At 32.6% G+C, this 288,358-nt stretch overlaps 8 protein-coding genes across 12 annotated transcripts; 4 read left to right on the top strand and 4 right to left on the bottom strand.

The window, feature by feature from the left end:
- Nucleotides 1–111,097: 111,097 nt before the first annotated feature.
- On the bottom strand, nt 111,098–124,724 carry LOC125065339. 2 transcript variants are annotated; one of them, XM_047672888.1, is made up of 17 exons: nt 124,598–124,724; nt 124,350–124,483; nt 123,812–123,930; nt 122,278–122,435; nt 121,430–121,613; nt 120,416–120,522; nt 119,961–120,182; nt 118,559–118,756; nt 117,656–117,842; nt 116,875–117,017; nt 116,154–116,273; nt 115,878–116,082; nt 114,948–115,034; nt 113,937–114,145; nt 113,001–113,096; nt 111,761–111,904; nt 111,098–111,324 (listed from the first exon to the last, which is right to left on the bottom strand). In XM_047672888.1, exons 1-17 carry the CDS (start codon nt 124,670–124,672, stop codon nt 111,136–111,138), a joined length of 2,577 nt encoding a protein of 858 aa, XP_047528844.1. In that variant the 5' UTR covers nt 124,673–124,724; the 3' UTR covers nt 111,098–111,135. The 2 variants fall into 2 exon arrangements, with proteins under 2 accessions (XP_047528844.1, XP_047528845.1); XM_047672889.1 differs by lacking the exons at nt 122,278–122,435; nt 123,812–123,930; nt 124,350–124,483; nt 124,598–124,724 and adding an exon at nt 122,125–122,184.
- Nucleotides 124,701–125,484, bottom strand: LOC125065340 (frataxin homolog, mitochondrial). The gene is made up of 2 exons (XM_047672890.1): nt 125,120–125,484; nt 124,701–124,990 (listed from the first exon to the last, which is right to left on the bottom strand). Exons 1-2 carry the CDS (start codon nt 125,414–125,416, stop codon nt 124,742–124,744), a joined length of 546 nt encoding a protein of 181 aa, XP_047528846.1. The 5' UTR covers nt 125,417–125,484; the 3' UTR covers nt 124,701–124,741.
- A 2,064-nt stretch (nt 125,485–127,548) lies between these two features.
- Nucleotides 127,549–134,245, bottom strand: LOC125065413 (carbonic anhydrase 2-like). The gene is made up of 6 exons (XM_047672993.1): nt 134,163–134,245; nt 132,226–132,438; nt 131,543–131,703; nt 130,888–130,974; nt 127,801–128,028; nt 127,549–127,668 (listed from the first exon to the last, which is right to left on the bottom strand). The coding sequence occupies exons 1-6, from the start codon at nt 134,191–134,193 to the stop codon at nt 127,549–127,551; spliced, it is 840 nt and encodes a 279-aa protein (XP_047528949.1). The 5' UTR covers nt 134,194–134,245.
- Nucleotides 134,246–134,597: 352 nt separating this feature from the next.
- Nucleotides 134,598–136,440, top strand: LOC125065412 (MYCBP-associated protein-like). The gene is made up of 2 exons (XM_047672992.1): nt 134,598–135,094; nt 135,207–136,440. Exons 1-2 carry the CDS (start codon nt 134,598–134,600, stop codon nt 136,438–136,440), a joined length of 1,731 nt encoding a protein of 576 aa, XP_047528948.1.
- A 752-nt stretch (nt 136,441–137,192) lies between these two features.
- Nucleotides 137,193–146,845, top strand: LOC125065411 (carbonic anhydrase 3-like). Its single transcript, XM_047672991.1, has 9 exons — nt 137,193–137,262; nt 137,911–138,029; nt 142,398–142,481; nt 142,562–142,613; nt 143,401–143,430; nt 143,933–144,100; nt 144,377–144,624; nt 145,743–145,952; nt 146,738–146,845. The coding sequence occupies exons 1-9, from the start codon at nt 137,193–137,195 to the stop codon at nt 146,843–146,845; spliced, it is 1,089 nt and encodes a 362-aa protein (XP_047528947.1).
- A 7,438-nt stretch (nt 146,846–154,283) lies between these two features.
- On the top strand, nt 154,284–172,513 carry LOC125065348 (carbonic anhydrase 1-like). The gene is made up of 6 exons (XM_047672899.1): nt 154,284–154,376; nt 155,445–155,594; nt 161,568–161,706; nt 162,306–162,502; nt 165,562–165,701; nt 172,380–172,513. The coding sequence occupies exons 1-6, from the start codon at nt 154,319–154,321 to the stop codon at nt 172,503–172,505; spliced, it is 810 nt and encodes a 269-aa protein (XP_047528855.1). The 5' UTR covers nt 154,284–154,318; the 3' UTR covers nt 172,506–172,513.
- A 7,784-nt stretch (nt 172,514–180,297) lies between these two features.
- On the top strand, nt 180,298–185,131 carry LOC125065410. Its single transcript, XM_047672990.1, has 3 exons — nt 180,298–180,358; nt 180,913–182,801; nt 185,066–185,131. Exons 1-3 carry the CDS (start codon nt 180,298–180,300, stop codon nt 185,129–185,131), a joined length of 2,016 nt encoding a protein of 671 aa, XP_047528946.1.
- A 261-nt stretch (nt 185,132–185,392) lies between these two features.
- Nucleotides 185,393–261,366, bottom strand: LOC125065373 (tyrosine kinase receptor Cad96Ca). 4 transcript variants are annotated; one of them, XM_047672937.1, is made up of 12 exons: nt 261,218–261,366; nt 235,496–235,654; nt 215,987–216,219; nt 198,260–198,489; nt 197,180–197,677; nt 196,862–196,972; nt 195,523–195,661; nt 191,618–191,769; nt 189,870–190,052; nt 188,859–188,998; nt 187,899–188,040; nt 185,393–186,359 (listed from the first exon to the last, which is right to left on the bottom strand). In XM_047672937.1, the coding sequence occupies exons 3-12, from the start codon at nt 216,042–216,044 to the stop codon at nt 186,135–186,137; spliced, it is 1,878 nt and encodes a 625-aa protein (XP_047528893.1). In that variant the 5' UTR covers nt 216,045–216,219; nt 235,496–235,654; nt 261,218–261,366; the 3' UTR covers nt 185,393–186,134. The 4 variants fall into 4 exon arrangements, with proteins under 4 accessions (XP_047528893.1, XP_047528892.1, XP_047528891.1 ...); XM_047672936.1 differs by lacking the exon at nt 235,496–235,654; XM_047672935.1 differs by lacking the exon at nt 261,218–261,366 and having other exon boundaries at nt 235,496–235,723.
- Between the last annotated feature and the right edge of the window lie 26,992 nt (nt 261,367–288,358).

Here is a 288,358-nt window from a genome sequence, read left to right as displayed (position 1 = left end):
TGTACAAAGCCTTTTGTAGGGAAATTTTATCTTTATAAATGGCTTACTCGTTTCCATTCTGACAGCTGATTATTTAGGATTCGGTTTAGATTATAAGTCTTTACGAAATAACTATGATTCTGATTTTGTTGTAGAATAATGGAAACGTTTGCAATTAGCCGAGACGGCCTAGTGGTTAGAACGCTTGCATCTTAACCGATGATTACGGGTTCAAATCCAGGCAAGCACCACTGAATTTTCATATGCTTAATTTTGGTTTATAATTCATCTCGTACTCAGCGGTGAAGGAAAACATCGTGAGAAAACCTGCATGTGTTACTTTCAACGAAATACTACCACATGTGTATTCTACCAACCGCATTGGAGCAGTATGAGGCAGCAGGAGAGGAGGCCTTAGTCCAGCAGTGGGAAATTTACAGGCTGTTAATGTAAAATGTTTTTAATGAGATTCCCCTGTGGTATGAACACGTAAATCTTAACCGAAGATACCTGGTTCAAACCCTGTGTATTTATAGTCCATTTCATACTCCATCGTAAGAACAACATACAGAAGACCTTCATATATCGGGTCGAGAGGAATCCTTCATATATCGGGTGCAAATCTGCCACACCTGGTCGCATTAAAGCATTGCTGGATACACTAAAATTCTCCTTAAAAAGGAAAGGAGGCAACCGAGCTATGGGGTTTTTAGCTCCTTTACTTTAAGTTTTATATTTATGAATAGCAAGTTGTTATGATTTTCAAAATTTAATTTTAAATCAGAATTTATTACCTCGGACCTGAGAGGAAATCACCGAAAGAACTTACGTATTGAAATATTTAAAATATATGTGGTAGAGTCTATGAGCAGAAGCCATTTAGCATCAGGTAGCCGGTTTGCTCGTCCGCCTAAAAATTTTATAAAAAAGGATACTATATTATACGTAACGCCATTTTAGCACTAAATGCAATTAGTCTTTAAGGATCGTAGATATATCGCGTTTGTCAAAACCACTATAACGCCTAATTCACAAATCGGATTTGAATTCGGTTACACAATATTGCGAAACGAACAAGGAAAGAGGTTTATCACAAATTCAGATACTAACTGTGCTTATAAACAGACGAACAAAACACAGCACTTACGATTATTTTGGTGTCTGCATTTTTACTCTTAAAGCCGGGTACACACATTTAATTTAACAATTAATCAATTTAAACCTGGTCAAAGTGTTTTTTTCTTTTTCTATAAAGATAATACACTGTTTAGGTATAAGTCGTGTAGTTTACAGACATATTAGCTTCTGTTTGAGTGCTAACACGTACTAAGGTTTGCCTTCAGTCTAGTTTGTGTTACTGACGGGAAAATTGAATAAACAAATTTAATGTAAACCGTTTAAAGACAAGGAAACTAACACATCGAAGTTATTTCCGTACACAACTTATCATACTAACCATATAAGAATGTTTTTAAATCCCTTTATTCGGTAAAAGTGATAATTATTACTTATATATAACAATCTATATATGATGCAGGACTCTTTAAAGTCTTATCACTCTAAATATATCTATCTAAGATCTCCTCTCTCTTCGAGAAGAAGGTTCTGGAGCTTCTTCCAACACGCTGCACTAAATTTAGTTCCATTCAAATTAGACACATGCAGATTTACTCGTGATGTTTTCCTTCACTGCCGAGCACGAGATAAATTATTAACACAAACTGAGCACATGAAAATTCAATGGTAATATGCACGCGTTCTAACCACTAGGACATATCGGCTCATTTTTAATATTTCCGCGTTATCTACTGTACTTTGATGGCATCACCCCAGGAACCTTACGATTGTGTCAATAATGACTGTTCAAATTTCAATTTAATCGGGTCTATAATAATATGTTTTGCTTCAGCCAATTAAACAAACTCAAGAGTTAAAAATAGGTAGAGTTACATAAAGCAAAAAGCACAAACATAATACACGAAGATAAATAAATTTAAATAAATGTGTTGTTCTTGCGCTGATTTAAGCTTGGCAAAAATTTAGAAAAGGATTATATCCTCAACTATCACTGTGAAAATAGTCGGAGTTCTGTTTCATAGTCACCAGAAAAAAGCAGTTTTTGCACTGTGAAAGACGAAGAATTCAGGTACTCCCGCAATAGCAAACATAGTTTTATCATTGCGGGAACGTCGCTGCTTTATGAGATAGCGAAATGAACTGTTGGATAATTAGGGCATTGTAACTGCGCTTGATAATATTTGTCCATAAGAGACAGGTGTAAAAGCATACGGAATAAACAAAGAAACATTCGTTTTAATAGAATATGTACTTGTACCTTTTACAGCGCTGCAGCGCTTTCTAGGAATCCACAGAAATATAAACAAAAATATGATGAAAATCGATCTAGTAGCTTCTAAGCTACTACTACTACTACTATCATAACACGTGTTTATGATGTTCAGTGAAACACGTGTTATGAACACGTTATATACAGAAGGTGTATGTTTATATATTTCACCGTTTTGAGTGCCGACGTGAAATGGAAGTTTTTCCTTGTTATGTTACATTCATTAAACGTCTAAATTTGACACCCTTCTCGAATAAACGAGAATACAATATGAAATCTCTTTTAAATATTGAATGAATAAACTTCGAACTTCCGAGTCGCACGTGTGTTGAAAAAGAAACCCTTATAAAACTCCTTGTAGCGAGTACTTGAAAATTTTGTACTGATATTTATATGAAATCAATGTCCGAATCTTTATTCAAAATAAGATATTTTACGCAATTGTTAATAATTTATTAATCTCTAGCGACACGCCCCGACAGAATGTCTTACAACGTTCACCGTTTTTCAGTCAGACAATACAAACCGCTATGTCAGGGACGTTTTAAATCTGTAATATCTTCGAGAATATTCATTTAAATTACACGCTGTAAAAGACCATATTGATCTATATTAAATGCACAATGTATTTAAGGTACTTAATTGGATAAGGATTAGCAATGTATTGCTTAAAATAGCTTCGAAAATAAGCCATTATTTATTGTTAAAAGAAAAGGACAACAAATGGCTATTGTGGGTTATTCTTAAGTGATAGACATATATCATTGCGGACTTTTTTGAGGGGTACAATACTGTAGTACATTATTTTGATCTATCACGTATGGTTCAGCCAGCGTTTGCAATATAAGCGCAAAAAAATGTGTTTATTTACGACGTCACTTTAGAAACCGCTAAAATGATCAATGTTTCTCTACTATATTGTTCGTGTATTATACATGTAAACCTTCTGCTTGAAACAATCTATCTTTTAAAAAAATCCACATCAAAATCCGTTGTGTAATTTTAAAGAACTAAGCATACACAGTGACAGACAGCGGTAAGCGACTTTGTGTTGTACTACATATGTATGTAATGACCTTACATTTCGATATGAAAGAAGTTAGTCTTGAAAAGAACCGGAGAGAAAATTAGCAGAGAATTTGAAGGAAAATGATGAAAGGCCAACAGCGAGTATACATCACAACGACGTCACGACGTCAGTAAACGTCTCTGACCCTAAAAATATTCTTATTAAATCAATATCGTTTTTACATATTTTCTTAGAAAACAACATCATGAAGGATTTATATAAAAATGTTTTCTCTATTTCAAATCAATTTCGAGAATATTAAATATTATAATACTTTTTGTATTCAACCTATTTGGTACCTATGATTGGAATTGCGTTTTCTGAGAAATAATAATTCAATTTCGTGTCCCGGACGTTTTCCTGGTATTTATTATTTATAAAGTGTTTTCTCGGCTGGTCTGTGGGAATAAACTTGGAACTCAAAACAGCACTGTCGCTTCGAATTCGAAATTACAATCAATGCCAATTAATGAGCAAGCAATATTAACATAAACACAAATTAAGCACATGAAAATTCAGTGGTGCTTGCCTAGGTTTGAGCCCGAAATCATTTTTGAGCCGAGGTGCGATCTCAAAGGACGCCCTAAGGACGAACGTAACTCGGAGCACGACGGCTCAAGCTCCAAGGCTGAGTCTAGTCTACTCACCCCAACACCTGATGACGCTGTAAATATTATTGTTGGTATTTTTGTAATCTTGTATCTTATTATTTTATTTACCACGTAGAAGTAAATAGTGTCAGACAAAACTACCGAAGAGATTTTTTGTGTGTACATTCTCTAACCGTCTTGGAGAGAAATTATTATGATATTGTTTTTTTACTTGTTTATTCAGGACGTTCAAACAAAGAAATATTAGTCGTTAAACTACTGATGCTATTAATAGCCTTGTGTATGTATGTTTTTATGTAATATAAACAAGACCGTTGGAGCTGGTGTAGGGGATGTATCATTTATATTAAAACACTCAAATCAAGCTGCATCTTCTGGAATAAATTGTATGTATATTGATTTAGGTGTTTTTTTCAGTTAGAGATACAAAACGATGTCTCTTAATTTATTAATATATAGACATTTATAATGTTCTTACAGAATTAAATTCATCAATGTTATTGATATACTTGTGTTAAAATATTTTATCTTTACTAAATATAAATAATAATAAATCTAAATATATATGCGAAAGTAACTCTGTCTGTTGTCTTTTGCCTGATGACATTTGGTAAGAAGCGTTCTTGAATTCCAAAAAAGGATGTATGTTACTTTTAACACGTCATGACAAACCCATACAACGCGAATGAATTCGCGGGCGACAACTAGTATAATATAAATTAAGGAATGTTGTTGTGTTATCAAAACAATATACGCTTTACACGTCCAACCAAACAAAGATACTGGTAACTTTGCGGATAAATTAGTCTGAAGTGCGCTTTATATATGAAATACTTTACAATTGAAAACCGTACTTTTATACCGTGTTATTAAATAAACACTAAGAAAATTGATATGAACTTGAGACTTCCCCAAAAATCTTTAAAAACTGAAATTTATAAAATTTGGAACAGTCTTAATAAAATATATTCCCGCTTAAGTAATACTATATTACAGATAATCTTTGAATGTAGTTGTGTGTAGTTTATTGTAATACATGAATATTGCTAATGTAATAATTATTTACTCTTGCACTGCACTTGCCTGGCTTCTTATTAAACTCATATCACCAAAGGATTGTCTGTGAGATCGCTATGGGCGATAAGATCGATCGCTACAAGCGTTATTATTTTTTGCTTTCTCTTATGTTATCAGCTGATTTATATACTATTCAATAAAGTGTTTTTTTTTATTCTAGTATGTTTAAGGGCCCTTTATAGGCAGCCTATATGTCACCCCATCGTTACACGCTAAATTAAATCAAAATTAGTTCAAAAAGTATGACTAAATCAGTTTGAGAGAATCACTAACAAATTCATTGATTTTAATTGCTGAATCACTCGTAGGGTTACTAAGGATAGAATTAAAAGCACTAATATTAAACAAATTTAAATTAAGTTCATATTTTAGTGTTTCTCTCAAACTGTGGTTACGGACACATGCCAATAACAAGTGTGAGACATATTCTAATACACCACATACTACACAGTTGGGAGTGTCACTTTTCCTCATTAGATGCTTAAATTCGCCTGGTGGAGTGTGTCCAGATCTGAGTCTGAATCCTATAACTAATTTACTTCTATCAATATTACTAATAAACCACTGTATCCGAGGAGGCTCGGATTGAATTGTCTTATACCAAATAATTAAGTGTTAAAATAAATAAAATAATCTTTAGTGTTTATAATATTAAGTATCGATAAAAAAAAAAAATTATAATAAAAATGCTTACCATATAACGTAGTTTCTCAACATATAACATGTGTTTGTACACCAAGTTTATTCATTTTAAATGAGCATGTATCTCCAGCAACGTTCTCTGACGTAGAGTCGCCGTTTAATATCCGGTCGGACTAAGGAAAACGATGCTCTGACCGGGACAGCATGTATTGGTAGACGTAAGAGTCTTCTAACATAATATGTTATTTGGTTTTTTTATGCACGTAAAAGTAAATTGTGTGTTTATATTTAAAATTGTGTTTTAGGTATTTTATAAGTGTCTTAGGAATTTATTGAATAAAAGTGTACTTATAATATACATTAACAGTCTGTAAATTTCACAATGATGGGCCTCCTCTCCCATTGCGGTGAAGGTTTTTGGAGCATATTCCACGCTGGTCCAATGCGGGTCGGTGGATACACACGTGACAGATTTTCGTTTTAGGCACATGCAGGTTTCCTTACGATGTTTTCCTTCACCGCCAACACGAGATGTATTATAAACTTGTGTTTATAATAAGCACATGAAAATTCTCAGAGGTGCTTGCCTGGGCTTGAGCCCACAATAATCTAACCACTAGGCCATCTCGGTTTGAGATGCTTACAGCGCTAGTAAGGACTTGGTTACGTAAAAGATATTCCTTATTCCTACCTTATAATATATTTATATTAGATTCTGTAGTAAGTACTCATTACACATATAATATTTTAAAATAACATAGTTATCAGTTATATTTATTACTACAAGTATTTAAAACGGGATATTACATACAACTTGTACATAACCGAATTAGGAATTATAAATTATTATTATGGTGATATGCAATTATGTTACGTAAACTTTAAACGTTATTACGAGTTATTATTAGTGTGCGTGAGACGACTAAGAGTAGAGTCAGCAACAAAAATACAACTCAGATTTTTATTTGTTAAGTTTTTGTTAATAAAAAAAATAATAAAATAGAGAGCGCACCATCGTGAGTATACATGAACGTTAAAAAAAAAAACAAAATTATATTAATTGTATCCTACTAGATGCAAATATAGCTCAAATATCAAAAATATGAAAGTGTAACTTAAACTCACTAACAGTTCATAACAGCTTATTTTTTAATTTTAACATAATAAATATTTATATATCAAATACATAAGTGATATTGTTAATTTATATTTAAATTAAAATAATACGAACGAAAAAACGAAAAATAATTAACTCTTGCGACGCTACTCTTCAACCGGAAAAAGTTGTGAAATTCGCACGTGACACTGGCAAAATAATAAACATTAGTTCCTAATTGGAACCAAAACATATTTTATAATGACCCCATCAACATTAGAAGTATTCATTTCTATGATAAATATAAAGTATATTAATATTTTTTTTACCATTACAATAAAATTATAAAATAGAAACACTTCGTGACAGTACCATAGAAAATAATGGAATACATTCGCCCGTCTAGTTGTATCCCTTATTATAGCGAAAAGCCTTGTCCAACGAGAGACTGCAGTAATAAGGTCATTTTACAATAGTATTGTTCCACTTAGAATCGCATATTTCAATTGCAACGGACTTGTAATCGGCTATGAGAATATTAAACTTGTTTTTATTACGATATAGCCTAAAAGATAAACTGGTATATAGACGTTAATATTTATGAAAATAAATTCTTCATTTCTTTCTCAGAGTTCAGAAAAAAGTACGCATAGAAACAATGAAATAAATTTATATAAAATACTCGTAACCTTTTTTCTTAGTGTAAGTGATCGACATCACCCAATCCTACGATTTCATTCTATTATATTTCCTTTTTTTTATAAATGTCATCGGCACAATATTATAATATACTAGAACATAGACGTGTATAAAAAAACGATACTTCAAAATACGTCACATAAATTATCAGTTGAATTCCACTGCTTTAATAAATATACCAAAGCAACGATTACTGTTACTGCCCGTTTACGCATCATTTAGTTTTCATTTATTGATATTGTTCTAATTCATCTCGTGCTCTGTGACGAAAGAACTTGAACGAACGAACTTGCACATATTTTTCTGAACATGTTGCTTGATTTTACCACCGTTAGCGTCGCCAGGAAAAAAGGGATTCCAACGAGATCAAAAATAAAAAAAGACCTTTGTCAAGGCTAGGTTTATAGGCCTTTACAATTTTAATCTAAAGTATAGTTTAGAAATCCATAAAACACGGTAAATAAAGGAATTAGGAAAAAGCCATTAAAGCTCTACTAAAAAAAAACAGACATAAGAAAACCTCAATGTTATGAAATTATCGAATGTTCTAGAATTAATTATAATTTGAAGCGAAACAAAACTAGTACAGCTGATATATCTTATAAAACAAAAAATATGATAAATATGTAAAAAAAAATAAGAGAAAATATTCGCTAAATAAAATATACACTACATATATATGTGTGTGTGTGTGTGTAAACAACTATCAAATCCGACTAAAATTAGATTTATTTATATTCAATTCCAATCATTTATTTCGCTGTAAGAATACAAATAAATCCCCCATAAATCCATTACCCACATATATTCAAGTTAAACCTAATCTCCATTTATACAGCTCGTGTCTTCTTAATATATTTTTATAGTACTATTTTCTTTTCTACTTTATTTATATACTAGCAAGTCACCCTGACTTACATACCCACCGAACCGAGGCAATCCAGACTCGACAATTGTTATATTCCTCTTGGTTAATTGAGAGCCAATGTTTAAATATGGAACAGTCTAGATTCACGGTCAATGCACTAAGGATCTCGTTGCTTGAGGCACTTAGGATCTCGTATCTGACTCCACGCAATTTTCAATTAATGTCACAGGTTTTAATGAAGGCGGAATTGAAGGAGAACCTCTATTTTATTATGTGCCAAATTCATCTTGCGTTTAACCGTACAAAACCTCACGAGGAAAATCATTAAAATATCCGTAATGAAATCTATTTCCGCAAAGCCTGAAACACTACTCGACCACGGAGGTCGAGGCAATAATACACGCTCGTAGGATTTTTTTATGTGTTTCATGTATAATTGTTATGATAATTTAAATTACATACTATTTTAATACTGCATTACATTACAGGCAACACTTACCAAAAATAACTCATTCCAAATATAAGTAAAAGTTTTTTTTTTTTTTAGCATTAGCAGCCTGTAAATTTTCCCACTGCTGGGCTAAAGGCCTCCTCTCCCTTTAAGGAGAAGGTTTGGAGCATATTCCACCACGCTGCTCCAATGCGGGTTGGCGGAATACACATGTGGCAGAATTTCGTTGAAATTAGACACATGCAGGTTTCCTCACGATGTTTTCCTTCACCGCCGAGCACGAGATGAATTATAAACACCAATTAAGCACATGAAAATTCAGTGGTGCCTGCCTGGGTTTGAACCCGAAATCATCGGTTAAGATGCACGCGTTCTAACCGCTGGGCCGTCTCGGCTCATATTCATATATATTTACAAATTAACTTAAAATATTACGTTAATTTAAGACCTCTGTATACCAAATTGGTGTGTATTTCAGCCCATAGGGTAGAATATCCAGAAACGCTTAAATGCGAATCAACTCATTTTTAATCAGTATCCCAAAAATAAATTTTCATGTTTCTATCTTAAAAAATTTCGGACTTCCATACAAACGTTCAACCCCTATTTCACCCCTTTAGGAGTAGAATTTCCAAAATTCGGATGTCATGATATGTTAGTTTATAAGTATACAGACTAAAATATAAGTTTTATGCTTCTAGTCCTAAAAATGACAATACTTTTAACAACTTACAACCTTTCATCCCTCTCTTCAACCCCCTACAGCACTTTTTCCAAATAAAAAGTTTCCTATGTCCTTTCTCTGGCTTTAGACTATTTGTGTGCCAAATTTCATTTAAATCGGTCCAGTAGTTTTGACGTGAAAGCGAGACAGTCAGACAGACAGACAGAGTTACTTTCGCATTTATAATATTAATAGAGTAAAATATAGTAAAATAGTAAATATAGTATAAGTATAATAGTATATAGTATAGATAATATAGATTATGTTGCATAACGATGTATATAATTCATCTTTACATAGTATAAAACAAAGTCGCTTTTTCTGTCCCTATGTCCCTTTGTATGCTTAAATCTTTAAAACTACGCAACGGATTTTGATGCGGTTTTTTTAAACAGATAGAGTGATTCGAGAGGAAGGTTTTTGTATATAATACATAGACAATATAGTTAAGTAACACTGATAATTTTAAAAGTTTCTAATGTGATGTCGCAAATTTATAATTTTTTTTCGCTTACATACAATGTAAAATGTAACGCTGGCTGAACCCTACGAGATAGATTAAAATAATGTACTTCAGTATTGTACACCTTAAAACGGTCTTCAAAAAAGTCCGCGATGGTATATGTCTATCTCTTAGGGATTACCCACATTGCACCCGTGCGAAGCCGGGGCGGGTCGCTAGTAAGATAATAAATTAATGATTTAGTGTAATGAATATTTGAATAAATCTAGTATTCTTTTTGATTCATTTGCTGTTGAAAAGTTGAGCCTTGGATTAATTGTGCAGATAAGTATATTTATAAACTATATTATAAAACCCTCCTGTACTGGCTTTAATAGGGGTGAGCCAGTGTAACTACAGACACAAGGGACATAACATCTTAGGGTGGTGGCGCATTGGTGATGTAAGGAATGGTTAATATTTCTTACAGCGCTATGGGTGGTAGTGACCACTTACCATCAGGTACTCGTCCGCCTACCGATATCGTAAGAAAAAGAAACGGTTAATCTTTCACCGAAAGAATTGCGATTCAATAAGGAAATGCCGATAAAATTATTGCCACCTTTTTATGATAAATTTTGATTTACATATTAGTAAATAAATTACTTATATTTTTAAAGTGTATTGCAGAGCAATTAAACTTCGAAACTCTATTTTTATGTTATAAAGGAGTTTTTATAAAATAGGTGGTTAGACAAGCTATTGGATCATCTGATGGTGAGTTGAGTTTGAATGATCACCATCACACATAGTCATAGGTACCGTAAGAAAAAATAACCAATCCTTAGAACAATATGTTGTAATATTTATACTGTACACTCACACACTCTTCAAACCGTAACATAACAATACTGTATTTTTGTTTGGCGGTAGAATATCTGATGAATGGATGGTACCCATCATGGCTTTCACAAAGTCCTACCACCAACTACCAAAGTAACTGTTACCGGAACATAGAGATTATCCAAATTGGATTTACTGAAAGCCAATGTTTTTTTCATTTAATTTTATTAAGTAAATTTTAAAGGGACTATATCCCCGTGGGAATCTCTGGGGTGTGATTTAACGGGGTTCGATTTATGTTTGCAGGGCACGCGAGCATCGCTGGCTTTGATGCTGTGCTCTGAGTTACAAGCGTAATGCGGTTATATTTATTATCTCTACATACACGTAATAAGTGCCCCACGCTCCACCATCAATTCTACCGTGAAACAGCAAGATCCTGCGTGATACAAATTGAGAGTCTAATTGAGATTGGTTTTGGTTTGTGGAATTAGTAAAATTGTAAACAAAAGAACATAACATTTTAGTGTCTTCTGCCTTAACAACGTCATTCGGTAATATTGATTGAGTGATAATTCACCATTAACTTCCAAATAAGTAGAATTAGTTTCTTCCACTTATCACATTTTACTGTAATACTTAGTACTGTTGTGATTTGGTTTTAGGTGTGAGTGAGACAGTGTGACTTCAGGTGCAACGGACAAACATCTTAGATTTTAAGATTAGCACCGTATTGATGTTGAATATTTCTAAAATCACCGGTATCGTTGGGCGGTGGTGATAACGTATCATTAGGTGGCAAATATGCCGTTCGAGCAACCTATTCGATTAAAAATAAATACATTTTTGTACCCTTTGTAATTTTTAATATTTTCTGATTTAAGATTTGGACAGGAAGATAACAATAAAAAAATTATAATTTTAATTTAAAATGAAAATAATATAATACAGTGAAGAATATTTTTTCAAAAGTTTTTGAAAGCTATTTCATTTGATACCCATATCATAGGGATTGCTGTAAAAAAAATCGCCATTTCTTAAAGCCATATTGGATTGAATATGGCGGCGAGCATTGTTATCGGAACCAAATATGTGTGACAAGTTTCAGCTCGATAGCTACAGTGGATGTGTGTGAAATATTGATTGCCAGATTCTATGATATACACACATACATACAAGTGAAGTAATATAAAAGTTAAATTATGTTTAAGAGATTAAATAGTTCCTCATAAGGTTGTGACTTGTACGTAAATTTGAAACTTAATTGAATTTAAGGATACACACGTTTGTTCCGTATTTCGCAAAATACGTCGCAATGAAAAGACTAGTAATCTTTGTACATTATGTAATCAATAAATACCTATACATAAAATGACTACACTTAAACTGGGTGGTATTATAATAAAACAAAAAAATAGTGCAATATTACAATAGATTTTTAAATTTAATTTTTGAGTTTATGTTTAATACCATGAGGATGTAGATCTTGACCGAAGAATAGAGAACGGCAGTGTGATTCTGTAAGAATTCACTTCGTAAGAATCGACTTACAGTACGCTAAATTGATACTTGTATCGTATAATTTTTTTTAGTAAATGTGACGTACCCTATACTGACATTTCATGCTCGTGTTCTGCGGTGAAATTCGAGTTTCTTGTTACAGAATAGTGCTATGGCGAAGCTATTCTTCGAAATCAAACTCGATACTTACTGCAAAACTTGACCGTAATAATTATGTGACATTGACGTAATTTTAAATATAATTAAAAATTTAAAGCATTTCAAAATACTGTATCAGCATACGTCGGCTTTCAACATTTGACAAGTGACGTAAATTGAGCTCATCCGGATTAGCATTACGGTACAGATACTTCGCAAGAAGAAACTCGTAACACGAGCGCGAAATGTCAAAATGTCATACGCGACATTGTGACATATCAAAATGGCGCTCATCACCGTGTGAGTTGATAACATTTATCTCATGACATACGAAGTGAGTTTATACAGATTAGCACCGCAGTTACTGATTCAATGCTAAATTACTTTAACTATCTCGCATGGAAAGAAAAACTGTGAGGAAATCTATACGTAGCGGAAGTAATTTTAAAACGCTAAACGCTAATCTGTATGTCTGTAATAATTCCGCTTTGTTAATTGAGATATATGTTGATTAAATCGACTCTAATCCCATTTTATTTACCATTATCTACATGTTAAAGTTTATTTTTCGTAAGTAATACATAACCAACTTTTCGTCCAACGTTGGATTCCTATGACCAAGCTCCAAACCACGGAAACTTCTCAACGGCCTGATTGGGTCGCATCCTCGTAAAGATTTTACGATTCTGACCCGTAATAACCTTTGCTTAAACTATAGCTAACCTATTTAAGTGCCGGAGTGTCGGTAAACTGGTGAGCAATTTTGAAACAACTCGTCGTATCGTATTGCTGGGCAAATAACTCCTCACCTCTTAAGGCAAGCTTATAGTTTGTTTCACGGGGCTACATGCTGTAAAGGAACCGTAATTTTTTCTGTAAGTTACAGTTAATTTATCGCCCGATTGTATTTTCTTTAATCTCTGATTCTATGCTACTCAATGCAGCAAAGAAATTTCTTAGGGGCAAAGTTTATTTTCCTGTGCAAAATAAAAGCGTGCAAATTTGAACGCTTGGGCTTGTTATTGATTGGATTATGAGAATAAGGGAATATAATGTGTACCTGTTTTTGCGTACACACATGTGGTCTGTAATATGTCCTGTGTAATTGTTCCATTCCTAATGGCCTCCGCTACCAAAGGAAATCAACACTAGAGGCTTTGTGCTTGGAAGTGATACTGGTAAATACAAACCAACAAATAAATCCGTCGAATGACTATTTATTTACTATTTATTTAAAGCTGTTTAACTCGATACATAAAGACTTCTCTATAATCATTCGATGTTGGAGGAAGTCGTAAACACGACCGTAAAGATGTCTTCAACGTTTTGTAATCGAAATACTAAGGAAATGGAAATAGGAGTGTGAAAAATAAATGTCGGCTTGGTATTCGAACTCGCTTATTGAAGTAATAAGGAAACACATCAATATCTAGGTTTATAAGTAATAAGATATTTTATAGCCAGCCGGTGATAGGTAGGTTAGAGTTTTAAGAAAAAAATGTTTATTCAGCGTATGTTTGACGTTTAACATCTTCTCGCTTTTCTGCAATCTGTGAGTAATTTTATTAAAAGGGACGGAAGTGTGTAACAAAAACAAAAGCCGTTGATTCGAACAATGAGCGCGCTCAGTGCTAGAGTTTGCCGTTAGATGGTGCCAAGCCATTTTTCGAGCATATAATGTCAAAGTTGCTTGTTACCAAGGCTCGGTTTGTTTTGACTTTTTTGTACCAACGTTGGTTTTTAAAGATCTACTTAAAAATACTGCACTTGTGCGAGCGATACACAACAGTTGAGTTAAACTCTAGTTAGTTATAGTTCATGTACATTTTAACTGTCGTCGGGGAATATAAACTGTATCTATTTAGTAGACCTACGTTCTTTATCGCTATCCACGATATATCTTTTACCCTACCACCAAGTAATACGACCACGATATCCCATCATCCCAACATCTTCCATATCCCCGAAAGCAGAACCAATTTCCTCACGGTCGAATATCTATTGACTTATAAACTTGAATTTTTCAATGACACATGATCTACTTTGAATAAAACACGAACCAGATATTTATTTTCATTGCAATGAGACGAGTTAAATTGTTATTATAATTACAAAAAAATTATATGCTTAAGCAGTAACATGTCTATCATTATTGTTTTTGTAAACACTGCACGTGTCTATTATAAAGGCATGGTATGTAACCGATGTAATCTAACAAATATGATTGGCTTAAAATATTTTATATGTGTTGAAGTTGCCATGTATATAAATAAATATATTTTACAGAAGTGTATGTAGTATAACATTTCCTACATAGTTGGGCAGTTATTGTGTTTTGCTGAAGCTTAAATTTGTCCACGGAGACGTTAAAAATATTAAATAAAATATACTGGACTTTTGTCTTATGATTTTTCATATATAATAAGGTTGGAATTCCTTAAATACTATTTAGAATCTTTAGTATCGTTTCAGTACTTTTTAATATCTTAAACGTCTCCGCGGACTACTTTTTTTTATAGCTAGTTGAATTGAAATTGTAATTGAGCACTACAAGTCATAGATATATTAACCATTCCTTACATCGCTAATGTAATCTTAGGAACAAAGAAATCCCAACGATTTTTTTAGTTTGCTTGAAAGTTAAACTGACCCACTTTCCTTTTACACCGGAAAAAACAACATTAAACAAAATGCTATTCAGTGGTAGAATACGTGATGAGCGGGTAGTACTGTTATAATAACAAGAAACAGAAGTAACATTTTACAACCCCTTTTAACTCGTGAAGAGTCACGACCGTCGTAACGGACTCTTACACCATCTTTAACGTAACATCGTTTTGATTCTACGTGTTTAGTATTTTCACATTGTTTAGTAGTTTAAACTAAGCAAAAGTTATGTTAGAAGATAGAGTCAGTGACGTAGTTATAATAGCGTCGTTGATCTAGTGGCTATATATGAGGCTACATAGCCCGAGGTCCAGAACCTAGGGTTATGTGGCTTTTGTAACGGACTATACTATCCTATTTACATATATACGTGAGTATAAATTATTTATATTTTAATACATTTTTTTTTATAAACATAACTTCTGTCGCAGCACCACCTACCGGGTTTAATGTAAGCCGTCCGTAGACCCAATTAAGCACATATTAAATAACGAAACTCTGCGACAGTAGATATAGGAACGAAAAACGTTTGCTTGCATTAGGCCGCTTGACGGTCGTGCACTTGAACAGGTATGAGAAACAGTGATTTAATGCTATGATAATCCAGGGCTTAACCCATTGACTATAGACTTCCTCAGTTATGACTGATTGACTTTGACTTCGATCCTTATTTTATTATTACTGTTGTGGCATTGGCTACTTTATAAACACCGCAGTTATGACTGTGAAACCCACTGTACCACGATCTAGTTTGTTGACTTATTGCTAAGTCTAATCATCGATTTAAATACCGCTGCTATTACTGTGCTATCTGCTAGACTACGGTTTAGTTTATAAGACTATTAGTCTTTTATACACCTCAACTACGGCTGAGATACTTGCTGGACTTGGGTTCCAGTTCATATATTATTTAACAAAGTGTTGGCACATTATAAAATTACACTTCTCATGTTCGAGGAAGGTTCACCGATCTATGGTTGGAATCTATAGTTGATGGCGGGCGAGGGGTCAATTCAAACTCCTCCCACTTTTATATTTTTCAATAACAGTTAAATATATAAAGATGTTAAAGGAAATGGGACCGGTATCTCATACATCCGATTATTATTATTTCAATCAAGGAAATCGGTCAGGGCTTTATTATCATCGTTTACATTAGTTTATATGATAAGGTTTTGCTTAGGTCAGTCTGGATGGTCGACGTGGTACTCATTACAAGTGACCAAAGATCTAAGGAATCGTTAAAAACGACATTAACAGTTTCAACTTAAGTAACAGTAAAACGGAAGTAACTATTGTGTTCGCAGTAATAGAAATAAATAATACATACAATGCGAGGCAGAAATTGCCTAAAAATTGTGCGGTGTGGATGAAACTTGAAATTCTAATGCGCTGTCCGAAGATGAAATTCAGAGACCGTGATTAACTGAATAAACATGGCGGATATTACTTGCAATGTTTCCTATCATCTAGACTAATATCAAGTAGGGTCATAAAAGTACTTTTAAGAATCGTCGTTTTGAATGTAAAGCTTTATTAGAAGAAAAAAAAGCGAGCGAAGCTACGGGAGGAAAACTAGTCTTATATATTTGGTTCGATTAAGATTATGGTACTAAAGTATTCAATATTTATTTTCGAATAAATAACATTACATTTTAGCTTATAATCTGAAGAGAGTTAAATTCTAAATTAATAATTAAATTCATTAATTAGAAAAGTTTAATAGAGTGTAACGATATTTAGAGTTAATTTCATGTCTAGTTACTTTAATAACATATTATTAATTCACGAATCAGCTTACAGTATATGTTTTATTAATAATAATTGAAATGTATTTAAGTCGAATATATACAGATATACAAACAGAATATGTATGTAATTTATGATGTAGATTGAATTGACATCTAACAGTCATGTTCGTTTGTGGAAACAATATTTTGTTTCATCACTGGTATTGTTCCTAAATTTTGAAAATTTTAGATTCTTTTATTGATGTGATTTTACTTATATAACATTATTTGATATGATTTTATATATAGTTTACATTGATGTTTTTGGAACGAAGTTCTTTTACGAGGCGTAATCGTCACTTCCAGATGATCTTTCCCCTCTCTTTCTCATTCTCTGTCTCTTTTTGGTTACAACGAATTTATAAAATACATAAATTTATTTTTTGTTATTTTTTTCGAATTTAAAAGGGATATATAATAACAATGTTATATCTTGTTATCTAATAATTCTCAATCGTGGTTTATTTATTACTAACTTTATTTTTTTTTATTGCTATATTTGTAGCTCCACGAACATATTGTCCATAAGTTTGTGTGCTGTGTGTCTTGGATTTTTTTTTTGTGTGCCAGCATGTTTTTGTTATCAGGCAGCATCACAATTAAAGTTTTGGGTATTTTTTTGTTCTGGGCCTTGTAAGTTATTTTATTAAAATTATGGAAAGTTGGGTTAATTTGGGTACTAGTAAGTTGTCGCGTTGCTTACATCTCCAATGCGCCACCATCATTGAGAACTAATTCGTTACTAGCTAACTGATCCTTCAAACTGGAACACAGCAATACAAATATACGATGCTGAACAAAGCCTTAAACACCTTAGCACAGAATTAAGTAAAGTAGTCTATAGAAATACAGAAGCTAGGATGACCTTGCTATATGCATCGAAATATCGCTCTCGGCCTTTTGGGTATTTAATTCCAGTACATAATGTAGTGATTGTGATCACCTACCATCCAGAAACCAATTATCACTGCCTTTATAAAAAAGTGAACTTGTATACATATAACAAACATAAATAAGTATTTACGCGATCCTATACACTTATTATTCTCAGGAACACCTAATACATAATTTAGAAGGCTTAACGGGACGTTTGAAAAATAGCGTACGTCGCATCATCGCTCTTTGTCAGTTGTGAAGGAATTTCGCTGTGAACTCGGATGTTATTAATGTTGACAGTATGGTTATTTTCGGAGTCAACTGCTGGAAAGTTACGGACGAGCGTGTCAACTTGCATTACTTTAGTTTACGTTGAAGAAATGTTGAGACTACGTTGAGTAGGCTCGAGCGTGCCATCACTTACTTTCATTCTGAGTCACATACGGTTTTATTTTTTTTCTTGATAAATATAGAACAAATATTTCCCATTGCTGTCAAGAGATGGCGCTATTTGTAGGTTCTTATTAATCCATATTATTATGTTGATTATAATTTTTTTCTAATCTTCTTTAATACAGTGTTCTATCTGTTAGTGGTGTTTGATTAAATGGGGTCACTTAATTCGCCATTTATTAGGTACTCATATACTTATTTCATTTTAACCAATATAGGGGCTATTGAATTATGTCTAGAATTCTGGGTCGATATAGTTTTAATGACACCAATCTCGGGGATAGTGTTTGTTGAATTCTAGAACTTGTATGCATTTCATTGCATTTGATTGAGTTAATCTACAATTAAAATGGTGGAAAAGAGTAACTACTGAGTTCCATGATACTTCCATGGTACTTCTCGGTAGAATCTACATTCCAAGCCGGTGGTGGTAGCTGAATTTTTAATTCAATAGTGTAACATGGCGATTCAAAAGTAATTTTATATACCAACTTGAATAATTAAACTTTTGACTAAGATTTTTTAGAAAAAAATAAATATGAACACAATGATATATTATTATAACTGCATTGCCATAAAACTTTTGTGAATAGACGTTGGCGTTAAACAAATCTGTTATTACCTTAGGTTAGTAACTATCTGAAGAATCGCAAATAGTTAATCTTACACATACAGAAATGCAAACTATTTCAATGATATAGCAACGTAGCGTGATTCTCAAGTCATGACGTTTGATTGTCTATTATTTATGTATTCCTCGCTCGAATAGCAATAACATGTTTAATATTGCAGGAACACACATGATTTCAATCAAAGATGCCACGATACAATCAAATACGTTTAACAAATAACAACTGTGATACGACATTCATGATAATCTAGGAGTTAAAAAAAAACAGAAGACAATCCAAATTTAATATTCCCATAATCCTAAGATTACAATTGTGATGCTTTCTGGAAATAAAAAGTAACGATTGTAATGCTATTTAAAATAAGGAAACTTGAACAGATGTTTTGTAATAATGTGATTGCGAAAGGGAGTTGGTTTGTTACGCTTTAACTTCTGAACTATTCGGCCAATTATCATGAAATTTTGCATACATGTCGCCATGGTTACAAGATATTTTTTTATGTTAATGCCACTAGCACAATGGCACTGTAAAAAATATTAACCTTCCTATTCCTTACATCGTCAATGTGTTACTAACTTTGAGAACCAAGATGTTATACCCTCGTGCCTGTAGTTACACTGGATCATTCACCCTTCAAACCGATACACAACAATACTGAGTACCACCGTTTGGCAGTAGAATATTTGGTGAGTTGGTGGTACCTATCCCGACGAACTTGCACAAAGTTCTACTATCGAATAAAACCCAGGTCATATCTTATCCCTACCTCCCTGCTCAAATGTAGGTGGTGACTCGTAAAAAAAACTTAATCAAAATAATTTATACGGCAAACGTACGTATAAAACGGCTGTGAAAAATTGTTTATTCAAAGAAAATGATAATAGAAAATAAGAAACCGTTCTATGATCTCGCTTACAAGGTCCAAACTCCCTCGGGATTATTTATTTCGGTTAAAGTATTGTCCACGTATTAGGACTGCCTACTAGACCTCGGAGACCTATTGTACGGTTACAACTTTTACCTGGAAAATTCTTATACATTCAAGGTAGACTGGTTCGTCAAATCGTTGTACAAAGTTTATGAATATCTTAGTTTCCATAAACCTCCTATAGTCTCCTGTCATTATAATACATAAATAATACATATATACAAATATTCCTTTACATTACATATTGGAAATTACAATTTCGACATATTTCAAAGTTTCGAAGTATTAGTAAAATGCTATAATATAACGCAATGAAATATATATTTGTAGGCTTTAATTGAAAGCCAAACAGAACACGCTATGCTCATAACAGCTTTACTAATAAATATTAGACTTTATAGTATAAATAATTACACTGAGCACGTAAAATAATGTTACAAGAAAAATCCCGGTGAGTTCCTTTTGGAGGTACTTCTGACATCTGGATATTTTCCATTTTTACTAATTAATAAAGGCTTCTGCGAGTATGTCGAATAAATTAATTTGTATATATGTTACTGTAAAATTTCGAACTAAGGTTAATCCTATGATTTTCTAGTAAAACCTAAGATTTACCGACATGAGTTAGTAAATGTACTTACATTTTACATTTATTATAAAGGGACGACTAACCTAACCTAACATGTAAATACTAAGATTTACCAAGTGAATGATGGTAAAAGTTCGAATCTCAAAGTTTTATGGACACTTACCATTCATAATCGGTAAATCTTAGGTTTTACTGAAAAATCTTGAGCTTCGAGCTTTTACAGTAACATAATATATATGACGGATGATGAGTCTCAGTTTCATCGTTATGGTCCATATTTAGGTTTCAGCAATGGGCGTCGATGGGTAGTGTTGGGGCAACGAAACACATTTATTGTTTAAATTAACTTAGTTGTGTCTTGGAACGCGCTTCGTTTTCAATATTCGAACGCACTGGCCGGCTGCTGCTCGAGAAGTGTCGAGTGCGCCGCTCAGCCGGTGAATCGTTGACTCCGTCGAGCGCCGACAGAGGGCGCTAGCGTTCCAATGACATTTCGATGTCAGTGTTGCGACATATATATATATATATATGTAATAATAATAATAATAACAACATTCGTTATATTGCTTCAAACATTGATTGACGACCTCCGTGGTCGAGTAGTGTCTACACCGATTTTCATCGGTACGCCAATCCGGGTTCGATTCTCGGCCGAGTCGATGTAGAAAAAGTTCATTAGTTTTCTATGTTGTCTTGGGTCTGGGTGTTAGTGGTACCGTCGTTACTTCTGATTTTCCATAACACAAGTGCATTCGCTACGTACATTGGTATCAGAGTAATGTATGTGATGTCGTCCAATATTTATTTATTTGTTTTAAACATTAAGCAGAATTTGCTTAGTTTAAATATTTTGCCTTCACAAGGCGCTGGTGTCCGTATGTCAGTTAACCTACTCGCGTGACTAATGACTTGGAAACTACATTCTAGTTATGTTACGCTCGTCTCTGTAAACAAGTTTTTCTTTAAAACTTTTGACGGTAGGTTTTGGGTCAGCGTTGAATGTATTCACTTTGTACGAGCCGACTAGGGACGAAGCGAGCTATGTCATATAAGACAATATTATAGAGTACATTACTTTTGCTATGTTCATGTTATATTTATTTAATTCGAAATATATATAATTCTATTTGAGCCGAGATGGCCCAGTGGTTAGAACGCGTTCATCTTAACCGATGATTTCGGGTTCAAACTCAGGCAGGCACCACTGAATTTTCATGTGCTTAATTTGTGTTTATAATTCATCTCGTGCTCGGCGGTGAAGGAAACTTCGTGAGGAAACCTGCATGTGTCTAATTTCAACGAAATTCTGCCACATGTGTATTCCACCAACCCGCATTGGAGCAGCGTGGTGGAATATGCTCCAAACCTTCTCCTAAAGGGAGAGGAGGCCTTTAGCCCAGCAGTGGGAAATTTACAGGCTGCTAATGTAATAATTCTATTTACAATCTTGGAGCTAGAGACTCTCTGCGGGATGTTTTTAACAAAGTAGGAATACTCACTGTTGCGTCACAATATATTTACAACAATATTATGTATATTCACAGTAGCACTGATCACTTTGATAAAATCAGTGATAATCATTGTATGTGTACAAGAAGTAAGGATAAGCTTAGAACGCCAAGTTTCCGACTCCGCAAAGTCAATAAATCATTCTTGGGACAAGGTATCCGCTTCTAAAATAAAATTCCACATACATTTTTAACTTTCCCGTTTCATAGATTCGAGTCAATTGTAAAAAATACATTGGTAAAGAAGGCATATTATTCGATACAAGAGTATATTGATAATAAAAAAGCGTGGAGCTAATGCTTGTCGACTTCCAGGCAGGAGACATAACATAGATATATAATTGTATATGTATCTCTCGGTATATATATATATTACTAAATTGTATACAGTGCCATTGTCAGTGGGCTATTGTGACCACTTACCATCAGGTAGTCTGTTTGCTCGTCCGATAAATGTTAAAGAAAAAGCTTTTTTTATATAGACAGCTCTGTTCCTAAGGTTGATAGTGCATTGGCGATGTAAGGAATGAAAAAAGGAAATAAAATTTCTAGCGCCGCTAATATCTATGGGCAATGGTGACTCTTAGAATAATATTTTATTATTATTATATTATTATTATTGGTGACCTACAAACCCGTCTGCCAAAAAATGTTATAAAAATGCTTAGTTATGGAATTCATACAAGGTGAAATGCCTACATATTTTAGAGAAACCGTCCCTATATATCCCACTGCTAGAAAAAAGCCATCATTCAAAACGAGAATTGATGGATAGATAGAAGTTTATCCAAGATACACAGGTTTTCTCGGAATGTTTTCCTCTCATTTATTTCCTCGTTAATCTCGTGCCGAGCAATAAAGGAATATATCGTGAGAGAAGCTGTGTGTGATAATATTCGGTCACATATTATGTATACCCCACAACCCGCATTGTAAAGACCCTATTCGAATAAACTCCAGGCCTTATCCTTTACGGACTATTTCCTTTCTTTATATACTTGCAAGATTATCTGGAAGTAGGCGAACCGACGAGTTTTTAAATTAGTGACTAACTCATTTTAAAGATTCGATAATTAAATTAATAGGTATAAATAAATTAGAGTTAGAGATTATATATATATGACGTATTTTTAAGGATTAATCGAAAATACTCAAAAAAATTATGTGTAGTATATATCAATAAGTAAAGCCCAAGAGTTTGTTTACTTGAATGTGCTAATCTACCAAGATTTATTTTGAAAAATATTTAGTTCATTTGTTAAGAAAAGTTACAGAAAATTTAACAACACTATCCACGTAGGCAGAACAAAAACGTTTAAGTGTGTGCATATTAAGCGAGTATTTCATATCCATAGTATACGAGCTCGTTTTAACTACATTCAATAGATATTAACAGGGAGGCAGACAGCCTGTCAATACAATGAACTTTACGATACACCTGAATTGTTAGTCATCCGATTATCGTGAATAACAATGGCTTTTCGATAGCTCTTTAATTGAAATTGTTTGTTCAAAATGTTTTATAGGATATTTATGTCTATTAACAAATTATTTCTTTAAGCTTCAGACATACAAATGCTAAGCATAGCCTTATATTGGTTGTCTTTAAGTTCGTAAAAATGTTATAAATAACTAACGTACGAAATTTAAGTAGAAATCATATAATTGATATGATTGATATAATGTTTTGCACATCGCTAATAAAGCTACTTGCTATTAATTAAAAACGATCATAATATGCCCGAATGTGACATGCGACTTTGACTATAATAATTATTGGGATCACGTACCAAAATGGCGTATCACCGTAAGTCGGTTGTCAACATTTCACGAGTATGAAATTCTAAGAAATTTATTGGCAGTTAAGTTAAAAGAAACTTTAACAATAACGTAAAATAAGAAAAGACACCTTTAATTTTTTGTTCTTTCACGTGAAAATCTATGTTCTTTGTCATTTAGATTTAAATTTCCACAACAACAAAGTAGAAACCTAAGTTTAAGCCGAGTTTTATCTTGTCTGCAAGGCGTTCAGGTGTAAGTCGGGCTTGTTCTTTTAAGATTTTATTTCCTAAACATTATTCTCATGACGTGAAAATGTATTGTTGGTACCTTTTTGGCGCGTAACATTCACATCACGTATTTATTTTCATAAATTCGGTATACGTTATACAGGCTGTTTCGTTTTCAGTACATAATGAAATATTTTTGTTTTATTATGTTCTTGTTTTATTTATATAAGACGATATAATCGTTTATTCTTGCTTGCGGAGATAAGATTCTTTTAGCGGTGTTTCTTTCCGAAACAGTGATATAATTTTGACGATCAATGGGAAAGTGTAATGTATTAAATTAATATATTTAAATTTGAATGCGTGCTGTATAGTATAACAGAATGTTGCAGTTGGCGCCCAACGTGGTCAACCACGTTGGGCGCCAACTGCAACAGAAGGCAAAATCCAACCAAATGATACAATAATAGAGTCCCATTAAAACTTCTACAATAACTAATAATCTAAAATTTGACATCGGAATGATCCTTGGAAATAATGAATGCAAGGACATTGAAAATAACGTAAATCAGATCAATTGAAAATATAAATCATTTCATTTGATACGGGATATACGTTTAAACGTCAATCAGACAAGGTTTTCTCAAAATAGAAGAAAGTTATCAATTTGGTTGCACTTTTTTTTATATTTACCTCAAAACTCTGTTATTTACAGAAATTTATTTATTGTTAAAAATACGGGGTGAATTATTTATATTTTGAGTAATTTTATGTTATTAAAAACAAACTTTTATTAAATCAAAATAACTAAATGCTCAATAAAATTTATTACAAAAATCTTATTGTCATCTATACTTGAAAGTGTCGAAAAAATGAAAGTGTAATTTTGAAAATTTCAACTCAATTGGTTAGGACTTACGAGTATGTGAAACAGTTTTAAAATAAGGTGCACAATTTTACTCACACTGTTATTATTATTATTTTTTTCCACTTCTCGTACCGGCACATTAACATATATATATTTCATTCAAACTTGAAAATTTAATAAAATGTAAGCCTCGAAAAAAGGCTTGTAAGAGCTTATGTAAATACAAACATAAAATTTACGAGTATTTTGTTTGATAGGTTGAAAAGGTGCGATTTTTTTAAGCAAATAAAATTGAAAATACGTATTTTACATTTCACAAACCAATTTCGCTAGAATTATAATATATATATATTGATATTAGAGTATCTGTTTGTAATATTAAAATAACCGCTTTTTACTAAATGCGTATGTATGCACGGTGTATATACCGAAATATTTTTTTTACAATTTTTGTCTATCTGTCTGTATGTTGGTTCCGGCTAATCTCTTGAACGGCTGGACCGATTTTGACGGAATTTTCACTGGCAGATAACTGACGTAATAAGGAGTAGCTCGGAGTACTATTATCTTAGAATTATATATAAAATACTGTCAAGAACCGCGCGCAGCCCTCGCGCATTTCATTATATTCAAACCAAATTCAAACGCGCGCGAAGTCGCGGGCACAGCGAGTAGAGAAATATAATAAATGAAAAAAATAGCTAAATTACATTAAATCTTTTGAGACTTGCATACATTTTGCACAGCAATAATATTACATTTACGTAAAACATACATGTATACGAAATACCAAGAACTACAACATCTAAGTTTCCACGGCTGTTGATGAATATTAGGAACTTCTTTAAAGAAAGAACGAATGAATTGAATAAAGTTAAATAAAAATATTAATATGTGGGAGATAATAATTTTTAATCAAGTTACGATCTTATAATACGGTTGTGCTATTGACTCAAAAGGACAAGTTGCTATAAAAAGGCTCGACAGATGTCAACAGATCAGAAGTGGTTCAGTGTTGAACACGGCACAATCGGTGCTCTGAACTGTTTTGTTGGTGATTAAACCAGGTGAGCGTATCTTTCTACTTATTCTGTAATTAAACTCAATTATTCTATATATTATATCGAATTCATTGTAATTAGTGTTTAAGAATAAGTATAATTTATTGTTATCATTTTAAATATACATTGTTTACTTATAAATTGGTTTTACTATTTATTTTGTCACCCGTTCTCTCACATCAGAAGTGGGATTATGTAACCTCAACTACGGCCAGAAATTGTAATGATTCCAGGTGCAACAAAATGAATATTGGTGAACCCGATGCTTCGAATCACGAGATCTCCAAGCAAATTCAAGTACCGCAGGATGCTGGGCTTTCATCTCCGATCCTGGGATTAAATATGGCGGGTTGCATCGCCTCTGGCGGCGGCAATAATGACTTTGCCCGAAAAAGCCAGACGTTATCACCCAGCGGCGCAATAACCCGAAGGGAATCAACTTCAGCGAGTAGCGGTCACGCGGTCCCAACCAATTCAACAGCAGCTAGCGACAGCCGTGAAACCAGGACAGTAGAATTTGTTCCCATTAATTTGATGCAAAGCATGATGCAGGAAATGATGACTCAATTAATTCAAACTACTGCTAAAGCTTTTAATCCACCCATTGAAAAACCTGCCCCTAGAATGCGAAGTCTTGAATTCATTTACGTACCTACTTTTGACCCTGATGATAAAACTGATACTGTACAAGTTTGGTGTAAAAATATTGATGATCTTATAAGAGAATATGAGCTTAGTAACAGGGAAGTTGTTAATTTAACCAGAAAAAATTTACGTGGTCGTGCAGCCGAGTGGGCACGTCGTAATTTATTGACCTGGAGTGAACTCAAAACTGGTCTTATTGAAACTTTTGCAGATGAAACGCGATACTACGATGATTTAACGCTCTTCATTGAGTACACGAGTGAACAAGCTGCTAGTATTTCAGAATATGCCACACGGAAATGGGAGTTGGCAAAAAGGGCGATTGGTGTGGAGATGACTGAACAGCGCTTGGTAGAGGCAGTTATTTCAGGTATGATTGATTCTCGTATTCGTTCTGATTTGTTACGACTGACGCCAAAAAATTTACCACAATTAATTAAAAGTTTAAACTCGTATACGCGCAAAAGACCTGTTAAAGAGTCTGATCATATTATTTTACCTAAACGATACAAGCCTAACATAATGCCAGATTTTAAATTAAAACGTTGTCATAAATGCCATAATCTAGGTCATGTACAAAGAGATTGCAGTGTCATTAATGATAACCCAAATGGTCAAAATATGCTCTCATTGTCTAATGAATCTGAAAATGTAGCCCAAAGATCAACCGTTCCCGTTTGTGCTCATTGCAGTAAAAAGGGGCATAATATTGAAAACTGTTTTAAACTTTTAAATAAAACATCAAAAATTGATAAATCCACTTACAATAACTAATAAAAGTTTAAAAAAAAAAAAAAAAAACATTCAAATAGAAAGTCGCAATTACTTATATTTAATAGATAATGGTGCGCAATGTTCTCGCATCCGTGATACGCTAGCCTATTCCATTGAGTGTAATGTAACATATAAACTACTCTTTTGCCTATGTTCCTAAATATATCTAAATGTTTATTGAGATTAGTCTTACATGCAAAGATAATAAAACTCAATCTGGATCACGTCGAATTTCTTCAACCTATAGATAAGCCTCTTGTCCTTTTTCACACAATTCATACGACTGGCAAATTAAGTGGCAACAAACTTGTAAAACAACACGTCATTGCATTCATAGACGCTTCTACAAAATATTGTTATATGAAACCCGTCAATAACCTTACTAACTTAGCTACTATTAATCATCTTAAGGAATTAATTTATACATTTGGAACCCCTAAAAGAATAGTATGTGAGCAGGCTGCTTCATATACTGGCAAAGAATTTAGTAATTGTTGCGACCGTTGGTCAATAGAAATACATTTTATCGCTAGTGGCGTTAGTCGTGCAAATGGGAAAGTCGAGCTAATGATGAAAGTATTGACAAACTGCTTTACCATTGCTGAAAATACGTGTGCCAGGAGAGGTTGGAGGGATGTTGTAGGTGAAGTGCAGTTAAAAATTAATAGTACGCTTAGCAAAAGCAATGGCTACACACCTTACCAGCTTCTCATGGGATTTAATCAGTCTCCTTCCACTTTATCAGCCTTAACAGATAATATTGAACGCTTTGACCTTGATATTTGCCGTCAGTAATCGAAACAAAGGATGGACGAGCGAGCTAATATTCAGAAAATTTACTTTGATAAGACAAAAGCTTAAATTGTGCCTTTTAAAATAGGCGATGTTGTGCTCGTAAAGCACAATTCTCGAAATATTAACAAACTAGACGGCAAATATGAAGGTCTATGCATTATTACACAAGTTAATGATAATGACAGATACTTTAAAAGTCTATGAGAATGGCAATGAACATGTCACATGATAATTTATGTTAGCCCAGATATGGGACGCGAGTTATCAGATACTTTAGATGTATGATATAATGCCAGTATATGATGATATGTATGATATGATTATAAGTAGTAATTATAAACATTTTGTGCGAGGAGTGGTCGCCTGGCCAACGTCCACTGCTTTCACAAGTGTTTTAATTGTTTTATGAATATATGTAATTGTTGTAGTTAAGAAATCTATTGAATTTTGTTTTAATGTGTTTATATTGTGAACCCGGTTGCCAATGTGATTTGGCAGCTTGCCATGTGACTTGGCAGATATCTGATTGTCATGTGATTTGACAATTTTACCATGTGAGTTGGCAGATATCGGGTGTTGTGAGCCATGTGATTTGGCTACACTTTGCCACTGTGATTTGGCAAATGTGTGTTTGTCATGTGATTTGACAATTTAGAGTATATGTATTTTTTGTAATTTTGTTTTAATGTGTTTGTGTTGTGTGAACCCGGTTGCCACTGTGATTTGGCAGCTTGCCATGTGACTTGGCAGATATCTGATTGTCAGTCATGTGATTTGACGATTTTACCATGTGAGTTGGCAGATATCGGGTGTTGAAAGCCATGTGATTTGGCTACACTTTGCCACTGTGATTTGGCAAGTGTTTGTCATGTGATTTGACAATTTACCATGTGAGTTGGTATAAGCCATGTGATTTGGCTACACTTTGCCACTGTGATTTGGCAAGTGTTTGTCATGTGATTTGACAATTTACCATGTGAGTTGGTATAAGCCATGTGATTTGGCTACACTTTGCCACTGTGATTTGGCAAGTGTTTGTCATGTGATTTGACAATTTACCATGTGAGTTGGTATGTGTTTAAGACCATGTGATTTGGCAAGTGTGTAATTGTCATGTGATTTGACAAATTTGCATTGAGAGTTGATAGATGTTGAATCTTTAGAGTCATGTGATTTGGCATATGTTATTATGTTAAAATTAATGTTTATATGATGTAAATTATATTGTAATAATATTTCTGTATAAAATTTTGCGAGGTATGTGTTCTTTTAATTCGCGAGCCATACTGGCTGCTCGTCAGAATGGCCGTGTGGGAGATAATAATTTTTAATCAAGTTACGATCTTATAATACGGTTGTGCTATTGACTCAAAAGGACAAGTTGCTATAAAAAGGCTCGACAGATGTCAACAGATCAAAAGTGGTTCAGTGTTGAACACGGCACAATCGGTGCTCTGAACTGTTTTGTTGGTGATTAAACCAGGTGAGCGTATCTTTCTACTTATTCTGTAATTAAACTCAATTATTCTATATATTATATCGAATTCATTGTAATTAGTGTTTAAGAATAAGTATAATTTATTGTTATCATTTTAAATATACATTGTTTACTTATAAATTGGTTTTACTATTTATTTTGTCACCCGTTCTCTCACAAATATATATTTTTAATTACCTGAACTCGTAAGCGCCATTTGAAATTAATAAAAAACTAATAAGATCTATGCTCTTCACATAATCTGTATAATTTTGTACCACGATATGTCTTTTTATAAATACTTCATAAGCAGTACTAAAGCAAAGCCTAGGTGAATAATACTGGGTGAATCAAAATCGAAATCAAATTATTCTTTATTCAAGTAGACTGATCAAAGCACTTTTGAATTAAATGTAAAGATACCACGGGTTCGGAAAGTAGATTCTACCGAGAAGAATCTACTTGGTGGTAGGGCTTTGTGCAAGCCCATCTGGGTAGGTACCCACTCATCAGATATTCTACCGCCAAATAACAGTACACTGTATTGTTGTGTTCCGGTTAGAAGGGTGAGTGAGCCAGTGTAATCACAGGCACAAGGGACATAACATCTTTGTTCCCAAGGTTGGTGGCGCATAGGTGATGTAAGGAATGGTTAATATTTCTTACAGCGCCTTTGTCTATGGGCCATATATCAGGTGGCCCTTATACTCTATATGCTATGCTGCTATAAAAAATATATATATCATATATCAACCTATAACAATATCTCAATAAAACAGATTATCCACTCAAAACAATTAATTTGAGATAACCACAACGCCTATTGTTCGATTGACATGTTAATTAATAAATTATAACTACGTCTATCGTACCAATGATAACACTCAATTTGACCCCAGATCTGACTGATAGCAAGTTATGGGGTTTTACGACGAAATATTCTCAGTGGCCTGAGTCTTGAAATTGGTATGTACATTTCCGTACTCGTCGTAAAACCTGAACTCTTTCCGGTCGGGTCGTATTTGCCGTCCCAATAGATATTCGGAGCCCACGTGTGTGTGAAAGACGAAATGGTTAGAAAGAATGTCACTTGTGAGATGACGTCCGATAGAGTACTATGGAAGAAGAAATGCTGCGCCGACCCCAAGTAAAATTGGGATAAGGGCAGGAGGATGATGACATGTGTTGTTGTGACTATAACATGTCCTGCGGAGTTAGCTGGTGACTTAAATCGGTCAGAATCATCATCACATATACAGCATATTCCAAAAACAGGAGGAATGAAATAAAAAATGACAACTTTTGACGTCAAATTGATGCGATATCATTATTCGAGAGCATCAATAATTGGCATTTTTTTATGTTGACGTAACAACTACGGAACTATATAAGTGAAACAATAAGTAAAAAGTAATAATATATGTTATATTCCGTATATATAGTAATAATATATACGGAACTATCGGAACTTTGGAAGTAAAATTAAAGTGGATACAATATATAAGTGAAACAATAAGTAATAAGTAATAATATATGTTGATTAAAAACTGATTGTAACGCCCAATATAGCAGATCTAATAGCTTATTGAATGGAGTACGTAAATCTAAGGTTTGTTTATCTTTATTACTTCTTCGATCGGAATTGACTATACAATACTTCCTCAACCTTGAAATTGCATTACGCAGAAGTTTAAATAAAATTATTTTATCTGTAATTGGTTGACTTATATGTCCTTTTAAAGTGTAGTTGAATCATTTTTACGAGTAATTTCAGTTTGTATGATTATCGTTCGTTAAAAATAATTAAGCATATTATATGTTGAAGATTTTTATAACAAAAGTGCCGAGATGGTCACCGGACCATCTCGGCACTTTTGTTTAAGATACACGCTTTCTAACCACCGGGTTAGAAAGCGTGTATCTTAAACAGTGATTGCGTGTTCAATCCCAGGGAAGCACCACTGAATTTTCATGTGCTTAATTTGTGTTTATGATTCATCTCATGCTCGACGGTGAAGGAAAACATCGTGAGAAAACCTGCATGTGTCTAATTTCAACGAAATTTTGCCACATGTGTATCCACTAACCCGCATTGGAGCAACGTGGTGGGAACTTTCTCCTAACTTTCTCCTCAAAGGGAGAGGAGGCGTTAGCCCAGCAGTGAGAATTTTAAAGGCTGTTAAGGTAAGTATGTTATTGTAAGTTATTGTGGAAATTTTTTATGAAATTTAATTCCTTTTTATCAACAGTTATCACCTCCACCATTTTAGTAAAAGCTATTATAATATACTTTTCATTGCATCATTCAAGGTTGTTAGCGTCTTAACAACGCGTGGGGAACTAGGCCGTAAGAAAAGTCATTCCAAGGTTACAGAGAATCAAATAAAACTTCATGCTGATCCCAGATGAGATAACGGTACGAACAAAGTATTTCACCGTATCGCACTTCCCGTTTGCCGATCTTACAAAAAGTATTTTTATGTTTGTTATTTATAAGTTTCGTTTAAGTAGGATTAAGTACCATCTTAATTTCCTAGTTATTATTTTTAAGTGCTTCTAATTAATCTCATACTCGACGGTGAAGAAAAACGTCATGAAATATTTCGTATCAAATTATGCCGAATATGTATATATTTCCAAACCAGCATTAGAATAGTTCGCTGGTATATGCTCTAAATCTACCAGTCACTATGGAAAGATATAAGGAAAGAAAGAGAGAGATAGAGACATAGAAAGAGAGATATATCAGTAAGACATTTACTGAATGTTACTTATTTCACGTTAAGGATTAAACTTACTAGATTTTATTTTCAAACGAGTTCCAATTAAAAAAGGTAAGTCTTAAAACAAAAATGTGCTCCACGTGGTAAGATTAAAAACAGTACATTTTGCGTTGAAAATAAGTATCCGACGTTAAGACAAAACGATAAATATTAAAGCTTACAGTGGACGCTTTATCTCCGGAGCGGGAAGCGTGAAAAACGGATAAATGGCGGATCCTTGTAAATCCCGTTCCTTGAAAACTTTGAAACAATACTGTTGGTGTACAGTTATGCGGTACATTAGTGGAAAAATCACGTTACATTTTTTACTCAACTATTCGATACTTTCGTTAAATAAACACGTTTTTTGTTTACATAATCTCTGTATCGTAAATTTTATTTATATGTAACTTAATTTTATTTATACTAACTGTGACTAAAACAATCGTGCCGACTTAATTACTTAGGTGTACGTGAATGATACGCTCGCGAAACTTCTTTTATTAGGGTTCCGTAGCCAAATGGCAAAAAACGGGACTCTTATAGATTCGTCATGTCTGTCTGTCTGTCCGTCCGTATGTACAGCCACTTTTTTCTGAAACTACAAGAACTATACTGTTGAAATTTCGTTAGTAGATATATTCTGTGAACCGCATTAAGATTTTCAAACAAAAATGAAAAAAAAAACAATAAATTTTGGGGGTTCCCCATACCCAGAACTGAAACTCAAAATTTTTTTTTCGTTAAACCGTGTGGTTTTTCTATGGATAGATCTTCAAAAACGATATGGAGGTTTCTACTGTCATTTTTTTCTAAACTGAATAGTTTGTGCGAGAAACACTTCCAAAGTGGTAAAATGTGTATGTCCCCCCCCCCCCCCCCCGTAACTTCTAAAATAAGAGAATGATAAAACTAAAAAAAATATATTACATACATTACCATGCGAACTTCCACCCAAAATTGGTTTAAACGAGATCTAGTAAGTAGTTTTTTTTTAATACTTCATAAAGCGTAAACCGCAGTTTACCTATCATTCAATAGTTACAACGAACTACAAGAGCATTTATATTATGTGCTGCTACGGAACTCTTCATGAGCGACAAAGAGCAATACTTAGTATTATTGTGTTCCGGTTTGAAGGGTGAGTGAGCCAGTGTAACAACAGGAATAAGGAAAATAGCATCTTAGCTGCAACTTTTCGTGATCACTAACAATAAGATGGTCCATTTGCTTACAGATTTACAAGTACCTATAAAATAATAATTAAAAATGCAAAGAGTTTGAGTAAAGAAATTAAAAAATAAACTGTAGCTTAAAATATAGTTTAATACATGTTTTAATTTCAGACAAGCATTACTTTCCCGAGTTCGAAAGCCGTTAGCGAAAGTGAATGGATAGCCACGCTCGCTGTCAACGTAATTTGGTAGATTGGTCAGCACTCATTAATTATAACTTTGTTCTCTACAGTCACTTTGAGGAGCACTCGTGTGTCATCTGTTATGAGAATTAATGACGGCTGTCTTAACTTAAGCCGTCTATAAATATACTTTTGTCACTGAAGTACTCTAGTCATATTGTACTCAGAAATCTATATATGTCCAAATCAATGTCGATAATAGTATGAGGTAGTTTTGTGTGCTTGTATTTTGATACTGCAAAATTACTAATACTATTGATAGGAAAATTTAGCATTATTTCAGTTTCTATTTTAATGAAGAACAAAGGCTGTATGTTAATATGGTTCATATTTTTTGAGATATATGTATGTAACTTGAAATTTTTATCAATGTTCAGCACCCCAGGGTGCGACTATAGGTATCGGAGAGTCGAACAGGCGGGCTGACCGTTGGGACTGCTGGTTTTTAAGTGGGTACCCCTGTACGCTTAGCACTGGTAAGTCTCGTTGCCTGTGGGCAGCCACTTCACGCGAGGGAAACTATTGTTTTTTCTAAGGAATGTGTAGTATGTAGCCTAATACGTACTCAAAACTTTCGGTCCAAGTTCTTTCGAATCAAACAATGCCAAAACTACTTTTGATACACGAAAACTTGATACAAAAGACAACTACCAATGTCTCAAAAACTGGCAACGGTATAAAATTTTCTTTTACAAATAATACTTAATCGTTGGTTTTATATTTAAAAATTAAGGAAATTACAACTTTGTTTGAAAACACATAATAATTTTATCATTTTAACGTTTTACCTTTTTAACAAGTTCAACCAGTAGTTTAAGAAATATAACAAAAACTATATGGAAAGTGTATAAAATTTTGTCGCTATAATTATTATTAATTATATTCAATCCAGCAGTCTTTTTTATATTTCGAAGTTTTAGTTCCACGATGAAAATGCTAGTTTATTTAATATTATAAAAAATATAATAAATATTTCAAAAAATATTTCCAATAAACGGGTCAAGAACACAAATGACACACATTCATCTCTTTGATGCGATATGAGGAATTTTTGGAACAGAATTTCATAAACATGATATGATTCCAGTATACAGATATGATATGATTTTATATTTGGTGATTCCGGAAAATTATTGTGATATTAATTCAGTCGCTCTACCACAAAATGTCAATCTATAAAATAATACTAATAATCTATACTTTTATATAAATCTGTAGAGTATCTGTACGCTCAATTTTTTTATTGAATTTCATCATAAATATTCGTTTTATGAATCTCTGACATCAGTTTTACCATTTTTGATCTTTTTTCCTGCCTGTCTGTTAAGAAAAACACACAGGGCAGAAAAAAAATTAAATTTTAAATTTGTGTGTGTTCGCTATTCGTGTATTTGGATGCGAGATTTGGTCACATACGATAAATAGTCAAACTTTAGATAAGCTAATTCTAATTTATATTATCGTATAATCGTGAGTTATACAAATTGAAATTATTTTCATCACTTATTATATTATCGTTGATGTATTAATGAAATTATTATTTTGATAGATTTCAAGAAAGAAGACAAATAAAAAAAATCGATTGGATGTTGTACAAGCGTAAAAATTTCTATAACAGGAGGATATCACGAAGGCATTGGTTATTATGAAGGGGTCTTATATTCAAAAGGAAAAGCGTTTGAAGAAGTGAGAAAGGTATTTAATTAAAATTTTGTTATTCATTTGACTTGATTATTTTTTTATAATATCATAATAGTATAGTATTAAATTTATTTTCTTGATAGAGATCTTTAATTGATAGCATCTATAACACTTTTATATATTTTGAAGAAGTGCGCTAATATCTTGAAGAAGCAGAAAGAGAAAGATCGATGTGACAAAAAGAAAAACAAAGGCCCACTGCCTTTGAATCGTAACTTTATTACGGAAGATATTACATTTTACATTACATTTTTTTTTTAATTCTCATAAGATGAGAGAATATAAAAATAAGCAAAAAATGTATCAATTTAAAAATGTCAAAACAAAGGTTATTTTAACTTTTAAAATTTTTATTCTTAACAAATATTGATATTTTAATCTTCTATGTTTTGTTTTTTGACTAAATTGAAATTAAGTTAGTAATGAATATTCAATTAATTTATAAATATTTAATAACATCAAATTGTTCGCATAATTGATTTTTTGAAAATTCCACTTTCCATAGCGGGAAGTTAAAAAATATTCTTTACAATAAATTCGACTCCTCGGAAGTCGATTGAATGTACTTAGTTTTTTTTTTTGTAAAATGAATAATTTTTTTTTATAAAAACACTGTCTGTCTATCATTCGTGAAATAATATAATTGATTCGGCATTACTTTTGTAATTTATTTTATAATTTTAAAACATGCTGAACGTACGACGCCCTTTTAACGGGAAAGAGCATCTTATTCGTACGAGTAAATGATTTCTTGAATTATTATTTCTAACTCTGTGTAATTCATAAATAATTTTTTGAATAACAGATTTTTCGGTCGAGTTGTCAATGTCACTGGTCATGTGGATTATTTATTAACCCCCTATTTTTGTTTCTCCATCCGAAATATGGATAGCCACACTCATTTCATCTTGGCATGGTCATCCAGCTTCACCAAGTATGTATTTTTATATTACGCGAACGGATTATCTTCTTCAGACGCGTTCTGCGCACGCGGTTGAAGTGATTTCTTCCACTGGTTAACACTTCCTTTTAAATTTTATTTTTTATTGTTTTTGTATTTAGATTTTCGAAATTTCACATTCCATGTGTTTTTTTATGGAAACTGTATGGAACTGAACCTCGACATTTCGCCTTTTGACTTCCGGTTTTTCAACGTCGAAAATATTGAAAGAGTGACAGTTGAGGCGGAGTCAGAGGGCGATTAAGTTTGTCGCGAAAATTCAATTTCTTTTTTAATTTTGTGTTCCTGTTATTAATTTAATTATTTTCAATATTAATTATTATTTTATTATCTTATAAGTTCAATAAATATTTATATTCAAAATAAAAAAGAATGGCTTCTATTTTCAATAAAAAACTAATTTTAAATAAATTTTAAAACGCCCAGCAATTGAACGGCTAGTAGTTCATATTTTTGGGCTCTAATTAAAAGGCGAGTTGGCTTTTGGCTGTATATCATTTAAATAAATAAATATTGGACATCACATACATTACTCTGATCCCAATGTGAGTAGCTAAAGCACTTGTGTTATGGAAAATCAGAAGTAACGACGGTACCATAAACATCCCGACCTAAGACAACATAGAAAACTAATGAAAATTTTCTACATCGACTCGAAGTGGCGTACCCATGAAAACCGGTGTACACACCACTCGACCACGGAGGTCGTCATCATTTGTTCGATGGCTTATCTAAATAAATAAAAAATGGAACAGTATCACGTAGACTTCTTACGCATCAATGTTTATCTCTTAAGTATTCATTTCTTTGTATAAGTCGCTTGAGGGTTTAAATGACAGCAACGGAACGGTTTTCGTAGTATCTTTTGAAAGCAGCTGCAGCGCTGGATTAAACAAGTTTTGAATTGCGATGTCTTGTTCCTTTTCCAGGATCCGGATTAGTGGCCGACTCCAGCTTAGCTGTCGCTTGTTTAAAATTAATCTGATTTGTAGAGTATCGGGAACCAAAGCATAATAAGCGAATCTATGCATAAAATAAAGCTATAACATATTTTTTATAATCAAAATATTATTATCGATAGACCATTTTCGATAATTAGATTAATGAAGACGCCACTTAATCTACGACTTCATTGTTCGACTTCACGCGTCGTTGTAATTTCGAAGCAGGCTCTTAAAACCATAATTCTATTAGCACAAAGAAACAAATAAAAACGGCCAGAAGTATTTGGTTTCGGACACATATTATGTCGCGCTGAAACAACAATATTTATTTTTACTAACGTGGGCGAAACCGTGAAGAGTAACGCTAATAGCCCGCTTAACGAACTTAGCTCGCTATTTGTACCAAATATATCTCCTGTTTCTAAAACGCTGATCAGATTCACTAATTTGATTCCATCTGAATGGTCATTGACCGATATCAGGTAGTGATGTAACATGCGACCAATAGGCGTTCAGTATGTTGTCAACTTAGTAGGACTCACTTTTCCTATGATTTCCGTAAGTGACAGACAAACCAATCAATAAGAAAGTAATCAAATTATAACACGAATTTATGTCTAATAAAAAATTATCACCTTGTAAAAGAAAATGGTAATTACCAGACCGAAAAACACAATTAACGCCTAAAATTATTAAAGTCTCAGAAAATAATAATCTCTTAAGCAACGCGTGGTTTCATCTCGCATCGCTGTCACTCAACTTTACTAGGAGGGAGAACTTTGGTAAGCAAGTGTTATAGTAAAATAGTCCTCATGACTATAAAAATAAGGTTCACTTAAACATTATTAGTATTCTTGTATACCGTGAATAATAAATCTTTTGACGAAAGCGAGCGTTTATTTAATAACCATGTTGTCCACGCTTCTGAAAACAAAGTGTTAATCTTCTTGTGTATTTTCTCATTTCCGTATTTTTAATTATATATTCCATACTACACACGGTATGAATTGTAATTCATATAATTTAAATTAATGAAAACAAAATTTAGATCTTGTCAAATAAATTTTGAAATTCATATTTTCTCCGAAGACCGAAGGATAACTTTCAACCCTACCTTCCATATTCTCAGTATAATCCGCTTCTATATCGTCTTCTTTAATTATATTTGTAATAGTTTTACTTGGTGATAGGGCCTGCATGGATACTATACCATCCACTCATCAAAAATATTCTAGCGCTAAACAGCTGTACTCAGTTTGAAAGGTGAGTGACCCGGTGTAACTACAGGCACAAGGGATATAAAATCTCAGTTCCCTGATGGCGCATTGGCAATGTAATAAATATTTAACATTTCAAACAGCGCCATTGTTTATAGGCAGCGGTGACCACTAACCATCAGGTCATTTTCCTATCCACCTACCTATATCATAAAAACAACGTAAAGTTTTTTACAATTCAAGTAAGCATAGCGAATGCTGTATCCTCTATATCTAAGGCTTTGTTTTTAGAGCGGGAAGACATTTCAAAATTGTTAACACAATTATTCTTCTTTATAATTCTTTTGTAAGCTCTTACTTGGAATACTGCTCAACCGAAAAAATAATCATAAATTAAAATAAGTAAGTCTTTAAATCATAAAACTCTGCAGCACCATCAAGATATTTCGTATATCTTTAGAAAATTGTCGATTGTAGAGATATCAAAAATTTTTATTTACGTTGCTCCGTTGATTCTTGTTATCTACTAAGTAATTTTAGATTTAGATGTTCCTTAGTTAATACATCCGATTAGTTGAACCAATTATGCCCGAAACTCTTTTATTCTTAGAGCTTGTAAAGTGTTCCATAAATATTTTGTTAATATTGACTTTGCTACATGTACGAAACAATCTCTAAAAATATAAATAAGAAAGGCAAATATTTGTAAATTTTAATAAACTATATAGAATTCGTGAATTTTATTCAAATTAATTTAATAATTGTTTATAATACAATTAAATTCGTCGCATGCATGATGTCGCAATTTAAAGCAATTTTATATAACTAGACATTTTTATTTTATTTTTCTTTCTGCTTGATTTTTGATTTTTGATTTATATATTTATTTTTGATGAATTTTTAGTAACGTGTGCTTACTTATTTAATCTTTATGGGTTTATGTATTAGTAGTTAAATTAAATTATTGTTTAATAGTAATATTTATTTCCTAAGTCCTGGGTTCAAATAATGGATCGGTAAATAAAAGTGAGTAGGTTTTTCCGTTAGCCGTTAGGCCTTTGCGTAATCTGTCTGTGGGCATGATTTTTTTTATATTTCAGGTAGGCCGACGGGCAAATGGGCCAGCTGATGGTTATCTACTATTAACGCAGTATATTAACCATTCCTTACATCAACCATGCGCAACCGATCTTTGGAGATCCTAATATATTATGTCCTCAGTGCCTATAGTTACACTTGCTCACTCACCACAATACTAAGTATTACTGCTTAGCGGTAGAATATAATATGAGTACCTACCCAGACGGGCATGCTAAAAACCCTACCACCAATTAAATTTTCAAATTGCTGTCACATTGTACTGGAAGAACGAAGGAAGGAGTGCAACATTATTACAGACTTATGCCTTATAATATACATTACCGCTACCGCCGATAACTTTCAGAGTATCTGCAGCTTAAGTCGGCATTATTATTTATTTACTTGCCAGGTAACTTTAGTTCTGAACTTCGTTAATTAATGAGCTAGGCTCATAGGTATCGAAGCGCTATGTAGATAAAACTTCAGTTCGTTCAGCGCTGTTATGCCTACTTGTGAACGACGAAGCTCTCCTGTATGGTAATGGAATTTAGTTTATTTTAAGTCGTTGATACAATATGGTTGATGGTGAAATAAAGTAGTACTATCTTCTAACCTTAATCGAAAAACTGGAGCTAGCTGGAGCTATTTTCCTATGCAATGGCCTGTCGGGAAATTTAATATTTGGCTTTGGAAAGATATTATAGACAAAATACAGCATTTCCTTGTTTAAACCCCCTAATTACTAACCAAGAAAAAGGTTCCAAATAATCTTAGACGAAGGCAACCAAAGACCCCAAAAGCCTTGGGGATAATCGCGTAATTTTATAAATGTCCAACGTTATCTCGAGTTCTTAGTCTTGTCGCCTTTTGAAAAATTAATTGCTTTGCGGCAAGATGTATACATTTTTTAAGACGCAGTAATTTGTAACGTTTTATTTCTTTTTGAACGACTCTGTTTTTTTTATAAACTGTTTAAAGGATTATGCTTTTTGTAAATTTAGCTTTTCTATTTGACGATATGAAGTTTTTTCAGAAATACTACTCAGGTCTACTAAACGATCAAGTCTATGTCAATAAAATCTAAAACATTTTGTAGAAGATAAAAAACATTCGATAACAGACTTTCAATACTGAAATATTAATTTTCCTGTGACGTCAAAACGTCCAACGTCCAACCAATGCGTGATATAAATGTACCAATAGCATGTTCAATTTTCATATGAGTTAATTTTAGCCGATCATCTGCTTAATCGGTAACTTTATTACAAACGTTAGGAAACATTCGATCAATCGAAGCAAAAATCAACGAAAATTTATTTAAAATGAATGGCATCTTTCAATTTTTGTTGAAGATTTGAAGTCTTTTATTGAAAACGATTTAAAACTATTAACACATTTTGCATATAGAAAAGCAATAGGTACTTAGATATTGGTTTTGCAAGAAATCAATTTTTTTCCTTAATTATGTACAATGAATCTTCTTTTTTTTTTAGCCTTAGCAGCCTGTAAATTTTCCCACTGCTGGGCTAAAGGCCTCCTCTCCCTTTGAGGCGAAGGTTTGGAGCATATTCCACCACGCTGCTCCAATGCGGGTTGGCGGAATACACATGTGGCAGAATTTCGTTGAAATTAGACACATGCAGGTTTCCTCACGATGTTTTCCTTCACCACAGAGCACGAGATGAATTATAAGCACAAATTAAGCACATGAAAATTCAGTGGTGCCTGCCTGGGTTTGAACCCGAAATCATCAGTTAAGATGCACGCGTTCTAACCACTGGGCCATCTCGGCTCCATCTTCATTCATCTCCATGAATCTTCTACGAATATTCTATCTGAAAAGCTAAGTCGATAAAATACTGGCATAACCTTATTTTAAATTATAAATTATTTACTCAAAGTATTACTGCTTATTGGATAAAGGTAGCACCCAGACGTGTCACAGCTCTGTAACTAGTGTTATACGGTTCATCTTTTCTGGTTAGCATCACAGATAGGTAATCAGAGTACCTACTGATTTCTTCTTGAAATCAGAAACTTGTAAAGTGGTTGAAAATATTTTCTTTAGAATCATATGTAAAATATATAAGATATTTGCGTAGACGCAAAGTAAACGATCCTCCGGTCATCTTTTATATATCGAAATGAAGATTTTTCTGTATTCAGAAGCGGTTTAGCACATCCTAAGAAAATATTAAAGCAATAACTTCTTGGGTTTACGCATAGTCCAGTCTTATGTTTGAAATGAAATTCAAAGAAACGTATAAGGGATAGTTTTGAAAACGATATATTTTATGTGTATTAGTCGAGCGACCCGTTCCATCGTTTGCACGGGCATAATGAAGGTTTTATCTACTTTTTTACATAAAAAGAAATAGAGAAATATGTTACATTTTCTATCAGTATTATGTCTAGCCAACCCTACCACCCACCACCCAGTCCATTGCTTGTGAAACTTGCTTTTATTTTTCTACGTTTATTCAAATATGTTGATTTAAAAATATTATTCTCTATTACTTATTTGAATACATTTTCGATATTTTGCTAGCTTATGGGTTATATACATCTTGAGGTGCTGGGTTTGAACCCCAGTTCGGACTAATTGAAAGTTCTGTAGATAAATTCTCAGTAAGAGTCTAAAGTCTGAAGATTGATAGTGCCTACACTCCCGTTCCTTAGAATGGCGTTGTTTCTGGTTGCGTGGATTTGTCGTCTCAATGGATTATAAGAGAGGAAATAAGGAGAGCGCTTTGAGATTGCCCGACTTTCTAAAATATAACTAGGTGAGTCATTATTCCATAAACTTAAAGATAACGCTTAGTTTCATTCAAACAAACTAAGTCGTGACAATAAATCGTATTTGTTGATTATTCTTTGTTCACACGAATCCTATGAAACGTTGGCAGGCATTGGTGATGAAGAATGTATATTATAAATTCACATACATCTTAGTGGTTTCTTCTAAAAGGTGATCACTTGACAACACGTGGCTTAATACTGGTGATCACATCAGTCTTCCTTAAATTATTAATAAAAGGAATGATTAGTATATTTATATATTCAAATAACCCCTTTTTTTAGTGACATAAAAAAATATGATGTCGTAAGCGAATATACTAGCTTATTCATCCTTTATCCAATAATCTTTCAAATTAATGAAAATGGTTTTTGTCTCAGCAGTGGGACGCAAACTATTTTCACAATACAAGGTAATTAAATCAACTAATTAAACAAAATCACAGCATACCACATCTAAATACCTACTGGCAATAAGCTCGCTATTTATTCAGACACAATGTACATCCTGCACGTAAATATAATTCCTCTTATTATAAATCCACTAAAGGTTTCTGTAATATAAAAATAGGTTTACTTATAGAATATATTTCATACGGACTTAAATTACAAATTTCTTTACATATGAATGTTATTCAAGATGTGATTAGTAAAACATGGCTGCCTTATTTGAAATTGGAATCAATAAAATAAAAATTCTATGAACTAAATATTTATGTATAAGGTTTATCTAGAGGATTTTGTAAACAAGATAACTAATTAGAGCAACTCTAGCAGTCCTTTTCAATATTCATATCTCGATTCCATATTGAAACTCGTATAATATATTCTAGTTGGTATTTTCCCTTGGGTATATTTAAAATGGAGCTTTGCTAAATTATTTCCTATTTGACGCTTTAATCCTTTAGTATAAATTATTTTGAAGCATCAGTGGGATTTCTATTAATACAAAGTATCGTTGTTAATAAAATTATAAATTTTGTTTTATATTTGTTAACGAAATGTTTTGAAGCTTATTAACTTGATGTTCTGACCGGTTTTGGGTGCAGTGGCCATTGGCATTCGTAGATACATGGTGGTGGGGGTTTGAGCAACCCTTTCTGGGTGCAACCCATTCATCGAATATTCTACCGCTACCGCTAAACAACAAAACTTCGTATTGTAGGGCAAGTGAGCCAGTGTAACTTCAGGCACAAGGGTCATAACATCTTAGTTCCATAAATTAGTGGCATACTGGAGATATGAGAAATGATGAATATTTCTAACAGTACCAATATCTATAGCAAGTGGCGGCCACTCACCATCAGGTGGGCAACTTGGCAGTCCTATGGCCTTAAAAAATAGTGCACTATTGTACTCTAGATTCGCTCTCTCTTCTAAACCGAAGGGATCAAAAATCAACGACTGAAAGAGTGCAGGAGCGTAACCAACGCCTTCCGAGTTATGAGAATGTACTCAAGCTACTATATAATCTTTTTGATTATTTCTATTCGCAAAACTTCAATAGTTTTTCATTGAGCTAACAAAGTTTTTGGGAGTCGAGATGTTTCAGTAGATCTCAAAGTCAAAGTCAAAAATCTTTATTCAAAATAGAAGTGTTTGCACTTGCTTATTGATTGTCAAAAATCTACCACCGGTTCGGAATTTAGCACCTCGGACCTGAGAAGAATATAGCGTAATCCAATCGATAACACCTTTGTATTTTCATGTGCTTAATCCGTGTATACTTATCTCGTGCAAGAAGATGAAAGAAAATATCGCGAAGAAACTTCTGACACATATATATCAACCGACAATGGAGCACAGTTTCTTAGCCCAACAGTGGGATATATACACTCAACTTCATTACTTTTTACTGTACCTCGAGATATGTGGCTTAAAATGTATTTAAAGTAACGAGGGATTAAAATCAGTTATACGTTTATTTATTCTATATCATCTTTGAATTAATTATAAACTTTTAATTTAGAGACGATAGTGAACATGACTGGCTAAACACAACCACGTGCTAAGGAAGCCAAATAATATCCCTTCAACGAACAGACTAATCTCGACAATTTTTTATATTTTCAGATATTCATCAAATTGATATTCTGCCAGGTAATTAAAACATACAGACAAACGTTACCAGGGCCCCATCAACGTGAAGTAGCTTAGTGGTGGATTTTACTTCTGTGATTTTTATTCTGTATTATTTTAAATTATAATAAATCACTTTTTCTCAGAGCTGTTAACAAACGTTTTATGTTGTTTTTATTTTATTTTATTTTATTTTTATTTTATTTTTAAGGCACGTGATTTGTGTTATGTAATATATATTTTTTAATTATCACTGCTAAGCAATTTACTTAAATATGAATAATTATCGTTGAGTGAGTGATTTGCCTGTGATGTTATTCTATTATTTTACAATTATTTTATTTTATTATCACAATTCTGAGTTGATTCTCTATCATTAGTCTTAAAAAACAAAACTATCTGGCACGTTTAAATTAAAAAGAAAAAATAATTATAAATTCTGTACCCGAGGGCTGCGGGTAACAATTTAAAATAGCTGAAGTCAGCATAGAATCTAAAGTAGGTATCTTGGGAATTGCTAGATTATTCTAAAAACCGCAAGAAATTAATCAAGTAGAAAAGGTAAGGAAAATTATATACATAACGTTATAGAAACAAGTAGTTTAAATATTTGGAACAACGAATATCTAATGTAAAATAAAATGCTTTAATGAGCTATTATTTATCTCAAATCAAATTATTTAAGTAGGCTTTTACAAGCACTTTTGAATCGTCATTTAACAAACTATTTAAAGTAAAGCTACCACCAATTCGGAATGTAGATTCTACCGAGAAGAACCGGCAAGAAACTCAGTAGTTACTCTTTTTCAACATCTAAAAATACAATCATGTTAGTTAAATACGGATTTTTAACTAAGTATATCTGATATTATGAATATTTTCAATTGTATTTAATAGTATAATTATTAATACAATAACTACGGAGGATATATTTAATTATCCTACGTAAATTGTTAAAAAAAGTAACAATTTTTTCACATTTTTTGGTAAGCGTCTTACCATAACGGAGAACAGCCTCACGAGTGTGTACGCAATCACAATTATTACTGTCTGTGAAGGATAACTCTTATAATCTAAACACTAGAATAGTAGTCAAGGGAGAATAAGCACTGTTAAGTCCAATACGATACGCTTTTGATCAACGTTCTACGTTAACTGTTCTGCATTTAAATAAAATTGTTAAAAATTATGTTATACATACATAAAACATAAAGTTAAAATTATGAGGGAATAACTTTTTTAATTTAATAATACAGTGGTTGAACTTCGATAACCTTGAAAATAAACTTATAAGAATGTCCTCCAGGTTTTATGGATTTATCATATCATAAGTGTAACAGGGTCACCGATTTCGCTGACGTACAATTCTTTAAGCGTCATTTGCAGAATTATATACCAAACTGTTTTATACGAAAGCATGACTTCGTCAAATTTTAGGTAATTACAATTAAAATATATGCAAAAGAAACTAATATTGATAAGTATTTCAACCACTCTACAACGCCAATACTCCGCCAATATGTTATGTGACGTTTGAAAGAGATTAAACATCATTAATTTGCCTTTTTCCGAATCAAATGGTCTGTCGACACTAACTGCGGGACTACTCCATAATGCCTCCACACAAGCCCAAGTTACAGAATATTTACTCCCATGATTGATTAATATTTAATATTGAATAGAAGGGCAATATCTACTGACAAATGTAATCACTTATAGGTCCATTTACCCGCCAGCGATCTAACCCTGAAAATAAATGTATATCCTTTAAAAGGAACATAAGTGACAACCCTACCACGACCTTTAAAATCATGTAGATTCGCTTTTAGGACCTCATGCCTTTTTATGCTAATATCTAAGCTTCTTTAGCGAAAAAGAAAACTATTTCTATTTTACTACTCACATACGTAATATTGGGACAAAATATGTATTCGAGAAATATGTTTTTCTTATGTAAAATAATTCACGTCTCCTTTTTTATTATAAAGATATATGGCAGGGCCAATGAGCCAATTGATGATAAGTCACAACTTAAGTTAATCATTCCTTACATCACCAATGCGCTGCCAACCTTGGGAGCTCGTTGGATAAGGTCCTCCTATCTTCCTTGTGTCTGTAGTTACACTGGCCAACTTATCCTTCTAACCAGAACACACACATATTGAGTATTGCTATTTGGCGGTAGTACATGAAGTACATCTGATGAGAGCATGGCACCAACCCAGACGGGATTGCACAAAGCCCTAGCATCAAAAAAAAAAAAAAAACAATTTCACGTCACCGTGCAATCGTAAAAACCGATAATTCTTAACAATCGACAAATTTCTAAACCGACGAAAAATTGCGAACTTAATATACGTAGCACGCGTCATGTGTTTTTCTATGCAAATTGGAGTAACTCGTCGCTAGAATGCGATGCGGCACATCAACTTCTATCGCGTTCAACCTATCAACATCAGAAGTGGTATTTTGAGCACGGAGAATATTAACGTAAATGTATCGGATAATAGTTTAAAAGCAAATTTAAATAGTCATTGTAATGCTTGCCAAACATTATCTGATTTTATATTACAGGCCTCATTTTTTATTCTTGTCGCGATCTTTGTAATAATTTTTGATGTGACTATTGATACAATCGGAAGATTTAATTTATTGTCTTTACGTTTGTAAATTAATAGCTTTGGCATCTCTTAATAATAATTTAGGGTGAACATTATCAGCGTTGCCGACAGTGTTAAGCGGAATTCCTTTGATTTACTCCGTAGGCCTTAGGCCTCATACCTCTGTTTACTACGAGGACATTTGCTTTGGCTGCTGTTGTCTCCGTTGCGATATAACTTCTGATGCGAATTTTATAATAATAATAACCATCACATATTCTATCGCCATTTTGAAGGATAAGTGGGCAAGTGTATTCATATAAAATTTTAGTTCACCTAAAATCGATTTTGTTAAGGATACATAACATCGAAAATAATCAGGAATAATGAGTTGCAGTGTAAGATTCATTTATATGTCAAGATCGAGTCGTCCATGAGATTGCCTTTGAAGTGCTCGGGACGCAAATGTCACTTGTGTAGTACCGAGTCTATTTGACGCGACGTGCGATGGACGGGCGTTGCGTCCAAGTGACAGAGTACACGGAAACCGTCTCGCGTATCGTTTTCCTCTATTTTTGTGTGTAATTAATAAAATTTATTTTAAATTTTACACGTAATTTTTTGGACTGTTATTATTATTTCGAAACTAACACAGATGCCCTGTACGATAAGAAATGAGCTAGGTTTTAAAATGGGAAATCGTAATGTTGGCATATCTTAATTAGAAGAAGCTGAAACAATTGAGCACTTATATTTACTCAACACAGGGTATTAATTCATACTATTCCTAATATACTTTTGTCCGATTTTCTTTGTTCGTCTTCGAAATCCAAACTCAGAGTGACTCATCTAAACTCAATAGACGTATTTATATTCCTTTGTTCTAGAATATTCTGCGATGAATATAAAATATCGATGGTTTTAAGATTAATCAAAATGTTCTTTAATTCAATTCTTTGTCTCGGTATATAGAAATAAAATTGTACGTAAACCTACAGTTTGATAAATAGATTCTACTAAAAAGAACCGACATAAAAATCAGTAGTGTTTTGTCAAACAAATTTTTGTTATTAATATATAGATATAAAGTCTTGTATTATGTAATAAGCCTGATATATCTATGTTTTTATAACATACAATTTTAATAATTAATAGTAAAACACTCAAAGCTGTAGACATAATATCGTTGAAAACATAATAATGCGACGCAAATGTATTCCTAATTTGTAAAATGGTTGTTATAGAAAATATTGAAAAGGAACGAACCTCGAGCTCCTATACTCTAAATAGATCACTTATAATAACTAGTGGGTCTCCCGCGAAACTTCGCGTTTATTCAAAAGGTTTTTCTAGAAATTTCGAAACTTAGATAACTTGATAGGTTTTGTTGTGATTTAATTTCAATGTAAACTACAAGTCACTCAACAAACCTTATTTAAATTGATTCTTTAACATCAAATGGTATACATTAGTTCAGTTAGAATTGGAGTTTATCAATAACAATTTCCTTTAATTTTGTTTACGTTTTACATTTTGTCTTACGCAGTACGTAGTACCGCTCTGTAAACGGCCAGTAACTTTTTTCCGCTCTCTAAAACGACTTCTTTGTTAAATTGTAATAATTTAGTAAATTGCAATCAAGAATCTTCTTTAATTTTCTGCGCATCTACGGCTGGAGCTCTTTAAAATGAAACCATATCCGATTTTTTAAGTGCAGCTGTCGTCCCATAATCACTGGGACAGAAATCGACTTACGCTATTAATATATACCTAAAATGTTACGTTGGAGCGACTGAATAGTTTAACGCCGTAGATCTTATGATGCGTATGCTACATAGCTACTTTTGATCGAATTTTCTTTCGAACTGTCGAACAATGTTGTTATATTCATTATCCCATCAAAACATAATTGTAAAATGAGAGCCAAGTTCAATATTATGATATAGGCCTTGGTTGGTGACTTCAACGACAAAAGAAGTGAGATCTACATGGGTGCCAAGTTCAATAGTCAGTCCTGAAATGTATTTATAACTACATAGAATATAATTTCTTCTTATAACTTAGGAGATTATATTGTAGATTAAGGTCTGACTTGGCAGTTCTCATATGCGAATTATATTATAGCCTTCGCAAGTTTAAGCTTGTTAGAAATTAATTATAAACAAAATTTAAGCACGCGAAAATTCAATGGTACTTGTCTGGGTATGAACCCGCAATATCTGGTTAAGATTCATGTGTTTTAATGACTGGACAATCGCAGCTCTTAATGTAAGTTAATTCTAACTAAACAATACTGAGTTCTCCTCGATTCTTCTTAGATGTTCTGACTATATAATTTGTTATTATAAACACACATTATAATTTTTGTTTATGAACATATTATGAGAACTAGCCAAGTTACTCTTCGTCTAGTTGAATTGGCTAGAAACAGTATTCAAATAGGCTATATTAGCAGCATGAATAGATTGTTAGTGCTTACATTTCTGCGTAACTAAATTAAAGGCCAGGGAAGGTGCGTTCATAGTTCAAGTCCCTTTCATTTAATAACTCGAACATAAAAAATACTACTGTCGATCTTTGAATGATGAAATTAATATTGATATTTATTTGAGGTCCTTTCCATTAACTCATATTTAACCACAATTATTATTAATATTATTAATAAGTATATAAATTAGCTATATACAAATAAGAATTCCAAATAGTTATTGTATAAATCATGACCAAGTTGAATGGTGGCAAGAATGCTAGCAGCATTTCCCCGTTGAATCAAAATTCCGAACCTCTTGGCAAATAACGAACCAGCCCTCCTGTCACCAGTGGAGGCAATAAGGCGAGATGTTATACTTTTGATGAAGCTTTTTGCACCATTACTCCAAAGACCAAATGTTTCGACAGCAAATGGGATAAAAACATAAAGTTTAACTATAAACTTATATATATATACCAGTAATGACCAAACTTCTATACGGAAAAACGCTCCCTTTTACAAGATTACTAGCTCTTAAAGTGTATATATGTTAACAGAAGGGTATATAGCGTTTTTCCGTATAGAAGTTTGGTCATTACCGTATTTACCAAAGGGCACATGGGGCACGTGCCCAGGGCCCCCATCCTGAGAGGGCCCCGAAGAACCAACGATTTACCAAATTAAACCAAAAAATATCTAGCAAAAGGGCCCCAAATTCATGGGTGCCCAAATGCCCCAACATAGTTTGAGACAGACGGCTCTGAGTTTGGTGGGTGTGTGACATCATATCTGGCTAGTGTGGGGTGGGCGCTTATCACACTCCGATTATATGTCTGCAAATTTCTTATTCTTACATAAATATATTCCAATATTATATTTTAAGAGTTTCTAGTCTTTTAGCGATATACATTTTCAACCATTTTAAGCCAATTGAAATTTTGTTGTAAAATAATTACGCAATCAAATACTCAATCAATCCAGAATTTGATAGTACAAATCCAGGTATGTTTTGTAAATTGTCATATAATATATATATGTCAGTATTATATCGACATATATCATATGATATAATCATGATATATTTATTATAAAAATGACGGTACAGTTAACATTACATTGTGTATTGCACCGTGATTTTAGGTTAACTATTGAATGCGTGATTTGCGGTTTGCACGCGGCACCAGTGCAATGCCTGCGCGGCACTGGTGAGGCAGTGCGGTTTTGATATGTATTCATAGTAAAGTGGTCCGGCGTTGGGTCGCTGCGGTACCACGTACCTACATGAAGCCTTATAAGTATAGAGGATTGCTGTTTGCAAATACTAAAATCTCTCAGTTAGTATTGCCTCGGCTTGTAAAAACTCATTGATAGAATACCAGTCTGTTAACCCCCCCCCCCCCCCTTGACCAAGTCCCCGATCTCCTTTTGAGAAAATTGATCCTTATTGCACCATTCTACTCCAATATGGGTTGGTGGATACTGTTTTTTAATGACGAACTCAAAATGAATAAGGAAATGAAAGATCAACGGTGTTTGCTTCAGTTTGGACCTGCAATCTCTGTGGTCCAAACATTAGATATAGCTATGCTCATAAATTATTAGCTGCCGAGTTTCTTCTCCGACTTTAACATTTAATTTATACAATTCAATTGGTTACGATTCGAAAATTGTAATTAATTTGAGTAAATTGTCTATCTATTCGTTGTATTTTCAATCGCCATATTATTAATTGTTTAATAAATTAATTCATTTAGAATACGTCACATTTGGAATTTCATATTTAAAATATTTTGGTAATCTTTAACGACGACACATTATTTAAATGAAGTATAAACTTTGCAAGTAAATTATCTGACTCTCAGTGAAGCTCCTTAAGGAATTAGCAATTTTATTACTTCTTCATTTAAATTTTATGCAGTTTTTGAAAAAAAAATATCGTTTCAAATACAAGTATTAGCTTAATGCCTTTGCTATTTAGATTACCAACTTGAATATTTTTCTATATTTATCACATAGATAAGCCTATATTTAAAGATGTAGAGCAAGGCTGAAAAAAAATCGCCGATAATTTTCAATCTTTAGTTCTTAAATTTATTAATAGATGTCGTTGTTGCTTTTTTTTTAATCACGCTTTGCTCTGTTAAAAGAAATAGTATTAGGTTCATAATTCATTTAAATAAAATGCCGGCTGATTCGATGCATAGACGTCCTAAAGACGTTCTATGCGCTACTAACGATGTCATTACATCGGCGAACGCCAACTCGTAAGATTACACGTAACACACAAAAACCGACTACGCCAGCGGGGTTGAAGTCTCTCTTCCTTTACTCCCCATCCGCGTTAAGGCATATAGCACACTATGTCTTCCCTCCAAACGTCAACAGCATCTTAAGTCGAGGTATAGCCTCACAGGATTCACCCTTAGAACGCACTTCTGAACCCTTCAGTGGGCTCCTAACATACTGAAAAAAAACACCACTAACCCAAAATGCTGTAGCCTACACCGAGACCAAGCAATTATTCACTTTTTGATAGATCGAGCTAGTGATTGCGGCAGCGTAACATTTTGAATATCGATTCAATTAATGGTACTAATTGATATGCAGTATCGATATTGGTTGTTGAATAAAAAAATATTATGTTTATATCAATTAACAAAAAACTTTAAATTTTGTAACTATATGTCAGTCAGTGGTGAAAATGGTAGTGGTGTCAGTGGCTCCGAAATGGATATCAGATAGTTTATGTTCACTTCTGTACGTACGAGCATCGTCCGAGTACGGACTAAGTTTAGAATATATATGAAGGTTAATAAGTTTATAACGATTTTGTGTTTCTCGAGATCAGATCCTCAGATTTTAGGGTCATCTTGTTTTGACTTTTTATGACAATAGTTTATGTGCCATCTGTAATAATAACAATACTGTTTACTGTGTTACTGTAAGGCTACTCCATACGAAACCAATTTTACACTCATTACATAAAATGATATAAGTCGACTTACGTAATACGCTATTTTGATAGCTATGACGTTTAGATATTATGATAATTTTAGTCAATATTCCATATCTCTTGCCTACGTCACACGATCGATTTTTACGTAAAGTTTTTAAGAATTGGTTCATAAATAATAGCTCCAAAAGTAATTTGAAGAAAGTATTATATTATTGAATAATATGTATGATAACTTAATTTCCACACTATAATTATTTACTACTTCAATTACTTTTCGGAACTTATTTCTGGAACACGAAAATTACCATCAATTATATGAGGCACTCGGAATTAAATACATAAAATAATTTATATGGTATAATATTTTGAAAATGAAAACAATTTTCAATTGTACATTAGCATTAGCAGCCCGTAAATGTCACACTGCTGGGATAAAGGCCTCCTCTCCCTTTGAGGAGAAGGTTTGGAGCATATTCCACCACCCTGCTCCAATGCGGGTTGGCGGAATACACATGTGGCAGAATTTCGTTGAAATTAGACACATGCAGATTTCCTCACGATGTTTTCCTTCACCGCCGAGCACGAGATGAATTATAAACACAAATTAAGATGTGCTTAATTTGTGTTGAGATGCACGCGTTCTAGCCACTGGGCCATCTCGGCTCTTCTATTGTACGTCACATCTGAATTATCAATTCATATCAATTACTATCATTTTATAAAGATTAAATTATATCTAAAGAATACCAGATCGGAATAGAAAAGAAACGAGGAACCCGTTAAGAACATCAATTATAATTCACTCAAATTATATAAGACTGCTTGTTCCACCTTCACAAGGAGGATTGTATTTTAATTTTAACACGATTTTATTAGTTTGCCAGTGATGATATATATTATGATATATACTCGAAATATATTTTAATTTGATTTGATTGGTATATACAATATGCATTGGCATTAATATTTTACTTGTGGGAGAGCTTTGTGCAAGCCCGTCTGGGTAGCTACCGCCACTCATCAGATATTCTACCCCCAAACAGCAATACTCAGTATTGTTGTGTTCCGATTTGAAGCATGAGTCAGCCAGTATAACTACAGGCACAAGGGGCATAACATCTTAGTTCCCAAGGTTAGGGTAGAGTGATGTAAGGTATGGTTAAAATTTATTATAGCGCTATTGTCTGTAGGCAGTGACCACTTAATATCAGGTGACCCATTTGCACGTCCGCCTACCGACATCATAAAAAAAATATATATATTTGGGGGCACGAGATTTTATAATTTTCTTAACTGACTAAGAATTTCATTTAAAAGTAAATCGACGAATATACCTATTTTATATCTTCAAATTAATTTTAACCAACCAAGTTGAGAGTATTTTTGGGCAATAACGTCAGTATCAAAGTAATTACCACCCGTATCTGGCAATCCTCCAGCTCGCAATTTAATGTTTAATGAATATTGATTCGATACACTTTAAATAATCACCCGTGGCACTCTTTTGTCGTTAAACATGTTAATTTCTGTTCAAATATATACAATCGATTTATGCACTTTGAACGCAAGTCTACTGCAATTTATATAACGTACACGAAACGATATAAACGTTATATACGTATAAAGAATTTTCTGAAAAATGTGTTATATTTTGTACGATTCATTACTTTCTATATTTTGACATTTTATATGTTGATTGTATTTACTTAATTTGGATTGAAACTCGGAAAATTATTGGTAGTAGTCCCAAGTTTCCAAATTGGCAGTCTCTATACTATTGCCTTGCAAAATACCTAAAACATTGGTTTCTACGTCTGAACTCTTTCAGTTAATGTCAATTTTGCAATCAGATTAAATTATGAAAATGGGTCAATAGTGTAATCCTATAATATCTCCTACATCTCAATTGCAATTTATTCTTTTTTATTGAGAACAGCCGCCGTGAGAATGTCTATCAGTAGAATATTTAATTAATATCAGCTAGTGATTAGGAATTACCTACCTATGGCTTTTCATGTGTAAATATACTTTTCACTATCTGACATTGAAGAGTTTAGTAAATTAACATACCGCAAATATTACAGCTTGGAATTGATCTTAACGTTCCACTAACGTCACTTTTTGCTGGCAGATACAAGTACACAAATACATATACAGTCTGTATTATTACACAGTTGAACACATGTCTCCTCTTTCGCGTCACAATTCTCTGGGTCCTGTGCATCTACTAAATAATACTATAAGCGATAAAATACTACTAGATCCATCAATTTTCCTAAAGTCTGACCATCGGGTGAGTGGTTTGCTCACTGGAAATCTCACTTCTACCTTCCACCTGGCCATTTCTCGTCAAACACATTTTGTTATTTTGTCTAAATCCATACTAAATACCCGGCTAGCGCGATTCGGTCTCGCGCCCTAGTGTTCCATAGCACCAGATAGATAGACAAAAAGACACTGATTTGACAATAATTTTAAGGTTTACGGAATTTTTTCAGATACATGTGCTACGAGATATTGCTTCTTTAGATTTTGTAGACTCAGGTTTAATTTTCATTTCATTAATTTATTTATATTATATTTTGTATTTATTTCTCTACACGTGCCTGAGAAAAATTTCCTGGTCTTGACAGACTGACGGACAGCGAAGTGATCTTATAAGAGTTCCTTTTTTCCTTGAGATGTCCGGAATCGTAATGACGATATTATTTTTCAACAAGGACAGAAGGAATATTCCCTTCCGTGTACTCACAGTGATCTGTTGATTGGCTAAAACGTGAAACCGAAAAGCAAAAACAAACGAACAAAGTTGCTAACGCATTTTTAATATTAGTAACATTTATTGAACTCATGTTGTAACTTTGTAAATCATTTAACAACATATATTGACATTTCGAAAAACTACCTCAAAATTACTGAAATCGCATAAGAGGGGTTTGTTGGTCGGAGAGTTGTGGTGAGCGACCACCACATTCCAATGCGATAGTACACCGCATAGCTGTTACGAGCCATTACGTTGCAGTCAGTAAATATTTGTACACATATGTAGAAAATATACAGCATACTATCGATATTTAAGGACGTGATATTTGACGATCATATATGACAAAAAAAATACATATAACATAACTTCTAAGTAAAGTTAACCAAAAGCTATGCAATTAATTATGCGTCGTGTGGACACCCTAGTTGCGCTCTCGACACAAAACAGGTATGTAGGTAGGTACATTAAGTTATCGCACGGTAGTTAACCTATGTCCAAACACCGCCACGGGTTAACAGGGTAGCAGGCTTCCTTTAATAAACAAGCATGATCCAAACCCCCTTCCTACTTTAATCCTCGCTTTGGACAGGCAAAAATACCAAGGTATTCCACTCGTATAAGCAACAAATTTGTTGACTAGGTAAATGATGAGAACTTGGGACAAAAAATAATAAGAACTGTTGAGCTATTATAGCATTTCCGGCATATCTAAAAATGGAATCAAACGTTAAACTACCTATTTACCTACATAACTACACTAACCTTAACAAATGTTCAAAGAGAGGTCCTTCTCGTGTGATTTACAGTTCGGCACGTTTATGCATATTGTCTTTTACACGATTTAACACAAATGGGTCTCTTTTAACAGTTTCGAAAATACTTTTGATTTTTAATTTCAACTCTTCTTTGTTTGCATACTCTTTAACACACACGAGATGTTTCCTTGTGGCATATGTTGGAAGATTGTCCGAAGTCTTGTAGTCTTTGATTAGCGTTAAATATTACGCTGGCAATAGGTACTCAGCGATTTGGGAACATCTCTCGGTACAAATTGGTAGCACCCGACCAGCTATCATTCGCACGCTAATAATTACGAACCATGTCCAAGTACTCATTTGTGTATTGATAAGCTATACTTAATTACTAATGACGGGTCACACGGCAGATTAGGTATACAGACTCGTAAGATCGACCGCTAGGCGCGCGCGCGGGTAGACGGACATAGAAACGGTACGGTGGCGCTCGCCTTACTGACCTAATTAGCCAAGGCCCACGGCGCGGGGGTTGCGGGTGGCAAGCGGCATAGTACAACACCACGTCGCACGCGCCGCTAACAATGTCTCCACACTTCATTTATTTCAATATTTAATTTATTTGGTTAAATATTAAGTTCCTATTTTTTTAATTAATTCGAATGAGAATCATGTATCGAGAATTCTTCTTAAATATTGATAGTTATTCACCAGTCACCCTGTATGTGTACGTGTCTTTTATTTTTTTTATTTTATAATATAAAGTGGTCACACTGCCCATAGATAATGGCGCTGTAAGAAATATTAACAATTCTTTACATGCCATTGTGCCACCAACCTTGGGAACTAAGATGGTATGTCCGTTGTGCATGTAGTTACACTAACTCACTCACCCTTCGAACCGAAACATAACAGCACTGAGTATTGTTTGGCGGTAGAATATCTGATGAGTGGTAGTACCTACCCAGACAGGCTAGCACAAAGCTCTACCACCGAGTGATTGATGTACGCGTGTTTTTATTGAAGTAGTTTAGTATATCTTTTTTTTTCTATAGTGTCACACACTTAAAACTATATTTTTCAAGGAAGCTGGAACAAATGCTTTTAGCACTAAGACTGCCGTTAGTACAGTGTAATATAATTTATTTATTTACTTGAACTTCAAGGGGGCTTAGTCATTAGAGCGCGTGAATCTTAACCAAACATTGCAAATGTGTTGATTTGTGTTTATAATTTATCTTGTACTCGACAAAAAATATCACGAGGAAGGATAAAAACATTGTAAGGAAACCTGAAAAATTTTTTGCATCGTAACCACAAACCAGCTATGATAGTGGAAAATACTCCAAACCTTCTCTCAAAAGGAGGCTAGGTGTGGGTAATTTACAGACTGACTGACTAACTTCTTTTTTTTTCAAACTGAACGAAACTATCACTACATACGGAATGAGGCATTCACTGCGCGTCAATCTTTAGACAAAGCAATAAAGTCATAATGCGTACTTCAAAATTAATTATTTATGATTTAAAAAAAAAAAGATTTTCGAAATTTAATTGCACTTTGACTAACAGGTGAATTTAAATAAAAGTTTTTGTACATTTTTTCAATATAGATATTACTTTTTATGCGAACAGATGGTGAATAAACGTAAATGGAATGGTTTTTATATAAAATATATGTTTTTTTTTAAATATATGTCACATATTTATATTACATAAATAGTTAAAAGATTTATCAAGTAATTTTCTTTTTCTTATCTTATAGATGTATTAAATTCATTTAACTGAATCCAACGACAATCTATGTAGAACATATTTATAAAATAAAAAGTATATCTCGAATATTTTTTCATTACCCATTAAAAATATTACATGTTGTTACTTGCTACGTTTTAGAGGTCCCGGCTGCACGTTAGCATATTATTATAAGCGTATTAGCAGAAACGAAACCCTGTATTCCAAATTTAAATATTAATTAGGAAACAGTATACAGAATAAAATAATTAGAAAGTTTATTTAATATATATATATATTCACTCCATAGCCTGAATATTTTACTTTTAAATAATGCAGTCTCGCCATATCAAAGTACAAAGTATTGTGTAGATTTGCAATAAACCACTTAAATGATGACTCGCGTGACTTTACCCGCCTTAAAGTTACCGTCCCGTCCCTTATATTGAAGCGCTACCAAATTTATCCAGCCAACGCGCCAAGACTATTCGTTTCGCACTAGCCTAAATGTCCTACAGACGTACAAAGACCCTCTTCTTCTTAAAAGTTAGAGTCAATTCCAGCATACAATAGATGTTGGTACATAACTCATACATAAGCACGTGATCTTTGATTAAGATCTTTCTCTTTGATTCACTCGGGCATGTCTTGTTATATAGCCACAATTATTTAATCTTTATTAGATTAAATTCTCATTAATAATTTAAACAAAGAACAACTAATTGGTGATATAATTTAACTCACAACAGAAGAGAAGTTTTAAGTCGTTTTAACTTGAATACGTTTTTGCTGCTTTGCATTTTCAGAATGCCAGAACCAGATGTACAATCATAGAACAGGAAGGCGAGTGGAAATGATATCTTCTTAACATGAATTAGTATTTATTTCGACCTTAAATTAGTAGTTTTACTAAGTATTTTTATCAATCAGTTGTTCAACTAACTATAGGAAATTCTTGGTATCACTGTTTTTTAATTTGAAGGTCATATTATACCATATACTTTTGAAAAGGGAACAAACTTTTGTCTGAAATCGAGTCTTTATTAACCAACTTTGGTGGTGGGCCAACCAATCGTGGTGGGCCGACTGAAATTTGTCCATTTCAACTAAAACTAAACAACCAATAAGACTCAAGTGATGAGCGTTGACAGCTAAAAAGTTAACTTTTTCATATCCGTTCAATTTGAGAACACTCGTAATTGTATGTCGCCGACATATCGAATATCGTTCAGTTTCGCGGCCAATAGGAAAGTAAAAACAAATTGCCTTTTAAAAAGCTTGGTGTGCTCAGCAGGGTGAGACAGTACTTTGCGAGTCGATGTTAACCTCATACCATCAAGTTGCCCAGTTCCAACTGCACGACTGCCTATTTAAAGATGCACTCTTGTATGCGACAACGTTGTGTATTGCAGAAATTTTTTAAACTCCGTGTCTGAAAAGCTAAGATTTAATGTTAAGTCTAAACCTATGAGGCGTTGGTGCTTAAGGCATTAGGTCAACTCTTCTGTTTTACCCTGTGTTCTAAGTTAGAAATGTTGTATACTTGTATCAGCATGTAAACATTTATAAACTAAGTAATACCATTTCTCAAGATAGCTTTGCTTAAATGTATAAAAAGATCGTGAGAAGCGAAAGTCAAATTTATTTCGCTAACAAATTGGACGCGTTGGATTTATTATTTTCTAGAAAACGACTCATCTCCATTCCAACTAAAATCCCTTTTTAAAACGTCACATTAAAGATTTCAAACAAATGATATCATTTGTTTTATAACAATAAAGTTTTAAAATTTTTTTTTTGAAAAATCACTTAAATTATGCTGAATATGTACAATTTAACTATGTAAAAAATGATCTTATATTACAACTAGCGTGTTCATGCTCAGCGTTTTCACTGCGTTAAATTTTATTGCTCCGCCGCAGAAGACTGAGACATTCTTACATTAGACGTTTTAAAACAAAAATTAACTTTATAATATCAGCGTAGAAAGGTAATAAAATTATAGTTGTTTACAGGAACTGTTATGAAAAATATTCTATGATCGATTACAGTACATAGCGCTTGCACATCATCTTGTGTCCTCTACCCGGTCTAGGCGATCGTCGGCAGTAACTAGCGCTACAGATAACTCGTAAGGTACAATGACTCGGAGAGGTCGTATACGACCTCTTTGGTTTTGTTTTGTGAGTATCATTAAAGTGAGACACTGTGGATATTATTTAAAATTATCCCATTAAGCAAAAAAATTTAATGGCTTATTAACACTAAAAGTCATTAATACCAACTAATGCAGTTAAAAGTTCAAGAATAACAAATTCAAAACAATCAGTAATTGATATCGAAATTCATTAGGCAAGTTGTTTCAGCAAAAGATTACGAATTTCAAATTTGGATTCTAATCTAAAGTCGAATTACACCGATACCTTTGAGTTTTAATTGAACCCGTTTCCAAACATCAAGGCAACATAAATAGGATACCAAGTTAGGATCAACTTCGTGACACGGGTATGACCGGATAAATAGAATAATAAAATTAGCTTCCATAATTTAATAGAACCAAGTTGCACGGGCATAAGTAAATAATTATGTTACTTAATTATAATCAGACCACTATCGAATGACAATCGGTCGAAGATTATTGGATTATTCCCTTATAACCTGTAAAAATTGTAATTAGTATTACTTTTGGACCTGCGATGAACATGTTGAAACTTAGAGAATTTAATTTGGCATTTTCAATGTTTTTCAGCCATATACATTTGGTTACAAGATATAAAGCGCTTAGGAAGAATATTAAAGTTCATATTGCTTGAAAACGTATTCCAATGATTTGTTTATTAACGTAAGAGCTCCCCATACTTAAACAGCATCTTCGTTCTGAACTAATTGATGGAAATCGTGACGCTGCATCTTTACTTAGCTTATTGTAGCTCATGGTCTTATATTGTTCTTTGTTCTTTTATAAATTGGACATTTTTTTACATTAACAGCCCGTAAATTTCCCCCTGCTGGGCTAAGGCCTTCTCTACCTTGGAGGAGAAATGTTGGAGCATATTCCATCACGCTGCTCCAGTGCGGGTTTGTGGGTACACATGTGGCAGAATTTCGTTGAAATTAGACATATGCAGGTTTCGTCACGATGTTTTCCTTTACCGCCGAGTACGAGATGAATTATAAACACAAATCCACAACAGCCCGTCACAACCATATAGGGTACCATTGAAAATCAGCGTTGGGTTCTTGGAACCCAACCTGGAAGCTAAATGGTACACCTATAGGACACGTTAACTGTCATTGCTTTGTTTTGTTATTGTTGTTTTTTTTTTGTAGATTAAGTTAGTAGTTATAATAAGTTATTATGTTTTTTTATTTTTGCTGGTTTTATTTTTTTATACTTTTTATAATTGTGTCGTGTCCTAATAAACATTTCTTTCTTTCTTTCAAATTAAGTACATGAAAATTCAGTGGTGCTTACCAGGGTTTGAACCCGTAATCATCGGTTAAGATTCACGTGTTCTAACCACTGGGCCATCTCGGACATTGTTGGGCGGAAATGTACCAACGCATAGAAGTACCCATAAACATTGTTAAGATTTAAAATAAATAACCACTTTTATAGTGAGTAACCCTGTTAAATTATATATGTATATAACTGTATTGTGCTGAATATATTTTATTGACATTTCATAAGATAACTTTTCAAAGTTATTTTTTGTAATATCTGAGAATTGTATTTTTGAATTTTATTGGAACCGGTTCGAAATTTGGAACTCAGGAACTGAGCAATCCAATTTCAAGTGACTTTCGTATTAAGCAGTTAGTCAGCATGCTCCACACAATAATATTTGCCGCCTAATCTTTACTTACGTACGTTCTCTTTGCGTCTACGTACTTCGGAAATAACGTCGAGTAAGAGGAAAACTTCACTAATTAAATCCAAACCATTGGCTTAATTGGAGCCTTGTTAAGTGTTAATCAAAGTACACAATGTGGACTGCGCAGTCCTGATTGATTTATGTGTTTTTAATTGAATTTCGACGTCTCATTGCCCTATCTCTTTTCATTTATATTTTTGTCTCTTTCTAACATTGTCTCAGTCTATTTTTAAATAAGCGTATTTAACTTGCTTTTAGAGTCAAATACGCGGTGGAAATAAGATTTCAAGGTCACATGGATGGTAACCTTTTATTCTTTACATTTTCGTTTTGAAAAGGCTTGCTTTTTTAACTTCTTGATTTTATTGTATATCTACTAGCCAACCAAAAATAAGGTTCTACATAAAATGTTTATATTGTAATCCATACAGCTCTATTGATAAACTATCGGACGCCATTAAAACTCCCTACCGGTATGATTTTTTACCGACATCTTCAACAATCGTCATTATATTACAGCTAATTTATATAAAACCTTAATGATATATATACACATATACACTTTAGCTTTTCTTGTAAATGACATTTCATTAGTGACAAGCAATATGAAAATTTGTTCGGTAGTTTTTGAGCTTATCGAATTCAAACAGACAGATGAGGTGTGGAGATTTAGTTTATAATGTATCTATAAATAATTAGCATTACATTAGCAGCCTGTAAGTTTCCCACTTCTGGGCTAAGGCCTCCTCTCCCTTTGAGGAGAAAGTTTGGAGCATAATCCACCACGATGCTCCAATGTGGGTTGGTGGAATACACATGTGGCAGAATTTCGTTGAAATTAGACACATGTAGGCTTACTCATGATGATGCCTGCCTGGGTTTAAGCCCGAAATCATCGGTTAAGATGCACGCGTTCTAACCACTGGGCCATCTCGGCTCATCTATAAATAAACGAACATATAATTTATACCAGCTTTTACTGATCGAAGTGCTATTATTGCTATAGAACGATTATGATGAGTTATTTATGTATGGTTATGATGCAGGAAATATCAATGAAACACAGTGTTTGTTTAGCAACAAGTGGGAATATAGAGGTATAAACAACAATGGCGACAAAGAGGCCTCCAGGGTATATTCAAACTTAATAGTTTAACATTATTGCCTATCGTTCTATAGTAACTACCGAAGCTGAGGCTAATTTTAGCGTAATATAATTTACGACGGTGCAAAATATTTACAAATAATAACGTAATAGTTATTCATGTAAATATTTAGCACATAACATTGTTATTGTTATATAAAACTCGCCTAAAAAAGTTGAAAATAGAAAAAAATATATATTTATATTATTTAAAATTTACGTTTGAATTAATAATTTAAAAAAAACGATATGTGTCGCACCCCTCAGTACACTCTATATATTATTAGGTATTAAATAATACAATACAATAAATTAACAACATTTTAGAATAATTAAAGTACAACAATTTTTTAATGAAAATAATGTTAGTTAAAAACGTCTATAAAAAAGTCCACTTACACAGTTGGTATATGTCTATCTCTTAAGGATATCCTACAATAAACAATTTTTATACCTTTAATTAATTATGCGCTTAATATAGGTTAATATGACCTTTTACAGCATGTAATTTAAATGAATATTTTAGAAGATATTACAGATTTAAAATGCAGGGACATCGCGGTTTGTATTGTCTTATGACATTACTTATGACATTCTGTAGTATATTTTGTATAAGCATTGCACCCGTGCGAGGTCGGAGCGGGTCACTAGTATTATATTAAACCGTAAACGATAGAAAGAGACAAAGAGAAAGTGGGGGAATTTTCGTCTGGGGGCAAAACTCTTTTTCCTTACGTGACTATTCTGCTAGTGCACTCTACTGTAAGCCGCGTATAAGAACTTCATTCCAAAATAATTCAATTAATTTTTAATAATGTAACCCATATCCTTTGATTACTATAATTGTAGTATATAAATAACTATATTAAACTCAATATAGTACGTATTATTATTATTATTATTAGCAGCCCGTAAATGTCCCACTGCTGGGATAAAGGCCTCCTCTCCCTTTGAGGAGAAGGTTTGGAGCATATTCCACCACGCTGCTCCAATGCGGGTTGGTGGAATACATTTATATAGTACGTATAAAACCCAAAGTAAAAGCAACAGCATATTAATGTCTCACTACCTCCTCCCCTCTCTTTTAGTAGAAGGTTTGGAGCTCATTCCTACCCACTACATTAAAAGTTTTTCAGACATTAGACACATGCAGGTTTTCTTACGACATTTTTCTTCACCATTGAACATAAGATTAATTATAAACGCAAATTGATCAAACGAAAATTCGGGATTGAACCTACAATTATCGGTTATGATGACAGCGTTGGAACAACTGGGCCATCTCGGTTTAGTTGATGACACATGAAACGAAATTATTCTATCGGAAAATAAGCATTTTGGCAAGGCGCGAACAGAATTCAATACTCGTGTGCAGGGAAACCAATGAACTGGTATATTGTTCGTAAGCAGTATCCATTTTATACATAAATATTCGATTTACTTCAAATGCCATGAAAGTGCTTTTGGCATTTTACCATGTTTGATTTAATCTGATAAAAAATGTTTTCATAAGCACTATTTCCAGTAAATACGTTACTAAATATTATCAAAATTAAATGTACCTATATATTAACTAAATGGCACTTACATTATAGGCGCGCAGAGAATCCAATACTTTTTATCGGCCGGTTTAGAACTCCAATCTGCACAAAGCGAGAGGCAGTTTCCCAATAAATGATCTTCAAAAAAATATAATGGAGTATTAGTTACATTTTGCGTCCTTGATTATAACAATGCAATGTAAAATTTGGGTGCATAGTTTTCTATAAACAATTGCTAGTTTCTTCAAGAGAGGTTTCGTCTTTTTTACTTATTTTATTTACTTTTAAATTTATTTTGTGATACATTGATAACGGTATTTTTTAATAAAATTATTGCATAAAACAAAACCATTATATAATGTTGTCTTAGATTTTCGCGATTAGTACACATTGAAATAAAACTAGTTTTTAACGGATTTAATCGGGCAGATCCCGTGACCACGAACACTGCAAAGTGCTCGAAACGTCGGGATGTTAAAATAAAATAATTAATATACGCGATTAAATCCGTTAAAAACTAGTTTTATTTCAAAACCATTATATTTATAATTCGTTGTTCTATATTCTGATACTTTCATTGTTCGAATTTCCGAATAAAAGTTTGTTTTCATAATATTTATTTGTATAATTGAATGAAAAAGTCAATATAGATTTTCAGTAATTCATTTTTGAAATCACAACAAATAACTTTGTTTACGATACGGATCCTTTTGTGATCCGGTTAACGCTTACGCATTTAATACAATTTTAACAATAATATTCAAATTCTTTAATTAAAACATATATGTATGTATTCGAATTCCGCATAAAGTACAGAACGACGCGTTTACCTCACCCGTTTATATATCATGTGCCTTTATTTACACTGGCTCACTTCACAACTTCAAACTTGGACCCAGCTATATACATAGATCGATGCTTGGTAATGAGGCGATGGAAATCAACAGAAGATAGTCTACACACAGCATTACCAATATTATGTACCGTTGGAAATATCTTGTACATAATTTATCGGTTCACGCTTGCGTAATCAGAACGACTCAGAAATACAAATAACAAAGGCTTAAAAGGTAATTTATCACAAAGTGAAGATAAAACGCTTTTCACACAAAACAGTCGAATGTTCGTATTTGCGGTTATAAATCGCATCTGCTGCAGGATCGATGGACCACTTATGAACTCGTGGCTTACAAAAATTGCACTAAAATTCAGTACTATAATTGCAAATTTGGTCAACGAGATTTTTAGCTATTTGAATACAGTTTTGTCTTAACCTTTATAGCTAATATAAGCGTATTGAATAACATGAATTAACATGCAATCTTAATTAATGCAACAATATCGTCGTTTTTCTATATATATATAATAAAATCCTATTTCATGTTGGTGATTATATTCTTTTATCCGATTTTGTCCATCGTGGCCATTCTTGAGAGTGCTAGAGTACAAGCGAGTACAGGTCCGATGATCACAATCCGATGGACCAGCAAATCCGATAAGACAGAAAAAGTTCAGATGCAAGACCAACGGCTTTACATACCTTTCAAGGCAAAAGTCCAACGCATATTACCAAATTCTAGACTCCTTACGTGTATTTTACAGCAAAATACTTGCAGCCCCTAGCTTGAAGCCAGGACTACGGGATCTTCGATCTCACACTTCATAGGCCTGTCATAGGAGGGGCGAATAAGACTACAAATATACTCGTAAATACGATTTTTGAATGCCAGAAGAGCAAAGGTTTTGTAATTTTGACTATTTTGTTAAATGTGCTTGACTCTCTTTAAAAAACACAATAATTATAAAACATAATACATAGCTTTATAATGAAATCAGTGTTTCTTAAGGTAGTTAACTAGTGTTATTATAATTAGTTACATCATGTCTCAATTCCTAATTAGTGGAGCATCGACGGTGTGAGGAACGTATAATATTATTCAAAGCGCAAATTATTGATAAATTTTACACTTTGATAATTTTGATTAAGTTAGTTTAAAATAACAATACTTTTCAGGCAAATAAAACTTGTATAATTCCATAAATATTATCAACGAAAGTACATTGACCTTGATAAATACTCGCATACACCATTCATTTGACATTATCGTATTTACTTGGGGTCGAATGCGTATTTTATAGCAGTGAAAGATAAAAGATAAAGGATCTAAGTTATACGGCCAAACTAAATGCTAACTCTTCTTGGAACTGCTTTTGCTGGTAATGGTTGGTTAATTCAAGGTCGTTTCTCTCCACTTTACAGCGTATTCAGATTTGAAGAACTGTTGCTATTGAAAAAATTGTAGAAGAAGATATATTTTCACATAGAAGCTGCGTGTATATATTCTATTCAGCTGGAAACCACATTACAAAGAGACACGTATTCTTCACGAAAATACTTTTCTCGTAATACTCTCAGCTCATACTATGAAGGTCCGAGGAAGCCAAAACAAAATCAACCGCTTGACCGTCACAGAAGCGAATCGCAACCATTATTTTGCTGAAACTGGACAAAGAATTATACCAGCTACTGCTAAACGTTTTCAAGCGTTCAAAGCAAAACGTGCGACCGTTTATAAAATTTAATACATCCAGCAGACGCTCGAAAACAAAGCTAAATTAACCTTGCCTTATCAACCATTAACTCATTTGGCCGGTACCCAAAGTTTCGCTGCATACAATGCAATACTACGCTACCCTCACCAAGGAACATGGACTTGGCAAGGAACTTATTAGCGAAAATTATAATATTACATTACATACATTTGATAATTCTATTTTTGTTATTTATCAGCTATTTTTATTACATTTATGAGTTTTCTAAAAATCTAATTTAAGCTTAGACGTACGGCTTAGCAACCACAGAGAAGATACATAAATGATATTCATTATATTATATTTTAAATAAATTGTAGTCAGTATTTATTAGTAAGGTCTCGATTTATTTGTTTTTCCCTGTTAGTATGTCTGGGTCAAATAGTGCAGTTATATACATAGATCAAATAAAAGCTTGCTGTAAATAAAAAAAACGGCCAAATGCGAGTGGGATTCGCACACCAAACGCCATGTCGAAACTGAAACAAATAATTATTTAAATCGTACAACAAAGAAATAAATTTACAAGTTACATTCCCGCCATGCAATCAGAACATTCTGTTTTTGAATCGAAATTAAAAAAAAAAAACTCACTTGCAATTCGTAATGAAACAAGCATTGACTATTTGAATACACGAGTCGTGTTCTTTTGTTTTAAGATTTCCGTAGTTTTAAAAATGGGACATCGATATCACCTCGGTTTCTGTTTGTAACTTTTCTATTATTATTTTTTATCTCTTTATCTTGTTGTCTCTTGACGTTATCTGTGTCTATGTAACAGGACTTAATATTTATTAAAATCAATTTAAAGGTACATATTCGAAACAAGGATTAAAATGGGTAGTCACATTTATAGGCTGAATGTCTGTATAACATTGTAACAAACCAACTAATTGTTACCACAGTCAATAAAAAAAATTGTTTAATATACCTTTTACGTCCTCTGTTTCTCAACCGATTGTTTTTTATTTTGTAGATATTGACGATTTTTTATATTCTCTTTTTTTATGTTATCGCTAGGCGGACGAGCAAATGGACCACCTGGTGGTCCACCACTGCCCATAGACAAAGACGTTGTAAAAAATATTAACCATTCCTTACATCACCAATGCGCCACTAACCTTGGGAACTAAGATGTCGGCGGTTTTTCCGAACCGATACGATTTGGGATCCTTCAAGAAAAGAGCGTACTCTTTCCTGAAAGGCCGGCAACGCATCTGTAAGCCCCCCGGTTTTGCAGATGTCCATGAGCGGTGGTAGTCACTTTCCATCAGGTGAGCCTCCTGCTCGTTTGCCACCATTGACATAAAAAAAAAAATGTTATGTCCCTTGTGCGTGTAGTTACACTGGCTCACTCACCCTTCAAACCGGAACACAACAATACTGAGGACTGCTGTTTGTCGGTAGAATAAGTGAAGAGTAGGTGGTACCTATCCAGACGGGCTTGCACAAAGCAAATATATGCAAAGAAGATTGAAAAAAAGGTTAAGACTAGTATTCATGAACATTTAGCTAGAATAAAGAAAATCAGTAACGCCCAATCGAGCAAGGTTAATGACGTCTATTCACCTCTTAATAAGAGCTGTCGATTGACGTCAAAACCCAAGTGTGCAATACTTGACGTGCCTTGACAGAGTCTAGTCTAGTTGAATCGACCCACTCCTTTTTACAGAAAACACGTAAAAATATAAATAAAAAATATATATTAAAAAGTAATTAATACATATTTTAAATAAGCTGTATGAAAATACTGCTATCAGAAATTATCCTACCTCCGGGCACGAAATATTAAATAAAGATGACAATATAAACAGGAACCAACCAAGCTACGAGACTGAAGTTAAATTATTAATACATCAACATTAAATCAAAATAATCTTCTTTTAATTATGCTACATAATGTAAGTCTAAGCTGTTTTGAGAGCCGAGGTGACCCAATGGTTAGAGCACATACATCTTAACCGATGATTGCGGGTTCTAACCCAGAAAAACACAAATGAATTTCCATGTGCTTAATTTTTGTCTATAATTAATCTCGTGCTTGGCGGTGAACGAATACAACGTGAGGAAACCTGCATGTGTCTAATTTTAACGAAATTCTGCCACATGCGAATCCTTCAACCCGCATTGAAACAGCGTGGTGAAATTAATTCCAAACCTTCACCTCCAAGGATGGGGAGGCATTAGCCCAGCAGTTTGGAACGAAGAATCGGCTTTGTTAATAATAACCCTATGAGAGCCCCGATCGGAGAGCTATATTATGCAAAATGAAAGCATATCCAATACAGCTTAAAATAATTTACATCACCGACAAAATAAATAATTAAAAAATGAAATGGCATATATTATTTTTCAGAATTATTCAGTCGGCTTCATATCAATAGTTGGTCGAAATAACCACATATGCATGCACGCATTGTGTTTTATAGGAATTTGAGTCGTATATTTATTAATAAGGAACAATACATCTCTGATAAAGCAAATGCTTGTGTTTAAAATGAGGTTTTAATCTTACCAATACTATAGATGCAAAAGCTTGGGTATGTATGTTTGTGACGGAATCATTTCTGAAAAGCTGAACGGATTTTCATGAAGTTTGCACTGAGATAGATCGTAGTCTGTAATAATTAATTGTTGTTATTTATCTTGATAAAATGAACGGATTCAAGTGGTTGTTATACAAATACAATATTTATTTCAAAGTCCGGATTACTTAATAATTGCTGAAGTCAAAGTATCGTAAAATGTAATAAAAATAAAATAAGCTCCATTTATAAAAATCTTAATATGAACACGATTTCCAAACAATAAAATTATCGAAGCCAGCCACTGGAATATATTCCTTATATAAATGTAGCAAAGTATATTTTCAAATAGAAGTTTAATATATAGTTAAGTAAGATATTTTGCTAGCGATAATATTTATCGCCCCCACAAAGCATTCGCGCTTGCCAAATGGCGCTGTTTCACAAATACAACGCATAGACAGACAAGAATTTGCATTAATACAAGGATCATTGGATACGAAGAGCCGATTTGGCCCAATGGATGAAACACTTAAATCTTAAACAAAGATTATGGGTTCAAATTCCGGATAAATCACTAAATTTCTATCGAATCAGCTCTAAGCCTTTCCACGTAAGGTCTCTTTGCCCAGCACGTGTTGTGATGATTTTTATATATAATCTTATATGTTAATTTACTTTTTATTCCATCATATATGATGACATATCAGCCCATAAGAGTCCACAGTTAAAGATAAGCCTATTTTATAGTCGAATCGTAGTCTCCACCTTTATTTTTCATTAATCTTTCAAAATATTTTTTTACCTGAATGGGTCTCCTGATGGTAAATGGTCGCTACCGCCCATAGACATTTGTAAAAAATATTTACCATTCCCTATCACCAATGTACCACCAATTCCAAGGAGCTCCAAGGGAGATAAAATGTTATGTCCCTTATGCCTGAAGTAACTTTGACTCACTCACCCTGGAAACTGAAACACAACAATATTTCCCAAATCAGCTTGCACAAAGTCCTACCACCAAGTAAAATTATTACGCAAATTATGTCATACATCCGTGTTTACAAATAATATCCTTGTTCGACTATCTCATTGGTCTAGCAGCTATATTACAAGGCTACACTTCTATAGATCCTGGTTTCGAACTTAGAGTCGAGCCATTAAATTTCTTGGGTTTTTCTTCGGTTACATTCAGTTCAGAGTCCGAATGTTTTATATGTAGGTTAAGCCGTTGGTTGGTTGGTTAGTACCCTAGATTGTTGCTTTCCAAAAAACAGCCACCACATGTTTATATAATCAAGATAACAGACAAAATACACTATGCCACTTACGTTCAAGGTCTTACAACAGCCATGCATTAGGAACTTTTGCTATTAATATATTAGGCTATTTAATTACACAATTAAGATCCAAATCTGTCTGTATACGCAGTAAATCAAATTAATAGGGCTAATTGAAGCTGGTAATAAATGATCGTCGCCTTTATAATGTAATGGATGTGAGTATAAAGGAATAAAGGTCGATCTTCCTCTTCAAGTAGTGCTTTGGGTTGCTATATTTTTATGGGATGATATTTAGATAATATATTCATGATATTTGAACTGACTTATAAGACAATCACCGTAGCAATCTAATGACATAACGCCTATTAAATCATTGGTCCTGTACATGGTCTCACAAAGGCAAGTTGAAAAAGCTGTTCCAAAAAATTGTGAAACGGAGCAAATTTGAAACTCCAAAATTTTCCGATCAACAAAAAAATTAAATTCATTGAAAAATATATTCAATCGAAATTGAATCAAGCAAATTTGATGATGATACAAGTACTTCATAAATATTATGGTTTTATCAGTATATCGTAAGATTGGCTTGGACTTCAACTACCTAAGACAATATCATAAAAATTATTTTGTGAAAGATATAAATTTATATTTCAAACAACACCATAACAAAATCATGTCGTTAAATAGCTTTGTATTTCCAATGGATTGTTCAATAAGGTAACTAATGGAACAGCGCCATCGCATAACATTCACCGTGATAGATCCTTGTATCGCCAAACGATGCATCGCAATTCAATTTATATCCCATTAAAGGCTTAAAGGAAAATATGGGTGAAGTTGCTCTCAAGTTCACAAGTTGGAGCATGAAATGGGTTTAAAATTTATGTGCTAACTCAAAACTTTCTCCGGTTCATTGAGTACAGAAACTACACTTAAGAATTTAACAGCGATATGTTAAGGTAAATAATTCAATAATGAGATTTTAGCTCTTACAATACAAAGGTTGTCTAGAAATATAAAATTTCAGTCGTTTGTTGTGCTCGAACTATCCTATGGGGATGTAATACCTCTGAGAGGGACTCCGCTCTTACATATATAGCGATATTTATAATATATTGATTATATTCCGCTAAACAGCAATATGTATCTAACATTGTTGTATTCTGGTTTAAAAAATGAGAGAGCTAGAATTGAAATACAAAGAAAGAAACTTATTTTGGATGTCAAACGTCAGAACTGAGTTATTGACATCTACATCAATCATCATCAATCAAATCTTTAACAAAAATAATCCATTATCTGGTAATATAGTGTATTATTTTGCAGAGAAATCTATAATAATAAAGTAAATTTGTCTCTCTGTTGCTCTTTCACGACCAAACAACTAAATCGAATATGAAATCATAAAACGCGAACAAAACCGCGGTCGAAAACGAGTAAAATATAAAAAGAGAAATCGTAACACATGCTTGAACATACAAATGAGGCTAAAGCGATCACCATCAACTTTTCACTTATTAAAAGGGAACGTGCGATCGGTCTGACATTGATGTGTAGTAGACAATTTGGAAAGCTCCTCTCAGTGAAATTGAGCCTCTGGAATAGCTCCGGCTGTCTAACACTCCTTCATTTCACGTTGATTGAATGATTATATATGGTGGCAATACTGCCAACAATTTTAATATTATGATTGCAACATTTGATTTATACCATCGTTTATTATTAAGAAACAAATTTAATAATTAATTTAACTTTCTATTTTTAAATAAACACATATTTCTTTATGTTTAATTATTGTTATGTTTTAGATAATCAATATTACTAAAAGGAGTAAACATCCTTAATAATATAACAACTTAATCTAAGACTTATGCAAAAATTATCACCCTATAATAATAAAAAAAAACGGTCTGTTATAGTCCCACTGCTGGGAAAGAATCAAACAAGGTTCTCTCACGGTATTTTCTTTCATTGCTGAACATGTAATGAATTATCAGCAAAAGATAGGCGCATGTACAGTGATACATATTCGGGCTTTAACTAACAATTTCCAAAACCAAAAATTTTGCCCCTGGTGCTGTTAAATAGCATCCACCGCTTAACTTATTACCTTCTTCAATTGAAAAAGAAATCCACAATGATGAATGCTCATACATTTTCACACCATTCCTTACTGACAAGGAACGCGAAATCACGGTATAGTTCACCTGTAATCAAATCGAATACAATAGCTCTTGGATTCAATGGACAGATTTCACAAGATAAATGCGGTGGTCGTAGTCATTGTGGACGATCGTCGAGCTGAGTGGCCATTTCGAAAAACGTTTCGACTTCGCAACAGAGAATTGAAGTCCAGCCAATGCAGAGAATGATGTGAACATTATACACTTTCTTGCTATCGGTAAAAACTATGGATATTTATTGCAAAATTCGTTGAAAATATCAAGATTTATATTTGTCTGGATAATGTATTTGATTCCATACATAGTTTGAACAATATTTGTCATGTAGCAAAATTTATTATTCCAATAATTATAATCACAAGCTATCCGATAACTATACTTACTACTTCTACTAGTATTTGAATTAAGATTTTAATTAGATAAGTTCTTTTTGTTTTTTTTTTGTTTGTTTCGTTTAGAAAGAAATAATTGTATTATCATTTTGATATAAATTAATATTTTCAATAGAATACGAAGTTGATGGTTTAAGCGATAGATAATAAATTAGTGACATTATTGTACAACATCTCCGTTCTTCCAAAGGTTGAACATTTAAACGTTTTATGGATTTTAAATAGTGCAAATTTTTGCCATCAATAGTGAAGCCGAAAAATCGCTAACAATGAGAGGAAAAAATCCCGACCTCTGCAAACGACAGACTTTTATTAGACATAAATCGTACGACTGGGCAAAGTCCTTAGTTCTCCAGTCTCCAGCACGCAGCACTATCTCAAGATACCGAAGACCAACCTTTGGAAATTTTCCAACTTTAGTGACACTTTTAGGCCGCAACTCAAAGAATTTTCAATGACGCATAAATTGTAACGAATCGTACCGCATATAAACATCCCTGTGTCGAATTAATAATTATAGAATTACCTAAATTTCATAATTTCTCACCAAGAATCATCTGGAATTTTATATTATTTGGAATATGAAGATAAGTTAAGCGGAAAATATATACTTTATATAATTGCAGTATTAATTGTATATATAACTCAACCCAACTTCGTGCGGTTGCGGTTTATTAATAAAGAACATGATATAATATAAATATTATTTATCCTATAGCACGCGAATATAGGGTAAATTATATATATGAAACTTCTACCAGTCAAAATTTTTTTTAGAATTCGGTAATTTTTTCCAGAAATTACTTGATAATATCAATATAGACATAGTTTTTTATCTAGATTTTTTTCTAATATTATCAAATCTCCACAGACGTGTTGTCTGTGTCGTTGGTATATCTTCACTTTTATCGAGACTTTCATTATTCTATACGTGCCTGCATACTTAATTTTAGAATAAGTACCTACTCATATATCTGACATATATCTGACATATAATGACATTATGATAAATCTTTATATAAATAATATTGGCAAAACGTATTTCTAACGACCCTTATTTTGATGATCCACTAACCCATAAATACAAAAAAAAACATATCAAATTAACGAAACGTAATATCCATCAAAATTCTATCCCCGTTGGTCCAGTAATGGCTCCCGTCGGCAGCATGTGGGCCAGGAGTAATTAATTGTATTTGCGGACCACGTGCGGGTCGCCAATTTTCTTATTTATCGGCTCCAATTCACCTCCATTAGCCATTAACCACTGGAGCTGTTGACAAATTAATTGTACTAAAATAACGATGTTTTTAGTGAAGTAACTAGATTTTGAGGAGATCAAATTTTAATTATTTAATTAAACAAAATGATTATCCCTTTCATTTATTTTTAAATTTATATATTTTTTTACTTTGTTTTACGATTTTTTAAATTTACTTACATTACAAAAGCAATAATGTTTGTAAGTAACCCTTGTGATGTTTTTTTCATTAGGGATTAATTATATTGGCGCAATTTCTACTCAAATATTTAATAAATTCAGTATTTGCAATTACATAATCATTATAGTGTACATTTCATGGTTCACAGGTGTTCCAACACAACCATTGCCAAAAAAGATTTAATTTATTAATGACAAAGTTTCCGTTCATATTTGGAGGGGGGGGGGGGGGCGTTGTTATGGTATATTTTCGTGACGTGTATGAGACATTTCATGATGATCGGTTACCACTACTTGCTTGTACGGCTTTGTGCAGGTACTAGGAAGGTCCCACCAATTATCATATATTCTACCGGCAAACAGTGATTTGCCATTGTAACTAATATCCATACTCAGCGTTGACTAGTTACTATCAGGTAGCCCATTTGCCAGTCTTCCTACCAATGATAAAAAAAAACTTTCAAATTTATAAATTTACTTAAAATGAAATTATTTCTTAGTAAAAATCAATAATGCATTTAAGCCTTGTAATCGCGATAATTACGCTTATCTGCCTCTTATACATGACCGCATTTGCGTTCCTGTTAACGGTGCTGTGAGCTTTGTTTGATATTGCTATATAATGCTATATACTCATATGTTTCTATTTGCAATAATATATTGAAAACTAATATATTGTACTACCAAGTATTTTGTAATAAATAAATGAAACTTTGAACGTAATGACTTTATAATTTATCAGCATTACCAATACCAGATAATATTGGTTTAAATAAAAGAGTAAATTTTTGGGATTTCTCTCATTTCAAAAGAATATAATCATAATTACGTATATTTATTGTGACAATTTGCTACCCGCAAGAACAAGTTGTGGCGCCGCCCTTATCAAAAAATCTTTTTACTGGTAACCCTTTTGAGGGTATATAAGTATGAAACTTTGAATGAGTTTTCGGCAATCTTCCTAATCTAGCAACACAGCAGTATAAAAATCAATCGTTAGTCTTTTAATGAAATATATATTCTTATACATAAAGATTCATTTATCAAATCACTTATGTAGAAGACGAAGGTTTATTAACGGAAGCCATATAATAAAATGTCCTCTGTAATTGACAGAAGCAATCGTTACCATAAAGACGCCGAAAGTAATTGCATCTAACGAATGGCAGGGCTATCAAATATCCATTCACAATATTTTTATTTGCTATCAGTACTGCCTTTTTGACTTAAATTTTTTTTATTTTAATTTAAAGAAAGTCACAGCTCTTATGTGTTATTAAAACAATTTTTTTTAATATTTCTTAGTGAGCAGAGAACTCATTGATTCTTAACGAAATTAATCAATTACTCGCTATAATTTACTTCTAGTAAATGTTGGTTTACCTTTCCTGGTTGGAACACAGTTACGATATACGACTCCAGTTGTAATCATTTATTTGGAAAGCAAAATAATAGGGTAAACATTTCGAACCGTAATTACCATTTCGTCTAAGTAATAGTTAAAGCTTTTCTTCCCATGGTAAGTTCGTATGCTAAACATAATATTAATTAGAAACACAAATTTTATATACACACAATCGTTTTCATTATTACCAATTTGTGGAAACATATATGAACATGCATGTCTGGAACATTTACATTAACTATTTCTTTTATTATATTTTAAAAAAACTAATGCTCGACAAATATTTACCAGACAAAAAAAACAATCAAAATATACGTCATTCAAGCTAGCTATTGATATTGTAAGGGTGTTTATAAGCCGCATCTATGCACAGCCCTAGAGTCATTTTGTGGGCGCAAGGAAACAAAATAGCGGAGCAAGTCCGCAATCAATACGCACAGTGAACATGTTAATGGTTGATTAAGTAGTGCCCAATGTTAGCGAATGGAATAATTAATTAGAGCTAAAGTGCTCCTGCTGAATGAAACAGGAAGCGTTTGCATATTCCGTGTATATTGGGGGACTTGCGCGTCGATGACTCTTTGTCAAGCTGAGTCGAATATTTTTTTTATGACAATTGACAATATCTTGGTATGTTCAGGATCTAGCAATCATTTTTCTAGTGTTATTGTATGTACAGAATGATATAAATAAATAAAAAAAATATTAATTTATCTTTGGTTTGGCGGTAAGGTTAGGCAAATTATTTATTTACAGAAATTAAGCATAATATGACTATAAATCAGAGGCGTTTTTTCGAGTTTGAACCCATGTTTCGTCAAAATTAAATTCATGTGTTCTTTCTTCTGTGCTAAGCAGCCATTGTTACATTACGTAAAAAGGTATGAAATTTATTTATTTGTCATAAATTCTTATCATTTAGCATTCGTCTACATGACATCATAATCGACTTCCTTTCAGCTTTTCTGTCACGGCAACTAGTTTCAAACTTTATATTACCTACTCATTTTGTATTCTATCCATTCTCGTTACTTCTCAAACACATCCATCACAGCATACTCAACTCAACTAAGATGTAGTTGAATGCCTTTCATCCGTTACCTTCGTAAAAAAAAACAACAATTATTACTTACTCTAATAGTAGTTTAGAACCACATTTCATCATATTAAATGCAAGCCATCTGTTCGAAATGTAGTTCTAAGAAAAGAAACTCAGTTGTTCTTCTTATTTACCAATAAAATGAGATAAGTACACTACAAAATTGACATAATTGTAGTGCAAATAAACCTTTTTGATACATTACATTACATTAACAGCCTGTTAATTTCCCACTGCTGGGCTAAGGCCTCCTCTCCCTTTGAGGAGAAGGTATGGAGCATTTTCCACCACGCTGCTTCAATGCGGGTTGGTGTAATAAACATCTGGCAGAATGTCGTTGAAATTAGACACATACAGGTTTCCTCACGATGTTTTCCTTCACCGCCGAGCACGAAATGAATTATAAACACAAATTAAGCTCATGAAAATTCAGTGGTGCTGCCTGGGTTTGAATCCCAAATCATCAGTTAAGATGCACGCGTTCTAACCACTGGGCCATTTGATACTTCATGTGCAAATTATAAAAATAAAAACACAATACAGAACATTGAGTAACTAATCTTAATTATATAAGTAAACTCGGTAGTGCAACTACAATGTAAACAGAATGCCAAATATTGGAACTCAGTGAGTAAGATCAATATTAAACACATCCACCAGAATTAACTGTTCAACTGCAAGCAATTATCAACTCTATTTGTAAGTATATATAATCGATAATAACTAATTTAAAGACTCTCTGATGTATTGGTCATATTATTAAGATATATCAGTTGACTGCATATTACACCGATGGTAGTTTTTAATTTAATTCGGTTCTGGCAGACTGAAATAAAGTCAGCTGATCTCAAACTAAAGCAGGACATGAAAATTATATAAGACTTACATTTAACATTGAAGAGCCAACTAAGCCTTAATTTTTTGATATTCGTCTTGAGTTTCTGAATGGTGGTAAGCATTATCAAAAGCATTCCCAGGGACATTTAGCGCAAATCAAGAGGTAGTTTTTTATGTCTTCTTTGGATGTGTCCACCACTTGCATACTGCAAATAAAGATGTTAATGAATCGATGGTCTGATGATGAAACACAAAGAAAATATCGCCCACGGCTTCGCATACGTATGACGGAAGGCGAGAGGATGCAGGTGCTAGGTACATTTTTCCAGGATAAAAGCTATGGAATATTCCAAACTATAGTATATCTCTATGACAAATTTCGTTGAGATCCATTAGGCTGTTCTGGCGTGATAAAGCAATAAGTTCCATATATTTTCCTATGTATGACATTAGTAAGATTTTATCGCGTGAAACTGTTTTTGATTACCTTTCCCCTCGCTTTCCTGCAATCTGTGGGAGTGATTTTGTGAAAAGGGACGGAAGTGTTCAACAGGAAGCGGAGGAAGCAAGCGCTATCCGATTTGACCAGTGAGCGCTTATTTCAAAGGTGTGAGATGTTACCGTTTATAGACGATTACGGTTATATTATGTTATATACATATGAAATAAATAAATAAATAATAAAAATGCCTTTTCATTCCAAGTCTACAGTTATAAAGTTTTTCTTTTAAGTTATATAAATATATGTTTTTTAATATTTAAGTAAAAAAAAATATGAAAATGTTTAAATATATAAAAAATTAATTTGATTTCATAAGTGGATTTCTTCTTGGAAATTTTGTGTTTGCATGGACCCCTCTCAGGTGAAGGCCTCCTCCAAGGCTTTCCATTTGTCTCTGTTCATTGCTGTTATCACCCAGTTTGTTCCTGCGATCTTTTTTATGTCATCCTCCCATCTCGTGTAAAGTCTCCCCACTCTCCATTTGCCTATATATATATAATAAAAGAAATATTTGTACAAAGAAACCATCAACCCGCACTAGAGCAGCGTTGTGGAATATGCTCCAAAACCTTCTCCTCAAAGGGAGAGGAGGCCTTAGCACAGCAATGGGAAATTTACAGGCTGTTAATATAAAAAAATAAACAAAGAAACCACTTCCATAGTTTCTTGTTTGATACTTGTTACCACTACGTGGTAAATAAATTAAAACAGTAAGTTCCACAAAAAACAACTCAATATTTTCAAAGTCCGTATAGATCGTTTATACATAATATGCATTTGTATATTGGAGTGAACCAAAAATCTGCATGATTCAGATTCAGAAGCTTGGTTTTCCATACAAAATTTTAGTATAAAATTTATATTATTTTTACGGTCTAACAGAACCCAACTTTTATTTCTATTTCCGGGCCCGTGTGAGCCGCGGCTGCGACCATGATGGGATGAAATGGCCCGTGAACACTTAGACGTGTTTACTCTCTCCAAGATACATGTTTCTTGTTTGGCTTTGAGAACCGATTAGAACTTAACTGCATCGTTTCTTGAAGTTAAATAAAATTCGATACGTTTGTTGCTCTCGTATTTTTGAGATGAAAATCTTTTCAAGAGTTATGATCAGATTAAAAGGTTTTTGTCAAGTTTTGGTAAACAAGTTCAAATGACATAAATTTCAAAGTTCAAAATATTCAGAAAACTATAAGTATCAGCTTTATCAAATCAAATCAAAATATACTTTATCCAAGTAGGCCTTTACAAGCACTTTTGTATCGTCATTTAACAAACTATTACCGGTTCGGAATGTAGATTCTACCGAGAAGAACCGGCAAGAAACTCAGTAGTTACTCTTTTTCAACATCTAAAAATACAGTCATGTTAGTTAAATATATGTATGTTATGTCTCATGCCTGGAAGTCATATAATAATTTAAATCATAACTGGAACTTAACCGGTGTTACGGCTTCGTGTAGACCCTGTGTTTGTTGAACCAATTATTCTACAACTAAACAGTACTAATTTCTGTTTTGGTTTGAAAGATGAGTAAGCCTGCATAATTATAGATACAAGGGACATCTTAGATCCCTTGGTTGGCGTCATATTGACTTCGTAACGACTGACTGATACATAGTCTTTATAGTGTCTTTATGTACGCCGAACGTGAAAACTTACCACCAAGAGTATTTGTTCATCTGGATTTTATAAGTGACTAAACAAAATCGGCGCTTCGTATAAAATTCAGACAACGATATCGTGTCAATTTAGATGTCAAAATTAATTTAAGAAATTTAATACGAAATCAGGTCAACTTGTTATTTTTCTCATGACTTTGTCACTTTGTACCTAAACAAGATCCTTTTGTACTCACATTTTTCTGCTGATTAAATCCGACATTTCATTCCTTTGGGGACGCCAGATTGTATCTACACTAAGACAGTATGAGTTGGAAATGTTCTATTTGAACAAGTAATTTCGGAGACGACGAGTTTTTTTTTCTATTTTTCAATGAAAATTTACGAAAATAAGCTAATCTCACTAATTCGTTTGATTTTGTAAACACACTCGCAGTGCATATTTCTTATTCGATCTGTCTTCGCTCGGATAGTTTAAGGGTCACCATAAAACGTTTACGTACAATGATATACTTTTTGGACTAACTTTTACCTAAGCAGAATCACTTACCAAAGGTAAGTTCAACGGATAAAAAGCTTAAGCAGGACAGGCAAACATACAAAAAAAAATTTTCATCATTTAGTCATATTTATATAATTCTAAATCAATAAAAATATTTTAAACACAATTAAAAATATCTTAAATAGAAAAATATTTATCACGACTAACACACTAAATAAAAATATTTCGGTGGTACCATTGATAAAGCTCTACCACGAGTAAATTATAGTAACATATATTTCAAACAAAGATTAAATTTACAGCAACGACGAAACTATGAAAAGTTCTTCGGAAATAAGTGCCCAAAACATTAAAGAAACACACTATACGATGTTCATTTAAAGTCGCAACTTTGGTGAACTTCCCCAAGAATCTATTAATTAAATATTGACACAGGTGAGGGTGAACAGGCTGCATAACAAAAGAAAACGCACACAGGTGAACTACTAAAGTTAACCACTTAATAAATACTATAACATTGTAACCAGCTTAAAACTTTAAACTTCTCACGTAACAAAACAAAAGCATTTTGTTGTCACTCATTTTCTAATTGAGCGAAGTTTTTCCTTTTCTCAGACCGCTTTTCCCCTTGATTTAATCCGATGCGGGTCGGGACAGCTCGTTCCCTTGAGAAAGCGAAATTCCACTAAAATGTTACAGCAATATTGGCTTAAAGTAAATACTTTATTTTTAATTTATTGTATGTGTGTGAGTGTTTTTCAATTAAATAAAATATGGAATGTTATTACATCAGGTTGTATAATACAATTTACATTAAAATAAAGTTATATGCTGATTATCATCGACTGCCTTGTTGGCTTAGTGGTTCGATATAAGGCAACATCGATGCACAGGCGAGATCACCACCGTTATTATACACGTGATACACTGAGTGGAACATATATCTGAGTTACAGTACACGATGGATAGTAAACGAATACTTTAATAGTGTACGTCAGATGCGGCCGTGGAATTGAAATAATACCTATTATATATACCTTAGGATAATGTGTTGTATATAAATACACTAAATTATGTATTAGTGATATTTTCTGAGACCAAATAAAAGTCTATGAGCAAATACTTTATTTCATAGCATAAGACAAAGTCGCTTAAGTCTCTCTATCCCTGTGTATGATTTTATCTTTAAAATTACACAACAGATTTTGATGCGTTTTTTTAATAGATAGATTGATTCAAGAGGGAGGTTTATATGTATAAAACATGCCCAATATAGCAGAGAAACAGTGATCATTTTAGAGGTTTCTAAAGTGACGTCGTAAATAAACACAATTGCGCTTACATTGCAAACGCCGACTGAACCCTACAAGATAGATCAAAGTAATTTACTACAGTATTATTCACCTTAAAAAGGTCTTCAAAAAGTCAAGTCCATGGTGCTCTATGTCTATCTCTTAGGGATAACCCATAATAACCATTTTTTAATCTTTACGTTTTACGAGAAATAATGGCTTATTTTCGAAGCGATATTAAGCAATTCAGCATTAATTAAATAAGATAATTAAGTTCCTTATGCATTTAATATAAATTCATATGTCCCTTTACAGTATGTAATTTAAATAAGTATTTTCGAAGATATTATAGATTTAAAACGCAGGGACATAGCGTTTTGTATTGTCTAATGACAAAAAAGATGTGAACGTTGTAAGATATTCTGTAGTATATTTAGTATCAGCATTGCACCCGTGCGAAGCCGGGGCAATAAGTTAGTACTCTTATAATCGAATGGAACGGCAAATCAGACACGAAAGAGTTCAAGTTCTATCTTCAAAACTCTGAACAGTTATTGGGTATTTTTTAACAGAAAAACCCTATTAACTTTTTATTGATCTGGTTCGGGGTTTTAACTCAGAAAAAAAAACAGATCTTTAGCCTTGTACATAAACTAAAAAATACAAGTATTACTAAATTAAATATATAAATTAATGGACGGATATTTATAAATATTTGTATTTAATTATGGTAAAGTAAATACTCTTTTAAATCAACTTATATCATTTCAAGCTTGTGCAAATTCGTTTTTGCAGCGACAAAAACATTATCTTGAGCGTTGCATACGTTTTATTCATGTTGGCTCGGTAATTAAAGAATGTAGATGAGAAACATGGAGGTCCAGCTTACAAAAGTAATGCAGGAATAAAATTAGAACACAAAAACTTCCAAGTTTAAAATTCTATAAAATATAGCGGAGCGCCTTAAAAATACATAAGGTGTTTTCAATGTATAATAAAATTGCTTTAAAATTGATTATTCTAGAACATGTATTTTATAATGTAGCCGCTTTAAGGCATAAGTTTCAAAGTTACTTTCTAGTATGCGGCATTCGTTTTGAGATATATCTGATGTATGAAATTCGTTCGGTTAAAGGTTTTCACAATTGGGTTCTCACGTTAAAAAAAAATGTCATATGAAAAAAATGTCATGTAAGCCGAAAGCGTAAATTTTGTTTATTGTGTATGATTTAAAAAGAAAATCAGAATTGTTGACTATCATTGCTTATACTTCGAGACACATATATCAATAAGATATTTAAATAATCACGAATCACATTTATTATTATTAAAACTATTAATACAACATTTTTTAATTTACTTAATATAACGTAATATCATAGTCAAACATATTAATAATTTATAATAGTATCGTATTTGACAGCTGTCAATTTGCTTAGTTTAACGGAACAGAGATTATTTTACAGAGTAAGTATCAATTACCATTGTCATCAAAAATAATTTATTTTCATTATATAAATAGATCCGAATATAAATTCGGGGAATTTTAGTTATTCGTACAGTTTATTTGATTTTCTGTATTTGTGATATTTACATAAACGATATATTATTATTATTATTTTCTACTATATATAAGAAATAATATGATCAATCCGTATAAGTTGGTGATTTATAAGTTCGAGTGATGTTTGTCTGAGCAAAGTCACCGCCTTTTTCTTTGCAAATGTTTGCCTTCATAACTGTGCGTAACACACAAGCGAGTTTCAATACAAAATTCTGGAATAATAATGTTTTATAACGTGAAATAGACTTTGGATTTATAGACAATAGAATACGCCTACTTTATTCTATTTTACCGAGATTTCTACTTTTCACATTGAAACTATTTGAAAAATATAATAAAGTTGATTCTGAAGTAAAAAGGCGTAAATAGCACGTGAACGCATACTCTGTTATAATGTTACAAGTCGTTTTAAAATATTAATAGCTTCAAACGAACTTTTCATGTTCCAGAGACTTAATTCAAATGTATTGGAAGCGATTCGACTAAATCGATTTACGAAAATATAAATAATTTGCAATTCGGGTCGAACTTCTTTAAGACATACAAAATGTCAGAAAAAAACAATTATAAATTAATATCAACAATTAATATTTTTAATTCGATGTTTATATCGAGTCTCTGATGAGATATGGTATAATGCAATATTATATTCTAAATTACAATTTCCAAACTCGGGGCACCTACGGAGAATTTTTCAACAGTTCAGAGACAATTCTAATACAATACTTAAAGAAATTTTTCAGAATAAAATCAAAGAATAGCAACTTGAATTTAATTTAAATACTACTACTTACATCGAAATCAGTAATTATGTCCTTACTGATTTCGATGTAAGCGGCCAATCTTACGGGAGACCAGCCATCTACGCAGGTCATATTATAGTGCACAAGTATGTGCGCAAACATAAGTGCTCTCTCATAATCCAATGGAAGGGCAAATCCAGCACGACCGGAAATAGTTCAGGCCCAACCGCGCTACGTGTTTTCCGAGGCACGGAAGTGTATACACTTCCAACTTCCAGAGACCCAGGCTGTTACTGAGGATTTTCCGATAGAAAAACCCAAGAACCCACAAATTCCGAATTTGCGGCTATATTTCTATCCATTAGATCAACAAGGCAGTCCACAATAGCTACACTGAATATAAATATATGGCTAACCATTATAATTCCTGCAGCGAAAGATTGCATTCCTTAGAATTAGAGACACGACTACAATTAGGTTACGCCCAAACTTACCATTACCAAAATAGTAGCCAAATATGTTAGAATTATTTTTACCAAGAGCATCATGACATTTAAAAACACAAATCGAGCAAGTGAAAAGCCTATATTCGGTCACTTTGAGTCCATTATTGATATCGTTCAATAACGCAAAGGCTACTTTTGAAAAATCTTTATTTCCCAATAGTTCTCGCCTGTACAGTGATCGAGACGCCGCCATTGTATTTTACTCGGCTATCTGTACCAGCCTGCAATACCGAACTTTTGTATTTGTTTGTGGGAAACTCTCAACAAGCGATTTAAAACTTCACCATACTGCTCTATACACCGACGGGATGCATTAGGTACGATCTCATAGATGAACTAAATTCTTTGTAACATTTAAGATACCTTTTGTTATTTAAGAACGTCAAAATAAAACTCTTAGATATTTATTTGGAGATTTATATTCTTACTAGCTGTGCCCGCGACTTCGTGCGCGTTTGAATTTAATAAAAAAAATATTATTGTAACCCAAGTTACTCCTTATTACATCAGATATCTCCCAATGAAAGTCCCGTCAAAATCGGTCCAGCCGTTCCAGAGAACGTTTGCCGGAACAAACTGACAGACAAAAATTTTAAAAAATGATATTTTGTATACGTGTATACATATGTACATATGAATTTAGTAAAAAAAGTGGTTATTTTAATATTACAAACAGACACTCCAATTTTATTATATGTATAGATTATTAGGTACAAAAAAGGTTTATTATTACATTTATTTTTAAAGTAATTAATTTTTTTTTTTTTAATTTTGTTATATTAAGGCACGTATAGAATAAAATACACTTAAATTAAATGTGAACATTACTACAAACTAAGACCAATTAAGTTGTCTCTGAATTAATAACAATTTATTTTCTTCATAACTGTACTCTCAACAATTACACTTTTAAGAAAAAAACTTCTTGGAGGGAAACGTTAAGCATCTATTGGTCAAAATTCAAAGTCTAGATACCTATAAATACGTATGTGTAAAAATGTGTGTGTGTGAAATGTGTTTTTTAATTATGATAAGTAGGTTTAAAGTCATCAGGGAACCTATGAACAGACATATCGGTAATAATTTTCGCCACAGTCAGGTAAAATTTGGACTTTGATACCGGTTGATCGATCACCGAAGGTTGACACAGTCATATGTATTTTTCACGGATAAGTTATTATACCATCCAATTTGTTGTAACTCACCAGTAGATAGCGCTGAAGCCCATCAACTACCGTCCAACTGATCGTCATGATAAATGGTATACGAATACAAACATAGGCAGGTTGTCTGCAGAGTTTTTCTAGTATAATATAAAACAATTACACCGTCTCATATCTCAGTGAACTCGAGTCGAGATTGTTTAGATGCTGGAAGAACAATCGGGGCCAGAGTGAAAATATATTATTCACAACTGGCTTGCAATTGGCGCGGGATGAGATTTGTGCTGAAAAACAAGTTTTAATAAGATAAAGAGAGGTTGTTGAATTGCACCTTCCGTTGAAATTTGGATGTAAAACATTTACACATTTAGCCGACTTCAAATGTGGAACAAGATTATCAAACTTTACTTTTTTAACTATAAGAAGATTACTAAAAAGATTGGTTAACATTTTATGACATTAACATGGATGTTAATGACCCAGCCCATTACTCTGTACCAGAAAATATATATTAAAAAAAAAACAGTGATTCGGGGATTCATGCAACAGACAATTAATTAACAAAATTAACTACTGAGTTTCATGCTGGTTCTCAGAAGATATCAATTCCCGAATTGGTAGTAAGTCTTGACGACTCGTATTTGATACTAGTTGTCATCCGAAGCGTTGCTCATGTTATAAGGAATGGTCGCCGGGGTCGAAGGAGTGTTAGGCAAAAAAGTTAGCCTATGTAAGTATCCCTGAAGTTCAAACTTGCTTCGTCCCAAAAATCATCGAATTCGGTTCAGTGGTTTCGTTGTGAAAACGCAGCTGACAGACCGACAGGCATAATAGCAACTGTCTTATTAAATCTTGTATCTTATATTTGGGTTTTATTCGCGATTTAATTTAAAACATCCATTGGCACGCCTAAGATCGAATAGTATACCGGGACTGATACTTTCGCTTGTGCCCTGTTTTTTCCATTGTCGGTGTGTTTACTATAAATGCGTTAATCTATATCATGATAAGAAAGTTTTATTATCTTAAAAATATTAATTTTAGTTAATTCCGTATTATTATTTTGTTTTAAGGGACCATGCTCTCGACTGATATTTTCATATACCAAATCGACTAACAATTGTCTCCACATTTCCTTCCGTAACATTAACGTATGTCTAAACGGTAACGTTATATAAATACGCAACAAAATAACAAAGGAAATTAGTACCAAGTCAGTGAATAACGGCTCTATTAAATTAATAATGTTACCAGGAGATAAAACTTTCCTTTATGTATTTCATTAATCATAATATAATTCAGTTATTTCTTCGGACTTAGTTGGTAAGCATTTTAGTAATACCATTATTATAAAATTTGTAAGTATAATTTTTTTTTATCAATTGGGTTCGGAATACAAAACCGTATCGCTTTATGATCTATAATTACTAAGATTTTAAATGGGAAATGGAATTTGGGTAAGGCTTAGGTTAGGATGAAATTTGGTAGAGCAAAGCTTACATGCTTAAACTCCTAACTTTTTAGGACTTGCGTTACTTTTTCTACCGAACACCTGACGGCCCATAACTAAAACGCGATCGAAGCCGCGAGTACAGCTTGTACGATATAAATCACTCGTATAATACTATATATCGAATTATTCTTTAGCGCTAAATCGAGCATGCTCTTTTGCTGTACATATTAATAAAGTTAAATGTTGCAATGTGTGAGTAAAATGTTCCTGATTTAAAATAGTTGAATGAACTTTTATTACTCATCCCTAGTTCAACGCGCTTTAATTTTTCTATGTAACGAAAAACACAGAACAAAATATATGTAGCAATGTACGATTCTCTCCCGTCCCACCTGCCTTGGACCATTTAATTAAGAAATGTTTTCCTCGCCAATGCCGGAGGCACGACAAACACTCTGATTATGCAATCGTATAAAAATATACAGACTTGCCTTATTGAAAATTCTTTCTACGAACGTTTCACGTTTTTTGAATCTATACAGAGTTATTTAAGATTAAATTTACAAATATTATACTGAAATAACTGATTTATTTTTAAACTGCTCACAAAATAACAAAGTCAGTTTGTAAAGAAATCAAGAAAGTCGATTTTAATCTATAGAGCTGTTCTAAAGTTTTTATTTTTTATAAAAGTCAATGTCATCGTAGCACAGGGAGATTTAAACAAAGTTATAAAGAGTTTATATGTAACAACGAAATGTATACGTCTTAAGAAATATGTCAAATTTATCGTCCGAAAGAACTGGGGATGTTTTGGTTAAGATTCTTCGGAAATTGTGTCGCTCTCTCAACTATTTATGATGCATACACCGCGAGAACCTGAAGCCGTTTTACGGTTTATTAAAAATTCTGGGACGTGTATTCACATGTGAATTTCCAACGGACTATAGAAATGCTTTGATATTGAACGTGATGCAAATCATGAATTCGAAGACTTACCACAAAACGATTATGGCTATGAAGCCAGCAGCGTCTAATTTTTTTATTTAATTAGCGACAAGTACCTCTCTTATTACTGGGGAAAATCATTCTTTACCTTTCAGCAAAAAAGACGGATCTTAATACACTGATATAGAACTGTGTCGTGTGATGGCATAAGCTCGTGTAGCTATTTTTTAAAGTAGTAAGTAGCAGCCAATTGAGGATAGCCAACGCTGATTACTGGACAAGAATCTTTTGACAACGGCTTAGAGATTATTTCACCAAGCCACTTTCATAAAATTTTGAGTTTAATAAAATTTGAACCTATATATTTGAATGTTTCTTTACTGTGATAACCTCAATAATGAAATACGTGAAATTTGGAGGTGCTTGCCTGCGTTTGGCTCGCAATCTTCAACTCTAACACTTTGTAAAGGGGAGGGTTGCGTGGAAATCGTTTGTTACCAAAACGGTTTGCACAAACTTTAAAATAATTGATTTATATCAATAACGAATAATTTTAAAATATTATTACATAATTGGAAATATTGTATCATTACACGACCTTCATTAGTCGAGTCATATTATTTACAATAACCTGATTGGCCATTAAGGTTAACTTTTTCTTTCTTTTACAAATGGCGTCAGTCGAAACGTTTTTCATCTCAGCGCCAAGATTTGTATCCGTGCCAATGATTTCCCTAAAGTTCATAGACGCTTTCAGCCTCCTTCGATTTGGCTCCGCGCCAACAATCCACACTGATTGCATGTATTGATTCAAATATTGCATCTGTACTTTATCCTATATTAGTTTTTACTTGCTAAATTGCCATTCGTTTCAGTCGAGTCATATTTCTTAGTATTTTTGTCATTATTACAAAAGGCTATGCCATTAATATTAGAAAAAAAATTAACTCAATTTTGTATATTGTTATAAAAATAAAACGTAATTCTGTCATATTACATAACTGAAAAAGTAAACTGGTTACTATATTACAAAAAAATTTGCTTTTGTCTAGTAAAATTGTTTAGTAGTAAGACCGGAAGTTTTGAAATTTATCATTCATTTACTTGTGGGTAGGGTTTTGTGCAAGCCCACCTGGGTAGGTACCGCCAAACAGCAATACTTAGCTTGGTTGTTCGGTTTAAAGTGTGATTGAGGCAGTGTAACTACAGGCACAGAGGACATAACATATTAGCTCCCATGGCTGGCACCTTGTTGTGATGTATGGAATGGTTATTGTTTCTTGCATCGCTAATGTCTATGGGCGGTGGTGACCATGTACCATCAGGTGACCCATTTGATCGGCGACCCAACTACATATTACATAAAAAAAAATGAAAATGGAATTGTTCATACTAAATATTGCTCGTATTTGAACAAAATGATGAACCTTCTTAGTATAGTAAAAAAATCTTAAGAATGCGTTAAATTGCGTTGTAGTAGAAAAATATATTTTAGTAAGTGAGAATAGAAAGGGTATCAGAGTCGAGCATGGCCTATGCTCCCCGACATGGTTGAAACGGCCCTGTTTACGAGGCGAAATTAATTTGCTCGCTTGCCGATAAAGACTAAGGGTATAATAACAACGGAAACGAGTAAATGGAAAATGTTTATAAAGCAGTTCTACTATTTTTTTTTATGGCATTGGTTGGCGGACGAGCATATGGGCCACCTGATGGTAAGTGGTCACCACCGCCCATAGACAAAGGCGCTGTAAGAAATATTAACCATTCCTTACATCACCTATGCGCCACCGACCTTGGGAACTAAGATGTTATGTCCCTTGTGCCTGTGATTATACTGGCTCACTCACCCTTTTAACCGGAACACAACAATACAGTGTACTGTTATTTGGCAGTAGAATATCTGATGAGTGGGTGGTACCTACCCAGACCCTACAAAGCCCTACCACCAAGGGCCTACTATTCGAAATACTTAAAAAGCTATCACTTTTGCTTATCAAGCAATCAAACACACGTATACCACGTCCAGAGTTATACGTGTATGTTGCTACATGGTTATGTATGTTGCTACGAAACAAAAGTTAGCGCGATTCAGATTTTTTTGCCATAATATATTATAAATATTTTTATGACTAGGATGTGAGTTTATTGCTTGCATGTATTGCTTTTGTATTTTATTTACGAAATATATTGAATTTACCTTAATAACATAAATAGTGATATTGAACTTGTTTCATAAGGCGGTTCGTTTTTATTAAACTCAGTATATTAAGGAATAACTTTTACTATAAATAAAATAAGTATGAGTTGGAATAAGGTTTTTCATTTCTTACGATGGTGGATGGTAGTAAATGTCTCATTGAGTAAGTGGATGCCTTGGAGCCTGAATAAATTGAATACGAATCCTAGATCAGTTCAAAGTCATTTATGATTATTTTTCCATCAATAAATTCTCATTGCCTTCTTCTTCATAGATCTTACAGAAAGTTCATGGTGGTATATCACGTGCTACGGAAAGCACGAACTATCTATTTGGAATTTGCTTAATTTTTCAAATCGTAGCGTATCAACGTACGTTGTATTTTTGACGTTTCACGGGTGATTTTCTTAAACAAAAGCTTCGCCAAATATTAAAAATTAAATTGTACGTATAATCGATTACGTTTCGTTATTAAATTACCCACAATGTGCTTTGAACATATGTACATTCTTTTATTTTATATCTAGTTTAAATCATTACAAAGTTAGACAAAAAAGGTATTTCTTGAAACGTCAATGTAACGACTTTAATTACATCCAGGTAGGAACAGCTGCGGGTGACGATTATTAATTGAAGGCGTTTCGAATCGCGTTATAGCATTTTATGAAAATATTATTTGATTTCTGAAGTATTAAACGTTGAATGTTATATAAATGATTGTGTTGAAAAGTAAAGACTGGTACGATAAGTAATTTCAACATTAAAAAATATGTAGCCGTCACGAGAGGAAAGCAGATGTCGAACATTGGAATTGATGTTTATTGGAATAAATTATAATCAAAGAATCTTTTATTCCACATTTTTTTGTTGGCTACAAATAATAATTGAATAAAAGTAAATAAAACCATACAGTTTCTTCGGTAAAATACAATTTGCCTACGTGTGCAGTACACACTTACATGGAGAACGAACGAATTATTTGTTATACGCACCACGCACACACAAGAAAGAATGTATGTGAAACGGCATAAGATAGCGTCATTCCTTGTGTGCATGTATTACTACATATTTTTGCAATTATTTTAATAATAAAAAAAATTATATATTTTTCGTGTTTTATTAATTTTACATTAAGTTATTGGATTACTTTCATTATGAATTATTTCTATAACAATAATTTTCCTTGTTTCATTGCGGAACGTTCCGTCGTGGCCTAATCCATTTGACACTATTTTTTTGAGTGACGCTCATTGAATTGTAAATAATTATTTGAACATCGCGTTTCTTTAATTTTGACGAATCATTAAAGTTGCTTTAAATTTTGACGTTTGATATTTTGCAACTGACGTTGATTATTGAACTAAAAATACATTACGGTGTATTCAACAAAAAAAACATATGTTGAAATACTATTTTTTTTATTTTTTCCGCTCGGTCGAGTGTCGAGTGAAAAGTTTATAAAAGAGTTTTAACGGAAAAAGTTTATTATTCTATTACGATGTAGCAGACTGGTTTAAAAGTTTAACTGGATATCCTAGCTTTAAAATTTAGTTCACAATTTACAGTATTCTATATTCGTTTTAAATTTTAAAATGTTCTTTGTAAATAAATTTACTATGGAATATTAAATGTCCGAAATTAATTAAACGCACCGCACAGTTGGGGATAGTATTCTGTTTCGAATGCCTCCTGTGGGTACTGATATTGACAGTACAAATCCAGCACAATCATTGATAACGCTAAAATTAAAAAAAATAAAGCTCACGTCAAAAATACATCGATAAATAAGGCATATTACTCATTACAAGATAATATCAATGATAAAAAATCGTGCATTTAGTATTTTTTATTTCTAGGCAGGATATACATATTATATAAATTAATTGCACTTTATTGACATACTCTGTAATTGGAATGATGGAAAAGAGTAACTACTGAGTTTCTTGCCTGTTCTTCTCTGTAGAATCCACTTTCCGAACCGGTTGTAGCTTTACAATTAATTCAACAGTGTAACATCAAAATAATTAATAGCTCTGCGTTTTAAAATATATGTAGGGCTTTGTGCAAGCCCGTCTGGGTAGGTACCACCCACTCATCAGATATTCTACCACCAAATAACAGTACACTGTATTGTTGTGTTCCGGTTAGAAGGGTGAGTGAGCCAGTGTAATAACAGGCACAAGGGACATAACATCTTAGTTCCCAAAGTTGGTGGCACATAGGTGATGTAAGGAATGGTTATTATTTCTTATAGAGCCTTTGTCTATGGGCGGTGGTGACCACTTACCATCAGGTGGCCCATATGCTCGTCCGCCAACCAATGTCATAAAATAAAAAAAAATAAAAAAAAAATATGTAGCCAGTTTGACTACAGAGTTCGGCATAGTTTCAGAGTTCTGCATATACTCTACTCTGGCATAGCTAATCTAATCTAATCTAATCAAAGACAATGATATTTAGACATAGACAAAATTACCACGTTTTACTAATATATGTTACCTAATAAAAATAAATAAAATAAAATTAGCCTTTATTGCTGTAAACTTACAAAACATTATTTTACTATAACTTAATCTAATTATAACTACACGTTTAATATACGTATAGTTTTCTAAGTTAACGGCGTTCGGGTGTTCGTTACCTAACGCCTTTATTGATAGTATTAAAATATGTATTTAGTATAGAGGTTGAAATCATCAAACGATAATAAAAAACTTTATTGCAATAAAGCAACCGAATAGTTCGGAAGTTGACACTCGTCGATTTTCTTCCGTCGCTCCCACAAAAGGCGAAAACTTCCATGTCGTATTGGTGCAATACGAAGTCCTGAATTCACAGATTGCGTCGACTTTCCGACTTTCGTCTCTGTATTGAAGATCCGAGTTTCGGGACAGACTTCCGATGAATGAACAATGAAGAGTAACAAGAGTGGTTTTTGTTTTATACCTGTATCCTTTATAGCATTCCAATACTAGAACTTAAATTTTGATAAGGATTACAAATACGGCATACCAACTTTAGGCAGAGACTGTTTATAAAATATTTATTTATTTAATTTGAGAACACTTAATAACTATAAGCCAATAACAATTCTGACATATAACATTGAAGAGACTGAGAGTAGAAAAAAAAGACACAAAAATGATAACAACAGTACATATAAAACTAAGTGTCAGTAATTAAAAAAAAGCCAGTGCGACCACAAGTTAAAAAGTTAAAAATTACTATGTCTTTGCAAACATTTCTGTCATGTATCGCTTAACATAATTATGCTTTCTGCAGAAAACATCAAAATCTTCACAAACTTCTAATATGGTAATAAGGTTACAATAATGTAAGTACATGTTTTATGAATAATAGCAATACCTCATTATAAGGAATTACTAATATTTCTATTTATTCTCCAGTTAAGTCGTCAGGGCCTCCAACTTTTTACATCGCCAGGTGGCCCTTAAACCCTTGCGCTATTAACGCTTACGCTAAATTATGTGTGACTTATAAATATAATTAAAAAGTAAATAAGGTTAAATGTCACATAAATATATAATGAAATATATTTTAATAATTTTAAATTTTTATATTAATTCTTGCTTATGTACGCATAAATATCCATTTAAATAAGAATATAATTTTGTTGCTATTTATTTGTTTATATTATCTATTATATTTTAAAGTAAAGTTTATCTCATTGTTATGTTTTTTATAACATTACGTTTAAAATGCTCAAACTTTGAAGTAATCAGTCCTTAAACTACTTATTCTGATTCATCATTCGTTCGATAATGTAACTTTCGTGTCCACAGGGTAATGCTACTAGCATTCTTGCTAGCGTTCCACGTTGTCAAGATCGCGGTACAGTAATAAAATTATCAATTTTTATGTGTATATATTTAAATGATAATAAATGTTTTCCTATAAAATTTAATATAATAATAACAATTCACACTACAAAGCAAATATAATTAAATATTTTCACAATTTTAATTACCAGAACTAAAATAAACGATTAAAACAAACAGTCAAGACATAAATATGTGAACTTTTTGCCTTACCGTAGTAAAGTTAAGCTTTAATAGTAATATCCACAATAGTTACTTGTTTTAATGTGTTTAGATAACTCGTGTGGTTTAACATAATACTGTTAAACTAATGGAAGTACAGTTTATTTACTGTGAACATTACATACGCTCATCAGAGTGTAGTTACGCGTTTGCTGAGTCATGATGGTAATATAAATCAAAACTTTACGAGTTCCCTGGAGGTTCAAGGTACAAGCTTGTTATTGTTTCAATGCATTACTCTGACATAAATTATATCGATGCATAAAAATCATATTATAAACTTAGCAATAACATCAATATTGATTCGGGCAATTTATGTAATTTTTTTATTACTAAACAGTCCATTGGTCAAATTGACCGAAATTCATTGCTATATAAGTGCTAAGATACGTAGGAAAAATGAGGCTCAACTGGACGATACTCTGTCATTGTTTTTCACTTTTGACATGACGTGTGTTGTCATTGGCAGTATGAACGTGAACTATGAATGTTTCGTTTTGAATATTATATCGATAAAAGTGTTTTTTTAATTATTTTTTTTAAGTATAAATTTCCCACTGCTGGGCTAAGACCTCCTCTCCTCTTGAGGAGTAGGTTTGGAGCATATTCCACCACGCTACTCCAATGCAGTTTTGTGGAATACACATGTGGTAGAATTTCGTTGAAATTAGACACAGACAGGCTTCCTGACGATGATTTCCCTCACCGCCGATCTAGAGATGAATTATAAACACAAATTAAACACATGAAAATTCAGTGGCGCTTGCCTGAGCTTGAACCCGAAATCATCGATTAATATGCACACGTTCCAACCACTGGGCCCTCTTGGTTTTTAATTTACTTAAATGTATTTCTAATAAATATTTTATAAAAATATTAACTTTCTGCACTCCGCTTCCTCATAATAGTGCAGAATTTCATACAACTCTGTCAACCTTTTTGGTAAAAAAGAGGTACAAAGTTATTGCCTCACGTATTAATACATAGATAATAATATTTTATTACTCTCATATTCCAATAGAACTTCCAAGACACGAGTAAGTGATTTATATACTTTAGGGTCTGAAACTTTACCAGCAGACATTTTTAACTTTGCTGTTTCATAAATTCAAATCATTTGTAAAAAATACATTGATGTAGAAGGCATATTATTCAATAAAAGATTGTACAGATCAGATGATAAAAAAGCGTGGAGTTACTACTTGTTGACTTCCAGGCAGGATATATTACATAAATATATAATCGTAATTAACTAACATGACTGTATGAAAAAGGCAACCTAACTACTGAGTTTCTTACCGGTTCTTCTCGGTAGAATCTACATTACGAACCGTATTGTACTTAGGACGTCGGATCTGCAGTCTCATACACTACGAAACCAACCAAGTAGATTGAAAATGCTCAAAACAAATTTCAAAATTCATTAATATAGAAGTATACACTTACCTATTGATTGTCAAATTAACTGGGGGTCAAATTAACCAGCTCGATAAAAGAAAATGTCCTATCCTTAGTAGAAGCGAAAAAAAATATTAGTTATTGTTATAATTTTTTGTATTAATATTTATAGCAAGCTGTAAATAGTTACGGCATGTAAAACTATCATTTGTATTCCTTTTTGTATATATTTTGACTGCCTGTTGTTCTAGAGGCTAGATATCGGGAATCTAGCTCAAATCTTTGGTTATATTTATTACAACAGTTAAGCTTAGTCATGTTATAAACATTAATCACAACTTTATCAGTTTCGTCGAGAACATGTAATCGTTATGTGAAAACAATGAACAAATAAACTAGCTTAACTCTTATAAACATTATTGCGAGACTTATCATCTTTATAACTATGAATTTGTAAAACTATAGAATTTCTAAATCCAGGTCCATCTTTAACAAATTTGTTAAAGACACGGTTAAACACATCATTCGATGTAAATATATATAAATAGGCTAGGGCCCTCCTTGTAAGGAGAAGGATCGGAGTAGCTCCAATGAGTGCTTATGAATATGTATACATATTATGGTAGATTTTTATCCGAGAAACGTAATATTTATGCTTTCCAGGATTTGAACTCAAGGCAGTATTCGGTTAATATTCAATTATATTGGTTAATTGACCAATGGGCCATTTCGTCATGTGTCATAATTTATAAGAAATTATAGTGTATTCAAAATCAAAAGGATAATATTAAAATTATAGAACGCTTGTCGAACATAATAAGATAAACTATACAAATACTCTCCGTCACAGAGCGAATTTGGAAAGGCAGTAAAACTAATAAACTGCGGGGATATCACAGACGCACCATTTACCCTCTAGACCGCGACGCGATTGGCCCTGGCTTACGACCACTAAAACGTTTGACATTCGTTTTATAGAGTAACTGTATGGGTGAACGCGTTGAATTGATCATGAAACAAAATGTTATACAACCAGACGAGAGAATTGGAATAAGGAAATCTTTACGTATTCTAAAAAGCATATTATTTGTATATATATTTAGTTAAGCTCATAAATTTGCAGAATCTAAGGTCTTGGATTTCAACCGGAGTCGGGCTAGCAAAAGTCGGTAGGACGAGCACATTGGTTTAAACTTTGATGCTGTAAGATATATATACTATATATTAACTATACCTTACGACGACTGAACTCCCTCCATCTACGTCTGATTACCATTTCAAAGAATTATTACAGTGTCGGAATAGTGCACTTTTGTTGACATACCTAACCGCAATTACGCTAGTCCTTAAAAACCGTTGTAGACATTATTAGGTCAGGAGTCTACTTCATTTCTTCTCCACTAACTGTGTTTAATTAACTGATCCTTAAAAAATTTAAGTTTCTTACTATGTCAGCTACGGCTGAAAATGGATTAATTCTTTTAACCGTGCCGGAACTACATAATAACTCTTTTATGATAAAAAATATACATTTACATCTTGTATACAAATATATATATTTATATTTTATTATTTGCAAATTCACAAAATGTTCATCATTCGACAGAAATATTTTATGACGGTTTTAGAATGTTTCCGAAATGAACGCAAACAAATCGAGAGCAAAGTTTATTTTACTCATAAAACCCTTTGAAAATAGAGGACAATGATAGTAAAACAGAGTTCGATCCTTTTCTTGCTAAATATCGAAACGCGTTCAACACAAATTCGCCAACATTCAGGTTATAAAAAAATATCTCAATGTTTAGATAGCAAGGGCAGCCGAGCGTGTCGGCCTGATAAAGAACGCCTATACATTTCTTCTGCCGATTTTGTAATATTTTACTAGCATGCAATTATCTTTAGACCTGATTGTACTACTCCACTAACTTAAATGTTCAGTGACACAGTGTGTTTAAAGGTACAAGGGATATAATATTTTAAACCTCACGGTATGTTTAAATTTTTACAATACCAGTTTGTTTGGGCCAAATTATAATGTCCCTTGCATTTGCTTGTTCGCTTTCTAAAATAAATACAAGCTCATTAACCAAAATAATCCAAGTCAACCGAAATTCCAAGACTTTACAACTCTCATTTGAAATAATAATAATACAGCAATCAAGAATAATTTAAATACATATGGACATGTTTTAGCATGCATCATGCAAAATGTTTACTAAAAAAGTAGATACATTTTACGTATCTCATTTAAATAAACGCGAGGACCCAGCTGGTCAACTTATTTGTGCCAAATAATTTGTTCCATTGTCCAACTTTTGGCTGCAATAAATCTTGTCAACGGCCAATAGTTGGAAAGTTGGCGCATCGATTTTCTTACGTCGCAGCCGCAAATAGCTAAACTTTGTTCCATTGTTGGGATGGGTACAATATTAACGTTTTTATTATTCAGGTCTCTTCACTGAAATCATTATTTGGTCTGTAATGATGAATTGTCTTTTAATAATGGACACTAATTTAATAAAAGATGATAAAGATGGTTGCATTTGGTAAGAAAATAAAAGTATAGTCAATGAAATATTGTCCATTTAATTCATTCCATTCGGGAAAACATAGAAAATAAATATCAATTTATAATGATATTTTATTGCGAAATAACGCAGTAATAGGCAAAAAATAATAAATTATTCATATCTTGCAGATCACTTTTATGTCGTTATTTTACGATGCATTTTTTATTTTTTTATTTTAGTAGTATCGTTCATTGTAAATGGGATGTTCTTTATATAAGTTTTATACGAAGACGATTATTATTGTAGATCTATCACGCTAGACGTAAATGACTCTGCAATGTGACATGGTTAACTGACTGATTGAAAATCAAATATGAAAAAAAAAATAATGTGCATACAATCTGGTACATTTTTCCCCTCTGTTTATCAACCGACATTATTTTTGTTTGGGAGCTATTGACAACATTAACTGCTAATTAAAAACACGCACGCAAATTCCTGTATATTTTCCTAAAATTTTTAATAATGATATTTATTTATTTATACTTTATTGTACACCACATGATACAGATTAAAATATGTTACAAGAAAGATTCATATATTATTGTAGAGTACAACGGGCGGCCTTATGGCTAAGTAGCCATTTCTTCCAGACAACTCAATAAAGAGAGAGGTTGTATAGAAGTTGGGTAGGTAAATATCTACATGTAAATACTTATACAATGTACATATACACGATATATATCGCATTATTAGGTAGAATTTCAATAACAGGGCGAACATAAAAAAATCATTATCATGCATACTAGTATTTCTAAGTTCTTAAATTAATAATCTTCGATAGATGTAATAGTTTCATCTATTTGTTATTCTCATCGCTCATTGGATGTAAACAATGGCTTCCAATTTCCGCTAAGCAACCCGTGCAATCTTAGTCGAAAGCAATGGGAAAGTTATAGCTGGCATAAATTGTGCGTTCGATAGTTGAGCAACTAATGGCTCTTGCTTTGTAAGCGCAACTATCTCCCGATGGTGTAGTTTGCTAGATTTGAGTATAATATAATATACTGTGCTTACTGCATAATAGATTAGACTGATACGGCCTAGTAATAGAACAGGGATTGACGGTTTGGTGATATTCACTATATATTGAATCCTCATAACGGAACAAATTTTTCTTTTGCTCTTTTTTATTACGTATTATCAAAAGATATGATTTACTTTTACAGTCATCACGGCGACGGCTGTCATTGTCAACAGAGGCAAAACATCTGGAGACTATCTGAACTAACATACATAATTAACTATTCCTTTTTCGTGTGGTTTCTTGGTGAACGATTATCAGTGTATGGGATATTTAATTTAATTTATTTTTTTAACATCTGATTATTTTTCTTGAAATTAGCGCATCAAAACGATTCAGCAATATAATATTACTACAGTGATATAGAAAGGCAAAAACCGAATTTGTTTTCGATACCACAAAACAAAAGTACGACCCTAGTAACGCCCTCTAAGTTTCAATACTCTTGAAAGCACACACCATCAATGGAGCTTCGATTAAAACAAACACAGCAGGTGCACCAATCGCTACAAACGAAAAAAAAACATCTCTGCTCGGTCTAGAATCCGACAAGTCAATAGAAACGCTTTGAAAATGTTCCACCATCATACATTTCACGAATAATTTGAGAGCGAAAATTCAAAATTTACGTCCCAATAGCTTCTAACGAGCACCTTTGAATCATTTCACAGGATTTTTTGGATTGCTCCCATTCTTTTGTATTTAAGGATTTATTTTAAGCTTACTATCATATTGTAAAGACAACGTTTGATTATCGATAAAGAGATAAAGCTTAATGATTAAAAATCTATTGATTATTTGAATAGTTCAATGCTAAATTATATTAATAAAATAAATTAAATTTCCAAATTACTATAATATTATAATTTTTGTTATTATTTTTGCCTTCGTATATGTTTGCAGGTTTGTGTACATATATATATTTTTTTCTGTAATCATTTTGATATATATTTATTTTATTTTCACTCATTTTGTTATATCTTGAAACGGAACCCTTATAGATTCGTCATGTCTCTCTGAAAGAACTATACTCTTGAAACTTGGTAAGTAGATGTATTCTGTGAACTGCATTAAGATTTTCACACAAAAATAGAAAAAAATAATAAATTTTGGGGTTCCCCATACTTAGATCTGAAACTCAAAAAAAAAATTATTCTCGAACCCGTACGTGTGGGGTGTCTACTACATGAAAGTGAGGTTTCTACTATCATTTTTTCTTAACTGTATAGTTTGCGCTAGATACACTTCCAAAGTGGTAAAATGTGTGACAACCTTGTAACTTCTAAAGTGAGAGAATGATAAAAAAAATATATGATATACATTACCATGCAAACTTCCATCCAAGATTAATTTGAACGAAATCTAGTAAGTAGTTTTTTTTTTTAATACGTCATAAATCAAAAACCGTAATTTACCTTTCATTCAATCAACTTAAATATAAAAAAAAAATCATTTGATTTCATAAACATAAACCTTGTTACTTGCTACTACGGACCCTTCATGGGCTAGTCCGACTCGTACTTGGCCAATTTTTTTTTATTTCTTTTTCGATTCTCTCGCATTATGTTTTGTTTATTTTTGAAAAAAATGTTTTGGTCAATCTTTGTATTTTCTTGTGTGAAATGTGTTGCTTTGTACCGTTTGTTTCCTTAAGAAAATAAAATAAAAATATAGTAGGCCTTTGGCCTGTGTCTTTTTTTTATATTTCGAGTCGTTACTAGCTTTATAAATTAATCCTGTAACCAGACAATTTAAAATTACCAAAACGTCATAAAGATGCTGAAAGGTAAATGGGCCACCATACGCTGCCAGTGAAAAATGTTATGAAAAATATTTTCATGTGAATTTAAACATCGACATTATGTTTCTTATTTTATGTTAATGATTGTTGACTTCCAGGCAGGATATATAACGTACATATAACTATATATACACTATAACGTACATGACTGTATTTTTAGATGTTGAAAAATAGTAACTACTGATTTTCTTGCCGGTTCTTCTCGTTGGAATCTACATTCCGAAACGGTGGTAGCTTTACTTAATATAGTTTGTTAAATGACGATTCAAAAGTGCTTGTAAAAGCCTACTTGAATAAAGTATATTTTGATTTTATATGAATTAAATTTATCTAACCAAACAAAAAAAAACTAGATCTTTATAATATTATGATATTGTATATGATATCCATTAGCGATTCTCCTTAACATCACAGCACAGTCATCTTCGAATTCGTATCAAAACATCCGAATGAATCAAATTTCGATTTGGTAACCAGAATTGCATAACAATCGTATCGCATTCGTGTACTGAGAATAATCAACTACCAGGATACTTTATAGATCCTCTGAGTACTATTTGCTTAATTTTTAAAATTAGAAGTCAATGAACTCTTTTAGATATTTCCCTTTTTGTTGTGTGAGTGTGTGCTATTCATGTATATGATCGTTTATTGGTGATATATTACTTTGAATATTTAACCAGTAAAATTAATTATGATGATGTCGACTGGACAGATTTCGCCCACGACGGCGATTCTCAAGTTAGATCAGTATCTCCTGTGTAGTTGACACAGGAGATTTTATAGTGTCCAAGAATGTACTACAACACAGGTGCATTATTTATCGTCTTACTCTCATTATCCAATGGGACGGTAAGTCCAATACAATAGGAAAGAGTTAGGCGCAGCACCGATGTCTTTCCGAGACACGGAAGAGTTCAGACTTCTACTTTTCGTTTTCCCAGACTTTGTACTGCTTGTCAGCAAGATTTTTTCGATAGAAATATCCAATATTTTTTAATCAGCCGGACATGCTGCTTGAACCCAGGACCTCGGGATGTGAGATTCGACCAACAAAGGAGTAAAAGTAGGTACGATATCATGTGATGCCACTGATGAACAGGGGCTGGAAAGCGTGAAACTTAACCGGAGATTGCGAGTTTAAAATGGGCACACCGGAACCGCGCCTTATTTCAGGATAAAGCCTTTATCACTATCCATTCGACAATCTATATCCTTTCGAAACATCACGTCAATATTTTGGTCCGTCTTTGCGTGAATGATGCACAAACCAATGAACCAACAAACACAGTTATGTATATAATATTACTAGCGATATTAATAGACAAATCCGCGTTCTTTACAAACTTACACACATACGTAAGTACATAGGTTCAATACCAAGGCAGGCGGGTTTGCACTTATTCAACCGCTAAACAACACTGCCCAGGATTACTATATACGGGCTTATATTTAGCTTAAAGCTTTTTAGTTCCTAAGGTTGATGGCATATCGATGATGTAAGGAATCTTACTAATATTATAATTTCGGAAGTTTTGATAGATTGATGGATATTTGTTATTCAATGACGCCAGACAACTGATTGAATCTAAATAATGTTTGGCACAGAGATAGATATGACAGAATGGGTGGGTGATCAGAGTGGATATCCTCACCATCCGACATTAGGTGTGGGCGTAATGTAAGTATGGGTAAATAATAACAGTTCCGTAATCACTCAAACAGTTTACTTTCAAACACTATTACACACAATAATAACGACGAGTCGTAAGACAGTTCCTAGATGTGTTGTCTGTACGGCGGCTAGCACTGAAGTGTAGTGTCACCGACTCGCACCGACCCATCTAGACTCCGTCGAAGCGTTATGTAATACTGACAACGTTTGCGGCTCGTCAAATCAGCTTCCGTATTGTTGACATCTCCGACAGATATATAATCTATCTATCCTTTAGGATTTTAATAGTAAGGAAGTTAGAAAACTTGTAATAATTATTTCTAATAGAGCCAGTGTCTGTGGGTGGCGGTTGACCACTTATCATAACCTACCCCACCTACATAAGTCACAAAAAAATATATATGTAAATCTAAGATCGTAAATCGTGTGAGTTCCAATAGTTAATTCGGTATGTTGTTTAGTCAATTTACATCTTCATGAATTCAGGAGCAGTATCGTGATCAGTAGCTACTGGTTCGAATTGAAGATATTGGAAATCCGACTTCGAGAGACTAGGATTAATTATTGATATACAATAGATTTATTGACAAGTAAGAATATTATATTATACTTACAGAATCTTGTAGTTTCTGATTATAAAACAAATGCATATGGAGCGCGGAACATTATACTGTAGTAAAAACAAGCGAATACGTGTAAATATGTATACTCCCGGTAGTACGAAACGACGCATCCTTTTGTTAAAACGTCAATAATTGTTCCAAATTTCATTGTGATTGGTCAAACGTTGTCGAAGTCTATTAATCTAAAACATAAAGGTACACCGTATTTACTTTTAAGACTATATATAAGATTTAATTAATTTGAAAACTAACTATTACAGGTTTTCAAGAGTCTGTCTGGTAGATAAAAATGGGTGCTCTTCCTCTTAACTATTGAGTTCGATTTTGAGGCTTAAACAAGAATCTTTACAAAAAATATACGAATACGTAAATATATAAAATATTATTATAAAGAGCCGAGATGGCCCAGTGGTTAGAACGCGTGTATTTTAAGCAATGATTGCGAGTTCAAATTAATTGATTGCGAGGCAAGGAACATCGGTACGCCATATCTCCCATAAACAAAGTTAAATGAAAACGTAAACGAGTCTGACTATCACGTACGTCATGATATATTTTTTATTAATGAATTAATATTTTCTTTAAATATTCTATGAGGACGAAGAAATTAATATATAGTAAGTTTATAGGTTATTTATAAATAATTTTATAGCACGATGTATAATTCAACGGCATTCTATTCGAATATAAAATAGAACTAAATATACGAAATATACTAGAAACGAATTCGTAAAGAATAACCTAACAATGAGCACGTATTATTGCATGGTTAGTTTAAGATATCTATTACTATATAAAATTAAATTCCAACCAAGATTCCCGATTACTCCACACAATTACACTCAATTTGAGTCCGTAAATGTCGCCAGTCACGTCGACGTATCGAAACACGAGTGCTCGTTGAGACGCGACACACGTAACCGCTGAATAGAAGCTTGTACAACGACCCAAGTATTAGTATCTCTAACAGACCTGAAAAACATCTAAGTTTATACTCATATTGAGATATTATTATAGATATTCATAAAACTATAACTATTTACGAATGTTATAAATGTCCTAAGTACGTAGGTATTTACAAAATACATGTAGATGTTGCTTATAAATGGTTCTTAAATGCAGCAGCACAGAGCTTTTATTGGCTTAATCTTTACATCTTCTATACGTATAATAAAATTGGAGTGCCTGTTTTTAATATTGACATAACCGAAATATTTTCTTTGTCTATCTGTCTGTCTGTTTGTTCCGGCTAATCTCTGGAACGGCTGGACCGATTCGACGGGACTTTCACTATCAGATATCTGATGTAATAAGGAGTAATTAAAGAGAAAAAAAATAAAGTCTACAACAATATTTTTTTTATAAATTCAAAAGCGCACGAAGTCGCGGGCACAGCTAGTTTGTATTTATAATTCGTCTAGTTCAAGTTCAATATCGTTAGGAAGTCTGCATTTGTCGAGTGTAATTTGCTTCGTGGTGGATGATGCATTGAAGACGTCTCTCCCTCGTCACTTTTTGTATTGAAAGTCCATTCGATAATTCATTTATCCAACTCTATACAAATAAAATATATACAACTACAACCAAACGCCTGTGATTTTAACAGAATTTTTAATTAAAACTATTTTTAAATAAGTAAAATTCAAATGTCTGTCTGTGTGTCTTCATAACAACAGGCTCTTTTTATGGACCGTTGGCGATGTAAGAAATGTTACCATTAAATTTACCATCTTACATCGAAAATGAGCCACCAATTTTGGGAACTAAGATGTTATGTCCCTTAACACCTTTCAGTGTTCACAGGGGCCTGTAGTTTCTATAGCAACCTACTACTATTAATATTAGGTTAGTATGTAATCAACTCGTTATTTGGATGTGTGTCATCTGACCGTTCCTTGTATAAGGCTAACCCGTATGCCGGTATAACAATCCCTCTCGACCGCAATTATATAATGAAGTCTCTACTATTGACTTGAAATATTATTTTAATAATTAATAACTTATAAGTAGATACAAAATAATCTTTATTGTACATACATCATATTAAAGAAACAGATCTATGCTAGTAAAGACGTACACAGACAGTCTTATCGACCTTATACAATCTTAGGTACTTATAGCAACAAACACAATCCCGGAGACTGTCTGTTGCTATATGAAATATGCATGTACGATAAATAATCACCAATATATATATTTATTCATGGAAATTCAGAGAAATTGTGTTATACATCAAACAAGATTGGTGTGTCGCGTGTCGTCGCGAGAGCGTCGGTGCACTGTCGCCTGTCAAGAGCAGACTGCATCATATTATGACGGAAAGCAGACAATTTGTGTGACTCGGTAACCGCTCCAAGGGTAATATTTGGATACTTCTTATCATGGAACAAAATCGAAATATACTTTATTCAAATAGGCTCTTACAAGGTATGGATTTACATTCAACAAAATATAAAGTTGCCACCGGTTCAGAATGAATATTCCACTCATTAGTTAAAAACAATGAATGTATGAGAATCAACGAATGTTAAGTTTACTCTTTTTATCATATACATAATATTTTATCGAGGAATAATTATTCTGGTACTAATTTTTATTTTTACTCTTTAATTGTGTTTTAGATAAGCAAATGTAATTTTTGATTTTAAGTGATCACAACCTTCCAGATATTGGAACAACAGAACAACTAAAGATCACCTACATCGCCAATGATCCACCAACTTGGGGAATGTTATGATGTTATGTATACTTCTACGATATCAGTACATATGACATTCAGTATATTGCGAAATGTAACCAAAAGTTTTAAACGTATTCTGCATCAGACGATTCCTAGCTACCAATTCGTAACTCCCGACGCTAAAGCAATATGAATTACGAGCCGCAAACTAAGTTATAAGGGAAAATCTTTATAGTTTAAACTCTATATCTAAATGTCAATATCTGTAAGGGAAAAGTTTCACAAATTCCATTATAAAACTTGTGACACCACGAGCGAGTTGAAGAAAAGTTTCGCTTCTTTTCTATAATATCTTATAAAGAGTTCTCTTGGGATATTATTTCGTATTTACGTCGCAGCTTTTGAATCTCAAAGTGTACTCTAAATGTTTTAGAAAATGTTTACGTCGTGTTTACAGTTCTTGCTTTTATTTTGTTTCTGTTGCATTGTAAGGTTAAACTCGTTGGGACATTCTTTCTTGAATAAATAAATTTAAAAATAAATTTTATTGGATTTGACTTTAAATTGATTTTCTTTTGCAAATATTCATTGTTACTGATATATGATCTATTGTAACAGCCTTTTAACTTCTCAATGGTGGGATAAAGACTTTGATCTCGATGAGGTATGAAGCGTAATAAATCACGCAGCTCAAATATGGGTGGGTGGTGGTTCACTAAGTGACAGAATATTTTCGTTTCGTTTTCTTGCCCACACGATATGAATTGTAAACACAAGTTAGGAACTTCACATGTAAAAATATATTAGTATGTTCCAGTTAGATTCGATAATGTTTAAGTACACGTGTATGAACAGAAAATTTAAAATATTTTGGCGTGAACTTAAACTACGCGTAAACAAATATTTTATTGGAGTGATCTTTTATTCAGATCTATTTTTAAAGGGACTTCGAAGAACAACTAAGTAAAATATGCTTTTAAATTGATTGCAATTAAATTATTTTATATCCTGAATGAAAATCAACGAATACTTGCTTTATACGCTTTTTATCATCTCATAAATGTCAATACTAGGCACTCGACCTGGCTACGCACTGGTGCAATATATTGATAAAGAAAGTTAATTGTGCGCTTAGTAAGAAAATATTAAGTAGGTAGGTATATTACTTAATTTTATAACGTTTGTGTATTTATAAGTTTATATTGAAATATAAGAAGATCAAAAAAAATCTTATAAAACTATAAAGATTCCAATTAGGATATATTTTGATGCACTTATCAAAATTTTATTGAAACATCCAGTTTCGCATCGAACTATTTTTTCGGTTACGCGTAATTTGGAATCGTTGACATCTTCTAAAGTCGTTTATCATTCGTATAAAGGATATAGTGTAAAAGGTACCAATTATTTATCTGAATTTATTAAAGCCCTTTTATTTCGAACCACAGTACAAATACCAAACAATACAATATTTATTTATTTATTTATAATATGTCACGCAGTTCGGCGTGCCTCTTAGCATAGGCCTCCTCCAGCTCTCTCCATTGAGCTCGATCCTCCGCGACTAGTCCAAAATGGTCCCAGGGTTAGACGGATATCGTCACTCCATCTACTCTTTGGACGCCCTGGTTTTCTGGTGTTCTCTCTAGAGAGGATACCAAAGAGTCACCTGTTATCTGAATATGGATTAATAATGAATTGGAGAAAATTGATTCGTTAATTTTACTATTTATTTATTTTCTGATCATAAATGTACTATGTAGAATATTTTGTTATGTGTGATGACGTCACTAGTAGCAAAACAATATTATAATGAGTATAAAATGACATAACAAATTATTAAAATTTCGTCGTCAAAATTACAAAACACAGACAATGATGATGATGACAATTTCAATATGTAAAAAACTTCACAGATCTTTACAGATTCCAAAATTACATATGTGTTAGCGAGTAGCCCTAGTCTCCAATATGGTGTTATGTCATTGCATTATATAATTAATTATTATTATTATTACATATTATAAATATATACAATTATTATTGTAATTAATTGATTAATAATTTATACAACTTTAATTTATATTATTTTATATGGAATAACATTTAATAATGGCATGTAACACTATTTCTTATTTTAAAAATGATTGAGCTCTCATTAGGAAAACAATTGGATGGTTGTGAGGGTTGTAAAGAAATATAGAGAGATTGGAATATCATTGTAAAACATAATTTTATTTTGCCATCCCGAACTACTGAAATTACATATCTGTTTAAGTCCACCTGCAGTTTGTTCCGTTTTGTTTATATTATCCGCATCATACGTTATTATGTCAGAGCGTTTAAAGTCGGTGCGAGGTTTATTAACCAAAAAAAAAAAAACTTATTATATTTCGTCCTGGCGTGAGATTTCGAAATAATCAACAGTTGTAGAAGTGATGACAGTACGTATTAAAACTTTGTAAACGTCCCGAAGTGAGGCTCCGGCGCTGAGATTATAAACAGTCCGAACAGCTCTTTGAATAATGAATACAGTTTCTAAGCCTAAAACGTTACCCCGAAGTAGAATACCATGAGACATGATTGATGATACTATGGAAACATCAATACTAATGGTATAATGTTAATGTTATTCAAGTTACACGACTAAACATTAAGTAACCTTTATTACATTATCATATAGAGCCGAGATGGCCCAGTGGTTAGAACGCGTGCATCTTAACCGATGATTTCGGGTTCAAACCCAGGCAGGCACCACTGAAATTTCATGTGCTTAATTTGTGTTTATAATTCATCTCGTGCTCGGCGGTGAAGGAAAACATCGTGAGGAAACCTGCATGTGTCTAATTTCAACGAAATTCAGCCACATGTGTATTCCGCCAACCCGCATTGGAGCAGCGTGGTGGAATATGCTCCAAACCTTCTCCTCAAAGGAGAGGAGGCCTTTATCCCAGCAGTGGGACATTTACGGGCTGCTTATGTTATGTTATGTTATTATTACATTACTACCCGCCCCGGCTTCGCTCGGGTGCAATTCTTATACTAAATACGCTGTTCAAGTTAGCTTGATCTTTTTGACAGACGGTCTAGTAATGGGAAACACAAAATCATATATAACAGTCAATTTAACGATGAATGCGTAGTTTTAGAATCATTTTTTTTTACCATATTTTTCTAAAAAGTTTTATACCAGCTAAAAAGACCCCAACCTCTAGCCAAAATCCCAACCAAAAGGAACCCCGTTCGTAACAATAACTTAACAATGATCTTTAATAATGATTGTTTTTTATCGATATTTGTAGCAGTTACTGCCTGTTATTCGTGTCCCTAGCGTCCGACTGATGTAACATTGTACAAGCGTCTATTATTTTCAGTGTTTCTATTTAAATTTTACTTTGAAGCAATAGAGCCATAAAATTTTCGGATAGCGCTCGAATCTTTAGAGACTTTTGTATTATACGTATTTTTTTTAATATTTTTACAATTTTTAAAATTATTAAATTAAGAAAATAATATGTTCGTCATTGCAAAGTTATGTCGATCAGAAAAAATTACATATGTCAAAAAGATCAAGCTGTCTTATACAGGGTATACAGAATGTCATGAGTGTTAGAATTGAGCATGCATAAACCATCCTCTTGAATCAATCTATCTTTTTTTATGTCAAAAGGTGGCAAACGAGCAGGAGGCTCACCTGATGGAAAGTGAAAGATGGAAAGCGAATTTCTGGCTGTTTCTTCTCGCTGGAGGCTGCTTTACGAAACGGTCGCGGTGGTAGTGTTTATATATTGACCATTCAAAAACGCTTAATTGTGAAGTTTACTTGAATAAAATTGATTTGATTTGATGTTTTACTACAGCGTTGAGACAAATTGTAAGCGCAAAAATTGTTTAAGGTTTCAACAAAGACCGATTACATACAAAATGGAATAAATATATTCCAATAAATAAATAATTTTGGTAACGCCTTTGCCCTAAGCTTGTTATACCGTGTCGGTTAGAGGCACGTGTAATGGGGTTAGTTTCGTCTTCACTTGGTGCGGTTTCATATCAATTCAAAACGTGCAATTTTTGTTCATCTTACAACGCCATCTAGCGTCGAACAAAAGCACTTCTTAGCTTCTACCCAACCTAAATAGAATTATTCTACAATAAGAGAATTGTTCAACTAGTCCAGTGGATTTTTTGAATGATTACAAAACTGAACTCGAGTTCGCTGTATCTCACAATATTTTCAATAAGATTTCCCATAACAGTTACAGGCAACTATATGCTTTAACGCAATTTTTAATGGCGCCGGAGAGGTGTTTTATTCGATAAACTTTTTTTGTTAGAGTTTTTTTGCACGCTGGTGACGGTCATTTAAGGTCGCATACGCGGAATATTCATCGGAACTGTACTTAACTACATTTATTAATCCATGAAATATAACTACTTGAATTCAAGTTATTTATGTTACCCCTTTGTTAATGACTGGACTAAAAAAAAATTTTGAAATATTTGTAACTACATAATAACGTATCAATTTAATATAAAACCAATAAGCCAGTATCTTAGTAAATTTTAGCGAATAAAACTACAGAAAATGATAATTTTTTTTATTGTAAATAATAATGATTTAATCCAGTAGCAATTAGGAAGCCATAACTATTGAAAGGTATATCTTTTATAATCTACAAAAGGCCCTCTGGCGGTGACTTGAACACACTATACAGCTCCAGGACTCGCTTGTCCTTGCTGGTCTTAGCGTTGCGTATGTCGGTCCGGCGGTTGACGTGTACTTTGGCTCCCTCCACTCCCGACCAGGCCTTCGCGAGCGTGACCAGTTTACTCCAAGGCATCGTCCAGTCTCCTTGAAGGTACTGGTGACATATATTTATGTCATATGGTGTTGTGTGTGTGTTAATTATAATTATATGAGTAAAAAAAGGTAAATTAACAATTTTTACTTTAATTAATTAATTTACATGAGAGACATTAATTGCTAAGAATGAACGTTTATCGAAGTACCGAATGATAATAAATCTTATTTTTATTTCATATAGGTAGTCAAGCTGGAAAACGGGTCATCCGAAAGTCAATGTCCCATAGGTAGATTGAAAATGTCCAACATCGCGAATGCGCCAATAACTTTGGGAACTAATATGACCCTTGTGCGTGAAGTTAGATTGGCTCACACGATCTTCATAACGGAACACATAGAGTATTGCGAATGAATATACTCTGAGTGTATGGTACCTAACTAGACAGTATTGCGCAAAGCCTTACCACCAAGCAAATCGTTATAATCGTAATTACCTGATCAAACGGTCGTTTTCCAATATGAAACATTATGTACAGCAGAGGCGCCTTGTTCAATGATATTCCCGTATCAGATTGCTTCTGTAAGGCCAACTCCGTGAAAATCCTTTCTGAGTGCAATTGTAGATGTTCGTAGATCACCTAGATAAGATGTTATGTTTAAAAATAAAAACTAATTCATATTTTTATTTCTTCGAACGTTTCGATGTGGTATTTATCATTTGAATAATTCTTAGAGTTTTTTTTTTCTAAGTGAAAATATCCAAATGGTCCGCCTAACAGAACTAAAATAAAAATTTGTCATATGATTCTGTACAAGGTTAGTTAAATTATTAAAGAGTTGCGGTTATTGGAAATTCGACGTATTCCCTTTCAAAAGTCATAGGAGTAACTATATGCCGGATTCGCTTATTAAAAACTGATACATCGGGTAGCCGGTGATAAGGAAACCGACGCGAATAATCTTGCATTGGTTAGTTATCTATTAAACCTATTTGCGAGACACTCAAAGAGAGAATTTAAGTTTAGTTCGAATACGAATTTCCACCAGCGTTCTTTGTTTTTTTTTTTTCATTGTGGTTGTTTTGAAATAAGTTTCTGGTTGTTATACATTATTGGAGAGCTAAGAAAACGGTTATGTTTTTAAAATAATTCACAGGACAAGTTTCATAACGTTTTTTTTAGATCTTAAGGCTTTTTTGTGGAAAAGAAACTCAAAAAAATATTAAAATAATATCGTTTTCCGTCTCGCATTTTTAAATTTGGACCGATAATTATTGTTTTAATATTGGCAAATAACCATTGTTTAATCTTTTTTATAAATCAGAAGCAAGAAATGGAGATTTTAATTAATACTTTTTTTTTTAAATAAAGTTTCAAAGTTGCATTTTTTAATTATTTAAAAAAAAATCTAAAATACGTGTTAACTCAAAAATGGTTCACTTTTTCAAATAATCACCCGTATTATCTCCTAACGGGAATACGTAGAATTACCAATAACCCTGTATATTAACCCGCAAAATGTAATTGTATATGATCATTACTTTACGTAATTTGTTTTTAATTGGAAAGAGTGACTACTACGTTTCGTGCCAGTTCTTCTGTAGAATTAACATTCCGAACCGGTGGTAGCCTAATATTAAAATTTATCCTATGAAATGACGATTCAAAAGTTCTTTTAAGAGCATAATTATATACTAATAACAAAATATATATAGTTTACAAAAAGTAAACTCACTCTCAAGCTGTCCCTCCCCGCCGAGGTCATGAGTATCCGACTGGTCAGAGCCGCGGCGTCGCTCGCCCGCTCGGCATCCGACGCTGGCACGTTACCCTGTACAGTGTTACTTAGATGTGTGTAATCGTACAATATTTTGTATGTGTGGATTATATCTTGCAACTGTTTTTTACACATGAAATTTTGGACACACTATTAAAGTCAAAGTCAAAAACCTTTATTCAATATAGAAGTGTTTACACTTGCTTATTGATAGTCAATCTCGGACCTGACAAGAACCGGCGAAAGAAACTCAGCGGGATATTTTTTTTCCACTTTACATGTACAATAATAATTATATTTTAGTTATTTGAAACAGCCCGGAGGCGATCATTTCATTCACAAGGTGTGCAGTCAACTAAAAAGTCATTAGTTTTGTAATATCCTTTAGCACACAAACGCTCTTTAACGATTCTTTTGAATTTTATAATTTAATATATTAATAAGTATTCATAACAGGTACTAGCATTGTAATAAGTATAAACTACTCCTACACGCTCAATGGGCAGCCAAACAATGGGGCTTAAGATGATATAACTCTTGTACTTGTAGTTACACTTGCAATGCAAGGTAATAGAGCTATTGGTCCATCCAGATATCCAGTAGACCGTACAAAATTATATATTAAAAATGTCTTATTTAGCAAATACAACATGAGGAAACCTGCAGCGTGGAAGGGAATTCTAAAACATGTATATCCGGCTTGCAGAGGACCAACTTGGTGGGATATCACGAATACAATAACAGTGAACAAACCAAAATATATCAATACTAAAGGAAGACACAAAATACATTTATGCCCAATTTATTTACACACTAAACTACAACTTCTCTAAAGGCGAATCGATATTTAAAGTTGAAGGCTTATAAGTCTATTGATATACAATAAAAACGAACCTCTTCAAAGAACTCTGCGAATTCAGGAAAATCTTCAAGTCCGAAGTTTTCACTTAAGAAATAAGGCCTCTTTGTCTGAATAACCAAATTTTCTATTTCTGACGTGTGTTTATGGTCTTCGTCAATTGAACACAGGGCTTCCGCGATAGCAAGCGCTATGGAAGATGGTGAACTGTGACTACCGTCGAATGAGACCGAAGAAGATGTCACTGAAACATAATAAATAATGGTATATAATTGTCGCAAGGTTTTTTTTATGCCACAGGCAGGTTGACTGGCAAATGGGTCACCCGATGCTACATTGCCAAGAACCTCCTGCAAGAAATATGAACCATTCTTCCCATAACCAGTGTGCCACGAACCTTGGCAGATAAGGTGTTTCGTCCCTTATGCATGTAGTTATAATTTCTCACACGCGCTTCAAGCCGGACCACAACAATACCATGTGTAATAAACTTATAGTGAGTCAACTCCTTTGTTCTGCCGCTAAATATCAACTAAGCTATCACGACTTCTACTCGGTAAAATAATTCAAGGGTTGTCAGAAAAATATTTTCTTACTTAATACTGTAAAATATTATAACTATGTTATCATATATAAATTAAATCATAGACTTCTTCCGGACTGAATAGGTTCCCGTTTCATATGATTTAGGGACCTACGAGAAAAGAGCCCAATCATTCCTCAAAGGTAGGCAACGCACCGGCCACTTTCCGTCAGGTGAGTTATATATCTGCCTTATGCCACCATTATGAGTGTACTAGATTATTTAACACTTACCTACTTTTACGCAAAACTATAAGACTCTATATATGAATCTTTATTTGAATGAATCTTTATTAGACTTTATATATGACTTAACGTGTGTATGTAACAGAACTATTCTTCGGTAACTATTCTTATACCGCTCTGACGTCTGACAGTTCTTTGAATCATCTACATTTATATACTATAGTAATGGCTATAGTTACGGGCCTGTTACAAATTTCCTCTGTAAGCATAAAACTTACTCGTCCGATTGAAAGTCACAGTCCGTACTTGCTTCGACTTCGTGTTGTTTTGTCTGACATTCATATCATGAGCATCGCCATTGGAAACTAGAAATAAAGCGTACAACTTTAAACTTATTGATGACACCGCCATCTACCGACGCCGGAGCTGAATCTTGTTAAAGGGCAGCGACAGTGGCGCCATCTCGATTTATGCAAAACTCTCTTCAGTGAAAAGATTATATAAAGATTCTCATCATCATCAAGATCATCAAGGCATCTTAAGATTATATTCTATGGTAAATTAAATATGGTCAATTAGTTACTATACGTATTAATTTTGTCGGTAGGACTTACTTTACTTTATAATTTTATTGTACAACACACAGAGAAAATAAATAAATACAACATAAATCCAGCCTTAATAAAAGACGCTTACAATTGGCATCCTTATCGTTAATAGCGATCTCTTCCAGGCAAGTTAGAATACCTCATAGAATATTAGATGGGTGGTAATAGTGTTATGTATGTAAAGTACTTAGTGACAGTCAACTGATAGAAACTATAGCCTACTCCAATCAAAGGCGGAATTAAAATAAACCAAATTTAGATTTACTTTTTCTATGCGATTCGCCAATAGCTCAGCTATATTTTGGCACCGCAAACAATAGTACTTGGTTAATATATATTTATTAATAGTACAACACTGTTCCACTTAACTACTTATATTCACTTGAATTGTACTTCCAAAGATCCGATAACAGTTTCGTCGACTTTCAAAAGTCTTATCGAAACTCCAATTATTTTGCGTCATTCGATGTCAAATATAGTTTATACGGATTACGTCGTTTTCTGGTTGGCATAGACTATACGGATATAACTTAGATCCTAAGATTTCAAAGCATGGACTGGCTATCGAGGTAAAATTATATATGTACTATACTGTCATACCATTCTTCTCCTTGATCATTTCTATCTTGGCCCACTTCTGTAACTCCTCATACGTTATCGTCACCAACAATTGCAGTAATACTGACCCACCGACTGGATTCACCTTCGAAGGCAGGACACCTTCCAATATGGCCGCTGCGTTTATAAAACAACGGGGGATACAGTCTAGCATTCTTGATATGCACGTGAGACATAATGACATGGTCTGAAAAAAAAAAACAATTTAATAGGTATATAAAGTGGAGGGGGGTACGCGATTCTCACAAAACATCTCACCTGGTACATAGAGGCGCCCGTCAGTACCGCGTTAACGAGTATGGGTGGAACGAATTGCAAGGATGTGCCAACTACCGACAACAGACCTGCCAGCCATGGCGGTCTACGGTCACACCAGACCTGATGGCAAATTCACGTAATTTAACCGACTTCAAAGAAAGGAGGAGGCTCTCAATTCGATTGTTTATTTTATGTTTGTTAGCTCAGAACTCCGTCTCTTATGAACTGACTTGGAAAATTATTCTTCTGTTATAATTTCATATTATAAGCCACATAGACTAAATCATACTATACGTTATTTTATATACTATGATAATGAACAACTATCAATGCCTATTCAAATACAGCTGTTCGAATCGGCGATATATTATACATCAATAAAGCAACCAATTTGAAGATCAACCATATAAAGAGTTCTAATTTCATTTACTTTAAATATTTAAAATACATGTAGCGCCATCTAGCCATCGAAGTGTATCGCTGAACTACAATCACTGACTGAACTTTTATTCATCAATAAATATGTTGTATTTTTACTTAAATAAGCAAATAAATCTCTTTAGACTTTATATATCAAGTTACCCATGCGTTTGGTGCATCGCCACTATTGTTTAAATTGCCTTTATTTTTAATATACATATCAAAAACAAAAATCATACTCAACGAGAAAAGTTATTTAAAACCGTATTTGTAAAACGATAAAGTCGAGTATCGCACAAACCTGTCTTTTGTCCAAACAAGCAGCCCATTCTCGAGCCGAGATTTCCAAAGCGTAACAGAGCGTGGACTTTAATTCAGATTTACTTCCGATCGTCACCAACACGTTGGTCAGCGCGCCGACCGCGCGAGCGTATTCCTCGCCCGCTGGGAAATTCATAACTCGTTTTAAATTTAAATTTAGAACTTGTTTTTTAATCATGGGAGTTTTTTGATATTAATTGTAACCTTCAAAAAAGAGGAATGGGTAATTATGCTAAATTTCATGCTAATCGGATCTATTCACGAGGTGTGATGAGTCGGTCAGTCAGAATTTAACTTATATTATCTATATACTAGCGACCCGCTCCGGCTTCGTACGGGTGCAATGCTGATACTAAATATACTACAGAATGCCTTTATATACCTACAAAGCTGTGAAGCTTATTCAGTCAGTTCAATATTGATCTATATTAAATGCACAATGTATTTAAGGTACTTAATTGGACTAATGCTGTATCGCTCAAAATAACTTCGTAAATAAGCCATTTGCTCTCGTAAAAATTAAAGGATAATAAATGGTTATCCTAAGAAATACACTTATACCATCCCGGTCTTTTTTGTAGATCTTTTTAAGGTGTACAATACTTTAGTACATTATTTTATTTATTATTTTATCTATCTCGTAGGGTTTAGACAATGTTTGCGTTGTAAGTGCAAAAAAAATTGTGTTTTTACGACATCACATAAGGAATCTCTAAAAAATCTTATAGATTTTCAAAAAATTAAAGGATATCATTTCATACCATCATTATCGCCTTTGAATCTACAAAAACCATCAGCGGTACACAAAAATCCTTCACACTTCTCCTGGCAGCCGCTCACATTGTACCACAGGCCGTCGGCTGGCCAACGGGAATTATCCTTAGACATGTTACGCATCGCATCAATCAATAGAATACTGGATAAGTGACAATTTCGCATCATAAGCACCTACAACAAAAAAAAAACGAAACTATCACTTATGCGTTATCGAAGATTTATAGAGCTAACGGAAACATTAGCGTTAACGCAAACTAATACAGTTAGCGTTGGAAAGGCATTGTAAATTGAACGGCATGAATATCCTAAAATGTATGCCATACCGTCAATTTATGGACGCAAATCTGGCCAGACACGCTTCTTAATGGGAAACTAGTGTTATAATCCGGATTCATTGAATGCAAGTTACGTTTATTTTAGTGAATAGATGATAAGATCTTATACAAAAAAATAAATTTGCGTTCGGGAGAAGTGGTAACTTAAACTAATCTAAGTTGAACTATTTGATATTAAAACTGTGTAACTTGAGAAAAGATGATGTACTTTTAATGATTATAAAATATTTATTAGTATCATTATTGCCTGCCTGCCGCTGCCGCCTGCGTAAGAGTAAGGGAAGCCAGACAGACTGGCGCCGTAACGCGTTACGTAACGAAACGGTTTACCCTCCCATAAAAAGACATGACTTCAAAAATGTATCATTTTGGTCGTACTATATTTAAACATGGGAAATCACGCGACGTATTTAGGACCGAAAATAAATGAAAATCAAGTTCAGATATTTTAAATCTAACCGATATTGAAATAAAGGCGATTATTGTTAAAGGATTACATAGATTTATTGATCGTAACTTCTCGTAGACAATTCATTAATTTCAGAAACTAACCTTGACGACTAAAGCCCAAGACGGCTGCGGTTGCGCCAAAAGGACCATAAATTCCAACCCTAATGCAGTTTTTGTAGACAAATCCTGTGTAGTCTTCGCCGTCTTGTCGTTGAGCCCGTCAAACAGGTTCGGACTTACGAACGTGAACCAAGGATAAGCGGTATCTTTGGTGAGATTTGTTTCTTCTTCTGTAAATATCTGTAATATACACGGTTCGATAAACAAATAACCAAAATCCATTAAGATAATTTTACGAATAAAAAATTAAGGTAATATTTAAAAAACAAATGTGTACACCCGAGTGGGACGAAGTTGCTTTTGATATATATTTTATATTGATGACCTCCATGGTCGAGTGGTTCGATTCCCGGCCAAGTCGATGTAGAAAAAGTTCATTAGTTTACTATGTTGTCTTGGGTCTGGGTGTTTGAGGTACCATCATTACTTCTGATGTTCCATAACACAAGTGCTTTAGCTGCTTACATTGGAGTCAGAGTAATGTATGTGATGTTGTCCAATATTTATATTTATTATTTATTGAAAACAGACGTAATAAAATAAATTAACAACGTATGAGAAGAATTATTTGACAAAATTTAAATTTGTTTATTGGAAATATCTTAAAGTGGAAATAACGAATCCCTCTGAGTTATAGTCCAGTACAGTATTCCGAGTATAATAGTCCTAAAATATCTCATACGCAAATGGTTAGTCGTTGTAGTTGGCAGGCGTAGTCGAAATTCGGCCAAAATATGTATTAGACATCAGCCTTATGTGCCCCATTTACTAAACAATGCATTATTTAATTCTCAGCACAGTACAGTAAGTAAGGTGCATGTTTTGTTCCAAAAACCAAACTTTCGTATACATACATTAGGATAGATATATTCTAAGAAATGACGTTTTATTTTGTAATGCATATTTTTTTTTATGGCACTGGTTGGCGGACGAGCATATAGGCCACCTGATGGTAAGTGGTCACCACCGCCCATAGACAAAGGCGCTGTAAGAAATATTAACCATTCCTTACATCACCTATTCGCCATCAACCTTGGGAACTAAGATGAAATGTCCCTTGTGCCTGTGATTACACTGGCTCACTCACCTTTCTAACCGGAACACAACAATACAGAGTACTGTTATTTGCCGGTAGAATATCTGATGAGTGGGTGGTACCTACCCAGACGGGCTTGCACAAAGCCCTACCACCAAGTAATTACAGAATTGGCAAAACGACGACTACTAGTATACATACAATTTATATACCAGAAGTTACAGCAGAAGATACAAGAGAAAGTATTATTATATAATATTTTACATGAGTAACTGAGATAAGCGTGAATTAATTTTTCTGGTTAAGTATAAATAAATAAGAAGAACAAATCGAGCAGCTGTATCATACCTGGTGTAAAAAATGCAAATCCGAACCCCTGTATGCCATGCACTTGAACAATTCATTGCATTTCGCGTGAACGTCCCTCACGTCACGTGACTGCTTGGAAGATTCCAAGCCGGACAAGTCCGAGCCGTCCGAACATATCGCGGGCAACAGTTGCGCGACACAGAGAAGAATGTTCAGTATGTCGTTTATAAGGAGGGGCGTCGTCGCAGACGTCGTGTTCGTCTGTAAGACGCCGCGTTTATTAGCCGAGTCTTTTATTTAATATTTAAAAACTGCCACATGCCACATAACATGACTATTTACAAACAATTATTAAAGCAGTGTGGTGGAATATAACTTCTTCCATAGGAATGGGCTCTGTATCTCATGCGTTTGAAATTGAAATAGCCGAATTAATATCGATTTCGATTTTCGTACGTGTGATTATTATATAAATAATTTCGGTTATTGATTACCTGGCAATATCGGACTGTGAGTATTGTAAGAGTTTCATTCAACATGCCGGCAAATATTCTCTGTGCCATCTTCGGTGGAACCGTATCCCATAGATCTTTTTTGCTACCTGCAATTTATAAACAAACTATTAAAAGTTGAGCCGATATGGCCCAGTGGTTAGAACGCGTGCTTCTTAACCGATGATTACGGGTTCAAACCCAGGCAAGCACCACTGAATTTCAAGTGCTTAATTTGTGTTTATAATTCATCTCGTGCTCGGCGGTGAAGGAAAACATCGCGAGGAAACCTGCATGTGTCTAATTTCAACGCAATTCTGCCACATGTGTATTCCACGAACCCGCATTGGAGCAGCGTGGTGGAATATACTCCAAACCTTCTCCTCAAAGTGAGAGGAGGCCTTAGCCCAGCAGTGGTAAATTGACAGGCTGTTAATGTAAAAAAAACGTAATTAAAAGTTTGCGAATAGCTACTTTATATAAATCCATTAACATCTTCGAATGAGTTGAATTAGACCGATTTGTTCAAACCGATAATGTAAAATCGAAAATTTAATTGAGGAAAACCGACAAGAAACTCAGTATTTACGCCTTTGAGTAAAAGTGTTGCCATATGTATCACAGATTAAAAATACAACGTTTAATTTAATTATAAACAATGTTTATAATATAAATAACACTAATGAGGATCCGTCTTAATGAATGTATCTTTGGAACGAAGTTATTTTACTCGGCTTACAGAAGAATAAATTTGCAGCACTCGTCATGTAAGGAAAGGTGAGCCCCTCTGCCCCCTCATAGGCCCCCTCTAGGCGACCGTCTCTTTCTATTGTATACGGTTTAATGTAATATTATTTAAACTTATTTTTTTTGTTTTTTTCTAACTCCGTTCTAACCGGGCGTCTCAAGGCACTTATCGTTGTTATTTTTAAAATTCTTATTTGGAATTAGAACTGTGTTAAATGATCAGAGATTCAATACCTTGATCTTAAACTATAGATCTTACAAATGAATTACCGTTCATATACAACCACCATCCTTGAACCGACGGTGTACCAGATTCGTATACAGCATTAGACTGGTCGTCTATCGGTCTACCGCCTGAATCTTGCAGTATATACAGGGATAGAACGCGGTTGTGAAGATCGAGCACTCTTTCGCCCACAGCTTCCGACATTGTACTGTAGCGCTTGTAACAAGCCTAAAACAATTTATTGATTTTACAAAACCGATCACCTCGTTTTGAAGGCATTTTATACAGTTGTAATATCTAAGTGATCCTTAACGACATGGTGATAGGGCTGGGTTGATACCACCCATACCTCAGATAATCTACCGCCAAACAGCTGCGATACGCTTAGTATTATTGTGTTTTGGTTAGAAGGGTGAGTGGGCCAGTGTACAAGGGACATAACATATTTGCTAGTAAAGCTGATTTGACGCATTGGCGATGTCAGGATTGGTTAAAATATTTCTTATAGCGCCAATGTTTATGTTTGGTGCATGAATGGTTCACACACAATAATATTCACCAGTTTCAACTTATCCCTTTTTTGTATTGACCCTTATATTATAGCAGATAATGTCCGCCATATAACAATATCTAAGCACATAAAGTTTGTTACAAAAAAACATACCAATTATCAAAAAGAAACATACAAATTTCGTGTACGTTTAGTTACTATATTCAAGAAACTATTAGTTTTACTTACGCAATATAGGATTGTCTACGTAAAGTAAATCACAATCGGCTATATAAAAGGCTTCACCAATTTTAAATTCACGTGAATGTGAATGTAAACGGGGTTTAAAACATTCTAAATTTAGTGCGAAATTTTGGACTTTAAATATAATCATATTTTTACTTGTAATATTGAATGTCTTTCAGAATTGCCAGAGTCTTCAACGTGTTGGACGTAGCAAAAGAGAGTGTTCTTCAAGAGAGCTGCAGCTCCTAAAGTAGCCGTTAGTACTGGTAAGTCTGCATGATCGAGTGCTTCTTGGGCAAGGACATGAAGATGTTCTGAAAATAAATCATATAATACCTTCTAGAATTAAAAAAATATATGATGAAACGCGTTTCGGCCACAGCGACTATTCTAAAGGGTGATTAGCCAATTGCGTAGGACATATTATAATTTAAAAATACTGCGTTTAAACAGGCCCATCTTAATGCGGGCAGCAAAAAACAAGGCGCCGCGCCGTGTAATGGGTGGCGCTTTACAGAATTCGGTTAAATCTTGGAGCATTGGAATATTTTCCGTGCTTATAGTGCTTAAGATGGGGCCGTGCGTAAACATAAGTGCTATTTGTATTCCTTATTCTCATATTCCGATGGATAAGCAATTACAAGCACTCGGAGACAGTTAAGGTGCAGGCCCAAGAAACGGCACGAATGTTGAATGTTAACACTGTCAACTTTCTAACTTCAGCCTTCTATGAGGGTTTCTTGATACAAAAATGTTTTTTTTTTTTTATTGGATCCAGGGTTCGACCCTAGAGCTCAAGATTGGCAGGCTTATAAAACAACCAATAGACCAAAGACTATATTATAATTATCTATTTACAGATAATTATAATATAGTCTTTTCCAACCAAAAGAGGAGTATAAGATTTTAAATTAACATGGTTATTTTTATTACTAACAGTATTTAAAACGGGATATTTACCATGTTTGTTTATTATTATTTGGTGGAGCTCGATATTTCGACATTATCTACGAATGTCTTGTTCACGAGACTGACAGTGGTAGTGGTAACCAGTGTTTACACAGCAAACGTACGAGAAAGGAGGTAGTCCGATATGGACACTTCTAATGCCGTCAACATCTACTCGCAAACGTCATTTTCGTGAACAAGACATTCGTAGATAATGTCGAAATATCGAGTTCCACCAAATAATAATAAAAAACATGGTAAATACCCCGATTAAAATACTGTTAGTAACAAAAGAGGACTAACGCATAATTAACAACTTTGTCATTGAATTGACGTGGCATGTTTAAAAAAAATGGAGTTTTAAAAGTCGACTTTGTTATGGAACTTTGGTAATATAATAGCATTGTATTAAAAATAAACATTAACAATGTACTATTTATTGCACAATGTATTGCACAATATAGCGGAGCAAATTGCATGGAAGATGTAAATCTAAGATCACTTATATTTAATACTTCTTCAATTGAAAAAACAAAACTAGTAATGACTGAGGATTTTAGTTTGTCAAGCTTTAATAATAAAGAATTATAATAATACAATACAATACATTACATTTAAATATAAATCACTATAAAAGTAACAGAACAATAATAAAATAGACAGACAAACAGACCAAACACACACACACACACTCTAAACTGCGATAGTTAGTTAAGCTTAAATAATAATTAAAAAAAGTTACCCAGCAGAGCATCACTTGATTTAGTAGCTAATTGTGCAAATTTATCAGGATCTGATGTTTTGGCAACACCACCATCTTGTTTTTCATCATCTAATGTAACAAACATCCCCGAGCCATGCCTTAAAATGTTTAATTTTAATGTGTAGATTATTTTAATATTTATTCTAGAATTCAACAATTTTATCTGAATCACAGTGATACAAAAATTTAAGACGAATAAAATTTTTATATATTTAAATCTTTTGCATGTAACTGAACTCCACCTAAGCAGTTGGACTGATTACAATTTATTTATTTTAAGTGTAAATTTAAGTGGGTGCCTGAATTGTTTAGATTGGACCCGACACATCTCATTCGGAATGTAATTAAAAGATCTTACCCAAGCAAACTAAGGATGGGCAGCTCATTATATTTATTAATAAAATATTCATACTATTTAATCTCTGTTAAGGGTTTGTTTTTTGAATTTTGTTTGTTAGTAGTCATTAAAGCCTTTTTAAGTATATCTATTCATTTATAAAATTTTATAAATACGTACTGAAAGGCAATAGTGAATTCTTCTTCCAGCCATAATACAATTTTAACAGCAGCAAATGATGCACTCCTCGGGAAGTCTAACCTTCCTCCAACTACACTCCGACAAATGTTTTCAGATAACACTGTTTGATTTTTCTGTAAAACATTTATAAAACTATATATAATGTTGTCAGTCTCTATATATATATATAGAATTTAAAAGGTTGTTATTAAAAATGTTTACTGTATTTTTATTTTAAAGTACATTACCTGATAATATTCTAAGTCTCGTTGCAACAGGATAGGTATCCTGTCCATAATATTACCATCCTCTATTACTTCCATTTTGATTAAAAATAAATAAAACAAAAAATAAATTGAAACCTATTTATATAATTCCACAATTAAAATAATTTATACTAAAGCGTGACTGCACTTTCCAAAATCAGCATTGTCTACAATTTTTGATAGTTCGCTTTGTAAAAGTTGATGCAACGAGATTCCGTCATGTTTGTACAACCAGTATCCACCATTATCTAAAATGAGATCATATCTCTTAGGTCCAGATGTAGGTGAGCTCAGCCAGATTTGTTTGTTGGGTGATTGCCGATTTATAACATACGTTCCATAATTTGATCCTAAAGCTACCGTCAGTACACCATCCTGTAATATTATTATAGTTAATTGGATTTTGATAACAATTCAACAAACTTCAAGGAATTATGTAAGCAATATTATGTTAGTAAAGGAATAAATATAGATAAAAATTAAGAATGACTGAATTATTCTTACACTGAAAGTTACATCAGCTCCTTTTAAATTTGATGATTGATCTATCAACTCTTCGAAATATTCGGAAAGAGATTCCAATGTTTCAGTACATATTTTATCGTACACTACTGGGTTTAAGTTGTCCGATATTTGACTTTCTTGAGAACTTGAACTGAATAGCCGACTACATGGATTATTATAGTAATATAGCGATTGTAAAGTTTTTTTTATAGGATTGTTCTGTAAAGACGGCACCGCAGAACTATTGATTTTTCTTCGTGCCAGCCACCGACTGTTACGGAAAACGTTTCTTAACATGTTGGGTAACTACTGTTTTCTTTCCCAAGTTACGATGTTTTCGATTTTTTGAAAGAAGACCTATTGGTACTGACAGTGACAACGATATGTGACAGTGACATTTTAAAATTAGTCATTTTTTTATTTGATCGCTAGGGAATGGCAAAAGTAAATAACAAACAGCCACACTTGAAGATTTTTATGTCCAATGCGTTTTAACTTACACTTATAACACATTTTCAAGTTAATTCAGTACCCTCTTTCTACGTTTTTTATTATTCGCATAATTTAGATGTCTTACAAAATGTAGTTTTAGTGAAGCTTTTGTTTGTGAAGTGGATTTTTGAGAGTTTATGAAGAATTGATTCAATTGATTGTTAATTTTCCAAATTAATAACTTTAATCACGCATAACAAACATTAATGAACCTAAATAACCAGCGGTTTTTAATCAGGGTAAACTTGCATGTTTGGTGTTTACTATTCACCTCGTGCCGGACGTTGAAGGAAAATATTATGTGGAGACCTGCAAATTAAGCATAATATTTTTATAAGTTAATGCTTTTTTTAAATTATTTGACGCTATTCACTTTTTTATAAAGTCTGAAGTACTTTAAAATGACGAACTAAACAACTATAGTAACATTATTGTTTTAACGTAAACTTATTTAAATAACTTAAAGCATTATTAAATCTTGCAACTACATTATTATTTTTTGCCTGGTGTTTCTTTTATAAATAAATAATTTACTAAAGGCGTTCCGTGGTTTAAACGAAACATAATTCAATGATTTGCGCAAATAAGATTCCATATTGAATATTAAAAGCAACTATACACACTATAAAAGCAAGCTGGAAAATATAAGCATACTAATTAACAGGATTATTAGTGCCTTTTAATAACATGTGTATTCTGGCCCTAATGCGTTTTTCGCCTAAGAGCGGTCCGTCGCCGATAATAATTGTCAGTATACTTACATTGAAAGAAAAAATTAATACCAGATTTGTAAATAAAATTTCGGTATCGCTGTTAACTACAAATCATGACACTACAAGTCGCTTACTGTCTCTGTGTATTCTAGATCTTTACAATTACACAATGGTTTTTGATACAGTTTTTTTTAAATATATTGATTGATTCAAGAGGAAGGTTTATATGCATAATACATGGACAGTATAGTAGAGAAACAATGATAATTTTAGGAGTTTTCACAGTGATGTCTGAACCCTAGTGAAAAGCTGGCTGAACCCTACGAGATAGATCAAAATGTACTAAAAAAAATCTACTAAAAAGTCCGCGATGTTATATGTCTAATCTCTTAGGCATAACCCACAATAACCATTTTTTATCCTTTACTTTTTACGAGAAATAATGTCTTGTTTTCCAAACGATTTTAAGCAATACAGCATTAATCCTTATCCAATGAAGTACCTTAAATACATTGTGCATTTGATATAGATACATACGGCCCTTTACAGCATGTAATTTAAATGAATATTTTTTTAAATATATTATAGATTTAAAACGCAGGGACAAAGGGGTTTGTATTATCTAATGACTGAAAAGTTTTGAACGTTGAAAGACATTCTGTAGTATATTTAGTATCAGCATAGTGCGAAGCCGGAGCGGATCGCTAGTAAATTATAGATTGTAACGTAGTTTGCACCAAATCGAATGGAAGACTGTTACATTACGAGTTGAAAAACACAACATACTAAAAGATAATGAACAATGAATAATTTGATTGATAGGTATACATAACAGCGATTATTTCTTTGAACAATTATTTCTGTTCAATTATAACTTCTTTATTTTCATTTTCCTGTGGGAGTAAGTCAGAGTTTTGTGGTGGTAGCATCCAAGGATGTAATTTATATGCCGTTGACAATATACTAATTGAAGGATCTGGTATTCTAGGTATTGGTAGCAATGAATTGTATTGACTCCAATGCGGGCTAAGGAAAAATACATGGCGGTCTTGTCTCTCTTGCAGAGGTCTAAAATTGCGTAAATTTGGCTCGTCCCAAGGATTCCATAGTTTCCGAAATTCTTTCATCTGAAATTATTAACTTAGGTAAATTATTAATAATTATTAAAAAAAAAAATTATGATAAATGATGTGTTCAGATCTAAACTCACTCAGCTCAGATTCTTCAAAAAACACTGTCTATAGGTACTAATGTATTAAATGCAAAATTAACTTTGTTTGTCTGTCTGTCCTTTAAACCATTGAAGCTTATAGGATGAAATTTGGTATGAAACAAACTCGTTTCCTAAGGAAGAACATATACTTTTTATACTTAAGCAGACCAATACCTAAAAATTGAGCAAAGCCGCGAACGAAAACTCTTAATATATAAAACCAGGTTCAACTGTTATTTATTGAATATGGTTTTTCAACTGACCTGTTCAAAGGAGGCATACAAAGTTATCCGCGGAACCAACCATCTTACGACGTAGTTTTCTCCTTTCACGGAATTTAAATTTCCCCAGTACAGGAAATAATCTTCAAAGAACATCGGAATAAGACGTGACATCGGGTAAGGGCCGACGCGTGTGCTCGTTTGACTTTCTCGAATTCTCGGAAAACCTTCTAAAATCCACTGAAGCCGATCATCTGGGTTCACTCCGTACTGTAAAACAATTTACATATTAATTTTATTATTATTTACAAATTTAAGTGATTCAATTCTTTTTGAGACTCTTATGTTTAAACATTTTTTTTTTATTTTCATTAAATATGAAAAATTGTATTTACATTTCATGTACATATTTTTATCATGGTATCGGTAGGTAGGTTAGCAAATAGGCCGCTTGATGGTAGACAATACTGATCCTAGATATTGGCGTCGTATGCTTGTTATGTAAAAAATGCGCCCCCAACCTTGGGAACTGAGATATTACGTGTTGGGCCTTCAGTTACGCTCACTCATCCTTCAAACCGGAACATAACAATAAGCATTATTGCTATATGATGGGCAGATAACCCAGACGGTCTCGCGGAAAGCCGAACCATAAAGTAATAATATCTATACAATCAATCAATAAATTAAAATAATTCAATTATTTTAATTTATTGATTTAGGCTATCGTACATTTCCTTACTGCTTTATTCAACTTCCAAGTCCTCTAAATGTCTGGGAGTGATCGCTATTTAAGAAATAATACTGCCTTTTTCATATCCTTTCGTAAAATTAATCTCTTGATATATATATTTTTTGATGTTCAACACTTTTGTATCACGCTCGAGTTGATCGAATAAAAGTATATATAAATGGAAAATCTTTCATGGCTTATAAAATAAAATATAGAAAGTCTTTAAAATAGCCGTAAATTTTTGCCAAAAATAAAATATCGTTTGAACGAGTGCCTTTTAAATGTTTAAGCGCGCGTTATTTATTTTTAACATGTTGAAAAGTCGAAAATCTTTACTGTGTTCGCTAGCGAGCGTTTTGTGTATTTTTTTTTATTTGTTCATTTTCGTTTTTAAGCTTCGAGTGCAAATCTTCCAATGAAATGGCAGCGCATATTCAAGCCAGGGCCGGATTATCCATTGCGCAGGCTTGGGGCCCCTAGTCAGGCTAAATAACAGGATTATTTGTGAATTTGTTGACGATTAATTTTTTTCTATTTGAATAGACATCTTCTTAATAAAAAACGTTAAAAATTGTGTATAATATTGTGGTAGAAAATATATATTTTAGGAAGATAGAAAGCGGTAAATTGTCATGTACATTGACTATATGTATTAATCCGACCATGATTCAAGCGCCCATTTGAACATATTGTAAGTACAGTGTTTATATTATAAGTTCGAATGTATTGACGAATACGACTATTTATAACTTTCTATGTATGGTCTGGCACTGGTGACGGGTGTTAAGTAACTCTCTCTGTACCCCAAGCAATTCAAACAGAATTTCATAAGGATACACACACACGTAAAAGATTAAAAATGATGACAGTCGAAGTGACTTAAAAGCTTGTAATAAAAATCATACTTTATTGATAATATTTGTAATATATATACATAAGGCCTCAGATTCCAAGGTCTTCGTTTCAAACACTTTTGTTTCAGGCCGATAAAAAAATATTGGGTTAGTAACAACAGCCCAGAGTCTAAAAGTTGGTATGTACACTCCCGTGCCTCGGAAAGGACGTAAAGCCGTTGGTCCTGCGTCTGAACTCTTTTCTGTGGTGTCGGATTTATCGTCCCATCGGACTATGACAGTGAGGGAAAATAGAGTGCACCTAGATTTGCACACATATTTATGTACAGTATGTCCTGCTTAGTTGGCTAGATTCCTTTGAAATGAAAAGCCGTAGCCGATATCGGCCAGGTCATCATATCGTTGTATCCATAAAACGTTAATACAATAATATATAAATAAAGTTTAAATTAATTAAGGCACTTTTCATGTCGAGAGTTGTAATGAAATCGAAGCATGAACTGGGCACGAATTTACAAACTTACCAGACGTTAAATAATTTTGGGAACAGATAAGTTAAATTACATAATAACTGGTCCGAGATGGACCAGTGGTTAGATCGCGTGCATATTAACCGATGATTGCCTGTTCAAACCCAGGCAAGAACTACTGAATTTTCACGTGTTTAATTTGTGTCTATCATTCATCTCGTGCTCGGCGGTGCTTCGGAGGCGGCGAAGAAAAATATCTTGAGGAAACCTAGATGTGTCTAACTTCAACGAAATTCTGCCACATGTGCATCCACCAACCCTTATTGGAGCAGCGAGGTGGAATATGCTTCAAACCTTCTCCTCAAAGTGTTATGTGTTATACATAAAAACTAGGCCAAGAGCTAACTTCTGATATTAATTAGTCGTACGCGTGAACATTATTTTATCATAATTATAGCAAATAAAAAGCCATTGGAATTGAAATCAGGTAGGCAGAAGCGTCGGGGGGACTTCGACAAAAATTATAAAACAATAATGCTTTATAATTAATAATAATAATGTTATTGGTAAGTAAAATAATTATAATATCCTTTTTGTTATCAAAGATTGTTTGTTATCCTATTGTATTGATATTTTTTGTTTAAAATTTATTCTCACAGATTCTATTAAATGTTTGAGTGTAGTGTTTAGTTACCTTTGTTAACATGTAAGTTGTAAAATGTAAATACCTGTAATGGTGTATCACACTGTACAAGCGTCGTTTGTTGTTTTTCCTAAATATGGTTTTTGAATATGCCGATGGTATTTCTAAAGCAATAAATAAATAAATAATAATAATAATAATCAGAGCCAGATTTAGAGGTCTGAAGACCCTGGTGATTCAGAGGAGTGTAGGCCCCTAATTATTTTAATTCAAATTGATTTGAACTATTTCATTTCTGTCAGTCAGGTTTTTTAATAATTTGTCATGTGCGTTATTTTTATATTGGTAAATTTAAAACAGCAATTAATAAACGTCCCTCCCGTCCCCTTAATACGGCCCTGTTTATATAATTTAAAGTTAGTTAGGTACCTTAATAATGTAACAGACGAATACAACTCCATCTGGATGTCGTAAGGCCTCTTCTTGCGTCATATACTCAGACTTAAAGAATGTCACCTGTAATATTTGTTTATTTATGCACAAATACTTTTTTCGTTACCTTTGTAGTGTTTACCTATGGAATTATTTTGTATGTGAGTATGTCACTGATCTCCGGAACAGCTGGATCTATTTTGAGAAATGTTTTTGTGTATGTGTTGTCTTGATTGATTAAGATTGGATCCGCCGTAGGCATTACAACTAGGAAGTATATATAATTTTTATTTCACCCATACGAAGTCGGAATAAGCAACTAGTACTATTATGGGTTAAAAGCTAAATTGTATATTAGACTGCACTAATCTGAGAATCTATCGAATATATTTTCTACAATATCCAGCGTATCGTTATATTGATGTAGTTTTAACATTAATATTTTGATTTCTTTTAATATTATTTATGAAAATATCACGAGTAAAGTACCGCCCACACATCGGATATTCTGTCACCGTAATGCAATATATAGTGTTGTTGTATTCCGGTACGCAGACGATCTTGCACAGACACCTACCACCTACTAAAATTATAACCACAGATAATATTATATTATACGATATGCCAGTAAATTACTTTTAACAAAAATAACCTGCATTTCTCCAGGATAAATTCTTTTATCGACTGAATGTTCACTGCCCTCCATCATATTCGATCCCCAATGAAAATGTACTTGAGAAAACACATGTTTTTCCAAAAAGGGTCCTCCAACTAGAAATGGCCTCTCGGCTTTCCATTTTGCTCCGAGCAGAACTAGATTAAATAACAGTTAATAAAAATCAAACTTTGAGTATAAGAGTTGACTATTGTGTGACCGTGAGGGTTGTAAGAGAGAACTATGGGTTGGGTGCCAGTGGGTCAAACCATATATAACTAAGTAAGCTGCATTTATGGATGCAGTTCCAAGGAAGCCCGTAAGAGACTCGATATTATGGTAGCGTAAGAAAATGTTTCCAACGGTTTGAGTGGAGTGGTCTCAAATAAATTGAATGAATGATATCAATGATAAAATAGCTCATTATTTCAAGGTTATTAAATTATCAATCGATAAATAAATAATAGAAGAACATATTCTTTCTCTAATCTGGTAAAAGTATAATAATTACTTTTTTCAAAGATTTACATGATATGTAATATGGATTATTAGTTTCAGAAATGTTATGAGATTTATTTATAATGTATAGCAAATACTGCTTTTACGATTTCCGGGAAAATATTTTTGAAGATATTTATGGAGCCACGATAAGCAGCTAGTATAAGATAAATTTCACGAACCTGTGTATCCAGTATTTGTTAGTTTCACTTTATGAGGATATATGTCAAAGTTATACCAAACTAGTTCCGGACACCAATACTTCAAGGAACCAGTGATGGAAACATCTATTGGAGTCGGAAGGCTACCTTCGAATTCACTCCAATAATTAATCCATTCTAAAGATCCAAATGGTGGTTCATTCTCATTCTGTGCTGGAGCTTGTTCTTCTTCCTCTTAAATATAATAATCATGAATAAGATATTACAGCATTTGTTCCTATATTACACCGCTCGCTCTTCCAACGAGCTAAAAAGCAATGATACGTATTCCCGTTTGGCCCATCGGGCAAAACTTACTTATCAGTTGGTTACCCAATCAGAGATGTACGTAGCCTACCATAAAAACCAATAGGATTATTAAGACTATACACACTAATCTTTGAGATAAAAGTATTATTTAATAGCCTGTCAATTTTCAACTTTAGCCCGGTGCAAAGGTCTCATCGAAAATTTTAAGAAGCTTTCCACACCAAGCGGCTTCAATGCAAGTTAGTAGATACACGTGTACAATGTTCACTTGTCAGTATTTAACCCGATACATATAAGTTACAAGGTTTATTATAAACACAAATTAATAGATTGAAAATTCATGGCCTTTTGATCTTCGAGTAGGAAACCATGTCAAGTCAAAGTCAAAGTCAAAAATCTTTATTCAATATAGAAGTGTTTACACTTGCTTATTGATTGTCAAAAATCTACCACCGGTTCGGAATTTAGCACCTCGGACCTGAGAAGAACCGGCGAAAGAAACTCAGCGGGATATATTTTTTTTATTTTTTTTAACCATTTTCCATGTAGGTACAATGATAAGTATATTTTAGTTATTTGAAACAGCCTGGAGGCGATCATTTCATTCCCAAGGTGTGCAGTCAACTAAAAAGTCATTAGTGTTGTAATATCCTTTAGCACACAAACGCTTTTTAACGACTCTTTTGAATTTTATAATTGAATAATTTTGAACGTTTTCTGGGATCCTGTTGTAAAAACGTATACATTGCCCCAAAAAAGAATTACTAACCCTGTGGAATCGGGTACTTGGAGTAACAAGTTTATTCTTGTTCCTAGTGTTAATAGAATGTAAGTCACAATTTCTGGGAAAATCATTTATGTTTTTGCGTACATACATACCATTATCAAAAACAAATTGAGAAGCGACAGTCATTATTTTAATTTCTTTAAATTTACCTCTTAACGAATCTTTTGGGCCCAGGTTATAAATTGCACGAATAGCCCTCTTCTGCAGTACAAAAATAGTATTAATGTCAGCTGCATTACCCCAGAGTAGGATGCCATACGATGGACCATTATACTATGGAAATAACTGAAGTACACAAGGCGAGCCGTATCCACATCAGTCAAAAGTCTAAATTTTTTTACCGCATAGGCTGCAGAGCTGAGTCTATTCGCCAATTTATTTATATGGGGGCCCCATTGGAGCTTAGAGTCTATTGTCATACCAAGGAACTCTGTTGATTCTAAAACATCTAATGCTTCCCCGTTTAAACGTACACTCGTTTTGACACATCTTACATTGGGAGTAGTGAATTTAATACATTTCCCCACATGGTTTCTAAACATCGGACCATCAGGTCTCAAATGTACTTTTACATAGTTTTTTTATTAACACACTTACATTTTATAATTATTTATTCATTAGAGGAATAACAACAACAACTTTAACTTCATCCTTAAATACACAACTACGGCAAACGTGGTAAATTTTGCCAGAATTTTCATCTATCCGTGGCAAAACTTGGAGGCACGAGTACATCGACGTATTTGGACCCAATAAAAGGAAATTATATTAAACACAAGATCAAATTATGAAAGATAAATTTTCCCATCATAACAGGAATAATTTCATGTAGATTAAATTATTTTTAATATAAAAAGGTTACCCGTTTGAGCTACCGTTGTTTGTTTTATCATGATTTTCTGAGCGAATTACACTTAAATTTTATGTAATTAAACTTATATTAATTTTCAGTACTTCGAATTTATCATTTTGACGTTACAAATCATTTCAGTTGATTTGACTGTCTACACAAGACAACGTTTATATAGTTATAGATATTCCTCATTTTTAATCTAATTTGTTCAATATATTTTTAACAAAATATTTAAAATACTCTATGCAACATATTCTATTTGAATATACTTATTTAAAAAAATAAGAACAGTATATTAGAAATATTAACCATCTAAATTTAAAAGTAATAATAATGATGAATACTTCATGAAGTTTCATTACAACATTAAAAACGTTTTAATACTGACATTTGTAATTTAGTTGTGATTTTGTTAATCATTATCAATGTCTAATCAAGCCAAAAATGAATCGAAATAAAACTATAATATGCAAGGATAGTATTGATCCAGATCCTGAACTATTAGTTTGGGAGAAATGGATAAAAATAAGAAAAGAAGAAACAGAGCATTTAGCTCGAAAGACAGGAAGACCGCCCGCGGATTTAGCGATGAACTTACTGACAAAAGTGCGAGAAGATAAGGAAAGGAAAATAGTACTAGAAAATTCACAAATTGAGAAAAAAGTACGCATAAGAAACACTTTATGGGAACAGCCTCAACGGTTAAAACAGAAGTGTTATTGTGAACAAGTATATGAAGTACAAAGAACTCGCGCTGAACTTGGACGTCCTCGCATAATTGAACATATTGGAGTTCCTCGTCACATACAAGAAACGGAAATGGGTATAGCAGATGTTTCTAAGCGGAAATCATGTCCGAAGTTGGATTCGTCATATATCAACTATAGAGAAAAACGTGAAAAAGAACTAGAGCCGAAAATAAAAAAGATAGATCCTTTTCGGTGAGGGCATTTTTCATCTTTCTTCATTTTAATTTCAGAATGAGTTGCCCTCCACCAACGTAAATATAAATAAAGTTCACTTATTAAATACAATATATATTGTTCCTTGCAGGTCTCAAATCGATGAAATTATGATCATAGGAAAAAAGCCTAAACCTCCTCAAAAACGGATGGCCCCTTTACCAACTATCGTCGTAACGTATGACCCCGTTAATGACAAAGATGTAAGCACATTATACGCAGTAAAAATAAACGATACAATACTTTTAAAAGAAGTAAGTGGTCAACAAATCGATCATTTAATCAAAATGCAAAATGAATCCTGGCATGAAGCGTGTAAATCTTGGTCATATTATTTTAATTGTCCAATAAACAAAATTGGGAGAAGCAAGATCTTCTTACAAAACCTTGGGACAGTTACACTGAGATATTGTTGGAAAAGAATTAAATTACCCTTTGAAGATACACAAAGTCTGGTATTCTTTTTTAATAAGAATGAAAACGTGTTATTTCCAGGACAAAACCAAGAGATATTAATCACGTTCATTTCTAGTAACACAGGCAGTTATAGTGAGAGTTGGGAATTAATATTTTTAAATACTTGTTTCTTCGAGAATCAAAATAAGCAGCTAATTTTTAATCTTTACGCTGATGCAATTGAAAATGTAGCAAAAATCAAAAATAAAATATTTAAACTAAAAAATATAATTTATAACAATGTTCTTAAAAATATAGCTACAGATTTATTAGAAGAGATTGTACAAAAAGCTACAACTGTTCAGTTGCAGATATATCCTTACAGAAAAAGGTTTTTGGAGGCCGAAATGTTTGTTATGAAAAATCCCGTTTGTTTTTATCATCAAACGGAAGTAGCGAAACTTAATGAGATATTTACAGAAATGGCTCCAGGAGAACAATGGGACCTTTCTATTATAAGTTGGAGAATAAAAATGATGGAGAAAGAATTTGAAGATAGAATGAAATATTATGAAACTCTAAGAAAATCTCATAGAGAATGTTTAAAGCCATGGTATGAAGACGATGACTTGCTTGAACAAAAGTATAAAGTTGTTAAACAAATTCTTGGACAGATGTTTGACAAATTTGACGAAGAATTTGCTCGGTTACCAGAAATTTCAGATATTAATGATGAAACTGTAGAAAAGTCTACAAGTGAGGCTTCTCAGCAAGAAAAAGTATCCGATAGAAACACTTCATTTACTGTGAAGAATATATTTTATCTTCGAGCATATGAACATGTAGCAACTGCAATAGATATGTGTGCTGGATTTATTAGTAGCTTAGATCTGAACAGATGGATAGATTTTGATTTTTGTCGAACCTAAATAACACTTAATTCTTTTGTGTTTATAGCACAATTTTGTTAGCAATTGTTATGAAATATATTAAAAAATAAACCACAAATTTTATGATATATTTGTAAATATAATGTTTTTCATTCGTTCTTCCACCTCAGGAGGTTTAATTTAGAAATTAAATATCGATTAATCATTCAGATGGATAAATAAGCTGTTGTAGTAGATTCGAAGCAATTAACAAGATTATCTTAGTTTAAATTATCGTAGGTAAAACAAATACGTAAGCTTGAATTAAGAAAACACAAATTTATAAAAGTAGTTACTTAAATTAAATAAAGTTATTTCCAAAATAGGCAGGTTGCTAACTTTTATGTAATCAGCACGTAATGAAAGTGTAAAAACCTTAGATTGATTGATGATATTTACCATAAAGCTTTATAATACAAAAAACAGCAAACTAAGAAAACGACGACTATTTAAGCGAAAAGGAACCATCAATTATACCACAAATATTTAGGAAATATTGCTGCGAAGATTAATTTCAAAGTAATCCTATTCTGTATAACAAAATAATAAACCTCAGAGCATATTCCTGTCAAACATATCATTACAAACAAAGAGAATAGAATCACTACAATTTGCAACTGACATAGATTTTAAAATGACATAATACATTAATTTACACGTGTGGAAATTAAGTATGTGATTTTATGTGAACTGTGCAATTATTATGCTTTATTAGTTTATTTAAAAAAATAGAATAAATTTGATTATAATATATGTTAAGAATAGTGATCATAAAGTCCTTATTCGTAATCTTCATCGTGTTATTTGCCAATGCTCGAAAAGGTAACCTTTTCATTATTATAATTAATTTTTCCAACAGCACTTATTCCTATTGTAACGGTAAACCGTATTTGTTTGAAGAAGTTTCTAAGAATCTAATATAGTATTAGATTACAAACTATTTTCAAACGTTCCTACGAGTATGTACGTTCGAAATTATACCAACGAATTGTCGAGTGTTGTGAGAGTCTTAACAATTGATACAGGGAACAAACCCAAATTTTTTACTCGTACCATTTGATGGAAAAGGGATTCCCAGAAACGTACAAAATGCCTCAATTGTTAATTAAAAAAAAAAAGCATTTTGGGCCAATTGTGTGCCAAAAGTTATAATACATTATTGGAGTTCGGATAATTTTGATTAGGAAGCAGGCGGAATGTAAATATAGAATCTTGACTTAACAATCAGAAATTAAAATACACTGAATTGAGAAGTATGATTTCATTCTCATAGTTTAAGTAATTAAACAATTGCAAATTTCGCAGGTGCTTCTGAGGTAATTGTATTTTCATTTCTGAGCCAGTATTTTATTTTGGCTATCATTGTTAAATGCAATCCTTCAATATTGAAGTTTGAATTATAGTACCATATTCAACTACTACTACACATACTACTACACTAGGACATTTAAATATGCAAAATCTCTATAGTTTCGACTTCAGGTACCCAGGATCAAACAACCACACGTCCGAATACATTAAACGATGACGCTGACGATATTCAACGACAGTTGGACAATGAAGCACGCGACAAAATGGTCTATGGGAAGGTGTGTAATGGAGTTATTTGCATGGTAATACTGCAATCATATTTAATTACAGCGGAAATGATTCATTTTTGCCAAGGGAACGACTCTGTAGAACGATCCAGCACCGTTTTATTCGCTTTCACTTGTTTTCAGCAATAAATCAGATTTATAGTTATTATATTAAATAGGGTTAGGCCGTTTTTATGGCGCTAGTGCTTTTATTCATAGTAGTCAGAGCCGACCAGAGAGATAGTATTCCAACCATAATGGCGGATTATTCTTGTAATTGACATGGAAACTCTGAGGGTCGAAGAAATATCTGTTAATTTGAATTTAATATTTTTTAAAATTAATTCTATAGAGTATTTACTCCACAAATCTTATCTCGTTTAGTTTTTTCAAGGATCGCCAGAAAAGAGGGTTTGTTTCAATATTTTTTTTAATTTACATAATAACCTGAATAAATATTTCAATTACATATTTTAGGTGTACTGTGTAAACATATATTTTTGTTACACAGTACACTTTGATATCATATACTGTTATTATTTAAAAGTTATATAATAGTATTAAAGCGACAGCTTTTTCATTGCTCATGTTCATAACACCAGAATCTCACTAAAGATAAACTTGGTGTCAGCCGTGAATTAATTGACGTAAAGTCCCCAAAGATATAATAAGCAAAAAATACTAGTCTTACTTTATGTACGCTGTAGCAAGATTTATGATGGAAAGGGATATTATCTCATGGGACTTCCTCAATTCATAATTGCAACGGGCCCTTTTCTAATTATGAGGACATGTTTTCTTACGTGTAACTTAAATACTAAAATAATATTAAACTTTCCTTAGATTTCCTTATAAGTTCAGGAGTAGTGTTAATTTATTCTCCTGTATTTAAGAAGTCTTTAGGTGTGATTTGAATTTTTTTTTATTAATGAAAAAGGTTGGGACGGTCAAATGGACCTAATGGTAAGTGGTTAGCATACTTGGTGGTAGGGTTTTGTGCAAGCCCGTCTGGGTAGGTACCACCCACTGATTAGATATATTCTACCGCCAAGCAGTACAGCAGCATGTCTATTTAAAATATCTTATAATAGCTTGTAAGAATATAGAATATTTTATTTATGAAACTCGCGTGAGCTTTTTGATCACAAATATGAGCTATTGTTCACGGACATGTTTGAACGTCATGTACTGAAAACCACGGTTCATTGTTCGTTTACAATGCTTCCAATGCTTGTTTTGGTGCTGGTTGGTTAGTAATTGATCACAGTTGGTTAGTTGCAATAGAAATACTAGCTGCATTTCTATTACTCTCGACAGCCGATATACAAAATATTATACGATGATATTCAATAAATTCCAAAGCGTATTAATGAATTACTAACCTTGGGAGCTAAGATGTTAATGCATGTGCAGTGCAGTTACAATGATTCACTTTCCCTTCTAAATGGAACTCAACAATCATTATTTCTGTTTGGCGGGAGAACAACAAGTGATGAGTGGGTGGCATCTAATCAGACTTGCATAAAGCCCTACCAAGAACGGCTCGTTACTGGAAACTCGAAACCGATTGATTACATAAAATATAGGAACTAGATAATAATTTGTACAGAGACCCAGAGTTTTCGCTATAGTCGCATCTATATCATTTATTTTATTTCTGATTTCTTTGTTTATACCATAAGTAAATGGGCTACCTGATGCTAACTGGTCACCATTGCTAATGTCTGTATTAGCGCCTTAAGAAATGTTAACCATTCATAGCGTCGTCAATGCGCCACCAACCTTGGATGTTATGTCCTTTGTGGTTGCAGTTAAAATGTCTCAGTCGGCCTTCAACCCGAAGCACAACAATAATGAATGTTGCTGAATGTTGCTATTTGGCGTTAGAATAAATAATAAGTGAGTGGTACTTACACTGAAAAGCTTTCACAGAGCCCTACTTACTACCAAGTAAAGCAAAGATGAATTAAATATTGCTCGTGACAGTGCAGTATATACGCCGTGACCGAAGTCGCTATTTTTGTATAGTCATTATTTCAAATCGGAAATATTTTCAAAGTATGTAAAAACGTTAAATATAAATGAAAGCTAAAATCATAAATAACATGGAATAATAATAATATTTGAATAATATATATTAAGGAACTTTATAAAAAACTCAATAGAACAAACGGAACTCCACTTATAGTTTTCAAATGTAATGGTCATCGAACTTTACCGAACGACATCTTGAACATTTGAACTAGATTCTAGATTTTCCTTGATGTATCGAAATAATACATAAGGATTCATTTTATTATACCAAACACCAACTGTATTTATAAGACTATCTATAAAATCGCGTACGTAACGCAATTGTAAGGGTTTTACAAAACAAAATCAAAAGAAACTTTATTAAAGTAGGCTTTTAACAAACTATATTAAGTAAAACTACCACCAGTTCGGAATGTAGATTCTACCGAGAAGAACCGGCAAGAAACTCAGTAGTTACTCTTTTTCAACATTTCACAAAAATACAGTCATGTTAGTTAAATACAATCGTATATGTTTGTATGTAGTATATCCTGCCTGGAAGACAAAAAGTATTAACTCCACGATTTTTTATCATCTGTATTATCTTGTATTTAATAATATGCCTTCTTTGCCAATGTATTTTTGACAAATGATTTGAATTTATGAAATGGAAAAGTTAAAAATGTCTAATACTACCCGCTAGTTTATTAATATTTTTATTACATTCATGTATATAATTTATTTATGTATTGTACCTATTGTTGTAGGAACAATAGGCTTTCATGTTTCATGTTTTAGCTAAAGGTTAACTGGTAGAAAATGCCTTCGGGCATTAAATTCGCTATTTGTTCCAAATGCACGATTGTTTTCGTTATTGAAGGTGTTTTTTTAAACATAAAAGTTTACTCTATTACATTCTCTAACGATTTTTTTTAATATAACTATATATTTACATTAAATTTAAAGGAAAAACATTTAGTGATATAATAATTATGTTTTAAATATATACACAACCCCCCTAAAATTACTAATTGGCATATAATATGTGACCTATTAATTTAAAATCCAAATTAAACGACTAATAACTTTATTAAATTGTACTTAGGTACTAGCTAATTTATTTTATATAAATTGAATGTTTATGTATGATAATGATGATGAATGAATGATATGTTTATGTGTATGGGGAATAAATTCGTGTCGTCATAACATTTCTCCTAAATTCCAAAAGTCGAATGGTACGCCGGCATATAAAGTCGTATTCATTTGTTTCCACCAAAATAAAAAAAAATCTAAGAATTTTTGCCTAGTTGCACACAACTATATTACGAATCTCGTTATGTTAAGGTTACTGAACTTAAGATATTTTGTTGGCGGTACTGACGCTTTAGATGTTCCAGGCCGTTCGAGTTAAGCTCTATTACACTAGGTGGCGTTATTGTGATACGGTATCGCAGTTTTTCTATGATGACATTCAAATCAAATCAAAATATATTTCTAGTATGCTCTCGCGAGCACTTTTGATTCATTTCTTTTCTACTTATATCTCTTTGTTATTATTATTTACAATCTCTTAGTTTCACCTAAAACCAGAACCCAGCTTAGTAAACCTTTACCTATGAGGGTGCACTGCTTTATAATACGTGTATTGTCATTTCATGTATATAAGACTAAAGTATTGGAACATAATATAATTTCAAACAAACCTCTTTTATTGATTGTCTCCAAGTTACATTTTTTTTTTTATGGTGTCCATGCGAATTCCAAGAATCTGCTCGAAGATAGATCTAGAATAACTTCTAACTAGTGTAACTTCGGTGTTTCAAAATTTCTAATATGGTATATACATATATTAATGGAACTAATAAGTGGGGATAAAACAGGATAATTCACATGGAAACGTTGAGTTACGTGCTTGTTAGATGAACTAAGTTTTGTCTTAGATACAGCATTCCACTTCAATATTCCTATCGGTTCCGCTAATCATTTTAGGCTAGGTGTAGGTAGGTACCGCATGTTTATTAAATAATAAGAAGATTTTTTATCATAGTGACTAGGTCTCATGGTTAATAAGCAGTATAGTAATCATAAATAATTTAACTATTATTATAACGACTCACGATTAAACCACGTGATTGATCATCCATTAAAACTTCTCAAGTTCTCCTCACCTAACTCACGTGATTGAGTCAGTATAGCGCAAGTGACGTCATTTCTGAGTTCTATGATTGGTAGAACATTGTCAGATGTAGACGTCGTTAACAATTCCCGCAGGACCAGTATCAAACTACAGGCGATAATGACATAGATTCGAGTCGAGCAATCGGTCGTCTTCATTCAATACGAAATATAAAATTTATTTTTCAGCCGAAAACTGTATGGATATTCCGACTACCCACGCAATTTCCACTAGGTACAACTAAATCGTTGTCAAGAAATTCCAGAAAATTGGTGAGATTTCCGATACGTAATGTTAATGATCTTTCTGATGCATCTTATCTGATTTTTATCTTTTATTTATTGAATTTCAGAAAATTTTTCAGAACCGTGCGAAGCCAAAGACGAACTTGCCGGATAATTCAAGTAATTATCTTAAATATTTATAAAAAAAGATAAATACAATCTTGAAGATCAATCAGTTGTCAAGATCAGTCAGTTTGGAGCTTATTCCATTACTGCTGGACTTGCTGGTTGTGAGAATCGAGCCTCTTGAATGGATGAAGTGCTATATCCTACCTTTGGATTCGAATTTGCTTCATGCCAAATTTTGTCAAAACTTGTTCAATGGTTTAGCCATAAGGCGTAACACACAACCAGATTTTCTGACAGAGTATAATATTAGTATCGATCTGCATGAAGTATGTTATATTTTTTTGTCTATGTATTATGTTATTGAGGCAAATGTGCACCCATGCGAAAAGAATTTATAGTGTCCACCTCATATGCGCTATGAAGTTCATAGTTTGTTTTATACAATGGATTAAATGAATGAAATCGCGAAACCGAATAAAATCATTAATTTTGTGTTAATTATTTGAGCAAAAGTATTAGCAAATTACTCGGTAGTAGGAATTTGTTTGCCCGTCTGAGTAAATAACACTCAGCAGATATTCTATCGCCAGAGAGCAATACTTGATATTCTTGTGTTGCGGTTTGGAGAATGAGTGAGCCAGTGTAACTACAAGCAAAGGGATAACATGTTAGGTCCTAAGGTTTGTCTATGAACCGTGGGAACGATTTACCATCAGGTGGCCTATTTGCCGCTCCACTGACCTATATGATGTAAAAGGCATTTAATACTCCAAATTAAATTTTATATACAGTCGATTATTGCCTAGCAATTATTAAGTCTACAATTTATTCATTTCAGCCTTGATACCGAATGAATGGTGCTATAAAAGTAAGATAAGTATATGAATACTTTTATTCAAATATTTTTTTTTTAAGTAATTTATATTATGTTCAGAACTCGTTTAGCTTATTCCACTAACAAACCATTTTTGGTGGTATAAAAATATATGAAGTGGTAGGTTATCACCACTTAACATCAAGTGGTTTATTTGCAAATCCACTTAACGTGCGTAACGTAACATAACCTCTGAATTTCTGTGAAGCATAAGGTTTTTTAATTCCATGGTATGAAAAAGGATAGATAGAAGTAACGACAGATTTGGCTTAGGCTAGACGCTGAATGCTTATTAGTACGAAAAGATCCAGAGTAGTTTATTCCCAGGTAGATTGGCTAAAGTTAATAGGGTCGTATTTGTAATATTATATATTTTTATTTATTATTTCATATATTAAATAAAATTATTCCGTCTCGTGATCGCAAACAATTGTACTGATCATCGTCAAATTTACAGATTTTTTTTACTGAAATGTTAAATGATTCATTTTGACAGATCAAAATGAATGGTACAAAAAATATCCTCATTGCGGGAGACATTCGCAGTCACCAGTTGATCTACCAGCTGTTAGAGTATTAAAAGTTAAAGGAAGTCGAAATCTCTGTTTTATCAACTATGACGTTATTCCCCGCCATCTTACTTTAAATAAAAGTGGTCAACGAGGTCAGCAATTTGCTTATACTGTTCCGTTTCGTATTTATTGTTATTATTATTATCCGTATTCATGTAGAAGGTTCAATATGATAAGAGAGAAGAGATTTATCGTTGGCAAATCGTATCAGTATTAATACTATTAAATGTTTATTACAAATAACTTTGTCTTTGTAAATTTCATTAGTAAATTAAATATTATTGAGAATTGAATTAAATATTATTGAGATTTAATATTTTTCACAGTAATGTGCAATTTTAAAATAATTTTTAATACACGTGTTTTAGTAATCTTATATGGTGAATGGGAGCAGGAGCGTCAACCTTTGGTTTACGGTGGAGCTGCTCACAGTCGACGTTATGTCTTCCACTCAATGATACTACATTGGCCTTCGGAACACAGGATAGGAGGTTTCCAATATCCTATGGAAAGCCAAGTTATTCACATATCAGCTGAGTTTAAGTCGTTGGACGAAGCTTTAGCGGCATCATTGCGTGATCCTCAAGCCGTACTTGGTATTGCTAATTTATACAAGGTAATGTTTTAATTTATTTCAAACTTCATCGTCTTCAATTTTTATTTTAGAACATAGGCAAAGATATTCCATTATGGAAATAATGTTACAACAGATTCTTTTAACTTTCTTTCTTTATCTCTTTTTTATAATGTTAAGCTAAGTGAATTTGAAAGTACGAGTATACCGATATATCTGATTACAATAATAAAGCCACTTATTTATAATTATGTTTAATATTAATAGTAGGTACCTATATATTTTATTTATGATACATCGCTTGTGAATTTTACTCTTAACTTCCAAACATCCACTTTACATTGATCTAATTATTCTGGAGCAAAAGTTCAATATAACATACACGTATTTGCTATGGGATATTTGTCCTTTAATCTGCAAACCTGCGGGCCTACGTTATCTTACAAGTGGATTGAATTAATCCACACCTGTCAAAGGTCTAAGCATCATCAGCAAAAGTTGGTGACAGTTCTCTGTAATGGTGACAAGGGATCAAATTAAATTTGCTCTAACCTTACCTAAACAAAGTTTAATTAATCTGATAATTTTAAATTTAAAAAAATCAAGTCATGTAGACGTTCCTATATAGATTAAATTTGGTGATAATATTTGTGATTTTTTATTATATAGGTATGGGGATAGGCAAATGGGCCACCTGTTAAATAGTTTGTATATAAGTGGTAACCACCGCCCAAAAAAAGCCAACCTTGGGAGCTAAGATGTTATGTCTCTTGTGTTTAGCGTAACTAACGCTGGCTCACTCACCCTTCAAACCGGAACACAACAATGCTAAGTATTGCTGTAGAATATCTAATCAGTAGGCATTAGCTAACCAGACGATCTTGCACTTAGCTCTACTGCTAAGTAAAATTGTGTTAGATAATCATAACTACATTTACTGTCTATGCGTTCTTAAGCTATTCTTCCAATGGTGATCAAACTTCGGTGAGGTGTTCTGCGAACGCCAGCGAAGACCCTAGTCTAAAAAACGTATGTATGTATGTTTTTCAATATAAGGATTTAATGTCGTTTCGTGTCGTGTTTCGTGAACGTGTAGTATAAAGGTCTTTTTTCGTTCGAAGTCGAAACGGCAGGTTAGTATTTAATAAAATTTGTTTCAGTATAAAAATTATACACAACAAGGCTTAGCGAAACTACTGAATGTGGCCTACAAATCTCGTGGTATCAACGCCTCCGTGACCCCCCTATATCTATCGTACTTCAACCCTCCATTAAAACAATACGCTTGCTACCAAGGATCGTTGACTGTACCACCATGCACGGAATCTGTTCTATGGATGGTTAGAGGTACAGCTCTATCTGTTACAAGGGTAAGAAATTAATGATAATTTATTCAGTAAGATTTTAATGGAACATTCGAACTTGGTGCATCTAATTAGAAATTAATCCATCCCAGATATAATTTCTCCTTTATCGTTGAATATATCGATGATAAAAATATATTATTCTTTGTTTTCAATACAGAACAAATAAACGTAATTGTATATTGTTGATTGAATTTTTAATAGAGATAAAAGTAACTTACTTCTTATCGGAATTTTCGCACTCGTGGTAGTTGCATATATATATAATAGGTAGTATGTGACAATAGACAGTCCGTTTCTATAATAAAATTCCACGGACATTTTTAACTTTGCCGAAACATAAATTCAAATCATTTTAAAGAAATACATTGGTAAAGAAGGTATATTATTCAATACAAGATTATATAGATGATAAAAATATATATGTATATTACATACATATATGATTGTATTTAACTAACATGACTTTGTATTTTTGTGAAATGTTGAAAAAGAATAACTACTGGGTTTTATATGTCAACAAACCATGCGTCGGAGGTACTTAGGGGAATAACCTAGAAACCTTCTCCAAAAGACAGGGTGCCAGCCCAGCGGTGGAATATTTGTAGGCTTTTATTTTACTTTTTGAGTACTTGCTACTACTAGAATGCTAGTTAGCCACACCTATTATCGTGAACTCATAATTGAATTAAATACGATCTACTCTTTTATTTTATAATTGCCATTAATTCAGATCATCCTAAAGTAATTAAAAATAGTTATAGTGATATTTATTTTATTTTCTCTTCTAGGAGGATGTAGAAATTGCCAATAGCTTATTGGATGATGGTGGGGCGAGAGGATCGCTTGTTCGTCAACCACAGCCTCTTAATGATAGAAAAGTGTTCTATTTTAAATAAAAATAAACTGAATACATGATTTTTTTTTTTAATTCCAGATAAAGTTTACCATTTAAGGCGAAGTCGTGGCGTCTTACATATGTTTACATTAAGTATTTTTTGCGTTTTGTATACATATATTAAAGCAATTATACACGTTGTACCTGTTCTGCGGTAATATGTGATAGGGGATATCTTGGGGGGATACTTATTATTGCAAAGGGATGTATAATGGCATTTATTCAGCGATAAAAATATTACGTTCCGTACAATCCTCTTACTATTTTTTCTATATATTCTCATAATTCAGCGAAAGCAACTTCTTTCTAACCACCCTGTTATTATGTATTTAATAATAGACTTTTAGACAATTAAAAACGGTTGAGAATAATTAAGACTTAAAATTTTTGGCTACGTATATATGTTACTGTAAAAGCTCGAACTAAGGTAAATCATAACATTTTCCAGTAAAACCTAAGATTTACAGACGTGAATTGGTAAATGTAAGTATTTATTATAGAGGGACGACTTTTTCGGACTTTTACCATTCCAACCTAACCTTACCTAACATGTAAATCCTATGATTTACCAAGTGAATGATCTTAAAAGTTCAAATCCCAAAGTTTTGTGGACATTTACCATTCATATTCGGTAAATCTTAGGTTTTACTGGAAAGTCTTAAGATTTACCGTAGATCGAACTTTTACAGTAACGTATACTTATATTATAAATGTAAGTTACTAAAATATTATATAAAATCATATATTACTGTACTCTAAACATCGTTTCAAAAATAAAAAAAATAGTTCTTTTATCAAATATAGAAGAAAAACCATTTAAAATAGAAAACGTTAAAACTACTTCCAACGTTAAAACGTACAGAGTTAACTTTTAAATTTACAAAGTTAGTCGTCCTGTAAAATTCTATTTCATTTTACTTATAGCAATTTATTTAATGATATTTTCGTGAATTAAGATTTAACGCTGACCGTTGACAAATTAGAAGCCCTTTTATCCTATCCACCATTTCGGTGATAATCTCCGGCATTTGATGACACTGATAAATCAGTGACTCCATAATAAACATTTTTATTAATTGCGAAAAGTATAACGTTTTGCTTTGTTAACTTTTAAAAGTTGAATCTTCATTTTTTAAAAAAATGATTTCGTTCAGACCTATTTCGGCCACGGTGTCTGACCTCAAGGGAGACTAGCCAGTTGGTTACCACTTATTGCGTGGTTACGCTGGCATACATTTTATAGTGCACAAGTGTGAGCACAGCACAGGTGCACTATTTATTTTCTCTCTGTCACAATACAATAGGATGGCAAATCCAATATGACCGGAAAGTGTTTACGCGTCACTATTGGCTTTACGTGCTTCCCGGAGTATACACACTTCCAACTTCCAGACACCAAGCTGGTACTGTACTGACTGTACTAAGGATCTGTGGCCATATATATAGCTACAAAAGCAATAAGACAGTCAGACCTTTCTTAATACCTCTTAACGAGAAATAATTCGTCTTCAATGTCAAAGCTTCTCCTAATACATTTAAGGAACTCAACTACAACTTCAACTCAACGTTGAAGATATAACACATTCTCATCATTCACATTCAAAAACTTATGCTTTAAAATTGCTCATGCAGTAATCATTTAAAAGTTACGTAATTTGTTCCTTATTTGAAAGTCTTTAATCTGGGAAACATCAGAACAGGATGTTTAGATATAGCCTTATCCAATCAAAGAGGTAGAAAAGACAAATAAACAACTTCGACATTGAATCGATAAGATAAGATCATTGGTCAAGATCTCTCCATATCTATGACAATCATTAGAGGTTCGTGAATGACATTTGAAATGTCCACAAAGCTGTTATCAGAACCTTGGGAGTAAAATTAAAATGGATTTAAGCAAAGGTGAATAGTATTGACGAATTTAAAAAAGAATTATCAATCAAGAAATGTTTGTAGTGTATAATAAAGGCGAGTTATTAGAAAATGGAATGAAATTATAGATAAGGCTTATTATCTAGACACGTGGTAGCGTGTCAGCCAAGTTCTAGTAACAGAACTGGCGAACAGCTCCGTGTGTAATATTACACGAACCATTTGGAGCCACTTTTGACCTCCTCATAACTCAAAAACTATTTGACATAAATTTGTCAAATTTGGCTTATATATTGAGACTCGCGAGATACATATGTGTTCCAAATTTCATAAGCGCATCTTAAACGGTTATTTAGATATTAACGTCTAAAAATCGTCTTTTTTATCACTGACTATCCCATAGATCAAAACTATAACCTACTTCCAGGTGACCTAGAAAGTTCAAATTTGACGTGCAGGTGACAGACCTTAGGCAACAATATATTATCCCAAGTTATAAGAAGAAATGATATTTTATGTAGTTATAAGTAAATTTCAGAAAGGATTATTTAACTTGGCACCCATTTAGATCTCACTTCTTTTGTCGTTAAAGACAACAACCAAGGTATATATCATAATATTTTACTTGGCTCTCATTTTTACATTTATGTTTTTGATGGGATTTGTTCTCTCACTGGTAAAGGTTATAGGTAACTGACATCTAAGTACCCACACAGATGATACGGGCAAGCACAAAATGAGTTGAGTTTTTAGTTTAAGTTTTCTATTTAGATAAAATGTTAATATATTTAATAATTGTGTTTAAAGAAGTGGTTTAAAGTAAGCGATATAGTAGTAGGGAAGAATTTTATGGAGCGTTCCTATATTCGTCGGAAGAAACATTGCTACATAAAGAAAAAGTGGGGAAAAGTGAGCTACCCTTAAAATAAGTAGAGACATTTGCCCAACAGCAGCAATTATTTACTGAAATATATATTTGTTAATAAATAATTAAAATATTTGAAGTCGATATGAATATAGTGAATATAGAAATAACGTCAAGAAACTCAGTTGTTTGATTTATATTCCTTCTATCGAATTAAAATTCTCATATCGAATATATATAAATAAATTTCAATACCGATATCAATGTGTGAACGAATGTGTACCTCACGCTGTTTATCGCTTATAATCCAATAGAATAAGTAATTTTGACTCTAGTGATTGATTGTTGTGGTTAATCGTGTTAAACTTGCACCGAGCCATATCTCGATACACGAGTATATTGAGATATGGCTCGGTGCAAGACTTCTAGTCGTAAGCTGGATTTAGATATTTAAATCCAGCTTCATTCTAGACGAAATCTCTTTGAGTGCCTTACAATATTTGTTATATTTATATCGTGAAAAGAACGAAAAGGAAGTGGAGTAAAGTTTGGGGGGGCAGGGTGAGAAGAGGGGAGCGCTATTGAGACGATTGTCAAATTATATTTAACCTTTAATCTTGTATTGCATAATTGCATGAAGAATTAATATTAGATAAATTTCCTTCGTGTGATTTTCCATCATACGTGATATTGACGAAATAATTTATGGACTGTTGGAACAACTAAAAGCCGTTAAACTAAGTATTAAATTGAATAGGATATAAATAAAATTGATTTGTATTCAATGAATTTTACTAAAATATAAGTTAACTTGGCGACTAATATTGTGTTAGCTTTGGCGGGTGAGTGAGCCAGTGTAACTACAAGCACAAAAGACATAACATATTAGTTTCCAAGATCTGATCCAAAGATTCAAGATTCGCATCGGCGATGTAAGTAATGGTTATATGATTTAACAGCACCAATGTCTCATATGAAAATTGAAAAATACTTAAAAATGACATTATAAAAGTATCAGGAAACTTACCACTAAGTAAAAATACTCTAATGGGGTTTTTCAACGAGAAGTTTTATATATGCTATTGCAAGACAAGTATAAAGCCAGCCAAGTCGACCTTTGAATCGTATAAAAAGTCCTCCAGTTTAAGCAGACCCAACTACGTAGATGATATTATATATAATTCTTCTACCATAAGACAATTAGACACAATGAGACGCACTTATACGAAGCGTTTTGCTTTCTCATTTACACACAGCGTAAATGTGGAATATTCTTCCGGCGTCTTTGTTTCCTGAGCATTAAAAACAATTTCAAGCCAAGTGTGAATAAGAATCGTCTAGACAAGGACATTCCATTTTAGAAAATATCACTACTTACCATCAAGTATGATTGTAGTCAAGTGTCAGCCTATTGTAAATAAAGATATCTGTACCTCTGTCCCTCTCTCACACTTCTGACATAGAAATATCAAGCATAGAATTAACGGCTTTATTTGCTCCAATAAAACAATATTTATTTTCCTAACCAATGACTCATATTTTCGTATTTACACCGTACACTCTAGCTACAAAATCTGCAGTAAAATTGTTACCACGAACAAAATCTGTTAAATTACCTCGTCTTCGATCACTTTGTGATACAAAAGTATTGTCTTACCGATATCGTATAACTCACTGCAAGTAAGACCTCTTTCGTGAGGTCAAATACAGTTTGTGGCAAGAGTCGATCAATAAACGTTTCTTATTCATAAGAAAATTGCAGTAACAAAGGTCAATATCGATCAATTATTTGAATTATTAAATAAATTCACCAATGTACATCATGAATAACGAAATAACACTTTAAAGATCGGTGATTAGGTTGAAAATTGAATAACACATATAGATTTTCAATTACACGTTGGACGTTGCGTTTGTAAGGCAGTGTTTCATATGAAAATATATAACAAGTTTTATTTTGTCTATTTGGATATAGATTAGATTGTTTTAGGGTAAAGCTTTGTGTACAGAGAACGTCGAACTGTATATAACGATGCGAACACTAACAAAATAAACTATTATTCTTTTAGAAATATTAGTTTTAATTATAATTCAGGCAGTATATATGAGCATTGAATTATTCTATACTTTTATTATTTCCATATACACTTACTTATTGATTGTCAAATTGTAACAGTGTAATCACAGGCACAAGAGACATAACATCTTAGTTCCCAAGGTTGGTGGCGCATAGGTGATGTAAGGAATGGTTAATATTTCTTACAGCGCCTTTGTCTATGGGCGGTGGTGACCACTTACCATCAGGTGGCCCATATGCTCGTCCGCCAACCAATGCCATAAAAAAATAATATACCCTGACCTGTGACGAACCACTGGTTGTCGATTGTAAATAACCAGGAGGCGATCGTTTCTTTTCCAGTTGGTTGAAATCAATCAATGAATTCACTGACTGTGAAATAACTTTTTGCACACAAATATTCCTTCGCCTTTTTTTTTAAATTGAACGAAGACACTTGGAATGCTTTCTAGGATCCTCTAAAGTTGCATACATTTTCACTCAAAAGAGTTTCTTTATCTATGCAATATTATTTAACACAGATAATAAATATATTTGCGTAGTGTAATCAGTAGATCGGGATGACAAAATAAATTCAAGCTTGACAATAATTCTTCAACAAATACATTTTTCAGTCCCTCGCAATCATTTCATTATTTCTCGTGACAGAATAAGATTTCAAAAAAAATAAGAAATATCGAATATTTTATGAGGCACATAAAATAATAAAATAATTATAATAATAATGTAATACAAATAGTTTCAGTTATAATAATAATGTGATATAATTAATAATAACATAGCACCGTGGAGAATACTAGGTTACTCGCTAACAATAGATTAAAAATGTATATTCAAATTGGCTTATATAAATGATAGAAGCTCATTGATGCAAGTCCTTACTTTTTCGATTCTTTGATTTGTAATAATCGCTTTGACGTTACAAAATTGGTTACACTAAGAACATTAGTTATCTAATAGTAACAGTGGCGTATACAATTATTTGTCATATATCTATCTATCCAAATATAATAAAAATAGATATAAATGATATATTATATAGATAAACAAATTCACATTCACAATGGATTAATTATGTAATATGTTTGGGAATCAAAATTAGTGCTGTGGTTAGTGTCGCTTGGTGTTGGGTTTGATTTTGTTTGTTGTATGTTGTATGTTTATATGAATTTCATTGGGTTATGATGTATTATAAATAATTAACAGTATATCTAAGTGATGAGTGAATAATAATAAAATACAATGATTAAATGTGTTGTTTGCTAATAAAACCAATAATATTTTAAAGCTTAATATTAACGATGTAATAAATTTAACAAATAATGTAAAAATAAAAGATGTAAATAGGGAATAACGGATATTTTGAAAATGACCGATGCTACGGTTTAATTATATATGTTACAGCTAAAATTGAAATTGTTAGGTTTTATGCATATTCCATAAATAGAAAATAAGAGTATACTTCATAAGCGTGCCAATAAGATTGAAGATATATTTTTGAGATATAGTGATATAAAATTACCTTGTTTTTCTAATGAGTAGCTTATAACACTGCAGATCCTGAGATACTGGTTCCACTTCAGTGTCCAGACAATTATATTATATCGGGTTTTTGTGTCGATTATTTTTCAGTATATAAATTGAGCTCTTACAGTTTCTGTGGAATTCCATTTCATTGGATTATGAGAGTGGGGGAAAATAAAGTGCAATTATATCTCATGCAGTTGATTAGTACTATATAAGAATCTTTAGAATGTTTGCTGTGACTGAAATTGGTTTAGAGGACATCATCATAATTAACAGTTCGAAGCACAAATGTAATGAAGTGTTAGATCCCGTGGTGGATTCGTGGATGTTGAAGAAGAGGTTTATATCTCTTCCAGTACGCACGGGCGAAGATCTGCGGATGGTTCATTCTTTTTGCGAAAATAAATTAAAATTTAATTAATTGATCCTTATCAAAAAATATATACTCGTCACACCAAGCAATTGAGTTGTTAACATTTAGGAAGTGCGACAATTTTTCATAATTATAAATCTATCTATGAGACAGTAGTGTACTCACTTCTAATTTTTATACTTTGATCAACCAATTAACTTTTTATGAAATCGATTCGCTATATCTTTCATTCAGTAGTAGAATTATTTTTGGTTTTCTTACAATTTTCTTATTAAAGTTGTGTAAGGTTCATTTTTTATTTTGAACAATTTTTTTTTATCATCTAAGACTGGAATAGGATTTTTTGAACATTAGATATTAATGTTTATTAATCGTTTAGAGAATATTTTTTCATCCAAGTGCCAAATCGCTTGTTCCTGTAATTACACTGGCTCTTTCATCACTCGAACCGAAACACGGCAAACCTTTTAAATTTTAACCAGATTTTTGTACTGTTAATTAACGATTTTATTTTTTTATTTTTAAATATTTATTAAAATAATATGACGTATTTGTTTACAATATCGTAAAGTATTTGATTTGATTTCTTTATCTGAAAACATGTCTGTATTAAATAATTTCGTTGTCAACCAAAGATAATGGGATTCTTTTATCTAATCGTCCATTTTTCGACTTACAATTCAACGATTTTGATCCACTACTAACCAAAACGCTTACATAGGATATACATATAGACTGTTTTACATATAATTTTAATATAATGTCACCAAAACCAAGGTCAATTAAAGTTTGCCCATCAAATACAGCAGCTTCAGATGGTAAGTAAAATATTTGTATACATAATTAAGGATTCAGTTGATAGCAGTTTTATCTATGATAGTGTGTTTAGTAAAATAGTGAAATCGAACTTTGAACTGAGTAAAGAGAACTCGAAGAAAAATCGATCGAACTTCCTTGTTGAACGTTTTATGAACGTTGAATTGCATAACACTCAGATCATCTTTAGTGAAAGAAGTTTCAAGAATGTTTAAGAAACTTCGCTCTGAGGATAAGATCAGATTTATTCGATCGTCTAATGTTTTATCTTCTCTTGTAAATTTTATAATATTTATCTCATGTTTTATCGTTACAAAAAAGTACCGCGAATCCGTTTTAAATTGAATATATTTTGAAATCCTTGTGTTCTTATTTTAAACTAATTAATATTTTTCATTCAGAATCCTCTATAGTAGTGCCCATATTAACAAAATTTTCAACTTAATCGGATGTAATATGTAAGATTGCCAAGAACATCGCTTATATAAGAGATTATAGTTATGTTAACGAGAATGCATTAAATGCATTTTTTTTTCTCAGAAATTTATTGTATTGATGTATTTATTTAATACACTTATGTTGAAGATATTAAATACTGATATTATCTAACCCACTCAATCATGATAAATATGAGTTGGACGTTATATTGTTTATTGTTTAATTCCCTTTTTTCGCGTTTCGAAATAAATATGTCCTTTTCAAATAATTTCTTTTTTTTTTGGAATTTGCGGTACTTGTTCTCGCTACCCTTAAACATTGAAACTGTAGACTAATTGATGAGTATTCAACCAACTTAATCGTAATTTTTAAATGCCAAACCGACGACAAGACTTTTTGAATGAATTATGATTTCTCAGTCTCAGTCAGTGAATATATGTTTTGTCGGTTCTTTCCGGTAGAATCGTAATTCCAAACGGTACAATAAGTAAATAAATATTGATAAAATGAATGACAAATTAAATGTAGATGTAGATGTAACCTTAGGTTTCCAAGAGCCATTTAACACACATACTTTTTTAATAAACTTATTAAAATAGGTACTATGTGTTATTAAAATATTTATTCGACAGCGGAACAGATTTCAAAACTCCGAGCCTCTCAGTCACCTATCGCTATTGCTGTCCAGCGTTGTCCAACCTGGTCATCGCTGGAACCACTCCGCTTCAAGCGCTATTGGGACAACGACTCCAATGGTGTTCTACTCAATACAGGACAAACAGGTATCTTTTTTTATTCCTTGATCGTATTAAAGTAAAAAGGATATTTTATCATTCTACTATCGAATGCCTAACTTATATAAGCAAATTCCTTACTAATTTTTTTAAACTATTCTATTTTGAGGTAACTAAACAAAAATATTCGTGATCAATTGTTACTGCTGGCCATTTACGACCAAAGTGGCCATTTTCTATGAAAATTAACTTAACGAATACTGAACAGGATGTATTATGTATTCTCTAGTTCTTGAATTTTATATTTCACTTTCCAAGACGAGGGAGAGTTAACGCAGCCAACTGCCAAACATCGGTCTGTTACGTAGAAGTTCATGATAAAAAAAACTTAATAACTTATGTAAATTACTGTAAATGTCTCACGGCTGGACTAACCTTCTTCTCTTTAGGACAAGATTAGCAACTCCTTCGGCCCCGTTGTTTGGTGGATTTATACACAGGTGCCAGCTTTTTCAACCGATATATGCGGGTTTCTTGATGATGTTTTCCTTTACCGCCAAGCACGATATTATTTACACATTTTAGCCATCTCGGCTGTTATACAAGTCAAGTATCACTGCGCTGCCAGTTGATGGGTCAGTTGATTTTCTTAAAAACGTATTTTACTTTGTGGTGGATTTTAGTAAGCTCGTCTGTGTAGGTACCATCCACTAATCAGTTTTTCTACCGCCAAATAGCAAAACTTCGTATTGCTATGTTTCAATTTGAAGGTTGAGTGAGCCAGTGTACAGGAACAAGGGATATAACATCATAGCTCCCAGTGTTCCCATGGGCGGTGATGACCACTTACCAACAGGTGGTCCATTTACCAGCCCGTCTACCTATTACATAAATAAAGCTCTATTGTCATACTTATTTCTCAGCCAGATCATAGGCCTTCTATATTTATAAATAGGATATTTTCCAGTTCACCTTTGAGGAAAATTAATCAAGAAGCTGGATAAAAAGACGTTAAGAAACTTATAGAAAAATGAAAGCCGGTTTCAAATAACGCTCTGAGAGATTAAAAATTAAAAATGGTCGTAAAAAATTGCGACTTTACGATTTTCGACGAGTTCATCAAATCTCGCGTTGTGGTTTGTAAAAGAGGGTAATCCCTCCTTAGCGCAAGATTTTTTATCAGTTTTCACGCTTACATCATAATGACGTAACCGTTTATGAGTAATTAAGATAATCATTATATAGTATATTCTTTTTATGGAATAGGTAGGCTATCTGGCCAACTATGTGACATCTAATGGTATGTTGTTATTACCACCGATAGACATTGGAACCATAAAATTAATTAATCGTCATGGGCCCCTAACCATTAGAACTGAGATTTTATCTCCCTGTGGCTGCAGTTATACAGACTCACTTGCCCTTTAAACGGAAACATAACAAAGCCCTACCACCTACCACCGAGGCAAGTAATATGAAATATATTATTTATTTCATATTACTTTCATGCTTCGGTGAGCCGTTTTGCATTTTTACATACGAGTGACTTCCTGGTCCAAAATAAAAACATTCTTTTTCTTTGCAGTGTTTGTAATGGGGTTATTTATAAAGTACTAGTTGAACTTTACCCGCCAGCTTTTTGAAATGTATAAAAATATGTATAGCATAAAATCTGTCACCCCCAATTTTATAACATCGGCTCTAATATATGCGGTTTAAGTATGACGAGGTAACAGACAGAGTCATTTTCGTATTTATAATATTAGTAAAGAAATGTGATAGTTGTTCGTGTCTGAGCAGTATATGTTATATGTCCAGTTACATGTTTTATCTCTTAACACTACACTTCGTATGATTTTCCTTCCATATAAATATTCTTTATTTATCCTAAGAATAAGAAATTAATTGGAAGCTTGTGCCACAGATAATTGTAAGATTTGTTTGTTGGTACTACGATAATTAATTGATATATTGATTAAACTTTTGTCATGGAAATTTGAAGCACAAAATAATACGCAGATTTCACTTGTATTCTCTTCATTATTCAGTTTAATTATTTTCGAATTATTTTGTTTGCAATCTTGTTACAAATATATTGGCGCTGTTGCTACAAGGCGTGTAGATTCACGTACCTTCAAGCAGTAGTTTTACTATCGAAGCTCAATTACTCCGATCTCATTTACCAGATGTTTACTAGCTCCAACTCATTATGATGCAATTATATTAATGCACACACAGATAAGCGCATATATATTATAAACAAAATCGCATAAAGAGTTACAACAGTCTGATTGAACTGATTGAAAAAAGATAAAAGCTGTGCTTAAACCTTGATTTGTAATTCGTCTTCTATAATTCCTAAAGAAGAACAATATGCTGTATTATATTATAAAAAAATTGTACCGCTTAGAATATATTTCACATTAGATTCTAGCCGGGGAGAACCTCAAAATTTTCATGAACTTAATTTATTTTTATCGTTCATCTCGTTATCGGAAAACGCCATGATAAAATATACGGTCGGTAAATTCTGTCACGTGTTTGTCCAGCAATCCGCTTCGAACCAGTTTGTTAGAACAAGCTTTTTCAAACGGGCAAATGGGTAAGCGGTCACCACTTCTCATAGACATTGCCACTGTAATAAACGTTGTATATTCTGTACATCAACAGTGCAGTGTGGTGATATATCTCTTGTACTTGCTGTTTCGCAGTAGAATATCCAAAATCTTACCACTAAGTAAAGTGTAGCACAACCACCAACTAAAACCACCTAACTTGGTGTAAAACATATCATCATAAATTGCTCTGAAACAAAAGAATAACCAAAATTTTAATTTTGGAATAACTTTCCCAATATATCAAACTCCATAAACACCGGCTTTGATATTTGGCATTATATCTTAATGATTATTATTTCCAATTATTATTAAAGAAATGATTTTCTTTTATTTGGTTCTGAAATCAGTTATGAAACCAAAGAATAACCAAAATTTTAAATTTGGAATAACTTTCCCAATATATCAAACTCCATAAACACCGGCTTTGAAGGTAAATACTAAATTATACAATTCAATACACTAAATTGGCCTCTATTTATTTATCTAAAGAATTCTTGGTCATCAATACAGTTAGCAAATACGTCAAGAGATAAGAATAAAACACGTGCTATTCATCACTTCGCTATTACGAGCATCTTGGCACTTTTATCAGAGCACGTCAAAAATGGATTTAAGGGGGTTTACTATCGTTTTATTTTTTTAACGTATTATGACGTTTATTAATCTATACTAATATTATAAATGCGAAAGTATCTTTGTCTGTTATCTCTTTAGGCTTAAACTGCTGAACCGATTTAGATGATATTTGCTATGGAGATAGTTTGAGTCCCGGGGGTCCTATTTTTACTTCTCAAGGAGCTAAATTGCGGCAATGCCTTGTATGCTCAAAATCAAAATATAGTTTATTCAAGTAAGCTTTTACAAGCACTTTTGAATCGTTATTTAACAAACTGTATTAAGTGAAGCCACCACCAGCGTGGAATGCAGACACTACCGACAAGAACCGGCAAGAAACTCAGTAGTTCATTTTCATCTATATAATCTTGTATACGTAAAGTTTTATAAATTTCATGCAAGCAAAGCCAGTAATGAGTTCAGCTAGTATTGTAATAAATAAATTCCGATACGATTATCTTATTACGTAAGCGATCTTTTATATTATATATTTATGTAGGTATTTTATAATTTAAAAGAAATGTTGTGAATAAGTATGTAAAATAGTGATAATCTATAAAAATAATATATTTAAATAAGTAAAACTTTATTTCCGTACTCTCATAATCCGACGGAACGGCAATCCCACACAAATGGAGAGTTCAGGACGTAACCAAAAGTGTCATGTGCATTGTAAGGCAACGGAGTGTGAACATTGCTTATTTCCAATAGATTTTTAATGAACCCAGGACCTCAAAAATTTGTGGCCATATAAACTAGTAACTAGACCAACGAGAAATAATACATGTATACTTATTATATTAATCATTGTGATAATATATAAAGTGACATTTATGTCCGTTCCGTTCAAATAAAATAAAAGGAGATATAGATATATAAGAGTAAGAAAACGTATGTAGGGAAAGATAGTAAATACTGAATAGAAATATCAACGCTATAGAATAATCGCAGAGATAATATTATAAATCTAAGAATACTTTATATATAAACAATGTTTACAAAACTCCGGTGTGATCAGCTTAAAACATTTATCATTTTTAAATCCTTATCAAAATAAATGTCATAATCTTAGGTATTAGCATAACAATGACTGATTATGTACTTTTGTTATATTTAAAAACATATTCAGCTTTCAATTTTAATTGAATTTCAAATCCTCTCAATTTTTCATGTTTAGTAGAATCGAATGATCTAAATTTTATATCGTACATTTATAAAATTACAACTTTTTTTAAATCAATTCTCAACATTGTGATTGATTATAACACCTCGCTTTATCGCTTCGACTGGAGACGGGGATGTTCAGTTTTTGCTCAGATGATCGGAATTGCGATTCAACGGGAAAATACTGCTAGCATTCTGGCCACGATTTGATGCGGTCAGGATTTGACCTTTGGATATGATGTTTAGTTATATTCTAAAATTAAATAATTGTAAATAAATATTGTACCATATTTTAATATTCATAATATTATTCCAAAAATCGCGGAGCCGTGTGTTGGTATAACAAGCACCATACCTCGTCACCAATATATTGAACAATTGACAAAATCTCTAACCTCGTGGTTTGTCAAAAATTCTAAGTCCCATGTATGTAAGGAATGTGATTAGTATTGGGTACGTTTTATTTTAATCTACGACTATATAAAAGATTATATTATGTAAACACAGAGTGGAATCTACGACTTCTTAGCAGACAGTTATTTATATTGCTTATGAATACCATAAATCGATTAAAAAATAGTTATTAATCCACAAACTTAAATTGTAATTCGGCCCGGTAATAAAAAAAGTATGCTAGCACAAAAAAAAGACAAATTAAATATAAGATACTAAATTCACAGGTAACATGTCTGTGGATATAGAAATTAACAAAAAAATTGAGTACAGTCATGTTTAATTATTATAAATGTACTTCATAAGCTCGGCAGGCGTTGTCCCGTGTGTTTACATAATATATCAATTGCCTCAGTCGGTCTGATTTTGTAGAATTTGATATGCTGCAGCACCAGAGCCTCGAGTTAAAATTGGATAGTACGAAAAAACTTTTCTATTGTAAATACAATAATTATTTTCCATCATTCATGACGATTGATCAAACCGTATAGATGTCTATTTAAATCTTGGGATGTCTCCTTAAAACAAAACACCATCACGTGAATTTGGAACGTGTAGCTATTAACCAGTAGAGGTATAAGGTGTATTTTCCTGGTGATTAAAAAATGTTTGACTTTGAATACAACAAATATTGGCTTTATTCGAACTTATAAGATTAAACTTTTGTTTGCATTGTAAGGATAATGCTGTTGATATATTTACAAAACAGGAATTCCATTTTCAGAATCTGTTTAAAATATCTACATTGCTACGTTACAAGACATGGATACTTTAGAGTAGAAAAATTTTGTTTTTAAATTTGGAATGAAAGTTTGCAAATGAGATATACTTACGTTATGGTGACAACTAACCTCTATGGTGACAACTAACCATAGAGGTTAGTTGTCATCATCGCGCATAGACATTGGCACTTAGAAATATTAACCCTTCGTCCTTGGAAACTAAGACGATATTCCCTTATATTGCTTGTAATTACACCGGCTCACTCACTCACCGTTTAAACCGGAACACAAAAGTAGTATCGGGCATACTTTACAACATATTTCATTTATTAGAAAAATAAATTGTCTCCTTTAGAATGAAGTATTTACGTTATAAATTCTTCAGAAAACAAACGATTAAAACATTTGTTTCTAATAGGTTATTAATATAATTATTCTTTCTTTTACAGCGTATTTTACACTGGATTCACCAACACGGCCCCGTCTAAGCGGAGGGCCACTTATTGGCGACTATATCTTCGAACAGATGCACTTTCATTGGTCGGTTGATGATTTCACTGGATGCGAACACGTACTGGACGGGCACGGGTAAGTTTTATTTAAATTTATTTTACCAGATGAGTGGTCGAGGCCCATAGGCACTTGGCGCTATTCACACTTTCCCTTCCCGCTATAAATGTCGTCGGGAGTAGAGTGGTTCCCGAGATACAGAGAACCTCATTTCCCCCGTTGAGCTTCGAGGCCCTTGCTTGCTTATGTAGGTAAGATGAAACGGGTACTACTGGTTTTTTAAGTATTCTGGTACACTTAGCACTTGTTGACAAAACCCCTCCTTCGTGTGGGAGAAACGCGTAAATGAGTTTCCAGCGAGATAAAAAAGGACCCATTTGATACTTTTAACTCACTAACACCTCGGTTTCTGATAGGAAGCGATCGAAGGGAAAATATATTTCCAAAAGGTTTTAAAAAAACATCGCCCGCACCAACATAAATATTACTATATTTGCAGTTGTCATAAGCTACTACTCTTTGCCACTTGTGCCATAAAAACACAATTTTCATGATCTTTTTATGGGTGTTTTTCGGAAAATTTTCCAAAACGTAATGCAATAGTCTCGAAGCACTGTAAAAAATAATTTCTACATATTAATAGAATTGAGAACGAAAAATACATTTACATTTTTCAGTTATGCAGCAGAGTGCCACCTAGTCCATTACAACAGTAAATACGAATCTTTAGAAGCAGCAGTGGAGCACGCGGATGGATTAGCCGTAGTTGGTTATTTATTAGAGGCAGCTGACGCGCCGAATCCAAGTTTTGACATGTTTGTAGAAGGATTGGAACAAATCAGAAAGCCTGAACATAGCGTGGTAGTTTCAGCAGGTTTGTGCGATTTATTTTATTATGACACCAATCATTATCTCAGTGATGTGATAGATAGTGATAGTATACCCAAGAATCCGTATTTGAACAACGTCATAAGCCGTGCGAGGGGTTTCTTGAAGATGACAAAATGCCTTCGCCCAGTAGTGGGAAATTTACGCTCTGTTAGTTTTACTGTAACATACTCCTTGTATATCGTTCTAAAATAAGCAGTAAATCTTACATAAATATCAGATGAATTGAGATGGTAAAAATTAATCGTCAAAAACTTTATTGAAAAATGAGCCTTAAGTTTTAAAGAATGAAATATACATTACACCGTGAATGAATGTTTATTTTTATTTATTAACATTGATTAAACAGAGATTTACTATTATGCCTTTAAAATTGAATTAAGCCTGTAATCTCGACCGTACCGTTCAATGTTCAGCTTGTCTTCTCCATTGCACGTGACATTGGCGAAATAATCTGCCCTCTTGGTACAAATAAAAGACAGAATTAAAAAAAAAAAAATAACATTGATATAAAACGTGACACGAAAAGTTGTTTTCAAATTTGAAATTGAAATTTTACTCCTAACATATCTTATACAGATCAAAAATAATTGCATCTGTTTGACGTAAATATTTTACAAATGTACGCATAATTAGTAGCTTTCATGATATTGCTTCATAATTAAATAGATTTTATCTCGATGTTAACGAATTAACTGATCTAATTGCATTATATTGTAATATCGATAAAATTATATAACGATTCGATTGAAAAAAAATAACGCGTATCTTATCATATGAGGAATAATATAAGTTTTATGATAATTTATTTTTTGTCTATTTTATAACATTTAATCTATAATAAATAAGCTGAATTTTAGAATCAAAAATAGTTAGAATATTATAGTTAAAAATATATATAAAAATTGTATAGTTGTATGAAATTTGTTAGCGAATGCAAAAAACTTCATCGTACAACTTCTAAAAGTGCAGCGTGCTTCGAAGATTTTTATACATATCGTTTTAATAAAACATTAAAATACAACACACAATAAACACACAACATTTATAATACAATGAACATAATGTAATATCGTGTGATATACATTACGCAGTTACAAATACATCGTGACTTTTCAATATTAAGAGTCTAAATGATAAATTTAAAACGTTTGGTTTTTAGTGGTTTGATTTTTATCGATGGCAAAGCACTCAAATATGTCATCCATCAACAAAAAAAAAAACTGTCCATCCATTTGGAAACTACAATGCCACGACAGGAGCAAAGATACACAGATATGTCAACCATATAATACCCCTACTTTTGAGACTTAAAGTCGCGAACGGAGTCTCCGGCACCGGCTAGTATTGTAATAAGTATCTCTTGTGTGTTGTAAATTATCTCTTAAAAATGTTATTTTAACTATTAAATATCAATTAATTATAAACATCAACTAAACCAAAATATTCTTTTTAATTTGGTAAATCAATTTTCATAAAAGGAACGCTAATAGTAACAGAGAGTTTTCATTAAATCCGAATTGTCAAAAACGGATATTTTTTTTTAATAATTGGACTTAAAGGGTGCAAAGGAGAAGGGATTAATGTGTTCACGTTCTCCTTTACCTTAAATTATTAGCGGGACGCATGAGTGTGAGTGAGTGACATTTGTTCTTGAAAACGATGTTAGTGTGCGTGAAACGACTGAGAGAGAGAGAGACGGCAAAAAATACATTGAAATTTTGACTTTTATAATGTGGAGAATTATTACGAGAGAGAATCAACAGTCAGGAAACGAAAGTAGAGAATCACGCCGCACGTATCAGTATCAGCACCTATCTTACATCAGTAATTTCATTACGATTCTTAAGACTGAAAATTGATGGATCTCAACTAGTCTTTAGATTATTTAAATTAAGTTAATTATTTAACAAACAGGCTCATATTTTAGTATATATGTTTTGTTTCACCTTGTTTAGAAAATTAAAAAAATTACGATCAACTATAAAAAAAGGATTTTATTTTATCAATTATAATTTATTCGGTTTAATTAGATAGAGCATGATATAAAAATAAGCGGAATATGTTGAGAAACGTCGAAAATATTGTAAATAAGAATATTTTAAAGTATGTATGAATGTATATCCTAAACTGGCTTGAGACTGATACGTTCATCCAATTATTTACCTCCGTAAATTTAATTAGAATCGACATATTTACTCTTAGTCATATACATTTCGTGTGATTAATTATTACGCCTTCGGCAGATATAATACATCATTTTAGAAAGCGTGTTTCAGTTGATTTACATACAAAAATGTTTAAATTTTTTTTTATGAGAAATCTGAACCTTTCGTTTTCAAGGAATATACCTATTTACATTACATTAACAGCCTGTAAACTTCCCACTGCTGGGCTAAGTCCTCCTCTGCCTTCGAGGAGAAGGTTTGGAGCATATTCCATGACGCTGTTCCAATGCGCTTTGGTGGAATACACATGTGGCAAAATTTCGTTGAAATTAGGCACATGCAGGTTTCCTCACGATGTTTTCCTTCACCGCCGAGCACGAGATGAATTATTAACACGAATTAAGCACATGAAAATTAGATGGTGGCTGTCTGGGTTTGAACCCGAAATCATCGGTTAAGATGCACGCGCTCTAACCATTGGGCCAAGAATAAATAATTATATTAAATGACGTTGCAAATTTTGACTAAAAACTTATATTCAACTCAAAAAAAAAAACCAATTAGTTTTTTTTATAAATTTAGATTATCCTTAATATGGGAGCAAAAAAAACCATTTCAAATTCTAACCAAAATTAGTATGAGTACGCATAAATATCCTTATCACTGCAAATCAGTGTTTACAATGTACATCCGACACAGATAGGCGACGTCGAGCACGATGGCAATTATAAGCACAAATTAAGCATATAAAAATTAGTGAAGCTCACCCAGATTTGAAATCATAGTCTTCAATTGTGACGTGTTCTACAATGGAGAGTCACTGTCCGTGGCAAATTGTTTTAATAAAAGTTCAACCGTCAACTTTTCAATTCCACAGAGTCATTAGCCTGGATGAACAGAGAAGACGTAACAACGGGGAGCTACGTGACGTACAAGGGTTCTCTAACTACACCCCCCTACACTGAGTGTGTCACTTGGATAATATACGAGAAACCAGTGCAAATTGGAACGGAACAGGTAATTTGAACTTGGATTATTCTCCATAAACATAGAGAGGGTTGATATGTTAATTCTCTAATAAAAATATCCAAAACGTTATAATTTATCGAAAATCATATATTATATTTCTCTTTTTTTAAATATTTTCTTTCCTAATACGTGACACAGAACTTCATTGTCCAGCCCAAATATAAAAGCAGGCCATTCAAATTCCAAATTATAACAATACCTCTTGGTATTGTTATAATTTATACCTCCTTTAATTGGTGGAATTTAAAGGAGTTTTCAGTTATTTCTTATTATAAAAAAAATAAATCAAAATTCGAATCGTCTTTTAACAACTTTTTAAATCTTCAAAGTTTTATTTTCATACATAAGTCGTAAGTAATAAAAGGAGATCGTAAATATTTGAACTCGTAAACAGTAATTAAGATCAAAGTGATCTACATCTTCATTTTAGTTTAGTATTTCAATCTTAATAGTAGTTTAGTTTACGAGTTTAATGTATTATTCAAACGCATATTACGATAAATAATAATAAATGTTTATCAGTTGCTTAATAAACTAGCTATCCGTCTCCATTTCGTGCGGGTAAAATTAAAAAAATATTCATTCAACCCTTTAACCAACATATAAACACTAGCTGAACCTGCATCTGTACCGAAGTTATATTTATAAAACTTTACCAATAGCACACAAACCGTCACCCCCAATTCAACTCCTCGAAGGGGCTAATTACGAAAATAGCCTATATTATTCCTAGGGACTTACTATTTATCTATCCTATTTAAATCGGTTCATGCAAGCGGCTTAAGCGTGAAGAGGTAACGACAGATTACTTTCGCCTTTATAGTATTAGTATAGATTCACTAATATTATAAAGGCAATGAATAGACCTATTCATACTGTTTTCTGTGCTGTCGTAAAATATGATCCGCGTATTTTTCACGCGTGTAAACCCACTGTCACCAAAAAGGTGTCTTTAAATTTCTCAATTCTTATTCTTATTTATGGTTATTCCTATAAAGGTTGAATCAAAAATTACATACAGATACCAGCACTATACTTTGAAAACTCAGAAACTCAGGCCTCCGAACCTCATCACGGTAGCAAGAGCTTCCAATTAATTTGTTATTTATCGATCAATAATTCGAGACTAAGACTAAGCAACAATTGTTATGATTTTGTTTATGAAAAGATAGATCATTGACTTTTCTGTCGATTTACATACAAATATTTCAGTGTATCCGGTTTTGGAAACGTTCGCTTCAAAATGGCAATTCGCCTGCCGCAATGTTTTCTCCGACTCTTGTCAACATATTAGGCGATTTCACAAAATATGCAACATGCGATGTCTACGTCCATCCTGAAATTGTAAACTGAAATATAAATGTTCGACTTTAATCGGATCATTGTTGTGTTAAAAAACTGTGGGGATTTGAGGAAGAAGTTGGCAGTTCTGTTTATATAAATATTTACATATAGTTATTAAAAATGCAGATCTTAATATAGTTTTACAGTTATTTAATTTAGTTACAGTTTTTGAGTTATTCTATAACTAAAAATTAGGCCGGCTAGCGTAGGTCACTTGGGATAAAAGAACGTTTGGAAAACAATTTATTATAATTTAGATTAATTCATCTTATTTAAAATTAATACTTAGGCGCCATTGACGATAAAAATGAATTTATATTTAATAATTTAGAACACCGTTCGCCAGGCCGGTGTAAATTAAGTTTGTATATAAATAGAAGTGGGTACATCACCAAATTTCCATTTACACGTGGATAATGCTAATATTTAAGGGAACAGGTATGCCATCTTTAGAGTAGCACCAGCAGGTATCTGGACGTCCTCAATCAGGAAACTGCAGCCGTCCACAGTTAATATGTCAGTTTTAAATTTAAAAAAAACCTCATACTTGAGTTTAAAGTCCTGCTTACTTTAAATGACTTCGAAATAAATACAGCCAAAGAATGAGATAATAAAATCTAATTGGAATAATTATTTCGCGGCACCCTTTAAAATAAATGTTATTTATTTTATTATTTAAAATTTAAGAAAATGCCACTAAGAAGAATGGAGAATTCGTATATTGGAAAAAGGAAATGGGTTAACGACACGGATTCAAGTGAATTGATACTTTAGTGACATTTTAGACACTAATTAATACTTTTTGCATGAAAAAACAAACAAACAAAATATACAATTTTAAAATATTAGTATGATACGCTACTAAGTAAAGATCCAATTACCTTCTCAAATTAACGGGATTATAATTTAATTGACCAACAGTCTCTAACGCAAAATAAACTTATTATCTTCTCTATAAACGTAATAATATATGAAAACTTAAATTCTAACCGTAAATTATTAACTTAGTATTAACGTAATTAACTTAAACCTTCTCTCTACAGTCTTAAATAAATAAACTTAATTTACAAGCAAAAAAATTGTTTAAATTATTTTAATTTTACGTTCTAAAATTCCCTCCTATAATTTATTTATGTATAATCTGTAATAACAAGGGATTACGTCATTAATATCACAGATTAACTGAACAAACTTAACTGACCGATGATTTCGGACTGAAATTTAAGAAAGTACCTTTCATTTTTTTCTGATTAATATTCTCGTGTGACGTAAAAGATCGTGGAAGGTGTTATAGACCCCAATGCTTCTCTTAATATAAGCAGAGTAGACTTTTCTTCCACGCAGTGGAAACCGTTAGAAAGGTAAACGAACCCCACGGGTAACCGCATTTGTGGCATACCCACTAAAACCACTGCGATGGTCGTCTACAGCACGGATCGGCGGGATCGTTTCGATGTAACGCATCCGGCGCCCATTCATGGCTCGGCGGAGCACAAGGAGAGTAGATCATATGTATACTAAAATAGGAATTACATATCGAAGAAAAAACACTATATAGAATCACATTGTTGCATTGGTATCAATGCGATTTTGCCAAATATATTATATATCTATATATATTTACTGTTTATATATACTCGTATATAGCTAAGTAACAAAATAATATATTATAGCTTTGTCGAGTTCACATGGAATAATTGAGTAGGTGTTACGTGAAGACAAACACTGAAGCGGTCTACTGCTAGCAAATACTGTTATATTGTTTGCTTTTCAGAGTAAGCACTTGAAGGACTTGCAAACCACGCACACACAAACACCGCAATGATTGTAATGTGTGCAAATTATATATATATTCGATCCAATGGCTAACCAATCGAGTATATTTTTTAGTTTATAGTGTTTAAGTACAACAAATAATTAACTCATTTCATTTATTTATGCTTGTAGATATTTATTACTCAAAACAGAAATTACATTTCACTCACTTGTGTACTGACATAATTTAAGCATTTTTATTTATCACTTCGACGTGCACAATTAATTTACGGTTTTAATTTCATAATAACAAATCTACCCTCAATTAAGTACTCTATCCTAATATTGAATACCGATAAGCATATTTAATCTATTATCAAATAATAAATAAGACAGTTTTGCCTATATATATCTCGTCGAAATGCTAAATTTCACCCACCCTAGATGTCCGAAAATCCACAACAGTGCGATTTTTAAGACCTTAAGGTTTTTCCGAACCGATACGACTTGGGAACCTTCAAAAAAAGAGTGTACTCCTTCCTAAAAGGCCGGCAACGCATCTGCAAGCCCCCTGATGTTGCAGATGTCCATGGGCGGTGGTTATCACTTTCCATCAGGTGAGCCTCCTGCTCGTTTGCCCCCTATAACATTATTACAATCTTCCAGTAACAGGTATTAACAAACATACTAAATCAATATACTAATCATTAAATACTTGATAGCGAATTGCGATTAATACATACAGTGAACTGGTGCATTCCGATTTCCCTTCTAAACAAAATCAAGATGGCTGCCTCGTTAGACGCCGAGGCTCTACTAGAGTGCCAGTAATAAGACACTCACATAGACAGGCTTTTATATAAAGAAGTTGGTAATAAGTTAATCTCAATAAGGGGAGACTTGAGCCGATTGAAACCATTAAAAAATAGGAACCTTTTTTTAATTTGACGCAGGTGTTGTCAGTTCAAGGTTCTGTTCTGTTTATTGTTATTTATCGTTCAATTAGAGATCTCATTTAATTTTAAAGATAAAAAGTTTGTTTGAATGCGTTACTATCATGATCTACATATGATAAATATATCGAAGTAAATAGTTCTTTACTTTGATTGATTTGCGTTGCATGCTTTGCGTTTAGCGCAAGGAATAACGAATAATACTATAATTTTATACATCATATGCACAATGTTGAGGGCGATATACTCATTGATATGTACATCAATGACAACGACATGATAACGAGAGAAACAGGAAAACTATGTAACGTCATTTTACATTTTTATTTAAATAAGCTTCGCAATTCAAATGTCAAAAACGTGACTATATTTTAGTATCCGATAATATCACTAAGTAAATTTAATCCTTAATCAAATTCTGAAAAATAAGGTCATAACACAGAATAGTATTGAAAAAAATATTTGCATTTTAAAAATACCACACGTTACTCGGAACGCAATTAAGTATTCAAAATATATCAGACTATGCTCGATTCCGAACACAAATTTTATTTTAAACAAATACAAATATATTCCGTAAATAAAAATAGCGACTTGGATTTTTCGGAAATATAATATTTTAAATGCGGAAATAACTATGTGTGGTACCTCTTAACGTTTAAACTGCTGAACTGATTTATATGAAAAGTGGTAAGGCTTAGGCTACTTTTTTAATTCACTCCTAAAAGGGGGTAAATTGTGAATGACGGTTTGTGTGCCTGTGTGGCAAGAAATGGTAATGACAATGAATGGATATGTTTGGGAATGATGTTTAGTAATTTAGTAGTAGTCTTGTTCTACCTTGAGAACGGCTGTCGTTGACGGAACGAGTCAGAGCCTCATCATCATCATTACAGTAGAGTATGGGCAAATAGATTGCATGTAGATATTTATTGTATGATAAATTCGACTTTGATGGTGATGTAGATATATAAGTAGGAAAATAGCACACAACCCTTTATCAAATCAAATCAATTTTATTCAAGTAAACTTCACAATGAAGCGTTTTTGAATCGTCAACGGTTAAATACGTTTCGGAAAGCAATCAGCGAGAAGAAACGGCAAGAAACTCGCATAGTTGATCCTTTCAAATAAACAAATTTACACTGCTGTTTTTTATAATAATTAGAGCCCTGTGTCTTTTTGCATTTAGGACGAAATTATTTAATTCAAACCAACCAAGAACCCGCGACAGAGCACTGCTTACAACGTCATAATCCCAAGTCTTATTTACAAAATAAGGTAAATCATTTATATTTAAGAACAGCAGAGGGCTTAAAATTGAACCCTTTGGTACACCCATTTGCACCAGAGTACCTGCTGGCGCTCTGGAAAATCAAATAAAAATCTTCAAAACCCTTTCATTCACGTGGGAGGAAATGAATTTCAATGCAGGGTAATTGATTCCATAATTTCAGTTTTTATATATTAATTTTATATGTTTTTTAAATTTTATATGTGAGTCAAAATCGTTACTCGCTTTCTTTAAAATTAATTAAATTTAGTTTCAAAACATTTTTTCACTTACGAGCAATGTGTTTCGATGTTTCGTAGTATGAAGTCTTATAATCATTTTATTGTAATTTCATTTTGTTTAATAGATTAAGTAAAAGTAAAACGTATTTATGTTGTAAGGTGAATATTTATATATAAAATTTGAGCCTTATTTAATATTAATACTTATGATAAAAAATAAATGTATCGTAGGATGCGTAGGATGCTTTTTCGCTATATATTAACGTATTAAATAACAGATGCAATGCAATAAATAACGTCACTTGATAATAATAAATTGACAAGGAATAAAAAAAAATCTCGTGAAGAACAACAATAAACAAAAAATAAGTTTAAATCATTTTATATAAAGACGTACAAAACAAAAAAGAAAACAACAGAAAGAGCAAAAGGGGGCAGCCTGAAGGCATTTTCAACGCATTTTCCTTACGAGACGATATCTGACAGCTCGCTCTACTGTAAGCCGCGTAAAAGATTCGTTCTAAGAATATTATTAAAGAACTCATCACACTTATTAAATCAAAATCTGAATTGATATTATCATCATGAAACTTCCCATTAATGTTGTCAAGGTACAGAAACATGTACATAGGATTATCTAACACATAATCTAACTTTACATGCGGGTGCCATAACCACGGATGTAAACTAGTATCTAATAGATGACTAGCTTTCGCCCGCGGCTTCGCTCCCATTTAAAGGGTTGGTCATCAGATGTTAGGCATAAAAAAACTCTCAAGCTTTCTTTGTACCAAATTTCATCAAATTCGTTTCAGTGGTTTGTGAAAGAGCAACAGACAGACAGAGTTACTTTTGCATTTATAGTATAGATAAAAAGCATAGTCATTAATGCTGAAGTAGCCCCCCATTGTTGCATCAACTTCAACTAACTTCAATAATTATTAATAATAGCACATGATGAATAATATGTAAATAAAATGTTGAAATAATGTTATCTTGCACAGCGTCCAAGCAGTTTTGATACTTGTATCCAGTTCCCAATTGTTACCAAAGTGCTTTCAAATTATGCTCAATTCTAATAAAAACGGTAATTTCACAGCTGGGGCTTTTAAGACAATTGGAGGGAGCAGACAGCGTACCAATAGAAAGGAACGTGAGGCCTACGCAGCGACATCCGCCCGGACACTCCGTTATATATGTGAAACAGATCAAGGCTAAACTCTGACAGTTTTATGACGAACAAAATAAACTATTACTATTTACTTGGCCTACTTTTCGTTCCCTTTACTTCCTTATAGACGAGCATTTGCAGTGCGATTCTGTAAGAATTCACTTAGTGTCTCACATGTGAAATGTTGACAACACACTTACGGTGATATGCCATTTTGATACGTTTATACTATAAATTTCATATTTATTATAAGTCAATATCGCATACCACGTTCTGACAATTTACGCTCTTGTTTTGCATAGTTGTCTTGAGTTTGGATTTTTTTCTTTTAGAATATCTCTACTGGCTTACTATACCATATTGGTGATTGTCTTTGCAAATAGAATAAATATAATGGTTATATTTCTTACAACAACAATCGCTCCATTACATCTAAGATGTTATTAGTTAGATTGACTGTAGTTACACCGATCTTTTAACCTTTTAATAGAAATAACAGGATTAATGTGTTAATAATCTGCATAAATCCATAATCCTCCTGCCCTTATCCCAATTTTACTTGGGGTCGGCGAAGCATGTCTTCTTCTTCCATACTTCTCTGTTAGACGTCATCTCACAAGTAACATTCTTCCTAACCATATCGTTTTTCACACAATCCATCCATCGTTTCTTGGGTCGTCCCCTACCTCTATATCCATCCACATCCATACTCAAAACCTTTCTCAATCTGCATAAATCCAATGTATTTTATTCAAGTGAACTTTACAATAAAGCATTTTTTAATCGATGTTTAACTAAGAGTTTTGGAAAGCAGCTTTCAGGAGAAAGAAATGGCAGGAACAATCATCGGATTATTTTTTGTAAATAATTATCATTGACAACCGAAAACTTTATTTCAAAAGTTATCTTGAGAATTTTATATAAGAAACAATCTTATTGGAGTATTTTACGAACAGAGATGAGATAATTTCGATGAAAAGATATTATTCTAGCGGCAAGCACGATGGCCGTTTTGACACATTAAAAAAGTGATGTGAAATGTAAATTTATTATCGATATAATATATTCAAATCTTTGTTTTTTTGCAAGTAATTTAATTCAAGTTTTTGTTGCAAGTAGTATCTGCTTAAAAAGGTTTAATAAAAAAAATATAAAATAAATTTAAGTAATATATTCGAACGAAATCAATTTAAATCAAAAATTGGAATTAGAATGAATAACTTTATAAACACATTACAATAAACATATATAAATAAAATAAAATAAATAATTTATAAAATAGATAAAATATTTACTGTCAACACAAATATAACACCGACTACGACGTCGAGTGTGAGAGTGTGACGTACACGTTTACGCAAAAAAAAAAAAAGTTATCTTCGCGATACCCTAATATTTGTAGTTTAGAAATCACATTCGATAAATTTTATGACTAAGTGCACGTCACTATTGACAATAAAGAACAACAATTTGCTCCTTTGATGTAATTATTTATTAAATACGAAACTTCATGAGCGGGCAAACGTCAAAACGGCCATCATAGCGTGCCGCTACTATAGGTATAGGCATAATGTTAGTACAAGTTCTTAACTATTTAAATAAAACGATATTTATAATTCTTATATATATAATTATTATAATATTTTATAAGAATTATAGATAATGTTCTGCTCGATGCGCAATGAAATATATTTATATATATATGTCGGAGAAGCAGGATGCCGAACAGTTGGGTTCGGGGATTGATCCGACATTTGTAAGACTATGTGGGCGTGCAATGGAGATATTCATAAAATAAAACGTATTTAATATCGTTTAATCACTGTATTCATTGATTCAATAATCGTACACCACAATAATATCAAAGGATTACAATAATTCATCTCGATTAAGAGCAAATGGGTTTGGAAGCAACCATCACATTCGAGAAGCTTGTCAAAACATAACGACTCGCGTTGCCATGGCACTTACAACTCCATTCGGGGTGACCCGCTCTTAAAAGTAAATCAGCCATCAAACATTATTGCCAACTACTCGATTAATTAATTATCCAAATTAACAACTAAAGTAACCACGCTCCGATACGGCCATCCTGAACTATCACACGTCCTCGTGTGTCTCGTTGCTGTAAACCTCCTCGTCTGTAAACAATGAAACAACAAATGTACATATCATAACACGCTTGGCCATTCTGACCACCACACGATGAATATTATAACCGTCCATGCTATCTCAATAGCATAATATTCTCTAGCAGCATAACTTTACAAGGTAAGCGACCAGCAAGACCACCAAGGTCTATTTATGCTACTAAGTCAATCTCTTGCCACCAAGGCTGTCATTTGCCACCAAGGCTGTCATTTGCCACCAAGGCTGTCATTTGCCACCAAGGCTGTCATTTGCCACCAAGGCTGTCATTTGCCACCAAGGCCAATTTTGTCACCAAGTCAATCACTTGCCACCAAGGCCATCATTTGCCACCAAGGCCAATTTTATCACCAAGTCAATCTCTAGTAGGGTCACTATGCTATGCTTTCTCTTACCAAGTAATTTGCTAACACCGAAATCAAAACAAAATGAAAACTGCCCACCGTTATCAATAAAGAATAAGCCTACAGTTGGCTTCATCGTGCAGACATCCACTCGACGTTCCACAACCGACTGGCTTGTTTTGTTTTTCCTTCTTCGCACAACGCGTCGATATGTGGCTTCGCTCGCCGCAGGAAAAACACGTCAGCGGGGATGTTTTCTTCAAGACGTCCATTGTATTTCTTGCTTGCTTGAGCTTTGGCGTTGTTAACCTGCTGAGTGAGCCTTCGTGGTCTGATATGTGTTCTGATCCCACTTCTGATGTCGGAGAAGCAGGATGCCGAACAGTTGGGTTCGGGGATTGATCCGACATTTGTAAGACTATGTGGGCGTGCAATGGAGATATTCATAAAATAAAACGTATTTAATATCGTTTAATCACTGTATTCATTGATTCAATAATCGTACACCACAATAATATCAAAGGATTACAATAATTCATCTCGATTAAGAGCAAATGGGTTTGGAAGCAACCATCACATTCGAGAAGCTTGTCAAAACATAACGACTCGCGTTGCCATGGCACTTACAACTCCATTCGGGGTGACCCGCTCTTAAAAGTAAATCTGCCATCAAACATTATTGCCAACTACTCGATTAATTAATTATCCAAATTAACAACTAAAGTAACCACGCTCCGATATATATATATCTGAGAGTCAATTTTCCCGCCATAACGAGTATCTGTCAATGTTCATGTTGCCAGATTAAAAATATAAAATTATAATGATTAATATACAAAGTGACAGATACTCGTCCGTAATATACAGATAATAATATTTAATATCAAGTATTACATTTTAATTGAGTCTCACAATAACTAGTAGAATTAGTTAGAAAAAAAAACATTAACCAAAACACAATGGCCTAAAATTACATAATTGTATAACAACAACAAAGTGACATGGCGGGTTTTTCGACAGCAAAAGTCCGATCTCTCGTGTCAGAGATTAACAATGCCCATTAAAAAATTTAATGGGCTGTTAAACGCAGTCGTTAAAGCTAGTCTCGATTTCGCAGTCTTTCTTTATAACAAAAACTTTCTTTATAATAATTGAATACTCAATTTTCATTTAGTGGTAGTTTTGTGCAAGGTAAGGTGCTATCCACTCTTCAAATATTCTACTGCCAAGGAACAATAAATAAATAAATAATAAATATTGGACAACATCACATACATTACTCTGATCCCAATGTACGTAGCTAAAGCATTTGTGTTATGGTAAATCTGATGTAACGACGGTACCACAAACACTCAGACCCAAGATAACATAGAAAACTAATAAACTTTTTCTACATCGACTCGGCCGGGAATCGAACCCGGGACCTCGGAGTGGCGTACCCATGAAAACCGGTGTACACACTACTCGACCACGGGGGTAGGCAATACTTATTGTATTGCAGTTTGAAGAGAGACTTGGCCAGTGTAATTAGAAGCACAAGGGAAATAAAACTGGATGATATTTTGTCATTATTATACCTATTTTTACAATAACTCAAACACAAAGAAATACCAAAAAATGCGTGTTGTCATCAGCAGTATTATAGCGTCAACGTATACTAATATTTTTATTTTATTTAATTTAACGTATTTGTACCATACATATATCACGTTCACATTTTAACTTTCAGCGCCCCTTCTCTATATAAATTTTTACGGAATAAGCTTAAAAAATGGTACACTTATTAATTTATTGTAAATTGTCAAAGGAGGCCAGCCAACGAGCACGAACCTCTTTTGTTTTCCGACTCTTTCCGCTACTATGGTAGTTATTATCTGTCAGTGTGTTTTATCGGATTGATCTGTGAATGTTGAAATATCGTTAAATTTGTAATATTGTTGTTAATTATTCTTTTTCATTAATGTTTCACTTCTGCCCTAACAATATTCATTTCTTTGCATGCCATCTTATTCTATTTTATTTCGCTTGTCTCTAACCGCGGTTACTAAACTTCATAGTAATATAACTTGCTACTTTCGAAATCATTTATTATTTAATTCATTCATTTCGCTTTTAACAAGTCGAATAACTGTAAGAGCGTTTCATTTCTGACATTTCCTTCGTAACTTTTATACTACGTTGATTCAATTAAAAGGATCAATTATTTCAAAAGTTTTCGTTAAGGTTAATTTTAATACATATTTGACCTTAATTTTAATTTGTATTTTTACTAAACCTATTTATGTTTATAACTGTTTCATATTTTTAATTGTCGATACAATTAAAAACTATAATGCCGACTGATGCTTGATTAGCTGACGATTTATTTATCTACACAGCCCTTCGCAGCCAACGGCAGATCATATGCTTTTCCCAAGATGAGCCAAAGCCACCTTCTTCAGGTTATCTGTCCATTTGACTGAAGGGCAACACTAAATCAATCAACACTACAATACCCTACAAAGAAGAAAATACAATGAATGATGTACACGGTAACTAATTGAGAATTTGAGCGTAAGATTTCTAACATCCAATGATATATGTGTAAGATTACATATCAATTCTTGTTCAGTACCTTGGTACTCAAGAATTTATAAAAATATATCATAAATCATTAATACACACTATTAATACAATAAATAAGAATAAACTTGTATACTTAAATTTATTAATAAATCTTATTATTAATTATAATAATAATTTTTAGAAAAATACACCTGGTTTTAGGATCGAGTTACATCACAGGACTGAACACTAATTGTGAATAACTGCAATGTTTATTTGAAATGAGCAACTGTGCGAGCTTAGTTCCGATGAAGTATCTGTGTAAATTTGATTAGGTCACTCGTTCGAGGATCGTTTAGATTTGAACCGGTAGGTGGCGTTGCGATTGCAAAATAAATAAACTATAAAATCTAACTAAAACTATGAATCATGATTTGCACTACCCTTAGACCAACGAGCAGTCATTAATTGAGCCAAATAAATTACGTAATTAATGGTAAAAGTACATTAATGTAATACGTTGGCAAACACAAGAGGTACAAAGTTCATGTTTTGTTTTTAATTTTAGCTGAAAAATTAAACTGCGCGTTGTTTCATCTATTATTTTCATAAAAATATAGAACTGTTTTGTGATATGATGATTAATTTGTCTCCATACTTCATCGCATGTTTGGTGGTGATAGCAAAATGTTGTGAGGAAACCTGCATGACATTTCAGATGAAGACGCGATGCCATGCGGATAGCAAGCAGTGTGGTGGAATATGTTTCAAAATCTGAAAAATCCACCAACAGCGCGATTTTTAAGACATATTCTGCCTCGCACAACCACTCTGTGGAACCAGCTTTCGCCAGCGGCCGGCAACGGTCCTGCAAGCCCCCCGGTGTTGCAGATGTCCATGGGCGGTCACTTTCCATCAGTTGAGCTCCCTGCTCGTCACATCACATATAAAAAAAACCTTCTCTTCAAAAAGTAGAGGAGACCTAAATCCTATACAGTGGAATATTTATAAGCTCTTATATTTGCGTCTGTAACTTTTTTGATATAAAATTGGTAAAAGAGCGCGCAAATTGTCACCAATGTATACATACATTATACATACATTGACGCCGTAAGATTTATAAACTAAGAAATTATATTAGTTACACTGGCTCGCTCAGTACTCACTCATAGCAAACTTAGTACTTGAAATAAAACTAGTTTTTAACGGATTTAATCGCGTATATTAATTATTTTAACATCCCGACGTTTCGAGCACTTTGCAGTGTTCGTGGTCACGGGCAGACTGAAATCGCGAAAATCTAAGACAACATTATGTAAACTTAGTACTGGTACTTTTTGTGTTCATCACGTCTTCTCTTATATGATTAAGTTGGGAATAAAAAGACCCCAAAACATTACTACGTGATACTTGAACGTCCCTTAAAACACATTTGGCGTTTCACTGTCGATGATGCAGAAATGCTATTCGGTGGTTAACTCACGTCGTATCTCACTCGTAAAATATCTTAGCCGACTATCAACCGCTGTTGCTCATCAGTTTTTGACATTTCACTATCATATTCTGTGATACATTTCGAGTTTGATCACACAGAATAGATGGTTCAAGTACCAAAACTGTAAGATATTCTTTTATCTGCTCAAAACACTTTTAGATGTAACCTTTTAAGCTTGGTGTTTTGTTAGAACAATAATCGATTTCATTAATTATACTAAAATATTTAAATTATTATCGAATTATTTATAGAGGAAATAATCTCTTTTTAAATATTCCCTGAGAACTATCCAGTTTTAGATATCTTAAAGGTACCCTTTGTAGATATGCAACATAATATGTGGAATTTATTATTTGGAAATGTTGGAAAGATATCTATTCACAAACTTTTTTTCTTTTCTGAAATATATATTTATTTATTACAAATACACTGCTAAAAAGCTTGCTCTAACATAAAATTTGTTTTTAAAACTTTGTAACCGAGAATTCTTAGGAAGCAGGTTATATTATTTTAAAAAGTCTCAATTCACACATCAAAGTTGGTTAGAATATCGTCTTTATTTTTATTTTTTTTATTTGTATCACACACATGCAGGAACTCACACATCCAAAAACCAGGTTTGATAACAATGTTAGCTGAGATTAAGTCATTATGGAACTATTTATTTAAATAAATATCATCAGACTTCATTTTCGTTTCCGTATAAAAAGGTGTTTAAGAATTATGCAAAATACTGCAGGAAATCGGTATTTTTTTCACGCCACGCTTCATTAATTACTATCTTCATGCAACAAGTCACGTCTACTCGTTGCTCCATTGCTTTGTGAAAGAACAACAAACCAAGAAACACACAGACCAATGAATAATGCTAGTCCATATAGATTCTTTATATTAACTTGATTTAAGAAAACCATCCACTTTACTTACCATACCATAAACATAAACAATTTGGCGGCAATTGATCATCTTTATTCATAGACTCTTGTACACTTGATTTAATTTGATTTGCATTAAAAATATGTAGACGTATAAAAAATGAGACATCTGATGGTACGTGTCCCCACTATGCATAGACATTTGCACTATAATAAATAGTAATTGAAGATACGCTCCACGGTTTGAGAACACTCCCATTGCTGCCACAACTAGTATCGGAATACTTGGCGTTGATGTTTCCAACCTAATTCACTTTCGCGGTCAACTAGAAAGATAATCCAAATTGGAATAAAAAATATTGGTGTGCTCAGCAGGGCAAGACGTCACGTTCTCGTCGGCCCATTGCCTAAAACTATACAAAGCGCAAATTCAGTTTAACATGGAGTACATCTCTCACCTCTGGACGGGTGCTCCCCAGTACCAGCTTCTTCCATTAGACCGTATTCAACGCAGACTGACTCGAATTATCACCAATTAAGCCCTTACCGAGCCTCTTGATCCTTTGGCTTTGCGCTAAGATATTGGTTCACTCTGCATCTTCTACCGCATTTTTCACTGGGATTCATCTACAATTTCATTCAAACGATCCATATATCATTATCACATATTTTTTGAAGGATTAAATAAAAAACTATCTTGCCGAAAATACAATAGCGAAGCTGCGATACAGTGCTAGTACTGTATGATTATAATATCTTATTCCAAAAACCAATCCTTTTAATTTTGATTAATTACCTTGATCGTTATTTGTTTTCATGGGTAATTAACTTTTATAGTTTTTTGATTCTCGGTAATTATCGGACATGGAATTTCAATTACGTAAGCTTATGGACATGTTATTAGATTGCATGTTTTTCAAATAGTTTTCCCTTTAATATTGCTAGTCACGCTTCATCTATGATAGTGTACAATGTTTTATGTAGTTTGATTATAAATATTATAATGATTACATTCATAATTTTAATTACTGCGTTTAATCAAAATCCTGTTCAAGGAACACATTATGAACCGATTATTGTTCAAGACTTTGTGAACTGTGTAAACGATATCATGGAAAGGAGCTTTCCTAAATCTGGATATTTAATTTTTGCCAACACAAATACCAATAATACCATAGTTGAAAGAATTAGAAGTGACGTTCTAAAAACAATTCATGAAAGTAATAAATACATCGTTCAAATATCTTATCCAGATAAATCTCCGATATTTCCTAAAGGACAAAACGTGAATTATAGCTATGTTCGTAAGGACCCGTACATCGGAATGCCAGTTGCTGATTATTTTGTTATGATTATAGAAAATTATAAAGATTTCAGTTATTTAGCAAGAAAATTAATTCGATCGCGTTTCTGGAATCCGTATGCTAAATTCGTAATCATGCTTATACGATTTAAGAAGAACGATGTTGAAAATCACAAACAAATTGAAAATATGCTAAGCTGTCTGTTTTACTACAATGCAATAAACGTAATCATTGGTGTTCCAAAAGCGTCAAATGTACGAAATGCAATAATTTACAGCTGGAGACCCTATGATCCGCCAACATTTTGTGGAAATTTGAATGACACCGCCGAGAACAGACTTGTCGTTGAAAATTTATGTGAAAAAGGAACTGTGAAATATAACAAGAACCTCTTTGAAAATAAGCTTCCTAATGACATGAAAGGTTGCGTTTTACAAATATTAGCTCTTGAAAGGCAACCATTTATTAGCATAAACGAGTCTGATGTTAATATAGAAAAAATACTTGTTAATACATTGTTTAAGAAACTCAATTTTTCTGTAAAATATAAAACTATTAGTGGTTTTAGAGGAGAACGAAATGAACGAGGTGTATGGAATGGAGCCCTTAAGGATTTGGTTTCGAGAAAAGGGCACATACTTTTGGGTGGTATATTTCCAGACTTTGATGTACACGAAGATTTTGAATGCAGCTCTACGTACTTAGCCGACTCATATATTTGGGTTGTACCTCGAGCCTACCCTTCACCGCCTTGGGTATCACTTACGATAACATTCCAGGACTTTGTCTGGTATTCTGCGATTGGTGGATTTATTTTATGTATTTTAGCTTGGAAATTTTTAGGCCAACTTAGTGGAGACTCTTATTACAACAAAAATTTTGGCCATTGCTTACTCAATACATGGATATGTTTGTTAGGTTTCTCTGCGTACGTTCGTCCCAAAAAACAAAGCTTACGTATATTTTTCATCTTTTTAAATTTATATGGTATTATATTTTTGACAGCGTATCAAACTAAACTGATTGATGTTCTTCAGAATCCTACTTATGAAAATCAAATTGATAATGTTGAAGAGTTGGTGCAAAGCGAGTTAAAATTCGGCGGCATTCAGGAATTACACGATTTATTTTTCAATTCTAGTGATCCATTCGATAATTTAGTAGGAGAAAAATGGACTGATGTATCAAATATATCTGAAGCATTAAAAGATTTAATTTTATACCGAAACTTTTCAGTACTTTGTAGTCAATTTGAACTTTCATATCTATCGGCTATTATACCTTATCTCAACGATGCTAATGGTGATGATAATTATTATAGCTTTCCCACGACTACGTTTAATGTACCTCTAGAAATGATATCTTTAAGAGGGTTTCCTTTCATGAAAAAGATCTCACATTCTTTAAATTTACATAAACAATTAGGGATAAATACAAAAGTGAGGAATTATTTCGCTGAGACAAGTAGAAGAAAACGAGTGAAATTACTACAATCATTACAAAATAAAGATGAACATTTTAATGCTTTATCTTTTCAACATTTACAGGGAGGGTTCTTTGCGTTGGCTGTAGGAGTGTCAGGTGGATTATTTATTCTCTTGTTAGAACTAAGTTCGACTAATAATTTCATTAAACGCAACGTATTAAAAAAGACAACTTACTAAATAATTTTTACCTGATTTGATCGTCTGAACGGCTGATCTGAAATAATACTATTTGCATTTCATTTTTTCTGGTTATGAAATTGTATCATAAAATCATATGTACTTTATTTTTTGGACGTACTTATGACTTTTTTAAAAGGTACCAATAAGTCTGTATCTTTCGTTTATAAAGTGTATTATTGTAAACAAAACGCTAACCTCAGTGCTATTTTCTAGTCGATTCGTGTCTCAACTGAGAAATTTATACGTCTATCTATTAAAAACTATAATTTTATTTAACCAATGTTGCATAATACTTTCTCAGAGTACATACTTACTTACATTTCACAATTGTTTTCTGCGGTGAGTATCGAGTTTGATCTTACTAAATATCCCTACTTGCTATATTTTTCGATTTACATTAATCTAATATTAATCATAATTGCTTTGTAATTAGGTATATCTTGTTTTACGAAGATGATAGCTACGAGTATGATCTGAGATCAATGTACCTACTAATGAAAATATTTGTTTCTGCTGATTCTAATTGTATAGGTGTAAAACAAATATGTTTGGTATGATGTATGAGTGCACATTTAAATGTTTTAAGAAAAAACAATATTTGTATAATATTTTTTGGGTAATACCATTAAAGCTATTGGATGTTACATGGTCTTATAATTTCTATAAAGATTTCCTTTTATGGAAAACAATAATTTACTTGGTGGTAGGTGTTTGTGCAAACCCGTCTGGGTAGGTACCACCCACTCATCAGATATTCTGCCGATCAGCGGCAACACTTGGTATCGTTGTGTTCCGGTTTGAAAGGTGAGTGAGCCAGTGTAACTACAGGAGACATAACATCTTAGTTCCCAAGGTCGGTGCCGCATTGGCGAAGTAAGGGAGTCCGCCTATCTATTACATACAAAAAAATACGCCGTTCTTTTTTTTTTATGGCATTGGTTGGTGGACGAGCATATAGGCCAACTGATGGTAAGTGGTCACCACCGCCCATAGACAAAGGCGCCGTAAGAAATATTTACCATTCCCTACATCACCAACCTTGGGACCTAAGATGTAATGTCCCTTGTGCCTGTGATTACACTGGCTCACTCACCCTTCCAACCGGAACACAACAATACAGAGTACTGTTATTTGGCGGTAGAATATCTGATGAGTGGGTGGTACCTCTCCAGACGGGCTCGCACAAAGCCTGTTTGGGTTGCTAACAGTCCAAAGTTTCGTAGTTTTTAGGAAGTTTAAGCCATCAGCCCTAAAGGTGATAAGAGCTCCAAGATTATTATGTAGCAACAATAATTTATTTTTTGCTTTACAAAGTTAAAGTGCTGTAAATAAAATTTGATATCGTTGGGACGATTCACATTGATCAGCTTTTCCTGTCAATATAAAAACGTCAGAAAATCATTGATTGAAATTCACGCCCCCGTAACAAGATTGGAACAAAGAAAAAGTAACGAGAGAAGTTAATTAATTTGTTACCTTTGTGATTAATGTTTCAGAAAAAAAGATTGATTTTATTGGTATTCCAATTTTTTGGCTTATTGGTAATAATTTAATATTGAAAGGGGCATAAAACTTAAGTTTTCTTACAATTAGCTTAATTATTTTCGTTATTTTGACTTGGTAATTTTAATAGTTCTGAAACAGACTGCAATGAATTGGTGTTACGTTGGGCATATTAATCACATAAAATGGTGCTTATTTTATTTTTAATCCTATAACCAGATTGAAGTTGGGAAATGAAACGATTGTTTTTAAATATTTTCGTAAAATTTTATGTTTTTTTGTATGGGCAGCTGAGACGGCAAGTGTTGAGAATTACTGCCTTTTGGAGGAAATTATTAGTGTGATGAGGAACCTTTGATATATTAAGGCTGCGTTGTAGACTTTTAGATACAACCCCAAGTGATGAGATGACTTTGGGAACAATATGGATGGTGCCTGAACGCCACTGACGCTTCAGTTCTATTGCTACGTCTTGATATTTACTGAGCTTTTCCGAAATTTTCGACTGTATGTTATGAGTGTTAGGGATAGCTATGTCAAAAAGATAAACAGTTTTATTATTTTTTTCATGTGATATCGGGTCTATTGAAGTGTATTGTTTTTTTCTGTGATTATGGTTCTATCCCAGTATATCCTGTACCTGTTATTTTCTAGTATGGTGTCGGGTTTGTATTTATAGTGTGGTATCTTCTTTTCTATAAAATTATACTTGTGTGCGAGATGTTTATAATCAGTTTGCGCAAGGTCTCGTCAAGCAGAATGGTTTCAGGATCAGAGTGACAGTGTCGGCATGTATCTGATTGATGATTAGGGGCGCGTATTATGTGCTTCTGGTAGTTCCGGGTGTCAATTACTTGATCCTGAATCGCTAACATAAAAGCTTTCGTTACTGGCAAAAGCCTCCTCTCCTTTTGAGGAGTTTTATGTGGAAGTTAATAGTAATTGATTAGTTTTTAAAGGCGCGTTATAAAGGAAGACGAGAAATAATTTTAACAACATTTATTACAAAGAATATACCTTAATACAATTTATATACAACCTTTTTTTTATATCTTATGTATTTAAACGATAATTATTATCAAATACTACTTTATAGAGGACTAGTAGCTACTTAGAATAATAATAAGAGCGTTATATACTAGGTAATCTCAGATTTTATTTAAATTAATTGATTTTATAATTTTGAATCATTTAACTTTTTTTTAATTTTTCCTGATTTGTAACAGTTTAAATAGATCTAAGATTGTCTTATCCTTGAAGATATTTCTTCCAGCACACCCATGAAAGAAAAACATGAACGAATGATAAATAGGAGGTAGACACGTAATATTATACATAAAATAAGTTTATGTATAATTAGACAATTATACATAAACTCAATTTGAAAGATACTTTATATATATCTGTGACTATTAATTAAAAAGTAAATAACGTTAAATGTCACATAAATACATAATGAAAGATACCTTTTATGGTATTTTTTTTATGAATCTTATTTACGTATGCTGGAAACTGTTTCTTTAATTGCTTAGTAATCTAAAAATACGTCAATAAAATCAAAATGTTTAATATAAATTTTAATGCGAGCGTTAATTTGTGATTTTTTATTTATTCAGCTTGTGTTAAGCTAATCACTTGGTATTCAGCTTTTATATACATATTAATAACATATAAACAACGATAATCATACGAATTGCAACAACGAATGCAACTCTACGTACATTTGATACTGGCATATCGAGATTGTCTATTCGATTCAGATCAAATTAGAGACGAAATATTAAATCAGTAACTTATATGATTTTATAGTTTCTCTCCGTCCAGATGCTGAACATTATAATACGAATGATCGGGGAAGCGTTCCAGTTCGATATAATCCATCTCTGTGCACAGCAGCCGTTCCAACATGCCCACTACTTCCTTGAAGTCCGGACGTGACGTTGGTTCCGCCTCCCAGCAGTAGTACATGATATTGTACAGTTCGCGACGGCAGTGTTCCGGCTTTTCCAAGCGATGGCCTTCTCGTACCTGATTAGATAGAAAATGAATATCTATAAAACTTTAAAAAAAAAGGTAAAAAAGACAAAACAGGAAACGAAATTATCTTATTTTTAAGAATATATGTATGATGAGTAAAATGACCAAGTGTGTCAAAAGTCAATATAAAACAACTAACGTAACTTTTATCATGTTTATAATACCTATGTATATTTATTATTATGTATATATTATTTTGACTTATAAATGGCTCAATAAATCTTTTATTCTTACACCCACCCACACACATACACATTTTTCGTATAGTAGTTACCGGCCGCAGTTTCACCTACGTGTTCAGATGATGAATGGGAGCTGTAGGATGATAACCTATCTGCTATTCCGGACAATAATCTATCTAAGCGCTACATTTTAAATACTTCCGTTCAATAATCGAGTACATTAGCATTTCACAATAAAGCTTGTCTCGCCTAATATTTGCGCAGAGAGAACTAAATATTCATTGTTCTATATCAAAGAGCCTTTGATAATATTAAGACAAATTACGTCAAACAAAGGTATTATAAATGTGACAGGAATATAACTAAACAATACAATAATGTAACAAGACCCATTCTAAACCAGAAATATTTTGAAATGAAGTTGATCATGTCATAGAGAAATATAAAGGAGAAACTCAATTAAAATATATGTTTCTATGTATATATATTCCTAGTGATGATGAATAATTATGATGGATGTTGAGCATACTCCACCATCTTGTCAAGGTATCACTCATTGGCCTAATAAACCATCAATTATGTGTTACTGTGTTTCGATTTGGAGACTGATTTTTTTTACAAGATCACGAGATATAACTCTTATATCCCAAATAAAAATATTATCTTTACTTTTTAAGATAGTTAAGCTTAATTTTAAATATTAATATTGTTATTTTTATGTTTACATTTTTAAATATCAACATAAACAGACAGCCCGTCACAGCTACATAGGGTACCGTTGAAAATCCGCGTTGGGTTTTTGAACCCAAGTTCGGAGCTGAATGGTAAACCTATTAAGGTTGTAGCCGTCATTCCTCGTCAAATTTTTAGTCTTTTGATTGGTGTTTTCTTTTAAGATTAATATGGTATACTTTATTAATATTTTTTCAAATTTCTTTATACTTTATTTTTAATTGCATTATTGCCTGTAAATATCCTACTGCTGGGCTAAAGGCCTCCTCTCCCTTTGAGGAGAAGGTTTGGTTGGAACATATTCCACCACGCTGCTCCAATGCGGGTATACATGTGGCAGAATTTTGTTGAAAATTCAGTGGTGCCTGTCTGGGTTTGAACCCGAAATCGTCGGTTAAAATGCACGCGTTCTAACCACTGGGCCATCTCGGCTCTGCCATTATTAGTTGCGCCGTCCTTTAAATAAACTTTTCTATCTTTCTTTCTTTCATTATAGGCAACATGATGATAAAGAATGATGATCATTTACAATGAGATGGATCATCTAATAATAGGAAATTGAAATATTTATATGAAACCCATTTTATCTATACTTAGTAGGATATATTTTATTTACCTTTCTCATGACGTCTCCTGCTGATAATCCTGGATAAGGAGTTGAACCCAGTGTAACGATTTCCCAGAGAAGTACACCGAAACTCCAAATGTCTGATTTTACGCTGAATATGTCGTCGTATAACGATTCTGGTGCCATCCATCTGAAAAAAAAAAAAAACAAAATTAATTGGTTCCAAGTCGTCTGACAAGATTAACATGAATGTAATTCTAAAGATTGAACCTAATGCGTCTGGAAGATGGTCCTGGAAATTTACTGGATTATATTAGGGGAAGATCGCGGCTCAAATACTTTCAATAACCACTGAATTTTCATTTATTAAATGCGTGTTTATAGTGCGTCTCGTGCTTGATTGTGAAGGAAAATATTGTGAGTTTTTTATCTGGCAATATTTATTTTGTTTCGGTCTAATCTTGCAAGCTGTTCTAGCTTCCATATCCTACAGAGTATAAGATGTTTGTCCAGTTTCGATGACACTTATGTCAAGCATGACCTAATTCTACACCCAGTATCGCCTGCACAAAAAGGAACTCCTCAATGGCCAGCTGCATAAACTGTATAAACATAATATTCCAGAAAAACATTTCATTCTCTTTTTGTCTTCATATTATTTCAAGACTGTTTTGTAAGTTTAAAATTTTCAATTATTTGGGAATTGAATTGTTTATAATAAGACATTCATTTGTTCCCAATATATGCACATTTTTTGTTAGCGATTAGAGTTTTATTTATATCAGCTTATTTGTATTGATCGTATTGATTGTATTGTGTTATTTGTATTGTATTAATTTTAAAAATTTATAATAACAAACTAAGTCTGATTTATAAGTAGGTTAGTTTCTTTCGACGGTTCTCTCTCTTGTATTTTCATTTTCAGAACCGTTGGTAGTTTTTCACTCGACAATCGATAGCTAATTGTAACTTTTATATGGATAAAGATTTTGATAAAAAAAGAATTACCTAATTGGCAGGCGTCCATCGCTCTTGCGTTCATAAACGTGAGTCCCAGCTACGTCCCTCGCAAATCCGAAATCCGCCACTTTACACGTTCTCTCTTCCGTGATAAGAACGTTTCGAGCCGCTAGATCTCTGTGTATTATCTGTGAAAAGGTAAAACGAGATTTATTTTATGAAGTTGACATAAATGTTTATTTGTTTGATATCATTCGGTTTTTATCTCATTCCTTTTTTTCTGATGGACCTATCAGATTCCATTATAGATAAATAATTCTAAATATAATGTATTTTACACAATGTTATAATAAAATATTGTACTTCGTAGTAAGGCTTCATGCAAACCCAGCTAAGTGAGTGAGCTAGTGTAATTAGAAGCACAAGGGGCCTAACATCTAAGGTCCCAATATTTTGAGGTCATTTAGAAATATTAACAAGTATCCGTTGAAATATATGTATACGGAAACGAACGTTCATAAGGGCGAAAACTTGCAAACGTAACTTTGTAGGTAACAAAGTTACAGTTGCAAATGGGAGGGCCTAGGATGAAATTTCAGAAAAGGAAGGAGGCTAGGAAGTCTAAGAAGTAACAATGATATATGATATTGCTAGTCAACCAGATATAGTATATATATGTATGTACATTTAATGGACCTCGACGTTAATGCTATTGAATATATTCATCCAATTATTTCGATAATTTAACAGTTTGTATTATGAATTAATGCAACCTTTTTTCCGAATTATATTTAATATTAAGATGTTGAACGTTTTTTGTTAATGTAAATAAAAAGAAAAACATACGGTCTGACTTATACATTGTTTAGCATTTAGTTGAACATTGATGACAGCTATCTCTTTCTTGTTATATTTGATTTGACGTTAGACAGAAAGAGACAGACCATTGCTCTACTTTTTCTTTGATCAACAATCACGGCTTAAATCAGAAAATGATATAAAATAATTTCTGTATTTAAGAATCATGAAATTATTTATATACAATGAAAATAATCTCACCCCTTTAGAGCTCAAGAAGTCCATTCCCCTGGCAACTTGAAAAGCGAAGTGTGTCAAGTCCCGTGAAGTAAGGAACTGGCTGCCTCCATGCGTGTTTCCATAGTGGCGCTCAGCTCTGGAGTCACGAAGGAACTGCTGCAGCTTACCCAGGCTAACGAACTCCATTATCACAAAAGTAGGTTCCTGTGTGTGAAATTAATAATGACAGTTTGTAGAATTAGATTTAGTAGATTTTTTTTTATTTGTATATTTCTATAGGTGTCCATAATAACATTAGGTATGTATGGAATGCCATAATAAGTCAGTGGTAAATGACGCGGATTAAGGTTAACAGGTTAACACTATTGAAATTTCCTGCCTAATCTGTGTTAATAATTTATATCGGAAGGATAACACGTGTCGGATGAAAATCTGCTATATTTGTATCATCATGAGATGTGGTTTTAGTCTAGTAGTAGGAAAAGTACACATTTTACTCTAACTTAACATAATATAAAATTTTAAGTAGAAATCTTCAAATATTTCTTTGAGAAAATAAATTATAAATAAGGAATTTATTATTTCTTCAAATTTAAATAAACCGAACGGGACCGACATCGTTCGTCCGACATCGTCCGTCATTTATGAGGTAACACACATAAAAACATTACTGGCTAATTGATTGCCTGCCTTTTTGACATCGGTTAAAAATTAATAAATAACGTTGATAACAAGAAAAAGCACCGTAATTATATGCAAAATTATTTAGACGAATATGAACACAAATAAAATTACGTGTCATATTAAAAAAAAAACCAATACAAATGGACTCCAATTTTCAATTTACTTAGTGGTAGAGCTTTGTACAGACTCGTCCGGGTACGTAAACTCATCAAATATTTTACTGCCAAACAGCAAAAGATACATAATGATGTTGTGTTCCGGTTTGAAGATTGAGGACGTCAGTGTAACTACTGGCACAAGGGATATAATGTCTTGGTTCCCAAGGTTGGCAAAGGCAATGTAAGGAACGTCTATGGGCCATTGCCCGTCCGCCTACCTAACTGACAAAGGACCGACGGAAGAAATTCCGTACACAGAGATTATAATGTTCATTAAATTAATTTCTTTTTTTTCTTACTCTCTCAGTATCCCTCTCTCTCTCTACATGTAACAAATTAATCAACCAAACAATTACGCTTCATATTGATGCGTTCTAATTTGAATGTTGAGTGAGCCAGTATAATTACTAGGCATAACGTCACACGGTTTAACAGTTAGTTATTAGCAGTTAATAGGAGTTGCTTCTGCTATGATCTTTAGTATTTACTACTGATTAATCCTTATTCATCACTTAGTATATATACATATGTTGAACACTTAAAATGCATATATTGAACATAAGTAAGCTGTTTATTAATAAGTTCCAAACCTTACCCGTGATGATCGGAGGAGGCCTAAGACGTTCCGCTTCATTTACAATCATTAACTTAGTCATTATTTAATATATATATTTAATTAATATATATATATATATATATATTTATCCAAACTATACAAAATATTATCATAACCAAAGATGGCGGTTTAGAGTCCGGGCTGTTTGCATGGTACATACATTAATTTTGTTTTCTTAGTAATTAAGGTAAATCTTGTGAGGGAACCTGCACGTGTCTGATGAAATTCTAACACGTGTGTGCCATACATCCTGAATTTAACAGCGTGATAGAATAAGCAAAGATTCAAATTCAAGTAAGTAGGAGTTTTACCTTTTCCGTACAGCATCCTATAAGTCTGACGACATTAGGATGAGTTCCTAAATTCTTCATGACAGTTAATTCTTGTAATAAATCAGATTTTTCTTTTTCTGACGCGTTTTCTTTGAGTGTTTTCACAGCTACCGTCTGCTCACCTTTTTTGCCTGAAAAATCAAAACATTAATATCACTTGAAAAAATCAATAGTAATATTATACATTCGAAAGTATTTGTCATTCAGTCCGTATTCACGGGAAGACTACTGAACCGAATTTGATGAAGTTTGGTATGAAGCAAAATTGAACCTTAAGGGTTTTTTTGTACTTTACACCTGTAAACCAACACGCGAGCGCAGCCGCGGGCGATTAGTCGATAACTATAGTAGCGGCACGCTATGATGGCCGTTTTGACGTTTGCCCGCTCATGAAGTTTCGTATATAATAAATAATCACATCAAAGGAGCAAATTGTTGTTCTTTATTGTCAATAGTGACGTGCAGTTAGTCATAAAATTTATCGAATGTGATTTCTAAACTACAAATATTAGGGTACCGCGAAGATAACTTTTTTATTATTTTTTTTGCGTAAACGTGTACGTCACACTCTCACACTCGACCTCGTAGTCGGTGTTATATTTGTGTTGACAGTAAATATTTTATCTATTTTATAAATTATTTATTTTATTTATATATGTTTATTGTAATGTGTTTATAAAGTTATTCATTCTAATTCCAATTTTTGATTTAAATCGATTTCGTTCGAATATATTACTTAAACTTATTTTATATTTTTTTTTATTAAACCTTTTTAATCAGATACTACTTGCAACAAAAACTTGAATTAAATTACTTGCAAAAAAACAAAGATTTGAATATATTATATCGATAGTAAATTTACATTTCACATCACTTTTTTAATGTGTCAAAACGGCCATCGTATCTTGCCGCTAGAATAGTATTGTATAATTATGATTGATGAAAATGAGTAAATAGTGAGTTTCGTTTCATAATTCTGAGTTAATCTACATTTCGAACGGGTAGCATACAATATGGTGTATCTTTAAATAATATATATTTTGTAACATATTTAAGACTCATAAAATAATTCAGTATTCAATCTTTACAATATAAATAAAAAATCAAGGTGAGGCGTGGGGCAGCAACCGGGCGGTCGGACCGAATTATGCATATATGCATTATGTATATATAAATGTTCTATATTATGTATTAAATAACGGATACAGTGAAATAAATAAACATTTATTTAAAATACAGAGTGAATTAAAAAAAATAATTTGAAAATAATAATATGTAAAACCGAACACAACAAAGACGGAGAGAAATAGACAGAAAAGAACAGCTTTGTTTCCGAAACTGTAGCTAATTTTTATAAATTCTATTTCATTACATTGATTTAAAATTGAATCGTGGAAAATATTTTGTTGTTTAATTTCTATGTTCAGAAAAATAGAACTAACAACGATTGTGAACATCATCTTTGTCAAAGTAAATATTATCAGGAGAGTCAACATTAAACAGAAGGCACGTACATATACGTCTGACACATATTTCTATTTGCTAAGAGAAGCTATTATTTGTTATCTTCTATATATATATATATATATATTTATTTATTTATTTATTTATTTATTTATTGGGAAACAAACAGCATATACACATCATAATAGTTTTCACATATAAAAAATAATTACATAAGCCAACAAAGTTTCCACTTTTGCACAGTGTCATGGAGTGAACATAGAAAAAAAAAAAAAACTTATAATTATCAGAATTTAACATTTTACAATTCAAAGTGAATTTAAGAATAGGAAAGAAAAACAAACATCTTAAATGTAAAAAATAATATTAACTACATGAGCTTTTTCAAAGAACGAGAAAACTTTAAAATACCGTCATTAAAAATATCAACACTGTTAAACAATGTGTTATAGTTAGTACAAGCTCTTACGAGAAAACGATTTTTTGCATAATTTCTTTTACATAATGGTACAGAGTAGATATGTTTACATCGTATAGAAGAAATAGAACACTTAAAAAATATGTTATTTAATAAATATGTTGAGTCTATAAGATTATTAATGATTTTATATAGGAAAATTTGATCCCTATATACCCTGCGGTTCTCAAGTGACATAATGTTTAGACTTTTGACAGAGTTGTCCCCAAATTTGTATGTCATTCTTTTAAGAAACTTGTTTTGGACGCTTTCTATTGCCAAAATATTGTGTTAGAATATTGCGGATTCCAAACAGTGGAAGCGTATTCCAAATGAGAAAATATATATATATATATATATATATTTTAATTCTTAGTTCGTTAATCTCATTATCGATATTAGTCAATATATTCTTGAAAATGACGATTCGAAAGATCTACTTGAATAAAGTGTATATATCTTGATTTTGGTACCAAACGACGAAATCGTAGGGTGATGGTTATTTAATAGTCAATAACTGACTATTTTATGAAATCCGTTAATCCTTCCACGTTTTTTAGTTATTAATCCACTGTAAAGCGGGCGCTACCAGCTGGTTTCTATATAAGCAGTCTTTAGTGTGTTATTTGTCTAATGGCTATAATATGTGAGATCCCAAAGGCTCTCGTTTTCAGTCTAGCGCATAAAACATGTTGTTTTTTTTTTTAGTATAAGTAACTCAATAGCAGTTTACGGTACTTATTCTTCATGTCTCGGAAACAAAGCCGCTTGTTGCACTAAAACTGAGTTTTCACACACACGCACACGCACACGCACACGAACACGCACACGCACACGCACACGCACGCTCTGACGCAGACAGACACACACACACACAAACTTGTGAACTATAATATACACCATGCTGTTAGATGATTTTCTTTTTATAGTGACACATTTAATCGCTTCACGATTTACGATATACATTACTAAGAATAATTCGTACCTATTATATATTTAAAAACAACCCACACAACCTAATTTTAAATTATATTTAAATATTCATTCACAGAAAACATTCTGAAATATCTAATTATATCAATGTGAAGTGCTTTTATATTTAACGTGTACCAATGAGCCTATTGAGAATAGCTCAAAATACCTGTTGTCTAAAGTCACGTTACTGATTAATTTTCTTAGAATGTTTCGTTTGAGGGGTATATCTGATATTTAACTATGTTTAAAGTCGCAATTAATCGCCTTTGAACATGCAATTTGTTACGTTATATAATAAGTCATTTATTAAATAACATTATACAAAACGAAATGGATATTTCTTCCTAGAACAATGGTGCGATTCCTATGGTATATTGGTATACCAATATGCGCAAATAGTTATATGCCTAGTATTACGGTATTAATTTTGTTGACTTCCAGGCAGGATATATTACATACATATATAATTGTACTTAACTAACATGACTGTACTTTTAGATGTTGAAAAAGAGAAACTACTGAGTTTCTTGCCGGTTCTTTTCGGTAGAATCTACAATCCGAACCGATGGTAGCTTCACTTAATATAGTTTGTTAAATGACGATTCAAAAGTGCTTGTAAAAGCACACTTGAATTAAGTATATTTAGATTTTGAATAAGGCTAGTCACATTAGGTAGAGCAACCTCATATAATCTTAGGATGATGTGAATATGAATTTACTAACATTTTATAAACGTTATTTGGTTCTTCTGTTGGTAATTTTTCAATAACTACCTTGAGTTTAGAAACATGGAATGGCGGAAAGCCCGTAAATGACGTATAATGTAGTTATAATTATGAACACCACGCGTTTTTTATTGTATCGAAATTATAAGTTTTAATTTTATAAATGGGAATATTTAAGCTGACGCATATTCACAAATGATGTTTAATATAAGCTTGTACTAAGACCGTGATAAACTAGTCGTATTGAAAATATCTCAACATACCATCAATATCAATAGCTTGAGCGCGCCAAACTTGGCCGAAGGCGCCTTCTCCGACAATATTGAATATCCTTATTCGATGCCTTGGAAACTCCCATTCATCGCGCGGCTCTTCTTTACTTATTGTCGTTTCTTCTGAGAGCTGTAAAGTATTCACATTTAAATACATTCATTTACAATATTTATTATACATAAATATTAAAAATCAAATATTATTTAAATAAATTACAATGTTTTTTTAAAAAGTTTCAAAACTTCTTCAATAAATAAAGTACCTCTAATATTAAACTATATTTTTGGTTAAGTTTAATGCTGTATGTCCTACTTTAATCAATTCAATGGAAATTATAAGTTTCATTTACAATTTATTTCCTGCATTGATCTATTAGAAAGATCTCAAGACAGAGGTTAGGAGTGACAAGTCGTTGTTATTGCTTAGTTCAGAGTTCAGTGAACTTTAATTCTAACGTAGTAACATAAATTACCAATGCTGTCTATAATCCAAGTATCGTTCTGTCTGAATTAATTAGTTCTCCTCGAATTCATGTCGTCTAAGTAAATATTTTATAAGGTAAAGGTGACTTATAATTCAATATATTATAATATTAGTTATTAGAACTAGACTCGCTAGATTTGCTTCGATAAGTTTATCAAAATTATTTATTTCTCATAAAACTCGCTGAGGCGAAATCAATTTGGAATCTTCTAAAACAATGCTAAGTCACGACTTTTGGACACCCAATTAATAAACTTCGAAAATTTTGTTTTTGTTTTTCAAGTTGTTTTTTTTTTTATTTGTTATTTCAAGTCATCGTTTTGACTTGAAATATTCAGCCTTGATTTTTATTAAGTATGTTTAAACAATTTCTTAAATTAAATTTTATAAAAAACTAGGCTCCATGTCAACTGCTGCTACAAAAAAGTAGATTCCTTTTATGCTTCTATTCTTATCGAATTAAAACCTGAATATTATCTTTGATACGAATATTTTTTACCTCTATTTTGCTTAAAAAATTAAATAAAAGGGGCAAAAAATTATAGGTAAAAAAGTTATATTTTTTTTTCACGCACCAGAAATCAGAAAAATAACAGAAGAAATAAGTATAAAAGGCCTGCGTCTACTTTGAAGAGATTTTTTCCAGCACGTCCAGGAGGAAAAAAGAAAAAGGAAAACAGATAAATAAGAGAAAGACACGTTCAATTATACAAAATATAAATTACAATAAATAATTAAAAATCAGATAGAGAGTAGTAAGATATGTATATTTTGATTTTAATAATAAAGGTATGCAATACTGGTTTTTCCAAATTTTAGCAAGACAACGAAAAGGTCAAGACTGACCTGTAAATGGTTATTATCCCATGACTCATAACGATTTGAATATGCACGAGGACGGTCCCACATGTTGAGGGCATGTGAATCTTGGAGCACGATGCCACTTGAGTCTTTGCTCTGTGGACAACCGGAATGAAGAAATGATATGGATAAGCAATTATGTCACCGAAGTAAGATAACTTGGACAGGCATTGATATCTTAACATTAGTTTTAGTATTCAGAGGCGCATGTGATTATTCTAATTTTAGTTTTAGTATTTAGAGGCACAGTATTATTTATTAATTCGTTTTACCTACAATATTATTGCTTTCAGTGGAACTCACCATATCATCTTTTTCAGTTTTCGTTTTCTTTCCACCGTTCTTTTTCCAAACAAAAATTATAACTCCAGCTACAATCGCTACCAGTCCACCGATTGCCACAAGAGGTATCACTGTTAGTGGAACGTCATTTCCGATGGGAGTTTCTACAACTGGTATTTTTGAACTATTACGTTTGGTTTCGTCAGATTCTACCATTTTATCTTCATGCGGATCATTTTCAACTTTGTCAGTTGTTTTCAAAGTAGAAGTAGTTGTTGTTATATCAGGTACTGTTATTTCTTCAATAAATGGTTCTGCGGCTTTGGTTGTGCTGTGCGTAGTTCTAGTAAACTTTGGTGGTAGTGGTACAGTTGGATAGCTTGGTAGAGCGAATGGCGGTGGACGAGGTACATTTGGCCTTGAGCCAGTATTGTCTGTTATTGTAGCTAAGATTTCTGTTCTCTGTGGGATTGAAGAACCATCGAAAGCTGTCACCCACAGAGAGTAAGACCGATTTTCCTGAAAATGAGAACTGTAATGTGTACAATAATATTTAAAATATTAATATTATATCTACAGAGTGGATTGAGGAAGTCCGTCTGGATAACTACCACCCATTTCTCAGATATTGTACTGCCAAACAGCGATAATTAGTACTGCTGTGTTTCGATTAAAAGGCTGAGTGAGCGAGTGTCACTATTGTCTCGAGGGACATAATACCTTAGGTTGGTGGCACATTGGCGATATAAGGAATGGTTTATATTTCTTGCAGCACCAATCTCTATGGAAAGTGGTCAACGCTTACCATCAGGTTGCCCATTTGCGCGTCTGCCTAACTATATAATACATAAAAAGGATAGCTGCAGGGCTATTCTGTAACAACTCACTTTGATTCCCACTCGGAAATCGGCTTTGAATACCTATTTTGAAGGATACATAATTGGAATGTTAATATTATTATTAAAGTCCTTTTCACATAAAACTTTCTGACATTTCACGATTATTTTCTGTGAGGTGCGTTTGTTCGTTATATGTGACATGATATGTGATGCTCCAAAATGTTTTGTTCGAAGTTATTTTTATTAATATACTTGTCCTTACCTTATCCTTTAATGTATCATTGACGGTGACAACTCCAGTGTTTGGATCAATTTTGAAAGGGGAAGGTGGTCCACTTGTTTCCAGTCCGTATGTCACGGCTCGCGAACCAGTTCGTTCTCTATGAACCTTTGTTACTACAGAACCGATGGGATCAGTGGACATCGCGAACCAGTTGCGATCCACATGTGTTATCGCAGGTAAGCTGAAGCCTGGTGGCATTTGTGACGTCACTGTAAAATAAAAATAAAACAAAAATTAATCGATATACGAATCTAAAATAAATAAATAATTATTTGTATTATTTAATAAATTCTACACTAGATAAGGTATTCCATTGACGATGTCCTGCCAATTTTGGCTACGACGGCGAATCCTAAGGGATTATAGTGCATAATTGTGTGCGTAATAGATGCATCTATTAATCCAATTGGAGCATTTTTTTAATTGTTTTTTTTTTTAATATTGAAATAGATTATCATTTTATTTGATATAATCATATAGTTTCTACTACGAAAACCTTCAAATAATCGTTTAAATATCTAATCTTCATGAAAAATACAGAAAAACTTTTATGGTAATCGGTCAACCAGTATCGAAGTATCTTAATCCAAAATCAAGCTCCATTTTTTATACGACATTTCTAATCAAAACTATACATATATATTTACTGCGTTTGAGAAGAAAGGAAACTTGTACAACTGAAATGAGGTTGCTGTTAAATAACAGAACTTCGAGTTCAAAACTGTAATATGAGTTCAGTTCAAAGTTGTGACGTTAAAGATCTGAAGTCTAAGGATGATTTATCGATTAATTTAGTAATAGTTCGGAGCGAGCCGATATGGTCCAGTGGTCCCTAACCAAAATTCACTAGCTTAAATCTGGGCAAGTAACTCTGAATTCTGTGCTTACCGAAATGGAATAATATTTAAGCCACTAATTATCACAACGATGGAATACCTTCCAAGGCTTTTCAATAAGTGTGGAACCCAATGGAACATTGTAACATTTTTGAGCTATTACAAATTCTCTAAGATCTAACTAAGCTCTAACTAAGCGCCAAATTACAGTGTAAATGTTTAACGAAGAAAAATGTAATATTATAAGATCAAAGGAAATAAGCTAGCGGTACCAAATGTGAAAGGATAATTCAGTCATTTACTTCATGACCAGCAGGCCCTTGCAGATGTAGCGTGACTAAATTTAATACCGTAATCATATGTGTCGCTGCACTATTTTATATGTCATCAAACAGTCCAACAATGTATGATTTGATCATAACTATGCATGCGACCTCATCAATGATTCCTAGCATTCTATGTTGCGAACGGCCTTTCAATTCACACGTGACAAGGAATTAACTACACTGACAAGGTTCATATTATTTTTCAGAAATAGTATATATTTAAAATTAGAATAAAAAGGTCCTATAGTGCTGTTAAAACTGAAAGTTATGATTTATTTCAATATAAATCATTTGTTTGTATTTCAATAATGTACAATAATTGATAAGTTTTAGAATATTATTGTATAGTAATCAGCATCAAAATTGCAGTTCAATCGTTTGGGTTTGGAATTGGTTTAAAATGAGCTGATTTATTTTTAGGATAGTGAAAATAGTAATAGGCAAATAGGTCACTCGATGGTAAGTGGTCACCATCGGTCATAGACATTAGCGATGTAAGAAATAAAAGCCAATGCGCCACCAACCTTGGAAATTAAGATAATTGAAGAAAAGAAAAAAAGAGTAACTACAGGCGCAAGGCAATTGCGCCTGTAGTTACTCTTTCTCACACACCCTTCAAACCGGGGCACAACAATTTGTATTAGTTGTAGCTTTTATTTTTCTCTTTCTTGTTAGTATTCTAATATTGACTAGGGTTTTAGTATAAATACTAGTGGATCGCATGCAAAACTTCGCGTTTATACATCAGACTTTTACAAATTTCGAAATCTATGACGGGTTTTGTTTTAATTTAATTCCATTGTAAAATTACGACGTCTGTTCGCATGTTTTTTATTTGTTTTTTTTTTAAACAGCCATAGCGCCGCTCTATTCCTAGCCAGTAACTTTCTTCCGCTCTCTAAAATTTAATTATTTGTTAAATCATAACAATTTAGTAAATTGCAACCAAGAATCCTATTTATTTTCAGTATATCTACGCTGGAGCTCTTCAAAATAAGACCCTAACCGATTTATTTATGTGCACATATCATCCCATAATCACTGGGACAAAAATGGACTTACGCTATTAAAATATAAGAAGATAACCAGTAAATAAATAAGATCTACAATTGAATGTAGTAGTCAGACTTGAGATATACACTTGACGAAGAACTAATACTACTATGGTTATATATTTTTTAAGAAAGAATAAAACGGATTGCTGGAACCGACGGAAAATAGCACAATTAGATTTTTTATTAAGAGGTTTTTGATGTTATACAAAACTGTAGACGGTGCCAAGCGCTCGAAGAATTTAAATTGTTTTAACCGATTTCACAAAAAAGTATGTTCTTCGGTTGTATTTTTTATGTTTGTTAACTAAGAACTCCGTCATTATGAACTGACTTTGAACTTTATATTGGTACCATTTAAATAAAAAATTACACTTTAAAAAAATACGAAGTAATTTTTTTAAAGGATTATTAACAATTTATTTTCCGAAATTGTAGTCGGATTTTTTCACGTTATATTTTTTTATTATTTCGCTATCACAAATCAGATCAGCTGCTACTCTTAAGGTATCATCTTTGTTATTCAAAAATATTTTAATAAAACGTTCGATTTATATTAAAAATATTATTATTATTAAGTTTTAAGTTAAGTGTATTTACATTTTGAAATCATTTATTTATTTATTGAAATTAATTTCACCTATTAAATAGTATTTGTGTATCAGTGTTGTTTGTATAAATAAATACATTTATACATACAACATTAATGCATAATATATAATTTTAACAAACATTATGATAACCAAGAAAGAGTACCCATGTAAAAGTACATTGTAATAGAAATAAAAGCTATTATTATATATTTATTTTTGTTTATTTTACATAATTGTTTGACTCTGATTATATATGTCATAAGAGCTCGAATTTATCGTATCAGTATTATTTAAATATAAATTTTTACAACAATAAACAGTATTGGCAAGTATAAAGAAGATTGTTTGATAATATTTATCACAAATCGCATTGAATGTCATTGTTTAGTCGTCTAGATAGAATGAATCGTTGCATTCCTTTCGTTCGCATGAGTTCATTAACCTTTTGACAACGTTTATGTTGAACGGATTAAATTTTCATTATCTGTGCTATTAAGTCGTCGCAGCGTCTATAAAGTTTGACTATTTGAAATTTTGAACCGAATTGTTATCAACGTATTCGACTATAAGAATTTAGTGTTTAAATGATGTTGCCTTCTCGACAACATGCGAATAGCTACCGTATTCCGTATATAAATAAATGACATAATTCCATAAATCCATAATCACTTTCGATTCCATATTGCTTCAATTTTTTTCATATAAGCATGGTTATATTTTTAGTAGATGCAAAAACACGAGGATAAGCAACTGGTTTGATAAACAGTTCGCAGTGAAAGTGACTTTCACCCAGCCTTGGATTACGGGCGACACGTAACGTTATTTATAACTTGCGTATGCATCGCGTGTTTTGTAACTAATTTTGACATTCGTATGAAAGTGTTGATAATCATTTGAAACTCTTTGAACTGGCCTCGTTGCTTACGTAAACGGATTCGTTTTGACTTTGACATTTGTGAGATGATGTGTTAGTTTTGATAGTTTTGAAATATTTTATTTATTTTTACCGTTAGTAGTGTGGGTCAAATACAAACACACACAATATATTTATAGTTATATTATGTACATATATTCACAGCACTATTGATCACTTTGATAAATTAGTATTAATCATTGTATGAACACGAGGAGTAAGGATAAGCTTATAATGCCAAGTTTCCGACTTTACCAAGTCAATAAATCCTTCTTGGTGATGAATTTTCGTTTCGTTGGCGATTCATAAATTCATTCAAATCATATAAATAAGGCATTCAACATATAATGGAGCGTGAATATAGCGTGGAGTTAATACTTGTTGACGTACAGACAGGATATATTATACATATTTGTAATTAAATAACATAACTGAGCCAGTGTAATCACAGGCACAAGGGACATAACATCTTAGTTGCCAAGGTTGGTGGCGCATAGGTGATGCAAGGAATGGTAAATATTTCTTACAGCGCTTTTGTCTATGGGCGGTGGTGACCACTTACCATCAGGTGGCCCATATGCTCGTCCGCCAACCAATGTCATAAAAAAAAAACTTTTATTACAAATATTGGAAAATAGTTACTGCGGTTCTTTTTGATAGAATCTACTTGAATAGCGTTTTTAATTTTTTGTTGGTATTTGTACATTAATAAATTAATCATTATTACTGTATAATAATTATTACAGATACATACCGTCTGGGTGTATAACTGGTGTTTATTTAAGGGATGAGGTGTAAAGTTTGTTCTTGTTTTAAAATTAACTGGAAACAACCGCAATACTGTGTCCTATAATTATTTTATTACAACAAGACATGCATAATATTATTTGACAAGGCTCGTTGGTAAATATATCAATAAATCTAAAAACGAAAGTTGTCGTGGTAACGATGGGAACGAAGTTGATTTCGCTATGTTTTTAAAATAACATGGTATAAATTAACATCGTTTGATATGAATTAAACGACAATAGCAAAATTGTTTTTAAAAATCTCGTGTGAATTAAAACAACAAGTTTAAGCAATATTGTATAAAGCCGTTTACAATAGAAAAATGAAGGGTGGAAAAGGTGGCTTGGAGGGCGCATAACCCTTTATCCTTACGTGACACATTCTGACAGTTCACTCTACTGTAAGCCGCGTAAAAAAAACTTCATTTCAATAAAGCTGAATGGTTTTTTTGTTTTTCTTAAAGGACCCTATTCTCAGGAACTACGAGTCGCATATAGATAAATACATTTCATAATGTTTAAATTTTTTATGATACCAATATAATAATAAACACGTCGATTGATATGAAACTGAATTTATATTATTCCAGTGAATGGTTATAGGACTATATTGGAAATATTTAGTATATGTATATGTTATTTTTTGTGACAACGTTCAATGTGAGAAAGATAACATTGTCATATCATCAAATGAGAAGTATATATGTATTTTGAGATCAATAATCATTTTTAGAAAAGTAAGCTTTATATGTAAGTAACTGATAACATTTTATACTTAAAAATGAAAAAAAAAGTAAGTAAGTATTCATTCTTAATAAAATAAATATAGTATAAAGAAACTCATATACACTTTGCGATTTGTTTTTGTTTTATTTATAAGATTGTTTTACAGAGAAATACGACGATTGAGCCCATAAATCATTCGGTTCAGTACGGCTCAATATTATTACACCTTTTCATAACTCAAAATTAAAAAAAAAAAAAGCTTTCATCAACTATACCCATGTGAAGTAATCAAATATAGTAGATATTCATTTAATTGTATTTAAATTAATATAAATTCGTAATACGTAAGTCTGTTTCTGATGATGTTACCACAAAATAATAATTGGTTTAATATTATCACTGTGTTATTTATAAATGACTAATTAAAATGATAATCCTAAATGATATTGTAAATGCCGAAACGTGTTCGTTTGTTTGTAACACTTTCGGGTCTTATCTACTCGACCGATCATCATGATACTTACTAACCTAACAACTGACTATGGCCACAAACCAACACCTCTCCTTATACAATACACATCTAAAAATGCCAAACGAAGCCGCGGTCGTATATATAACTTACTAGACGTTATATAATATAAATCTGTATGGGGATTAAAATTAATAGGATTACAAAAAGGGTTTAATTTAATTTCAAATAGCTTTAATCGAAGTCTATATATTCTATTTTAAACTCAAGTGGGGTTTAAAAGGCAATTATGGTAAATATGCCAATGATCGAACATACAACAATTAAATAATGGTATCCATTAAAATTAAATTAAATTGTTTATCCTGCATGGAAATCAACGAATACTATCTCAATGATTTTTTATCGTCTAGGTATAAAGTCCTATGTGTCCTTGGTTCTGCTTGTCAATACCTTATCGAATGTTTACATGCAGATGACGACCTCTTAGGTCGAAATAACGAAAGGATATAAGGGCTGATTGTCAAAAAAATATCAACAACGGTGAAGAGTTAGTTAAATTAACACTGTGAAGGCGTTGCCGAGCCGAGAGACGAGATAGCCCAGTGGTTAGAACGCGTATATCTTAACCGATGGGTTCAAACCCAGGCAAGCGCCACTGAATTTTCATGTGCTTAATTTGTGTTTATAATTCATCTCGTGCTCGGCGGTGAAGCAAAACATCGTGAGGAAGCCTGCATGTGTCTAATTTCCACGAAATTCTGCCACATGTGTATTCCGCCAACCCGCATTGGAGCAGCGTGAGCAGCATATTCCAGATATGCTCCAAACCTTGTCCTCAAAGGGAGAGGAGGCCTTAGCCCAGCAGTGGGAAATTTACAGGTAGCTAATGTAATGTATGTGTAAAAAATTACTTCCACTATACATAGCACAGTCTAATCCAACCAAGAGCAGACAAAAGCCAAATAAACAACATTTGACTTGAAAATGACGCGATGCTTGAATAATCTAATCTAAATATTCATTATGGATTTTCGACAAAAGTGCGTTTTGAACGTCGACGAATTTGTCAACGGAACTTTTGAAGTAAAATTAAAGTTGATATAATTCGTTAAGTGGTATACATTTCAATCACAAACTTTTAGTAGTGCACAACATAGATATAAGCAAATCGCATGACGTTCGTAAATATAGGTTTGTTTATTTTTATCCCTTCAAATTGAGAGCAACTGTGAAGGTATACACGATTGCCTAGCAGGATAAGGACATCACGAGTCCTAGGCAACACTCATAAATAATAAAACCTTGATAAATCAAGACGTCTATTAGAACTATTGACAATTACTGCTATTTACGCGACAACTCTATTTTGTTTGTTATTCAATTTAATTAAATAGAAGCAATCCAGTGAAGTAATTGAGCTCACTATTTGAAAATGGAATTCAATGACGGTTATATATTAAACGTCGGTTTTAGGTACTAGTCACGAATAGAGTTTATAGTAGAACGTAATTATGGTTAGTTTACACCGTAATTATGGTGTAAACTACACAATTACTACAATATTTCCGACATTCGACTTAAGAAAAATAAATAAAATTATATTTTTTCTTTATTGTTTTTTATATGGCATAAACAGGCGGACAAATGATGGCCAGTGATTCAAATTAACTGTTCCTTAAATCGCTAATGTACCACTTATTTTGGAAACTAAGATGTTGTGTCCCTTGCGTTTGAGAGATTTTACTATATTTAATTGCGTGTATTTGTGTTTTGTTTTGACTATATTAACAACAGAGCCGAGATGGCTCAGTGGTTAGAACGCGTGCATCTTAACAGATGATTTCGGGATCAAACCCAGACAGGCAACCACTGAATTTTCATGTGCTTAATTAGTGTTTATAATTTTGTTATGTTTTAATAGAACATCGGAATCTCGTGCTCGGCGGTGAAGGAAAACATCGTGAGGACATCGTCTATTTTCAACGAAAATCTGCAACACGTGTATTTCACCAAACCGCATTGGAGCAGTGTGGTGGAATATGGTCCAAACCTTCTCCTCAAAAGGAGAGAAGGCCTCAGCCCAGCAGTGGGAAATTTACAGGCTGCTAATGTAATGTAAATGTAAAAACAACAGAGAAGTTTGTGGATCATTCTAGAAGATAAAATTGAAAGTTTTCATTTTTATATTCGTTGAGTTTGATTCGATAGTTTAAGAATTATAAAAAAACTGAAGAAATTATTAGTTAAACACAAATCAAACTCATTGGATCTTGCACATCTACTTTAAGTTGTTTCGATTTGATACAAACTTGAAAATTAATTACTAGGATAGCATAAATCCAGTAGATAAATCTTGCTCGTAAAGGACTTATGGAACTAGAACTTATATGCGGGCAAACTAGACCGAACTAATTATAATATGATATCAATAAATGTTATTATTATAACTGCCTTAAATTTGAATCAAACTGAGAGTTTATTTTACAAAATGAATGTTAGATATGTTTACAAAATTTTGTGCATATGTTATTATAATGTTATTCAAACTGTACCGTTGTGATAAAATCACGTTTATATTTGCAATGAAAATGGTTCGTATGGTTTTGTCCTATACATTTAGGTCCTTGTAATAAAAAGTGTGAGTGCCAAGGTACTCAAAGAGTATTTTCCATATGTTATAATAAATAGTAGGTATTATACTTATATTCGCACTTAAGTGACGTATACGAGTCTCTCACAACATTCTTATCTGATCAGGTGCATCTTGCGACATGCTTAGGTATGTATTTAGAAGAAACGTATTCTTAGTATCGTATCCCGACTGGATACGGAAAGCGGATAATCTAGAACTTTGCGCATATTGCGTTAGACTTTTGTCTAGCAATGGATTGTGATTGGATAATTTATTAATTGAATGATTCAGTCGTTTTGTGTTTGATGTTGTCACCAATAATTCAGCCGATATAAGGCGACGTCATCGTCGTATAAACTTATCTTCCGTTGACAAAAGGTCACTAATTGCAAATTAGGTGTCGGAATTTATGTCTAATCTATCAAGTGCAGTGTTTGCTAAAATTCACTTATTTTTAATGACAAGCGTCTATTTAAAAAAAAATTAAGCTAAAAAATATTGAAGTATTTTAATAAAATCAAAATTTAATTTATGGTTCATTACGCTATACGCGCTTGACGAAATTTTCGTTCGGAGTCGATATCATAATTTATTTACAATTTTTTTAGCGGCCAGCTTAATTTTAACGGATTTGGAGTAAGGTTCTTATAGATTCATTGGTGATACTCTTAGTGGTGTAGGCCTTATTGTATCATGATGATCGGTCGAGTAGATCCTTTTAATAAACAAAGAAGGCTTAGTCTGCCTGCAAAAACGTCGTTTTGAGATGGAATGACTCCAATTATATCGTGTTTTAAGTTTAGCGCAAAAAAGGCTGGTTTTTAGGTAATATGTAGTATAAAATAAAGTAGCTTCCCGACGCCTTTACGCTTACAATTTTTTTAACTATGCAGCGGATTTTAATGGGATTTTTATCAATAAATAGACTGACTCTCTCTCAAGAGAAAAATATATAAATATTATTGAATTTATATGTATTATTGAAGAGAAAAGTCGAGAATTTTTAAAATCTCTTTTATGTTTTGTTATCAATTGAAAAATTATGTTTAGACCGTTATCGACCCCTTGTGAAACTGGGGCGGGTTCTTATTCTCTAAAACCCAAATGGTTCATTACACCATTACAAGTCGAAGATGTGTTTGTGAACTGTGACTCAATTAATCTTCTAATAGTATGAATTATATTTCTGATATTTGTAGTCACGACAATGTCAGTTCCGGTGAATCAAACGATGACTAAATGGCACGGAAATGTCGTTTAACTTCCTTAATAAGCCGTTATTTTTCAACAATTAGCTTTTTTAAGTAATGAAGGAGATTTAGAATACTGCATCCTTGTCTGATAGACGGTATCCACTAACACTTTTTCATTCTGATGTAACTTTGATAGGTAGAAAAAGAAATATTTGAGGACACTTTTACATATACAACCTTATTCCTTCGTATAGATAATAAATTTTACTTTTAATTGATATATGATTATTTAGATGTATACAGTTTACGAATTTATATACACTTGACTACCAAGTCATCATGGTTACGTCCAAAAGAGAAGCGATTGCCTGAACTTTTTAAATTCTGTATATAATTATATACAGTTTTGAAATTAATAAAAACTAAATGTTGACTGGCAACCCAGTAGAACCCTATTTATCTATTAATAAACACAAGCCAGCGATTGCTTTATCTTAAAAAAAAAACTAAATAGTAACTTCGATATACCTATATTGAGTACTTAGCTATAAGAAAAATATTTTATAAATCCACCATCTAAAATTTCTGAAAATATATTTTTTTCAATACTAACTTATAATTTATTTTTTATTTAAATATCAATTTACTCTAGCTATTAATATTTAACTTTAGGTTATAGGAAAAACTTATTCGCTATCATAATTAATTAATCACAAGAGAAAGTTGTTATCAATATTAACTAATACAATGAAGTTCAACATTCGTAAAACCTGCTATAAATCATCCTTCTGAGGAAACTCTTGGGATAACATCACAATACAAAAGCTTTCTGATAAGATAAAACCTTATAAATAAATCATACTAAAATGTTTTTTGTATGTTAAAACATAACAATTTTAATTAAACGTTTGACATAACACATCCACGTATACCGTTTCTAGACAACATTGAAACTCAAAGAGCTTAACTAGTCGCTCCAGTATTAGCTGTCCAACGAGGTGCGTTTGATAAATTGATAACGTACGCAAATCTAAAAGCAACACATCATTTGTTTGTTCAGGTTTGACAAACTCTGTAAAGTACCAAAATTACTTGTACAGTACCTACAATGTATTAGCCATTCTGCCTACTTGATATACGCCAGATAATCTCTACTCGTATTTAGATCATTCGAACTATCCGTCCCGGATTTACACGAGTGTAATAAGAGTCTACATAAAACCTTTATATATTTATATATACGACAGTAAAGCTTCCAGTGTTTATTTTTCACATCTTCAAAAATAGTTTAATTAATTGCAAACCTTCCTCATGAAACACTTCATTCTTTAGTATGAAAGTCCGTTCGGTATTGAGTTTATCTCCTTCACAGACGCGATAAACGACGAAGACTTTAATCATATGTAGTTATATTTTTATTCTAATTTTTGTCTATATATAAGTTACTGCTAAAAACAAAGAAAGAAGACCAAGAAATTTATAGCACTATTATAGCTTTGATTAACTTTTGAAGATAATAATATTCTGGACGTTAATGAACAATCCAGTATTCGCACGTATAATATAAAGCACTAATCCTGTTGCCCACTTATTATTATTAAACGTTGGACTAAGAACAAGGTTTAATAAAAGTCGAAGAGATTCTTGGCAAATAATAAATAAATATAATATTTCTTTTCTTCGCCCAACTCCATTCAAATTTGCAGAATATTTGATTCATAAAAATACCGACTACGAAAATGATCACCATAATATCTGGCAATTTGGTATCCGGATATCGACAGCATTTATTGTATTCTGATTTGAAGGGTGAATGAGCCAGAGTAACTCCAGTCACAATTTTTACCATTATCTCTCATTCGATCAATAAAATTAACAAGAAATTTGTGCACTATTAGTTTAAAGAACGGGACCAAGACATTAAGGTACGGTTGTTTAACTGATATGCCTTTAGGCGTTCGAATGATTTAAAATGGTTGCTGATTAATTCAATTCTAAATGTCTTCCACGCAATTCAAGCATTTAGAATTAAAAAAAATCGCTCTTCGCACTTTCAATGTTCAAGCGACTCTCATTGTGTTGAAGTTATATAAATGTGCTTCTAGAAAAAAGGTTGAGTACTCCAACTCCAGTCTCAGTATTATAAATCTTACTTAAGTGATTTCAGGCAGAAGCTTTAACTAAGGATTAAATAGATTTAAAGCTGAAATCACAAAGAACTGTTCCAATCGTTAAATATCATTGATTTAGTTAAATAATTCAAACACCCAAACATCAAACGACAAACCCTTTCTAATATATTTACTTCGAAACAAGCAGAATTGAGTATTTATGAATAAAATCTTTACAATTGGACCAGTTTATGCGTAGGCGAATATCACGAAAAAAATAAATTAATAATATTTGACGTATTATGGAATGATAAGTTATCTAATCCAATCTAAGGAAGAAACTAAAAAAAATCCAGCCAAGTGTCAAGTAGGAATCGCGCACGAAGGGTTCCGTACCATTATCTTAAAAACGGCTAAAAAAATCAATTTTGGGGGTTCCCCCATACTAAGAACTGAATCAAAATTCAAAAAAATGCTTTTCATCAAACCCATACGTGTGGGGTTATCTATGGATAGGTCTTAAAAAATTATATTGACGTTTCCAATATAATTTTTTTTCAAAACTGAATAGTTTGCGCGAGAGACACTACCAAACTGTTTATATACCCCTCCCCCTGTAACTTCTAAAATAAGAGAATGATAAAACTAAAAAAATATGGGATGTACATTGCCATGCAAACTTTCACTGAATATTGGTTGAAGATCCAGTAAGTAATTTTTTTTAATACGTCGTAAATCGTAAACCGCAATTACGTTTCATTCAATCAACTAAAATATATTTTTTATTTTATAAACAAACCTTGTTACTTACTTTACCCGAGTAACCCGAGTCCGACTCGCACTTGGCCGCTTTTTTTTTACTATTTGTTGTTAGAGTGGCAACAGAAATACATCATCTTTGAATATCTGATTTGTGACAGCGGAGTTTTAGTAATAGGGTCTGTTTTACCCTTTCGATAAGAAACCTACTACTTAAACTAAAATCAAACAAACTTTTACCTAAAAGCTTAACTATATAACACATACCGATTAAAATATAATATATTTATTTAAAATACAAAAATATTCTACTTAACTATTTGCTAACATTTAAAAGGCAATTTTTGCACAAATCCGTAATAAACACCATTAAAATATATTTTCAAGATCAACCAATGATATCGCGTCAATTCAAGGTCAAAGTTGTTTGTTTGTCCTATCCATGAAGGTCTTATATGATAGTCATTTCAATGCACAAAGGAAAATATTTAAATTTTCACCGTTATTATTTGATATATTTTCTTATCTGTAAATTAATACTAAAAACAATTAATATTAAACTGCCTTTAGGTATATCATAAAGTTGATTTTACAACTAAATCTAAAATTCGTTTTATGATTGACGTTTCATTTAATGTTTTATGGAGGCGATATTTAATAACAGCGCTATAGGCCAGCTTTAGACTATTTTGAATTATAACGATCGTTTTATAACGTAAACGAATTTTGAACAGTGACGTTCTTCGCTCTTATATCAATTTTACATTATAGAAATGAGACAGGCATAGTTTTGACAGGACATTAATATTTACTACAAATACTTTAAATGGTTCCGTGTTTTAATGGTTTTCGTTAAAGTACATTTCTTTGAAAATTAAGGTAGGTATTTACATTTTTGTTAAGGAGCATAAGCAAGGCGATACGATTGGTTCGAATTTGGAAAATTAAATAAAAAAAAATGGAATAATAAATGTACTCCTAGAGTACATGAACATTGGTCGCGTATATATTACAGTACTGATATGTATATATGAAACAGTTATATTAAAAAAAAAAATCTGAGGTCTTATGCTTCATAAATAATGCTGCGACCACACTATGTTTATTGTCTAAAGTTTACTTACTACCGAAATAATTATAGCTCGGAAGACTCTGAAGTTAATGCTTTTAGCTTATTACCGCAATCCTTTCCGGCTATCTAACCATTCCGGTGTAGTACTTAAGAAAATTCGGTGGCTTCCTGAATATTGTTACCGGTGGGATATGCCATTCTATACATTATATGTGCGACCAATTTCTCTAATGCAATAATATAATAGTTTTGAAGCAGTTAATAAAAATATTTGACGAAAAATGCAACACTGGGAAAATTGCAGCCATACTTAACGTGACAAGGTCGTGTGCATACTACCAATTTCCAGTCTCCGGGCAGATGAGTTCTTTTATTTTTTAATTCCGATCTGAGAATCGAACCCAGAATCTCCAGATCAGTGATCTTATAAACTATCCACTAGATTTAAGAGGCATACATGATTTATTAAAACTGTATGTTAAATTAGTTATGTTAAAATTCATATGAAAGAATCATAAAATATTTGCACACTTAAACAACAATTCCAGAGAGATTATATTATAAAAAAATCGTAAAAGTTGCTTAGTAAGATTTAATTTTAAAATTTTACAGTCACGTCCTCCTTACAAAAGCGCAGCAAGACCTTTTTGTCATAAACAAACACCACGCAAGCGAAGCTTACGCTTTTTGACTTTTAATAGTTTTAAACAACATTTGTTTTGTATAGGGACTTAAAAGAAAAGATAATCACTTAAACGTTCTCTATGTATTTAAATTTTAGCATTGTTGTATTTTTCTAATGTAATCACAGTAATAAGAATAAAATTACACATTGTACTTTTTATTAATGAGTGTTTTCTTATATAGATATGTAAGTAGTCCTTACTTACAGCGCGATCTTTGTGAAAGTTTCTAGTAATACTTCTATCATATCAACATGTGTCGTCGACATATACACAACCTTGTCATCCCTATAATTTGACATGACGTGCGAATGAGACAGACGATAGCGACATGTGACCTTGATATGGAAGGAACCGGGCCACCGTGACATGTGTGAGTTGGATTGTACTAGGGCTGCAGAAACGCATAGAGCTCAGCTAAACACACAACTTAATGCCAAAACGATTTTATATCAAGGCGTTACGGTCGCAAATCGTTTGGTCTATCTAAAAAAAATCTAGTCGCTACCAAAGTAATTCATACAATCTGTTTCATATCTTATGACACGTGTTTTACGGGTGATTTTCGATTGCAATTAATTGTAATGAGTGGATTCAATTTTCACCTGCAGCTGTGTATGAGATACGCAAACATATTTCCCACTTCACTAGTTGTAAGAAGTCATAAAAATTGTTGGAGTGTAAGTCGGGCTCCGGAATCGAGATTCCTAGCCATTCCGATACCTGTGAAACAATATTATTTACTGTTTCGAAGAACTAAGTTGATTTTATTGAACAATATACATTTCAAACATGTGATTTATATTCATCTATGATATATCTACAAAACAACTGCAATTTTTATTAACCGACGGACATTCTCAATTGGTCGGATATATTTGGGTAGGGAACACGATTTCTTTGCATATTGGAAAGCGTTTTAAAACCAGTCGTCAGTGTTGACGTTACAGTAATCAATTAAGCTGATTCTTAATAAACTTTAGAAATTAAAGGAAAATGTTTTTTTTTTGGTAAAATTGTAATTTTTAAAATTAAAAAAATATAACATTATATAAAGTAAAAATATCTATATATTTTTTTTAAAGTAAATTTCCGCCAACCCGCGTTGGAGCAGCGTGGTAGAATATGCTCCAAACCTTCTCCTCAAAGGGAGAGGAGGCCTTTATCCCAGCAGTGGGACATTTACGGGCTGCTAATGCATTTTTTTAAAGTAAATAACCATTTGAAAGGATAGAAAAATAAAATTCAATATGTTGACGTGACCATGTAACACACACACATACGTATCATATAAAATATTTTAATATTCTGGACTGCTTTTGCTTTTTTTTTTCTATTACATAAAAGATTAAGTAGAATTCTGTGTGTGTTTTATTTATTACGTGGATAGCCTTCACAAAACGATTATAAAGCGAGTCGTGGTAGATGCCATCTTTATGATAATTAAATTGTGAATATTAAAATATAATAGACGTTAAAGCGCTATTGAACGACAAGTACATGGCCAATATTACCCAGCTTAAATCTTTCAAACAGCCGTGAAGGTATTCAGTCCATACAATACTTGCGTACAATTTATACGGCTCACCTTTGAAACACAAATAACCGATATTCCGTTTGAAATAGAATTATCTTGCTAATACAACCATTTTAAATTATAAGCTTGATAATTCAGTTGTAAGATTTAACCCGAACAACTACCACATACAAGAAAATATAGAGTTAAATTAAATCTTCATTAATAAATGTTACTCAACACATGACAAATAATACAACGAATGTACATCAACTTCGATGTACTATACAAATAAAAGCTTTATAGGAACATACAAATGAGATAAAAAAATTGATATATAAAATATATATTATTCATTTTTTTTTTAGCATTAGCAGCCCGTAAATGTCCCACTGCTGGGATAAAGGCCTCCTCTCCCTTTGAGGAGAAGGTTTGGAGCATATTCCACCACGCTGCTCCAATGCGGGTTGGCGGAATACACATGTGGCAGAATTTCGTTGAAATTAGACACATGCAGGTTTCCTCACGATGTTTTCCTTCACCGCCGAGCACGAGATGAATTATAAACACAAATTATTCATTTAGTTATATCAAATTAAGAAATTACTTAGTTTCCATAGTTTAATATAGACATTAGATATATTGATCTTGACTGTATATCATATGAGTAGTAAATAAAAAAAAAAACAATTAAAAAAAATATAACAACATCATAATAGTTCAAACGCGTTAAGCTCGGAAACATGGTGACAGAATCAATTTTTGCCTCAGAATCGTATAGAGACTAAAAAAGTAACACTATGAAATATTAATCTCATCACGACAAAAAAGATAACTCATTTTGTAATTCAACATGAAATATTACACTAAAAAGATAGATACAAAAAAATATTATAACAAGTTTTACGAATAATACAAAACAAATTGCATACGACGGCCTAATCACTAACTATTTGTTACAGACAACGTCGGGTGTAGATGAAAACTTAAAGATAAAGATAGAGCAAATATTATAATATGTATAAATTAGCTTATTAACTTATCCTTCTTTGATTTATCACCGGAGCTATTAATCGGTGTGATTTTTAAAGTACGGAGCGACGGAAGTAACTACGAGCGAAGCTGCTTGTAAAATGTGTTTCCCTGAGTTAAACTAACTCAATCTCTCAGCCATTCGATTTTCATTGAGTCATATGTTGTATTTTAAACTATATATTGATGTTATTTCAATGAAGAACTCGACGATTTTCTTACAAAAACAAAGTCCATACGTATAAATCTGCAATCGTAATTCCGTTATATTACTACCCTTTTTGTACACATAGCTTGCGACAGTGCGATACAGCTTCTATTTTAATCGTGACTTCTAACCTTTTTGCATTTATGCTGCCTTAGTACACCGTGGCACTGAATATCGCACATCAGAAATTTCAACCTGTTTCCCTTTTCCACATACTAAAGTCACGGTTGACTGAAAAGAGAGGCAACATATGCCTTATTTACATGTGATCGTCCCTAACGCTTCGAACACGTCAATGACTTAGACACGAACCTATATGCCGTCTCTCTCTGTTTTCACATTTACTCGCATGCGTGAATGAAATAGAAACAGGGATCATAGAAAAAGTCTATCTGTGAATGTGTGGACTGGACTCTGGACGCGTGTGCCACATACGGATCGCTAGAATAGACTTGCTGGTAACTCCTTATATCCTAGTACTTTCTAACAACATCTAATGCTTGGCGGAATTCTAATACTTGATAGTAGTGGTTCTAGTTGAAGTCTAACTCGTCATTATCATAAACATTATGTTCGAGTAAATTTATTTCCTTTTAATTAATAAAAATATTAATAAATTAAGAGGAATTCATTAGAAGCGAATAATATTATCCTTATGACAATCAAATTTTTATCATCATATTTAGATTGTGTAAATAATACAGGAATATTATCAATAATATATCAAGTATACATTATAAATTCTAAATAAATATACATAATATAAAAAAACACAATTATTAAATCAAACTTACCCAGCGCAATACATCCTGCTATTAGGCCAATAACGAAAAACATTGTATTACCGATCATTGGTCAGTCGTGTTTAAGATATATCGTGGCCTCCGTCGCTTCATTTGTTCTGCGTCAGATAACCACATCACAAACACATCTAACTGTATTCGTCGATCACTTATACAAATTTATGTACATTTATTTACGAGTATATAATTTATACTATAAATTTTCACTGCATGCTCCACACTACCTGAAACAAGTTAAAATAAATTAAATATTGTATATATATAATTAAAAAAAAATGATGAATAATTATTTCTAAAACATTAAATATATATGTAAGGATTAAAATTAGATCTCATTTTTTATTTTAAGCTAATCGTATCGCAATTAAAGACACGACTTGTGTTGTGCAATTAAACATTTTAAAAATAAAATGTATTTATGTAAATTGAATGAACGCTAACTCGAATAATTATTATAATATATAAAAACAAACAATAGTCCAACGAAATAACTAGCAAGAATGTTGCTTATATTTTTGTATATAGAAGACATTATGTCGAGTTGCGGTAAACCTCTGACTTTCACAAGAGTTCGTTAGAACTGATTTCTATTGAGGCGACTGACACGTTAAAAACGATTACATATCCTACTGGTATTAATCTCAATTGATTTAACGGAATTAAATTAATATAAAAATTATATATGTACTCAAATTACTTTTTATATTATGTATGCTATGTATTAAGCTGTATATTTAATTTCTTTAAACGCGCTATTCTCAAACTACCAAACGGATTTGCATTTTAAAGACCAAAACTTGAGGAACATTATGAAGTAGAGCAGCGATGCTGTATAAACAGTAATGTTCTAATTTTGTAAGTATAAAGTCTAAGTATTTATATTCGTTTTATGATGTGATAAAGTTACAACAACATTGCAAATGTTAACTCCCTGTGACGATGATGGTTCGCCAAATCTGACACGACCGGAAAAGAGTTTAGGCGCAAAACGAACTGCTTTACCTAAGTAGATGTGGGATAGCCACTTCAGTTTTACTTTTAAATATTCTTTGGATAATTTGCTAAATTTATTTCGCCTGATCTTATCAGGTCAGGGTGTTTCCTTTTCCGAACCGGTGGTAGTGTTTCATTTGACTATCAATAAGTAAGTGTAATGCTTCTATATTTAATAAAGGAATTTGAGTTTGAGTTTGCTTAAAATCCAAGGAACATTTTTGTACTTACACCACAAAGATGGAGTTCAATTTTTATATAATTATGTAGGTTATTCAAATTTGAGCTGAAAAGGATGTGGTCTTCCTCCTTTAACACGTACGAAGTCACGGGCGTAAAACTAGTCTCCTGCATATATCACGATTATAAAATGTCTAACCGGAATGAAATTATTTTAAATAACTAGCAGAATCTGTATAAATATAAATATTGGACAACATCACGGCATTACTCTGATTCCAATCTAAGTAGTTACAGGACTTGTGTTATGTAGAATCAGAAGTAACGGCGCTACCACAAACACCCAGACCCAAGACAACATAGAAAACTAATAAACTTTTTCTACATCGACTCGGCCGGGAATCGAAACCTCGGAGTGGCGTGCCCATGAAAATCGGCGTACACAATACTCGACCACGGAAGTCATCTAATATTAGTATAGAGATAATACCGTATTTTTTAATTTTAACTTAAGCTAAATTGTCATTAAAATGTTTCCTTTCGATTTTCTTATCAAATATTTAACGCTGGTTTAAAATCAACAGCGTATCATTATAATAAAAGTAAGTAAGTTATTTATGCAAATAATAAAAAGCAATTCAAGAGCATATACGATATTATATAATACTACCTGTGCCTGCGACTTCGTGCGCGTTTGAATTTAATAACAAAGCGTGACTTTATTATTATTTTACATATAAATTAAAAGTAGCCCAAGTTACTCCTTATTACATCAGCTATCTGCCAGTGAAAATCCCGTCAAAATCGGTCCAGCCGTTCCAGACATTAGCCGGAACAAACAGACAGACAAAAAATTTTATTTAGGTATATGTACCGTGTGTACACACATATGCATTTAGTAAAACGCAGTTATTTTAATATTACAAACAGACACTCCAATTTTATTATATGTATAGATTATATTATTAACAATAAAATTACAGACATGAAAATGCCACGATACATCAATGTCATATAAGACTATCGGAGACAGTAATCGTCTCTGACTAGATAACGTTCGTGATATTGTATCATTACTATGTTACTTTAACAAATGTTTGATTATTCGAATTTCATTAACTAATAATATAATCGCTAATCAATTTTATTGACAAGCTATTGTTAGACATTCTAATATTGGAAGTCAAGAAAAATATTACCAACAACAATTAGACGTCTTGAGTTCTTATGGGTAGAATTCAAATATACAACACTCATTTGTCCCGCTTAAAATTGAAGTTTACAAAAAACCTATCAAAATGAAAATAAAAAATTTACTTTTTTTCAAGCACGAGTCATTTTACAAAACTATATTAAGTGAAGTTATAACCATTTCGGAACGTCGATTTTACCGTGAAGAACTGGCAAGAAATTCAGTAGTTACTCTTTTTCAACATTTTTAAATACGAAGTCATGTTAGTTAAAAACAATTATATAGCTATTTATATAATACATCCTGGCTTAAAGTAAACAAGTAACAAGTAACAAGACCTCCGTGGACGAGTAGTGTGTACACCGGTTTTCATGGGTACGCCATTCCGAGGTCTCGGGTTCGATTCCCGGCCGAGTCGATGTAGAAAAAGTTTGTAAGTTTTCTATGTTGTCTGGGGTCTGGGTGTTTGTTTTCTTACTTCTGATTATCCATAACACAAGTGCTTTAGCTACTTACATTGGGATCAAGAAAAAAAAAAAAAAAAAAGTATTAGCTCCTTTTTCATTTTTTATCATATATATAATCTTGAATAATATGTTTTTTTTTTTATGCTGTCTAGATTCTATCTGTTGTTTTGACTGTGGGTTAGGCTAGTCAGGACAAACTATTTTACAAGATATCTTTCTGAATTATATTATATTATTAATTTCGAAAAAAAATTACAATTTCGAACGCGTGCCGGGTATTTTAAAGTTATTAGAATAATAAAATTTACATTTAATAATAATTATATTCAACGCCGACTAGAGCTTTCTGTCAATTTTTGATCGTGTGCAACAGTTAGTATCTAGTTTGTTTTGATAGAATAGCTCTAAATTGAGCATATTTTCCTCACCAGTCTTTTAAATTTATTATATATGAAGGCAATTAGCAAATTCTTCATCTGTGAGACTACATATCGAGACTAGGCCTCCTTGAGATTTGCTATCGTTGTCAACGTTGGTTAGGAGAACATGATCCTAATTATATATTATAGAGATTAATAAATTGTTGGCAATCCAAGTGTATTTTGAAGTCTATGGTCAAGTGAATCACTCAAGCTGTTGCATAGCTTGAGCGATCCACTTGACCACCAGTCCACGACCATTAGATCGTGCCGTACTGCTTTCACCGAAGTCGAACGTACTTAATAGATAAATTTAAAACTTTCGTTTTGTTGGAATTTATAAATTAATCACGTTAGTTTGATATTAAAAAAATAAATTTATTTTATTTATGATTATAACTATCCATATTATATTTTAAGTGTTTTACTACTATGTACCTAGACCATTAGGTTAGTATAGAAAAAAGTAGTTCAAATACGTAAATTAAATTCCGTTTATTTTATTTAAGATTACAACTGTTTATAGTTTTTATGTGATTTTTTTATTTCACTTGATTCCATTCTTTTTTTTTTAATTTACTTTATTTGTTATTTTTAGTAATATTAATAGTATTTTAAAATGAAACGATTCTTTTTTTCGGCCGTTTCATATTGTTCGAATTGGTAGCTAACGGAAATATGTAACGGAAACTGAACTAGTCTATATGTCGAAGCATCAAAAAGTTTAATTAAGATTTATTTATTTTTATCGTACATGCTGGCAACGTCTGTATGACGTTAAAAAGGAAAGAATCGAATAGTGTCAGGGTTGATTGAACATTAAGAAAAAAATACGAACAAAAATGACGAGACTTATATTTTTGGAAATAAATGTCTGATAACGAATTAATACCCAACCCTTCGTTATATATAACATTATTAAGCCATAAGTTTAATGATGTTATACAACAACTACCACTCCACTACCACTTACCATCAGGTGGAGTGGCGATATATGTCGATGTACCCGGATTGTATCAAAGAAAACACATACATACATAGTAATCGGATTTTTACTACAGTAATTAATTATGCTCTAATGCGAAAACAATATGTACGAGGTCCAAAGAAATACCTCGTGAATTATATTTTTACGTATATTTCCGTAAACACTGTTAAAATGTTCGATATCAATTTTGTATCCAAATTATTGTAACGACATTCAAACGACACATAGCATTAAAAACTTTAGCATTTTGTGAAAATCGCGATGCTTTTTGAAAATCGTTTTTTTTTACTTTTTTATGTTTTATTTAATTTGTTGAACCGAACATTAAACTAATTATCTCTCAGTTTAGTTTTCGGTGGTAATATTTCATTTTTTCAAATTCCAAATCTACCAAATATTCGTAAGTAATTTGTGAACATATCAAAAGAAATTATGTTTTACGTGAACATGTAGAGCGTTAAGTTACATTAATTTATTTTCTATGAACACCAAAACGTTTGACCAACGTTCAAGACGACGTGGCCTTCTCAAAAGAAAAGTTTTGAAAACTCCCCAACACGTATCTCTAGTGATGGATTGTGGCATAATAATTAGCATTCATTGACGGGTCAAATAAATTAAGTACAAATTTGTTAACGATAATTAATTTTCGAGATAATTAACTATGCAGCTTCCTTTCTTTCTTCATTAAGTCTTCTTATTTTTAGCGAACACGAAGATATTTTTATCGTTTGCAATTATTACTTCAGAAAAAATAATAATTACTTTTGGTCATTATCATCCTCCTGCCCTTATTCAAATTTACTAGGGGTCGGCGCAGCACGTCTTCTTCTTCCATACTTCCCTAAATGACGTCATCTCACAAGTAACATTCTTTCCAGCCATATCATCTTTCACACTATCCATCCACGTGCATGCTTAAGACCTTCCTTACATTATGTTCCTCCTTCGCACAACATGCCTCTACCATGACAACCGCCTTCCACATAACTTTTCACATAGTTACTTTTGGTATTTATATACAAAAAGCGAACTGTCAAGTTGACATGATGATCAGTAGTCCCTATTAGTAGTTGTATTGACGCCTAAAACATAAAGCAATACTTCCGTACGTGACAACATCCTTGGGAAGTAATGAGTTATGTCTCTTGTGCATCTAATTATACTGCTTATACAATAATAACTCCATATTAATACTAGTTATTAAGCATTAGCATTAGCAGCCCGTAAATGTCCCACTGCTGGGATAAAGGCCTCCTCTCCCTTTGAGTAGAAGGTTTTTGGAGCATATTCCACCACGCTGCTCCAATGCGGGTTGGCAGAATACACATGTGGCAGAATTTCGTTGAAATTAGACACATGCAGGTTTCCTCACGATGTTTTCCTTCACCGCCGAGCACGAGATGAATTATAAAAACAAATTAAGCACATGAAATTTCAGTGGTGCCTGCCTGGGTTTGAACCCGAAATCATCGGTTAAGATGCACGCGTTCTAGCCACTGGGCCATCTAACTATTTATTAAGATGGTTATTTAATTATCAAGAAAACACTCAGGTAGAGAGGTTGGCTAGTAGAGTTATCCATCTCTGGCAAATTTCATTATAGGCGCTAAAAGCAAACCTATGAATTATCTCGGACAAACTCATCTTAGTATGGAAATGTGGGTATTCGTTTATTGTAACGTTATATTTTCTTTAAAAACGAACATCTAGTACTACTGTATAGTGAACAGTTTATGTATTACGTGTTTTTAGGCTTGGTTTTTTTAATGTAAATATACACTATATACATAAAACTTAAACCAGAAGGTAAGACAAGAAGACGCAGCGCGTTCCAAGAAAGTTTGAGTGTAATTTTATAAGAAGGTAAACTTTTTAGCTTTTGCGGGTTCAAATTAACCATGAATTTAATGTTCATATATTATATAAGACTAAATATCAAACCAAGACACATTTTAGGTATATTATTATCATTTTATTATTTATGATATGACGTCACCACCGCCCATAGACAATAATGCTGTATGAAATAATACCATTTCTTACATGTGCAAAGCGCCACCAACCTTGGGAACTAAGCTGTTATGTCCCTTATGCCTGTAGTTACACTGGCTCACTCACCCTTCAAATTGATACACAACAATACTGAGTATACATAAACCACCAATAAATTGTTGTATTCTTTATAAAAATATTGATATCGATATTGAATTTATATACAACATCCTCTATTAATAAATTGTTTTATTCCACAAGGGCAAATGATAAGGAAAATATAACATGGTAATATTGATTTATTGAGTACAGAAAATAATTTGCTGTATATTGATCGTATGTATTCGTACGCGGCTGTAATAATTATTACTATAATATATTAATAATTATTGCTATAATATATTAATAATTATTGCTATAATATCGTTATAATATTTGCTGTATAAACAATTGTTTATACAGCAAATATTATAGCAATTAAAATGAGAAGATGTATCGACTAATGATTTAAATTAACATCACCGTATATATTTAAATTGATTATATATTTTTTTTATTGTTATATTTATAGCAAAAGGCAAAGGTAGTCGGGAAGATATGTCTTCAAGGAGCCCCTTTTTTGGTCGACTGTAATTTTTTTTTGTAATGGTTAGTTTGACTCTTAAATGGTCATCTGCTGATAAAAAGAGTCCAATGATATTGGCACTGAAATATTTATCATCCTTTACATTACATTACATAATATCTGATAATTGTAACTGTTAGTAAGCCAGAGTAATTACAGGCGTAGTTACTGCTGACTATTATCCTTCCGACCGGAATACAATAATGCTAAGTATTGCTGTTTGGCGGTAGAATACCTGATGAGTGGGTGGTTCCCATACGGGCTTTCATAAGCGCCTTTCTTAAAAAGGTAATTAAATAATACATAGACATACGATCACAACGAACTCGGGCAAATTTGTTGTTTCTTGGTGACGAGTTCCATTGCCTTCATGTCACTGAAGATTTTTATCAGATGTTAATACACTCAAAACATAATCATAAATGTGCAGTTAATAACGAAAATCCCACCCAACTCGGATACGTAAATACATACTAACATGGCAAGGCAAGGCCTCCTCTTCCCTTGGTTTGGAGCATATTCCACCATGCTCCAATGCGGGTTAATGGAATACACATGTGGCAGAATTTCGTTGAAATTAAACACATGCAGGTTTCCTCACAATGTTTTCTTTCACTGCCGAGCATGAGATGAATTATAAACACAAATTAAGCACATGAGAATTCAGTGTTGCCTGCCTGGGTTTGAACCCGAAATCATCACGCACGCACGCACGCGTTCTAACCACTGGACCATCTCGGCTCTCCTTTGTTGCTGTCAATTAATTAAATATTTTACAAATTAAAAAAATTGTAATATTTAACATTTTACAAATTAAAATCTATTTATTCATGTTAGGTAAATCGAGTGAGGCTCATGTGAATATTGAGTGTGCTCAAAACACACACGAACACAATGTTCCTCGCGAGTTGAGATCACGCTATCATATTTCCATTTGAAAAACCTCACGCGATATTTCTATTTCAAATTAACAGAATACAAAAGAAAATATATGTTACGAATTAAATATTAAGATATTCCGTATTTTCAGTGGGTAGAGATAGTTTCTTCAGAAATGTTAAGAAAACATTAAAATTAAGGTTTGGTACGAGAGCTTGTACCGTTTCTAGGATTGTTCATGATTTTTTTTATTCTTGGTAACAAGTTTTTCTTTCAGAAATTTACCAATCTTTTGTTTCGTTCACTTTTTATAGAACTTAAAGTAGTTATTTATTTTATAATGGTTTTATTATTATATATTTTTTATTATTTTTAGTCAACAGATACAAACACCTGTTTTCTGAGTCGTTAGGTATTAGGGAAAAACAAATAGTGTTTGTCCTACGTTGGTTAATATTTATTGTTAAGTGTATTACATAGGTAGTTTATTCCTGGAATATTACAACGACGATAATTATTTTAACAACATAATGTCATTACTAATCATCGCTCGCAGCTTTGCTCGAGTTTTAGCAGTTAGTCCTTAAGTGTTGAGCATAAATAAGTAGTTGCGCATGTTAAACATACTAAGAAAAAGATTTACTCTCATCTCAACAGTAGTCTAGTTATTGACAATGTTCCGTAGAGCGTGTGACGTGTGAACGCAGCTTCGTCGATGTTCAAAATCATTATAAATCTCATAGATTATTCTAGCTCTCGAACAATATCGCGTCGAATCGATTTCAAATATTGTTTATTTGGCTTTTCGCCTCTCATGGTTGGTATAGACTATAGAAACAGAGAAGCTTAGTAGAAAACTATTCGACGATATATAAATAAAATAAAATAGTGTTTTATTTTTTACTTAACACTTGTATTTATCTACGTGATCTCGTCCACATTCTTATAAGTACATTACGCTGTGCCGTGGGAAATGAAATCAAAGATCTTTTATCTACGTGATTCGATTTAAACGTATCTTTTTTATATTTTGACGTTGTTTTCTGATAAATCGTTATTATTGCCATAAAACAGTATCGCGGTGTTATTTTAACGTCGTTTTTATATCAACGTAACAAAAGCCTATTTCATGAGACGTCAGTATGAGTTTATTGGTTCACAGGTAATGACTTTTGATAACATTTTTTTATTATATTTTTCGAAGATTAAATCTCTTTATGTAACGGATGTTTGAAACGGAACTAACTTTAAGATATTTATATAATATAATCTGCGGGGCTATAAGTCTCCTCCCGCTTTGTGGTTAATTATGTCACGTAAATAATTATGTATATTTAACTCTTTTTTTAATTTATATTTGAAGTATGATGTCTGTGTATGCAGTAAACATTTTAAAACAAATATGTGTGCAACTTTTTCACGTGTAAAGTTCAAGTAAAACATATTTGACCCAAAAAAGATTTAATAAGTCACATGTACATAGTTACAAACTGTTTTTAATTTTAATTTCGAAGTGGTTTATATGGTTTTATATGTTTTATGGAAACACTTCTGACAGATTCTGCTTAAATACTGTACAAGAACCGATTTTTTTATTAATTATTATTGTTATTGTGTTTTATATAATGTACAATCAATTAAATTACAAGTAAAAAAATATATTGCATATAATATAATTGTAAAGAAACAATTTTAATCGACAACACCTGTTAATAACAATAATTATTCGAATATCATGCATATTCATGTTTTATTTAACAAGACTTAATACACAATACACTTCAAATTTTTTATTAACCTAATTAAAAATTAAGTTGTACATGTACATGATTATTATAAATAGTATATGGTATTTTAATTCAAAATAAATAAATAAAAAAAACAAGATTCCAAATATAAATCTTCAGATATACTCTCACTGCACAGTTAATGATTTAACTAAAACTATAAACTGTATAAATTACTAGCTCGAATCGATAGAACGCAGCTACCACCAATAATATTCGATAATATTGAAATTTCTTACAGTGACAGTGTTAAAAATCTGGGTATTTTGTTTGACCAACATCTCTCCTGGGGACCACAAATTTGTGACATAAGTCGTAAGATATTCGCTTCAGCTGGATCACTCCGCAGATTGCGTAATATGCTCCCGATTCCTACTAAAATTGTGCTTGCACATAGCCTTCTTTTACCAATTCTTGATTATGCTGACACATGCTATGTCGACATCACTGAGGAGCAACTAAATAAGCTTGAGCGCATTCAAAATTTATGTATTCGTTACATATTTGGTTTACGCAAATATGATCATATATCCGAATTTCGCAAGAAGCTCAAGTGGCTCCCAATTCGCCTTCGCAGGAATACTCATATTCTCAATCTGCTATACTGTATACTGTTCAATCCTGTTTCCCCTCCATACCTAAAAGAACGATTTAAATTCCTTAGTGATTCCCACGAGCGTTCCCTTCGATCTGAAAGCAACTTGCTTCTTGAAATTCCTTCCCACTCCTCTAATTTTTATAGCAAATCCTTTACTGTTCAAGCATCCCGTCTTTGGAACTCCCTACCCCTGACCATTAGACGTGCTCAATCACTGCCAGTTTTTAAAAAAGCTGTCAAGAAACATTTCCTAGAAATGTAACATTGTAATATATAAATATTTCTTTATATGTATTTATCGATTAGTTTATATATTATTTATATATTTATTGATTATATATGTATGTTTGCCTGTGTATATGTATCTATTTATTTTTGTATGTATATTTGTATGCACAAATATACTCGTATGTATGTATATTGAATATTCCATTTAAAAAATGTACACCTATGCCGTTAATAGACCATTTCCTCTGCCCCAAGGTTGCCTGGAAGAGATCGCTCTTCAGCGATAAGGCCGCCTTTTGTGCCATGCTTTATTTTGTTAAATTTATTTCCTGTGTGTTTTACTTATCTTGGTGTACAATAAAGAATATATTATTATTATTATTATTATAAACAAAGGTACACGATTGAAATAAAAAAAAAAAGTATAAACATTTTCTTCGACTACAAGCGCCCGGAAGTGCAAAGCACAAGGTCTCAAAAGCCCAAAAACCCGGATCTCTTAATCAGCTGAAGTAATATCATTGTTACGGAAAAGCCGATGTATGACAATGTAATGTCACGTGGTTATTGCACGCAATACAATTGCAATTACATTGGTAATGCATGCATCCATTGCCAGTTGCATGTTTTTTAATCACGGTATGGAATTGTGTTATAACAAGATAAAAACGCATGATATGTGATGTTTCTTATAGTTATTAGACGGGAATTCGCATACCTTTATTAGAAAAAATGCAAGAAAACTTATGACGCATTCAATTCTAAATATACTTCGTAATGAACGATATGAATAGTATTTATTTTATTACATTTAGCATTAGCATTAGCAGCCTGTAAATTTTCCCACTGCTGGGCTAAAGGCCTCCTCTCCCTTTGAGGAGAAGGTTTGGAGCATATTCCAACACGCTGCTTCAATGCGAGTTGGCGGAATACACATGTGGCAGAATTTCGTTGAAATTAGACACATGCAGGTTTCCTCACGATGTTTTCCTTCACCGCCGAGCACGAGATGAATTATAAACACAAATTAAGCACATGAAAATTCAGCGGTGCCTGCCTGGGTTTTAACCCGAAATCATCGGTTAAGATGCACGCGTTCTAAACACTGGGCCATTTCGGTTCTCTTTATTACATAAAAACTGCAAGTAGTTAAATTTTAATCATAGCCGCGAAGAATGGTAGCTATGAAGCTAATAATATTGCCGGACGAATAAATAAAATCCAGCCTAATTTTTTTTATAGGTATAGTTGGCAAAAGTGCACTAGGCTCGCCTGATGGAAAGTGACTACCACCCATGGTCATCCGTAACAGCGGGAGACTTGCAAGTGCGTTTCCGGCCTTTAAGAAATGTGTACGGTTTTTCTTGAAGGTTCCAAAGTCGGTTCGGAAGAAAGCATCATTACTCTTGGAGGCGACAAGATGGCATTCAATCAAAAAAATTAAAATATACTTTATTCAAATAGGCTTTTACAAGCACTTTTGAATCGTCATTTAACAAATTATATTAAGTAAAACTACTACCGGTTCAGAATGTAGATTCTACCGAGAAGAACCGGCAAGAAAATCAGTAGTTACTCTTTTTCAACATCTAAAAATACAGTCATGTTAGTTAAATACAATTCTATATGTATGTTATGTCTCCTGCCTGGATGTCAACAAGCATTAACTCCACGCTTTTTTATCATAAATATAATCTTGTGTCATGTAACATGTCTTCTTTACCAATGTATTTTCTTATTCAATTATTGTTCTAATGTCTGTCACAAGTTGATTACTTGTTATCATAGAATTATCATGAAAACTATGGATCTTATTTCATTTGTATTGTCAGACATCCCTTAAATCGAACGTGCTAGCTTTTGTTATAGAATAACGTGTAACCAGTCTTACTGTAAATAGTTGTAAATACTAATGATGAGAACACATGGACGATGGTAAAAACGCTAACGCTTTGTTCATAAAACGAGCAATGGCACTTGAAAAGTTTACTTGGTGATAGGGCTTTGTGCGAGTAAATTTGTGTAGGTACCACCCACTTATCAAATATTCTACCGCCAGGCAGCAGTACTGTAGTGTTCTGGTTTGAAGGATGAGTAAGCTAGATTAACTACAGGCACTACGGACACAACATTTTAGTTCCCAAGGTTTGTACGTTGGCGATGTAAGGAATGGTTAAAATTTCGTACGGCATTAATGTCTATGGGCAGTAATGATCACTTAAAATCAGGTGACTGTTCTTTGTTGTAATAAAAAATAACATCAGGACACGTGGCAGAGACTAGTACTTTAGATTTGTTTTCTGGAGCTAGGTGGATTTTGATCAGAGAGTCTTGAACAGTTGCTTCAATCAATAAGAATAATGCTTATATTTGTAATGTATAAGAAAACAATTGCCATTGTATTATATACATGAGTATTGTATACATGACAGGTAAATAAGTAATAAAAAAACAAAAGAGTACAGCAAAATAAATTCTAAGGTCATCAGGCAGGCTGCCAGCTATGAAAGTATGCCGTATCCTTTCTACTTAACCTACATACTGCATCGACCATCAATAAACGGGATTAAGGATAGGTTTTTTTTAAACATTATCGTGATATTTGTTTTTCTGTTAGGACCAATATCAACGGAAAAGCATGAAACATTGTAATGTGCTAATGTGTATGTGGGAAAAGATGTACTTTATTCCTTTCATACACGATAGAAGTTACTTCAAGAGTACTAACATATTTCCTTATTTTCTGAAGTACAAAAGCGTATACACCGTCTACTTCCTAAATCAATAATAAAATAAAAAGTAACATTCTGTAAATGGTTTGCTCTTCAAACAACAGGCTTTTAAGACTAAAACATGTCTCGTCTGTGTAATAAAAAAGAAATTTCGCTATAAATTCTGGGTCAATATCATCAAATTACAAGTTTAATTTTCGAACTTAGAAACTACATACATAAATATATTCTATACGTTTTTTTTTTCATCGTAATTAGATATGTACGAATATAACGAGGTGTCAAAATCGATTCGAAGAATCGATACTAGGTCAATGTAAACTAGAGATGGGCCGAATGTATTAAACTGATTGGATTGTACCGAATACGAATTCGGAAATTTCACCGTGCTTTCTCAAGAGTTAGCGCTGTTTTTGAGATATTGTCCTCATACAAAAAGTCGTTACATTTGAGCCCTAAAATCAGTTTATAGTTTCAAATAATCCTGTTCATTATATTATATGTCGGATAAGAAGTATTTAATTTTAGTTTTTTCTTACTCCAAATTCCGGCCGAATGTCGAATTTCGGATCGAGCTGCCGAAATTCAGTTAAACCAAATGTAAAACGAATATCGGGTAATCCCAAAGAAAAACCGACATGTATTTGTATATTACATAATTTTATCATCAGATATTATTTTTAGTTTAACTTTGCCGATTCATAAATTCAAATCATTTCTAAAAAATACATCGGTAAAGAAGGCATATTATTCAATACAAGATTATATAGATGATAAAAAAGCGTTGAGCTAATACTTGTCTAATATATATGTTATAAACATAGGTATATAAATGTATTTAACTAACATGACTTCGTAATTTTAAATGTTTGAAAACGAGAAACTACTGTTAAATGACGAATCAAATGTGCTTGTAAAAGACTACTTGAATTAAGTATATTTTGATTTTTAGTTAATAATGTATAAATGGGTCAATTGGTCACCCCCGCCCATAAACATTGGTGGTATAAGAAACATTAAACATTCGTTATATCGCCAATACGCCTTCTAATGCCTGAAGTTTTTTTTTTATGACCGAGGTGGCAAACGAGCAGGAGGCTCACCTGATGGAAAGTGACTACCACGGCCCATGGACATCTGCAACACCGGGGGGCTTGCAGGTGCGTTGCCGGCCTTTCAGGAAAGAGTACGCTCTTTTCTTGAAGGTTCCCAAGTCGTATCGGTTCGGAAAAACCGCCGGCGAAAACTGGTTCCACAGAGTTGTTGTGCGAGGCAGAAAATGTCTTAAAAATCGCCCTGTTGTGGATTTTCGGACATCTAGGTGATGCGGGTGATATTTGGAATTTTGACGAGATGTCCGAAGGTGAAATTCAGCAGCCGGGATTAATCCAAACAATTCCTCGGAACATTCCCCATGATAAATTCTGTAGAAGATGCAGAGCGATCCAACATCTCTACGCAAAGCCAAAGGATCAAGCAGATCGGATAGGGCGTGATCGTTATCATGAAGTTACACTGAGTGACTCACTCCTGAAACCAGAACACTACAATACTAAATATTACTATTTGGCGGTAGAATATATGTTAAGTGATCGGTATCTACCCAGACGGAGACTGATTCAGATTTGCACAAAACTCACCATGAGACTATATCTATTTACGTACAATATAATTCAGTTTCGTTCAGTCGTTATTTCGTGATCGAGTAACAAAAATGCATCCATATTTTAGTATTTACAATATAATTAGGACTAATTATTTATTATTTATTTAAAACTATTTTAAAAACGAAGGACATATTATGGATATCTCTTCTTAATTTGACGAACAGGTGGCGAGTAATTATATAAATTTAATCAATTTATTTTAAGCTTAAAAAATGCGTGAGCGCAGTTTAATCTGAATAATTATTTGATTACTCAGCGATGATTCATAGTCCGGGCATTCACGTATCTTTTTTATACAGTAGAGCTATTTCTTAAGAACATACTCGAATCTCATCGCCGAACATGATTGTGAAATATCAGCTGAGATCCAGTGTTTAGAATGCGTGAATTTTAATAGATAATATTAGGTTCAAACCCAAATTTAATTTATGTTTTTTGAGATGATTCACATGTCACATTTGACAAGCCTGGTGGGGGAGCTTCAAACCATTTCCTCAAAAGAGAAAAGGCCCAGCAGTAGGAAATTAACGGCCTGTTACTTACTACTTTAATTAACAAATTATATAATTCACAAAAAGTATCAAACAATTTCTTTAAACAAAAAAACAGACCTGGTTAATCAGTATAAATATACAAAAAAAAACATGCCTTGATTTAAGCCTCATGGGAAATTTTTGTATTTCAATTAATTATAAGAGTAAAAAAATTACCAAAAAAATTTAATAAATTATATATTTTTTTATTATGTAGAAAGTGGGTACCAACGTCCATAGACATTGCATTAGCAGCCCGTAAATGTCCCACTGCTGGGATAAAGGCCTCCTCTCCCTTTGAGGAGAAGGTTTGGAGCATATTCCACCACGCTGCTTCAATGCGGGTTGGCGGAATACACATGTGGCAGAATTTCGTAGAAATTAGACACATGCAGGTTTCCTCACGATGTTTTCCTTCACCGCCGAGCACGAGATGAATTATAAACACAAATTAAGCACATGAAATTTCAGTGGTGCCTGTCTGGGTTTGAACCCGAAATCATCGGTTAAGATGCACGCGTTCTAACCACTGGGCCATCTCGGCTCTCCATACCATAGACATTGGCGATGTAAGAAATATTAAAAATACCTTCCTTCCAACATTGGGAACTACGATGTTATGCATGTGCATGTGTACACTGGCTCACTCAACCTTCAAAACGAACCACAACAATACTAAATAGGGTTCTTTGGCGGTAGTATATCCGTTGAATTTGTACCAAATAAATCTAATCATCTCATGAATTTTACGGCTTGTTTAATATAACTCTCTGCGTTCTTCAATATAACTTTTATTTTTACTCCCATTACTAACTAACGAAGCGCAATCGTGCAATGAATCGATTAAAAATCCACCGTTAAGAAATGAAGACTTCAACGATCTGTAATAATAACAATTTGTAATTACGCGTCATACAAAAACTATAATGGATTCACGAATGAAAAAAAAAACCCATTGAAACACAAATTGGTTTCAATAATGATATACAGCATTTATTGTATGTCTAATGTCGATGTTTTTATTTGTAAACGAAATCCAAGTACAATGATGTCGATTTTCTTGACTATCAACCCCCTATTGACTACAGAAAGATGAAATTTGGAAAATGGATTTGTCTTACATCGTAAGCATCGACTAGGAACTGTGTTAGTTAATTTCAAATTTTATTACATCTATATTAATAATTTCGTGCAGGTCTACGGCAGATCCGATCGAAATCTATCCACGCTTACAGAGCGTTATAAAATAATGATCTTTTAGCTGACAACATATATTCGCAAAATTCGTATAATGGAGATATTTCGATATTAATTCCATGAAATTCAATGACATAACGGCAAATTAAACAAATCAACGGGCGGCCATGTTTGATTACGGATGCGTTCAAAAAGTGTGTTCCAGGTAACAATTTCGTGCAGGGGTAAAGTACTTAGTATATTTAGAAGCCGGTTTACCATTTAGTCTATCAATAGTTCCACATATTTTTAATAGACCAGCAGTGGGATTACTTGCTAATTAATATAAGACGATTTGACGACCTCCGTGGTCGAGTAGTGTGTACACCGGTTTTCATGTGTATGCCACTCCGAGGTCCCGGGTTCGATTCCCGACCGAGTCGATTTAGAAAATCATATCATCATCATGTGAATCATTAGTTTTCTATGTTGTCTTGGGTCTGGGTGTTTGTGGTACCGTCGTTATTTCTAATTTTCCATAACACAAGTGCTTTAGCTACTTACATTGGGATCAGAGTAATTTTTGTGATGTTGTCCAATATTTATTATAAGAGCGTTTGACATTAAAAAGGGCGTTATAAAGAAGTCTAATCAAATTGTATAAATACAATGTAGGCGTTAAATCCTCAAAATGAAACCGGTTTCTTGTATCACGTTAAGTTGGCAACATGCGCGCCCGATACGCATGATTCTATTATGTATTCCTCAACAGGTTAGAACCACTGGCTCTCAAAGTTTTGAGGCCTCGATATCAAAATTATGATATTGATGCGCGTAACTGTTACGACACATCGGGAGTTATAGACGTCGCTAACTTTCTTAAGAAAAAGGAATTTGTTAGCATTTCATTAAAAAACAAAAAAAAATTATGTCGCAACATAGGCACAAGGAAAAAACAATCCATTAGAAATGTAATAATGAAAATGAAATTTTATGGTTGGAAGAATACAGCCCTCTACAGATATTATTTTAAAACAAAGACAAGTTTATTATTATTTTCAATTTATTTTAGTATTTAATTGGTGTTTTACAGCGGCATTTGTGTGTAATGTATTCTCGTGTATAACGTGAAGGTTTTCTGGGTAAATATTCCATAAACAAGGTATTGAGAGCCACTGGCCTACCATCGCAATGATAAGCGTGAAAATTTATTATCCACAATTTATATGGCATCATAACGAACCGCCGCTTAACATTCGCTGTGATTAAAATGTGCCCTTTGTTTGATAATATATTCGATATTCATATTTAGTCCATTGGTACAAAATATCTATACTAATATGATAAATGCGAAAGGAACTCTGTCTGTCTGTTTGTTACACTTTCACGGCAAGCCATGAATCGAATGCGGCAAATAAAATGGCGTAATGGTTCCTTTGGGAAATGAGATTTAGTATAAATCTCAATTCCCAAAAGCACGATTTTATGCTTTAGTTTATTTCTATTCACTGATGACGTATGATCAGTACTTGTACTAAGCCTTAAATATTGCATTGCTGGGCAAAAGCCTCTTTGAAACCCAAACGCAAGTGGCAAGTTATTCGATACATGCAAGTTCTTGATTTTTTAAAAGAAGAACGTTTTTGAGTATGAAATATAACAAACTAGTTATCGCCTGTGGCTTATCTCGCGTTTTAGAAATTAATCGTCAGGTGTTGGGAGTATAGTCTACGTATTTCTTCGGAGTTCAGCAGACAGACAAACGGATAGATTTACTTTCTTATTTATAATATCAGCATATAGATATAGATAGACAGTATATACAACATTGAATCGTTCTTATTATACTAATATAGTTTTAAAAATAATACTCGAATGACAAAAAAGTCGTAAATAATATTTGAATATAAGATTCATTATTTACAATAAAAATAAACGTGAAGTAGTATTTAATTTTTTATCGTTAGCTAAGTCATGAATGTTAATACATAATGTAGCGGACGTCACGCTTTTTTATTTTTTATTTTCATCGCCAATGCGCCAACAACCTTGGGAACTGAGATTTTACGTCCCTTATGCCTGTAGTTACACTGGCTTACTTGCCCTTCAAACCGGAACACAGCAATACTGACTACTATTTAATTGTTTGGGGGTATAATATCCGATGAATGGATAGTACCTACCCAGATGGGCTTGAACAAAGCCTTACCGAGGTAATAATGTAATCTATACTAATATCATAAATGCGGATGTAACTCTGTCGTCTGTTTCGTAAATTTGATGAAATTTTCATCACCCAACTCGAGTTTGAACCCCAAGGATGAATATAAGCTTGCTTATCCCTAAAAACCCACGACCTTTTTACATCTAGACATTTGAAAACAACTTTGTAATATTCTCGCTATTTGAAAGCAAAAGTTAAATAATAATTTGAATTCATCAAATCAAGTCGCTTGCTCAACTGTATACAGGTCGATGTGAAAAATCACACATTCACACCTTAAAAATCCTCGAGGAACAATATATCAGTGCTATTATATTTTTTAAATATATAAAACTCGGTGTAATTTAACTCATGCACAGTGACGCAACACGTCTAGAGAAAGTGTATTCGCGTAGTCGAAAGCTGTCGCTGGACTCGTGTTCAACTTCCATTCATTAATCAATAGAAAGTTTTATAGTATCGATGTATTAAATTTAATTAATCATGACATATGTATTTTACATCGATACTTGTAAATTATTAGTATTATACTTTTAACAGGGTACTGGTTTAATAAGAACTACATAGTTCTCATGCGTATTTTTTACTCTGGTTAATATTGAGGTTTGTGCTATGATTTCACTATAATACTTTGGTTTTAAAACAGATTTATTTGTTCTCATACAGAACATTCACTTACATACATATTAAGTGCATTATATACATTTTAGTATCACTCAGTACCTTAAGTACTACTTAACCCAAGACACGATACTTAATTTGATTATTTTTTTTATATTATATTACGAATATTAATATTTAATTCGTTTTAACTTACCATACACTAAGTTAACATCCAAATAAGTTCACAGTTTATTAACAACACTCACACGATTTGTCAAAAAATCGATCCACTTTTAAAAGTAAATAACAACGACGCTAAAACTTAATAATTCGATACTTTTGATATTACATATTCATTACAAACAGCACAAAACTTAAAACAATTGTATTGAGGCTTCGAGTTAAATAATACAAGATGGCGGACGGCGCACGCGCACCGAACCTCGCGACTGTGTACTGACTGTTCACTTAAGACATGACAATGTCATCAAACCCCACCAAGCTACCACTGTTATGAAATTACCAAGCCAATAGCATCTTTATAGCAATATACAATAAAGTTAAAATTAAAAAAAGAAAACTATAACTGATTCGCTTCAAGAATTAGCAGGTTGATTTCGTATTGGGGAAAACACAAGTTCGTTTTGTGTGGCAACTGACATTTAATTTTCTCTTACTTAAATATCGTAAAAGCTTAAAATAGGACACAATTAATTTTGGCTAACATTATTATCAGTATGTCCAAGACTATAGGTTCGATTGACTAGAAATTTAACATAGTTACGCCTTTCTCGAGATTGATTACGAAATACTGACCTAAGAAAGGATTGCATATAAATTATAATTAAAAAATAAATAAATATTGGACAACATCACATATATTACTCTGATTCTAATGTAAGTAGCTAAAGCACTTGTGTTATGGAAAATCAGAAGTAACGACGATACCACATACACCCAGACCCAAGACAACATAAAAAACCAATGAACTTTTTCGACTCAGCCGAGAATCGAACCCGGGACCCCGGAGTGGCGTACCCATGAAAACCGGTGTACACACTATTCGACCACGGAGGTCGTAAAATTATAATTATCAACGATTAATACGAAAATGTTCATAAAAACAAAGTTTATTTACCGTGCCGTCCGTGTTTTTTCCTCTAATTTAATTATATTACAATTTCTGCAAACGTAACAGAAACGATAAAATTAATTATAAAAATACACAGAGACACATTTGACGCGATCAATTAATCGACAGCATGCCTCGTCGTGTATAAAACCTCAATAAGAAAAAAAAACACAATCAGAAAATCACAATGTTAATGGGCCTCGTACATGGGTTTATATAGAATAGGAATTAATATAAATATTTGTCACACAAGGCAAATGAAACATTAAAAATAAATACCGAATCTCACAGATCAGTCCTGCTTATAAGATGCAACACTACGGAAGAGTATGCGTAGATACATGTACATGTACACTCTATTTTTTTATTCTCACATACCAATAGGACAGCTGTTTTCCGTGTGATACGACCTCAAAAAAATCTGGAATAACTTATATTTGTCCAGTGAGTTATTTAATAATTTTCGTAATGTTATAGAGTACTCTATAAAAAATATCAATGATTAATTAATTATAATCATTGTAAACAGAAACATGAAAAAGGATAAGCTTGTAACTAAGTTTTCGAGAAGTCAATAAATCCTTCCTGGAGCAAGGTATTATTTTCTATAAATACATTTCGTAGATATTTTTAACTTTCCTGATTCGTGGTACTTGTCGAGTTTCAAGCAGGATATAATATTACATAAATTTAATTATATTTGATTGGCATAAGTTTTTACTTTCCTGCCGTTTACCAAGTTGCTTGTCGGTAGAATATACGTTTAGAATTGGTAGCAGCTTTACAATAAATACAAAAAGACCTCTATAGTATTTTGAGTAAAAGCGTAATAATACAAGAAACTTAATCGAATACCTTCAAACCAATAGCGGCATATAAGTTCTCAGCAAAATAAAATATTGTACTTACACGATAAAGAATATACCGAATATCAAGTTAACTCCTTATTCGCTAAACCTCTGGGGTTGTAGAAATTATGGAAATTATGTATATTTATCATCAACTAAAAACGAATCGCTTGACGATTATGACAGAGTGAAGTCATATTGCTTATATGTAAAACCCTTCTCAGGTTATAGGTTACCTTACGTGACCAGATTTAAAATTAGATGGGTACTGAGATTATCGCTTATAATCATACAACTTCCTAACTTTATGATACAAATATAGATTTACTTGGTGGTAGGGCTTTGTGCAAACCCGTCTGGGTAGGTACCACCCACTCATCAGATATTCTACCGCCAAATAACAGTACTCTATATTGTTGTGTTCCGGTTAGAAGGGTGAGTGATCCAGTGTAATCACAGGCACAAGGGACATAACATCTTAGTTCAACAAGTTGGTAGCGCATAGGTGATGTAAGGAATGGTTAATATTTCTTACAGTGCCTTTGTCTATGAGCGGTGGTGAGCACTTACCATCAGGTGGCCCATATGCTCGCTCGCCAACGAATGCCAAAAAAAAAAGATTCAAAATGATCAAAGTATAAAGGTTTTTTTTAACTAATAATAAAATAGCGTAGTTTTATGAAAAAAATATGAATGCTGAATGTATACAACTTGCTCAGAAGTCTTTACTAGGTCAGCCGCAAAAATCGGCAGGTCAAGTAAAACTGGTTTACTATTTGTGACGTCAGGGTAAAAAGAGCGCATGTAAATCAGTGCACTTGACAGAAGTGAAATATGTATACAAAATTTTGTCCTTTCGCGTCGGGAACATTTCATTTTGAAAGTTGACGTTGCACCCATTGACCTTAACATTCTCAACGAACAAAAATTTACAACATATATTTTTTATACAGGTAATATGTTATACAGTAACTACATTACTTTTACATTACAGTTGAATAGCAATGGCTTCTGATATACCTTTTTTTGTTTCCAAGTAGGCGTTGGCATACTTAGAGGAGATACTGTAAAATAATTCGAGGAGTAGGTTTGGAGCGTATTACATCACGCTGCTCCACGGGTTGGTGGAATACACATATGGCAGAATTTGGTTGAAATTAACCACATGCAGGTTTCCTCACGATGTTTTCCTTTTTTTAATTATAAACACAAGTTAAGAACATGAAAATTCAGTGGTGCCTGCCTGGGTTTGAGCTCAAAATCATCGGTTAAGATGCACGCGTTCTAACCACTGGGCCATCTCGGCTCTAGGTAATACTATACTTTTAATACTTTCAGAGACACTAAACTAGACACAATAGCTAGGTATGTTATGGACGCCTATAATAGACGTCCGTGGCCCAAAAATGATTTCTATAATTATTTAGCTAAGTTTTTAATTTTATACAAATACATTTATGATTCTTAAAAATAAACTTGATTACGCACGAACTTCTTGTATATTATTAGGTTATCAAGAAAACGAATCAATGTTAGCAGGCCAACTTTATTCAACGAAAATAGTAATAGATTCGTGTTATGTGCTTTATATTACTATGAAGTAAGTAAAGCAGTTCGAGAATCAAAATTATTTTTAGCATTAGTTACAAATCTAGCAATTTATAAATTAACCAGGTACTCGTAATAGGACTCAAAATGTTTTCTATCGATGTCCCCCTTGATTATTTTTCGAGCAGCATCGCGATCTTAATTTTGGGGTTCTTAAAATGCTAATTTCATTTGTCAAAGGCAAATCCGTTTCCTTACAGGAGAATATGCATATCAATACCACAATACTTCTCATTCCATTTAATTCTATAACATAATTACCTACCTAAATCATTTGATTTTTCAGCTAACACAATAAATCGGTCTTACGCATTATCTGAAAATGATGACAACTGCAATCGAGTTTACCAAACATGGATCGAATGATAAATCACTAATTTAAACAAACAAATGGAAGGTATGCGGTATAAAACATAATAGACCGCATCTAGTTTCTAGATCCATTCGCCGCTCGTTTTGATCAAAGCATTCGTTATGACCTGCCAAAGTGTGTACCATTCAATGTCAATCAGATCTAAGATGTTTTAGTAAGCTCAGATGGGTGCTTAGTTTGCCTGAGCACGCACACTGGTCAGTGACTCGTCTAACGGTAGCATCATCGTCATGGTATTCCATTATATCTTATTCACCAGACGTTTCGATGAAATGATTCGATTTTTAAATGTTGGATTAATTGGGTTATTTTCTGCAATATTTTGGTTTGTATACTTTTAAATCCGTATCCTTTATTTATTTATGAAACGTGCAATTTTCAATCCTTTTGTAATTAGCAATTATTGTTATAATTTCGTGTTTGTTTTAGATCATGTAATGAATAAATATTTCATTATTATTGTGCTTTGAACGTTTGGTTAAATACAGAGTTTTTATATAGACTTTTCCATACAAATATAGAAATATACAATCACGAAGGCGCGCCCTTCCAAGTTCAATTAATCTATACCTGTTTCTTACAACACACCTTTTTGCTTGTTACAAAACTAATACTATTACTGATTCGTTTCCTTAACATACCTAATGATTGGCAGTCAAAGATCAAATCTGCTTATACAGAGTGATCTTTTATATTAATGTATTTTTTATTAAATTTGAAATTCAAGCAAAGTGAATTAAGTGCCAACCCTTTTTCTTCCAAAGAAACAGTTGCTCAGCAGTAAGACGTTTAAGCCTTGTTACTTTTACTTACAACGCATGCCAATAAAGAATAATTTATTAATGGCCCGAAAGTATTTATGATAGTACGGATAGCAAAATATTTTTTTTTATCATTTTTTTCTTGTTAAAATTGAAACGTTGAATTAGTATTTTGCATTTAATTATTTTTGTTGAAATTAATTTCATTAGATGACTGTAATTCAATATATGCAGATGCTACCGCTCCAAATTGTAATTGTTTATCTTTTTCAAAGGCTTTCATCGCATGCCGTTATTACACTCTTTGGAAAGTGTAAAAAGAGTACAAAGGTAATAAAAATATTCAATCATGAGCTAATTTTGTAACCTTATATATTACGTAAAGGAAGGAAGCTTCCTTTAATAAAATTTGTTTCATTTTACGTCGAATAATTTACTATTATTATTTCTTTTGCGACACTCAACGTAACACGACCCGAGATAGCCTATTAGAACACGTTGGTTCAAACACAGGAATAAACTTCTGAATTTTCATACTGTTAATTTTAAGCATTGTGATCAAACCAGCATCGAGCTGCATTTATATGCAAATATTAGCGTCATTTATTAGACATGCTATTTTAAAAAATGACAATAACGCATACAATTAAATTATAATCTTAAGCAAAAAAAATATTAAAATTATGACGTATTTACGTATCAATAACGATTCACTCTGGAAATATAAAATAATTTAAGGTAATTTATGCTTTCGATCTTTTTCTTCCGACCGTAGAAAAAAAAGGGAATATTGTGCAAGCGAACGCCATTCGGCTTTAAATTTTTGAACGCGTTTGTCACTTGTCTTCTACGACTTGATATAGAAAACAAAAGCTACTTTTTATCTCATTTGAAGATCTACCACGAAGTCCATACAACTGACAAAAAACCAAGTTGATTGAATGTTGAAAAATAACAATTGCTTCATTAATTAAGTCCTTACTCGCCTGAAAAATACTATTAATCGAAATGTTTTTTTGAAGATAATCTTTCATTTATATTCTACCAAAAAAAAAACATTGTATAGCAGTGACTTTTTAAATATTTACTTGTTAACAAATTAATATCTATTATTAAGATACACTAAGATATTCTCCTTGCTCAAATATCAATTGCGCTCCAGCACCATATTGTATGACATAGTGGATAAAAATCTTCCTCATGAAAGAAAGTATATATGTACCAACTTTCATAGCCAACGGTATCGCAGGCTATCAAGAAAATGTAATTGGTGGTAAAGACTTGAGCAAGGCCGTCTCGTCACCACCCACCATTATCTACCACTCATCAAACAGCAATACTTAGCTTGTGAGCTAGTGTAACTATAATCACAAAAGACTTAATATCTTAAATCTTAACTCCCAAGGTTCATTGTGCATTGGCGACGTGAGGAATGGGTGTGGAGTGGAATAATTCTTAGAGCATCAATACCTATTAGTGGTGGTGTATCATTTGATAGCACAATTGCTGACATACTTAAAATAAAAAAAGAACTAACATCGATTTTTATTATAATGTAAAGTTTTTTTTTTTTTGTAAAATTTGGAACGAAAGATTAATATTTAAGAGTTATCTTCAAACGTATATAATTTGCTTAAATTTTACACATCTGTTGTTTATTATCAACGTTCTCTTACTCGTGCTGAATAATATTTCCAAGGTGTGCACTATTTCGCTCGCTATGTACGCAATTTGAATTGTAATATTATCAAATATAAATATATAATGCAGCGTCCAAAATTGTTCCAAAACTTTACATTATAAAACCAGAAGGTCACAGTAAACAAAACTTACCTAAAGGTAGTAGGTTAAAATTTTGAAAAATACTTCTAGGTTTTCTTGTGCTTATAAAATTCATCTAGTGCTTAGCGGTGAAGGCAGAGAGTAGAGGCTAGCAGTGGAACATTTACAGGCATTTCATTGCGATACATTTACATATTGTTGACGTGTAAACATCTTAGGCTACGGTACACGGTAGCGACTAAGCGAAACTTAGAGCGTTAGACTTAGATTATAAAATTATAGTTCATTTTTTAAATAGGTGTACGGACGGACAAATGGGCCACTTGATGGTAAGTAATCGAAACCGCTCATAGACATTAGCGCTATAAGAAATTTTAACCATTCCGTACATCACTAACGCGCCACCGACTGAGATGTTACGTCTCTTGTGCTTGCAGTTACACTAGCTAACTCACCATTCAAACCAGAACACATATATACTAAGTATTACTGTTTCACGGTGGAATATCTAATGAGGCTTACACTTTTTAATAATATTTTTCTGGATACCGCCACAATTCAAATATGGCTACTAAAATGTGGTTAACAGTGATGATATCGCGACTACTTCTAATTTTTTAGACTAGTTTAGTATCAATATTTTATTGTTAACAGTGTTTGTTAAACAAACAAATAAAAAAATTGCTGCACTCGTATAAACATACGCTCCTATTATATAAATATGTAACTCACAACATTCAATAATAGAATCGGCCATTGTACGCCTCAAAATGTAAGTTAACATTTTGGTGTATAAATTCCGTGTCATAAAAATTCACAAGAATTAGTTCTAAGGCAAAATAATCCAAGTACTGTTCCAATTTTCTTGTTTCTATACGAAACGTGGCTATGTTATGTCTAATGAAGAAAGTTGATAAAAGTTCGTTTGGAGTCACGAAATCGTGAGTTACTATTTGTTTCAAAGAAAGAGAAACTAGAAGGTGCTAAACATTGTTTTTTATTGTACTTACAATGAAACATCGACCAGTACGTTATCTGTAATCAATATTACACTTGTCTGTTGATAAATAGAACTAATATTTTTATATGTAGAGCAACACGCCGATGACAGAGGTGTAAGCTTTATCTTATTTATGTATAGCGATGTTGTCATATTATTTGATTGGTTACAATTTAAATGTAAGTTGTTACAGATTTGAGAGCCGAGATGGCCCAGTGGTTAGGACGAGTGTATCTTAACTGATGATTGCGGGTTCAAACCCAGGCAAGCACCACTGAATTTTAATGTGGTTAATTTGTGTTTATAATTCATCTCGTGCTCGGCGGTGACGGAAAACATTGTGAGGAAACCTGCATGTGTCTAATCTGCCACATGTGTATTCCACCAGCCCGCATTGGAGCTGCGAGGTGGAATAAGCTCCAAACCTTCTCCTCAAAGGGAGAGGAGGCCCCAGCCCAGCAGTGGGAAATTTACAGGCTGTTGATGTGTTAGATATTTACTATTCGCCGATAGACATAATCGCACATCAATTTCCGTCAATATCTAAAAATTTTGCTTTGTTGAATGGAACAAAATAAATATAAATATAAAGATGAAATATATGTATAGTGCAGATATTTGGGAATTAATAAAAAATATAAAGTATTATTTTTACAAAGTAAACTATATTATAGTTTATTTTGGATAAAGATCACCCAGTCTCCGATGCTCCGCTAGAGTGCAAGTAACAAGATACTGTTTAGATAAAAGCGCCGTCTAATATCTTAACGGAACGAGCCAAGCCAAACAACGTTAAAAATCAAAAGCGTGCCGAATTTAACTATGGATTTAAGTATAATTCAATTTATTTGAAAATTCTTTTTATTTCTTTTTATTATTATTTATTTAAAAAAAGGAATAATATTAATTATGGAGAAAATATTGTTATTAAAATAAAATGCCGACACTCAAATAGATATATATAAACCTTAACAACTAAGGTATTATCAGCAATTATCCCAACGATGACACGACTACCCTCACAACTGCTTATAAAAAAGAGCAGGTAGACTGCCGGGCGCCTATCTCCACCGACTACGTTCTGAGCCGAGGTGCGATCTCATAGGAGACACCCTCAGGACGAACGTCACTCTCGAGCCCAAAAGGGTTCACTCTAAGGCAGAGTCGTAACACTCGCCCCAACGTTCGGTGACGCTGTAAAGGCACTGGCCTTTACAGCGTCACCGAACGTTGGGGCCAACAACAATACTCAACCATGATACAAAAAAAAAAATGCCGGGCGCCCACTTCGATCCGGGCCTCTCTTGCGTACACATCGGTCGTATTTCTTTATTACATTAACGTTAGGCTAATTTCTGCTTCTGGCTTCTAAAAGTATTAAATCATTTGTGCATGTAATTTCATTGGCTCGCTCAACTTAAGAACCGAAACAGAACAACAGTAAGTATTTCTGGTTGGCGGTAGAAGTGAGGCATTACGGTATGCGCAAGTGATCCCATGATGGCCCCCCGAAGCGACGTAGCGTTCCCAAGCGTTCTTGACTCCGACGAGTCTCAGATAACTCCTCTTCATGTGGGTAAGACCGTCTTTCGAGCGAAAAAAGGTTGGTGATATGTGGTGAGTGGGTGATCTACCATTATATATTGCTCTACAATTAAATTTCATTATTGAGGCGTAGATTTGAAGAACAATGTATCTATTATAGATATATGGAATAAAATATTGGATTTTAGGCTTATTATTATATTCAGATTCAGCCGGCTTTTACGAGACGCTGGCTGGCTCTATTGTATTCTACCGGAACCTCACGGCTTTTAACTTAAATAGAATTATTTAATTTAAAATGTATCCATTTGTACGTTAGTTTCAATCACCAAGAACAATAACGACAACGCCTACTGTATTGAAACGTGTGTGTGATAAAACGAAATCAATTGAAATTCACGAAATTTAGTCCCTTTAAGGATTTATTGGACTATTCGAAGGATAAAGGCTTACTGTATTGGAAATTGATAGCGCATATTAATTTCTCGATCCTTTTGTGAAACAAAACCTCTTTCATTTAAAACTCCAATTAAAAATGCAATAATATATTTCTCTCAATTATAACTATTACAAATAACTATCTATAACTATAAATATCATTAATGCTTAAGTATACATAGAGGCCCTAATTAATTGAAGAATTGAAAACCTTCAATCACTTAGCATCTTGGCGCTTGCAATTTGAGACAGAAAATGGAAACTCAATAAACTAAAGGATATCTTCTTCGAGTTATTCTCGGTAACCAGGAGTTTGAAAATTGATGTTTACATTCGTACTTGGAAGCTATACCTTGCATTTGGACGCCTTGATCAATAGCTCACTTCTAGTTATGTACGTTTATAAAAAATACGAATATATTTTCTATACAGATAAGGGTTTTCCAACCAAAATCAAAATATACTTTATTCAAGTAGGCTTTTAAAAGTACTTTTGAATCGTCATTTAAAAAACACAAAGCCACCATCGGTTCGGAATGCAGATTCTACCGAAAAGAACCGGCAAGAAAATCAGCAGTTACTATTTTTAAACATTTAAAAATACAAAGTCATGTTAGTTAAATACAATTACATATGTATATAATAATACATCCTGCCTGGAAGTCAACAAGTATTAGCTCCACTCTTTTTTATCATCTACATAATCTTTATAAGATTTTAAATTAACATGGTTATTTTTATTACTACAAGTATTTAATACAGGATATTTACCAATGTAAATATTCCTTATTAAATACTTGTAGTATATAATCTTGTACTGAATATACTTTATTTACCAATGTATTTTTAACAAATGATTTGAATTTATGAAACGGTAAAGTTAAAAAGCAATAAAAAGCGCGTCGAAATAAAATAATAATCTGTAAAAAAGTGGTAGTTTTAAACTGAAATGCTCTAAGAGTTCGTACAAATGAACACTATTCGAGTTCAATCGTTTCGAAAAACACAAATATAGTTTGAAATAAAAATTCAAAGCATTCATGGAGTTTTATTATTAAAAAAAAAAAATTTTGTTTAAAAATTTTAGTAGAATACATTTTAGGATGCGTTCATACCAAAATGATTTTTTGCAAAAATATTCCAAGATTCCAAGATGATAAATAAACAGCAATATACGAAAATAAATAAATTTAACAAACTTCTTTTAAACTGTACACATCATAAAGCTGTCAATTTTATAATGAAATCGAAAATATAAAACCACTTATAGCAGAAACATTATGTAAGAACTAACTCTAAAAAAACCGCAGAACACGACCGTAAAATATCAAAAGGTGATATTCGACATTCACTCATAATAATTATTATAACACTTAAAGTATTAGCGATACGCATCAAAATAGCGTATCATCGTCGGTTAGTACGTTCTTAAAATAGAACTGTTGTATGATTTTTCTAATTAATTTTATTATTACACTGTTTGTTTGTGAGACAGCTATTTTATAAGAAATATCCAACGTAGGATACGCAACGACATTATTAGGATTCGGGTTTTCCCTCATCCATAGTTTTTTTTTTCCTAAATCAAACTAACTTAAAGACAATAAACTACGTCACAATAGAACGCGAGGTTCAAATAAATTCTTGGTATACATTTTTGAAGATATAAATTCTGTTCTTGGATTATCATTTGTCTGTCATTGTGAGTAATATATGTTCTGTTGTAAACTATTAGATTCGCCCACGGAATGTCCGCGCGAACTCCTTTCACGATAGCATTAAACTTAATAACATTAACATTAAATTCTTCGATAAACTATTCACAAGTTAACGTAAAATAATTTGTAAATAATTTCAAAGTAAAATAAAATATGTGTTGTTATGATTTAATTTTTTTTTGGGCTTTATAAATTTATGCATACGTCAATAAAATTTAAGACATCAGAGGATGAAGATGTATAAAAGGCGCGCGATCGCCTGTCACAGAGGCTTGGGTTTACTACTCGTATTTGGCGCGAAGTTTGAATCCTTCGGATGTTCTATTTCTGAGTCATAGAAAAATTAACATTTAAATCTGTTTTTACGATTAATTATTTAATTTCAAGTAAATATTATTGATAATTGATAGTGATTATTATTGATTTCCTTTCTTTTTTGTGATGTGATTTTCACTTCTGGTTGGCGTATTTTTGAAACTTTTAGATTTTTTGAACATACCGAGTATTACATCTCATAGTTCTTTCAGTTTTCATGTTTTAAATTTAATTAATAAAATGTCCTATGTAAACAAATGATTAATTTTCACTATAAATGAAGATGCTAAAGGGATATAACCTTACAATATAATGGAAGAAAGATTTATTTAGGAACATACTCCCTTTTTCCAAGATGTTCTAAGTTGTGTTATGTTCAAATCATGTAGAGCGAAACGGATCATCGTAGGAATCTTTGGACAGGCCTTTGTCCAGAAGAGGGCGTCTACCGGTTGATATGATGTTCATGATATATAGGCGAAAAAAATAATAAGAGCAACTAAAATACGTTTCGCTTTACTTTAGATACTTTTATGTTGAAATTCTTGAAACCAGTCCTTTTTTTATATTAGGCGCTTCCATAAATCAACACTTGCTTTAAAAACGCCTCAATATAAATATTATTGATGGTGCAATTTTTATTTTTATAAAAAAGTATTTTTAAAGTACCCTTTTTTAAAAAACAAATTGCATGTTATGTGTATGACTTCGTACGAGGATCACGAAGTTCCGATATGTTACCTCTACAATAAAATATTCTCCCAATCAAAAACAACTGACAAATACTCAGAATTGTCCTTTTGTTTCTTCCACTTAAGTCGTCAGTTATGTTTACATATCCGAAGAGAAAATTTAATAAAAATATACTTTTAACTTCCGTAAATTATAGATTATTAAAAATTAATTCCTAGATTCTTCATGTTGACGAAATTTCTAAAATAAAATGAAAGTTTTAAGCGGCGCTATTTTAATACTTTCTAAATGATCAATGTCATCGAATAAAGTCCCTCCCTCGCAATACGTATTTAATTTCCCTAAGATAAACCATAGTTTCTACAATATTTACTGTAATACACGGTCGTGTGAAAGCATTTAAACCATTCGCTGTTATGCCTTCGCTAATTTCTCTACATTGCGTCTCTTTCTATTAACATATGTTGAAATAGGATCAAAGATAGTCAGTCATTGGAACGAGCTGTGTGGGATTTGAAGCCCCATCATTATAGTTCAATGACCCTAGTTACGAGTACAGACACGAGGACATCGATTTGAAGATAATTACAGTGTAATTAATAAAATAAAATAACTTATCATTAATTATATATTTATTTGTGATATATATGTGTATTTTGTTTAATATATTTTGCGTTTGTGTGCGTGTCGCTTAACTAAGTTAAAACTTCACAGTTGTTGGCACTTGGCTGAACGATTTCTGGCACACCATCAATATATCACGTCTCGGGAAATTGTTTACAGAAAATTTTAATGCAATGCATTCCTGTGATTAGCTAGCATGCTGGGTAAGTTTAGACTGTGTTTTTTTGTAAAACGGGAAGATTAGTATTCGTTATACAATATTAAATTAATTTGTATTTATAATAATTAATCAATCTCGCACTCGAGTTATACAAACATCGTGAGAAAATGTACACGTGACTGATGAAAACATATTATATGTGTATCTCTAACCAATCCTCAAAAGAGAGGGAAGGCCTTATCCCTTTTAATATAAAACTAATGAGTACGGTTTGCCGTTTATTCTCAATATAATTATATCATTAATCCGAACCAGTTTATGATTAAATATTCTTGTATAATATAATATATTAGACTTATTTTTTTTATTTGATTATTCTGCTTAGATAAAGGCTTCTAGTATTGTTCCCAAAGATTTCGGCCACTGCACGCACGGCTAGTACACAAGAATGTGGGCAACAACCGGTACCGACTTTATTTCCTTACTCTCGTAATTTATTTATTTAAAAACCCTGTTAACTAAATTGTTATAGTTGGTATACAAGGCGGACTTAAGACCAGAACCAGACTAGACTACTATTAACAACAATACGATGAGACGGGATATACGTCACGACCGGAAAGAGTTCAGACAGTATCACGCGTGCTAAGTAACAAGACAACATTTGCTTATAAAGCAACACAGAGTAGCTTTACATTCTGCTAGTATAAACAATTCCTTCCAGACAAGTCAATATAAATAATTCTCACTTTTTTTTTATTATGAGTTATGACACTTGGATTTCATAACTTAATTCCTTCTAACTATTTCACAATTCTAAATCCGCATCGGCGTCTGTCGTTTGCAAGAAGACATTACGTCAATACGTCCTATATCTATAAACGGATGTTAAAACATTGGCTTTGCTAAGCGATTCAATTCAAGCGAAATTGACTTTTAAAGTTCTATTAATAATGTTTAAAGTTGTCTAAATATTTATTAAATGCGTGATTATAGAATTCACTGTTTGTTGCCGGTATAGCTTTATAGACAATAAGGTTCAATTTTCTGTGCGTTGCGATTTGGGAAAGTAATGAGTGTTTCGTGAGAAATGTTGTAAAGAAGCTTAAGAATATTTACCGAGTGGATACTAGGTTTAAAGAGAATTATTACTTGTACGAGCGATTGCAACTTAATTAGCATGCGTACTGAGTATATGGACATATTGTGAGATTAGTTTAGCACAAAACACAGTGCACTGACTTTTTTTTAAACGATATTCGCTAGAGAGTGTTTTTAGCACAGATAAAGCATAATTTTAATAAATATTTATTTTACTTATTTACATTTTTATTGCTTTAAAACTAGTAAGTATTCGATTCGATTTTTGAAATAAATTCGAATTATATTCTTTATTTCTTTGGAGGTGTCTATGTGTGTGTGAGTATTTACGTTTGTAACGATTTATGTGATTGTTTCTTTGAATCGTTTATATTAAAAAATAATCTAAAATATTAAGTACTAAATAAAATAATTTATAACCATTTTAGTCTTCGCTATCATTTCACTACATGTTTATTATAAATATGCTTTTTAATTTACATGCATAGAAATACTATAAAAATGTATTTTTAATATATATATTTATATATATTATAAAAATCAGCGTACGAGTAAATGTCAGTAGTTTTAGAAAATATAGTCTAGAAAGAGGAATAACTTCCACGAAATTTTAACATTAATTGTATGTTTAAATTCAACATCTGTCTCAAAAGCAGCGAAAATCAAATAACGGTTTTTTAAATTTAAATTCTTGTCATTTCAAATTATTTACTGAAAATTGAAATAATCCAGTATTTATAGTTAAAAGTTTACGTTCTTGGAATCAATCTTTGTATATAGTTTATGATTTTAATTAAAAAAATATAAACTAATCTATTAATTAAAACATTTCTATTCCCGCTTCCAGTGATTCAATATATCTTCATCGTGGACTGTCCATACCGAACTCATGTATAACCGATAGCTGGGGTTTTCCAACGGCAGGTATCTTGTCTGCCATAGAGCTAACATGTTACCTAAGGGTAAAGTTATAACTTACCGAACAACGTACATGTTTTGAGTATACAAAGACATTTTTAAATAGATAAATCTTTGTTTTGTAATGTAGAGCCGTACTGTTTTAAAATGCGATGCTGTTCCCCCTAAACAGTCAGCTTCATTCGACTGTAATATTTTTTTATCAGTTTGCCGTTATTCACTTCTAAAGACTTTTCTTACAATCAAAATATACTTTATTCAAGTAGGCTTTTACAAGCACTTTTGAATCGTCATTTAACAAACTATATTAAGTGCAGCTACCACCGGTTCGAAATGTAGATTCTACCGAGAAGAAACGGTAAGAAACTCAGTAGTTACTCTTTTTCAAGATTTTAAAGTACAAAGTCATGTTAGTTAAATACAATTATATATGTACGTAATATATCCTGCCCGGAAGTCAACAAGTATTAACTCCACGCAATTTTTTATCATCTGTATAATCTTGCATTGAATAATATGCCTTCTTTATCAATGTATTTTTTACAAATGATTTAAATTAATGAAATGACAAAGTTCAAAATGACTGCGGAATTTTATTATAGAGACGGATATATATTACACCATCTTTACTAATATTATAAATGCCAAAGATACTCTGTCTGACTGTCTGTTATTCTTACACGGCTAAATAACAAAACCGAATTTAAAGAAATTTGTTATGAAGCAATCTTGTTCCCCAAGGGTATCTAAAGGCTACATTTTATGCCTAAAACCTACGAGATAAAATATGTGAAGCCGCGCTCTAAAACTATTATTTTATAATATTAAATGAGCAACATTCTTGTATATATGAATTTTACATTTACATTAGCAGCCTGTAAATTTCCCACTGCTGGGCTAAGGTCTCCTCTCCCTTTGAGGAGAAGGTTTGGAGCATATTCTACCACGCTGATCCAATGCGGGTTGGTGGAAAACACATGTGGCAGAATTTCGTTGAAATTAGATGCAGGTTTCCTCACGATGTTTTCCTCCACCGCCGAGCACGAGATGAATTATAAACACAAATTAAGCACATGAAAATTCGGTGGTGCCTAACTGGGTTTGAACCCGAATTCATCGGTTAAGATGCACGCGTTCTAACCACTGGGCCATCTCGGCTCATATATATGAATTAAATTCGTATAACTCGGAAACGGTTCAAAAAGTTTGTTTCAAATTTTGTATGAAAATAAGGTTTTGCTATTTAAGTAATTCTCACAAAAAATATACATTGTAAGTAGAACCAAGCTTAGCTCGATCGTTGGGTACTATTAATTACGCAGCGGTTTTAACCCCTTCACACGTCACTGCCCGCAAAACCGTAGGTCATAGTGTATACGGCAAAGTGAAAAATATATTATTGTTATCCAAGTTTCAGATAAAAAGATGATGAATAGATTCACAATATTATTTCATTTCCGCGAAAGTTGAATTAGAGCGAAACCGAGGAATTCACGAACATTTCGAATTTCCTGTTTCCATTAACCTTACGAAGATAGAAACAACCATAGCAATGTAGTTTGGAAGGATTTCGAGTACACATGTAGAAGTGAGTTTAGAAAGACGAAAATTTTTAGTTAGGATACGTTCTTTAAAAAATAAAAAGAATAATTGTTAACCTTGTGGGGGCGATAGCCCAGTGGGAAGTACACGTGACTCCTGCCTGAAGATTACGGGGTCAAGCCAAGGCGTGTAGGATATAATTCAGCAATAAATTCATTCACCTTGTGAACTAGCCTACACTGTATTTGCTAATTTAAAGGCAGAACACACAGGAAAAAGCAATAGCAAGTAAATAAAATGAACAATAGAGTAAGCAAGTACAATTGTAATCTTGAACTTTCGTCGAGATGCTGCCTGGAAATAAAATCATGTAGGCGAATCGAAAATAAACTCAATTCAAAGAATAGAAAGATTCACCGCTAGTACGGACAATTTTAAGAATAGCATATCTATAGTGGTATTATAAAAAGGTAACATTTGTTTGGATGTAGGAGGTTGATCTACGGATTCAAATGCAAAAAAAAACACTGTTAGAAAACTTAGTTATTTCTGAGTGCTATTAATGTTATATTTGTCATTGACTGCCTCTTTGATCTAGTGATAAGTCCAGAGATCCCGAGGTTGTAGCTTCAAACGATTAAAAAAAATTGGGTGTTTCTGGGAAAAAAAATCTCAGTAACAGCCCGAAGTCTGGAAGTTAGAAGTATGTACACCTTCCTAAATCTATATTTTACTATTGCGGAATTTTTATGAACTTTTAAAGGTGGCAGAAGTCAAACATTATGTTTGCGAATGCAACGGTAGCTCCCAAAAGGAATAATTTAGCCCCCTTTTTTGCAATATTTTTCATTGATACTCCGCCTTTTATTTGTCGTAGAGATGATGATATACATACATCCTTTGTCGATAAATGGGCTATCTAACATTGAAAGAATTTATCAAATCTGTACAGTTTTTGAGATTAGCGCATTCGACCAAACAAACAAACTCCGTTTCTTAACATTAGTATAGATTTTGGTTGATCTGATGGTCTACAATCATAACCTCATTAACATATTCAAGTTGAATATTTCATTACAGACAGTTATTCATTTATTTTCACATCAAACGAGCTTAATATAGTGAAAGTACTGTTAAAAATATGTAGTCATATTTTAAAAGTAGTGATTGGCACCTGGTTATTTTAATGTTAAATTAACGTACCTTAATAGGCAGATACGAGACGAGGTCTGGCCGCGATGTCTGTAATATGTATGTACCTATGTAAAAGTATAAATTTATGTAAATGTAAACATACGTACGTAGTATATAATTTTAAGAGCAATCTCTTCTCGACTAAATGTTAATGTTTAATATAAATGGTATATGCTTTTTTTAAATGTGTTTATGGTATGAAAAGAAACCTATGCAAAACCTGTGCGAAATAAAAAAAATCTATATATAAATAAAGGCGAAATATCATCACTTACTGATTAATCACGAAATCTCAAAAACCAGAACACCTACAAACTTGAAATTTGGCAGGTAGGTTCCTCATAGGGTGTAGATCTGTAGACATCCGCTAAGAACCGCATCCGGATTTTACCCCAAGTCCCCTTGGGGTAGAAATTAAAACGGGGGATAGAAGTTTGTGTTTTATAAATTTCGCGCCAGTAAAACCGCAAGTTCAGCTAGTTTTAATAGACAACTAGAATTCTTCCGAGTATGAAGAGGTAAGGTTAAGGGGTTAAGATGCACGTATTAGATAAATTTTTTTTCAAAGTAATCCATCGGCTATTCCAGACTATAATCTATCTGAATGCTAAGTTTCATCTAAATCCATTCAGCCGTTCTGGTGCGATTGAGTAACAAAACAAACTTTCGTATTTACAATATAAATAAGAACAATATACTATTATAATTCCAAAACTTACATTATGTGTATATTACCAAGAAACTAATTATAAGAAAACGAACTAAGGTCATTTTAGTTATGTCCCGATACAAGAGACATAGCATCCTGAATTTGGTGGCAATCTTGGAATAGTAAATAGTTCTTACGTGGAGTAAACATATATAGGTGGTGACCACTTACCATCAGGTGCCCAATATAAAAAAAAAATACGCATTTCACTTAACGCATTTAAGCTCGTTCTTCCGTTTACTCTGAACACTGAATTAAAAAGGAGTTTTCCGTAATCATACGGTTGAGAGATTTACAAGCTTGATTGATGGATGCTCTCAACGATAACTTCCTCAGTCTCGTACAACTCAAACAGATTAAGATAGGGTTTGTTTTATACAACTCTGTGTCGTCCACGTAGCTGGATAGCTTAAGTTTTACTTTCAATAAAATGTGTGTACCTGACCTATATTTATTTATTTTATTTATTTATTCATAGGTACACAAACAGAATACAATCAGAACATACATTAAAATTACGGAATTACACAATTTTGAGCTAGATTACATTCCTAAGCATCTTTACACGGCATGCTCGTAACAATTATATATCAATGCAGTTTGGTGCTATTTTATATAATAATTAAAAATTAATAAATCACAGTAAATATATAAATTAAAATAAATTGAAATTACGTAACATTAATAATTAAAATATCTAAATAACATTGAATATTTATTACTATTAAACTAATTAAACTAATAACAATACATCCACTTGAATTATGAGACTAGGATAATAAATTAAATCAAATAATCATAAAATAATACAATTATCGAAAAAAGAGAAAGAATTAAAATAGGATATAAATTCAGAAATATCTGTCAATAAGTTATCAAGTATTTACAGTCGATCATTGAATCGTAGATATAATATTCCTTAAAATATTTTTAAACTTTGGGAAATTGGAATGGAATATGTCTACTACGTCACTGTGTTTTAAAAGTAAATCGTTGTAAGTACGACAAAATGTAACAATTCGATTATAATATGATTATTAATGTGAACACTCTGTACGAAACTATTCAAGTGTGCACGAAGAGATCTAAATTTTATATTAAAATTAATATATGATGACATATTATATTATATTTCTATTACCTATTTGAATAGGCTAGGCAATGAGCAAATTACTTGGATGATTGTATAATTTATATAAATGTCATTGTATATGTTACATGTTCAAGCATGTATGTAGATGTTATTGGACAAAGTTCTTCAACATTTGTATTCCTAATTGAAGTCGTGTAGAGCTACAAATCTTGTACATTAGGTCTTTTACAGGATGCTTTTACTTTTAATTTTTTTTCACTGAATAAGAAATTGGAATCAACTCTTTGAATTTTTGTAATACAAAACGAAGCCGCACCTGTATTTTCACCGACATTATTCGACCGTCTCAATTTACCCATTTAACATACCCACGTGTTAAATTTTTTTCCCGTCGTTGGTACAAAACAATCAAATTCTACTGGGTCAGGTATTTGGCGGTTTACTGCACTTTTAAAAGGAATGTTTAAAGGTATTACTTTGTTCTAAAAACGTTCGGAAACATTGAACAATTTACAATTTTGTTAAGCTACGGCGTTTGAAGTATGTATTAATTTAACATATTCTAATATTTAAAAAAAAGATCTCGCGTATATGTTCCAATCGAAGAAGTAAAGACCAATCATTGAAATTTGTCGAGATCTTATAGAATTTAAATAATCCATGGTAATAAAAAATGAATATTCAACGTCCGCAAAGTTGATATCGAAAATAACTTTTGGGTGAAACTAAGAGTATCAGGGGTAATAATATCGTATTATAATTTATGACCCAACCTTGTACATGAGAAGTTTCGCATTGCGTGTTTGATTTAACTAAGTTAGTTACGTATTGCGTAATACTTAAATACGACAATTTTCTTATGAAAATTCATTGTAATACTGTTTTTATTGGTTTTCTATTTTTTCTTATCTAAATCGAACGGCAATTTGTGAACATATTTTTGCGTTAGATAGGCCATTTATCGAGAAGGGTATAAGGTCAATCACGGTACAATTCACAGGGGCGGAGCAGTCACGTTTAACACGGGTGAAATCGCGAAGAGGAAATATATACGAATTATTTAGGTACTAAATACTAGGTATTTTAATATAAGTTTATTTCCTTTACAATTATCAGAATAGGGCCGAGATGGCCCAGTGGCTAGAACGCGTGCATCTTAACCGATGATTTCGGGTTCAAACCCAGGCAGGCGCCACTGAAATTTCATGTGCTTAATTTGTGTTTATAATTCATCTCGTGCTCGGCGGTGAAGGAAAACATCGTGAGGAAACCTGCATGTGCCTAATTTCAACGAAATTCTGCCACATGTGTATTCCGCCAACCCGCATTGGAGCAGCGTGGTGGAATATGCTCCAAACCTTCTCCTCAAAGGGAGAGGAGGCCTTTATCCCAGCAGTGGGACATTTACGGGCTGCTAACGCTATCAGAATAGTATTTGTATAGTTATATATAGTTACTAATAGCAACTTTCTATGTAAAAATGTTAATGAATGTTTTCGATTGGCACATGGGCCGCTTTATGGTAAGTGGTCACCGCCGACAATAGTCATTGGTACTGTAATAAATTTTAACCATTTCTCATGTTGCTAATACGGCACCGATATTGGAAGCGACGTTGTTATCTCCATTGTTTCTGTAGTTACACGTACTCATTCTTCAAACCTGACCACAGTAATACTAACTATTGCTAACGATAGAATATTTGATAAGTGAGTGGTACCACCAACTAGTACCTACTGAAGCTGCTAGTAATTATTGCCTTTTATCCTCATTGATACTGTTAGGGTTCCTTACCCAAAGGGTAAAAACGGGACCCTATTACTAAGACTTCGCTGTCCGTCCGTCAGTCGTAATTGTATATTTACTTTAATAATTAATAAATGTTTATTCGTCGTCACAAAAGTGTTTTTTGTCCGATGTTAAAATTAGCAACAGATAAGCGCTTGAAATATTCACAAAATATTTAGTTTTATTTAACAATTAAATATTTTACACAAAATTTACTTATATTTAGTGTGTCGTGTTGTGTACTTTTTTAGGGTTCCGTTCCCAATATGAAATTTATGTACCTGCTATTGTTTACCTCGTCAATGTTACGGAACCCTTCGTGCGCGAGTCCGACTCGCACTTGACCGGTTATTTTTTTTTAATTAAAGTTCTCGTGTTGATAACTGTTTTATTTAGACTTACTACAAATAAATATTACAATTTATCATTAGAGCGCACTACTCAAATGTTTGATTTCTCTAAAATAGTAAATCTCCAAAAAATATATGGTAATCATCGTTTATATTTTTTTACATTAATTCCGAATAATTTCGTAGACAACTAAATCTTAAGTAAAAATCACTGAAAATTCAATTGGATATTACTTACTTTTTATCTCTTTTATGAAAAAAATATTTAAGATACGATCGTTCCACGTGATTTTCTAACTAGCTTCGAAATAAAAAAGGAATTCAATTTCTTTGACCCTTTTCTAACAAATGGATACAAGGATAACGTTACAGCCATGAAACGTATTGGGACTTTAGGAAAACCGTAATATTATTGAATAACGGTGGGATTATATTCAAGATTTCGTCGACAGTTTTATTAGATGTGACTTGTTTATCTCCCCTTTAGGTCACTATAAAAAAATATATTGAATATTAAAAACTTAAAACTTTATTAATTGTTAAGCGATATTATGTGTATATAATCTGTCTATATATGTACAGACAATATTTATGAGTTAACTGGCTATCTTTTCTATCGAAATCTTTTATTTATCTGTAAGGAATCAAACTATAAATATTTAGATTCAAAGTAGATTGTCTAATAATCGATAGGTCTCTACAATAAAATTTTCTATCGTTTTGGTTTTCTTATTTATTACGTGCCGACACTTTATTGTATGGTCTTGATGATCCAGTGGTGAGAACGCATGCATTTTAGCATATTATTGCTGGATCAAACCCAGGCAAGCACCAACGAAGTTTCATGTGCTTAATTTGTGTTTATATTCGATCTCGTGCTCGACTACATGCGTTGGATACACGATTGGAGTAACGTGCTCCGAACCTTTTCCTTACAGGGAGGGGAGGCTTTAGCCCAGCAGTGGGAAATTAACAGGCTTTCACATAAAACTTAATTGGACTAAAAAATACTTTACAGCTATATATCATTTTCTTAATTATTTTAAAAGCGAATGGAAAGAAGGAATAATTTCAAACATTTAGTATATACTAAATGGTTGAAATTATTTGTAAATAATATTAAACTTATAACAGCTACAATAGCATCTGACGTGTATATTAAAATACCGCTGACATATTTTTAAAATTTGACTTTGAAAACATTATGAGATTCTAAAAATTTAATATTAAAAGCAATCCTGATAAGATTAGTAGACTTATTAAAAATAAACAAATATATATGCATTAATATGAATAGAATTATAAATTACTGTATTTTTATGAAAATATGCTTTAAAATTTTCATTTAGTATAACGTTTAACTTGCTTAATGATTGCTTGATATCATAAACATTTGTTTAGCACTAGCTGTGGCCGCGACTTCGCACTCGAATTTAACAAAAAAGTCATTGTTCAGTTAGCAGTTTTTACTACAACTTATTAAGTCTGTATTAGGCAGCTTTTGTGATATTATGTCGTTGGTAGGAGAAATCCGACGTGACGGCGGTGGGAGGGCGGCGCGCGGTACTGGACAGCATTTGGACATTGCAGTGCGACTTTATTATTATTTTATATATAATTCTAAAACAAAAGTTTAGCCGAAGTTACTCCTTATAACATCAGATATCTGCCAGCGAAAGATCCGTCAAAATTGGTCCAGCAGTTCCAGAGATTAGCCGGAACAAAGAGAGAGACACAGACAATTTGTAAAAAAAAATATTTTGGTATATGTACCGTGTACACATACATACATATGCATTTAGCAAAAAGCGGTTATTTTAATATTCCAAACAGACATTCCAATTTTATTATATGTATAGATATACAAATGTTCTACCTACTGTCCAATATTGGTGACGCGTTGACGTTTTAAAGAATGTTTAGTAAATTTTTTACAGAACCAGTGTCTATGGGCTTTGGCGATCAGTTACCAATTGGTGGCCTCTTTATAAGAACGCCTTTTATAAATAAATAAAAACACAACTAATTTATCATATTATTATATATGCCAATATTATGTGACGTAAATGGATATTTTTAAAGGTTTTGGAGTTAAACGGTTAAGACGCGCATGAATAACTTCAATACCGGAAGATGTAAATGAGTTGCCGGTCTATAGGAAATTGTTTCATTTAATTTAATATTGAACTTTTAGTTTTGAAATACTTTTCCGTATTCCTCGCTTAATAACGATAACAAAACCCGCTTTATAATATCTACTTTAGGTATTCGAAGAGCGGAAATTACGGAATGCCGTCTATTTAATTGGAATCTCGTTTGCCTCTTTCTAGTTGCTGACCAAGTTTCAGTAAGTAGGTTTTATATGTTTCGTGATGCATTACATGCAGGGCATTTTTTATTAATTAATTAATAAGTTCCCAATTAACAAATGAACGACGGTTTAGTCGAGTCGTATTCGGTTTTGGTTTTAATCGACCTATTTAATATTAATTGAATTCGGCTGTACAAGGTATCCATTTTGGTTCACTTTTATTTTCATATGTAAATAATAATAGATGTTTAATGTTTAATTGGTCATAATCGAATATGAATTTTCATTTGGTAATTTGAGTTATAAAAATCTCATGCTCGGCGACAAAACTTACTGAGGGTATATGACAATCTTTCTTCCTATTGTCTTTGTTGGGGGAAGGGTTTCCGATGGCTGTTCAGGCCCTCATGTTGAAGGTATTGATGGATACGTGTTAAACGAAACAAATGTTTCCATTACGGAACTCCGCAGATGTAAAACAGCAAAATGGATGCTTAAGACGTCCGCGGCGTTCTATGCTCTGGAGTTTTATTTTTATTTTTAGGGTTTCGTAACTCTAAGGAATAAAGGTACTCTTTTAAGATTGTCTTGTCTGTTTGTTTGTCTGTCGGTCTGTCCGTCAAGACTCTTTGTTTCAGGAAAAGGTATAAGGTTGAAATTAATAGCAAAAGCCCGTACCTACGTTCGCTCAGAGTTGTGGAAAATCGAAGGTTTTACATAATCAAAAGTTGTGAACGTTTATGTCGGTTTTTGCAATTATTCACAAAGGGAATCAAAAACAAAATAAACTACTTTCCATTGACCTAGAATCATGAAATTTGGCAAGAAACACCGTATTGCAGCAGAGTATAGGAAAAAACCGATAAATCTTTCTGTATTGTTTGGTGATACGGAACCGTCATTGCCCGAGTCCGATTCGCACTTGCTCGGCTTTTTTATTTTTGTTCCGAGCCTAGATAATTGTGTCTCGTATTACTACGATTACTACATACTTGTCTGAGTTTAAGCCGGCAATCTTGGCTCGGCAACTAAATTTGGACCCATTTCAGGACTTTCGTATAATCGAGCAGTATAATGGGTATGTAAACCTGAACAAAATTAAAGACATGAAAAGTTTGAATAGGTAGCAATGTTAATTAATAAAAACATGGTGAAGTTTTTTGCGGGAACCTGAACCTTCATTTACCTTCATATCCCAAATAAATAAAAAAAAAAAAACAACAACAACTCGAAGCGAGCTTATATTATCCTGATTGCCACAAAAAACCATTATTTAAAATCGATGTCCGATTTTATTTGAACAAAATATAAAGTAACCGAAAATTTAAAACCACTATCCCTTAAAAACGTATTTCAGTATACATGCGAATTTAGAGTTTATTCCATACAGTTACGGTCCAATTTCGATCATTCACCACTGATCAAACCTTGAAATCTTTGTATAAACAAAACGAGTAAGTCCAATCCCTTCCATACGGATCTGACCTTCATCACATACGGAAGAGATCACCGATAAAACTTTCTGGTTAAAGAAACAAAAATCAATTTAATTACTAAGTATTTACATTTCTATAAATACTTTACTGGGAGCACTTTTATATATATATATTGTATCTCATTATTGTATTGTTTAATTTATTATGTATTAGATACATCAAAGATTTTTATAATGCAGACACTCTAGTCGTTCATTAAAACACATTACTTTGTTAATTCTCTAATATAATTTATAGATAACTTAAATACTGGACTATCAAGATCAATTCATGTCCTTACTCATTACAATATATTTAATAGATAAGTCATCATTAGAAGTTAGTGATATATTCACACGCAATTTTAAACTATAATACATTAATCTAAAGACTAAAATCACTTGTATATAAATATTGTATTTTAGCCGATATGAATAAGCGGTAACCATTTCACCTACCGTAGTGTATCGAGATAATCGAAACAGACAATCGCTTTTGTAAATCGATATGAATCACCTATCACTAATAACAATCTCGTTACTTTCACTGCGATTCTTTATCGATTTAGTGTTATTAAATCGTTAGAACCGCGTACAATACGCGCGGGTTCGCGTCACACTGCGCAAGAGCCTGCCCCCACTCAGCCTCCACTTGTTTTGACGATCGCCTTTGCTTATTACAATGGAATAAGGCTCAACAGCGTGATTCATTGGTGCATGGTTTTCGAAAACGAATCTCTTTAAGCTATTAATTCTAGCGTTAATTCGTTGCCGTTTATTTATTGGTTTGTTTCTGTACTTTTGTTACTATGTTGTTGAGTCGATTCCAATGGCAGGAAGAGTTAAAATAAATAAACAATTTTGACCTTGAATTGACCCGACATCGTTTGTCAAGATCTTAAATGTGTAGTATTAATTTTAGGTTTGTGAAAAAATTGCCTTTTGAATGTCGGCCATATTGTGATTGGAACCTTGGTAATTAAGTCACGTGTCGTATTTTAATAACCAACTGTTATTAGTGTATACAGTGGGCTATTAGCGAATCACGTGGAATATGTAAATCTAAGATTTGTTTATACTATTAACTCCTCCTACTATTGGAATATAGTAAGTATAGATTTTTCGAAGACTGTTTTGGCCGCACAACATTTTGCTGTTATGCAACAAGGACATGTCTGTATATAAAATACAAATTTACAAAAGGAAAAAACGTACTTATAGTGTAAAATGACTAAAAGTCACTGTAACCGGTAAGCAAATACAAACAATTTGTCCATATATACATATATGATTCAAAGGATGTTTAATTAAAATTTTATCTCATGGACTTTAGAAGAATCTATTTATTATAATGCTACATTTATTTAAAGATGAAACATCTATTTATTTTTTAGTTTGGACACCCTTATTCAGGAGCTACCAGTACACTTATTAAGAAAGGTTATGATTTAACTATGTTTATTATATACCTACTATCACGCCGCGACCCATGAGGCGAAGCTGTAAAAATATGAAAGCCTCTTCACGTACTAATTATTTTTAGTACTTTATATCCATATTTATTATAATTATAATAACAATTATTCCTAGAAATCTGCTATCCTTTACCCGTTTCGAAGATACTTCTAATTTAAATTTTTAATTTTTCGTGTCGTGCCACGGAAACGGTACTCGATAAATGTAAGTGATGATGCTGTATCGTAGTGAAGGTCAAGTCTTGTACACTTTACATGCGATAATATCCAAGTCTGCCATTTTTCGCAAAGTTAAACGATACCGGTATACTTGCGAGAATACGAGACCTAAAGAGCAAGGTCGCGAATATATCACAGTGGTGTGGGACGTTTGATTTGCAGTGAGAAATCTTTCATCGACATCTTCTGTAAATCAAAGGATCAGGAATTATGAAAAAAAGATTACAGTACAGAGTTTGGTACCTCGTGTTAATATTATTTGGCACTACTGCCACAGGCTGAAAATAAATCAATGATATTAAATATTTATGACTGATGGGTCTTATACTTCCGCGTCATGAGTAATGGATAGATGTTGCTGGATTAAAAAAAAAAGTATAAGCGATAAATTCTCATTAACAGATATATGCAGTTCTTACAAACATACCAATATTTTTTATATATTATGACCGTAATAATAGATTTACTTATTTTTTTACGACACAACTAAGCAAAAGATGATATGTTTTATTTATTATTGTTTAATACACCTATTCGTTAATCTGATAATATCCAGAATCCATGCTAATAATGTTAAGCATGTAAACATCGAGCCGAGATGGCCTAGTGGTTAGAACCCGTGCATCTTAACCGATGATTTCGGGCACCACAGACAACCACCACTGAATTTTCATTTGTATTTATAATTCATCTCGTGCTCGGCGGTGAAGAAAAACATTGTGAGAAAACCCATGACTAATTTCAACGAAATTCTGCCACATGTGTATTCCAACAACCCGCATTGGAGCAAAAGCTCAAAGGGAGAGGTGGCCTTAGCTCAGCAGTGGGAAATTTACAGGATGTTAATGTTGTTGATGTATGTAATGTACACATCCGATTGCAAAACCCTCGAACTGGGACATTCATTTTTATTTGAAATATAAAAGTACTTTTCGAGAGAAAACGGCTGATACATACATAAAAAGTTGAAACAACTTTTTATGTGAACAATCTGTGTAGCAAAATTTTTTGTTTTCACGATCCTAACGATTACTGATGTAAATAAGAAAACGTGCTTGCGATGGCGGGCATTTAATTTTTTGCTTTTAGAATTTGAACGCATAATTTTCAAGAGTGCCACCATCGAAATTATGTTTTTCCGTGGTCAAAAGGCGATTCAAAGAAGATATTGCATCATCAAGGAGCACATGGATGGTACAAAGGATGTTTTGATAAGAGTTTGGTCTGTTGCCGTAATATCCAAAGAGTTGGTATCGATCCTTAATCAGAGCACCCTTTGTCGAGGCCTTAGTGGATTGCCGTGGCAAAAGCAATGGGTAAATAGATTATTGTGCTCAATATGCTATATGGTAAAGTTCTTGATATCATTACTTCATACTTAAGGCAAAGGGTCCAACAGATCTTTTCAGATGTTAAAATGAGTACCACGAGGATCAATTTTAGGTTCTTTTCTGTTTCTAGTATATAAATGAAAAATAGTTAAAAATATTTGTGGTATTGCGTGTTTGCTGACAACACTTCACTTATATTTAAGGTTAACAGGAAAAAAAAACCAATAATGATGATGTAATTACACTCGATCGCCTTATTACAGATTTAGTTTTGAATGCTGTATAAACAAAATGTTAAATTTTTACGTTACCTAATATTAGAAAGCTAAATTATAAATTATAATATAACAGCAATGATCTTGATGTTACTGATGCTACAGTGTTTTTAGAAATAGCATTAGATTCTTAACTTCAGTAGAATCCTCATTTATCATCCCTAACAGGAAGACTTAGCTCTGCAGCATACTCGTTTAGAAAAGTTAGACAACTAACTGATATTGATTCCTCTCGTCTAAACATGACGATTTTTTGTGTCTTATGGGATGTTACTTCGGGGTAATGCTACAGATATTGAATATCTTTTTATTTCAGAAAAGACAGCTACCTCTATTTATAACCTTGGAGCTAGAGACTTCCTATACTTAACAAAGTAGGAATACTTACAGTTGCGTCACAATATATTTGCAACAATGTTATTTATATTCACAGTAAAATTAATAACTTTGATAGAAATATAGAAAAAACCTGAATAAATAATATTTTTAAAAATTTGCAAGATCAAAATGATTTTTACAGCGATTTATTGCCAAATCACAATTAATTATATACTAAGTTTAAAAATAATCAAGAGAGTTTATACTGTAGGTACGGTTAAATAGAGTTTCGTTAAAGATTGAATTCTACTGTTCTTCGAAACTTAAGTGTGCGGTTAATAACTACTACATACGTTTTACGTACGATGTTATCACGGTAAACTTCAGTTCTACCTCTGGTAAATAAAATACCAATTAAAACTTTGAACTAACTTTATAACTTGAATCAACACCCCTTGTTTGTAGCTTAATAGACATGTAGGTACTTAAGCACGACCTATTTTAATTGGTATTATATAATTAATAGCAAAAGGTAACCTCTTTGACATTCGTTTATCCAAAATATAGACACAACCTGGGATTTTATGTCTTATTGTTTTTATTTCGTTTAAGGCATTAGGAGAAAAGATCGTTCGAAAACCTACATGTATCATATAAATATCTACGAAATGTGCATCCACCACCCATATTGGATCAGTATGATAGAATATACTTTAAAATTTAGAAGAACTCCACAGACAAGAGAATATTTTAGCTCAGTATTACACATATTTGTTAACTAACAAACATCAAATCATATTAAAATGATAGCAATTTGGCTTTGCTGTTTATCAAATTTATCCGGCATTGCCATATGAGGTGTTAAAGACTACATAGTATTACAATGTAAATTACTATGTGCAAGCACTAAACGCCCGGCACTTAATTAACATTCTAAAATTATGTTTACACACGTTGTGCTCACTTTATTGTGTTCAAGGCACTTCGGTCAAATTAACTCCTTTAAAAATATTTTGAAAAAATGTCCGAAAAAAAATTTGCTATATTTTTTTAAAAGGGGCCAAGTATTGTAGTAGTGTTTCTTATTACTTTTTGGGTATAATAATCTGATATAGTGATAGACGTTTGTATATATAAATAATAAAACTTTTTAACAAAATGATTGAACTATGATGATGTTTATTCCAAGAACTGTTATCATCCACACCTAAAGCTTGCATAATCTTATGAAAGATCAAAACAATATTTAATAGTAACTTTTTTCCGCTCTCTAATTCTTTGTTAAATCGTTACAATTTAGTAAATTGCAATCAAAAATCCTCCTTAATTTTCCGCATATTTAGGGCTCTTCAAAATGACACCATAACCGACTTTTTATGTGAAGCCATCGTCCCATAATCACTTGGACAAAAATCAGAATATATAAGAAGGACTTACGAACTACACAAACCGCATTAAAATAAACGGGAAGGCCATATCTACTACAAAATATTGTCGTCAATATAATTGTTTTATTTTTCAATACAAGAAATCTTCCTTGTTTTAAGCTGTGTTATGCAAAAGAAAAAATATGTTATAATACTAATTATATACACAGTCTAATATAATAAAGTACTACACGTCATAACGTCTTATATTACATTATTTATCATATGAGTTAAAGTTTGCATATTAGTTTAGTTCAATATATTGGCAAGCGTGTGCTGTCCTTAGATGAGAGAAAACTATAAACGGCGTCTGTAATTCAGAACCAAGTTGATTACTTCGTTAACAACCGTGGCGATTTAACCGTTTGTATCTAAAACATCTTATTGCAATTTCCACGTATTTCCTTCTCATGTATTTATTCAAATAATAAAAAATATATTCAGTGCTACCAGCTTTATGGACGCCACTGAAGATAGGTACCACCTTCTCATCAGATATTCTACCGCCAAAGAGCGAGCCAGTGTAACTACACACAAGGATTATGCATCTTAGCTCCCACGGTCAGTGACGTATTATGTTTAACAATAGAGGTTACTTACTTACTGTACAGACTAATAAAAACATGTACACTTCATTATTATAGTTTTTTTTTTTTAAGAGATACGTGTGGCAAAGTGACTACCACCACCAATGGACATCCGCAACACCCGAAGGCTTGCAGATGCATTGCCGGCCTTTAAGGATAGCGTAGGCTCTTTTCTTAAAGGTTTACAAGTCGTATCGATTCTAAAAAACCACCAGCGAATTCCATTCACAGTGCGTTAATTGTATAGACAGGATTTAGTAGATATATAACGTCGGCCATAAATGAGTCGAGCTCGTTTCTTGGGAATTATTTTGTTATTAAGGAATTTCTATATTAGTATTTAATACCTAGAGGCGCTTAAACCATTCTCGAACTCGAAATATTGTTCAGTTTAACAAAAATGTTCCATGGAAGAAAAATAAAATTTTATTACATAAAATATGTTATAACAAATTGGATTGATTACGGAAAGGACGTTTGAAAGACTCTCGTACTTAATATGTAAATTTTACCTACTTATCATTTACGTACATAACTCGAATAATACTCATTCTATTTTTAACTTCACTTTATATTTTAGAATTATCTCATATAAAATTATTATATAAAAAGCCTCTTGTTGTTATTGTAATGAAATTTTAACAAAAGGTTATTATTTCTCAGTTCAAATAATTTGTTATTGACACTGAAACGCCAACTGAAGTGAAAATAGACCCTTATAATCTGTTCAAAATCCTCAAAATGACGAATATAATGTCTTCGTCCACTATAACTGAGACGTTTCAAGCACGTGCTATGGAAATATCAATACCAGTCAGGAAATGAGAGTGCCATTCATGTATAAAAGAAACGGAATAAAGGAGAATAATACAAAATACGAACTTGATTATTTTTTTTTTTTTATGTTAGAGGTGGCAAACGAGCAGGAGGTTCACCTGATGGTAAGTGACTAGCCCATGGACATCTGAAACACCAGGGGGTTTGCAGGTGCGTTGCCGGCCTTTCAGGAAGGAGTTCGCTCTTTAGTACTTGATTAATTTCATAAAATTTATAGCACAACACAATATATATATATAACAAAAGTCTGGCTTCATGCTATAACATTATGAGTCATCCGACATTAGACAGTGCCGAAAAGAATGTTTTATAAATATGCCTTATTGGCTTTTACAAAAAGGTTTCCTAATATAAAAATGGATAGGTGGATATATGTGCCATCTCATAAATGACTTAGTTTCACAACTCCGTAAGAAACATTAACCATTCCTTACTGTATGCCAAACTTGGGAAACAAAGATGTTACGTCCCTTTTGCCTGTTACACTGGCTCATTCGCCGTTCAAACCATAACACGACTCTACTGAGCATTGTTGTTTCTTCGTGACTAGTTATCAGTACCCTATCCAAAAAGGCTTGCACAAAACCATACCATCAAGTAAATAGGTTTATATTTACCGAGAAGAACCAGCATGAAGCTCAGAAATTACATAGTACCATAATTTCAGTTTCAAAGTTATGTCAATGAAATATGTAATATAATCAAATGTATTTTTTTTTTAGCATTAGCAGCCTGTAAATTTTCCCACTGCTGGGCTAAAGGCCTCCTCTCCCTTTGAGGAGAAAGTTTGGAGCATATTCCACCACGCTGCTCCAATGCGGGTTGGCGGAATACACATGTGGCAGAATTTCGTTGAAATTAGACACATGCAGGTTTCCTCACGATGTTTTCCTTCACCGCCGAGCACGAGATGAATTATAAACACAAATTAAGCACATGAAAATTCAGTGGTGCCTGCCTGGGTTTGAACCCGAAATCATCGATTAAGATGCACGCGTTCTAACCACTGGGCCATCTCGGCTCTCAATCAAATGTATATATATCCTAAAATAAACAAATAGCAACTCCATGCCTTTTTTGTTGTCTAGAAACTGTATCATCTTGTGTTGAGTAGTGTACCTTAGATATACTATATATTTTAATAAAAGATTTATTACAATTGATCCTGAGAAGAATACATATACTGTGATGCAACTGTAAGTATTCTTATATAATACATTCCAAAGGAAGTCTCGAACTCCAATACGTTTAATAAATAGAGCGGACAATTCACACATGACTAATATAATATTTAAATATATACGTATAATATTCTGGTAGTTTCTAAGGCCATTGGTTTTTATGTCGATTTTTGCGATTATAACTTATATAATTTTTATTTAGAGGTAGCGCAAAATATGTGAGAAATTATTAAAAATTCAATTCTGGACTTCAGTGGAAAATTAACAGCCTGCTAATGTAAAAAACAAAAATTGTTTATTTGTATGTGCTGAGTAATCATCGGAACGAATCATTCAATACTCGAAAAAAAATCACCGGTAGAAAACTACATAATACCTGAGTTCTATAGGGTGCGTTCGAAGCCGGAGCGGAACATATATGCTTTGAATACAAGAAAATCTCTTTATAAGAGTATTTTTCTAAAATTAATAATTCAGTATAAGCTTAATTATATCCTATTAATATAAAATTCAATCATTCACAAACACTCACCAGCGATCATTCGAATCCTCTTCCTAAGGAGCTCATTACTCAACCGGGATTTGTTGAACTGATTTATTTTCGGTTTTCATTGTTATTCACGCTGCTAAATAAAGTGGATACAAAAGATATAATTAACGTTTCGCGTAAATTAAAATACGACGAGATTAAGTCGACGATAGAAATTGTATTAGTGACAATCTTTAGAGGATTGCAAAAAAGAAATCATTCAATAGACTCAAAAAAGAATATCTCGAGGAGTCATATTTACTCAGCTTACGTCCTAGATTGTTGAATAGTGATATGACTCATATCTAGGACCTAAGTTATTATTTTTTGCTTATACTACATCCACGACATTATTCTTATATACCGCTTAACTTAAATTTTAGTTTTAATTGTACATCCTGTATGGATATCAGCAATCAATATTGTTTAATAAAATTTATCGATTATTGTTATTGTAATTAATTCATGAATTTTACAGTGGCAGCCTGTAAATTTCCCACAGCTGGGCTAAGGTCCCCTCTCCCTTTGATGAGAAGGTTTGGAGGATATTCCACCACGCTGCTCCAATGCTGGTTGGTGGAATACACATGTGGCAGAAAATCGTTGAAATTAGACACATGCAGGTTTCCTCGCGATGTTTTCATTCACCGCCGAGCACGAGATGAATTATAAACACAAATTAAGCACATGAAATTCAGTGGTGCTTGCCTGGTTTTGAACACGAAATGAAAAAGATGCACGCATTCTAACCACTGGGCCATCTCGGCTCAATAAATTGTTAACTCTTTATGACATTAATAAAGATGGAAGAAGATTGAAATTCAAAATATATTTCATTCGAGTACGGTCGTATATTAAAAATATTAAATATTATATACCACGGCGACACTTCCACTCGACTTCGCAGCCATAAATATTTGACTCCAAGTATCGCTGAACTTGTAAATAAATAAATTAACACTGTATTATTAATTGCTGTCTTAGTTGCCACTAATGATGAAGTTTCCAAGAAATAGCCTTGTCATACCGCCTTGTAAACTTAATTGTTCTTCGATAAAGATTATTTAATAAATGTCTCATTAAATTAAAGTAAATTAAAGTTTTTCTTTTTCATAGCGATGATAAATAATTAAACCCGGTTATAACTTTGAGTTTTCTCATTAATAATTACATTTTCGTTTTACGTTCACTAGAATAATTCATAAGAAATATCATCGATACAATTGTATTGTATTGTTCCTTGTTCAAAAGGGGCCTAAACTTGCCTTGTACTCATAGCCGTAATATCGTCTACTGACTTCTCAGGCAATATTACCTTATTAAAATTATTATAAATATATACAATTGTTGTGTATATAATATCCTTTAAACCTTGGAGTTAAATATGTTAGCGATTCTACTTTTACTATCAGCACTATGGGTATACACCTTGGTTTAAAACAGGAAATAATTTACAAAAAAAGCAAAAAACAGTTAAAAGAAAAACTGTTTACTCTAAAAAAATATATTCAATTTGTTAATTTAGAAAAAAAGCCTTTTAAATTTACGTTCCTAGTTTTTGTTAGTGGTCTCCGCTTAAGTATATCAATAGTTTCAAATATCTTATATGAATTTTAAAAAGTACTTTTATGTTTCCCAAGCTGGGTACGGGTATTGGAATGCTATATAAGTTACTTAGAGAATAAAATCCACGTGTAAAGCCTTTAAAGATCAAAGTCTGAAAGCCTCACTCAAGTTGAAAAATATAACAATTGGCTTTTGAAACAATACTTGTAGCAAAAGTATGCCAATTGATACAAGAAGCAGCGAACTAACAAACACGTAAAATGACAGAGCTCTTTAGAGCGACTTCAAAGTAAAATGTAAGATATTTCTATAGTATCATGTATATTGATATTTCTGTATATTTCTGAAGCATGAAGTCTCTTTGAGAGTTAATATTAAGCCGGATTTGACTCGGTCTATATACACCCACATTTTAATCGACATCTCTGTTATATATTATTCATAATCAACATTGTTAATAATAAGCTTTATTCAACATTAACAGCCTGTAAATTTCACCATGCTGGGCTAAGGTCTCCTCTCCTTTTGAGGAGAAGGTTTGGAGCATATTCCACCAAGCTGCTCCATTGCGGGTTTGTGGGTAGACATGTGGCAGAATTTCGTTGAAATTAAACACATGGAGGTTTCCTCACGATGTTTTCCTTCACCACCGAGCACGAGATAAATAAATACAAATTAAGCACATGAAAATTCAGTGGTACTTGCCTGGGCTTGTACCCGCAATCATCGGTTAAGATGCACGCGTTCTAACCACTGGGCTATTTCGGCTCTTCAGCAAGCGTTATTCAAGTGACCTTTTATATTTGTAATTCCTTTGGTTCTGAATGCTGTGCAGAGAAGAACCCGCATTGAATAACATGGTTACTATTTCTCAAGTAAATGGTTAATATATAATTTTTAAAAACAATTATGTTATTATCAATCCTCTATGAAATTGGGGAATATTAACTTCGCGTTTATTAATTAGTAAAATATGACAAGTTAGTTGTTTTTTTTTTTAAATTAGGTTCTGCAAATAGTCTTGAATATAATCTTTGCAAGGTTTTGCTTTGAGATAACTTTGGATCCGAAGTTTATAATTGAAAATGTTTTGTTGTAGTATGGAGTTCTTACATGCGATGTGAGCTGTCAATGTGGAGCTGGTCCGTAAAATTGTAAATTGTAGTGTAGGGAGGACTGGATTGGTTTGAAATACTTTTTAAAATTTTGGTTGACTACATTTGAATGCACAATAGGTCGGACTTAACGTTCTGACAGTCGATATTTATACCGAACAGATATTCGCGATGGCAAACAAATTCTTCAATTAAAAATACATTAACAAGAATAATACCTACATATAGGAAAAATGTAAGTAGTATATGGACCTCATTTAAAATTAAAAACAAAATGGAACCACAGATATACTGAGCCGAACTAGTGTTAATACACTTGTTTTGCTCCGTGATATCCATGCTGAACACTGAACCGTTTCGTTAGAACCTTACAGTTCGTGATAAGGGTAGTTTCACTTGTTGTCTGAGTTTTTAAGTACCCATATAAGTTTCCTCACTCTAAACGGTTATTATATATCAACACTACAGTTGATTCTAAGTCTAGTCATTTACACCTAAATATTAAAGAAAAAGTGCTTCTAACTTATAGCTAGCCAGGCTCAATTTGCATAAATAGCCAGTTAGGCTTTGTAAATATCTCACTCCTGAACGAATTCTTTGAAATGAGAAGATTTGCAGGTTTTTTCATCACGCTGTTCCAACGCAAGTTGATCGATCTTATAGTACGATTTCGTTGAAATTAGACAAAAGACTTATATATTTTTAAAAAATATATAAGTTCATAAAAACTTAGTGGTACTGCTTTCTTTTAAGAAGTAAAATTATCAAAAAGAATAATCTTATTTCATATCGAATAAGCTTTATTCGAAAGCGAATAAAAACTGCAATGCAAGATATAACTGAGGCAAGGAAGACGTCACGAGTTACGTAAATATTATGTTCCACATCAAAGTTCGTAAATCATAGTCGATAAAAGTGACCGAATTTATAAAAAATAATCTGTACGTGTTGTGTAAATGATTGTTAACAACAAAATAACGATTAAATATTAATATAACTCTAAGACGAAGTATAAAAACAGCTGAGTCAAAATAGGAAAGATTATTCTTCTTACAAATAATATACCAGATGTAAGCAAGGTAACCAGGTTTACCCAAATATTTGGAATGAAGCCAAAGTAACGATACTTTGCGAGATGTTTTCTCAGTAAAGTGGTAGATGTTGATTTGTACAGAATAAGAAAAAAGAGTGCAGAAAAAAATGAAACAATTCCAGAATTTTTTAAAAGTTATATGAAATAAATGAAAAAGTAAGCCGACCTACTGTAAATAAAAAGTATATGTAAATAAAAGTTAACCCATTGTCACGGCTATTTTTATTTGATGCTTCGACGTTATCTATCTATACATATAATAAAATTGGAGTGTCTTTTTATAATATTAAAATGACCATTTTTTACTAAATGCATATGTATGTATATACGGTACATATACTAAGTACAACTTTTGTCTGTTTGTTCCGGCTAATCTCTAGAACGGCTGGACCGATTTTGGGAATTTCACTGACAGAAAGCTGATGTAATAAGGAGTAACAATAACTTTTTTTAAATTCAAACGCGCACGAAGGTGCGGTCGTATCTAGACCATTGTAAAATCAATTTATATTTTATTCGTAACTTCATATAAATTTGGTATAGGGGAATACCGGACCGCCTTTTAACCCGGTATTAGTACAAATGGCACTGCAATCGGTAGAAGGTTTTGTTCCGGATAGGTACCACCCACTTGTAACAATATATATCCTACCACCAAACTGCCATACCATTAAGTATTATTATATTTCAGTCTGAAGGCTGACTTTACCAGTAAAACTATGGTCTATTCCAACTACAAGAGAACGAAAGCCAAATAAACAATATTTGATATCAAATTTGCGGGATATAATTGGTCGACAGCTTGAATAATAATAATAATCATCTACGATATTCATAATTGATATGCGAATACCGGGGTTTAATAAGTAGTATATAAGGGGTTTAATATAAGTAGTTTAGTGGAATAATGTTTTAATGTAAATAAAGATGTTTTAGTCATTAATTTTTAATAGTGCCCAATATAACTGAGCTATTAGCAAATGACGTGGCATACAAAGAATCAAGGTTTGTTTAATTTTATTCCTTCTTCGATTGGAATAGACTATAGAGACACGAGGATCGCCTTGTGTTATATCACAATGTGCCACTGACGTAGAGAACTAACATGCTATGTCCATTGGTTATATTCCAAATCTATATCATCAATTGGATATATAAATAAGTTCAATCTGACTACATTGGTATACCCGTCAGGTGCAAGTTAGAATCGCGAATAGGATTTCGATATTTCGTAAAAGGTAAATGGATTTAATTGTAGTCTACACAGACTATAAATAAAAAGGCACGATTCTGGATATTGTAAAATTTAATAATAACAAAGGAACACGTGTTTCGAATGCTGACTATTCGCCGGTGATGAACGTATTGGTAAACGCTTAAAATAAACATATTATTTGAAGTATACAGATTTTATTTGGAAACTTTTTTTGAATGTGAAATTGCTTGGGATGAGAATAAAATTTAAAAATCGACTTTAAATAAATAAATATTGGCCAATATCACATACATTACTCTGATCCCAATGTAAGAAGCTAAAGCACTTGTGTTATGGAAAATCAGAAGTAATGACGGTACCGCAAACACCCAGACCGAAGAAAACTAATGAACTTTTTCTATATCGTCTCGGCAGGGAATCGAACCTGGGACCTCGGAGTGGCGTACACTTGATGACCGGTGTACACACTACTCGACCACAGAAGTCGTCAATTTGATGTCAAAGTTTTCTACATATAAGTATGTGGTGCTTAGCCATTAGCTGGGTTAAGTTCTCTTTTATTTTCGAGGAGGAGTTTTGGAGCTATAGTAATGGACGCTGTTCAGCGTCATAATTTTATCGGCATCGGCATCGGCAGGTCTCCTAGTGTTGTTTACCTTCATCGCCAAGCACGAGGCGAATCAGAATACAGAGGAAGACAATCACTTGGCATCTTGGCTATTAGATCATTGCATCAAATAGACTATTACTTATACTAATATTATAAATGTGAAACAACCTATGCCTGTTACGCGTTCACAGCTAAACCACTTTGATGAAATTGGGTATGAAGCAAGCTTGAACACCAAGTGAGGACTAAACCCTTAAATGCGAGTGAAAGCGCGGGCGACAACTAGCATTTTTATATGTTGCCTCGAGATTACCTTAAATATAATTTATTCCTCTCGGACGGGCATTTTACGATGTCGCCATGTGTTTCTGGCGTGATGTTTTCGGAATTGTCTATTATGGGCATACGACACATCACATTTTCATATTGTATAAATTCTTGGTATACGACTACGTAAACTAAGCTAAGAGTTATTAGTTTTAGGATGAATCTTCTACATTATATAAATTTCAGTATTGTCGTGTCTTGGGATGAAGAATATTTGCATAATAATTTCGGGTTGGTTCCAAGGCAATGAGATTTTCTGACAAGATAAATCTACAATCCAATACAGCCGTAGACAGTTTAGGTGAGTGAAAACCCAAAAAATTCAACATATTTTTTGCTTGGTTTTTGAACTTAGTTCCTAGATCAACATGCGATATTTTTTAGGACTAATTTAATCGGCCATGTTGAGAATCACGTGGGTAATCGGTAACCTAACCTGGGCAAACCAAATTATAGTGGTTTACTTGCCCAGTAAAATGTTTGCGATGGCAGTTCTCATCACTATATCGTTCTATAATATGGGAACACATATTTTAAAAGTATTAGAGTTTTTTCTGTTATTTAATTTGTCCGTTTTTTAATCAAATTATATTATTTATAATTGTTATAAAAAAATATGTTCGCATTTGAAATCTACTTGTTTCAAAACATATTGAAGCGTAATAATTATATGTATACGAAATAAGAAAAAAATAGATACGAAAGTATATAATATCGGTCTTGTGGGAAATGGGATTCAATCCCCAAGGTTTTATTACTTGGCTCATAAAAAATGTTGTAGCCGTTTTCAGCAATCGAGGTAAAGTTGGTTTTTATAATACAATATTACACATTAATGGGTTTTATTTGCGAGTAAAAATGTTAATCCATTTTTGCCTTTTACTATCTATACTTCTATACTAATATGAAAGTAACTCTGTCTGTCTGTCGCTCTTTTACTACCAAACCAATGAACCGAATTTGATGAAATTCGGTGTGAAGCAAACTTGAACTCCAAGGAAGGACATTTTTACCTAACACATGACAACCAACTAAAACACGAGCGAAGCTGCTACAACTAGTAAGGTATATATGGACAATGTAGCAAATACTATTGTATTGATAAAAACAAGATTACTCATTAAACAAATACAACTTACACTGCTGTTTCTTTTAGGTGTAACATCTTTCCGCTTGCTTTCAAAAGGGACGGAAGTGCGTAACGAGTAGACGGGTAACACCGCTGTTATGACCAATGAGCGCGCAGTGCTCCATGCTAGACTTGGCTGTCAGATGGTAGCAATTATATTTCTGAGCGAATATAATATTGTTTATTACCAGTGGTGATATATCAGATCATCGCATTAAATTTATTTTTAGTCTGAAATATTTTTTTATCGTTCTTATGCTTAGCTTTCTTTATTTTATCAAATTAAAACTGCTTGAATATTCAGAAAATGTGTATGATTTTAGATAATCTTATATATTAATAGCGTTAGTCTATTTTGTCCCAGTGATTATGGGACGATAGCTGCTCGTAGAAGATAGCTTATGGTCTTATTTTGAAGAGCTCCAGCCGTAGATGTGCAGAAAATTAAAGAGGATTATTGATTGCAATTTACTAAATTGTTACGATTTAACAAATAATAAATTTTAGAGAGTAGAAATAAGTTACTAGCTGGGTAGAGAGATATGCTATGGCTGTATAAAAAAATGTAAAACATGTGAATAGAAGTCTTCAGTTTATAAGGAAATTAAATCAAAACAAAACCCGTCATAACCTATTCCGGTTTCTAATTCCTAAAAAATTGTTGAATAAGTGCGAAGTTTCGCTGGCGACCGACTAGTTTGAATGAATAGTCTTATAATATTAAGTCAATACCCATGCTAAATCAAAATATCAGCAAGTCTGTAACAAAATAACTCACACCATAATTGAATTTCCGTTATGCTATTAAGGTTAGAAAATACTTTATCAGAGAAATATAACATTTTATTAATTTAATTTGGCATATTTTTTTTGCCAATAACAAAATAAAGATGACTTTTTTTTTTATTAATAAGCAACTTTAATTTTGTATTAAAGAAATAATAATAATAAAAAAAAAACAAATTTTGTTTGCTGACCATACAATCAATTCGTCACAAAAAGACAAAGCTGTAGTAGAAACCCAATATCGATTAAAAGAGTAGTCGTCAAAACAATGCATTTTGAATGCAATTCATTCTTACTTCGATCCAATGCTTCGTCCAGACTTGATAACAATTACAGTTGATTCTAAAGTAAGGTGAAATTCAAGAGAATATGAAAGAGAGATAAACTAAAATAAACTACGAATCGTGTTCCAATAAACCTTACCATTTTCTGCAAATTATCAACAAAGGTTTTCATTCGATTCCGTTTGTCTAGTCTGATAGTTTTTATTCTGTAATCAAAATATTCTGAAACTCATTTATTTGCTCAACTTATGGAAATTGTACAAGCCACTAAACAAAAAAAAAGTAAAATGAACGTACTCGTATAGTTAACATTTTCATATAAAATATGTACAGTATTTACAATATAACAAATAATTCTACTAGATTTTTGGTTATTTGTTTTTTTCAGAAATGTTGAAATATAATCAGCCCTATAACTATTATTATACAGAAGTACTATAATCTAATTAATGCGAAGGTGACTCTATTCATTCGTTTGTTTGTTACGCTTTCACGTGTTAAATACTCAAGCGTTGAAATCTATCTTCTATATACATAAAAGCGATCACTTCCAAGCACGAAACTCAGAAACTAAAACATCACTCACTCACATATAACATAAAATCACTCGATATAAATTAATCACGAAGTCTCAGAAACTATAACACCTACAAACTTGAAATTTGGCAGGTTCCTTATAGGGTGAAGACATCCGCTAAAGATTTTTACGGTTACCCCCTGGAGGGGTTTTGAAGTTTGTATTTTATACAAAGCCCCAGATTCATAAGTTCTGTATTTATATTATTATATATTAAACACTATCTTATATTATAAATTTAATTTGTTAATAAAACGAACACAGATATATGATTACGTATTCATCCCTTCCACACGAATTGAATTTTAAATTATTATATGAAATCAGTTTAAACGTATAAAGTTTTAATGATTATAATTAATTTGTTTTTGATATAATATTATTTTACCTAAATAGTAACAAAATTAAAAAAGTAAAAGTTAAGTAGCACTACTAGCACTAGCAGCCCGTAAATGTCCCACGGCTGGGATAAAGGCCTCCTCTCCCTTTGAGGAGAAGGTTTGGAGCATATTCCACCACGCTGCTCCAATGCGGGTTGGCGGAATACACATGTGGCAGAATTTCGTTGAAATTAGACACATGCAGGTTTCCTCACGATGTTTTCCTTCACCGCCGAGCATGAGATGAATTATAAACACAAATTAAGCACATGAAATTTCAGTGGTGCCTGCCTGGGTTTGAACCCGAAATCATCGGTTAAGATGCACGCGTTCTAACCACTGGGCCATCTCGGCTCACAAAGTTAAGTAACAACTTGCAAATGCCTAAGGTATAATCTTCTTTTGATGAAAAGGTTTGGAGCTTATTACACGACGCTTCTCCAAAGCGAGTTGGTGGATAAACATGCGATAAAATATTTTTGAAATTGCAATCATGCAGGTTTCTTTGTCGCCGAGAACGAGATAAATTATAAACACAAATTAAACACATGAAAACAGCAGTGCTTGCCTGGGTTTGAGCACGCAATCATCGGTTAATTTGCACGCGATCAAACCACTGGGACATCCCGGTGATATAAGGATACGACTATTTATTACAAGACTTCCCAAAAATGGCGGGTTATTTTTCAGGTTCCATGTTTGTATGTTTATCTTCCACCATAAGTTTTAAATGCCTGGACAGTTTTTGATGTGTTATGGATATCCTTAGGATCCTCACATCATCCCGAGGGACACTTACTATTTTATGAGTTTTTTTGTTTAAAAATTATTTTGAAAATATGCAAATGAAAGGATTTTAATTTAAATGATTCTAAGTTTAATTCCTAGAACCTCGAAAAATGCATAGTTTAATTAAACTTAAGATTATAAAAATCAGACTTTTTACTAAAACTCTAAACTTAATTAATTATAAAAATTTTACGGCGCCGCTTAAATTAATTGAAGTAGATTTATTTAACCGTTGAGATAGTTAATGTAATTTAGGACGCTGTTACGTGGTCGCCAGGTGGTGAGGAGAGTCGTTAAAGTTTATTCCCGACACGATATTGTCTAAAACAAAACCTTTATTTATTACTTAGTCATTGTTTTAACTTGGGTAAATAATATGATAAGGCCTTATTTTCTCTTTGTAAGACAGGTTTTATCGAATATAACTACGCCTTTTTTTCAAAGTTACCACTAACCTACAGGAAGGTATCTGGACCCCTTAAACCGGGTTATATACGCTTGTTAAAAATTGAGGCTGTACACGGAGCGATATCTTAAATAATAATACTATCGATTCTCTGCTCTTAGACCCCTAAGGTAATTAGTTCTTTTGATGTTGATGTTTAAACACCTTTATAATATCTAATATAGTAACTCGTTAAAAAGAAAATTCAACGGTACATTTGGGAACAGTTGTTAGTAATTTATTGGCTTCTGAAGATGATGATCTTAAGTGGAAAGATATTTCGGTGAGTATTTTATCGAAAAAGGTTTCAAAAGTATTTGCCACTTTACATATCTATGCCCAAGTTAAAAATAAAAATATTTGTGGAAGTTAAGTATTACCTCAGAATTATTTTATTGAAAGTTTTTATTTAATTTGCAATGTGTTTTTTTGTCAATGTGTTTGACTTTTGGTCATTCTGCTCATCCTACGGATCTGAAATTGTGCATTAAGGTCCAGACCCGCCGACAATAAATTTTTATTGCATACATAATAAATTGATTTTCTGTTCATAAATTGTTTGGCTACAGACATTAGAATTCCTTAAATGTTAAAAAAATATAGACACGAAGTGTTGTATAAATATTTCATTATTGTAACCCTTCCAAGTTTTATCATGACATGATTGCTGTATTTAGGGTTGGCTCTCGACGAACAAACTCCTCAACGATTAACAGCTCAGATATGAAATTTCGGATACACAAACAAATGTGTCTAAGTGCTTTCACAAAATAGCTGTCACATACAAGATTGGTTCCTAACAAGGAAACTCCTCAACAATTAACAGCACAGTCACAAAATTACATACACGCATTTGATTATGATAACACGATAAGTTTTATCATGAAATAACCCTGGTAATCAATGTTGTTCATGAGGATTTTAAATTATTCAAAGGACAACAGCACTGACAGGATAGTATATATACATACATATATTTAATTATGGGACCCGTTCTAAAGTCTGGCATTAATATGATGGTTTTAAGGTTACTAAGTCCAAATCTCAATATCTACAATTATAGGCAGAATACAGTCAGGGCCAATGACCTGACTGTATTACTTATTTTATATTTTTTTAAGAATTATGGGTATTTTATTTTATTACTGGTATCCTAGCAGGCTAACTATGCAGTACTATATAGCTAGCCCAGATAAAGTTGTCTATTAGACTCAAAGTTTTTGATGCTAGCCAAGCCTTTGTTGCTTTCAGTAAGTTCAAGTCAACAGAAGGAGATTTATTAAAGAATTAAATTATTGTGAATTATCAAGCAAGTCACTTGTCAACAATGATGTAATAATTAAAATCAACAGTATAAAAATATCTAGTCAATAAATAGATAAATTATTAGTTATAGAACATTGTAAAAACAAGGTTTCATTTAAATGATCTAAAAATAAGAAAATAAACTTCGAAGACAATCAAACCCATCATTTTGTTATATTACATAATTTTATACGATATAATAGCTTATCCTTAAAATAAATACTTGCCAGTACGAATATTTACAATAGGCTGTGACAGATTGATAGACAAACAAGAGAGTTACTTTATTAATAAGTATTTCGTTAGTTTAATCAGATTTATGAAAGACCTAGATAACACAAAGGAAGAACAATTCGTAAAACATTTGGCCTGATGTTTTACAAAATATGATTTCACCTTTATTTTTATTAAAAGATGCTTACCTATTTATATAAAATTTTGTACATAAATATTATTCTAAATGATAGGTTAGTACGTAATATAAAGATCATTAACTTTTATAAAAGTCAAATTAAAAAAGAAAGATAACGAAATAATTATTAAAAAATATACAACAAGCCAGAGCAATGATACGAAAATATGATACGAAAATATATCAATACCAAAACCAGCAAATCTCTGTTTGTCTTAAATTATGATATTTGATATTCGGTTTAAGAAGTTCCAATATCAATTTAGAGGCATAGTCAAGTAGGAGAGGTAGTAGTAGTAGAGGAGTAGTAGTAGGAGAATAAAATAGATTGTATCGCTTAACTTTAGTGATACAATATAGACAGTTTAACTCGTACAAGATATACGAGCTTTGTTGAATCATTGTGTTAAATAACAACAGTTTCTTATAATACACGACATTTCAACTCGAGGTATCAGGCAGACTTTATTTTTCTCTGATAATAACAAACCTCCACATTGTGTGCTATCCGGGTACGGCTAATATTATGTTGTTGAGCTCTTTTTTAATGTCCCCTTGTATTTCCGGATAGAATCATAACCGACATTTGAGGATACAAATTACTTTCGTTTTGATTAGGCCTTCTTCGTCGTTGATATATTTAAACACTAGCTAAAACCGCGACTTTAACTTGCCATGAAAAGACATTGCTATTGTGTTAATAAAAACTAGAACAACGTGACTTTTTCGTCGAACCTGTTAGACTGCAATGCGAAAAATCGATCCATAGGCACGCACTACTTTGTCAAGTCATGTCTTATCTTCAACAAGCACTGAGCCAGCATGGTCGACTTACTTTATAAATAATTGTTCAAATTTATATCTTTAAAAACACCCCGATTTACTGAACTGAACAGTTTAGTATTTGTCTTTTTAAATGTTTTGATTATATTGTTATAATTTCAGAACAAATTATAATTTGTATTAAGGCCTTAATTCAAATAAGTCTTATGTAAATAAACGTTACAAAAATATAAATTGTATTGTATTACTAATATTTTGTTAGGTGAGCTGCTAGACGTATTATAATATAATATTTTCTCGGTGGTAGGGTTTGTACAAGCCCGTTTGGATAGGTTCCACCCACTTATCAGATATTCTACCGCAGCAGTACTCAGTATTGTTGTGTTCCGGTTTGAAGGGTGAGTGAGCCAGTGTAACTACAGGCACAAGGGACATAACATCTTAGTTCCCAAGGTTAAAGTAATGGCCAAATAATCGCTGTTATTACAGCATAGACTTGCCAATCGTAAAAATTTTGACGGATGTGAGAAGAAAATAATCAAAAATCGGATTAAATTTTTAATATATAAATATTTTTTAATATAATATAATAAAAAAGTCTTTTCCTTTAAATTATATTCCCATAGTGAAATTTTCAAGTAATAATAGCATTCAAGCTTCGTGCAATCGACGTGAAACGACAATATTTAAATTACATCTAAGCTTTTACTTATGTGAAATATAAATAAAAATACAGTACAGTACAGCAAAGAAAAATTGGATTTCAAATGAAAACCAATTTATATTGAATATATATAATTTATAATACCTTGAATTATATCGATGTAGCAAATTCAAAACTTGAGATAAAATTATTTATACCATTTAAGCTATCGTTTAATGATTTAATCGGTCATCGGTTGTTGTTGTGGTTGTACTTTTGATGATTCATTAATAAACTACTGGGTCAACCGCGAAACTTTTTTGAAAACTTGACAGGTTTTTTTTTAATTCATTTCATTGTAAACAACTCTTTACTTTGTAAGTCACTTTTTCATTGCCAAATGTAGTATTTGGCACCAAACTATGGTAACTTTATTAAATGTTTTTTTTTTTAGACAAATACACATTAGTATACATTAGTTCAGTTAGAATTGGAGTTTGTCGATAGCAATTTACTTAAATTTTGTTTACGTTTAATTTTTTCTTTTACCGCTCTCTAGCCGGCCAGTACCATTTCAGTCGCTAAAATTAATTCTTTGTTAAATTATAATTTAGTAAATTGCAATCAACAATCCTCTTTATTTTTCTGCACATCTACGGCTGGAGCTGTTCAAAATGACCATAACAGAATTTTTATGTGCAGCTATCGCCCCGTAATCACTGTGAGAAAAATCGTCTTACGCTATTAATATATAAGAAGATGGAAATGAATCTGTCAAATAAAATTTTCGACCAAATTACAACCAAATGGTTCTCTCGTATCGGATAGTTACGTCAAGGTATCTTCATACAAAACTCAATAATAAAAATCAGTTTAACAGTACACCAATGTCGAAGCTTGCTTGCATAATTACCACCAACTCATCACATATTCTACCATCAAACAACAATATTTGGTATTGTTCTGTCTTTGAAGGGTGCTTAAGTCAGCGTACCTACAGGCATGAGAGATATAATGTCTAAGTTCCCAAAGTTGGTTGCGCATTTGTGATGTAAGTAATAAGTGATGGTAGTATTTCTGACCACTGGCTATCGTGAACTTTATCCTGTCTGCCAATCTACTTACAATAAAAAATAATACAATAAACATTTTTTTAAAATCATTTTTGGATTTTGACTCATCAAAATATGATAGTACCGACATTTAATAATATTGAAATTAATTAGTACCGTGTTAAGCTACAAAGCATCATAATAACCCTTCGCAGTAGTAGTAACAGCAGAAACAAGAATAAAACAGAAAATAATTTAGGTTTCAATTCTTTCGGGGGCTATAAATGGCGAAAACTTTGTTCCTATAGTGCTAATTAAACTTGTACCTCTCTGAAGTAACTAAATTATTTATTGTTAAGTAAGAAGTACCATTGAAACTTCGTCAAACATTTTGAAAGTCCGATAAATTTTCAAATTAAAATTCCGACAATAATTTAAAATGTACTAAAATTAAAATTACTAAATTTTATGTCATAAACGATGTTAGACTTGAAAGTATTCCTTTCTGGAGTTCGTATTTGTCAATTTAAATTCAACCCCAGGCAGGCACCACTGAATTTTCATGTGCTTAATTTGTATTTGTAATTCATCTCGTACTCGGCGGTAAAGGAAAACATCCTGAGGAAACCTGCATGCGTCTAATTTCAACGAAATTCTGCCACATGTGTATTCCACCAAACCGCATTTTATCAGCGTGGCGGAATATGCTCCAAACCTTCTCTTCAAAGGGAGAGGAGGCCTTAGCCCAGCAGTGGGAAATTTACAGGCTGCTAATGTATGTAATGTATTTGTTAAAGGAATATTACTTGTCCCTTTGTAGCATACAGGCTTTATGTATGTATGAAGGGTTCCAAGTTCCAAGGGTGCGTTTACGCGTGTGCAATTTTTGGGAGATGGCGATTTTACTACGTCTAGAACTAACGCCGCTTAATAATTTAAACGCAATCTAACTGGGCATGCTTTTGCCTTGTTCCATCCATCCGACTATCTGAATTTCATTAGTAGCCTACTTTATAACTAATGTTCGCTATTTGAACAAATATTTTAATATGAGGCCGAAACATAACAAAATATCTTTCCTTCATTTGTAGAATTTTAGTATATTAATTTGAGTATATTAAATTTACGATGGATCGTATTACCTATATTTATAATATTAACGTTCTAAAAAGTATTTTATAAGTATTTTATACCAATTTGAAGACTTTATTTATAACTTATGGTCACAGACTGAAGCTTCCTTCCTTCGCTCCTTTGATTCGTATAATCTTAGTCAAAAACAAAACCAATATATTGTATTTGGCTTTGACTGATGATATTTTTCTAATTATAGGAGCGACTTTCTACAAAATGGATCTCTCGAAGCTTCTGTAAACGCGGGTACCACAAGTACTAATTCTGGGTCCATTTTATTTCTTAATTATATAAATGAGCTACCGTATCTTTTGGGTGACAAATATAAAACATTATTGATAACTTAAAAAATAATAATAAGTCAATATAATATGACTTCGTGGAAAAGAATCCATCAATTGTAGTAGATAAATTAGCTTAATGTGCGATAATATCACAAATTAAAAAAAAATACATTGTGCACCCTTCGTAGGTATGCATAAGGTCTCACTTCCATAAACGAATGTCCTCTGGTATTCTATTTTGGACTTGTATCCGATATCAATATATTTTTTTGGCTCTAGACTCTGATAGAAATAATTTAATATATAAATATATATACATATATCCTAAGTTTGTTGAAGGACAATAGCTCAAGGTAACAGGCACAAACTTGCGAGGAGGCCCTTTTAGGAGGCCCTTCAACCATGGCGCGATTGACGCTTAATATTGAACATTAATTTTCCATATATTTGTGTATTTGACAATGATGTATATTCGTAAACGATGAAGCCCTAAAAAATTGTAACGTATGTGCACTGGCCGATATAGAGTAAATAATTATTTTGTAGGACAATATGTACGCCTTTTCAACAGGTTTCCATGAAACGTGTATATTTAATTTTAAAATAAAAAATAATAATTACAAAACCTTTGTGTGAAAAAGATTTTATAATAAAATTAAGAATATGAGACATGATAAAATACCTTGAAAACGATCGCCTTCAGGCGGTTCCGAAAAAAATATATGATATTATTAATCATAAATATTGTACAAATTATAACATAATCTTGCTGAAATATTAAACATTTTTTTTTTATCGAAAATAGAAAGACCGACTGGCAAATTGACTACCTGGTGGTAAGTGGTTACATTGCCATCGAAAGAAATATTAACCATCTGATACATCGTCCATGCGCCATCAACCAAATTAACTAATATGTTATGTCTCTTCTACTACTGTACTTACACTGGTTCACTCACCCTTCAAATTGGAAGACAAGAATACTAAGTATTACTGTTTGACAGACATATGTGATGAGTGGATGGATGATTTTCGCCGGTTCCTCTTAGTTCTGTAGCGTATCTTTCCAAACAGAGGTACCTAGTTGATTTTTGACAAAAATTAGCACTCGTGATACTTTAGTATATACTTCAAATTGTCCTGACAAAATATTGTTATGCAATAAATTTAAATATTAGTAGAAAATAAATATATTTATTTATTTTGGTATTATAGTAATTTTCGTGATGATAGATTGAAAAGTAAAGGCGATGCTAAAACCATCTGGTGACGAGTTACGAATCGTACAATGATATAATTGTAAAATATAAGCAGAAGTTTTACCATTGCTTAAAATGAAAGCAGCCAGTATGAATAGCAGCAGAATACAAGATCAATTACTAACGGAAATTAAACAATCGTGCAGTTTGGGCTCTTCCTCGCTGGTTGTGCCACTCGGATGAGGGCTTCAAAACTAGTCTTATTACCTGGGCAAATACTCTGCAACAGTTTAATTGCTGTGTATTATTTAAGGCCTCAAAAGACAAGCTCATTCATGATATCCGTGATCTTAGTAGATAATCACAAAATATTTGAAAAATTGCGCGTCTTTCTTCTTTTAAAGGAATCATTAATATAAGTGGTGCGGAGTCTAAGAAAAATCTTGAAATATTGCGTATATCTTATAAATTATTTTACCTGACTGAGTATTGGTGTTCATTGTATCAACGTCGTTACTTTTAGTCAGTGTTCTGTATATTTTATATAATAGTAGTATCTCTCAAAATATAATCATTTGTTAAAATCATAAAAAGCTTTACAATCTGTCGTAACAAATAACATTAGGTAATATATATATATTTTTCTTATAACTTAAGACAATGACCTAAGATTTTGATCGTTAATCGACAGGGCAGGCTGTTATACCGCAGAATGGCGCCACATGGTCACTCGAAGACAAGTATCCACTTATTTTGTCCGTCGTTAAACTCAATGAGCGGTCGAAATCGTAAATTCTTGGCGCTCATGATGATTTAAATTCACCAACGTTTATTTTATTTCCATAACAGAGTCAAATGAAAACGATCAACGTCCAATGCAATGATTGAATTCTTATAAATAATTTATTCGAAAGAAAATTGTATTTTTATTTATCAATCATTTATAATAGCCTGCATAATTTAGCCAGCGGTATAAAACCTGGAAACAAAGTTCGTTTATAACAAATTTGACGAGATTAAGCTGAGGAAGTTTGGAGCAGAGCGTCTAATTTACATTGGAACGTCAATTGCGTTAAATTATAGTTCATCTAATTGTACACAATCATCTCATACATCTTTGACAAAATTTATCTAATTTATAAATAAAACTAAAAGAGCTATAGTTACATCTAGTACCAAAAGCATAAATAAAAAAAAAAAAACATAAACAGCCTGTAAATTTCCCACTGCTGGGCGAAGACCTTCACTGCCTTTGAGGAGAAGGTTTGGAGCAAATTCCAACACGCTGCTCTAATTCGGGTTGGTGGATACACATGCGCCAGAATTTCGTTGAAGTTAGACACATGCAAGTTTCAGATGAATTATAAACACAAATTAAGCACACGAAAATTCAGTGCGTTTGCGTTTTATTAATATTCTCATAATCTCGATTTAAAAGTAGTTATTTGCTTTAATTGAAGGCATCACGTAACAAAATGTTGGGAATTTATTATACAAAAATTTTATCGTTAAATATTTTTCTTCATTTCGTTTAATAATATCTTCAATTCTCGAGAGAAGATGACGCAAAACTGTGCTCATTAATCGAGAAATTTCTAACATAAAAATAATATTTATTCGCGTTAATCGCAGCTATGTCTATTTATATATTTTGTATATTTGTAAGTTAGTAGTCAGTAGTAATGTATGAAGCTTTTATTGTTATTGTATTTAATTCGCGAGAGTTCAAATAATCCCTTATTTCTTTCTCCTTTACTTACTTTAGCTCCTATTGTTATGGTAATGTGTTTGTTTTTAACGTTTAAAAATGGAGGAGGTTCTTAATTGTGACGTAAATATTTTTTATCTGTTCGATACTTGGTAGGGCTTTGTGCTAGCCCGTCTAGGTAGGTTACCACCTACTCATCAGATATTCTACCGCTAAACAGCAGTACCTACTGTTGTGTTACGGCTTGAAGGGTGAGTGCGCCAGTGTAACTACAGGCACAAGTGACATAACATCTTAGTTCGTAAGTTTGGTGGCGCATTGGCGATTTGAGTTAATGGTTAATATTTCTTAAAGCGTTATTGTACATGGACGTTGGTGACTGCTTATCATCAGGTGCCTTATTTGATCGACATATATATTTTCTATAATTATTTTATAATATGTTTTTTTTTTCTAATAACATATTATGTTTCTTCGCCTCGTTTTAAAATAGACTCGAATTACAATTTGAAAAATCAAGAGTTGTCTTATTTATCGTTCTCTGGAGTAGAGTAATATTTTCAAAATTCATGAACGTAAATTTA

This window comes from Vanessa atalanta, chromosome 7, assembly GCF_905147765.1.
Source record: "Vanessa atalanta chromosome 7, ilVanAtal1.2, whole genome shotgun sequence".
Classification (NCBI taxonomy): Eukaryota; Metazoa; Arthropoda; class Insecta; order Lepidoptera; family Nymphalidae; genus Vanessa; species Vanessa atalanta.
This window is presented reverse-complemented; position numbering and strand designations above follow the sequence as displayed.

Coding starts and splice junctions, on each gene's coding strand:
- LOC125065410 (XM_047672990.1), top strand. CDS start 180,298: ATGGAGTACATCTCTCACCTCTGGACGGGTGCTCCCCAGTACCAGCTT. Junction 180,359..180,912: donor CCAGCTTCTTCCATTAGACC/GTATTCAACGCA, acceptor ATCCTGTTCAAG/GAACACATTATGAACCGATT. Junction 182,802..185,065: donor ATAATTTCATTAAACGCAAC/GTATTAAAAAAG, acceptor GTTTATAATCAG/TTTGCGCAAGGTCTCGTCAA.
- LOC125065339 (XM_047672888.1), bottom strand. CDS start 124,672: ATGGAAGTAATAGAGGATGGTAATATTATGGACAGGATACCTATCCTG. Junction 120,523..121,429: donor ATGGTGGTTGTATATGAACG/GTAATTCATTTG, acceptor TATAAATTGCAG/GTAGCAAAAAAGATCTATGG. Junction 120,183..120,415: donor TCACAGTCCGATATTGCCAG/GTAATCAATAAC, acceptor GGCGTCTTACAG/ACGAACACGACGTCTGCGAC.
- LOC125065411 (XM_047672991.1), top strand. CDS start 137,193: ATGTTAAGAATAGTGATCATAAAGTCCTTATTCGTAATCTTCATCGTG. Junction 137,263..137,910: donor ATTTGCCAATGCTCGAAAAG/GTAACCTTTTCA, acceptor AAATCTCTATAG/TTTCGACTTCAGGTACCCAG. Junction 142,614..143,400: donor GAACTTGCCGGATAATTCAA/GTAATTATCTTA, acceptor TATTCATTTCAG/CCTTGATACCGAATGAATGG.
- LOC125065413 (XM_047672993.1), bottom strand. CDS start 134,193: ATGATAAAACAAACAACGGTAGCTCAAACGG. Junction 132,439..134,162: donor AACAACGGTAGCTCAAACGG/GTAACCTTTTTA, acceptor ATTATATTTAAG/AGGAAGAAGAACAAGCTCCA. Junction 127,669..127,800: donor TGTATGCCTCCTTTGAACAG/GTCAGTTGAAAA, acceptor GTTCTTCCTTAG/GAAACGAGTTTGTTTCATAC.
- LOC125065412 (XM_047672992.1), top strand. CDS start 134,598: ATGAATCGAAATAAAACTATAATATGCAAGGATAGTATTGATCCAGAT. Junction 135,095..135,206: donor AAAAAGATAGATCCTTTTCG/GTGAGGGCATTT, acceptor TGTTCCTTGCAG/GTCTCAAATCGATGAAATTA.
- LOC125065373 (XM_047672937.1), bottom strand. CDS start 216,044: ATGATCGGTAATACAATGTTTTTCGTTATTGGCCTAATAGCAGGATGT. Junction 195,662..196,861: donor GGGATAATAACCATTTACAG/GTCAGTCTTGAC, acceptor AATACTTTACAG/CTCTCAGAAGAAACGACAAT. Junction 186,360..187,898: donor CAGGAGACGTCATGAGAAAG/GTAAATAAAATA, acceptor CTATCTAATCAG/GTACGAGAAGGCCATCGCTT.
- LOC125065340 (XM_047672890.1), bottom strand. CDS start 125,416: ATGTTAAGAAACGTTTTCCGTAACAGTCGGTGGCTGGCACGAAGAAAA. Junction 124,991..125,119: donor GAGCTGATGTAACTTTCAGT/GTAAGAATAATT, acceptor ATAATATTACAG/GATGGTGTACTGACGGTAGC.
- LOC125065348 (XM_047672899.1), top strand. CDS start 154,319: ATGTCACCAAAACCAAGGTCAATTAAAGTTTGCCCATCAAATACAGCA. Junction 154,377..155,444: donor AAATACAGCAGCTTCAGATG/GTAAGTAAAATA, acceptor TTTATTCGACAG/CGGAACAGATTTCAAAACTC. Junction 162,503..165,561: donor TAGCGTGGTAGTTTCAGCAG/GTTTGTGCGATT, acceptor TCAATTCCACAG/AGTCATTAGCCTGGATGAAC.